We start from the raw sequence: 288,358 nt of genomic DNA, 5'->3' as shown, positions 1-288,358 counted from the left end.
TCAAGACTTGGCATAAAATGTTTATTAATGTGCGTTCAATACCCACAAAAATTTGAATAATGTTCTATCCCAGCCTGACGGCAACTCAGGCTCCGACGCAGACATCATTATCGATGCAGCACAATTACTGACGTAAGCGCCAGCAAGCCAGCCGAAGTGACCGAGCGGTTCTAGGCGCTTCAGTCTGGAACCGCGCGACCGCTACGGTCACTGGTTCGAATCCTGCCTCGGGTATGGATGTGTGTGATGTCCTTAGGTTAGTTAGTTTTAAGTGGTTCTAAGTTCTAGGGGACTAATGACCTCCAATAGTGCTCAGAGCCATTTGAACTATAAGCGCCAGCAGATGATAGCAACCCATCGCGGCCCTAGTTACAAGTATCGGCTGTCGAAAAACACTTCAGACCATAAATCAGCTAGTGACATCGCCTGGGTTGATCGAGGATACCTGAACTTGGATACGTGCCGCATTACTACATTAGATGCCATTGCTATTGCGTACGACGATTTGGCTTTGGATCCTTGGACATTCTGTTGAAACTATCTTGCTTGTTTAGGGCTCTAATGGATGTTAACTAGGTATGGACAGGCTGTGAACTATTTCACGTGTGTTGTGAATGTCTGAATAAATTCGTCTCTTTCTCTAGTTCGTTGTCAAATACTTCACTTAATTCATACTTCTATAGACCACGATAGTCTGTGGAATGTAATATAACACAACGAGAACTATCGTTTTCGCTTAGAGTGCCATGTTGTCGAGGTATTCATTCTGAAGATGGGTTTATTGCAGCTCTTGCACGCTAGCCTGTCCTGTGCCAATTCCTTCATTTCTGTTTAATTTTTGCAACCTGCAAACACTTTAATAGGGCACTCTGTAGTCGAGCTGTCTATCCCTCTACAATTATTACCCATTATCCATCGTCTCCCCCCCCCCCCCCCCCCCCCATGAACCATAGACCTTGCCATTGGTGGGGAGGCGTACGTGCCTCAGCAATACAGATAGCCGTACTTTAGGTGCAACCACAACGAAGGGGTATCTGTTGACAGGCGAGACAAATGCGTGCTTCCTGAAGATGGGCAGCAGCCTTTTCAGAAGTTGCAGGGGCAACTGTCTGGATGACTGACTGATCCGACCTTGTAGCGCCACCAAAATGGACTTGCCGTGCTGGTTCTGTGATCGGCTGAAAGCAAGGGGAAACTACAGCCGTATTGTTCCCGAGGGCATGCAGCTCTACTGTATGGTTAGATGATGATGACATCCTCTTGGATAAAATGCTCCGGACATAAAGTAGTCTCCATTCGGATCTCCGGAAGGGGACTACTGAGGAAAATCGTTATCACGAGAAACAAAACTGGTGTTCTACGGATCGGAGTGTAGAATGTCAGATCCCTTAATCGGCCAGGTAGGTTAGAAAAAAGGGAAATGCATAGGTTAAAGTTAGATACAGTGAAGTTCAGTGGCAGGAGGAACAGGACTTCTGGTCATGTGAATGCAGAGCTATAAACACAAAATCAAATAGGAGTAATGCAGGAGTAAGTTTAATAATGAATTAAAAAATAGGAACGCGGATAAGCTATTACGAATAGCATAGTGAACGCATTATTGTAGCCATTGTAGCCCACATCCACCACAGTAGTACAAGCTTATAAGCCAGCTAGCTCCACAGATGAGGAGGAGATGGGGAAATGTATGACGAGATAAAAGAAATTATTCAGATAGTTAAGGGAGATGGAAATTTAATAGTCATGGGGGACTGGAATTTTATAGTAGGAACAGGAAGAGAAGGAAAAATCGTAGGTAAATATGCACTGGGAGAAGGGAATATTCCATAAAAGTCCATTGCACATCAAAACCTGATGTAGTCAGTATCTTGGTGGGATGGGTGAAGTATTCTCAACACAATGAATTTCTTATAAACAACTGGTCCTGTGACGGTGCACAAGAAGACCAGAAGAAGAAGAATGGGACACTCCTACCTGATAATATAGGGTGATAACTGTGGGTTCATCCAACTGTGGCAAGACATGTTCCTGTGCCACTGCTAACACATTAAGAGAATGTGTGTATATTTTCAAAGACGCTGTTTCAGCCCAAGTACCAGCTGCTGCAAAAGAGACTGCAAAATGTAGATGGCGTAACATACACGACATTGAGTCAAAGCAGTGAAATCTCCTTTTCCAGAAAAAGTAAAGCCAAACACTGAGTTCATATTTGATGATGTCACTGTGAAAAACAAGGATCAAATTCTACGATATCTCTGTTTTGGTCGTCATGTGGGTGTTGACATATTTTATTTGAGTAAAACATATTCCAGAATCCTGAAACAGTTTGTGAGGGATAATGGAAGCCTCATTATGGCCATCAAACAAGACAGTTTGAATTTAAAGCTCATTTACCAAGCTCACGTGGAACTGACATTGTCATTCAATGAATTTGTAAATATATGTGTAGATTGCTGGACTAATACTCTGTACTGGTTTCTTGTTATTGATGAAATAAGAAAACTAAATGATGGTAGGAATAGATGCAACTGCCAAGTGTTTGTATTTATACATCTACAAAAGAGATGAGTACCAATTTGTATGTATCCAAGGCACTCCAACGAAGATAATGGGTATATGTGGACAGACAATTCGTCTATACATAGATGGAAAATTTCAGTTTCTCTAATCTGAAGTTAGGTATCTAGAGATGTGTACTGATCAGGCAGAACATTATGACCACCGACCTACTAACAATATAATCTCGCCCAGGCGATAGCAGCATCAAATGGCGAGGAATGACTGCTATTCAGTCACATGCATACCGCATGTAGTATCAGTGAGCGTGCTGTCGGTGTGTGTGCAGAATGGAGAAGGCACGTGATCTATCTCAGTTTGACCGAGTGCAAATTATGATGGCTCAGAGGCTTAGCATGTGTTCTTCGGAAACTGCACAAGTTTTCGGTCGTTCGAGGAGTGTTGTGGTGAGTCTCTTCAACAAACAGTGAAACCAAGATGAGACCATGTCTAGATGTCATGGGGTTGGGTGGCCACCACCCATTACAGATGTCAGATGACGTAGGGTGGGAAGACTGGTAAAACATGACAGATGACGAAATGTGGCAGAACTAACATTAGACATTAATACTTGGCAGACTACAAGTTGTGCCTGAACATATAGTCCACCGAAGACTCCTAACGATGGGCCACCACAGCTCATGACCCATGAATGTGCCAATGTTAACACTGTGACATCGGTAATTATGACTGAAATTGGTACATGACCATTGGAGTTAGACATTGACAGAGTGGCAGAGCGTTGCGTGGTCTGACGAATCCCATTACAGATGTCAGATGACGTAGGGTGGTGGGATATCGCGAATCCGTCGTCTTCCAAGGAAACAGCTCCTTGGTATCCATTATGTTCTGGGCAACATTCAGGTGGGCATCCATGAGGCCAGTGGAGCTCTTGCAAGGCACCATCCCAACCAAGGTGTATCATATGCTGGTTGCGGACCACGTGCGCCCCTTCATGATGGTCGTGTATCCCGACAACAGTGACATTTTTCAGCATGACAATGCGTCATGTCACAAGACCAGGAGTGTAATTGAATGGTTTGAGGAACACGGTGGAGAGTCCCAATTGGAGTGTTGACACCCCATCTCGCCAGATCTGAACCCAATCAAGCACATATGGTTAAATATGGCGTCAGAGTACATTGCCCCCCCCTCCCCAGAATCTAGGGGAATTAGGTGACTTGTGTGTGCAGATGCGGTGCCGGTTCCCTCCAGCGACTTACCAAGGCCTCATTGCTTCCATGCCATGATGTGTCATTGCTGTTATCTGTGCCAAAGGTGGACATATTGGCAGTTAGTAGGTGGTCATAATGTTCTGGCTGATCAATGTGTTTTGACACCTTTCAGAGACAGATCAACGAATTAGCTGCTAGGGTTAATCCTCTTGAAAAGAATGCAAGAGACTTCACTGTAAAGGTTGACAGGAATGACGGAATGTGTATAAGGTGCATCCCTTGGAGGAGTCCACTCAGTATATAACAAGCTGTCGACTAAGTGTAAGCTCATTGCAGCATGGACGGCTGATGAAGAGAAGTAATGGCTGCTATGGTTAGTACATTTGGACCGAGAGCAGACGCTCAGAGAAACCTTTAAACCAGCTACTGACTGTCTTGATGAGCTCTCAACGAAATTACGAAACCATAACGTCGTTGCTGATTTCATTAACCATCATAGCAATGCTCAGATAGGCAAAACAGTGGTGAAAACCCATACATGTTGTGCTTGCAGCTCATAATTTTAAAAGAAAAAACAGTAAAGATAGGTTACAGGGAATTTCAAAAAACAACTGGTCTAATGAATATGATTTTCCTAAATCCCAGATAAACAATGGATTATTCACCCAAGGATCTGGACTTGTATGTTGAAACACCACATTTGGCTAATTACATAGGAAGGCAGGAAATTGGTGCAGTGCAAAGTACAGAACCATTATAAAACCTGTATTAGATTCTCGATATAGCATTGGTGATGGTATCGACATTCAGCATAAAATAGTCAGCAATCGACCCACGAAATATATATAATACGACGATCTGTGCATAACCCCCTCAAAACAAAAGTGGGGAGAGATACCGCAGATGTGTTTGAGTGTTTGCTGTGGCCAGGGATGAACCTATGGCCAAAAAAACTCAAAACCGATCATAGTGGAGAGTTTTACTTTAGCTATTTCAAGACTGTGATGCAGCGGTATGGAATACGTCAGCATCATCCAACCTTCACCCACCTGAATATGAGTATCATGGAATGTCTGAACAGGACAATAAAAGCTCAAATGTGGATCGATTTTAATCTTCACAGGAATAACTCCACAATATAATCGTATCAATCATAGGACAATAAAAATGAGAGCAATCAATGTTCGTGATAATGGACTCATGGATACGGTATACTGTTGCATTGAAATGTTGGACTCACATAAACAGAAATTTATGTGGGTCATTTGATGCATATCTCAAAACACAAGATAGCATTCGAGAAGCCATACCTCCCAAATAGGTCGAATGAGACATTTGCAGTTTCCAAAATGCAGAGAACAAACCCCCGAACTTATATCTTAAAGGATAGCAGTGGCACTGAAATATCATGATAATTTTCCACAGAGGAATTGTAGAAGAGCTCAGAACGACATGTGTTTCTCATAGAGCGTGTCGGAAGACATCGAGGGAATAGAGCACTAATTAAATGACTTGGTTTTCCTGCAACAGGAAACAGAGGGATTGATGGTGACGATTTGCTATATAATGGGGTGCACAGAGCACAATCAACAGAGTAGCATAACATGCATTGGTTTTACAATCGATTTTTATATCTGGAAATATCGTTACAGGACAATAAAGTTCACTTTAACATATTTATGAATCCAACTACGACTAGTTCTATAATTCATTACTCTTCAGTTCATCCAAAGCAGCAAAAAAATGGCAGCTCTTCGTGCTAAGCTTTACCGCGCGGCCAGAGTCCCACTCTCAAAAGAAAATTACCAGCGCGAGTTGAATACCATAAAATTCGTAGCACATGCTAATGGCTACCAGATAAATGTTGTTGATGTTCTTCATCAGCAAATGCAATCGAAAGCCGCTTCCAACGATCTGTATGGAATTACCCTGTCATCTACTAATAATGATAAATCTAAAAAAATTTTTTAGGATCCCTTATGTAGGTGTTATATCTGACAGGATTAGAAAAGAGGGGGTTATACCCGCCTTCCACACCGCGCATATGGTCGGGCACCTATTGAAACACCATGAAACCAGAGAAGACAATCGCTACGCACAATCGGGCGTCTACCACTTCCAGTGTAGTGAGTGCCCTTCCGCATACACAGCCCAAACTGGCCGCTCCTTTAACATACGGTTCAGTGAAAATCAGGATCTTAGCAATTCCAAATCCGCTCTCACTAACCACCTGAAGAATCATAACCATTCCATTTCAAATATAAACACACACTGCAGCATTGTACATATTCAACGTCTAGGCCCGGTTTTAAACATTTTAGAGGAAACAGAAAACATCCACAGCGTTTGCCGTGATCCTTGTGGCATTTTGAACGGCAAAACTGCGCTTAAGCACGCAGTCCTGTTGAATAACTGTTCTCGTTTGAAGCAGCGTGCAGCCTCACTTCCTTCTCTTTCTGGTGGCTGAGTACTTACGCCATACATGTATATTTCTTAATTATTGCCACTATTTTTGTGGCCTTCAGTAGGCTTAACGGGTGTATGGCATATGGCTGTTTGCTATAGTGAGGTCCGCCCAGTTCATTTTACATAGCTGTAAAATTGTCCTCTCTTAATAAAAGTTCGAATGTTTTACATTTTATCAATGGCGCGTTATTGTGCTGTGTCATTATCTGTGCGCTCACTAATTAAAAATGTACCTGCCTTACATGATGTAAAATGCGTCTCAGGCCTCATCTCCTGTAAGCCTCGATTAGTTGTCGGCTGTTGGTTAGCACGTTTTAAATTGACCCCACTTTTAATGTCTCTTTTTAGGGATGTTGCTGCTAGCCATTAATTGGCATATTCTTTCTGACAGAATAAACTGTATGGTTTCGCTACTTTCCCTGTTGATCGGTAACGGGAACTTGTACATAGGAGTGGCACATGCGGATGTTCTTTTAACTGATGAGTGTGGCACGTTGTTTCACGTTACCACTTACATATACCGACCAAATTAAAAACTTGTTTGCCACTCATATAAAAGGAAAGTTTCATTGCGCTTTATGGTTTACTTAATAAGTTTATGTCGCAGCTTTCACTCAGTTTTACCGCAGTTCTGTACTGTCCTGTTCAATACGCTCCTTTACTACGCATAATGCACTTTTAACTTATTCCGTGCATTTTTTTGGTAATTTTTTGTTTTTTCTTCATATTAAATGTAAACCACTATCTCAAATTGTAAGCGGCTGGGCTAGTGTCCCGGCGTTCTTTTTTCCGTCAACAGATGCCACCACTTTTGCCACTCTGGTTTACCAGATTGCTTCCTCCTTCGCACGCGCTACTCCCTGTTCTGCGTTCATGGTAGCACACCGCGCCTAGTACACGTCCACCGCGGCGCTCGGGGGCGACAGCACCAAGTGTAAGTGTCCTGCTATTATTTGTATACTTCCCTACCCAGGCAGTCGACCGTTCTACTGTCTGGAGTCACTTTCGCTCTGACATGGGTTCACAGCACCTAGCCCGACCGGCAGTTTTGAAACGTTTGTAAAAAGTTTTTTTAAAATCTTTTTATGGACTTATTTGTTTTTTATGTGTGATGCTGCGTGTGAAAATTTTCTCCCGTATCTTACTATTTACAGTACGACACGGAAGATAGGCTTATGAGAACCAGAAACCGGTCGTGTGATAATAAAAGAACTTTACATCTGATGCAGTATCTTCAACCTCTGGCATACGTTTTCTGTAAGTAACAACAACGATGAAGATGTATGGTAACGAATTTTTCGTTTATTCAGTGCTCACAGATGCAATTTAGTTCTTCAGTTATAATTTAGTTTTTCAGATACAATTTGGTTCTAATATTTCAATGCAGAGATGCTAATAACTGAGACTCAGTACAATTTGGTTCTAATATGTTCAGTGCAGATTTACTTTTAACTTACTCATTATTACCATTACTGTTACTAATAACCATGAGTAGAAAAAGCCGTCCACAGTCCACCCAACAGTAGCACTGGTTGAGAATATTTACAATTTTCAGTAGCATTGGTTTAGATAGTTTTTACAATTTTCCAGGGCACAGTAGCACTGGCGGCAGGTGAAACTTAAACACCAGACTTTTTACAGGAACTATTTACATTGACACATACACGCACATACACATATTTGCACTAACAATCTATCTATATCCGGATCCCACTCCACCTACTGCCGGGTCTGGGTGCTGACGAGGCCTCTCCATTTGGCTCGGTCCTCCCACCACTTTTCTTCCTCCACTTGCTGCCAGGTCACACCTCTCCTTTTCACAGATATTCTCACTCGCATTTTCCACTGTGTTCTTGGGCGCCTTCTAGGTCTTTCTCCATCCATCTTTAGTTCTATCATAATTTTGGGGAGTCTCTGCCCATGCATCCTCTTAACGTGCCCATACCATCTTAATCTCTTTTTTTCAATTTCTTCTCTCATACTTTCTTGTTTGACGTCCTTTCTAATCTCTACATTCCTTACTCTATCCATTCTTGTTTTTCCCTTAACTGCTCTAAGAAATTTAATTCCCCTGCCTGCAGTCTGCTCCAGTCCTTTTCTGTCATTGTCCATGTTTCTCCACAATAGGTGACAATAGGGAAGTTCTGGGGAACAACAACAGAAGGATTATCGACCATGGTATGAAGACATGTCCAGTTCTTCAGTGTGGCACCTCATTATTTCAAATGCATTGCAGTTCTTCATCCAACAGATGAACCAGCCTGATCCATACAAATTAACTTAGTATCAACCAAATGAGGTTTCACAAACTCATAATGGTATCGGTCTATGTGGAATTTGGACGGTTTAGTAAGCACATCCCTACATAGACAAGTTTCATGAGCTTTACTGCAGTCTTCGATATGCAAGCTATGGAAGCAGTAACTACAACGCCGGTCGGAGTGGCCGTGCGGTTCTAGGCGCTACAGTCTGGAACCGAGCGACCGCTACGGTCGCAGGTTCGAATCCTGCCTCGGGCATGGGTGTGTGTAATGTCCTTAGGTTGGTTAGGTTTAATTAGTTCTAAGTTCTAGGCGACTGATGACCTCAGAAGTTAAGTCGCATAATGCTCAGAGCCATTTGAACCATCTGTAACTACAACAACAGAGAAATGAATTAATAATTGTTTTTCTAAACAAGAATGTACTACAAAATGCAATTTGATGAACACACATATAATTATATGGCTGTTGCGATAGGTTTATCCGGGATGGCGTAACAAAACCCTTGACCTCCCAAAATCGCGTACAACAGCAGGAACGTTTCTATTTAAAAACGTATACAGCAGGGATGCAAATACACGAAATACAACACTGCGAAAAAAAATCTTTTCAACGAGAATATGTACTTACATGGGACAATTTCCCTGGGATCTGCTCAGACTCTTTGACCTGCTTGCCTACAAGCTTCAGAAACCAATCAATCTCATCGACAGCTTGTACTGAAACAGGAAAAAAAACTGTGACATTCTTCTAATGTTAATATATACTACGAAACTGAACACCAAATTTTGTACTTACATAGCTGATGTGCTGGTGAAACCGCAGCTGGAGCCTGTTCCACTATCTGAAGGGGCTCTACACCCCATCAACCGACTTTCTTTCAGTCTCCAATTTCCGAATTAAATCCACCTGAATTTGATGAATGAATGCTGTAACAACACAAAGAAACATTTTGTTGCGAAAATATATTACGAAATCTGACCATAAAATACGAAAATATACTACAAAATTTTACCAGACACGCACACACACACACACACACATGGTATGAACGGATAGGACGGCAAACAGTAACTGAAGTGTAGGAAGAGTTGCCTCATACCAATCTACGAGAGAAATAGCTGGTGAGGAACTTGTATACACACACACACACACACACACACACACACACACACACACACACCTACTACTGAAGTGTAGAAAGAATAGCCTCCTACCAATCTACAAGTGAAAGAACTGCTGAAGAACCTGCACGCAAATATTTGCTAAGAAGGGATAGGGCAGTGAACTACCACTGAAATGTCAGAAGAGTAGACTCATACCGACCTACAAGTGAAACAGCTGCTGACGAAGTTGCACACACACCCACACACCCACCCACCCACCCACCCACACACACACACACACACACACACACACATACACACACACACCAGTCTTCATCCAGTCACAGACACTTGCTGCCGGCCGGTGTGGCCGTGCGGTTCTAGACACTTCAGTCTGGAACCGCATGACCGCTACGGTCGCAGGCTCGAATCCTGCCTCGGGCATGGATGTGTGTGATGTCCTTAGGTTCGTGAGGTTTAAGTAGTTCTAAGTTCTAGGGGACTGATGACCACAGATGTTAAGTCCCATAGTGCTCAGAGCCATTTGAACCATTTAGACACTTGCTGCTGGCACTGCCACAGATGAGGTAGCTTCATTGTGATCACAGGGAGGAAAACAAGCAGAATAAAGATGACTGTGGAGAGGGTGGTTTTATGTAGCATCAAGCTTCTCCTTCTCTTTTAGTGGTAGCCAAAAGGGTTAGAGGAACTCTGACCAGCAAATTGGAACAAGTCAGCTAATCTACTTGTCTCAACATGTTAGGCCGAGAGCCTTTGTCCCGCAGATGTGCAGCTCTTACCACCTGTCAGCTTATACTGCGTGCTCTCCTTAGAAGGAGCTGGTAGATCGCTAGCGATATAAATTGCCATGTTTCAGACGAAAATGGAAGTTCCCATAGAGGAAGCAACTGCCTACTTCTTCTCCTGTGGTGGTCCATACACCTTTGTGAGAGGAGAAACTTCCCCTTCCTGGAAGGAGTCGGTATCGCCTTTGACAATGAAATATTTTGTTCTGTTTTAGACAAAACTACGGTCCCAGTTTCCCTGGTATACAGAGACCTGCTGACATCTGTGGATCGTGTGGAAATCTTGGTGAGCATACCCCTTCTTAGAACAAGCTGGTACATCACTATCGCCTCTAACAGTGAGATAAATTGCACTGTATCTAGTAATTGGCTGTTCCCTCTCCTGGGATGGCTTAGACTCTTTTGTGATAGGAAACATTCGTTTCGTGGAAGGAGCCGGTGTTGCCTTTGACAGTGAAACAGACAAAGGTACTGGCCCAAATTTTCCTGGTATACTCAAAAACACATCAAGAAAGTTGCCGAGGGAAGGGGGAGGGGGGGGGGGTCATGTATTGTAAGGCATCTACAGTCGTTCTGGGATATACACTTGTTTCCAACTAGGAAAACAGGTAAAGTCCAGGGAGGTCGTTAAGAGATACAATGCATTTTCTGCATAATTTGTAACAGGCAGTTGTCTGCAGCAGTGGAAGCGAGGGATGCAAACACACAAGCACATACACACACACACACACACACACACACACATACACACACACACACACACACACATGCCTGAGCTTGTAAATGCGGGCCTTTCAGGCCACGAGCAGATTAGCGAGACGAAAGGCTCGAGCAGGTACATGTTACGTGCCGACACAACAGCTGATGCGCCAGTTGTCTCCAGCCACATACCAGTCGCAGGAGCCCACCACAGGCTGCGTATCAACTGGCACGGCACCGCCAGTTGAACGACAGATGTCATGACAGCAGGAGACTGGCAGTTGTGGTGTGTGCTTTATTTAGATTCATGGACGCCAGCTGTTCCGTGTATTGCATCAGAAGATCTCACTCAAGCTATTTAACCGCTATTTCTTCACGATACAACAGTTTGTTTTGCGTGTGTAGAGTAGTTTATGGTTTTGGTTCACTATCGTTTTTTTTAGCACCGTGTAATTAGAACAGTTTGCGTTTTCGTGATATCCGTTTTGTGTGTATGAGCTTTTCATTGATGTTTCTCGATGTGTGTGTGTTTTTATACCATCGCAGATGTAGTTCTTATATCAGTAGCAAGCAGTGTTTTATTAGGGCAGGTGTTTTTCGTCAAACTTTCTCAGGTGTGTTTCTTTGTGTATTTCGAAATTTTCCATGACATAAGGTAAATTACAAAGCGTTTTTCGATGGATGGGCAAGATTATGGTTTCGTTTCAGTTATCGGTTTTTGAACGTTTTTCTATTGTACGGACGACCTTTTTCCAGGAGAGCACCTTTCTGTTGTTCCATCATTTTTAAGCAGTTGTGCGTATTTGAATTTCAAGCAACAAGGCTGTAGGATAATTGTCAGTTAAGTTTCCATGACAAATTTAGAAAATTCTTCCAGCAGGATATTAAACATATAAATAATTGAACACAGTTTCCAAGGCTGTACCTTACGTCCTTCGTTTCCAGCAGCTCAACACAGAGTGAGTCCTTTTCCCGCCAGTTCATAGATGGGGAAGGGAGAGGGAAGGTGTGGGCGGGGAGGGGAAGTGGGGGGAGAAGAGTGAGTGAGATGGTGACATCATCACTGCAATATTGCGTTTTCTATGTGATGATCTATCCAATTTAAGATGTTGCTAATTGTAATCTCTAGGTATTTAGTTAAATTGACAGCCTTTAGACTGCATGATTTAATATGTAACCTCTTGTGAACCACGGCCTTAGGTGGTCATGTGGGAGCGTGTCTTGTAGGCCTCAGCAAACTGTACAGTCGTACCTTAGGTATAACCGCAACAGAGAAATATCTGTTGAAAAGCCAGAAAAACATGTGATTACTGAAGGTGGGCAGCAGACTTTTCAGTATTTGCAGACGCGTCAGTCTGCGTGATTGACTGACCTGACCTTGTTACATCCTGAGAGCATGCAGTTGTACTGTGTGATTAAATGATGATGGAATTCTCTTGGGTAAAATACTTTAGAAGTAAAATTACCTCTAATTCAGATCTCCAGGTGGGGGTTTGAAAGGGGATGTCATCAACAGGAGGGACAGAACTGGAAATCCACAGGTCGGAATGGATGGTTCTATCCATTAATCTGGCAGGTAGATTAGTAAAATTTAAAATGGAATTAAATGGATTGAAATTAGATATGGTTCAGGTTAGTTAAGTTTAGTGGCAAGATGAAGAGGACTTATGGTCAGACGAGAACAGGCTTATAAATACAAAATCAATTAGGAGTAATTGTAGATGTACACTAATGAGCCAAAACATTATGACTACCTGCTTAATAGCTTGTTTGTCCGTCCTTGGAACAAAATACATCACTGGTTCTACCTCTCAGGTATCTGACAGTTTGTTGGTAGGTTTGTGGAGGTATGTGGCACAGGTCATGTAGTTATCGTAAATAACGGGCCACTGATTTGCGTACGCGTGATGGCTCCCGGTAGCGATCCAAATGGGTTCCATAGAATTTACATCAGGCGTAGTCCATCTCCGAGATATCAACGTGGATTCACTATAATGCTCCTCAAACGACTGTAGCACAGTTCTGGCTTCGAGACTGGACAATCATACTGCAGAAAGATGACGTCGCCATTGGGGAAGGCATCAATCATCAAGAGATGTAGAGGGTTTGCAGTTGTCAGCGTATCTTCAATTACTACAACAGGTCCCACGCAAGCACAGGAGAAAGTCTCCCATAGCGTAATACTGCTCCCATCAGGCTGCGTCCATGGCGCGCTGGACGTTTCGAGCCGCTGTTCAGTTCGATGATGACGATAGTGGAGACGACCACCGACCTAGTGCTTCAAAAATGTGATTCAACAGAAGAGCAGGCAGGTTTCCATTGTCCACTCCAATCGTAATTGACGATATTGTTGGATCAACATATGAACACTTCAATAAAACTGATTTTGGTGAGATACAGGTACTAAGAATAAGTTACCACATTTAAGTTGTTAGCTCAAAAATTTATGAAAAACTATAAGTACTGAGTTCTTTACATATGGTAGAAAACATTTTGTTTCTACTTTTTTTTTAAATCCTATCTAATTTATTTACATACTTTAAAAACTTGTCCATTTATGTCATCTGACCCATACACTAGGTCATAAAGTACTTCAGCTGGTAACCACCTGTTTAAGGCTTCTATCTGTGTTATGACATCGAAAGCTTGGTCGAAGAGCTAATTTTTTAGGCAGATTTTTGCAAAACTATTTCATACTAACATGCCCTTCCCTGTAATTTGGCAAATTTGAGACATTCACTTTTTATTCTAGCTTGTTCAGTCTCTGACCTAAATCTATTTAAAAATCCTTTCTCAAATTATGCATAGATTGTATTGTCATTAGTATGCTGATTGGGCAAACTTAATGCTTCACCTTCTAGAAACTTTTTAATAGACTTGATTTTCATAATGTCACTCATATTAGACACAAAGTATCTCTGCAATGCTGCAGTAAATCTGCAAGACGTAAACTATGCATCTTGCAAAACATGGTAGCAACCTTATGAACAATATTTCTAGTAACCACATCATTGGACAATTCTTGAACTCTTTTACACAGAACAAAAACACCACTTTCTAGGATTCTCGTTTTGTTCTTGTATAATAATATATTTTCTGTGAATTTACTGTCGACTGTCTTCACCTGTTCGACAAAACTGTTTTTAAAAATTGCCAGTTTGGTGTCAACATTAGCTTCCAAACTCGAAATTCGACTATTTACGTTTTTGTCAACGGTGTGTATTTCCTCATGCACACTTTTGAAAGCAATTTTGTTTTTTTTTCCTATCTTTAGTAGGCTCATCTTTGACATTTTTGACTTCAGTGTTAAATTTAAGTTCAATTGCTTTCATTTAGGACACAACAGACTCTACTCGACTACCTAACCTCTCAATTTTGTGATGGATATCGTTATTAGAGCTGCATTTTTATTGATACACTCAAATAACGCTCATGCTGAACAGTCGAATTCTGTGAACTGATACTTATTTTCTTGTTTATGATTTTCATGTTGCTCTTTAATTTTTTCAGACTGATCCTTATTACCTTCAAGCTATTGATTATGCATTTTTATTAGCAATACTAGCATGGTGCTTATTATCATGATTAAGATCTCATTTTAATAATGCACCTGAATCGTCAGTGGCTTTTTTCTGTCCTGTTGGTTCATCACTACTGCTTTGTTGTTCTTGTTTCACATTACTACTTAAGTCTCCAAAGTCTGTATTGTTGTTGTTGTAGCTGTGGTCTTCACTCCAAAGACTGGTTTGATGCAGCTCTCCATGCTACTCTATCCTGTGTAAGCTTCTTCATCTCCCAGTAGCTACTGCAACCCAAATCCTTCTGAATCTGTTTGGTGTATTCATCTCTTGGTCGCCCTCTACGATTTTTACCCTCCACGCTTCCCTCCAATACTAAACTGGTAATCCCCTGATGCCTCAGAACATGTCTTACCACCCGATCCCTTCTTCTAGTCAAATTGTGCACCAAATTTCACTTCTCCCGAATTCTGTTCAATACCTCCTCATTAGTTATGTGATCTACCCATCGAATCTTCTGCATTCTTCTGTAGCACCACATTTCAAAAGCTTCTATTCCATTCTTGTCTAAACTATTTATCGTCCATGTTTCACTTCCATACATGACTGCACTCCTATAAATACTTTCAGAAAGGACTTCCTTACACTTAAATCTATACCCGATGTTAACAAATTTCTCTCCTTCAGAAACGGTTTCCTTGCCATTGCCAGTCTACCTTTTATATCCTTTCTACTTCGACCATTATTAGTTATTCCGCTCCCCAAATAGCAAAACTCCTTTACTACTTTAAGTGCCTCATTCCTTTATCCTCGTTTGGCTTTTGTTGATGTTCATCTTATATCCTCCTTTCAAGACACTGTCCATTCCGTTCAACTGCTCTTCCAGGTCCTTTGCTGTCTCTGATAGAATTATAATGTCATCGGTTAACCTCAAAGTTTTTATTTCTTCTCCATGGATTTTAATACCTACTCCGAACTTTTCTTTTGTTTCCTTTCCTGCTTGCTCAATATACAGATTGAATAACATCGGGGAGAGGCTACAACCCTCTCTCACTCCCTTCCCAACCACTGCTTCCCTTTCATGGCCCTCGACTCTTATAAACGCCATCTGTTTTCTGTACAAATTGTAAATAGCCTTTCGCTCCCTGTATTTTACCCCTGCCACCTTGAGAATTTGAAAGAGAGTATTCCAGTCAACATTGTCAAAATCTTTCTCTAAGTCTACAAATGCTAGAGACGTAGGTTTGCCTTTCCTTAATATATCTCCTAAGATAAGTCGTAGGGTCAGTATTGCCTCACATATTCCAACATTTCAACGGAATCCAGACTGATCTTCCCTGAGGTCGGCTTCTAATAGTTTTTCCATTCGTCTGTAAAGCTTTAGCGTTACTATTTTGGAGCTGTGACTTTTTAATGAGTTCTGTAATTTTCATGTCTCACAACACCTGCTTTCTTTGGGATTGGAATTACTATATTCTTCTTGAAGTTTGATGGTATTTCGCCTGTTTCATACATCTTGCTCAGGAAATGGTAGAGTTTTGTCAGGACTGGCTCTCCCAAGGCTGTCAGCAGTTCGAATGGAATGACGTCTACTCCTGGGGCCTTGTTTCAACTTATGTCTTTCAGTGCTCTGTCAAACTCTTCACGCAGTATCATATCTCCCATTTCATCTTCATCTACATTCTCTTCCATTTCCATAATATTGTCCTCAAGTACATCGCCCATGTATAGACCCCTTATACACTCCTTCCACTTTTCTGCTTTCCTTTCTTTGCTGAGAACTGGGTTTCCATCTGAGCTCTTGATATTCGTACAAGCGGTTCTATTTTCTCCAAAGATCTCTTTAATTTTCCTGTAGGCAGTATCTATCTTACCACTAGTGAGATATGCCTCTACATCCTTACATTTGTCTTCTAGCCATCTCTGCTTAGCCATTTTGCACTTCCTGTCGATCTCATTTTTGAGGCGCTTATATTCCTTTTTGCCTGCTTAATTTACTGAATTTTTATATTCCCTCCTTCCATCGCTTGTGTTCAGTGTATCTTCTGTTACCCAAGGATTTCTACTAGCCCTCGTATTTTTAGCTATTTGACCCTGCTGCCTTAACTATTTCATCCCTCAAAGATACCCATTCTTCTTCTACTGTATTTCTTTCCCCCATTCTTGTCAATCGTTGCCTAATGCTCTCCCTGAAACTCTTTACAACGTCTGGTTCTGTCAGTTTATCCAGGTTCCATTTCCTTAAATTCCCACCATTTTGCAGTTTCCTCAGTTTTAATCTACAGTTCATAACCAATAGATTGTGGTCAGAGTCCACATCTGCCCCTGGAAATGTCTTACAATTTAAAACCTGGTTCCTGAATCTCTGTCTTACCACTATATACTCTATCTGAAACCTTCCAGTATCTCCAGGCCTCTTCCATGTATACAACCTTCCTTCCTTATTCTTGACCCAAGTGATAGCTTTGATTGTGCAAAATTCTGCCAGGTGACTTCCTCTTTTATTTCTAACCCCCATTCCATATTCACCTACTACTTTTTGGTCTCTTCCTTTACCTACTATCAAATTCCAGTCCCCCATGACTATTAAATTTTCATCTCCTTTCACTATCTCGTCATGCATTTCATCAGTCTCTTCGTCATCTGCTAAGCTAGTTGGCATATAAACTTGCACTATTGTAGTAGGTGTGAGCTTCGTGTCTATCTTGGTCACAATAATGCATTCTCTATGCTGTTTGTAGTAGCTTACCCACACTCCTATTTTTTTGTTTATTATTAAACCTACTTCTGCATTACCTCTATTTGATTTTGTATTTATAACCCTGTATTCACCTGACCAGCAGTCATGTTCCTCCTGCCACCGAACTTCACTAATTCCCACTCTATCTAACTTTAACCTATCCATTGCCCTTTTTATATTTTCTAACCTACCTGCCCTATTAAGGGATCTGACGTTCCACACTCTGATCCGTAGAACGCAAGTTTTCTTTCTCCTGATAACGACATCCTCCTGAGTAGTCCCCGCCCGGAGATCGGAATGGAGGATTATTTTACCTCCGGAATATTTTACCCAAGAAGATGCCATCATCATTTAACCATGCAGTAAATTTGCATGCCCTCGAGAAAAATTATGGCTGTTGCTTTCAGCTGCTTGGAGTACCAGCACAGCAAGGCTGTTCTGATTAGTGTTACAAGGCCAGATTAGTCTGCATTAGCCTCCATTATTTCAGATTCCTGTTCAATGACTGTCATTGTTAATAATTATTCAATGAACCACTTCACTACTAAAAGAAATGAAGATGAGAAATAGAAGAAAATGTTTCTAGTATATAACTTTGTTGTTAGACGTCGCCATTGTTATTTATACACCTCACTCTTCGTTTTGAATCCTTTTCTTCTTGATAATTGCGATCTCCTTTTGCTTTTATTATTATTGTTTTGTAACAGTTGCTCATAACTTATCTGACTGTTCATATAAGATTTTCACACCATACACTTATTTAATATGTAACAAGAAAAATAGCCCAACCTAGTGTTCACAATTCACTTTCAGAAAATACTGGACGATGGTACCATTTTCAGATTCTCAGGCCCTTTTTAGCCCAAAAATGATTTATTAATTTTGAAGCAACTAACTAATTTTGTCAGCTGGTCACATTTTCAAAGCATTTGGCACACTGCAGACAGAGACTGTGACAGCAGAATTTGAATAAACGATTTTCATAATACACATCCTAAAAATTTATAGAATCAAAATATTATCTACCATGTACAAAGAACTATGAAATTACAGTTTTTCATAAATTTTTGAGCCAACAACTCAAATGGGTTAACATATAATTTTTGCTTGTGCTGTGTTTCAGGTTGTAAATAAGCCAAGACTTGTATTTTATTATGTTCTTTCATGAGAAATTAGTTCTTTTACTGTGTTATTTGTTGGTATTTAGAATAATATTTTAACTAACTAATCATTTCAGAAACTGAAGCCTTAAGTACAAATTTCAGTTAGTTTCTGAGCATTTATTCAGTTCTTAATATGACTTTCTTTGTGGTATATAATGAATTAATGCTTGTGACATTTCCATGTTATTTTTAGTCATGATATTTGTGTAAAAAGACTCTGAGATTTGAGAAATGTCGATTTGAGCATTTTTTCCTGGTATAATTATTTGTCATCCAATGAAACTTTGACATTTATTGTGTACTAGTTTCTGGAAGGTGTGTGGAAAGCACCACACTATTTCTCATAACATAATTGCAATTTATTGTGCTATATATAATTTTGTTTACTATGATATATATTTTTCGACGTTTAGTATTATTTTCATATGTGTATTGAACTTTAATATTGCCCCATTGAATCCGTGTACTTTAAGTAGACGTGGAAGAAGAATTTAAATATGACAGTGACAAATAGTTAATGAACAGCTAAGCAAATTTCGGTGTTATTGACGTTTTTGACATAAAATATGGCCAATTTTTTTACATAAGTAACTAAATAATTCAGTTTTCAGGAAAACATGTAAGAATAAGCTAGTTGTCTCATCCTGTAACATAATTTCAAAGATATGAAACCCAATTTTTAGTAATTTATTGTACAATCTATTATGTTGTATGAAAACTAATGAATGCAAAATTATTGTACCAATTAGATGCTACAGAAGAAAATGAGTGGTAAAATTGATGGCCTTGCACGCAGAATTAAGGTAGGGGGTCTACTGACTTTTCTAGGCACACCACTTGGCGAGTGGTGCATTCCCTAGCTGGATTCAATTTCTGCTGCACTCTATTCTATTTCCTAACCAGTTTCTGCTCCCCCTGTGCTCTTCAATTATTTTTTTCAAATCTTTTCTGTCTGGGATCTATTGTATTTTACGTCACCACAATTTCTGTGAATTAGGTGAACTAACAGTTCTATCCTTCCAAATGCACCATATCAAGCATAAAAAAGTTTCCTGCAAAGTAGCTTTTGTAATAAATTTTGTTTAGCATATTTTTATGTGTTGAGAATTCAATGTTCTGCATGAAAGTTAAATTTGGAAGTAAGAAGAATCTTGTATCTATTATGGATAATAAATTAGAGCCGACTGTTGAGTTTGGTAAAATGAATGTGTACTGTGGTGATAGGAGGGAGTATAAGGAAAATGTTTTTGTGTAGTGGTTACTAATAGACATTTGTTGATCATAGTATTTTGGGTTTCTCAAAATGCTTAAAGACTTTTCATGAAACACAGGTTCTACTGTCATGACAATGGGAAAAAAATCAATGAATGTGGCTTTATGTCAAAGAACAAAGGTACAAGTAGACGCTTCTGATAAGTGTACCATCTTTTGCTTATCCCATATATGTTATATGATATTTGGAAATAATTTGAGAGCTACAGAGTAGGTAAAAGGGCAGACTTTGAAATTGTTCAGAAAATTGGCGATAATAGAATTCTGTAAAGTGAAATTATGCTCTTGTCCTCATTTGAATGAAGTAATGAAGTAAAGGTAATCAAAATGTTGTGTATCATGTAATGAATAATCTATGAATATTGCTTTGTTGTACTCCATATCTTGTTGCCATAACCAGTTCTATTATCTAGTATCAAAATATTTCTAGGATTTTACGCTTTCAAAAATTTTGGGGGTACTTGTAATAAAACTAAATATGATGAAATAAATGTACTAACTGATCTTGGATTGTTTGAAATGACCGATTCCAAATTGAAGACTCCAAACTCAGAAATCCACTACCACATAACTATACAAAACGTATAATCGTCAACATGTATAAACACTTAATGTAATTACGATCGTGATTATGGACAGCTTAATAAGATAAATAATTATTTGTATTTTATTTATGAAATGTATGTTCCGAAGATGATTTTACACAAATAGATCCAAATAGGATGCATATTCTCACAGGATGGAAACATAGTGAAAGTACTGGAAGTGAGGTGTAGCAAAGCTAATGCAGTGAGCGCTCAGCTACGATATATTCTCTTCTGCAAGAGGGAAGTCAGTACTAAGACTAAGTCATCTGTGCACCGTTCAATCTTTCGACCAACTTTGTTGTATGGGAGCGAAAGCTGGGTGGATTCTGGTTACCTGGTTACCATGTTACATGCATGGGAGAAGTAAGGTTACCCAAGAGACTAATGGGTTCAGCAGTAGAGGGTAGGAGGAGTCGGGGTAGACCAAGGAGAAGATACCTAGACTCGGTTAAGAATGACTTTGAAGTAATAGGCTTATCATCAGAAGAGGCACCAATGTTAGCACTGAATAGGGGATCATGGAGGAATTTTATAAGGGGGATTATGCTACAGACTGAACGCTGAAAGGCATAATCAGTCTTAAATGATGATGATGAGATCCAAATAGACCGATATACGACAGTGTTGTCTTTGCTACATGTTGTTAGAGGTAAATCTTTGTCTCTGAGTAGTTAGAAGTAATGAGCTGTGTTATGAAGTGAAATGACTGAAAATATAAGTGTTCAACACCAGAAAGTCCACCAGTGTTCATTTTATTCAATAGAATGAACCCGAATATGCTCTAGAGCAGTATAAAAAGTTATACTTTAGAATGGACTATGAACCTTTAACTTACAACAAAGAAGAAAATAAAAGATGAGTATTATGAAAACTGTTCATTCAAATTCTACCGTCGCTACCTCTCTCGGCAGTGTGTCACTATCTCAGTGTGCCAAGTGCTGTGAAAATGTGACCAGTCGCAACTTCATTCAAAATTAATAAATCACTTTGGACTACAAGAGGGCGGTGATGGTCATAACACTTAGGGGTGGTCTGCAGCGGAGCTCCATGTTCAACAATGTACGATGAATGGTATGCTTCGAAACACATATACGGGCACCAGCATTGTGCTTTTTCAGCAGAGGTGCCACAGATCACCATCTATTTTACTTTAAAGAGCAGACAACTACAGAACCCATTTTCTGTGAAAAGCTGTGGAAGTCCAACCATTTAGCGCTAGTGGTAGTTTCACTGTCCTTCTACCTCTTTCCGTAGATGCTCAAGTTAGTATCATGTCAACGTTCTACCAGCTTCACCGTTTTCGAGATTCCTGATCACAGTCTTTGCGTAATAATAATCTGTCCTTCGACGTTTGCAGCCCTTGTTTTCTCTAGGATGATCCCGCATCTGTCTCTGCTGCGCTTACATACTTTTCATACCGGGTCACGTGCCTGAACGTCACCAGGCAACATCCAGCGCCGCTGTGGGCAGTGGTCATAATGTTTCGACATATAATTGTAGTTCTGATAATGAATAAGAAAAATAGGAATGCGGGTAAGCTACTGCGAGTATCACAGTGATTGTACTATCATAGCCAACACAGACATGAAGCCAAAACTCACCACAGAAGTACAGGTTGATATGCTAATAAGTTGCACAGATGATGTGCAGATTCAAGAAATGTGTGACGAGATAAAAGGAATTATTGAGATAGTTAACGGGGACTAAAATTTAATTGTGTTGGCGGACTGGAATTCGATGTTAGGTAAAGGAAGAGAAGGAGAAATAGTTGGTGAATAGGGACTGGGGGAAAGAATGGAAGAGGAAACTGCCTGGTAGAATTTTGCAAAGAGCATAATTTAATCATCGCCAAACTTGGCTTAAGAACCACAAAAAAATGTTGTGTACGTTGAAGAGAGATGGAGACACCAGATCGCGCCAGACTGATTATATAACGGTAAGACAGAGATTTCGGAACGTAATGTATCCCACAAAATAAATAAAATGATAAAGTGAAATTTTGAATGTTGGTTGTCCAGGAGTACAACGTCGCGTTGACGGTAGCAGGATAGGATAAGAATAACACAGAGCTGTATGTTAATGATTAAAATAAACTTCCCGCCTTGTTGAGTACAGATGATTACCTCAATTTTCCTACTCTGATGAAAGTCAGGCATAGAAATCGTCGCTAGACAGCGGAGTAGCTTGGTAATGTACGATCGTAATTATATTAAACTGCAGTGTAATGAATGATTTTCATGGCAAAAGCAAAAGATGCAAGTTCTACTATAAATTCAAAATGATCCGAACGCCCAACTGTGAACACAGCGATTTGTTATAGGACCAGATTTTAAACTGCAACATATTTCCAGAGGCAGATGTGGATACTGACCAGAATTTACAGATTATGAACTGTATATTATAACTGAACGAATTACAAAATGGTAGGAAATTAAGGACATGGGGCCTGAATAGGCTGAAAGAACCAAAGGGTGTTGAGAGTTTCAAAGGCAGCATTAGCAACGATTGACTGAAACAGGGGAAAGGAATACAGTAGAATACTAATGGGTAACTTTGAGAGATGATATAGTAAAGGTCTAGTATAAATCTTTGGATATTAAGGGACATATTGAATTTAACTGAGGAAAGGAGAAAATATAAAAATGTAACAAATGCGGCAGCGAAAGAAAAAAAAAACACAAACTGCTAAAAATGAGGTTTGCAGGGAATGCCAAATGGGTAAGCAGGAATGTGTAGAGGACATACCTAAGGGTATAGAAGCGTATATAATTAGGGGAAAGATAGATACTGCTGCTGGAAAATTAAAGAGATGTTTAGAAAAAAGAAAGCAGCCATGAATACAAGAGCTCAGATATAAATCCATTACTAAGAAAGAACAGAAATCAGATAGGTACAAGGAGCATATAGAAGGACTGTGCAAGGGGAATTCATTTGTAGTCAATGTTATAGAAAGAGGAAAGGACGTAGATGAAAATGAGTCAGGTGATATACTTCGAGAAGAATTTGACTGAAAAACATGAGTAGAAACAAGGCCCCCAGAGTGGACGAGATTCCCTCTGAACTGCTGATATGCTTGCGAGAGCCAGTGATAATGAAACTATTCCATCTGGTATACAAGATGTATGAGAAAGCGAAACCTCGTCAGACTTTAAGATGAATCTAATAATTCCAATTCCAAAGAAAGCAGGTGTTGACAGGGGTGAATATCACCGAACTGACAGTTTGCTAAATATTGATAGGAATTGTTTACGGACCAAAAGCTAGGGGCAACTGTCCTCGAGGAGATCAGCTGGGATTTCGGAGAAATGTTGGAACATGCGAGGCAGTAATGATCCTACGACTTATCTCATAAGGTAGGTTAAGGGAAGGCAAACGTACGTTTATAGCTTTGTAGATTCGGAGAAAGCTTTGCACAACAATTGGTATACTTTCATTGAAATTATGAAGGTACTAGGGGTAAAATACAGGGAGCGAAAGGCTATTTATAACTTGTACAGAAACCAGACGGCAGTTATGAGAGTCGAGGGGCGTGAAAGGGAGGTAGTAGTTGAAAAGGGAGTGAGACAAGGTTTGGGCCGGTGTAATTCAATCTGAAATTGAGCAAACAGTAAAAGAAACCAAAGAAAAATTTGGAGTAGAGATTAGAGTCCAGTGAGAAGAAATAAAAACCTTGAGATTTGCCTGTGACATTCTGTCAGAGACAGCAAAGAGTATGGAAGTGCAGTTGAACTGAACCGACAGTCTCTTTAAAGGAGCATATAAGATGAACATTAACAAAAGCAAAACAAGGATGATGCAATGCAGTCGAAGCAAGTCAGGTGAAGCTGAGGGAATTAGATTAGAAGACGAGACATTAAAAGTGGTAAATGAGTTTTGGTATTTGGGCAACAAAATAACTGATGATGGAAGAAGAAGAGAGGATTACAATGTCGAATGGCAGTAGCAAGAAAAGAGCTTCTGAAGAAGAGAGATTTATTAATATGAATATAGACTGAAATGTTAATAGCTCTGGAATGAAGCCTTGTACGGAAGTGATATGCAGATGATAAACAGTTCGGACAAGAGCACAATAAAATCTTTTGAAATGTGGTGGTGCAGAAGAATGCTGAATATTAGATGGGTAGATACAGTGACCATTGAAGATGCTCTGAATTTAAATGGGGAGAAAAGGGATTTGTGGCAAAACTTGATTAAAAGAAGCAATGAAAGAGATGAATACAGTCAGATGATTCAGAAGGATGAAGGTTGCAGTAGTTTTTTAGGGATTAAGAGGCTTGCAATGGATAGAGTAGCCTGGAGAGCTGCATCAAACCAGTCTCTGGACTGAAGACCACAACATATGACAACAACAACAACAACAACAACAACAACAACAAAAGAAAAATAGTTTTCTAATGCAATTTTCCGTTATTTGCTATATCTTTCGACAACAATAATTTATATAAACTTTTGTTGTTGTATTTCCAAATTTAATCCACTATGGTTCGAAAATAGAATATTTTCGTTCACTGCACAGCTAGAGACAATCTTCAAGTTCAGCTGGGTGAATTGATTCATCACCTGCTATAGAGGGAAATTCCAACTAGAGGTGTAGGAGAATGAATTGGTAAAACTATAGATATGCCACGTGAGCAATTAGAATTTGCAAATGGAAAGTCTAAGAGAAAACAGTTTGTAATATCGACTCACTGCAGTCTCATCAGTTTATATGAAGTAGTTACTAACTTATCAACAAAGGTATTACTTACGGAAGAAGAGGTGATAAAGCGAAATCGTTTAATGTGTCCTGTTGCTGTAAGTGACATTACCGTGAAAATGATTTGGGTTTGATAATGAACTCCTCTTATGACCAGTATGGATTTTACTGCTACTGTTTTTGACGGTTTGTGTTATCAGAACAGAAGGTCCTCAGAGCGAGTTTCTAAAGATCAGATGTCTGAGTAGATCACAAAAATTGTTGACAAAAGTGACAATGAAAATTTATTTTGTAGTCTCATTACATTAGCGATGTATGGTCGGAGGAGATTTTCATAAATGACTGGAGTTTAATGAGCTGCATTGAACTAGCAAGTCCAATCGACAACTTGTCTCCTCGTAGATCGATGTAGCAGTGCGTTTTCTTGGTATTCACAGTCTGTGAAATTCAGAGGCGAGAAAGAGTGACTTATGACAAAATGAAGCGCATAATTTTAGTTTTAGGATACTGATAGCAGTCCTAAGTTCTCTGTGATAGGCAAACCTGAAGTTTCAGAGGGTGGCCATGGAAAGCAGCTTATTATGCGACCTACTACTTGTCTGCAGATATATTTCGTTTCTCCCTGATTCATGGAAGCAGTCGTAAGTAATGAGAGATTCTAGAACATTAATTTAGTACTTACTGAGCGAACTAGAGCGACAATTGAACAGGTTGTGAAAGATTCACTGTAATTTGTAGGTAATCTAGTTTTGATAAAGCAGCGGAAATGTTGAAGGAGAATAGGCTAATAAAGCTTATGTAAACACAGGTTTCTGCCGATTACTTGTTAAACCATATTTTTATTTCGTGTTTACTATCGGTGTACAAGTTGTTCAATATTAGGAGGAAACGGTGAAATGTGCTAGCACATAAGGAAAATAAGTTACATTAGGGATCTGAAAAATTTTTCATCCATCAGTAAGTCGAAAATTTTACAGGAAGAAATCATTTGAGCCTTGTCTCGCTGTGGAGCTCAATTAATCTTCTAATGTAATAGCAATATGGAGCATCGTAGACGTGACTGAAATTCGTAATAGAGGCGTACGAAAATTGTAATCACGAAGGTGAAAATGGCTTTAAAAAAGCTGGGTAGTCGCAAAATAATAGCCAGAGGATGTTCTGGACCCATTTATTATTCATTACGCGTTGCATGCTCTATCTTCAGATGACCATTTAATACAAAATGAATATACAACTTTCCCAAAAATGTCAACTGACGTTGAAAGTAACATAAGGTTTACTACTTCACTCTACAAATAACTTTATGGCCAACATGTGTGCTCCTGTGACATGTTGGTCATAAAGTTGTTTTCTGAGTGAAAAGGAAAAACTTTTGTTTCTTTTAGCGTTAATTTAAATTTTAGGCCAAAATGCCTAATGAATGGGTCTAGAAACATGCTGTGACTATTATTTTACGACAAAGCGGCTATTTTAAGCCGTTTTCATCTTTGTAATGTGGTGTGGTCTTACTTAAGTCCCTGCTAATATACCGTACACCTCTAAGCAGCCTTCATTGCATTGAAACGACTGGATTTCGTAATGATAATAGAATGTGACTTGAAATTGAGGATCGAGATCAGAAATGTTCATCTTCTAAAGGGAAGAGCATAGAACTTCTGGTGAAAGCTGGAGAGAATAGACTCTGCAAAAATTTTAAAAAGTAATTAAAATTCAAAACGAACAGGAGCTCATAAAAGATCACAGTGACATAACCTAGAGGAGCTTATACTGGGTGTTAGGAGGAATTTGCGGTCGCCTTCAACACATCTGCAATGAAATTGTGAATTAGAAGCACGGAGAATGTTCCATTATTATAAAAGACAGAAATAAAAGAAAGATCTAGGAGTGGTATTAAAGTTCTGTAAAAAAGGGTGTCTATGATGAGTTTCCCTTGGGACACTGTTATTCTCAGTGAATGTAGGGAAGAATTAGAGGGCCTGTCGAATAAGCACACACTAGGAATTCAAACAAAACCAAAGAAGTATGAAAGAAATGAGAAGTAGCGGAAATGAGATTAACGATAAACATCACATGTGAACTGGGGACCATGAAGTAGACGAAGTGAAGAAATCCTGCTGCTTTGGAAGCAAAATAATGCCATGCTGCGCAAAGCAATGCGGACACAAAAAGACTAGCACAGGTAAAGACGGCATTTGTGGACAAGAAAAGTCTATTCGAATCAACCTTCGGTTTTAATTTCAGGAAGAAACTGACTAGAATGTACGTCTTGAGCCCAGTTCTGTATGGAAGTGAATCATGGACTGTGGGAAAACCAGAGAAGAAGAGAATGGAAGCGTTTTAGATGTGGTGCTGTAGAAGGATGTTGAAAATTAAAGAAATGAGGAGGTTCTTCGCAGTATCGTTGAAGAGAGGAAGATGTGGAAGCCATTGGCAAGGAGAAGCAACAGGATGATAAGAAGTGTTAAGACATCATGGAATAACATCTATGATACTTTGAGACAGCTGTAGAAGGTGAAAACCGTTTGGGAAAACAAAATTTTGAATACACGAAACATACAATTGTGATCACGGGGTACAGATGCTACTCCCAGATGATGAGGTTGGCACCGAAGTGCAATTGGTGGCGGACTGCATCAACGTAGCCAGAGAACTGATGACTGTCATCGCCAAAAAAGTCCACTATATTACTGTTCTCAAAGCTGTTAAGTCCCCATTAATAACTGCATCTCTATATTAAAAAAGCCTGTAGGCTTCGACAGATCAATAGGTAAAAAGTTACAAGTATCAATGAACGATACAACAAAAGGCGCGTTCCTTTAGGCGATAATATTCCCCAAAAATGTTGCTTTTAGATCTCTAATTGTTTATGAAATACTAGGAGCGACCGCGATCCCAATATAAGTGGATAAAGTCTTTCACAAAGTTCCTGTAAATGGAGAAGGCCCATTGTCCTTTGGAATTTGCCAACTGCCTGGAAGATTACCAAATGCCCAGATGATAAATTCGTTTCCTGTTTGCGGATTCCTCACAACGTAACATTTCCGGAGACCCAAGAGACGCCTCGCTATCAGCCGCAGACTTCCTTGATTTCAAAACTCTGTGTTAGTAGTTTCTGTCGTACTCTGCTTCCCTCAGCTGCTCACCTCCAAGCGCCGCTGGATGTCCTGAAATCTCCTTGTGTATTTGCTAAACATGAGTAACTTGCAACGTTCACGTTCACGTTCACGTTCACGTGTAGTGGCGGATATGTTGCCGTTTGTGCAGGTCTGCTCAATTTATTTCTTGACGTAGACTGCTTTTCTTCCTTTCTCTTAATAGCATGACGCCTCCCAATAAAAGATATCACTAAAATGTAATTACGTACATGTATCCGAGAACTTGAAATTATTACACATAAACTACTATATTTTTATCAACTAAATAACTAATGTTAGTAAAAAATTAAATGGTTGTTACCAGATAATAAAAACGTAGAAATTAGAAGTTATAAAGACAGTTTCTAATACGAGACCAGAATACCTGTTGATTCATCGATTTAGTATCGTTCCCTGAAAGTCTCAAGCAACACTTCACAAAAAGGTGTCTTAAAGAAATATTTCATCTTTTGAAAGTCAGTCATGAAATTACAGCTTGAAGAAATATGCCGAAACAGAATATTTATTGACAATCCGAAAGTCATTACATCTGTCTCTGGGAAAATAGTTCCAGCTTCCAATTTACGAATTGTTAAGCTTTTTCGTCAGGCTCGATACGCTATTATTACCTACAGAGGAGACAGCACAGCATTATTTCTGAAGTGTTCTGTGCTTTTAAATTTGCAGAGAAAGCAAAGAAAAACGCTTATTGTTTACAGCTAATAAACTTTTTAATAAATTTTCCTTTTTCTTTCATCAGAGACAAAGATATAATTAGATGTGTCCCAGGCAAGCGTGATAGGATCTCTCTTGTTCTCTGTACAGGGTGAATCAAAACTCCACCAATAAAATTTCGGATATTGTTTTCTGAGGAGATTCTCAGAAAATATCGCTGAAGAGCGTCCTAAACTTTATCGGTGCATTTGCAGTTCACGCTATACACATAAATAATCTGATAGGTAGGGTGAGAACCATTCTGAGATTGTTTGCTGATAACGCTGTAGTGTACGGGTAGGTGTGGCCGTCGAGTGACTGTAGGACGATACAGGAATTTCCATTTGGAGCAGTGAACCACAGCTTGCTCCAAACTTGGAAAAATGTAAGTTAATGCATATGAGTGAGAGAAACAATACTGTACTGCTCGAATACAATGTCAAGGTATGGTGCTTGAGACAGTCAAGTCGATTAAATATCTAGGTGTAACGTTGCATAGCTACATGAAATGCATCAAGCACATCAGGTCGTTAGTAGAGAAGGGGAGTGGTCGACTTCACCTTATTAGGACAATTCTAGGAAAAGTAACTCATCTGAAAATGAGAGCATCTTTAGGAAACTGGATACTGGTGAACGCATCCCTACGTACTGGTCGATTGTTTGGAATTCCCACCAGGCCGGATTAAAGGAAGGTATCGAAATAATACAGTGGAATGCCGCTAGATTTGGCATCGATAAGTTCGATAAACACGGGAATATCAATAAAAAACGTTACATGAACTCAAATGAGAATCCCTGGAGGGAAAAGACCATCTTTTCGCAAACCTAAATTTTATTAAAAAGCTTTACAGAACCAGAGTTTGTAACAAACTGCCGAACTATCCTACTGCCATCAACACACGAGTTCATCTCACACAAGGACCACGATAACAAGATACGAGAACGAAGTCTTTCGCAACGGCACTGTTGTATAAAACATTCTCGAACTTCTTGCTGCGTCAGTTCAGGCTAAAAACCTCGAACTTTCTACTATTACTTCCATCGTTTTCATTTTGTCGTTATGTTGACGACACGTTTATGGTCTGACCATACGGCATACAAGCTCTTGAGCACTTCCATGAACATCTGAACAGTATGTACCCAAATATCCAGTTCACCGTCGAGACAGAGAAAGAGGGAAGGTTGCCAATTTTACATCTCTTGGTACAATGAAACTCAGATGGATGTCTCAGCCACTCAATTTACGGCAAGCCGACGCACATTGATTTTTATATCAGCGCCCAGAGTTTCCACTATCCAGTCCAGAAGAAAGTAGCCTTGAATGCACTGGTATACAGAGCACAACTTATTTCTGACGAGGACCACTTGGATTCCGAAAATAAGCATTTAAAGTATGTGCTCCGAAAGAACGGCTGTGGATTACGTGATATGAAGTCTGCGTTCTCCAGGGAAAGGAAATGTGAATATGTTGAACATTCTCTTGATGAAACACTGATTGTACTCCTTACTTTCTGCGGCACTACATCCAGCAAAATAGTTAGAGTCCTGGGAAGGCGAGATATACAATCTCTTTCCGACCTCCTAAGAAAATAAAGGCGATACTACGCCCTGTTAAGGACAGACTCGGCCTCAGGATCCTTGGAATTAGCAACATTCCTTATGAGTGCGGAAGCATTTACAACGGTCAGGCCATCTGCTCCGTTTCCGACACCTGTGCAGAACATAAGGACACATTAAAAATTGAGAACTGGGCAAGTCTGCAGTTGCTGCGCACAGACTCACATACGAAGGTAAAATACTGATTGACGAAACAAAACTTTTGTCCCTGTCTCCTACATCTGGGAATCCGCCGTTAAAGAGGCTATAGAAATACGAATATGTGAGACAATCTTCAACCCTAACAGCGGTCATGATCTTAGCGGTGCAAGGAAGCGAGATCTCGATGCAGAGAAGAGAGAGATATTCTTCGCAATTTTTCCACTAAGCGGTGGCGCCACCAAAGCAGACGCTGACATCACTTGCGACAGCTTCATGTAATTACCGACCAATCAGAAGCCGTCATGGGCTATGTAACACCGCCACAACAGCAGCAGTTTTGGCGGTCAGTTGCTCCTGACGAAGGGGGTGGAGATAATCGTCGATAGTTCGAGGTTTTACCCTGAACTGACGCAGTAGTAAGTCCGAGAATTTTCGTACAAGAGAGGAGAAATCAGGACTCATGCGGAAGCATATGGACAGTCGTTTTTCCGTCGCTCCATTTGCAAGTGGAACAGGAAAGGGAAAGACCAGCGTCCTCTCACCAGTGCACCGTATGGTGGCTGGCGGAGTACGTATGTAGAAGCATACCTAGAAGAATATACATCGAAATTGGTGCCTAAAGCATGACTGTGAACTCTCAAATTAAGTTCCCCAATACTATATTCATACCTAAACACACATGACAAAAATAACATGCGAAACAGGCAGGTAAACTTTAGGCCTAACTTGGACAGAGTTACAGCTGAAGAAAATGCGTGTTGGCTAATATACTACGACAACCATGTAAGCAGACATCCAAATAGTCAGTCTGAATTACTGCCAGCTAATGCAGGAGTGTAAGTAATTACATTTTGAGATCTGTACTTGGTGTAAGACAATGGACCTGCAAATTAAATGTTTTCACATCTAATTTGTTCTGTGATGCTTCTCAGGTTTTATAATGGCATCTATATATCTCAAATGCTTAAAAGTTCTGACATTTCAGTCAGAAGAAACGTTGACTGTGGTGCATATGTAGAACTAATAACACATAGCATCATTACGACCACCATTTTCGGCGGGACGAAGATAACGCACTATGTTCAGCGGTTTGAACTAGATATACTGGAGGTTATATACAAAACGAAGTTTCAAGGAAAGCTGTAGTATTTACCAATAGGAACCACGGTGCCAAGGCTGTCTAAAACGTTTACAGACTGTATTTCCTGTTACCGGCTATTAAATAACGCCAAAATACAGGGTGTTACAAAAAGGTACGGCCAAGCTTTCAGGAAACATTCCTCACACACAAAGAAAGAAATATGTTATGTGGACATGTGTCCGGAAACGCTTACTTTCCATGTTAGAGCTCACTTTATTACTTCTCTTCAAATCACATTAATCATGGAATGGAAACGCACAGCAACAGAACGTACCAGCGTGACTTCAAACACTTTGTTACAGGAAATGTTCAAAATGTCCTCCGTTAGCGAGGATATATGCATCCACCCTCCGTCGCATGGAATCCCTGATGCGCTGATGCAGCCCTGGAGAATGGCGTATTGTATCACAGCCGTCCACAATACGAGCACGAAAAGTCTCTACATTTGGTACCGGGGTTGCGTATACTAGAGCTTTCAAATGCCCCCATAAATTAAAGTCAAGAGGGTTGAGGTCAGGAGAGCGTGGAGGTCATGGAATTGGTCCGCCTCTACCAATCCATCGGTCACCGAATCTGTTGTTGAGAAGCGTACGAACACTTCGACTGAAATGTGCAGGAGCTCCATCGTGCATGAACCACATGTTGTGTCGTACTTGTAAAGGGACATGTTCTAGCAGCACAGGTAGAGTATCCCATATGAAATCATGATAACGTGCTCCAGTGAGCGTAGGTGGAAGAACATGGAGCCCAATCAAGACATCACCAACAATGCCTGCCCAAACTTTCACAGAAAATCTGTGTTGATGACGTGATTGCACAAATGCGTGCGGATTCTCGTCAGCCCACACATGTTGATTGTGAAAATTTACAATTTGATCACGTTGGAATGAAGCCTCATCCGTAAAGAGAACATTTGCACTGAAATGAGGATTGACACATTGTTGGATGAACCATTCGCAGAAGTGTACCCGTGGAGGCCAATAAGCTGCTGATAGTGCCAGCACACGCTGTACATGGTACGGAAACAACTGGTTCTCCCGTAGCACTCTCCATACAGTGACGTGGTCAACGTTACCTTGTACAGCAGCAACTTCTCTGACGCTGACATTAGGGTTATCGTCAACTGCACGAACTGCACGTCCTAGGTCTTCCCTAGTCACGAGTCATAGGCTGGAATGTTCCGTGCTCCCTATGACGCCGATCAATTGCTTCGAACGTCTTCCTGTCGGGCACCTTCGTTCTGGAAATCTGTCTCAATACAAACGTACCGCGCCACGGCTATTGCCCCGTGCTAATCCATACATCAAATGGGCATCTGCCAACTCTGCATTTGTAAACATTGCACTGACTGCAAAACCACGTTCGTGATGAACACTAAGCTGTTGGTGTTACGTATTGATGTGCTTGATGCTAGTACTGTAGAGCAATGAGTCGCATGTCAATACAAGCACCGAAGTCAACATTACTGTCCTTCAATAGGGTCAACTGGCGGTGAATCGAGGAAGTACAGTACTACTGACGAAACTAAAATGAGCTCTAATATCGAAATTAAGCGTTTCCGGACACATGTCCACGTAACATCTTTTCTTTATTTGACTGTGAGAAATGTTTCCTGAAAGTTTGGCCGTACCTTTTTGTAACACCCTGTATAATCAAAATAGCCAACATAGAAACACACACACAACATAGACAGAAGACGAATGAACAGACCAAACGTGATTAGGAAAGAAAGACGAAGGTGTTTCGACGAGTATTATATCGGAATGTACCATTTAAACTGCTTGTACTTTTTTTTATTAATGCGCAGAAGAACTTTTACAATGTGTACTTTCATTATAACACGACCAACGACAGTGCTGGAGCAAGACAGAGATGAAAAATAGCCAAATAAGATGGTGTAACAAGACAAAGATGAACAGTCAGTATCCAAAAAATATGAGCTTTGCCATAAAAACAAACTTATTTATCATAATAGGCATCGATTTCGAATATAAAATACATGTAGGTTGTTCATCGTTAAATGCAAGTGTAATTAAATATCTCTGATCACAAACATAAGTCTAAGCATTGAAAAAAAATAAAATTATATAATTTTTCAAAATATACAAGATTTTAAGAAGGAAAGACACATGGTGCTAATGCCATAATTTAATTATTCTATAAAATTTTTGTACCAAAAGTAGACATGGCTTGTATATTAGCACTACTGATAAAACTCACAACTCAAGCAGCACTTTTTGACAACCAAAGTTTGATTGTTCTACCACACTATGGTAGCACAATGGTCCTTAAAATTAAAACTTTTCCCCATCTAAATTATCCACGTTGTTTATTAAAATACACACAATATACTTATTTACAGTACTGAAATAAATTATAGGTTAGTTGATGGTTTTTTATTATACTGAGAAACACACACAGGCGTTATTGATGACTTTGCTTACAGCTTAAAGTGGATTAGTCGACAAGAATTATCAAAGTAAACAACATTATTCATATGGCTTTGGCACTGACATCTTGCGCCCTTAATAAGCAATTTCATCTACACTCATGCTCATAAATTAAGCATAATACTGATACATGGTGAAACAACGCTCTGGTGGGCGGCTTGCGGGTTTAAATCACCTCGGGGAATGACCATGTGGTGCATTTGACCTGCGATCGTCGCACGGTGGCGCTGGCAGCACCCCACATACGCAGAAGTGTATTGGTGCATGTCAGAGTACGGTGCAGTGACTAAGTGTGCAGACGTTTTCAGACGTGCTAATGGTGACTGTATGTTGAAAATGGCTCAAATAACACATATTGATGACGTTATGAGGGGTAGAATACTAGGGCGACTGGAGACTGGTCAAACACAGCAGGTCGTAACACAGGCCCTCCGCGTGCCACAAAGTGTGATCTCAAGATTGTGGCAACGATTCCAGCAGACAGGAAACGTGTCCAGGTGCTACAGTACGGGACGTCCAAAGTGTACAACACCACAAGATGACCGATATCTCATCATCAGTGCCCGCAGACGGCCACGGAGTATTGCAGGTAGCCTTGCTCAGGACCTTACCGCAGCCACTGGAACAGTTGTCTCCAGGCATACAGTATACAGACGACTGAACAGACATGGTTTATTCGCCCGGAGACCTGCTAGCTGCTAGGTGCATTCCACTGACCCCTGGTCACAGGAGAGCCCGTAAAGCCTGGTGTAAAGAACACAGTACATGGTCATTGGAACAGTGGTCCCTGGTTATGTTCGCTGACGAGTCCAGGTATAGTTTGAACATCGATTCTCGACGGGTTTTCATCTGGTTTGAACCAGGAACCAGATACCGACCCCTTGATGTCCTTGAAAGGGACCTGTATGGAGGTCGTGGTTTGATGGTGTGGGGTAGGATTATGATTGGTGCACGTACACCCCTGCATGTCTTTGATAGAGGAACTGTAACAGGTCAGGTGTATCGGGACGTCATTTTGCACCAGTATGTCTACCTTTTCAGGGGTGCAGTGGGTCCCACCTTCCTCCTGATGGATGATAACGCACGGCCCCACCGAGCTGCCATCGTTGAGGATTACCCTGAAACAGAAGATATCAGGCGAATCGAACGCCCTGCCTATTATCCAGACATAAACCCCATCGAGCACGTCTGGGATGCTCTCGGTCGACGTATCGGTGCACGTCTTCAAACCCCTAGGACACTTCAGGATCTCCGACAGGCACTGGTGCAAGAATGGGAGGCTATACCCCAGGAGCTGCTCGACTACCTGATCGAGAGTATTACGACCTGTTCTGCGGCCTGTGTACGTGTGCATGATGATCATATTCCATATTGATGTCGGCCGACATGCGCAGGGAACAGTAACGTTTTGTTGCACATGTGTTTCGGGACGGTTTCCTCAACTTATCACCAATACCGTGGACTTACAGATCTGTGTTGTGTGTGTTCCCTATGTACCTATGCTATTAGCGCCAGTTTTGTGTAGTTCCACGTTGTGTGGCACCACATTCTGCAATTGTCCTTAAATTATGAGCAAGATTGTAGCTAAACATTCATCCATACATCCTCTTATCCTTGGAATGTATTTAGTATATTAATACAATCAGTGTCTAACATCAGCAAATGCTTTTTGTTGATACATTAAATGGCGATTGTTTGTGCCAGTAACAAAAACCTATGGTAATGTGGGGCTGTTGAAACATGTTTCCCCCAGTATTATCGTCTCTGAATAATGGTTCAAATGGCTCTGAACAATATGGGACTTAACATTTGAGGTCATCAGTCCCCTAGAACTTAGAACTACGTAAACCTAACTAACCTAAGGACATCACACACATCCATGCCCGTGGCAGGATTCGAAACTGTGACCTTAGCAGCAGCGCAGTTCTGGACTGAAGCGCCTAGAACCACTCGGCCAATCTCAATAATGATCCGCCACATTTATTTTGTGGAGCTTGATGGAATACTTACATATTTTTGTAGAATCTGTTTGAATCTGTTCGTCTGTGGGAGAGATAGCTTCGTTTTTGAGTACTGGCATCTCTGAGAATTTTGTTTTGTGACTCTTTTTCAACATGGACGCATTTTCCTTGACATCTTCATCATTGTCATCACCTTCTTCTTCTTCTTCTTCTTCTCCGCTTTCTGCTTTGATGAATATTGTTTTCTTTGGTTCTTGAGTTTTTTCGTCATGATATGTCTTCTTTAGGATTTTCACCTCTGTGAGATGTTTTGTATTCAACGTTAGGCACAGCTGGATTAAGGTCTGAAACTGAGACTAATATAGTATCTGCATTAAGTAATAGTAAGAGACTATGTAAGTATTGTGTTTAACGTTTTTTACATATTGATTCATCTAGTTTGTTGTGGATAATAGCAATACATTTGAATCAAATACACACTTACTGACAGTATCCCAGTTTTTATGGCAAAGTGTACTCAGTTTCCCCACTTTACTTCTCTACATAATGTTTAGTTTGTCATCTTTCAGTTGTATGAATCTTCAAAGTCTTATTTAAGAGCAACAATGCTAGAACTATGTGCATTCAGAAACTTAACATTATCCTGGTGCTCGACCTGTCTCACACCAGCATTGACCAAAATGTGAAATATGATCATTTCTTCAATTTAATACTGCTCTGGCGCTGTGTGATGCTCAGTATTTGTTTGCTTAGCCTACGCACATTATTTACAGATTATTCAATAGCTTCAGACACAAAAAACTCATTCACTTAAAACAAATACCTCGTCCTTGTAATATATTCTACAGTTTGTACCATTACCACATACACAAATTTCATTTATCTATAATTATGTATCAGTCATCCTTTTACCCTAGATCAGCCAACATTGCGCGAATATCAACACCATGGGTTGTTACTTCCAATATCCTGGCTAATGTAGACTTGTTACTAATTTCTACATCGTCTTCACTTCGTGCTTTCCCACATATTTCAAACTTTTATTATTTACTTAGCTAACTGGGCTATATTGCTTCTCTCATGCTACCTTCTCATCATTCTATATCAACATTTTGTTTACTTAGTGTATTCTCTTCCTATTTGAATAATCTTCACACAAGTTCTTTCACAGAAATTTCTCTGATACGTCTATTAACACTAGAAAGAAAAAGCAAGTAAATCAAAGAAGAGAGTAAGGTAATAGAACGAGAAAAAGAAGCATTGCTCTAACCAGCTCAGGCGCACACAGTTGCTCAACAATGAAGCTTCCCAAAGTACAGAAAAGAAGTGACGAGCAGTAATTGTTTGACATGACTCCAGCTACACAACGCAAAAACGAAATTGCATATATACCAGAGAAAAAGCGCCTGACGACTCCTAGAAGAGACACCCTGTGTACATACATCCATTTTTATTCCACGTATGTATTTAATTTTGATTTATTGCCGTTTTATTATGACTTCTGTATGAACGATTTTCGGACAACTAAGACATATTGATAAAAATTACATTGTCAACATATTCTCAATCCTTCCGTAAATGATTTCATCAAATGAGTAAAGCTATGGTGGGAATGGGGATGGGGGCTGGAGAGGGAGAGGTCTGGCAAGTCTAGTACGAGGGTTTCATGATGTGGGTGGTGGGAGTTGTTAAAGTTTCACTGGCAAATAATCTGGTAGGTGTTCAGTTATATATGAGCTGTGTAACAACTGAACACCTACCAGATTATTTGCCAGTGAAACTTTATATATATATATATATATATATATATATATATATATATATATATACATACAGGGAGTTTCAAAAATGACCGGTATATTTGAAACGGCAATAAAAATTAAACGAGCAGCGATAGAAATACACCGTTTGTTGCAATATGCTTGGGACAACAGTACATTTTCAGGCGGACAAATTTCCGAAATTACAGTAGTTATAATTTTCAACAACAGATGGCGCTGCAAGTGATGTGAAAGATATAGGAGACAACGCAGTCTGTGGGTGTGCCATTCTGTACGTCGTCTTTCTGCTGTAAGCGTGTGCTGTTCACAACGTGCAAGTGTGCTGTAGACAAGATGGTTTATTCCTTAGAACAGAGGATTTTTCTGGTGTTGGAATTCTACTGCCTAGAACACAGTGTTGTTGCAACAAGACGAAGTTTTCAACGGAGGTTTAATGTAACCAAAGGACCGAAAAGCGATACAATAAAGGATCTGTTTGAAAAATTTCAACGGACTGGGAATGTGATGGATGAACGTGCTGGAAAGGTAGGGCGACCGCGTACGGCAACCACAGAGGGCAACGCGCAGCTAGTGCAGCAGGTGATCCAACAGCGGCCTCGGGTTTCCGTTCGCCATGTTGCAGCTGCGGTCCAAATGACGCCAACGTCCACGTATCGTCTCATGCGCCAGAGTTTACACTTCTATCCATACAAAATTCAAACGCGGCAACCCCTCAGCGCCGCTACCATTGCTGCACGAGAGACATTCGCTAATGATATAGTGCACAGGATTGATGACGGCGATATGCATGTGGGCAGCATTTGGTTTACTGACGAAGCTTATTTTTACCTGGACGGCTTTGGCAATAGACAGAACTGGCGCATATGGGGAACCGAAAAGCCCCATGTTGCAGTCCCATCGTCCCTGCATCCTCAAAAAGTACTGGTCTGGGCCGCCATTTCTTCCAAAGGAATCATTGGCCCATTTTTTAGATCCGAAACGATTACTGCATCACGCTATCTGGACATTCTTCGTGAATGCCTTAGACGACACTGCAAACACCTCGTGGTTTATGCAAGATGGTGCCCGGCCACATCGCACGACCGACGTCTTTAATTTCCTGAATGACTATTTCGATGATCGTGTGATTGCTTTGGGCTATCCGAAACATACAGGAGGCGGCGTGGATTGGCCTCCCTATTCGCCAGACATGAACCCCTGTGACTTCTTTCTGTGGGGACACTTGAAAGACCAGGTGTACCGCCAGAATCCAGAAACAATTGAACAGCTGAAGCAGTACATCTCATCTGCAAGAGAAGCCATTCCGCCAGACACGTTGTCAAAGGTTTCGGGTAATTTCATTCAGAGACTACGCCATATTATTGCTACGCATGGTGGATATGTGGAAAATATCGTACTATAGAGTTTACCCAGACCGCAGCGCCATCTGTTGTTGAAAATTGTAACTACTGTAATTTCGAAAGTTTGTCTGCCTGAAAATGTACTGTTGTCCCAAGCATATTGCAACAAACGATGTATTTCTATCGCTGCTCGTTTAGTTTTTATTGCCGTTTCAGATATACCAATCATTTTTGAAACACCCTGTGTATATATACATGTATATATATGTATATAGCAGTTACCTTGGCCTTTCTTTGTGTTTCTAATAATTTACATGGCACACCTTGCTCTTGACGTTCTGTAAGTAGTTGGGCAAAGTACCTTCTAGGCCTCTTTGTTTGTGCGGTTGCATACATTCAGGGGCAGCTTTGATGGATTTATGACCTTTGGGATAATCTCTCCATCTGAGAATCTCCCTCCCCATCCCTCTCCACCTTCCCCACCTCTTAGAAATTCCCAACTCCACCTCCTCCCTATCACCAACACAAGCTAACTTTTGATATAAAATTAATTGAATAATTAATTAAATAGATCAATTGATTAACTCCTCCCCAACTGGGAAATCCCTCAGCCTTCCCCTTCCCTCCTCCACTCTACATCCCCTCCCCCACTCCCCCTTCCCTCCACCACTCGGAATTTGGGAGGAAAATGACTTAGTCTCCACTGGAGAAGAAGAATCTCACTACACGATATTCAAATCAATGTCAACTGTAGGAAAGGACATATTGTTTATTTATAAAATTCATTTTGCAGGAATTGGATCGCTCTTTTATTTGGTGGGAAAGGTCATCATTAACTGCTGTTTATTTAATTTTGGCAGCTGTAGGTGTGGTGTCACCGCCAGACACCACACTTGCTAGGTGGTAGCCTTTAAATCTGCCGCGGTCCGCTAGTATACGTCGGACCCGCGTGTCGCCACTGTCAGTGATTGCAGACCGAGCGCCGCCACACGGCAGGTCTGGAGCGACGTCCTAGCACTCGCCCCAGTTGTACAGCCGACTTTGCTAGCGATGGTTCACTGACAAATTACGCTCTCATTTGCCGAGACGATAGTTAGCATAGCCTTCAGCTACGTCATTTGCTACGACCTAGCAAGGCACCATTATCATTTGCTATTTATCTTGTGATGCATGTACCGTCAGACCGATGTTCACCAATTATGGATTAAAGTTAAGTATTCCAGAAGCTACGTACTTTTTTTTACTAGACTCAACTCCTTTAACTGTTCCAGACCTCATGCCAGCCTGCGTGAGCTTAAACGCATGCCTTTCGGCTATCTCATAGTGGCTTGGCTGTCTCGCCAAGTCACAACAGTTTGGCGCCGAGGATTGGCGACGAGAATTCTGCGTTCGTACCTATATTGATTTACTTGTGTCATGGCTTCATCACAATCTCCAGATGTACTGTCCGAATTTTATCGCTTGCAGAATCAGCAGACGCAGGCCTTATTGGATGCCCTCAGACAGCTCATCCAGGGTCAACGTGCAATGCAAAACGATGCGGCAGCCGCCGCTCCACCGCTACCGCAGCCACAACACGCAGTTGCGTCACCTTTTCGTCCTTTTGATGCTGCACTGGAAAGCTGGACGGAGTGGTCACGCCAATTTGGATTCCATCTCGCTGCCTACAGAATTCAAGGTAATGAGCGGCAGCCTTTTCTCCTTTCCGCCGTCCAGACGTACCGTGTGATAGTGAAATTATTTCCCCGACGCGACGTAGCAACTCTGTCCTACGCCGAAATTTTGTCTGCATTAGATGCATATTTCAAAGAATCAGTCAATGTAGTTGCAAAAAGGTATACCTTCTTTCGTACAAATCGTACGGCCAGTCAAACTAATAGGGAGTGGGTTGCAACCTTGCAAGGCCTTACTAGGGATTGTGCTTTTGAGTGTGAATATGACCTCCCATATTCAGATAGTATGGTACGTGATGCAATTGCCCAGAACGTTTCTGATGTTCGTATAAGGGAACAGATTTTGAAACTAGTCAATCCCTCCCTTCAACAAGTGATAGACATATTGGATCGACAGGACACACTTGACTTTGCTCAGGAATCATTTGAAACTTCACCACCCGTGTGTCAGGTTAACCGGCCCGCCGGGTGCGCTGCACGGATCAGTAAACAGCCCTTGCGCCCATCCGCGCAGCTGCCGCCAAGCTCTCAGTCGCGTGTGCCGCGCAAGCAAGCAAATGCAGTGCTAAAATCATGCCCACGGTGTGCTACTAGACATTCAGGTGAGAATTGCCCGTCACGCCAGGCTATTTGCTTTTTCTGTAATAAAAAAGGCCATGTTCAAAGTGTTTGCCAGAAAAAGCTCAGAACGGACACTCACAACCATTCCAGGCCCTTTGCTTCACGCCGGAATCGGAATCGAACCCAGAATACTCAGGCTCGTGAACCTTCGCCCATGGACATTCATGTAGTTCATTCCACTTTGCCCAGTGCCACTCTCTCTAACAGTGACTGTGTTCGTCCCACAAATAGTGTGCGTCGACATCGCCGGAAATCCCGTCAAGTCGCGAGTGATTCTGTACCAGTGTCAGTTCACGTTGCACGAGACAGTCGCTCTTGTCGTCAGCAGGACAATAAACTTTTCGTAGACTTGGACATTAATGGCAACGTGATACCATTCCAGCTCGATACCGGAGCTGCAGTTTCCTTGATCAATCATGACACGTACAAACAGCTGGGCCCACCTCCATTGCGTGCAGCAAATGTTAAGCTCAGTAGTTATTCAGGGCAAGCAATCCCTGTGTTAGGACAGTGCAGCCTTCTTGCAACATACAAGGGACAAACAAAACTTGTGTCATTGTACGTCCTTCGTTCTTCTTCTGCAGTGAACTTGTTTGGTTTGGATTTATTTCAGTTGTTTAACTTGTCTATAGTCAATCAGGTCCTATCAGTGAACCAGACTGTGCCTTCAGACAGTGTTTCTCGTCTATGTGAAGAGTTTGCAGACTTTTTTGCACCGGGCCTTGGTTGCGCTAAGAGCTATAAAGCACATTTGGAACTGAAAGTAAATGCGTAACCGAAATTTTTCAGAGCGTGCAATGTTCCCCACGCATTGCGTGATGAGGTCGCAAGAACATTACATGATTTGGAATCGCAAGGTGTGATTGAACGTGTGCAGGCTTCTCTCTGGGCATCACCCTTAGTAATTTTTCCAAAACCTTCCGGAAAATTGAGGCTTTGTGTGGACTTTAAGGCAACAGTGAATCCACAACTAGTGATTGCAACTTTTCCTTTACCCCGCCCGGAAGATCTTTTTGACAAACTGTGCCCGGGTGAATATTTTTCGAAGTTGGACCTAGCAGATGCGTACTTGCAAATACCGGTGGACGAAGAATCCCAGCGCGTTTTGGTGGTTAACACGCATCTTGGTTTGTACCGATTCCAACGATTGCCATTTGGGTGTGCATCCGCCCATGCATTGTTTCAGCACTATCTGCAAACTGTTTGTGCGTCGGTCCCTACTGCAGCAAACTATCTGGACGATATTGTGATCTCCGGAAAGACAGAAGAAGAACATTTAGCCAATCTCAGAACATTATTTCAGGTCTTGCGACAAATTGGTCTTCGCTTGCAGAAGGACAAATGTGTGTTTTTTGCTCGTGACTTACCTTATCTGGGCCATGTACTCAATGCCCAAGGCATACATCCTAGTCCAGAGCACCTCTGTGCTATACAAGACTTGCCTTCGCCGCAGAATTTGAAGCAGCTACAGAGTGTGCTGGGAAAAAACAATTACTACCATAAATATGTGCGCCACGCCTCTTCCATTTCAGCTCCGCTTCATCGCTTACGCCGTAAAGGTGTTCCGTTCGTCTGGACGACGGAATGCGTACGCGCCTTTCGCCAGTTGAAATCGGCGTTGCTTTCCAATACTTGCCTTACGCCATTCGATCCCCGGAAGCCCCTTTTGTTGAAGGTGGATGCATCGGATTTCGGGATCAGTGCTGTGCTTGCGCACAAAGATGGTTCGCACGATCGCCCTATTGCCTTTGCGTCCAAATTGCTCTCGTCTGCGCAAAGACATTATTCGCAGATCGAGAAAGAAGCATTGGCTCTCGTATTTGGTGTTACTAAGTTTCATGATTTCTTGCATGGTCGTCACTTTACCATCATCACAGACCACAAACCTTTGACATCGCTTTTTCATCAGAACAAGCCTGTACCTCCACGTACAGCGCAGAAATTCATTCGCTGGTCAATTTTCCTCTCGCAGTACCGCTACGATATCTTGTATCGGTCCACTGTTAAGCACGGAGACGCCGATGCGTTGTCCCGTTTGCCTGTTGCTGAGGATAGAGCTTAGATTCCTCCGAACTTGCCTGCATGTTCATTGATTCGGAAACTGATGACGTGGTCGAATCGTTTCCGATTGATTTTCGTCGTGTAGCTACAGCCACAGCTGCTGACCTTGTCCTTGCTACCGTTTTGCGTTTTGTTGCTACGCAATGGCCCTTGTCAAAGTCACGGATCGAGGATCCGTTGGTTCGCCGATTTTTTGCTCACAAGGAGAGACTGTTTGTTCGATGTGGTGTTTTGCTGTTGCGTTCTGATAATGATCAGTCCAGGGTCGTGGTCCCACGTTCGTTACAGTCCTCTGTCTTACGGCTTCTCCACCAAGGACATTGGGGTATAGTGAGAACGAAACAACTTCCTCGTCAGCACTGTACTTGGTTCGGAATCGATGCTGCGATTACGAATATGTGCTCTTCTTGCATGGCGTGTGCCGAACAACAGTCCGCACCACCTCGGAAATTCTTTGCATGGCCAAAAGCCACTTCCCCTTGGCAACGCTTACACATCGATTTTGCTGGTCCATTCTGGAATGCTCGATGGTTGGTTGGTTGTTGTCGATTCATTCAGTAATTTCCCTTTTGTTGTCCGGATGTCTTCCACGACGTCTTCTGCCACCATCCAAGCATTGTCCGCCATATTTTGCATTGAAGGTCTTCCACAGACTTGTTTCTGACAATGGCCCACAATTCATGTCCACAGAATTTCAGTCATTCTTCAAGGCAAATGGTATTCAACATCTGACGTCCGCGCCGTTTTCGCCGCAGCCAAACGGTGCCGCTGATTGGTTGGTCAGGACTTTCAAGTCCCAGATGTTGAAGTTGAAAGAGTTGCATTCTCGGGAGGACGCGTTATTGCTCTTTTTGTCCTCGTATCGCTCTCAGCCCCGAGATGGTCGCTCGCCGGCTGAGTTGCTCCACAGTCGTCCTCATCGAACCTTGATGTCTTTGCTACATCCGCCGCATCAGGTTCCTGTGCAGCGGCAGACACCTGCCTTTGCCCCAGGCGACGTTGTATACTATCGCAACTATCGAGGTTCAAGGCGTTGGCTCGCAGGGCGCATTCTTCGCTGCCTCGGCCGCGCTATGTATCTGGTTTTGGGGGCCGCTGGTGAGGTGCGTCGGCATCTCAATCAGCTGCGCCTCTGTCGTCGCACGGGTTCTGCCGCTTCCCGTCTGCTTTCAGCGACGGTGCCGTCCGGTCAGTGCCCTGGGGACCCATCTACTGGCTCGCCTCATCCCCAGGTGTTACCGACGCTGCCTTCCGTTTTGCCCCATGGCGACGCGCCGCCGCCTGTTCTCCTGCTGGCGACGCCCGCAGTGGACGCCTCGCTGCAGCCGCCGGGCGCCTCCCTGGGTCACGCGCCGCTGATCGCTTCCCGTGACCAGCTGTCCTCCGACATGGACTTCTTACCCGCTCCGGACCATAGGACGTCTTCGCCCGTCGGGTGCCCCGACCCGATGGAGGTCGACCCTTCGGCCCCTCCTGTCTCTCTACGGGCGCGTACACCGCATGTTGGTGTGCACCCTGGACTAGGTTTTCAGGCGTTTCCTAGTTCCCCTAGGACCGAATGGCAGGGTGCGGGTGGCACAGCCTCGCCTGTTGTTAGGCTCCCCACCTCGTCGCATACGTCAACATGGGGTCTTCCCCACGGCGGGTGGAAGCCTTATAACACAACCGTACGCCGATTTGCGGGGGAGGAATGTGGTGTCACCGCCAGACACCACACTTGCTAGGTGGTAGCCTTTAAATCTGCCGCGGTCCGTTAGCATACGTCGGACCCGTGTGTCGCTACTGTCAGTGTTTGCAGACCGAGCGCCGCCACACGGCAGGTCTAGAGAGACGTCCTAGCACTCGCCCCAGTTGTACAGCCGACTTTGCTAGCGATGGTTCACTGACAAATTACGCTCTCATTTGCCGAGACGATAGTTAGCATAGCCTTCAGCTACGTCATTTGCTACGACCTAGCAAGGCGCCATTATCATTTGCTATTTATCTTGTGATGCATGTACCGTCAGACCGATGTTCACCAATTATGGATTAAAGTTAAGTATTCCAGAAGCTACGTACCTTTTTTTACTAGACTCAACTCCTTTAACTGTTCCAGACCTCACGCCAGCCTGCGTGAGCATAAACGCGTGCCTTTCGGCTATCTCATAGTGGCTTGGCTGTCTCGCCAAGTCACAACAGTAGGTCTTACAAAATACATCAAAAAGAATAAATTAAATAGATCACCATTTCTGGTCATGCAAAGAATAATGTCACGAAATCAATGTCAACATAATGCACCACACCTATTTACACTGCTATAAATCTTCTGATTGCGTCTTCACACTGATTGCAGGGCAGCTGCATCTGCCACCTCCCGTATTCCCACTTGCACAACCCAGGAGAGAGACCCGTACACATGGCCTTGTCGTGTGGCATGTAGACTGGGATCATGGTCCGCCCCGGTAGCTGAGTGGTCAGCGTGACAGACTGTCAATCCTAAGGGCCTGGGTTCGATTCCCTTCTGGGTCGGAGATTTTCTCCGCTCAGGGACTGGGTGTTGTGTTGTCCTAATCATCATCATTTCATCCCCATCGGCGCGCAGGTCGCCGAAGTGGCGTCAAATCGAAAGACCTGCACCAGGCGAACGGTCTACCCGACGGGAGGCCCTAGCCACACGACATTTCCATTTTTTACTGGAATCATGCAAATCCGTGACCGAAGCGTCGGCTGATGGCAATCTTTTGCGTAGTTGTGCCAACAGGTAAGAGGTGGTAGGAAGCGCTAGCTTCCTTTTACCTCAAACATCAGACGTGATGTCCTGCTTTGATTACAGTGCTACAGATTGGCGTTGTGAATAACATATCACAAAAAAGCATTGCTAATGAAGACATTCCACAAAGATCGCCAAATAACGCTGCCTGTCACATATACTACAAGTAGACTCTATGAAACGTATACCCACTAACAGTTCTGAGAAAATGCATGGAGCTAGAAAAATAACTCCCTTACTGTACTTTGCTGTGATTATTGCGGCAACATTTCTTCCCACAGTGTCCAGAAGCCTTGCTCTGAGGCCTGCAGACAACCAACGGGCGATCCTAGCAGCCTCAAGTGACAGTGGAAACTACTGACTGGTGATCACATCACAAAGAGTGATGTGATCCATCCCCATGTGTATAGACAGACAAAAGCAAATCAAATAATTAAATTTCAAGAACACTCGCCATACATCTGAGGTCATATATGCAGAGACGTTTGAGAGCACAAGCACACTCCTCCACCTGTTTCCCATAACCCATGTGCTCACAAAGGAAGTTGAATGCATATTGAGCGGTAGTTCACTATTAATCCACCCAGGGGGCGAGTTAAGCATCGCCACCTGGACAGTCCAGGGACCCTAAAGCAAAAATCGGCTCCTTTTGGTACCAGGGAAACCACTTCCATCCTCTCTTAAACGGCTACTTCCTGTTTGTGTCCAAATATGCAGACGCAGATTTCATCTGTCCTATTCGCTAATGCTGAATAACAAAATGTGCACACATCAAAAAAAGTTTTGCATCACCCCAGTTCCCAGAACTCCTGAAGATAGACGATGACTGTCGATACTGTATCACAGACACAGTCCCTTTGAATGTTCAGAAATGTCACTAAACCTGCCCAGAGATGTAAATAACTGTGCATGAGCAGCGCCTATCGGATGGAGGTGGTCCGACAGCTGATCAGTTCCAGTCATTCTACCAGGAAGGAGGTACATGGCTCGTGTTGTCTGTAGTTCAACCAAGCCTGGACGGTCAATACCGCGGTTCGATCACTTACGCATTGTTATATTGTGACAGGAAGCGCTCTCAACAAGGAAGTGTCCAGGTGTCTTGGAGTGAACCAAAGCGATGTTGCCTCGCTCTCGCCGGCCAAGGGCTACTACTGGAGTGGATGACCGCTACCATTGGATCATAGCTCGGAGGAACCCTGACAGCAACGCCACCATGTTGAATAATGCTTTTCGTGTAGTCACAGGACGTCGTGTTACGACTCAAACTGTGCGGAATAGGCTTAATGACGTGCAAATTCACTCCTGACGACCATGGCGAGGTCCATCTTTGCTACCACGCCACTACACAGTGCTGTACAGATGGGCCCAACAACATGCCGAATGGACCGCTCAGGACTGGCATCACTTTCTCTTCACCGATGAGTGTCGCGTATGACTTCAACCAGACAATCGTCGGAGACGTGTTTGAAGGCAACCTGGTCAGGCTTAACGCCTTAGACACACTGTCCAGCGATAGCAGCTAGGTGGATGTTCCCTGATGTTTTGGGATGGCATTATGTGGGGCCGACATATGTCGCTGGTGGTCACGGCTGTACGATACGTGGATGTTATTGTCCGACCGATAGTGCAACCATATCGGCAGCATATTGGCGACGCATTCGTCTTCATGGACGACAATTTACGCCCCCATCGTGCACATCATGTGAATGACTTCCTTCAGGATAACAACATCGCTCGACTAGAGTGGCCAGCATGAACCCTGTCGAACAAGCCTGGGATAGATTGAGAAGGGCTATTTATGGACGACGTGACCCACCAACCACTCTGAGGGATCTACACTGAATCGCCGTTGAAGAGAGGGACAATCTGGACCAACAGTGCCTTGAGGAACTTGTGGATAGTATGCCACGATGAATACAGGTATGCGTCAATGCCAGAGGACATGCTGCTTGGTATTAGAGGTACCGGTGTGTACAGCAATCTGGACCACCACCTCTGAAGGTCTCGATGTATGGTGGTACACCATGCAATGTGTGGTTTTCATGAGCAATAAAAAGTGCGGAAATGGTGTTTATATTGATCTCTATTCCAGTTTTCTGTACAGATTCCAGAACTCTCAGAACCGAGGTGATGCAAAACTTTTTTTGATGTGTGTATATAAACCCCACCCCTTTCACCCCCATCCTCATTCTACTATTCTCCACCGTGGAGTCAGCTCGATTGTCTTGTTCCCGCTCATGTGTGCGTTAATCCTTAGGCTGCTTGCAAGCTGCAGCGTTTTTCAATTAGCAGTAGCAGCAGTACCAGTGCTGGCAAGCGCCCAAGACTGACGCAGGAATGGTATTACCGGATAAATATATACTCAATTCCATGGCATGGAATGAGAGCGGATATTTTCGTAAAAATGTTTCGCAGTATCAGATCACTGTGTGTTCAGATTTCGACGTACATTTTCGTAAAAACGTTTTGTAGTATCAAATCATTGTGTGTTGAGATTTCAACTTTAAAAATTGTGCTGTAGCATGTGTGTTCAGAATGAGGCTTTTTTTTCCTTGTTGCTTCAGCATACATCCGCCAAATCGCGAAAGAGTTGGAGGTGGAGAAGTTGCAGCAGCAGCAACAGCATCGTAAGTAGTATGTATATTCTACTTTTTATATATATAATATGCTGCTGTTATTTAGTGGACAATGAGTCTTTGTTGTTGCACATGATTTGTAGGATCAAAATCGATAGCTGTAACTTTTTCACTAAGAATTTCGTAGAACTGAATACATTTCATCTTATTGTTTCAGTATACATCCAGCGGACAACAGGCGACCTGGCTCATTAAAGCCAGCAACAGCAGCATTGTAAGTAGTAAATATTTTCTTCTTCATGATACTGTGTATATTCGTAATATGCTGCTGATAGGCAAATATTTCGTCATACACGTAAAATATACGGCATGTCCCTTGTTGATGTTGTAGATGATTTCGAGCAGAAGGAGCAGGGAAGCATGGAGGGACAGAGGCTGTGCCATCCACGTCGCAGCCTTCGTGTAAGTGTGTATTCGTTTTTTTCCTAGTTCCGAGTGTGTACTTTTTTTATTAAATCGATATGTTGCTGATGTAGGTGGTTTCGGAGACTTCAATCGGCTAGTCCATGGTGGTTCACGTGAGGAGAGCCTGAGTGGGTGGAGGAGATGGAGAGGGATTTGTGCCATTGTGGCAAGATGCCGGATGACTTGAGGGATGTGTTCAAATGGTACAAATGGGTCTAAGCACTATGGGACTTAACATCTGAGGTCATCAGTCCCCTAGACTTAGAACTACTTAAACCTAAGTAACCTAAGGACTTCACACACATCCATGCCCGAGGCAGGGTTCGAACCTGCGACCGTAGCAGCAGCCCGGTTCCGGACTGAAGTGCCTAGAACCGCTCGGCCACAGCAGCCGGCGAGGGTGTGTCATGGAGCCAGAGCAATATTGGTAATATGCGATCATTCTGCTTACAAATAAGCAGTTCTCTTTTTTCTTGCAGCAGCAGACGATGTCTGGTATGATGTACTCATTTCTCGTTATTCCTTTTCTACAGCACCCCATTCATGAGGGTACAGGGGCAGTGAAGAAACCACCAACAAGACGTGGTTCTGTGCAGCACGCTACGCCATGTAAGACGAACTTCGTCACTGCACGAGAAGCTGTCATAGTGCTGCAGCAACTGGAGCAGCAACAGTGGCTGCCCCCACACCAGCTGCGCTCTGGTGTCCATGGGCCACCCTCCCTCTGGCAACTGGCTCAGGGTTGTGGCAACAACCATCTACAAGCCGCAACAGCGGCCACGTTGGTCACACTGGGGAAACGCACAATCTGCTCGTCCCCCACGTTCTTGCCTGAACTGCAAGGTACGTGCCCCTCCCTGCTTCTCCACGCAACAGTCATGCAGCGGCATCAGCATCAACTAGTTGTAGCTACAGTTATAGCAGTAGTAATCCTGTGGCTAGCTGCAGTTGTCTCTTCTGTCCTTTTAGTGAAGGATATTAGATCAGTAACACCACACCACAATCAGAATACTCGGTGATTACAGACACCTTTGAGGAGCGAACGTCGTTCACTAGGATCGAAAATCTAGCATGAGGGTAACGAAATCCTGCAAATTTTCTAAAAGCGTGCCTTCCTGTCAGGAAACGGAGCTCCTCAAGGTTGTTAATGATCTGCAGCATCCCGCCATTAAATTCAGCGCTGTGCTGTGTGTCGAACTGTTGCACTCTCCAAAGAGGCCTCTGGCATTGAAGAGTGAAGTCTTCACAATCTTTCGGCTGAAAATAGCGTGATAAGGCGGAGCACATCGATCGCCGAGTAGTTTCGTGAGTCCAGTTTGAGTGCTATACTGGACAGGTTTTCCGAGATGGAAGTTAGAGGGTCAGTTAAAACACTCTGTTGAGCGAGGTGGCGCAGTGGTTAGCACACTGAACTCGCATTCGGGACGACGACGGTTCAGCTCCACGTCTGGCCATCCTGATTTATGTTTTCCATGATTTCCCTAAATATCTTCAGGCCAGGGCAGGGATGGTTCCTTTGAATTGGCATGGCCGACTTCCTTCCTCATTCTTTCCTAATCCGCTGGGATGGATGACCTCCCTGTTTGGTCCCCTGCCCAGAATCAACCAGCCAACAAAATACTACACCTCGACATCCATATGCAGGCCTATAGTCTGGTAAATGGAGGGTTCAGCTATATCGAGCTTCCTAAAGATATAGCAGATAATAAGGCATGTGATAATGTGAAAAATAAAACCCACCAGGCTGTTTTGCAGAGCCAGTCCCGACTTGTGAAAGAAATTACAATTATTGGGGTCATCTTCAGTACACATCTCGGAATGGTAGACACCTTAATATTCAAAAGTGTTATAACTTTGGTAATATCGAGTCTCCATTGAACTCCAGAACATACCTAAGTTTGAGGCGCGGAATACCGGAATTTCGCTTCATGGCTATGGCCTGGAGTAACTCAAGTCAGATGAACAGAACGAGCATATCATCGGACCCCAACATCTCTTAAAATTTGCTGGTGAGCGTAAGATGCATTTAAATATGCTGCTATTCAATGATTAGAAAAATAAAGAGGAGGACAGTTATGATTATGTTTGGATCAAGGACATTGGGCAGTGGCGCCATTGAATTAGTAGGCTGTTCCGTCTGGCGTTTCTGGCTCAAGTGTAGTATCGATTATCGCTCTTGTGGCCCTATTGCCAATATCTATGAGGAAGAGTTGGTATCTGTGGGCTGGGTCCTTAGAAGGTCTTTGCTTGCCGAGATATGTACGGGGTTCGCTGGCCCAAGAAGGAGGCACGAAGTTTGGGGATTGGCGGTAGCATTGCGACAAGAGGTGGTCACTAGGTCTGAGCAGCTGAAACCACGAGCTACGCTAGGAGAGCCTGCACAGAGCAAAGATACCGGAGTACTTCACCAGGGTCAGCATCGCCTACAAGGAGTAGGCCGACATCCCGTCGGTTGGTTGGCAACATTCGTGTCGGACGACCGCTCGTGCCCTGGCTGCCCTCTTCTACCTGGCTTTCATTGGCACCATTCAGTAACCGCTGCTACACACCGTGGATCCACGGAACTGTTTGCTGATAAAGGGGAATAACATTTTGTAATCCGTGGGGTGATTTATTTCATTGTCTACCTGCCATTCTTATTATTTTCTGGTTTGTACCCGACCCTCAGCATTTTACTCGCTCTTTGGTCGTAGATATGGGCAGCAGTATTGTACTAAGACACTAGTTGTTTGAAATTTTGTCCCGCTGTATTATGGCCTTTCCTTTCTAGTTTGTACCCTATCATCAGTGTTCTAATTAAACAGCTCTTGGTCGTAAATACAGCAAGAACAATTGTACTAAGGCACAGGTGACCGTTAAACAAAAGAGGGACTTTGTGGTTAGATTTAGCTGTTAACCGATTCAGTTCTTTGATTGTAATTGCATTTCTCAGACATTAGTTGTAATCTGAACAACCTGTTGTACTAAGCTCTTCATTTCCGTGTTTGAAAGACCTGGTCATTATTGGCGTATTTTAGCTGGAGCTTGTGGTTCCGTTGAGTGAATACTCTTGTAATAAGTATTCACAAGTGATGTTTTAAGACGTTCCTTCAGAGCGGTCTTAATAACCGACAATCGGTTTAACCTTGCAAATATTAACAGTCAATTGTCACCAGGGATCCAGTCGTACCTTGGTTTCCGATTGAAATTAAGAGGTGGGTTGCTTTGAAGTAAGCCTTATCATTGTCATATTTTTTCCTAATCTGTTTAACCTGTAAGCACAGGTCCGCATCTTAACCTTGAACCTTTCGACATACAGCTTTCAAATTAAAATTTAAGTCATTTGTTTTGAGTAACTGAACCACTCTTGTCATCAATGGTGCTTATGCGGTTTTCATGTGTTGCAGAAGGGCATTTCATATGACACAGTGTGTCCAGCGTGGTAGTAAACACCGCTGTTTCATGTGATATCAGGCGGGCTGCAGGTCCGACCGTCTTGTAATCTTTGTCATATTCTGTGATACAGCATTTCAGATTTCTTTTGCAAAGATTAAAAGCTTATTCAACTTAAGGTTTAAGGTCAAAAGAATTTTGCAGATTTGTTCATTATGTTAAAGAAAATTTTATGGTTAAATGCTTCGATTATCTGTAAAACACAGTTTATATATTGTTAAAGAAACAGGTTGTGTGAAAAGAAAGTTATATTGGTGGGTCCTCCATTCCACGTTTTCCTTAATTCCAGTAAGTACCACGTATCAGACATGTCCCGACTCCTTTACTCCCAATTGTCAATCAATCATTATGTAAAGCATATTTGCTTAAGATATCTGAATTATTTCTTCTTAGTCAAGTTATTAGCAAAGTGTTTAGAAGATTGGGGTTCCAAGGATCCGGTGCGTGTCATTATGCCTACTGAGGAAAACAATAACGTACAGTGTAAAAATGCTAGCAATCAGGAGCGATGCCCATTTGTGGTGTACATCGACTTTGAACGCCTCCTCGCTCCTGTGACGTACTGCGAAATTGACCCTACGGTCTCACATTCTACTTCTACAGAAAGACACATACCATATGAGGCTGTGTTCCATATTGTATCGTCCTATGATTTATGTCTGAACCGTTATTTCAGGAAAAATCTGTGTTCTGGTTTATCAGTCATTTCGAAAAAATTTCATGGGAGATTGATAAGCTTTACAGTGACAACGTCTTCATGGGCAATTAGAAGGAGTATGAAGGTTTGTACAATAACGCGGTTGCCTGATATATTTGTTGGCTGCAGTTAGAAATGCGGAAACTCCTTGTAGGGATCACTGTCATGGGGAACTTCCGTGGTACAACATTCCGGTTTCCTCTCATAATTTAAGTGAGTATGACCCCCACTTTCTTCTTGAGCACTTAGCTGATTTCGGCTGAGAGAAAAATTAGATAAGTGTCCTACCTGAGAGCATTGAGAAATATATTTCAATCCCCAAACGAATGACGCTCTGCTTCCTTGACTCGCTCCGTTTTTCGCAGTCACCACTCCAGAAACTTGTTGAAACTCTACGTAGGGAGGATATGTAAATCACTCGAGCTGCAGTTTCCGACGAGGAAAACTTTCAATTTTTGACTAGGAAGGGGATTTTCCCATATGGGTATCTGGATAGTAGGGCAAAACTCAGTGAAACAGACTATCCGACGTTACTGCAATCTCCAACAACATTACAGGGGATGCCATGATGGATTCAGAGTAAGCACGCTGTGAATGTCTGGCGGGAATTCAGTATCGCCACTGTAGGAGAGTACGAACAGTGTTCCATGGACAGAGTCGTGCACTTACTTGCGGACCTTTTCGAGAAATTCCGGAGTCTATGCATGACCATATATTCTCTGGACCCCATCTTTTATTACACAGCACCTAGGTTGTCCTGGGGCGCTTTGCTAAAAAACGAAGCTCAGCATCGAACTATTGACCGATGCTGACATGCTTCTTTTCTTTGAGCGAGGGATGTATGGATGATAGGTTCAATGCATCCCTTGATTCGAGTTACATCATCTACTTGGATGTCAATAACTTATACAAGCGGGCCATGCAACAATCATTGCCTATTGGGGAGTTTCGATGGGTGCTCGAAGACGAATGCAAGGGATTATCTGGAAAAATAGAGGATATGGCGGCTCATTCTGATGTGGCATACCGTATTAGTTAGCGTTATGCGCACGTCGATTTGCCGCTATATCCAGAGCAACTTTTATCCGTGAGGAGGCTCTAGCCCAAAAATTATGACAAAGCTGGGGAATAAGCGGAGGTACATTATTTGCTATCGCAATCCCCTGGTTGAAGGAGTATATTGATATGAATACGACACTTAGGGCTTCCGCGACGTGTGATTGGAAAAAAAATTAAATTATTGAACAAATCAATTTTCAGTAAAACAATTGAGAATTTGAGGGAATATCGTAAAACTTTGATTAGAACCGAATGAGACAGGCGGTATAGCGTAAGAAAATACATCGTCAGACCAAATTTTAAATGGGTCACAATATTCAATGAGAACTTTGTTGCTGTGGAGATGGCGCAGTTTGCAGTATACTTCATTAAACCTATTTATTTGGAAACGTGCATACCAGACCTGTCCAAATTCCACATGTACCACTTTCATTACGAGTTTGCGAAACCCCATTCCTCTTACCTTAAATTACTTTATATAGATGAAGATAGCTTCATCTATTGGGCCAAGAACTGCAATCCATATGAATTAATGAGTGAATTCCATGGTAGAAACGTGTTAACAACTTTGCACTCATCCAAGTTTTAGTACACCTCACATCCCTGAAAGACCTCATGATGCAATGATTGCTGAGAATGTCTCTATTATACCAGCATCTTGTGTGTGTGCTATGAATGCAATATCTTTAAATATGAACTGTCTAAGCTCATCATCATAGAAAACCTGACTGTGTGCAGTGATATTCCCATCTTGAGATACCATTATGACATGCTCTGGATATGGCGCTGCACTTGTTCATTCATGTAGTTCGTTGCACAACACTAGTGAGCGGGTAGTAGTTAATCACACTGTCATGTAGAACTAGATCATACCCTACTGTGTGCTCTGAGAATTTTGCCAAAGATTCAAATTCAATTCGTACATCTATAGGTCCAGATTTAATTAACTCATTCTGTTTTGAGCAGTCTATTACGATGATTGGCGCCAGCTCTTTGAATTTCCATAGAATGAGTAGACATCCCTTTTCTTAAAAGTATGAAGCACAAAACCTCGCATACATGTCATATGCTAGACTGTATACATTTTCATCTCATTGCAGGTGGAAATTATCATATGGATAGAATTTGGAGTTCGACTCTGGCATTAGTTAACCTGAAATTATCAAATTTGGTGGCATCATTTGCTACATTCCCTCTTCTATTGGTTTGAAACCCAAGTATGATGAACCAGGGCGCCAGTTGAGTGGACGTTTTAATAGAGCACATTTGTCTGCTTGCAGTCGGTAGCACTGGGTACAAGAAAACCTCCGATGAACGGAAAGATAGCGTAGAAATACACCGCCACTCAGAACTTTTAAAAGTTCAAACGCTGCTCATCCAATACAGTGATGTGTGACATTCCCCATATCATTTTATTGATGGTGATCTCGTTCTCCTCTTGAATTCCTTGAATAAACTACTTGTTATCTGTTGCACTCCGTAACAGAATAAGTTCATTGTTAGCATTCAGAACAATTTGCCACATGTCTTCAAAGTATCCCACGAGCAATTTTAAAGGTGTACATGCAGTAAATCTCTTGTAGTTTCCCACTGTTCTATCCACTGGCTCGTTTATTAACTAACCTACATTTTCTAAATCGTTCAGATCGGAGGGAGGAGCAGAGACATAGGTTTTAAGAGTTGATTTTATGCCTACTTTGTGTGTACAGTCAATCTCGACCAAGTTAATTTTATTTTATTTACACGTCTAGTTCCGTAGGACCAAATTTAAGAGCAAATCTTCAAGGTCATGGAACGTGCCATTGCATGAAATTACAATATAAAAGTAATAACAGACAAAATGAAATGTTTATGAACCCAAAAAAGTCAAGCCATAAGTTTAAGTAAACGTAATCAACACTATAACATAGAAATAAGCTTAATTTTCCAAGGAACTGCTCGACAGAATAGGAGTGACCTATGAGGAAACTCTTCAGTTTCGATTGGAAAGCGCGTGCATTACTGCTATGATTTTTTTATTCTTGTGGTAGCTTATGGAAAATGGATGCAGGAGTATACTGCACACCTTTCTGCACAAGAGTTAAGGAAGTGTGATCCAATTGCAGATTGGATTTCTACCGAGTATAAACTGAGTGAAATATGCTAATTCTTGGGAATAAGCTGATAGTTTTAACAAGAAACCACAGTAAAAAATATACACTTTGAGAGGGCAATGCCAAAATACCTAGGCTAGTGAACAGGGGTCGACAAGAGGTTCGCAACTTACTGTCCGAACTGCCCGTTTCTGAACCAAAAATATCCTTTTAGAATGGGAAGAATTACCCCAAAATATAATGCCATACGACATAAGCGAATGAAAACAAGAAAAGTAGACTAATTTTCGTGTCGAACGATCACTTACTTCAGATACCATTCGAATAGTAAAAATTGTAGTAATAAGTCTTTGAATAAGATCCTGAACTTGGATTTTCCATGACAGTTTACTATCTCTCGGAACACCTACAAATTTGAACTGTCCAGTTTCACTAATCACATGCCCATTCTGTGAAATTAAAACATCGGATTTTTAAAGTGTATGTTAGAAACTGCAAGAATTGAGTCTTACTGTGATTTTGCGTTAGTTTATTTCCTACAAGCCATGAACTTATGTCCTGAACTGCACTATTTCAAACAGAGATAATGTTGCACCCAACATCCTTTACTACCAAACATCAGCAAACATCAGCAAACAGAAATATTTTAGAATTACCCATAATACTAGAGGGCATATCATTTATATAAGTAAGGAACAGGAGTGGCCCCAACACTGATCCCTTGGATACTCCCCATTTGGCCGTACCCCATTCAGATCCCACATCAGAGCGTTTCTCAACACTGTGAATAATGACTTTTTGCTATCTGTTGTTAAAGTAAGAGGTGAACTAATTGTGAGCTACACCAAGTATTCCGTAATGGTATGGGGTAATATTTTGTTGTCAATCCAATAAAACGCTTTAGTTAAATCAAAAAATATGCCTAGCGTTCGAAACCTTTTGTTTAATCCATCCAGTACCTCACAGAGAAAACAGAATATAGCATTTTCAGTTGTTAAACGATTCTAAAGCCAGCTTGTACATTTCATAGCAAATTATGTAATATAAAATGATCAATTATCCTTACATACACTGCCTTTTCAATAACTTCAGCAAACACTGATGGCATACAAATAGGTCTAAAATTGTCTACATTATCCCATTCTCTCTTTTTATTGAGTGGCTTTACTATTGAGTACTGTAATCGTTCAGGAAAATTCTTAAAGGAAAAACTACAAATATGGCTAAGTAGAGGGCTAACATGTGCAGCACAGTATTGCAATATTCTGCTAGGCATTCCATCATATCCATGAGAGTCCTTAGTCTTCAGTGATTTAATTATCGACTGAGTTTCCCCCTTGTCAGTATCACAAAGGAATATTTCAGACATCAGTCTCGGAAAGGCATTTTCCAAGAGAGTTATATGATTCCCTGTAGAAACTAAGTTTTTATTTAACTCATCAGCAATGTTCAAAAAATGATCGTTAAATACTGTACATACCTTAGAGTAACAGAAATACTTTTACTACAAACTGACTTTATATTGTTGACCTTGTGCTGCTGACCAGACACTTCTTTCACAACTGTCCATATGGTTATAATTTTATCCTGTGAATTAGTGATTCTATTTGGGTATCACATACTCTTTGCCTTCCTAATAACATTTTTAAGCACCTTACAATATTGTTTGTAATGGGCTACTGTAGCTTGATTGTGACTACTTCTAACATTTTGATACAATTCCCACTTTGTTCTACATGATATCCTTATCCCACTAGTCAGCCACTCAGGCTGCCTTACACTGCTAGTACCCTGTTTAAAACGTTCTAATAGAAAGCAGCTTTCAAAGAGTATGAGAAATGTATTTAGGAAAGTATTATATTTGTCGTCTATGTTACCGACACGATAAAAATCCTGCCACTCTTGTTCATTAACGAGGTTTTATAGACTTTCTGTTGCCAATGGTTTAGCTTTCCTACAAAGTCTGTAATTACATGAGACATTTGAGTACAAAAGCCTGTTAGTGTTAAAATTTGTGCATCATGGTCTCAAAGGCCATTCACCCTTTTACTAACACAATGCCCATCTAGTAATGAAGAACGAATAAAAATGTTGTCTATGTCTGAGCTACTGTTCCCCTGCACCCTAATTGGAAAAAACAGAGTCTGCATCTGATTATATGAATTTAGGAGATCTACTAACATCCTTTTTCTTGCACAATCATATACAAAATTAATATTAAGGTCACCACATATAACTAATTTCTGGTACTTCCTGTAAAGTGAACCAAGAACCATCTCTTGCTTGAGCTGAAATGCTCTGTAGTCATAATTAGGGGACCTATAAACAACAACAATTAGAAGTTCAGTTTCACTAAATTCAACGGCCCCCGCTCAACATTCAAAAAACTATTCAGTGCAGTGCCATGATACATCTATGGCCTCAAACGGAATACTGTTTTTTATGTTCATGGCCGCTCCCCCACTACGCAAGGAACTCCTTGAAAAACAGCCAGCTAATCGGTATCCTGATAAACGAAGCCTCTAAATTGTGAAATTATTTAAGTGGTGTTCTGATATACCAATAATGTCAGTGTCAGTATCTATAAGCAGATCACTGACTTTATCTCTAATACTCTTATATTTTGATGAAATATGCTAATTCCTTCTTTACTCGGATACGTGATTTCCTCTGAAGGTGACTGCTCAGTTAGAGGGACTTCCTTTAAGCAGGTGTACCTATCAGCTAACTTCAATCTAAAAAAGGTGCACCTCTAACACCAACTACGACAGGAATTTTTCCATGAGTGATCCCACCACCACCCACTACACTGTCAGGTATGTGTAAGCCTCCCCTTCCCATGCCCATTGAGGTACAGTCCATGCCTAGTGAAACCCGCATCTCATGAAACAGGAATGCTAAAACATTACCTATAAGGTTTAATGCCCCTGTAACAGTACTATCGTTTTTCATAAATGATTCGTCAAGATGTATAAAACGCTTGGATGGGAGAGTTGAAATGTCTTGGTGTTGGATGACAGTTCTAATTTCATCGTTCTTGTTAAATGTGGATGCTGCATAAGGTTTATGTGAGAAGTAGTCCTGCATATAATACACTCGTCGGATTCCACTAGGGTAGTTATATCGAACGACATCATTGCACGGCTTCAGACCTACCGACTTTCGTATTTTGCATGTTATCACCTTACTGTTCTGTTGTGAAGTGCCGTGCTGTGGCTTGTGCATTTTGGTTTTCTGAGTTACGCCCATCCTCTCTTCATTGAAAATGCGGGGATGCTGTACTCCCCTGACTGACTGAAGCTCACCGCCGACGCGTGTCACCTGGCAAGTTAAATGTCGTAGCTTGTGCCTCCAACAGGTCCCAGCTGGTTGAAGAAGGGTCTCTGTACATTCAAGATTACTGCTGGTTCTGCTTCAGATGTAGCCATATAATACTTCCGCGCCACGAAAGGCGACAAGTTGATTACCCTGGTCCACAACACACAGCTCTAGATAGTACAATGCCAGAACTGTTATTGGGAGGTAAATATAATTGCTAGGGGTCCTAACGAACTTATACCCTGTCCCCACCGATGTAAAGAATCCGTAAATTGTATGAATCAATACGTTGTTGAGATAAGAGTTTATCGCAATTTTAAACTCGACACGGATTGTACTGACATGAGGTATATTAAGTAAGTCAATTATTGCACTCATTTATTTATATTTGCACATGGCGCAATCCTTTTTTCAGGAAATTTTACACCTTCGTTTGAATCGTCAAGGTGTAATTCCACAATTTCCTTTCCGCCATTAATTTCCAGAAGAAGATTGTTAGCCTCTGTGATACTCATAATTCTGTCGTAAGTCTCCAGTCCAGTCAGCACAATACTCCACTTCCCGCTGCTCAAATCAAGCATTGGGAAGTAATTCGCCTGTAATACTGACGATCCATCTTTTAATGTCAGAGCATACGACACTGCATCTGAACCTCAGCGATGGGTGGACTCAGGAATATGATGCCCACATAAGTAGGTATTAAAATCTTGGTAGCCATGAAAATTGTAGAACATACGTGTTCTGTCAGTGAAGAATTGTTGTAACTCTTCTGGCGGCTGCAAGTCTCCAAACGAGTCGAAACAGTAGACGTTATTTGTATTTTTCTTAACATATACCGTCAAGTGGGTTCCTGGACCCCCAACAAAGTCTAAACTCACAGTTCCATATTCTCCAGATTTCCACAGTGTCTTTGGTAATGTATCCCGCATAAACTCACTATGGAATCTTGGATTGCTGAATTTATTTCCTACAGACTTGAGCAGATCTGTATGTGTAAGTGGCCTATCCAGTAGGATAGCTAATGGGCTTTCTTTTTATTTTTGAAGAGACCTAGTCCTTTCTTGTGTGGTTTCAGGTATAGTCGTTTTCCGATGGCTGCTGCTTGCATCAAGCGGTTATGTCTTCTTGCTTCTTCTAGCTGCTCCTGGGAGTTCTGTGCTTCCTTGACTGTCTTGGCAATAGCCGCAGCGTCAGCAACTAGTGAAGCCATCGGTGAGAGACGTGCAACGGCCAGAATGAGGAAGGGGATACGTCCTCCCGGTGTCTTGGGTATCGGCAGAACCCTGGGAGCTTGTTGACTTCTTCTTTTTTAGTGCTTGAAATTCACACCCAAACACGACTTAATTTTGCCACACATAGTTTTATCAACTACAAATGCTGCAATGCGCTGTCCTATGACAATATCGTTTCTTGCACATATTACCTTGGCTTTATCAGCGAAAATTCCATCTGCAGCATGATCTCCTGGGAGATCTTTGTGTTTTGCGTTTCCAATGTCATGTTACATACACACCTTGTGAAGCAGGTTAATCCGCTTATCAACACAAGTCAAACGTTTTGGAAGCTTTGTATCAGGTCCCCAGTAATTATATCCTGGAGTATGCAGCTCGACTAGAAGCTTTTTTGGAGAATAATGTCATCTCCTATAATGCTTCTCCTATCACTCATGTTATGCTACTGTGGTGGTTGTGCTCTGTGCACACCAATATATAGCAAACTGTCAGTGTTAATCCATCTGTTTTGTATTGAGGGAAAACGAAGCCATTTAACTAGTGGTCTATTCCCTCGACGTATTATGACATATCCCATGAGAAACACGTGGGTTTCTGAGCTCTTCTGCATTTCCTACGTGTTGTAGCGGTACCAGTGACGCAGATCGAGAGGAACGGGGGCGCTGTAGTTGGAAACAATAAATCACTTGGAAAGCTCGGACGTCTTAATACGGTGCCTTCTACCCCTTTCCGCTACATTTGGTGTTGCTGTTACATTCGGATGCAGAAATTGCCACTACAGTGTAAAAGCACTCTGAAATTTCAGTTCCAATGCCATCCAAATGTTCAAATGTGTGTGAAATCTTATGGGACTTAACTGCTAAGGTGGTCAGTCCCTAAGCTTACACACTACTTAACCTAAATTACCCTAAGGACAAACACACACACCCATGCCCGAGGGAGGACTCGAACCTTCGCCGGGACCAGCAGCACAGTCCATGGCTGCAGCGCCAATGCCATCCCTTGTGACGTAAGTTCTGGGATTTGTTCTCTATACTTTGTGAACATCTCACTCGGCCAGTTTGCGAGGTATGACTCCTCAAATGCTGTCTTGTGTTGCGAGATATGGATCAAATCACCCACATTAAATTTCTGTTTATGTGGATAGAGCATTTTAGAATGATAGTACATCCTACCCATGAGTCCATTATCACGAACATCGATTGCTCTCACTTTTATCGTGCTATGTTTGGTTCGATTATACTGTGCAATTACTGGGGAGGATGTCTGTCCATTTGTATGAGCCATAAAGATTAAAACGTACGTACGTTTGACCTTGTATTGTTCTGTTCAGACCCCCTTTCAGGTGGGTGAATGTTGATTAGTGATGTATTCCACACCACTGTATCACAGTCTTGAAATATCTATTGTAAAACTCTCCACCGTGATCGTTTTTGGAGGTTGTCAGGACATCGATTCGTCCTTGTTTGTAACACATGCACAGACAACTCTTGTCAGGACATCGATTCGTCCTTGTCTGTAACACATGCACAGACAACTCTTTAAGGGTTTTAGGAAAATGAGGTTCAGTAGAACTGGTGTTCTAAATTAGCTAACCACTATCTCTATTGTTTTTCCATTTAAAGTTATAAGCTGCATGCCCAATATGTATGGGTTTTCACCAGTGACACCGAATGTTTTGTCTATCCTAGTATCTCTGTGACGGTTAATGAAGCCGGCAGTAGCCTCATCGTCGTCGCTGTGTACTTTTGCTGAGAGTTCATCGAGGGATTCATTAACTGGTTTAAACGTTTCTCTCAGTGTGTGCTCTCGATCCAAATGTTCTAACCTTAGCAACCAATAACATTTCTCAAACAGCCTCCCATGCAGTGATGACCTTGTGCTTAGTCGACATCTTGCTATATACTAAGCGAGCTGCTTCACAGGCTGCACCTTACATAATTTCACTCAACCTTTACCATTAAATCATGTACTTTCCTTTTCAGTTGCATTAACGTTTAGAGCTAAGTCATCCGCTTTCTTTTTCAGAATAGTGGTGGTGGACGTCTCTAGTTTCTTAATGCTAATTAATCTCAGAAGGGTTTGGCCTTACGTCCCTAGCGCCTTAACTTTAGGTCTGAGAGACTATGTACAGACGCATTCTCTGTCTACGCACACCTATCCTCTCGGTCTGAGTGCCTGACATATCTATGAACTTGCCGTGTTGTGATGTATATTAACGGACTCATCACATTTTTCATATATAAAGAAGCACCTGGAAGTTGCGTCTGTATCTAACGTCATTCAATTTTGTTATTTTATCAATAAAAAGAAACCAGTATAGTGTATAAGTCCAGCGCTCTCTACATATCTTCACAAAATCATTGAATGACATGTCGGTTCCTACATGCGCCTGGTAAATGTGTTTTGGATTTTAACTGCTTTGTCTGAAAATTATAATGTTGTTTGCGTTATCCCTTACCAACTATTTTGGGATTCTGGAAAATGTCTGACTCAAATAAAATACATCAACGACCATATGACGACCAAGACACAAACATCGTACAATTTTATCCTGGTATTCCACAGCAACATCGTTAATACGAAAACTGTTTTGCTTTACTTTTTCTGGTGGAGGGATTTGACTGCTCTGGCTGAATGTCATACATGTTACACGATCTAAAATGTGCAGTGTATTTTGCAGTGGCTGGTACTTGGGTTGAAACAGCTTGGTTTCCATCTGGGTGTGTTAGTATTGACATGAGAATATTTGTCTTCGGCAGTTGGATGGATCTACACTTACCGCTTGTATGTTATCAGGTAGGAGCAAATCATTCGTCTTCTTCTTCCATACAATCACAGGACTAATCACTTAAAACGAAGTCCTGATGCTTCACTCACCCTGCCATGATACCGACTACATCATGTTTTGTTGTGCGATGGGCTTTTGTAGAAAAAGGAACATTTGTAATAATACTATGTGTAGCCACTATAGCGCAATCATCTTTACCAGATAAGCTATTGTGAATACATTGTAATGAGAGGGTTATGAAGTAAGAAATAACGCACAAGATTTGTTATATATTACAGCAATAATACATACACTGCATTACATCAACAACAAAAACCACTGTTAAATTTTTTTAATTAATTAATTAATTTTTTTTTTTTTACTTTTCTGTCAGACAACTGTATCTTGAATGCACTAAATACTGGGTGTATTTCTCTCAAACTGATAGGTGTTCCTTTAGCTTCTTCTTTTGACACCATATTGATACACTGTTCGAAATCGTCTACGTGCACACTACATGTGCAGATATAGTCTTTAATGTCTTTATAGACAGTCTGAACACACAGCAGCCCACAGTTCTGTCTTTCCAGCCCATCCGTAGGCCAAACAAGTTCGTGACGGTGGACTGTTTCAGGTAAATGGATCGACCTCCAGATCTCACTACGAGTGTCACGCCGTCGTACAGTGATGTTATAGATGGCGTCCGGCCAGTACAGTAAATGTTTGTAGATGGAGAATACTCGGAGGTCATCTGTTGATTGATGTAGGATTCTCCATTACACAGTTCATCCCATTTCAGCTTCATAAACCACACTTTAACACTTCTCGATGGATTTTCGGTCTCTAACACAATATGCCAGTCACTGTCCACTGAAGCTTCTGTACTAATATTTTAGCTCTTTGAACCGCTAGCTGTTAAATTATAATTTGAAGTGAAAAGCAGTAGAGCACTAGTAGGAATCTGTAGCTTCTTAACTACTACTTCAACACTCTGTACTTGCAGTAACACAATATTCAGGGATGGTGCGTATGTCAACGACCAGTACCGACTTGCACCTTGTAGGACCCCCAGCACAGTTCTTCTGAGAGTCGGGAAGTGATTGGATGTCTTCGTTACACAAATCGATGAGTGGGATGAACAATAGCAGCTCGTGGACCTGCCCCAAGATGCCGGTCAGGTGCGGTACTGGATCCCATGGTGCTGCTGCCGCTGCTGGCCCTGACACGTTGCAGGTCACTGCAGGTCCCGATGAGCCGGTGGTGGCTGCTGCTGATCCAGACACGCTGGCTATCACTGCCGGTTCAGATATGCTGGAGGCTGCTGCTGAACAAAGAAGAAGAAACAGTAAGCATCCACAGACAATGGCATAGAGTTGAGCAAAGAAAGGGAACTTGATAAAGAAGATGAAGAATCAGTACATGCCACGTTGTTTTTATGCTTCTTCTGCGATGCAGAGGCAGATGAGGATCTCGGCTGCTGTTGAGGCTGATGGTTTTTGCACTGACTGCTACTGAGAGGAAGTCCGTTTTACATCCCTAGACGTCACGATCACTTGACAAGATTTAGCGTTCCTACATTCCTATAGGCTCCCACGAATTTTCACGTGGCGGGAGGGGGTGAGTTCTGTGTTCCTATTGGTCCCCATGATAAGTATTGGGGGAGAAAAAAGCTATTTTAAGTGCCCTCTGTGGCAGTTTTGTGAGCCAGCTGAGCTGAGGCGCATGTCTCAACGTGAACGCCTCTGGTTCATTCTGTTTGGGGTAGGAGAATAGGACGAAGCTGTCTCCTGCACTGCGGGCTTTTATCCCAATCTTTGCGCACGGGAATACTCGAGGCGGCAGGTGCGGATGTCGTGTGGTCAGTACAAAGAAGCGATCACAAGATTTTTAGGAGCGTAATTATGCGCGTTGTGTAATGATGATGTCGATTTCGTGGCGGTTTTCCTTGCACGATCGTAAAAGAATCAGTCAATTTAATTATTTCTTTTCGATATGTTGTACAAGACCTGCATGTTCCAAAATAAAATAAACAGCAGAGAATGATGAGCTTCCCCCCCCCCCCCCCCCACCCCAAGAATAAAAGAGAGCTCCAACCCTAGTGAATTGAATTTTACAAATAAAAAATACAGGGTGAAAAGTATTTAAACTGACAAACTCTGGGAGGTTGCAGGGGACATCAAAACAAATATTTTTCCCGTATATAATTTTTTCCTATGAGGATTATTTAAACCGGTGGTGGCCGTATTACGCTCTTCAGTTGTTAGAGGCCGTATTACGATCTTCAGTTGTAGGCAGCTGCCGTCCACAGTGTAGTAGTGCATTGTTCTGTTTACTAATGGAGCTATACACCTGGAGTGAATACACTGATATGGTTGGTGCGTACTACGTAGCGCACCGCAACGGACGAGCTGCATAGCGGGTTTATCAACAACAATATCCTAATCGCCGTATCCCGCATCATACGACCTTTGCTGCTGTGTACCAACGTCTTCGCGAGACCGGGTCATTCAGCAGATTACATGGACAGGGACGTCAACGCACGGTAAGAACACTGCAATTTGAGGAAGTTGTCTCGCAGCATGTGGAGCGGGATCCTTCAATCAGCACTTGTGCAATTGCACGTAACATGGGGATGAATCAGACGATTGTAAGAACAGTCTTTCGAGAGCAATTGTTACGTCCATTTCACTTACAGGGTGTCCACAACCTGGAACCAGTTGATTATCCACCCAGAGCACAGTTTTCGCAGTGGTACCTGGAACAGTGCGAAATGCTTCCTACATTTCCATCCCCTGTGTTGTTTACCAATGAAGCAACGTTCGGCCGTGATGGAGTCTTCAACATGTACAATTCGCATGTTTAGAGTGAGGATAACCCACATGCCACAGTTACTAGCGCTCATCAGGTGCGGTTCTTCGTTAATGTGTTGGTCGGTGTTGTTGGGGACTGTTTAATTGGGCCGTATATGCTACCTAGGTCGTTAAATGGCAGGCACTATTACAATTTTCTCGCCAGAGCATTGCCAGAATTGCTGGAAGACGTCCCGCTTCCTACAAGACAGCGCATGTGGTTTCAACATGACCGGGCGCCGGTACATTTCAGTCGTCGGTTGCGTCGATTTCTGGACCGACGGTTCCCAGAAACGTGGATTGGCAGAGGAGCTCCTGCACCATGGCCTGCTCGATCCCCAGATATCTCCTCTCTGGACTTTTTTACTTGGGGAGAGATGCGCAACCTTGCTTATACAACTCATGTTGCATCAGAAGAGAATCTGGTTGCCCAGGTAGTAGTAGCAGCAGGAACAATTCAGGATACTCCTGGGGTTTTTGCCCGTGTCAGACAGAACATGATCCGACGGTGTAACCTATGTTTACGCGTCAATGGAGGCATTTTTGAAAATCTAGTATAACTGAAATTGGGTTGTGTTTAATGTGTTGTCTCTTGGTCACAAAAAATGGAAAAGTGTTTGTTGGTTTAATTAATTTGCTGCTAGAGAAATCTTCCTCTACCATTTTAAATACTCCTCATAGGAAAAAATGACATTAGGGTAAAAAAATTTGTTTTGATCTCCCCTACAACCTCCCAGAGTTTGTCGGTTTAAATACTTTTCACCCTGTATATCCATTTCTATGTAACTGACACTGATTTGAATCTCACATCGTGATATCCTTCCTCTCTAGCACAGACTAAGTCTTTTTCCCATCAATTTCCAGGGTGGAGGGGAGGGGATGTGGGGGAGTAGAGGGGAGGGTTGAGGGGTTTATCAGGGAGGGACGAGTTAATTAATTGATCCATTTAATTAATTAGTCCATTATCTGATTTAAAAGTGTGCTTGTATCGGCGAGGGGCAGGGGCGTAGAGCTGGGGGTTCCACAGAAGGGTGGGGGAGGTGGAGGAAGAGGGTCAAGGGTGTTGGGGTTTCTCAGGAGAACGGATTATTCCCAGGGGGTCATAAATCAACTTCAGGGATCATAAATCGATTAATCCCCAAGGGATCAATCAAGTTCGCCCCTGAATGTATGCAACCCGCACACACAATGTGGCTTAGACTGTTACAGTGGCAGCGTGAGAGTTGGTGTTCTAAAAAATTTCTATATTGTCCGAGCATTCACTGGGTCTAGATCGGTATTTTAATTCTTTGCTAGATATAGTGGTGGAATCCATACATATTATAAGAATGGATATGGTGGGTGGTTAAATCTAAAGTGCAGCTTTTCAGAGGTCTGGTGTGGGCTGCAATTATCTTATTGCAGCGAAAGTTCGTAGATGCACAAATATATTAATGTGAAACCGATTAACAATGGAAAAAATTAGTTCCAACTTAGACAACCAGGTGTAAATCTGGCGCTATATACACTACTGGCCATTAAAATTGCTACACCAAGAAATGCACATGATAAACGGGTATCCATTGGACACATATTCAGGGTATTACAAAAAGGTACGGCCAAACGTTCAGGAAACATTCCTTACACCCAACTAAAGAAAAGATGTTATGTGGACGTGTGTCTGGAAACGCTTACTTTCCATGTTAGAGCTCATTTTGGTTTCGTCAGTATGTACTGTACTTCCTCGATTCACCGCCAGTTGGCCCAATTCAAGGAAGGCAATGTTGATTTCGGTGCTTGTGATGACACGCGACTCATTGCTCTACAGTACTAGCATCAAGCACATCAGTACGTAGCATCAACATCATCACGAACGTGGTTTTGCAGTCAGTGCAATGTTTACAAATGCGGAGTTGGCAGATGCCAGTTTGATGTATGGATTAGCACGGGGCAATAGCCGTGGCGCGGTACGTTTGTATCGAGACAGATTTCCAGAACGAAGGTGCCCGACAGGAAGACGTTCGAAGCAATTGATCGGCGTCATAGGGAGCACGGAACATTCCAGCCTATGATTCGCGACTGGGGAAGACCTAGAACGACGAGGACACCTGCAATGGACGAGGCAATTCCTCGTGCAGTTGACGATAGCCCTAATGTCACGGTCAGAGAAGTTGCTGCTGTACAAGGTAACGTTGACCACGTCACTGTATGGAGAGTGCTACGGGAGAACCAGTTGTTTCCGTACCATGTACAGCGTGTGCAGGCACTATTAACAGCTGACTGGCCTCCACGGGTCCACTTCTGCGAATGGTTCATCCAACAATGTGTCAATCCTCATTTCAGTGCAAATGTTCTCTTTACGGATGAGGCTTCATTCCAACGTGGTAAAATTGTAAATTTTCACAATCAACATGTGTGGGCTGACGAGAATACGCACGCAATTGTGCAATCACGTCATCAACACAGATTTTCTGTGAACGTTTGGGCAGGCATTGTTGGTGATGTCTTGATTGGGCCCCATGTTCTTCCACCTACGCTCAATGGAACACGTTATCATGATTTCATACGGGATAGTCTACCTGTGCTGCTAGAACATGTGCCTTTACAAGTACGACACAACATGTGGTTCATGCAAGATGGAGCTCCTGCACATTTCAGTCGAAGTGTTCGTACGCTTCTCAACAACAGATTCGGTGACCGATGGATTGGTAGAGGCGGACCAATTCCATGACCTCCACGCTCTCCTGACCTCAACCCTCTTGACTTTAATTTATGGGGGCATTTGAAAGCTCTAGTATACGCAACCCCGGTACCAAATGTAGAGACTTTTCGTGCTCGTATTGTGGACGGCTGTGATACAATACGCCATTCTCCAGGGCTGCATCAGCGCATCAGGGATTCCATGCGACGGAGGGTGGATGCACGTATCCTCGCTAACGCAGGACACTTTGAACATTTCCTGTAACAAAGTGTTTGAAGTCACGCTGGTACGTTCTGTTGCTGTGTGTTTCCATTCCATGATTAATGTGACTTGAAGAGGAGTAATAAAATGAGCTCTAACATGGAAAGTAAGCGTTTCCAGACACATGTTCACGTAACATATTTTCTTTCTTTGTGTGTGAGGAATGTTTCCTGAAAGCTTGGCCGTACCTTTTTGTAACACCCTGTATATTACTAGAACTGACATGTGATTACATTTTCACGCAATTTGGGTGCATAGATCCTGAGAAATCAGTACCCAGAACAACCACCTCTGGCCCTAATAACGGCCTTGATACGCCTCGGCATTGAGTCAAACAGAGCTTGGATGGCGTGTCCAGGTACAGCTGCCAGTGCAGTTTCAACACGATACCACAGTTCATCAAAAGTAGTGACTGGCGTATTGCGACGAGCCAGTTGCTCGGCCACCATTGACAAGACGTATTCAATTGGTGAGAGATCTGGAGAATGTGCTGGCCAGGGCAGCAGCCGAACATTTTCTGTATCCAGAAAAGCGTATACAGGACCTGCAACATGCTGTCGTGCATTATCCTGCTGAAATGTAGGGTTTCGCGGGGATCGAATGAAGGGTAGAGCCACGGGTCGTAACACATCTGAAATGTAATGTCCACTGTTCAAAGTGCCGTCAATGAGAACAAGAGGTGACCGAGACATGTAACCAATGGCACCCCATACCATCACACCGGGTGATACGCCAGAATGGCGATGACGAATACACGCTTCCAATGTGCGTTCACCGCGATGTCGCCAAAGACGGATGCGACCATCATGATACTATAAACAGAACCTGGATTTATCCGAAAAAATGATGTTTTGCCATTCGTGCACCCAGGTTCGTTGTTGAGTACACCATCGCAGGCGCTCCTGTCTATGATGCAGCGTCAAGGGTAACCGCAGCCACGGTCTCCGAGCTGATAGTCCATGCTGCTGCAAACGTCATCGAACTGTTCGTGCACATGGTTGTTGTCTTGCAAACGTCCCCATCTGTTGACTCAGGGATCGAGACGTGGCTGCACGATCCGTTACAGCCATGCGGACAAGGTGCCTGTCATCTCGACTGCTAGTGACACGAGGCTGTTGGGATCCAGCACAGCGTTCCGTATTACCCTCCTGAACCCACCGATTCCATATTCTGCTAACATTCATTGGATCTCGACCAACGCGAGCAGCAATTTCGCGATACGATAAACCGCAATCGCGATAGGCTACAATCCGATCTTTATCAAAGTCGGAAACGTGATGGTACGCATTTATCCTCCTTACACGAGGCATCACAACAACGTTTCACCAGGCAATGCCGGTCAACTGGTGTTTGTGTATGAGAAATCGGTTGGATACTTTCCTCTAATCAGCACGTTGTAGGTGTCGCCACCGGTGCCAATCTTGTGTGAATTCTCTGAAAAGCTAGTCATTTGCATATCACAGCATCTTCTTCCTGTCGGTTAAATTTCGCGTCTGTAGCACGTGATTTTCGTGGTGTAGCAATTTTAATGGCCAGTAGTGTAGCATCTGTCGACACCTCCAGAACTCATACTGAAGAAACTATGAGAGGAGCAGTTCATATAAAAAATTATACCATTCTGGCCTTGTCCCGTTCCAAATCCATTCCATATCAAAACATTTCTACACATCTTCCTTGAGTTCACAACGCCAGATTTGCACCTGACCGACAGAATAGGCAATAACTTTTTTTAAACACAAATTGGTTCCGCATTAATGTATTAGAATATCTGCCATGTGTTCCTGCCATACAATAATTACAGCCCACACTGAACCTCTCTGAGCAGCTTCTCTTTAATAATAACCAACCGGTGAGATCACTCAGATGACTAAAGTCATGGGACAGGTATATGCACATATACAGATGGCGGTAGTATCGCGTACACAAGGTATAAAAGGGCAGTGCATTGGTGGAGCTGTCATTTTCACTTTTGATAGTTCATGTGAAACGGTTTACGACGTGATCATGGCCGCAAGACGGAAATTAACAGACTTCCGACGTGGAATGGTAGTTGGAGCTAGACACATGGGACATTCCATTTCCAAAATCGTTAGCGAATTCTATGTTCCGAGAACCACAGTGTTAAGAGTGTTCCGAGAATACCAGTTTTCAAACATTACCTCTTACCACGGACAACGCAATGACAGATACTTTCTCATAACCACCGTGAGAAATGGCGTTTGGGTAGAGTTGTCAGTGATAACAGACAAGCAAATTGCATGAAATGACCGCTGAAGTCAATGTGGGACGTACAACGAACGTATACGTTAGGACAGTGCGACGAAATTTTGCATTAATGGGCTATGGCAGCAGACGACCGATGCAGGTCCCTTTACTAATAGCACGACATCAATCTTCTGCAGCGCCTGTCCTGGGATCGTCACCATATCGGTCGGACCCTAGATGACTGGAAAACCGTGGTCTGGTCAGACGAGTCCCAGTTTCAGTTGATAAGAGTTAATGATAGGGTTCGAGTGTGGCGCCGACCCCACGAAGTCATGCACCCAGATTGTTAACAAATCACTGTGCAGGCTGGTGCTGGCTCCTTAATGGTGTGGACTATACGAAATGGATGGGTCGTCTTGTCCATCTGAACCGATCATTGAGTGGCACTGGTTGTGTTTGGCTACTTATAGACCATTTGCAGCCATTCATGGACTTCAAGTTCCCATTCAACTCTGGAATTTTTATGGGTAACAATGCGTCTTGTCACTGGGGCATAGTTGTTCCCGCTTGGTTTGAAGAACATTCTGGACAATTCGAGCTAGTGATTTGGCCAACCAGGTCACCGGACGTGAATCCCGTCGCACATTTGTGGGACATGACTGAGAGGCCAGTTAGTGCACAAAATCCTGCATCGACAACACTTTAGGAATTATGTACGATTGTAGAGGCATCAGAGCTCAATATTTCTGCAGGGTGCTTGCGATGACCTGTTGAGTCCACGACAAATCGGGTTGCTGCACTGCGCCGACACGATGTTAGGAGGTATCCCATGACTTTTGTCACCTCAGTGCGCGAGCGCGCCGCGCGCGCGCTTGTGTGTGTATGTGTGTGTGTGTGTGTGTGTGTGTGTGTGTGTGTGTGTACTTGTGCATATTCCACATCTCCTCTTAAACCTTTGGACGGATTTCAACCAAACGTGACACACGTATCCCTCACACTCAGGCAACAGTGGCTTTCGAGGTAAGAACCACCTACCTGATATAGTACAGGAGATGTGAAGTCATAAACACCGTGGCTCGTAAAAAAGTGCCTCATCATGCTTGAGGTTTAAATTTATTATTTCTTTACTACTAAGTCTATTGCGAGCATTTCTCGCAGACAGTATCCACATATGGCACTGAATATACCTAAACAAATATATCATTGTATGACACACATTTCAAGAGATATGATGTCATAAACACTGAGATGTGTGACAAAATGTCGCATCGTGCATGCAGTTTTAATACATTTATTCTTTACATCTCAGATACTCCTACAAACCATTCTATTTAAATAAATCTCTGACACGTGGCAGCGGTTTCTACAGATATCAACTGTGGAGCGCAAACGTCTATAGCCGATAACAATAGTCATTTACAGAGCTACGAACAGGCATTGCCATGGAGACGTTTACAGAATCGATTTTGTAGGCGCGCGAAGCAGGTGCCTCCAGCTTACAGAACCTGTGCAGGATCACAGGTGTTTTCACGAACAAAGGAAAATGAAATTTTTTCGGTATCACAGTACAAACACAGTTTATGTTTTGTTTTTAAATCTAATATAAAAGTGGCAAAATGAATACCCGGGCAAGGCCCGGTTTGTCAGTTAGTTATAATATTAAAAAAAATTTCCGCTAGCCCTAAGTTGGTTTGAAAACTCAGTGCTTTACTAGGACCTGTCCTACTGGAGGTCGCATGCCCTTGCCTCTCCTCAACCTCTGAACTGAGTTACCCAGCCAGTTACAGGAGGATCTACAGTTTAACGAGGATTCCGAACCACGATGCAGCTTGGGTTTCTTTACATCGAGAGTAGTGATCTAAATCAACGCCCGTTTTTAGTCACTTTGTAGTAAATTAAACGATGAATGTAACAAGAATTTAATGGCAATTCTAAGAAAAAACTAGAACGCACACCAACATTCTTAAAGAATTACGTATTTGTCTCGTTAGAACGACTTAGCCGAGACCGAAAGGACAACCAAACCTTTGACAACCCTGTCACGAGCAGGCACGGTGCATTCCTCGGCATTTTACACTTCAAAAAAATCATTGCCGGAGATGGAAGAAGCGGTAAGTAATGCAGACGCACTATCCTCTGTGCCCGCGGTGGCTCAGATGGATAGAGCGTCTGCCATGTAAGCAGGAGATCCCGGGTTCGAGTCCCGGTCGAGGCACACATTTTCAACATGTCCCCAATGAAGTACATCAACGCCTGTTTGCAGCTAGGGTGTCCATTTAATTATCATTTCATTTCTAGCAAAGCTGCATGGTCATCCACGGTAACTGTTCTTTCGGGAACAGATACTACCGTCATATATAGTTAAAAAATATGGCTTCCCGGCCATTGACCTTCTTGTGCGAACGCACGCGATATGCCCGAACTCGTACGGGACTTGGTAGATTAATCTGCCACGAGTAATGAGTATGATGGGCAAACATCTATTAGGCGCACTACGAATGTAGTGGTGTGGACATGTTGGGAATGTGAATCTCACGGGGAGCATGCAAGGGATAAGTACCTGCAGACGCACTATCCTCTGTGCCCGCGGTGGCTCAGATGGATAGAGCGTCTGCCATGTAAGCAGGAGATCCCGGGTTCGAGTCCCGGTCGGGGCACACATTTTCAACATGTCCCCAATGAAGTACATCAACACCTGTTTGCAGCTAGGGTGTCCATTTAATTATCATTTCATTTAATACAAAAAAGAGAACCGATTGGGGTTCGATCACCGACCCTATGCATTGGTAGTCTAGCACTTACCCGTATTCAGTACGTCACCAAGGCACATCATAAATTTTAAGACGGATTTAGACATGATACGGGCGGAATTCGTCGTAAGAATACACGATCTAAGACGAAAGCAGAGAGAATTAGTGAGAAGTAGAAAGACAACCAGCTAAACATCAAGGTAAAGAAAAACAGTAATTCCAGCTGAAGAAGTCTGTCATATAAGAAAGGAGTTTACGAATTTGGTGGAAGTAAAGACTACAGAAGTAGCAGACTGGCATAGACGGAGAGGAGATTTCTTAAGAACTCATGCGTATGGGGTCCTTTCTCTTGGTAAGATTTTTGCGTAAAATTTTAGTCATTTGATTTGTCTAGCAACTTTTCGTTTCTTACTTGGCGGAGCCCTTCCTTTTTCAGTAAATTTTTTAGAATCACACCAAACACCTACTATTTCTCCTTTCTGCATCTCTAAAACACGAGCTATTTATGAGCAATATTGTTATTCTCATGAAAGGACAGTTTTAAAAAAAAATTGAACATGTGCTGACCGCTCATAACAGGGCACAGATATAACAATGAGTGTACGTCGGACCTTCTAAGCGAGAGAAAAGATCAGCTGGATTGACATCACATTCAGATTGCCAACATGCATCGCTCGCACGGGCGGTGAGGGATCTTTGCGTTGGACGAAATGGGGCCCTTGATACCCTTCACTTTCGTCTTCCACTTGTGAACTGTTCGGGATCCTATTGTCCGATCGTGTAGATCCCCTTAGTCGCCTATAGCACTGGGCATTTGACCCTCTCCAGCAAGATAAAGCATCGCCCCATCACTCTCGCATTGTGTCGGAATGGTTTCAGGAACAATTCAGGTACCATACAAGCCATACTACCTGTATCGAGCGAGATGTGTCCACCTTGAACATAGCTTCCAGCATTGGGTCTATTGTGGGCGACAGCTGAAGAGTCATGGATCTTGATGGTTCCAGCTATGGCGTAAAGGTGTACTACACGATATAGACTGACGCCCCTGGTTTAGCTGCTAATCGGTGTGATGGGGAAAGCATATCCCAGAGTGACAGCTCCCTACAGTATCGGTAATATCTGCACCGTCTCTAATGAACACGTCATCTATTAGTATTAAGCACTAATCTTCCTTTCTTTTTTCACACGCAAAACACGTATGTGTTTTGTCAAAGACATTCAAAATATCGTAGATCCTTTCACACAAACTTAGCTACAAATCTTGAAAATCCTTTTGCTATTGCTTATGTTTCCTGGTCTGTCTCTGTCACATGTTGGATGCAAGCTCGGAAAGGTGTTGAGTAAAAACCGCTATATACAGGAAAACCAGTTGAAAGACAGAATAACGTGCACGGTCTAGTAATTAGTGTACATAAAGATGTAGTGTAGCAGAAGGCCTAAAACTATAAAAGTCTCAGTAAATTTTGATTTATGTTGAAGTGCGACTGAAAGAAGATAGTCATTTTTATAACTTATATTGCCTTTGATTTCCGACTTACACCGTTGTAGACGTAAGTATTTTGAGTCAAGCATTATTTGTATATTGCGGTACTGGCGATCTTCATTCGTGCGCAATCTCGTTGTAGATTCATTTAGGTGCGCCGTTTCAGCTTGACATAGATCAACAAATTTGTGCGAAATAATAAGCACGCGTGTGCGTGTGCGTGCGTGTGCGAGCGTGTGTGTGTAAAAGAAAGAGAGAGAGTGCGGAAGATTTGTGGAGGCTCCCTTCTCTCACGCTATACTCACTGATGCTCTCATAAAACAGATGCATTTTATTACGATTTGGAACTGAAATTTATGACTCATTGCAAATTATATTTTTAGCTACGTGGATGCAGTCAGCAGCAGGCAGTTGCTCCAAAGGTGATGTCAGTTATGCAGCTCTAAACTTAAGTCCCCAGATGAGGGACATTTGCACCGCATCGGTCTTATACCAAGCCCGCCGTGAAGAGGACACTAATCAGGTCTTCTTTGATTACATCAATCGGCGCGTTAGCACGCAGAGAAGAACCACGACGTGTATATAGCCTGAAACATGTTTTTAGACAACTTTGGATCCGTCTTTCGTAGGTAATCACACTCACTCTTATGTAACAGGCTACAGCTGTTTATGCGATTGAATTTTGTTATTAGGTTTACAACTTTGCTTCAGCTATCTTCTCTCGAAGTTCGAGGCTTCATTGTGAAAAGATTTTAAAAAAATTACTATTCAAAGTATTGGCTCCCTCTGGGCACTAGTTTCTCCCATCTTTCGGACAGCATACCAATCCTGCAGCTTAAGAACTGGGCGTCTTTTGAGGAAATCCATGAATCGATCCAATTTTGCTATTGTTCATATGACCGGAAGTTCTGGTGAGCCAAGCCGTGTGCCGTTGACGGGAAAAGGCGGTAGTTAGAGGGAGCAGTGTCTGGAGAATACGGTGGGTGGGGTAGGACTTCCTATTTCAGCGTTGTCAAGTATGTTTTGACGGGTTTTTCGACATGGAGTCGACGCTGTCATGCTCCAAAATCATCTTTTCATGGTTCAAATGGCTCTGAGCACTATGGGACTTAACATCCGTGGTCATCAGTCCCCTAGAACTTAGAACTACTTAAACCTAACTAACCTAAGGACATCACACACATCCATGCCCAAGGCAGGATTCGAACCTGCGACCGTAGCAGTCGCGCGGTTCCGGACTGAGCGCCTAGAACCGCTAGACCACCGCGGCCAGCATCTTTTCATATCTGTCGCTGTATTGTGGCCCTTTTTCTGTCGCTCGGCTTACGCGCACCTGCTGCTTTCGCTAACGATCTCCTATGATTGGTTCAAATGGCTCTGAGCACTATGCGGCTTAACTTCTAAGGTCATCAGTCGCCTAGAACTTAGAACTAATTAAACCTAACTAATCTAAGGACATCACACACATCCATGCCCGAGGTCCTGTGATTGTTTACGTCGGTTTCAGTACCTATGAAACCCTTTTCTCTTCGACGGTCATACCGGCCTTTGACGTCCAAATCGTCTTCTTAAAGCTTTGAAATAATTCTTTGCACTCACTATTAGGTGTCTTACCATGGGTCTTACTCAGAACTTTATGAACCTGAGACTCAGATTTTTTCATGTTAAAGCAGAAAATTAAATCTTCCCGCAAATGACGACAATTTGCCTAGTAATGTCACATATTGAATGGAGAATAGTAAACTGTCTGCTGCAAATGACTCGTGGGTGATAGCTTCGAGTGCAATTGGACTGTATGAGAAGAGGAGCGGAGCAGTAGTGTTTCTGATTGCGATGGTACTGCAAGGCGCCATTTGTTTTTATCTGCCCTGAAATTCGGCATAGCGCACGGGGTATGCATGTACGAAACAAAACTTCTTAACGAAAACCTTGGCAAATCTTATTGGGAGTAGTCGAGTATTCATGAGCGAATTTGTTGTGGATAGATGCAGTCCATTCAGCCACACATGGAATGGAAGTGATACGTGTTTCTGCCTATGTCTTCTTAACTGTAGACCGCGCTTTTGGCGTGTCTGCTCTTCACAGCTCTCGGACCAAGATCTGCAAGGTTGGTCCAGGGGTATGTTTACAGAATCATAATGTTCAATCGTACTATTCGCCTAGGATAGAGCTCACAGGTGGAGCCAATCCGGATTGGTTGCAATCACTATGAACTTAGCTAGCTGTGCATTAATTTTGGTTGTATAATGGAATTTGTTGTCTCTGTGGTGTCGTATGTGAATAGTATGGTAAACATTTGTGAGGAGTAGTACGCTGGGCAAGAGTGAGCCCTGCTGCTTTCTGTGTTAAATTCACTTAAAATTTTTGACCACAGAGGTGAGCAGGAACCGTATACCTCTTATAAAATTCTTTTAAGCAAGAATTTTGTTGTTGCTAATTACAGTTATTTTACGAAGTATCAGTTTAAGCTTGTTCACTAGCATGGCTGTTTATGTTTTATATCTGAGATGGAAGGATGTTATTAAAATATTATATACCTGGAGTGTGCTGGACAAGGAATTTAATTGCCCTTTGCCCGAGAGTATGGTAGGAATTGGGATTGTGACCTTATATCTTGGCCATGTTCTAATGAACAGAGTGTCAATTGTGTATAGAATTTAGCTGGGTGATCAGCAAGGCCCACATGTTATCGGGTACCTTGAAGCTGCGGGGCAAGGTTACTTTCCGAGAAGCGAAGGCTGCTACTCGTTGTATTTAGAGTAAACTGCCGAGTCAGCCTAGGCATTTGATGCATGAGTGTTTGTGGTGGCGTAAAGTAATGTAATTTTTTCTATTTTGAAACTCATTTGTGATGCCATCGTACTACTATTCTTACAGTAGTTGGAGAAAAATATGGAAACTAGCGCAATAAATGCATGGTTGAACATAAATGCAGATGTTAGCCAAGCCTGCATGTTGCGCTGTTATATTTCACCAAGAATGGCACCTGTGCAGTGATCTCAAAACGTTGCAAGTGTCAGTCACGGTGAGAACAGTTTTTTCTTTAGTTGTGAGAGCATTATGTCGGATAAGTGAGTTCTAACGTGGGGAAATTGTTGGTGTTCGCACAATGGGTGTTTCCGTAACCAAGGTAGTCGATGTGTTTGGTGTTTCAAGAAGCACCACATTGAAGATTTATACCGAATGCAGGGAAAGAGGAAAAACATCATTCACTACGTCACAACACGGAAGGAAGTCTGTATTTACCGACCGTGAAGAGGATTGTGACGAAAAATAAGAAGACAAGAGCTGCAAAAGTTACTGCAGAACTGAATGCCGCAGTCAGCACCAAACACCAAGAAGCAGTGAATTTCAGGGCGAAATGGTTTCTCAAAACCACTCACTTCCTTAACAGGAAAACATGGTGACGAAGTCGTAAGACCTGGACTATGGAGCAAGGGATTCCTGCTACACACTTTCCAACTTCTGGCAGAGTTCACGTTCCAAGAGTGAAACATGGCGGGGTTCGGTGATGATCTGGCCAGCCGCATCCTTATATTCCATGGGCCCCACGAGTACTCTGCACGGTCGCATCACTGCCGGGGAATATGCGGCCATTTTGGCTGATCAGGTCCATTCCACAGAACAAGTTCTGTTCCGCAATAGTGATGTGTTCCAAGGCGACAGGGCTCCTGTCCACACAGCTCGCATCTTCCAGGACGGGGTTTATCAGCACGAGGATGAATTTTCGATCTCCCCTGGTTTCCGGATCTCACTATTACTGAACCTCTGTCGTCTACTTTAGAGAGAAGGGTGCATGATCGCTATGCACCTCCATCACCGTTAGGTGAACTTGGTCACTATTTTGCAGGAAGAATGGCGTCAGATTACATTGAAAACGATACAGATCCTGTATTTACCCATTCCGTGACGGCTAGAAGCCGTGGCAATGTATTGTTTTTCGTTTTTCTATATTTTTGTCCAACCCATACATGTAATTTACATCTGTACTTACGTGATTTTGATGCTCAGAATTTGTAAATCTTAGTTAATAAATGTTAAGCAATCATTCTTCACTTTATTTACCCAGCTACCGATCACATAGCCCACCTGTGTAACATTAACCATCAACATAATATTGCAGTTTTTTTACAGACCTGCTCAGATGGGAAGAGAATCTTCCATAGAGTGCTCAAGCAATACTTATTTTTCATTTAAGAAAACACTGGTTTAAAAATGGAAATGTTGTCTTTACTGCTTGTAATTTAAAGACGTAAGTAACATCAAGATATAAATAAACCATCAGAAAAAACAGAGTGTATACGCCTAACGAAATAAACTACACAAAATGATCCACATTACTTAGATTCTTGAATATTAGCGAAGAATGAACAGCAAATGTAGTAAATCAAAGACAAAAATTAAAACAGATGAAGGTAGCTCTGGAAGTATCTCAGATAACAGAACAGAGTGAGACGTCACAGTGGTGCCGTGCTCAAGAGGATTTGGGTGTTTGTCTAGAAAGACTGACACCTTGAGTTGTGACATAACCTGCAAGATGCTGCATCAGACATATATTTTGCTAGACGAGGGAGAGACAGAAACAGAAAGACAATTTGATGAACCAAAGGAAGGAAATGTTTTCTTTGTAGTCTGCGTCCGAAGTGGCGAATGGCTATGTATTGTTACAGCGCTAAGATTAACAAGTGGTTATAATAACGGTGGTAACAGTTTCCAAAAATTTTAATCGATTAGACACGAAACTGCTTGTTGTGATATGTGTCAGTACCTTCTTTAGTGTTTTCAACCGTTTCATATATTGAAATGACGCCCGTTTGTAATTATAATAACAGAATAATCTAATAATATTACGGCGGAGCACTAGGAATCACTTGTTCACCCGTTATGTTTTCACTGGAACAAATTGCCTAGAGGTTTTATAAAGATCAGATCATTTCTTTAGGTATTACCACCTCATAAGGTCAAGCACACCGAGTCACTTTCGGTGCTACTGACAATCTTGCTGTGGAATAATTAGTGTCATTTTTCTTATTTTATTGTAATTATGTACGTCATTGCTCCTCTTGAACTATAGTGTGTTATCTACAACAAATTTCATGAATGAATAATATACTCTGATGCAGTAGTCAAAATGATTCACTCCTCAGGCACATGTCTAAGTGATCATCGTGGGTGAGCACCACCTATTGATCTTACAAAGAACAATGAGAACTTTCTTTCTCAAAGATGAGTTGCCACAGAGCATTATTCTGTACAGCTTCAAATGAAAATATGCGAAATATGATAACTTATTGATCTTTCGCTCCCCAAAATTTACAGTAATTCGATGTACAAATCTGCCTGAATTGAGTTGTTTTATTGGTACAATTTTTTCCAAGTTTAATTCTAATCAGTACAGACACCTAATTTTTTTCAAGTTTCCACTCTAGTTATTTCTCCTCAACATGTGTTATATTGATTAGTGGTGTAGCCACTCTATGTGTGCAAAACTGAATAAGTTGGGTCTATTTGAAATAGAGTGAGAGAATTTGCAGAAAACCTCTCAACAATACTTTTAAGAACATTGTTTGCCATTTCTTCTGTTGCTGTATGCATGTTTTGACTCATTAATGCTAGCGTTACCTATAAAAAGAAGTAATTCTGCTTGTTATATATTGTACGGAAGGTTGTTCGCGTATGTGAAACAGTAGTTGGTCTAAAACTGAGTCTGGGGACCTCAAAAAGTGATTTCTCCACAGTCAAGGAGACATTTTTCTGGTTACACTTTTTGTTAGATATGACGTTGTCCGTTGGTGGGCTGTACCATCAATTCCGTAACGCGTCAGTTTATCTAGGAACATATTTAGTATGTAGGTTTCTTAGTCGCTCTGAGAACATATTCTCATTCTGGAAACATCCCCCAGGCTGTGGCTAAACCATGTCTCCGCAATATCCTTTCTTTCAGGAGTGCTAGTTCTGCAAGGTTCGCAGGAGAGCTTCTGTAAAGTTTGGAAGGTAGGAGACGAGGTACTGGCAGAAGTAAAGCTGTGGGTACCGGGCGTGAGTCGTGCTTCGGTAGCTCAGTTGGTAGAGCACTTGCCCGCGAAAGGCAAAGGTCCCGAGTTCGAGTCTCGGTCGGGCACACAGTTTTAATCTGCCAGGAAGTTTCAACATATAGGAAAGTAGTGGAATGGTGGTAATTATTTAGTATTTATTTCAGTGAAATAGAAGACCACATCTCCTCAAACTAACGGTGTTCGATGCGAATCGTTAGAGTCGCACATGTGAGACACGAATGTTGCGGCATTCTGTTGGGAAAGAAGGCCGCCAAACAGGTTCCCAGAGGTGAGGGGTCACGGCTCGTCGTGCGTCACTGAAGTGCTCGCTGCCATGAACAGCGCCTCTCTCAGCAGCAGCAGCAGCGGTCGCGGGGAGAGGTTTCGCAGAAGCTCCTCCTCTCTGACGACCTAGCCTTCTAAAGACGTTAACAGTTTGGTATTCCCTCATGCAACAGCTTCTCAATTGTGTTGTGTCCATAAGAGTGATGCAAGTCTGCAGACTTAACTTTCTTGTTGGTAGTGGCTGTTCATAATCCAAGTTGTGGACTCACACATTAATTAGTGAAAGACTAAAATTCAATAACAAAGAAAAAATCGACGGCAACGTAGACGAAAGCGAAGGATCTAACTTCCCGTCGACAAGTAAATCGGGTGTGTCCTTTTCAAAGGAAGAACCCGGACATTTCTTTTGAGTGGTTCAGAGGAACCACGGTGAAGTATGTCAGGATGAGCGGACGAGAGCTCGAATTCCGCTCTTAATCACGGCGCCATCACGTTCGTTGTGCAGCTTAATACATAAATATCCAGCTGAGTCTACGAAGTTAATGTTTTGGCGCTGGATGCCAGAATATGTTTCTCTGACTCTTTCCTACTCTCGTGATTAGACTAACTGTATCACTGTTTTTCCTTACATGATGTTATTTATGATCTAGTAAGCTTTGAGTATGTTATAAATGTTTGTTAAATATAAGGGCAGTGGTTATGTGTAGATAGAACCTTCTATAGCAGCTTTTTATGGACGTGTAGCTCCTAGAGCTTCTGGGCAATTTTTATTGGACTTGTAGCCCCTGTACTTTTCATGGCCAGGAGCTCAGTCTATACGATTTTTATCAACTCATATGCCCACATCTATATGTGTCATATATACGGACACTGTTATTCCCTTGTCTGTGACTACAGCCTTGTTTCTTTACGGTGTGCCTTGTGGTCGGAATCCAATGTTATTGGTAAGCTCGTTGGACAGTGCTTGCTTTGGAGCTCTATGGACGATGTAGAACATACCAAGAGGTAATGTGGACCTTCGCCGTTGACGTAAGCCTCGGCAGTAAAACAGAAGAGACGGGAAGAGCACCTGCGGTTTACTTGAAACTGGAACAGGTAAGGATGCCTAAACTAGAACTGGATATGATGACGGTAATCGGTGTACCGAAACGGTGCAGTAACATGGGTCCACAGTTGACACAATGCTAGAAAAGAACTATCGTATTTTGACATGTCGATGATCACGCCGGGAATGAATTTACTCTATTTGTTGCTGCATCAGCGCTAAATGCCCAGCTTGTCTACGAAGTCCGGTATGCCACTCGCAGCCAGAAAGCAGTATGTGGAGAATGTAGTTCAGACCGCAGGTTGCTTTGTGATATTTGTAAAACCCTCGCGGTGTGTTGATATGAAATCGTACCCGAATGACAGAATTGCCCAGACTCGCGTCACACACTCCTTAGGACCCGATGATAAATTTTAATTGGCCAACAAAATCGTTATCTCAAAACTGACTCTAAAATGGAATCCTAAGGTGGAAAATTCCTTCAAAATCGTACTGAATGACTATTTTTACTCAAACGACAAATAATAATAATAATTATTATAATAAATTCAATGAAACTTCAAGTTACTTCAATTGAAATACAAATAATACTAAACTGCTACTTTCTTTTATTAAAAATAATTAATAGCGTAAGACTACATGACATGGTTATTTGAAAAAGTGATTGCAAGAAGAATATGAAGTGATGGGTGGCAGGGGGAGGGGGGGAGGGCGAGCATTACTGTATCCTAACATTGCATTCAACGAATGCAACCCATCAAACGTTGTAGTTACTCCCATAGTTGAGTGAATAATAAACGAAAACGGTACTATCAATGGAACTGAGATTAGCAGTACTGTGGCAACGGGACGCCCTTTTGCCATCAACGCCCAGCTATCGCCGGTGCTGATGCATCTTGTCATCAGTCTGCTGTGGCGGTTAGTCGGCTGTGCGTGGTCGCGTGTGAAGAACCAGAATCTCGCTCGTCAGGACTCGGATACAGTGAAGCCCCATCCACTGTCTGAACTCAGAGTCATCGGCGTAAAAACCACCGACCTTTAACCTTCCACATCCATACCGAGAGTGACCATAAGCCCCATCCACTGTCTGAACTCAGAGTCATCGGCGTAAAAACAACCGACCTTTAACCTTCCACATCCATACCGAGAGTGACCATCTTCACGTGTCCTTTCTCTCGATTCCGCTATTTTCGCCGTTCCAGCCACAACAGCTGATCAGGAAAAATATTACTGTTTTCCGCCAATAGAGTTGGAACTGCCACGTTTAGTAAATTCCCACCACAGAATGTCTCCAGACGTGGAGCACATCTTCCTCGCCAGTTTTCTCTAGAATTTCCCGTCTGACGTCTGTAGGCGAAGGGCGAATCAGAGCGTTGTTTATATACTTCTGACTTTCCAGAAAACTGACCAACACGACGGGAACTTCGCGGGCTTATCCTCTCACCGCGTAGGCCCAGACATTCCAAGACTTCTGATTTCTCACCATAAATTATTAGGTGACAGCCAGCACTTGAGAATATCACCCTCAGGCATCTACAGAGCCGAACCGTGTCGAATACCGCGAACTTTGTCTCATTGGCAGCCCTCTCAGGTGGCTGCTTGACTCGCGTAAGCCGAAACAAAGCCACTGGATGCCGTGTGGTCTCCCCAGCTACTTTCAGAGTTCTGTGCGAACTGAGAGGTTCTCAAGCATTCTAAGAATAGAACTACAAGCTTCGACCGACAACCACTGCAGTTTTATAAAATACGTTCCCCAGCATTTTAGCATGATGAAACTAAGGTGTCCTGCCTATCGCCGGTTGTGACAAGCGGCAGATAAATTTAGCATACGAAAGGAGGGAGGCAACCGGACGGTTTGTAACCTTCATATTTTGTTTTCTTTTTCCATATCATGATGTGGGACCACTCACTCAGGTTATCGTGAACATGAACCTGTAAGGGGTCCGTAGGCCCTTACTATAAGTTTGCACTCGGCACAGGTCGGTAGGGCAAACAATCGATAGTGTCGTGTTGCGAGAGCAAGTGTAGAGTTGAAGTAGTTCCCTGGTTGCTGGCCGAGCGGGTGGAGGCCTGTTGATATAACGCAAGGCTGACCGACAAAGGGAGTGGCCATCGCCGCGGTTTAACCCCTTTGTGTTAGAATAATACGGGAAAGTGAAGAAGTACAATTACGAAAGTGATCAGTGATATTTCTGTGCCGATATTTTTTGGTTTCGCGTCTACCGCGCCGGCATCATTTGGATGCAGTGTTGGATTGCAGTGTTGGATTGCAGTGATTGTATTTAGCGTGTGACGATTATGAATAACGAAGAAGCCTGTGCTGAGATTAGCCGTCATTAAATATGTATGACGAAGGCAGTGGCTGTCTCCTTTTTCTTGTGTTTTAGAGACGAATATAGGTTCTTGATTAATGAAGCTGTGTTGGCGTTCTTCTTGTCACCAGACATTTCATTATTACAGCATTTGAGAAGGACAAAATGGAATGTAACAACTCCGCAGCAGTCCATTCCGATTGCCAGCCCCATTAGGTACACGGTCACATTAATTAATATTTATTTGGGCTGCTCCCGATCGAGCGGGAAACAAAAATCGGACTTGTTACACCCTTGGCTTACCGTGAAAGGACAAGTGCAATTTTCGGACGAATCGTAAAGAACAGTAGGTAATTTTATCTTGCTTAACGCGAGAAAATATTTTTCAATGTTGGATCGGGACAGAGCATAAACTTTAAAATCGCGACAAGAATCAGTGCATTTTTGAACAACACGAAGTAATAATATCTTACGATTGTGACTAAACTGTTTCTTCTTGCCATATTAGATAAGAATAATAGTGTCAATAAACTGTGTTATAATGTGCAAATGCGTAAATCCGCGCGAAAAACTGTGAAAAGTGAACGCCAAAGAAAGACACGTGTGAACATTACAACAGCAAAACGAACTAAGAATTCGTCACGAAAGCTTTACAGAAGTGTTTAATAGTAATATTGTGACTGGAATTGCTTTTTACATAGTGAAAATCGGACAGCTTCATGTGGACCCATAAACTGTTATGTGGACGACAATTCGTGTGGCGACGCAATTGTTGAGTGACGTCACGCAGACCCCTGTATCAGTTGCGCCAAAGAGCTTCGATCTGCGAGGTGATTTCACACGTCATCCCAACTACCTGTGCAAGGAGTAGTTCAAGCACAGACGCACTACATCGACGGTCTTCAGCGCGACTTCGAGACACCGAGCGCCGACCCGGCATCTAGCGGCCGAACTACAAACTACGACCGCCTGCAGCGCCACAGAGCGGCCGACGGAGAACTACGACGACTCGCCACACCCACTTCAAACGTCAAAACATCGCGACTCGTGGTAACGTCAGTTGGTGAGGGAAGACGACTGGTTGGCCTAACATTAAATTGTAGTGTGCAGTCTTCGCGGTAAATAAACAACTGTAAACGGAAGTTCACATTAGGAAAAGTGCCCAATTACAGTAATTTCCGAAAAGTTTGCGAAACATACTCTGAAATATAGCATACTTATTTATGCATACTGCATTGTCTAAATGATAATTATACAGATATGCTTATTGTTTTTGGGGATTTTACATTTATAGATTTTATGAGGGGTGTGATTTGTCTTATTTAAAATACTTTACATAAACTCTGTATGTGAGAATTGATATTTGAAGTTATTAGGTTTTGAGAGTTGTTATGTTCGGTATTCATACATATTGTATCAATTTTGGGATTAACTGAAGATACTGCAGTTACTGTTTGATTAGTTTCATGATAATTAGGAGTGTTTTGGGTTGCTAGAGGTTATTTTATATTGTTTTCCTGTGCATTAAAAATAAACCAAACATGTCTACTGAAGATAAGCAGGTTTGTGAGAAAGTAGTTGAAAGGAAAGGGATAGGACAGGAAGACAGAGATGATTCAGGAATCAGTGGTTATGGATTGTCATTAGATAGCCCATTAGCACATTCAACTAGTTATCCCGAGACACAGGGACAAACGACAAGAGATAAGCCAGTTTCAAAGGATCACCGAGGTGATGCAGATATACAGTCGATGTTAGCAGAGTTGCTAAAGGAAGTTAAAGAAACTAGGGAAAGGAGAGAAATATTCCACAAATCAATACAGGAAGGTTTACAAGAATTTAGAGAATCACTAAAGGAAAATTTACGAAAATCATTAAAGGAAGGTTTACAAGAAACTAGAGAATCATTAGAGAAAGGTTTACGAGAATTCAGAGAATCATTAAAGGAAGATTTCCAAAAAACTAGAGAATCGTTGGGGAAAGGTTTACAAGAAATTAACGCATCATTAGCGAAAGGTGTACAAGAGATCAAAACATCGTACATGAAGATGGAATGTAATCTGAAGAAGGAAATGCAGGAGTTACCAGAACGACTGAAGATGAACGTCGACGAGATAGACAGTAAGCTACAGAAGAATATAGACCAAGTCCAGGGAGACGTGGAGAAGATGGAAGGAAAGTTAACAAAAAAGATAGAAGATGATGTTGAAGAAACTAAAGCCGAATTGGGAGAAAGGATCGACGAAGTGGAAAGAAATTGCAATCATCGAATTGCCGAGATGATGCAGATGCAGAAACAATGCAACGATGCGGTTAAGGGGATAGGAGATAGGCAAAACCAATTGCCTGTCAATCTGAGAAATGCTATAGCAGTGCAACGAGAAGAGGATAACCAGAGGATGGCAATGGAAGGTGAGGCCTTCACTTGGGGAGTCAAGAAGAAGGAAGGGACCACTAGTTATGACCAGTTTGAAGGAGAATTCTTGAAGAAATACTGGTCCAAAAGTCATCAGTGTGCAGCACTTGAGGACCTACTACACCGCAAGTCACTTAATACATGGAGAGGAACGCTGGGAGAGTTTGCCGAACATTTGTGGGAATTGAACGAGACCTTGGAACAACCCCTGAGTGATGACGTAATCATATCTGCGATAAAAAGAAGATTGAATCAGAGAATGCAAGAAACTGTATCTGGGAGCCTAATTAAAGATAGGGAGGCCTTGATGGAGATACTGGAACAGTTGGAATCTGTTCGATCACAAGAACACAATCAAGCTAATTATCAAAACTGAGAGGGAAATAATGACCCAAGGATTCATTTTAATCATTCGTCTGATTATAGAGGAAGAGGTGGAGGGACCAGAAAACTGAATGACACTCCAGGTGAGGTCCGGTCAGGAGTGAGAGCGACAAGGACCAGAATAAACCTGCTAAGATGTATTTAGGACATTTAGTTGTCAAACGGACATTTGAAAAAGGGAAATGTTTATTTGCATTGTGTTTTCTGATGTATTATAACTAGAACTTCATATTTCATATCGACGATTACCTGAGAATGGGTGTAAAAACCTGTAACAAATAATTTGTAGTATAATAGTTCATATGTCATGTGTTCAAGTAATAATTTTTGATTGTATGTTGTGTGTTTCATTCAATATTGGACTATAGACGACTATTGCTGTTTGATATAAAAATTGTAATTTGGACAATGCCATGTTTATGAGATGTAATAACCTTTTGTAGAAATTATTGTGGAAGCAGCCCACTACCGGAGTCGAGGGATTATTTGGTGAATTGTAATTTCATTAATTATTTGCACTATGTGTTTTGTTCAGATGTAGAAATGTCTAATTCCCTTGCCGATTCTTTTACGCCAGTGGCTCCAAAGAAGTTTTCGAGGGCAGGGATGTAAGGGGTCCGTAGGCCCTTACTATAAGTTTGCACTCGGCACAGGTCGGTAGGGCAAACAATCGATAGTGTCGTGTTGCGAGTGCGAGTGTAGGGTTGAAGTAGTTCCCTGGTTGCGGGCCGAGCGGGTGGAGGCCTGTTGATATAACGCAAGGCTGACCGACAAAGGGAGTGGCCATCGCCGCGGTTTAACCCCTTTGTGTTAGAATAATACGGGAAAGTGAAGAAGTACAATTACGAGAGTGATCAGTGATATTTCTGTGCCGATATTTTTTGGTTTCGCGTCTACCACGCTGGCATCATTTGGATTGCAGTGTTGGATTGCAGTGATTGTATTTAGCGTGTGACGATTATGAATAACGAAGAAGCCTGTGCTGAGATTAGCCGTCATTAAATATGTATGACGAAGGCAGTGGCTGTCTCCTTTTTCTTGTGTTTTAGAGACGAATATAGGTTCTTGATTAATGAAGCTGTGTTGGCGTTCTTCTTGTCACCAGACATTTCATTATAACAGCATTTGAGAAGGACAAAATGGAATGTAACAACTCCGCAGCAGTCCATTCCGATTGCCAGCCCCATTAGGTACACGGTCACATTAATTAATATTTATTTGGGCTGCTATTCAGATCCCAATCGAGCAGGAAACAAAAATCGGACTTGTTAATGTCTATTTCAGTTTTCTCAGTAACCACGTGCTGCCCTTCCTGCTATATCTTCATGATGAGTATGTTATAGACACTGCCATCTCCCAAGATGCCGCTGTGCTGTCAGGGATAGAAGTCCAAGTTCCCGATGTGACGAACAATCAGGCATGCTATCACACTTCTACCGGCCTGTTAAACCACCTGGTCTTAATCCTGCAGGAAAGTGTTTGGGACTGTTTGGAACAGCAGGTCAGATGTAGCAATCAACATTCCCAATTTCGTAGCTCTATGGGATCCAGGCGTCAATGAGAAATTTGTGGACTCTGTTCCTTTCCGAATTGAGGTTATTATGAAGACTAGAAATGGTGTTACGTAATATTTGCGGTGATGCATTCTAGTGGGTGACTAATCGTTTCTGCACTGTAATTATCTTTACTATTGACACTGAAAGTTTAATATACAGCTATCAACTCGTGCACTGACTGATTTCTGCCACAGCCACTCTGATGTTCCTACTGTGCTTCATTTATCCGTTATTTTTGTAAAGAACGCTTTTGGTCCTTTATTTGTAGAAACAGCAACGCTTGCATTAAAGTGGATAATGACTTTCATTATAGCATAGAAACATACGGCGTGTTTGTTGGGTATTTAAAACGCAGATGAAGTAAGATTATTCAGACTCTCTCGGCCGTAGTTTGTAGAATTTCTTGGCATACTGGTTGTCTTCGGCCAATGGTTCATCTTCCTTCCGTTTCGCAAGTGATTGGCTATCATTTTCAACGGTTTCGAATCAATACTGGGAAACCCATCGGCGGAGACTAAATGCTGGGAAGAAGATACGTTGTTGAACATTGAACAATATTCCCTAAAATCTATGACCAAGTGAATTCTACACACGAAGAATTTCCCTAAAAAGGTAACCTCAAGAGCAATATCGCTGTCTTCACAGTCAAACTGAAAGAGTTATTTCAGTGCTTATATCAACGCATTTATCCGAACTTTCTTTCTATTGCGAAATTTAGACAGTCTCGCCCCCAATCTTACCAGGTAGAATACATGAATAGATAAAAAATTTTAGCCTGCATCACACCGTGCACTTGGCGGTATCACGAATCTTTGTTGTCTCACGTATAATACAACCAAAATGTATATAAACTTAGTGTATCAGTCTTAAACACAGTATGTAATATGTTTTACCTATTAAGTAATACCACCATAGTCACGACAGTTACTGAAGTTAATAAATCCATCAAGAAGGCTAGGAGTGTTTTTGTGCTGGAAAGATCACTTAAGCAGTCGTTAGCACCCTTTCTAGACAATGAGAGGACGTCATTTAGTTCCAGTATGATGAACACACAAGGATTATGGGAAAAGGTTAAGCTGAATGTACATCGCGCTTTGTAGAAATATGTGACGAGTAAATGTATTGCGACGCACAGTGGTTTAATAACAACATGCAAGTACACCCATTGTTATGTGACCTGTGGTAATGGGGGAGTGTAGTTCAGACCGGAGGTTGTACTGTGATGTTTTGGTTATTTTATCCCATACCATGACTCTGGACCACACATTCGTATTACTGTGAACACGAACTGGGACGTCTGTTTCAATGCTGGAAAAGCGATGAAAATTCTAGTCAGGGCTGAGAGGTTCTAATTTGAAGTAAACAACGACTACACCCCTTCTGACACTGTTTCCTGAAACACTTTTGAAGGCATAACAATATTTCCTCGATTTCCAGAATTGCCGGGAGCCCCGATGCTGATCTATGAGATGTCTTCTGTCCTGCTCCACTTTGATTACTACTTTAGGCCTATCGGGGCTACTCTATCCAGCAACAGTAGTGTTTTGTTACCTGCTTCATTTCTTGCTAGATGCACACAGTATGTCGCAACTATTAGTCACACACTGCCTGGCAAAGAAACTCTAGCACCGAGAAGGGGATGCGGGAACGAAACTTCGCGGTTTGAGAGGCTACGTGATGTTATTTCAGCTATTACAAAATCGAGTCCTGTTTACCAATAACTAGGCAATATGAGCCCATTGAGACCGGGAGACACTGGAAAGTTTCAGGTTGATTATGTAATGGTAAGACAGAGATTTCGGAGTCAGATTTGAACTGTAAGAAATTTCCAGGTGCAAATGTGGTCTCTGAATACAATTTACGTTAATGAACTGTAGATTAAAACAGAAGAAATTACAAAAAGATAGGAAAGTAAGGAGATGTGACCTGGATAAATTCAAAGAGGCAATGACTGTTGAGGGTTTCAGAGGGAGCTTTAGGCAACAATTGACCCAAACGGGGGAGAGGAATAGAGTGGAAGACGCATGAATTGCTCTGAGAGCTGAAATAGTGAAGGAAGCAGAGGATCATACAGGTAGAAACACAAGAACTAGTGGAAATCCATGGATGTCACATGAAATGTTGAATTTAACTGATGAAAGAAGAAAATATAAAATGCAGTAAATGAAGCAGACAAAAGGGAATACAGATGTCTAAAAAATGATACTGATAGCAAGTGTAAATTGGCTAAACGTGAATGGCTACATACCAAATGTGAGAATATAGAAACTTATGTAAGTAGGGGCAAGATAGATACCGCCCATAGGAAAATTAAAGAGATCATTGAAAAAAGAGAAGCATCTGTAAGAAAAATAAGAGCTCAGAAGGGAAACCAGTATTATGTGAAGAAGGGAAAGGTGAAAGGAATATATAGGGGATCTATACAAGGGAAACTAACTCTAAGGAAGGGGGAAGGGGGGTAGATGAAGATGAGATGACCCACGACAAAACTATTTCCCTAGAGTGGGAGATGTATGAGACAGTCGAATTACCCTTAGACTACGAGCAGAATATAATAATTCCAGTTTCAAAGAAAGAGGGTGCAGACAGTTGCGAATATTATCGAGTTATCACTTTAGTAAATCGTTAGTACAAAATACTGAAGTGAATTATTTACAGAAAAGTGGAGAAACTGCTAGAAGCAGTCCTCGGGGAAGATCAGTTTTATTTCCGGAGAAATGCTGGAATGCGTGAGACAATATGACACTACGATGTATCTTAGAAGATACGTTTATAACATTTGTAGATTTAGAGAAAACGTTTGACAATGTTGACTGGAATACACTCTTTGAAATTCTGAAGGTTGCAGGGGTAAAATATAGGTAGCGAAAGGTTATTTACAACTTTTATAGAAACCAACGGCAGCTCTAAGAGTCGAGTGGCAGCAAAGGAAACCAGTGGTTATGTTATTCAGACTACATGGAGCAAGCAGTAAAGAACATCAAAGAAAAATTTGTTGAAGGACATACAGTTCAGGGTGAAGAAATAAAAACTCTGATATTTGCCGAGGACATTGGATAGAATCTAGAGAAGAGGATATAGGATGAAAACATAAAAACAGAACGAGGGTAACTGAATATAGTCGAATTAAATCAGGTGATAGTGAATTAGATTAGGAAACGATATACAATAAATGTATCGTTTGGTCAGTAAAATAACTGATGGTGCCCGAAATACAGAGAATGTAGAATGCTGGCTAATAGTGGCAGGAAAAGTGTTTCTATAGAAGAGAAATTTATTAGCATCGAATATAAATTCCAGTGTTTTTCCTGAAAGTGGAGTTTAGCCTTGAATATAAGTGAAACGTGGACGATAAACAATTCATACAAGAAGAGAACAGAAAAATTTGAAGTGTAGCGCTACAGAAGAACGCTGGACATTAGATGCAAGTGACCAAGTTTCAGCCGTCTTTAGTTTGTTTGGAAGGGGAGGCCACCCTTGATTACCAACTTCTGCCGGTCGACGATGACAGAAACAAGGCGCATGTCCTGCAATTTCTCAAACAATTTTAGAGAAACTATTAGGTAAAAAAAATTACATTTTTGTGTTACTTGTAGCTTTATATGTCAAGTTCTTGATGATGTGCCCTTCGTTTCTTTAATGATCATAGTTCTTGTGATATGTACATGGAAGTAATACACTATCCGAAATACGAAACAGTTTGCAATGAAAAATGGGGAGTCGCTATGATTTTGCGTCTGGTGCATATTGCATAATATGTTACCACGTACGAAATATAGCTAAAATATCGAATTTTTCCTTAAACTTGGTTGGAGGTCTCTATCTGTCACTAAGCTTGAGAAAACTGACCTGATGTAGGACATACATTTGCCATCACTCCGCGCTAGTGATGAACTCAGAGTGTAATATCCACAGCATTCCTCATATTTCATCAACGGTTTGAGATATCCAAATGAGATTTTGGCGAATGATAGCACACAAAGACGAGAGTATTTTTCCATATGGTTAATAGGCAAAAAGTCATTACCTACAATGTTATTCCACCAGCTACAAACTTTTTAGATGAAAGAATGTAATTTTTAGGGGTCATCGATAGTTGATGAATTGAGAAATGCTGTGTGTTTCGGAACAATATAAGTGAAGACATTACACATTTATTTTGTACTGAGGCTATGTTTTTCAAAAGCTACTGACTTTACTTTTCCTCAGTTGCTCTCTTAATAAACTTAAAAATAAAGCACTGCTTCAGAATTCTCTCCCAGCTGCATCAGCACAACATGATAGTGAGGTGGCACTGTGTGAACTCCGCTCTGTTTTGGCAAAAGAGTCAAATTTTAATATGGCAACACGAGAAATATGTAGGTTTCACTCAAAATTCGACACTCATGACGCTTCTCTGCATGTTACAAAGGGTTAACATGTCAAGCGAAAATAAATCGTTGCACTTTCAGCAGAATTCTATTTAGATACTAACGAAAGCAGAGGTGACAGATCTTTTTGAATGGTTACAATGGAAGAGTGGACTTGGAGTAGCTCCACTTAATGTTGTCAGTAGGCTGTTTAGGTTTTTATGTTGGTAACGCCACGTAGCGCTCTGTACGAAAATCACTGGCTGTGCTGTGCGAAGTCTGTGGCTGGTTTTCATTGTTGTTTGCTATTGTAGTGTTGGGCAGTTGGCTGTTAACAGCGCGTAGCGTTGCGCAGTTTGAGGTAAGCCGCCAGCAGTGGTGGATGTGGGGAGAGAAATGGCGGAATTTTGAGAGCGGATGATCTGGACGTGTGTCCATCAGAGACAGTAAATTTGTAAGACTGGGTGTCATGAAATGATATATATATATATATATATATATATATATATATATATATATATATATATATACACTCCTGGAAATGGAAAAAAGAACACATTGACACCGGTGTGTCAGACCCACCATACTTGCTCCGGACACTGCGAGAGGGCTGTACAAGCAATGATCAAACGCACGGCACAGCAGACACACCAGGAACCGCGGTGTTGGCCGTCGAATGGCGCTAGCTGCGCAGCATTTGTGCACCGCCGCCGTCAGTGTCAACCGGTTTGCCGTGGCATACGGAGCTCCATCGCAGTCTTTAACACTGGTAGCATGCCGCGACAGCGTGGACGTGAACCGTATGTGCAGTTGACGGACTTTGAGCGAGGGCGTATAGTGGGCATGCGGGAGGCCGGGTGGACGTACCGCCGAATTGCTCAACACGTGGGGCGTGAGGTCTCCACAGGACATCGATGTTGTCGCCAGTGGTCGGCGGAAGGTGCACGTGCCCGTCGACCTGGGACCGGACCGCAGCGACGCACGGATGCACGCCAAGACCGTAGGATCCTACGCAGTGCCGTAGGGGACCGCACCGCCACTTCCCAGCAAATTAGGGACACTGTTGCTCCTGGGGTATCGGCGAGGACCATTCACAACCGTCTCCATGAAGCTGGGCTACGGTCCCGCACACCGTTAGGCCGTCTTCCGCTCACGCCCCAACATCGTGCAGCCCGCCTCCAGTGGAGTCGCGACAGGCGTGAATGGAGGGACGAATGGAGACGTGTCGTCTTCAGCGATGAGAGTCGCTTCTGCCTTGGTGCCAATGATAGTCGTATGCGTGTTTGGCGCCGTGCAGGTGAGCGCCACAATCAGGACTGCATACGACCGAGGCACACAGGGCCAACACCCGGCATCATGGTGTGGGGAGCGATCTCCTACACTGGCCGTACACCACTGGTGATCGTCGAGGGGACACTGAAGAGTGCACGGTACATCCAAACCGTCATCGAACCCATCGTTCTACCATTCCTAGACCGGCAAGGGAACTTGCTGTTCCAACAGGACAATGCACGTCCGCATGTATCCCGTGCCACCCAACGTGGTCTAGAAGGTGTAAGTCAACTACCCTGGCCAGCAAGATCTCCGGATCTGTCCCCCATTGAGCATGTTTGGGACTGGATGAAGCGTCGTCTCACGCGGTCTGCACGTCCAGCACGAACGCTGGTCCAACTGAGGCGCCAGGTGGAAATGGCATGGCAAGCCGTTCCACAGGACTACATCCAGCATCTCTACGGTCGTCTCCATGGGAGAATAGCAGCCTGCATTGCTGCGAAAGGTGGATATACACTGTACTAGTGCCGACATTGTGCATGCTCTGTTGCCTGTGTCTATGTGCCTGTGGTTCTGTCAGTGTGATCATGTGATGTATCTGACCCCAGGAATGTGTCAGTAAAGTTTCCCCTTCCTGGGACAATGAATTCACGGTGTTCTTATTTCAATTTCCAGGAGTGTATATATATATATATATATATATATATATATATATATATATATATATATATGACTTTCGAACACTATTATGGTAAATACATTGTTTGTTATCTATCAAAATCTTTCATAGCATTCATTTCACTGCACACATTTCTGTCGATCATAGTATATGCACAATATGTGAAAAAAAAGAGGACTGTCAGTGCTCGCACATGTGTTGATAATTCAGCAAAGGACTGATTAACAGGAATGCTGGTTCTAAAGACAATTCCAAAAACTTTGTGAATGCACAATGGTGGTTTATGGACTTGCGATATTATCTGCAAGACTCTTCGATGGTGACTGTGCACCTGCACAGTCGCAACAGATCGCTGCTGGCCATCTCTATAAGGACTGCAGGGGGCCTGCACCTTTGATGGCTCACCATTACCATCATTGCTACAAGGACTGCAGTGGGTCTGCACCTCTGGTGGCCCACCAATACCATAATCTCTACAAGAACTACAGTGGGTCTACTCTGTGTTGACCTACCTACCAATATTCTTCCAAACTTCGACTGACTCTGCTGTGGGTTTGCTCTGTTGTGGCCCATTACCTGTCTGCATGTAAAGAGTCAGCATTGTTTTTCCATTGGCAGGACTACTTCTTCAAGACTGCATGGAAATCCACTAATTCCGTGTGCATTTTCTTTTACTAATCAGACTTTGAGAAAAACACTGCAATTTTACTGTGATGAATGATCAAGACTGTCTTTATGGACTGTGAGAAAATCTTTGCTTTTGACCAACATTGTATCAATATGTGTGTGCATTTGATATCTTTGTTATTGTAATTAAGAAAAATTTTAACAAAGAGGTATTGGTCAGTGCCCAAATCAATTTGTCAAATTTTTTGTGGGGAGCATGGGGGCTATGTAAGTAGGCTGTTTAGGTTTTTATGTTGGTAACGCCACGTAGCGCTCTGTACGAAAATCACTGGCTGTGCTGTGTGCAGTCTGTGGCTGGTTTTCATTGTTGTTTGCTATTGTAGTTTTGGGCAGTTGGCTGTTAACAGCGCGTAGCGTCGCGCAGTTGGAGGTGAGCCGCCAGCAGTGGTGGATGTGGGGAGAGAAATGGCGGAGTTTTGAGAGCGGATGATCTGGACGTGTGTCCATCAGAGACAGTAAATTTGTAAGACTGGATGTCATGAACTGATATATTACGACTTTTGAACACTATTAGGGTAAATACACTGCTTGTTCTCTATCAAAATCTTTCATTTGCTAACTATGCCTATCAGTAGTTAGTGGCTTCAGTAGTGAGAACCTTTTATTTAGCTGGAAGTATTGGTGCTCGCTGTATTGCAGTAGTTCGAGTAACGAAGATTTTTGTGAGGTAAGAATTCATGAAAGGTATAGGTTATTGTTAGTCAGGGCCATTCTTTTGTAGGGATCACTGAAAGTCAGATTGTATTGCGCGAAAAATATTGTGTGTCAGTTCAGTGAATGTCTGAGTACGTTCAGTTTTGCTCAGCTGTTTGAAAATCAAATAACGTAAGATGTTTATCAGCACAATCATTCATTAATTTTTCTAAGGGGACGTTTCAATGTTTATAAGAATTGCAGCGTAGGCTTCAGTTTAGAGCGGCTCATCCCGTCTAGCGCTTGGCATTCCCCCTACACTCTACAGCACCTGCTCATAATCCCCACCATTGCCTCCCTCCCCAAGCGTTTGCCCGCCGACTGGGCCTCTACCGGCCACGGTATTCTGCGCCGACTCTTAATGGGGGTCAGGACATGCTGCTACCTGGCATGGTATCAATTAGCTACCACAGAACGAGAATTGACTGAAGCACAACAGGGCCAGATGTGAGGTGTAGTGCAGTGTCTGAGGCCGTTTTAGAACCCAGGTAGTGTGCTTAAATGGCTAAAATCATAATCCATGTTGCCAACTCTGCAAGGAGGTTGTACTTGCCTACCACTGTTACGTTTTTATAGCGTGCGCGAGGACTTTTTGAAATTAAGAGTTTCCCTATTTCAACGTGAGCACATGTAAATTGAGTCCCCCTTTGTGCCTATGTGAGCCATCGACAAAATTTGTCCAGGTACAGGTTTTTCCAGTGTCGAACGGCATATTGAGATTTTTTAATATATATGATTTATGGTAATAACATAATTATTATGGTAATACTGTTAGCCATTTCTTCACAAAACGATGGTAGCGTCAGAATGTCGCGCTTAATTAATTTAATGGGATAGATCAGCATATAAGATTTTTGTAGTTGCTTAACATACATGCAATCTTCCCACGATTCCAATAATTCGATTCGTAATTTCATCAGCTGTTAACATCTGTGATCGCTGTTTAGATGAATTGATTTATAACAAGCTATTCATTTACATAGACTGGATGTAATGGTTCACTTGGCCTTGCCAACGTGAGCATGAATCGCTCTGGAAAGACTATAATCTACACCCTTAGATGTGAAGTATATCAGAAGTAAAGTTTAATTTTAAAGTCTAAACGCAGCGATTTTGACATAGATAACACTGCCCGATTCTGTGGTCTAGTGCCAGCCGGTGTGGCTGAGCGGTTCTAGGCGCTTTAGTCTGGAACCGCGCGACCGCTACGGTCGCAGGTTCGAATACTGTCTCGTGCATGGATGTGTGTGATGTCCTTAGGTTAGTTAGGTTTAATTAGTTCTAAATTCTAGGGGACTGATGACCACAGATGTTAAGTCCCATAGTGCTCAGAGCCATTTGAACCATTTTTTTGTGGTCTAGTAGTTGTTGGTGTTGCCCTCTACCAATGCAGGGATCTCAGGTTTGATACATTGTCTGACAATTCTTGATACAAGTAATGTAGCACAAGTTTTTGAATGCCATAGGATTCAAAAGTTATTGTAATCAAATGACTTAACTGCACTCATTGAGCCCATTACACTCATGTAACTACACTCCTGGAAATGGAAAAAAGAACACATTGACACCGGTGTGTCAGCCCACCACACTTGCTCCGGACACTGCGAGAGGGCTGTACAAGCAATGATCACACGCACGGCACAGCGGACACACCAGGAACCGCGGTGTCGGCCGTCGAATGGCGCTAGCTGCGCAGCATTTGTGCACCGCCGCCGTCAGTGTCAGCCAGTTTGCCGTGGCATACGGAGCTCCATCGCAGTCTTTAACACTGGTAGCATGCCGCGACAGCGTGGACGTGAACCGTATGTGCGGTTGATGGACTTTGAGCGAGGGCATATAGTGGGCATGCGGGAGGCCGGGTGGACGTACCGCCGAATTGCTCAACACGTGGGGCGTGAGGTCTCCACAGTACATCGATGTTGTCGCCAGTGGTCGGCGGAAGGTGCACGTGCCCGTCGACCTGGGACCGGACCGCAGCAACGCACGGATGCACGCCAAGACCGTAGGATCCTACGCAGTGCCGTAGGGGACCGCACCGCCACTTCCCAGCAAGTTAGGGACACTGTTGCTCCTGGGGTATCGGCGAGGACCATTCACAACCGTCTCCATGAAGCTGGGCTACGGTCCCGCACACCGTTAGGCCGTCTTCTGCTCACGCCCCAACATCGTGCAGCCCGCCTCCAGTGGTGTCGCGACAGGCGTGAATGGAGGGATGAATGGAGACGTGTCGTCTTCAGCGATGAGAGTCGCTTCTGCCTTGGTGCCAATGATGGTCGTATGCGTGTTTGGCGCCGTGCAGGTGAGCGCCACAATCAGGACTGCATACGACCGAGGCACACAGGGCCAACACCCAGCATCATGGTGTGGGGAGCGATCTCCTACACTGGCCGTACACCACTAGTGATCGTCGAGGGGACACTGAATAGTGCACGGTACATCCAAACCGTCATCGAACCCATCGTTCTACCATTCCTAGACCAGCAAGGGAACTTGCTGTTCCAACAGGACAATGCACGTCCGCATGTATCCCGTGCCAGCCAAAGTGCTCTAGAAGGTGTAAGTCAACTACCCTAGCCAGCAAGATCTCCGGATCTGTCCCCCTTTGAGCATGTTTGGGACTGGATGAAGCGTCGTCTCACGCGGTCTGCACGTCCAGCACGAACGCTGGTCCAACTGAGGCGCCAGGTGGAAATGGCATGGCAAGCCGTTCCACAGGACTACATCCAGCATCTCTACGATCGTCTCCAGGGGAGAATAGCAGCCTGCATTGCTGCGAAAGGTGGATATACACTGTACTAGTGCCGACATTGTGCATGCTCTGTTGCCTGTGTCTATGTGCCTGTGGTTCTGTCAGTGTGATCATGTGATGTATCTGACCCCAGGAATGTGTCAATAAAGTTTCCCCTTCCTGGGACAATGAATTCACGGTGTTCTTATTTCTATTTCCAGGAGTGTATATTTAATTACAAACAATCTCATTTATCATTGGCGGAGCAAAAAAGGTTACGAGAAGCTCAAACAATATTGTCAACACAAACCAAATATTGATTTTGCAAAGATAAATCACCCACAACCAAGATGAATACATGTTCTCCTCGCTTTATCAGTGATTATACTTCTAAAGGACTCTTCAATGTAGACAGACGTGTATGTAGACGTGTCACTCGATGAATTTCTTGTTGTTGTTCACCGCAATGTCTTTCAGTAGCTCCCGACTCCACGGGAAGACACTGCTAAGTAACTGAGTAACTCCTGATACCTAGCTGGTGATCTTTTTTAAACTTAACGAAATCAGTCAATAATTTCAATAAGTACTTGTTTACATTCTCCTCTGAACTACTGTAAAAATATTTTCATTCCAAAAATAGCTTTTGACATTGTTAGCTTCATCTTTTTTTCTTACTGAATGATAGAACTAGTATTCCAGACATCTGTACCACTAAGTAAGTAGCTCTGTTGTAAGCTTATTTTGACTAGTATTCCTACTGAAGGCAGAGAACTTGTAGAGGTATATGCTGAAGTTAGATACAGGTTGTAAGAAGCTTACAGTATCTCGAAATTAACAGAATTCTTAAAAATGAATTTGTCAGTGGCAGAGGCATATGAATCATTCTCTCAAGCTTCGATTAAATTAATAATTATTTGATCTAAAACTCATTGATGCGAGAATGCAAACAATCGTCCATGCATGAAACACGTGGCATATTGGACCACCACAAAAGAAGGAAATTAACAACAAAATTTCTGTACGGACTGGAAACATTTCACCAAATGAGAGAGTGATGAGTTCAATAAGCCTACTGTCGAAAGGAATAAGGAAAATCCAATAACGTGCCATGTGCCCCGGAAACTAACCACATCACTCAACAACGAGTGTTAAGTCTGAACACAATTAAATGCGCATTAAATATCTGAAAATGCTGCAAACAATACTACGCCAAGCTGCGCGATGCGAGCCATAATCTCAACGTACATGTATAAACCTCGGTCTGAGAATGATTAACGGAAAACAACTTCGAAGCAAGGTTATACATTACTGGTCCATAGCAGATACGTAGCACTTGGAACCGCCAACAGGAAAAACCAGACCGAAGAAGGCTGTTTTATGTGGTTTAAAAGGCCTGCACTCCGTGATACACGTGGCTGTTTTCGCTTGCCATTGGTCAGCGCTACCACTCGCCGATGTGTCTCACTTCAAATATCCCTCCCTCGCTTGTAAAAGATTGTGGACACCTTCAATAATCGACTACTTGTTACAGAAACATAGATAGAGGATGATTGCAATGCAGAATACATTGAAAGAAAATTGTTCTGAAAGCTGTCATACAGAGAAGCAGCTTTCAATTGTCTACAAAAATTATTTCCAGTCTGACATGGGTTTAAAATATGTTGATATATTTGCAGAGTACTTACCTTCGGCGTATGAGCCTCAGCAATGTTTAATAATTTCTAGATGTGTGTGATAAAGCAAATGAGAGTGAACAGTATAAAACAGCTTTCTATCAGTAAATAACAATGAACCTTACGATAGCTTCAAAACTAAATTATGAAGAATACTGGAGCGTGTTTATTTAATTGTGCTGGAAAATATATTTGTGTTTATGAATGGCGAACGTAATTCACGAAGGTCGATAATTTCTATGTAATTTGTCCATGCTTAAAAGGGCTGCCATGACATTTTTGTTGACAAACAGAACTCACAACATGAGAATCAGAGAACTTGTAGTAAATAAACGACATTATTAAGAACTGATGCGAAGGTGAACTATTGTTGGCACTAAGGACATGCTAAATCGCTTGAATGAACACGGCGGACTTCGTTCCCCATCCTTCCCTAATCTGATGGGACCGATGACCTCGCTGTTTGGCAACCAACCAACCAACCTAAGGACATGATAAAGAAATGTGACAAACATCCTAGGCATCGTCTCTGGCCACGAATATGTTTCGTTCACATTATTTTAGCATGGCGGTAATTCAGTTTCAAAATGTTTTTGAAAAATCATGATTTGTGTACTAACTGTATGCCACTTTATTAAACACACGAAGATTACACAGACCATACCCGCGCATAAAAAATACACAAATCACAGGACATCTGTCAAACAGTATGTGTGAGCTAAATGCTTTCCTGCATTCTGTTGTATTGATGCAGCTAGTCTTTAGCGTTGATGTACATACAAATTGTCATGATGCGAGACACGTCTTGGAATTAAAATCTTTTTTTTATACCTGAGAATTTCACCGAAACCGTTTTTAATAAAGTGACAAGCAGCTATTACGCAAATTACAATTGTTCCAAAACGCGTTTAGTCGTTACGAGAGTCTCACAGATTAATATCGTAGCTGTAGAACGTAGGAGTATTAGTTACATAAATATTGAAATCACTTTTTATTGCTAATAATCAGTCAAAATTAATAACACTGAAGTAAGATGGATTGCCATTAAAGAATGAGGGAGTTGTAACACTGAATGACTTTATTTCTCCATTTTATCAACATAAACAAAAGCCCCTGAGATCATTCTTAACGACATATTTTGTCAGTACAGAAATAGAGTTTTCTACTAGAATTACTTCGAAAAGTAGTAAATGTGGAGACATGCATTTCACATTTCTCCTAGAATTTACTTTACCTACGTTACTGGTAACGTAACGAATTTCATTCCGCAAGTACAACGTAGTGAACACACTGTAAGCAATGCTATTCCGCAACGGACAATTAATGTAATAGGAAAATTTCTAGTGAAAGTAGCTTCTCGAGGTGACACTTTCATCTGCAGAAAGTGCCACGGGTATATATGGAGTGCGCGTAGTGTACTGCAAATATAATCAACATCAAACAGAAATCGTCACGTGATGTAAGTATAACGCCGTTTGCTTACACGTAGACTGAAACTTTAATGTTGCATCGGTTTCCCTGTTTTAAACATTTGTTTATTATTAACAACAATTGTGAGTAATTGTTGTTGCTATAGACGCAAACGGAGAAAAAGTTACTTGCCAAAGGTAATTACTGCAAGGGCCTAATCCGAGTTATCATACCAGAAAGAGGTGGTTTATATGCTGATTAATATCGAGACAAAGTCTAATAAAGAGTTAATGTCGTAGGGATATTTCACGTGACTGCGTTTTTACAAGACAAGTACCAGGTAAATTTCGGTAGTGTGTTGTCAGTCAGTTCATTACATACATATTTCGTTACATGCATATTTCGACCAGTTTTCACCTACAAGCAAGATTTATGAGAAACAGTATGTCATTACCTCCGGCTTATACAGATCTCCAAAGCATGTCGCATATTTTAAAGTAGACACAATAGTCATGGACAATGAGTATGTACGATTAATAGATTAGTTCTTAAAAACCGTTTCGTCCGTAAAAATATTTCATTGTGTGGTAAATTGGTAATTGGGAGCACATGAATTTTTTTTTTCTGCACTGTTTCGCTTTGGTGTACTATGAGGCCATGTTAAAACACAAACTCGGATATATGATCTGGTGCAGTATTAAACGTAAAAATAGCTGTGATCTGGTGCAGTATTAAACCTAAAAATAGCTGTGCCTTCTTTCCCTATAGCGGAAGAATTAGTGGAGTCTTATCGCAAAAAAGTCAAACGCTCTCGCCTTTATCTCTTATAAGGCAAGATCATTTCAGATATAAATTGGAAATTATTAAGATGCTTACGGAGTGCGTTTACAAAATGCACGGTGCTTCTGGACGGGATCTGTCTGTACGAGCGATGTCACGACATCCAAAATCCTCGAGTGCTTACGGATCAACCTTACGCCGCACCGCAGTCATGTGACTTTCGGGATCGGTTTATGTAAGTAACAAAAATTACTTTTTGCCCAACTGAATTTTCACTCGCTGGATATTCCTTCCTTGCATGTCTAAAGTTGAATATGAAATTTACAAGAAATTACCGAATTCTCAGCATCAGCTGTAGTTTTGCAACTGACTAATAAAATTTTAAATTGTACGGTGGTTTTTTTCGTTTTCATTCAGAGGAGTCCTGTGTCTCAGGACGCTGCCTGAGCGACCGACAGATCCTCTTAGTAGTAGGACAAGTGTTTCGTCACGACTTGTTAATAGCAAATAGACACGTAGCGCCGTAACCAGTCCAGTAACAGGAACAAAGAAACACATTTTTATTTTTAGGCAAATTAATATTGCAACCAGGACGTAGGAAATGTAAAGTGTCCGTGAAGACAACCCCGGTTCATTTAAAAGGAAGCGTCTGTCCCAGGAGACGGCAGAATGTGAAACTGAGGACGGGCGCTGGCACCGCCCCGGCTAGGGCTGCAGGGAGTCGAGTATCCAGGGCACGTAGGCGGCCACGCGCGTGTAGACGCCGGGCCAGCCGGCCTGGCCGCACTGGCGCGGCCCGTACGACACGACGCCGGCCACGTGGTGCCGGTTGACGCCGTCGACCGCGCCCACCGCCATCAGCGGGCCGCCGCTGTCGCCCGTGCACGAGTCCTTGCCCTCCTGGCCGCCGGCGCACAGCTGCGTCGCGTAGCTCACCTGCAACACGGGGAGCAAACATCGTGCTCGGTCACCACATCTACATCTGTGTGATTACTCTGCTACTCACAATAAAGTGCCTGGCAGAGTGTTCGATGAACCACCTTTTTTTTTTTTGTTTGTTTGGCCTTTGAGTGTGTACTCAATTTAGCCATCGGCAACACATAGTGACAATGTACACATAATTGAATAAACAAATACAGAGATGCATATTTACGAGAATAAAAAGCTTAACTGTTACAGTTTTGTACATACTGTTTTAAAAATTGAATTGAATTGAATTGGAAAATAATTAAAAGTGTCTTGGCTTACAATTCACACCAATTCTGAAATATCTTCATCAGCAAGACATATTTATAATTGACATACACCATTAAAACCTACAGATTGTGACCAGTACTCTTGATGAAGTTAACGATTACTTTATATAGACGAACGTCTTTAGTGCACAAAAGAGAAGAAGCTGATTGAGGAAGATGGTAGCCCATACTCAGCAATATCTTCAAAAAGACCAACCGTTCACGGTGAAATTTGCGGAACATAAATGAGATGTGGTTGACATCAGCTTCCTACTCAGGATCACACTCACATGCTGGTGAACTGTAAACGTTGATCCGATGTAGATGTTGTGGGAAAGAGGAATGATTGAAGCGGAGTCTTATGATGGTAGAACTCGTGGATCGGTCCAGATGTGTCCTCATGAACCACGGCTGTGAAGGAATCCGAGGTTGTACCACTGCGTAATAACCGCCTTTTGTCTGTTGAGAAACGTTCCACATTTCCTGCCATTGTTGTCTTGCGTGATCCTTGACTGCACGTAAGTAGTCTGTATAAGGAAGCTGCAGATCCAGGACGGTGCCTAACGTTGCCACTTGTTTGGCTAATGCATCAACTTCATCATTATAGAGGATACCAGAGTGGGAAGGTACCCACAACAAATGGATCGTCCGGCCCGTGCGTGTGCTGCAAATTTATTCAGATATCACATCCAAGATATAACTGTTGGTCGTTTTGTTCCATCGACTGTACTGAACGTTTTTAAGAACGCTTTGCGAGTCAGATACTATCAATATCTTGGGGAAGGAAGTGCTAGAGACAAACTTAAGTGCTTCCAAAACTGCCACTGTCTCCGCCGTAAAACTAGAAGTGCTAGTAGGCAGTTTGAAGGTTTTGCGGATCTGGATCTGAGGGCAGAAAAAGCGCATCCTGTACACTCTTCTTGCGGAATTTTGGAGCCATCGGTATACACACAGAGAAAACCCGGCCATTGTGCTTGAACGAGACGATTGAAGCCAACGTTGACATTAGTACTGTCCAGCCAGGTCGTACTTAAATAATGGACTGGGATCTGAGAGCAGAGCGTTTGAAGATTATATTCAAAAACAGGTAGATGCGCTGAACGCCGTATAGAATGTATGACAGGTGGCCAAGTGTCAAAGCTGGCACAAACGGCTGGCACTTTATTCCTTCTGTGGGATGCAATCCACAGTCGATAAATGCAGTCTCTACTTTGATAGACGGGACTGTCCATAATGGCCATGCCTTGAATCTAGAATTTGTCCGATAACATTTGGCGCCTAATGCTCAAGGGCATCTCCCCTGCTTCTATTAAAAGGGCGTAGGTGGGCGTCGATCGCATGGCTCCAAGACAGGTACGAGTGGCTCTATATTGAAGAGTATCTAATTTGGAGAGATGAATCTTTGACGCAGTGTGGTAGAATTGACAGCCATTCGAGCTGTCTCTCTACCGTTCCACTCTCGAACGGCACGCGGGAAAAACGAGCACTTAAATTTTTCTGTGCGAGCCCCGATTTCTCTTATTTTATCGTGATGGTCATTTCTCACTCTGTAGGTGGGTGCCAACAGAATGTTTGGAGTAGAAAACTTGTAATTTCCCCACAGCAAATACCCTCTACCACGCTCTAATTAATCATTTTCAATCAAACCATCCACATTCATTCACTTTGGAAAAGTTACCTCATCGGATTTTCTCGTAATATATGCGGCGACAGCTCGTTGACGCCAAAGTATTTTCTAGTGCGTTTATTCTTTGAAATAACAGAGGTGCATATATACATTCTCCATGGTTGTTAGAGTGGTAACTAGGACAGCTTCTGGAGTATCTGTTAAGGGGTCGACGTGTTTCTGAGAGATACATATTCTGCTTTTCTTCTCGCAAAAGCGAGCCAACTAACATTTGAGCCGTTAGCGGTTTGTTTTGAAGAGAAAGAGACTGTAAAAGGAAAATAATTAAGGCGTGGAATCACCGTAGATCTGGACATGTAATGGAGATGGATTTAATACACGATTTCCTCCATAAATAAGGTTTGTGACTTTTTTGTTCTGGAGTGAATGAACGAATGAGTTTTTTCTGAATCATTTGTTGATCACGTTGGCCCTGTAATAAGTGGGGAAGTTTCAGCTGTGTCGAAGAGAGCCTGCAATCACTGAATCTGTGTTAAATCGTCCAAAAAGGCTTCGTACACATCTGGAATTCGCAATCTTTCGTAAAAGGAACAAATTGTCCAAACGATTGATTCTCCCGACTGACTGCAGTGTTTAACAATAATAATAAATGTAAAGATCTCTTACAGCAAGCCAGCCGCTGATTACCAGGACGAAGGACTCCACCAAAGATTCTATTTGGCTGATTATCTTATATTAAAAACTATACATAGATAAAGGAGAGAAAGAGCGAATGAAAATAGAGATAATACTAATAATCCTCCATTAGTCTAATTTTTCGCCTGTCTTATCACGGATCAGCCAAGAACTGGGAGGGCCTTACTTTACTGTATAGACTTATGTGTGAAGGTGAAGGGATCTTAAAGACAACAGATACACGTCTATACAGACAAGACATTACACAGAGATAGCGGCTAGCTGCATTCATCATCTATTCTTAGATAAAGTGACGGCAACATATTATCCGAACATTTAAAATGTTAAAAACTGGTGAATGAAATTTCATGAGAAGATCCCGTCGCAACGAAAAACGCCTTTGTTTTAATGATTGTGTGGCGAAATAAATAAAAAAATTAAATTTATTGATTTCTTGAAAAGAGAAAAAAAATATGGATATGGAACTGTAACTTTAGAATTTTTGGAAGGGTTTTTTACCGACTGTATTGACCGGCTTGAATGCGGACAATTTCAGTGCTGCGTGAAATTTGCCTGTAATATAATTTACAATTCCGATTAATTACATTTTTAAATTCTACCTCATCGTTGATTTAGTCAGAGTACTCACCTTAGACGTAGAAGTAGTCCTCCTGCCACAATATTAATTCATTATGTTCTTCTCTTTGTTGAACCGGCATCGGTTCACTTCACGAAGACGATGGAAACCAAGGAATACCATGCTACGTCGCTTTAAATAATTCTCGTAAAACTTAGATACTTCTCACTATTTTTTATTCACAAGACAATAAGACTTGCTCTGCTCGTCGCACAAACCATAAATACTAACAAGATGGCTGCCTTTCCGCACACACCAAAAATTACGTCTATCCCCTACAAGGTAACAATCGAAAGTGTATCTTAACTCCTCCTTGCAGTATGAAACAAAAGAGAATCCAATATGAAAATTACAGAGATTATATTCTACATCCCTCTCAATTTAATCTTTGGCGCAGCCTTTAAGGTACTGCATGTCTCTGCGTCGGAATGTGTCATTACAATTGCCACTCCAATTCACGTATCATGTCTGTGACACTATCTCTCCTATTTCGCGATAATACAAAATGAGCTTCCCTTCTTTGTACTTTTTCGATGTCATCCGTCAGTCCCACCTGATGCGAATCCCACAACGCACAGCAATACTCCGGAATAGGGCGGCAAGCGTGGTGTAAGAAGTCTCTTTAGTAGACCTGTTGCACCCTCTAAGTGTTCTGCCAATGAATCGCAGTCTTTGGTTTGCTCTACCCACAATATTATCTATGTGATCGTTCCAATTTAGGTTATTTGTAATTGTAATCCCTTAGTTGAATGTATAAGATTTGCTGATGACATGGTATCAGTGCCAGAAAGTGAGTGGACAGTGAATAACATGTTCAAAGATCTGAATGAAGCTTGTGTGGAATATGGGATGCAAATAAACACAGCAAAAACAAAGAGTATAGTCATCAGTACAATATTAAAATAGGACAATCTACCATTAGCCAAGTATGTGAATTTAAATATCTCGGAAGCACAATAACTGAAGACTTGGGATGTCACCAGGAGGTGGAAACTCGAATTGCCATAGCGAAGGAGGCATTCAACAGGAAGAGGAGACTCTTATGTGGCAAATTAGATAAAGGACTAAGGAGAAGGCTTGGCAAATCTTTTGTCTGGAGTGTGGCACTATGTGGGGCCGAAACATGGACACTGAGACGAGGGGATGAAAAAAGGTTAGAACATTTGAGATGTGGATGTGGAGGAGAATGGAGAGAATAAGCTGGATGGAAACAGTGAGTAATGAAAGAGTACTGGAAAGGTTTGGTGAGAGAAGATGTCTGCTGAAGGTTGTAAGAGAAAGGAAAAAGAACTGGTTGGGACATTCATTGAGAAGGGAGTGCTTGCTAGTAGATGCGTTGGAAGGATTGGTTTGTGGGAGAAGACTGATTGGAAGAAGGAGATACAAGATGATAGACGACATAAAGGGAAGAGGAAATTATGCAGACCTGAAGAGGATGGCAGAAGATCGGACAGCCTGGAAAATTACCATGTGAAAACCTGCCTTTAGGCAGAACACTGATGATAGTGGTGATGTTGATGAGTTGAATTTACAGCCTTCAGATTTGTGTGACTTATGTGAATAACTTCACACTTTATTTAGGGTCAATTGCCACTTTTCGCACCATACAGATATCTTATCTAAATCATTTTACAAGTCGTTTTGATCATCTGATGACTTTACAAGACGGTAAGTGACAGCGAAAATCTGCAAACAATCTAAGACGGCTACTCAGATTGTCTCCTGTGTCGTTAATATTGATCAGAAACAATACAGAGCCTATAACACTTTCTTGGGGAACGTCGGATATTACTTTTGTTTTACTCGATGACTTTCCGTCTATTACTACGAACTGTGACCTTCATGACAGGAAATCACGAATCCCAGTCGCACAACTGAGGCGATACTCCGTAGGCTCGCAGTTTGGTTAGAAGACGCTTGTGAGGAACGGTGTCGAAAACCTTCTGGAAATCTAAAAATATGGAATGAATTTGACATCCCGTGTCGATATCACCTATTACTTCATGAGTATAAAGAACTAGTTGTGTTTCACAAGAAAGATATTTTCTTAAGCCGTGCTGACTATATGAGGTACTTCATAATGTTCGAATACAGTATATGTTCCAAAACCCTACTGCAAACCGACGTTAGTGATATAGGCCTGTAATTCAGCAGATGACTCCTACTTCCCTTTTTGGGTACTGGTGTGCAAGACTTCTCGGGCGCACAGCTTGCTGCTCGCGTGCGGACCGAGGCTCGGCCTGTCTCGCCACTACTCGGTACATCTCGGCCTTAATCGGTCCTTCTCGGTACAGCGTGACACTTCATTTAGCAGTGCGATGCGACACTTCCTTCTAGCATTTGGTACGCCTTACTTTGGTCGTTAAGACTATTTTCAGTTCGCAGAATAGGTGGTGTAACAGCGTTTATCCTTCCCTATTTGTTCGTGGTATAAAGGGAGGTCACAGGTCCAGTAGCTGTTCGTCCAAAAGTGTCCTGTCTAGCGATCTATCTCGCAGTCCCTTAAAAATGAATAGGAATAACTGAGGAGAAAGACAAGAATTCTCAGTATCTGTTATGTAGTCGCATAATTTACGGGTACCACAAATTTGCTGTGGAACGACATTGCAACACCGTACACTAAGGATTTAAAGGTTTAGTTGATGATGAAAGAGCTAAAAATTATAAAGATCGATAGACGGGAGACGGGAGTCGTTGTTCTGTACGTCAAGAAGCATTTTGTGTTAATTATTCAGGCGTGGAACATGTGATGGAATTGGTAGCGCGAGTAGTGAATTTTGTGATACTGCGCGCATTATTACATCGTCGTAGTTGCTGATGAGTCTTCTGGGCTGTATGGAAGTGGCTGGAGAAACTTTTCGGTTCCTGACGTTGCGTCCAGAGCTGCACTGTACACCTTCGGAGGTCGGAGGTGCTCCCGTCAACGCTGATTCTTGCCGTCTGACGAGTCGCAGACCGACTTCAATACCGCATAAAATGAGCGTGGTCAGGTTTACACTGTACAGCAGAGATAATCCTTGTTAGGGATAAAACATAACTATCGATTCTCGTCTCTCAAGGGTAGAAACTTACGTATCGATTCTGCACAGCCATTATCTATACTCGTATATCATTGAGTTCCATGGCTACCACTTTTTTATTCAAATTATCACTATCTATTATACGTTACGATGGCTTCACTATATAATCGTGGATGTTATTTTGTCACAGTAGATAAAATTTGGTTTCGGAAAGCTTCATGCTCTGCAGTAGCTGATTTTTCGTTTTTCCCTGTTCGGTAAAGACTCATTTGCTTTCTCTTTCTTGTATTCACGCTTCTCTTGATAGTTCCAATGTAGACTTTTCCGCAAGTGGCAAGTACACAGTACCTTATATACTCCATTTTCTGACGGAGGAGGGCGACTGTGCTTTACTGATCGCAGTGCTTGACATATTTTCTTAGATAGTCTGCAAACAAGTCTGATGTCATGTTTCTATCAAATCTTGCCGATCTCATTAATTACTTTTCTGACAGCCCGTGTTCAACGGATTTATTCTATACAAAAGCAGCATTACATCGCCAGTTGCAACAGTTTTTGATGGATATGAACGAACAGTACAGGGACGTTACATGTTATTGCAAAGTACAGTGTTTAATCCAAAGGATATGCCTCGAATTGGGTTTAGATTTAGGGCCTTTATTGTTGAGATTATGAAAGAAAAGGAAAGCAAGAACGGATATTAGAACATCCGGAATGGATTAGAGACCCCTCGTTCTGCATAGAATTTGCTGCAGAATGCCCGCAATAATACATTCCCTAGTGAGAAGCAACTTATTTATGATTTGAAGGGGTTGAATTTAGAAAGAAAATGCGCTGTGGAAGGGACGAATTCTTACAAAAACATCGATTTCCCTACGTTCACTGGCCTTAAAAAAAACGCGAATTCAGAACAGTCCATTGTGGCGTTGAAATAATTACAGGAATAGCTGTCTTAACGTTTGGGAATACCGACAGGCTTACATCTATTTTTGAGCTGATTTCGAGACAGTTTGCCATTTCATCTTGTGCACCTTCAGATGGAAACAGTCAATATGCAACGTAATTCCGGTTTAAAAGACAAATATATTTATGTTAGAAATTTCCAGGAGTTTTCAAGAGAAAACTTTCCATGTGAGGTTACAAACGTGATATTAATCTTGCAACCAGCATGTAAGGCTTTCACTATTGTGAATCTGTATAAGTCACGATTAGGTAGGAACCAGAGTGACGAAAATCTGCGAAACTGTCTGCATCTGTCCGTATGCCAACAGTTTCTGACGGCAGTAATTGTATTATGTCTTCAGAGTACCAAAACCAATTAGATAATAGTAAAAGTTTCTTTTGTTTGTCATCTATGTTGTGAGAAATATGAAATATGAAACAAAGCCGCATGCGGCACTTTCACAGTATCCGTTCCTTCCCCTTCTTCCCGCTCAGACAGCGTGGCATGCTAGAAGGGGAAGTGTGAACTCGCGTGAGAGACATTGACACGTGTGCAAAAGCAGCCACGTAAGCCGTGTTCTTGGTCGTCACTGAGGTAAATATTCGCTGCCACACGCACCGCTGCGCTTGAGCATCATTCGAACGGCTCGTACAGTTTACGTCATAACTCTAGAAAACTGGGGTTTCTGCAATCTAGCTACTTCCGTTGATACTGTGACTAACGTAAATCTAAAACCCTTTGTTAAAGATGAAACACATCTGTCAAATTTGCTGCTTGCTATCCGGGAGTGCTTATCTACGAACCAAGTTTGAAAATCATAACCTTACTTTTGGAACTGCTCTCACGTTGTGTGCCATCGATTCGTGAGATATTTTGATACAGAATGGGAACCAGCATAGACACAGCAATTCTTACAGTGACATTAGCACTGTTTATAATGGAAATCTGGTGAAGAAAATGTTGCACACAGGACTGTCTGCGAATGGGCAGTCAAACTTTTAATGTAATAATTACTTCGCCCTGGAACTGAAAAAGAACGCACAGTTGCTCACTCAACAGTCATCTGCTACGTTGAGATATCTGGCAAGTGGAGCAGATTTCGATTGTTTAAAATTTCTATTCCGCACTGCATGCACACAGTGAGTGGCGCTATTATGCGAAGCAATAAATGCGTTAAAAGATAATATTCGAAAACTTTTTTAAAATATCGCTACGTCAGAACATAAAAAAATTCTGTGGGAGAGCTGGAAAGCTTTTACGTCCTTATTTTCTTGCAGTCCATTTTAAATGTCGTGAGTAGAATCTAATTTTTTTCTTCTATTTTCTTGTATTATACTGTGATGGGAAAGTTGTAAAACCTCTACCAATTTCGTAACCACCTATGATCTTTTCTTCTTGAAGGTATATTCGTTTGTTCTTTGTGTCCAAACTGTGGGAATTTAATATAACGAGATGAGCTGCAGCAGTTTTCTTTCTGCTCATAATAAGCGTGAAGACATCAACATGCGTATGGTCCACCGTCTTAGAAGTTTGGCAAGCAACTGGCTTTTCTTTGACAAATGCAAGTACAAACTATCAAACTCGTTTGTCATATCGGCACTTAATCTAAATTACACTCTGGCATCTCAGACACAATCTTTTTTTGACAAACACGTCAAACAGCGCAGCACATTGCCAAATAGTTTGCCAAACATATGAAATTTGGTAAATGTTTTGATCGTATATATGAGGGTCTTCAGTAAAAATAATCGTCAAACGAGGATTCAATACCTTCTAGGGTGCAAGTCATATATAAAAACACCAACTAATAAATAAATATAATACTGCAATAAATATTCAGTCTAAATCTAGAATTTTTACTCGTTCCGACATCCAGTGATGTTTGTGTGTACTATTGTACCCCCACAACAAATCTTGACGCTGTAATTTATTCTCGCAGTTACAGTTAATTTAATAGGATTTATTTTGTGTATGAGCTATTTAATTCTTAGTTAGTTTTTTTCCTTGTTTTATCTTAATGTCAGTGTTGGGTACATACTTCCACATAGTCAGCGCGTACACAACTTTCCCACTAGATCGCGCCCCGCTAAGCACAACAGCGCAGGCGCAGCGCTCGTCCGTCTCCGCACTACGAGATGGCACTGCCATAGAGACGGACTAAATTCTGCTTCCGCCGATCCGCGTATTAATATGTAACGCAGCCAATGAGATTGCTGCTAACGTAGAACCTTTTCTCCTTGCGGATCACACTCGCGCAGTGATACATGAACGTGCGAGGTATTATAACGAGTGTATAGACCTCCGATTAGTCAGTCTGCATTTGTCTGCACCAGTCGGTACCAGTCTGCATTAGTCTACCAGTCTGTACGAGTTCTACAGTTGTCTGTACCAGTCTATAGTCAATTTTCAGTCTGCACCTAATAAGATTACCATATTCCTGTACATAGCCATGAAGATAAATGTATAGACACTTTTGTCTAGTATCAGAGGTATATGTGAGAATAAGATTAACGTACCAGTACCAAAGGAACTACAGATTGTCAATTGTAAATAGCATCCAGAACCAAGTTAACTAATTTTTATGCCTGTTATTATTTTAATAAATGTGTGTGAAAATTAATCAAGTTCTGTTTAAAGTTGGTCACCATCAATTTGCTACTCTAAGCGTGCAAGTGGCATTTCTATCGTCTGACCTAACGGCTGAAGATAAACACGCCACGATAAGACTACGAGACGTATTGCTGACACTCGCTTACTTCGTTAGAGCGACAGGTCAAATAATCTGATGTTGTGTGTACTGAAGGTCTTACAGTATGCACACCACAGTTAGCATTTTTCAAACTAACGAAAAGCTTGTAACTATTTTAGTCGTTATTCTACTATGAGAAGGGGGACTGAAATTGTTATCTGTAACCCGCATGATAAATATATTCTATAATATTACTGGTACAGTAAGTAATGTTTTTGAATGAAATTTTCCCCTTTGAGTGTTATCTTCACTGATATACCGATCAGCCAAAACTTTATGACCACTGCCAACCGTGACGTTGGACGTCGCCTGGTGTTGCTGCGGGCACATGATGCGGTAACAAAAGTTTGTACCCTAAGGGGAATCCTTTGAAATAAGCGACTTTGACAAAGCACAGATTATTATTATGCAGAGACCGTGAATGATTATCTCGAAAACGGTGAATTTGGTCGAATGTTTACGTGCTACTGTCGTAAGCACCTACAGAAAAATTTAGGACAGTGAAACTACCACTAGGCACTAAATGGTTGGACGTCCACGACTCTTCACAGAACTTGGGATTCGGAGGCTTGTCTTCCCTGTAAATTGGGATAGATGGTGATTTGTGGCCTATCTACCGAACGAGCACAATGCTTTGGCACGCACAAGTGTTTTGGAGCACACCGTTCACCGTACATTGTTGAACATGGAGCTCCGCAGCAGCCCACCCCTACGTGTTCACATGTTGACCCAATTTCATCGTCAACTACGATTACAGTGACCACGGGACCATCGGGATTCAACCATAGACCGATGGAAACATGTCGGCTCTTCGAATGAATGACATTTTTGTTACGCTAGGTTGATGGAGGTCTCCACAAACGCTGTCATCGAGATGAATCTTCTTCTCCTTCTTCCATTGGCACTACATTCCGGGATGGGACTTGGCCTCCTCAATAATTTTCTGCCATTCCTCTCTGGACTTTGCTGGGACCTCCAGTTACGCCAACCGACTCTGGCAGCGTCCTCTCCAACCTCGTCACTCCATTTCAATCTAGGTCGTGTTCTTGCTCTTCTTCTTCCAGGTTCACTGCAGCAGGCTTTCCTTGCGAGATCTGTCTCATCGAGTCGCATTACATGTCCAGCTCATGTCAGTCTGCACAGCTTTATGAACTTTACCACATCATCCTCCTTATAGCATTCATAAAGTTCGTCATTTCTTCGCCTTCTCCAGTTCTCATATTCATATACAGGTCCAAAAATCCTCCTCAAAATACTTATCTCATGTGCTCTCAGTTTGTTTTCACCCTACTTCGTAATTGTCTATGTTTCTGAGCCATAAGTAAGTACTGGGTGTATCAGCGTTTCGTAAAGTCTGCACTTAGTCCCTCGTGCTATAAGCTTGGATTTAAAATGTCGCAACATTCCAAAGTAACATCGGTTAGAAGCACTTATGCGAGCCATAATTTCAGTAAAGGTGGTGCCATTTGCTTCTATCGTTGAGCCCAGACAGGCGAAACATTCTACTCGCTCAAATGTCATTCCATCAAGGGTTATTGTGGTCTGTAAGGGTTGGTTAGTGCCATTATATATATACTTCGTCTTTCCTTCATTAATTCTCAGGCCGAAAATGCACTTTGTACATCACCAAATGTTCTGCTCATTAAATCCAAGTCATCTACATATCCCAGAAATTGTACAGACTTATAATAGATAGTTCCTCTTGTCTGGATACCCGATTCACGTACCACTTTTTCAAGCAGCAGGTTGAAAAGTAGGCAGGAAATCTCATCTTCTTGCCTTAGCCCAATTCGAGTGTGAAACTGAGGTGATAGCCTTGACTATACTCGCACGGTACACTGGGGATACTTTAGGGTGACCTCTATTAAACGCACCAATTTTCGAGGCACTCGAAATTTCCGCATTGCCTCATAAAGTTTGGCCCGGTTTATTGTGTCCTATGCAGATTTAAAGTCAATGAAAGGATGGTGCACACCAACACTTAATTCATTGGTCTTTTCTACTATTTGTGGGAGAGTAAATACCTGGTTTACAGTGGACTTTCCTGGTCTGAACCCACATTGAGAGCTTCCAATAATATCTTCTGCTATAGGTGAAAGTCTACTAAACAGGATATTTGATAGTATTTTATATATAATATTTAAAAGTGTTACGCCTCTGTAGTTGCTGCATTGAAATAGATCTCCTTTCTTATGCACCAGACACACTATCCCTGCATCCCATTCTTCTGGTAACTCTTACTTTTTCCAGATGAGGCACACAGTCTTGTAGATCTTACGATTTAGCTCTAACTCCTCCAGCTTTCAATACTTCAGATGTTGTATTGTTAGTTCCCGGTGCTTTATTGTTCTGCAATCGGGCAATTGCTTTGTTCACTTCTCCTTGGGAACGGGGAGGTACTATTGCAACATGTTCTGGAGCGACTGGGATATCTTCTACAGGGGCTCTGAGGCATCCAGCAGTTCACTGGACTACTCTACCCAACCCTCCAGTACCTCTTGGTCATCGATTAGTAGTGTACCATCTTTACTTTTATATAGGTTGATGCGCGGCTTAAATGCTCTTCTTCCACTATTAATTTTCTGATAAAATTTTCTGACATCATTTGTTACTCCAACTGTTTCCAGTTCTTCAATCTGCTTTCTTTCCCATTCCTTTTTCTTTCTCCGATGCAGTTTCTTATGTTCTTTCCTTCTATCTTGATAATTTCTTACCGCTAAACGAGTATTGAACTTCTCAAGCATTTTCCTGTATGCCAGATTTTTCTCCTAACTTATTCTCTTACATTCGTCATTAAACCAGGTTTTCCTCGGTTGTTTTCCTTCTTTCCCTAGCACTTCTTCTGCTGCTTTAATGACTGCATCCCTGCAAGCGTTCCATTCCTGATACAAGTTATCACTTACACTAGGGGCGTATAATGCAAGATTCTCAGCAACCTTCTCAGAGTACGTTTCAGAGTTGTCTTCATTTTTTAACTTCGATACCATATGCTTACTCTGAGGGGTTCGTTTGACTTTTCTTGCATTGGATATTCGAGCTCTTAGTTTCGCAATTACAAGGTAGTGGTCTGAATCGAATTTTACTCCTCTGTAAGTTCGTAAATCTAATAAGTATGAGGAATGCCTGCCATCGATAATTACATGATCAATTTGGTTGAAGGTACGCTGATCAGGCCTACACCATGTTGCTTTATGAACCCTTTTGTGTGGAAACATAGTGCTAGCCATGTTATGTGACAATGCAAACTGAATGATGGTTCAAATGGCTCCGAGCACTATGGGACTTAACATATGAAGTCATCAGTCCACTAGAACTTAGAACTACTTAAACCTAACTAACCTAAGGACATCACACACATCCATGCACGAGGCAGGATTCGAACCTGCGACCGTAGCAGTCGTCAGGTTCCGAACTGAAGCGACTAGAACCGCTCGGCCACCGCGGCCGGCAAACTGAATGACTGTGGCCATAGTCATTTGTGTATTCATGGAGGCTGTGCTTTCCTATTGCTGGGAGGTAATGTTCTTCTTTCCCCATCAGTGCATTGAGGCCTCGATTAATTATTTTAGTGTCATACACAGGGAATCTGTCGTAAATTCTCTCGAGGCTTTCAAAGAAGGTGTCTTTATCTTGGTCATCTGATACTTCTGTGGGTGCATGTACGTTGATTAATGAGTAGTTTGAGAATCGTGTCTTCAATCTCATATGTGAGATCCTTGATGTTATTCCAGTGAATCCACTCGCTATGTGTTTAAACTTTTGTCTTACTGCGAACTCTATACCAAATTCATGGTGGCTATCTGAACCATGGTAGAAAATTATCCAGCTTCCCACATCAAGCACTCCATGTCCAGTCCATCGTATTTCCTTTAGCGCAATTATGCCTTCATTGGTTTTAACGAGTTGATCTAGCAGTGACCTCGGGGCCCCCGCCCTGTACAGCGATTGTACGTTCCAGGTTCCAATAAACACACCATTTTTTCGTTTTCGTTTGTCTTTAACAGTGCCCTGTCGTCGTCCAAAAATCCGTCGGGCTTCTTTACCCTGAGGTTTCTCAACAACAATTTTTTTTACAGGAAGGGATTGTTAGCCGCTTGCCCAATCCCCAACTTGGAGGATTAGGATTTGTATGAGGTTTACTCCTTTAGGGAAGCTAGCTTCCCTACCCAATGTTGTGGGACACACTTTGTCTGGCTCCGGCTTGAGTGACCCTGCCAGTAGCTACGCTACCGCCGACACAGCTCTTGAGTTCATCGGAGCACGCAAACCCTCCCACCCGGCACTGAAGGTACCTTCGATAAGGCGGTGTCCCCTGGGAAGGCATCGAGATGAATGGAGGCTCGAAACGTGCAGTCGCCACGGACGCAGGCTGATGGGAGCAGATTTATGCTATGGGGGACGTTCTCCTGTACTTGCAGTGGATCTGTGGTAGTAATCGAAGACACCCTGACAACTGTGACCCACCTGCATCCCTTCATGCTTGATTTCCTACTCGATGGCATCTTTCAGCGGTATGATTGTATGTGTTTCGGAGCTAGAACCGCGGTATAGTGGGTTGACGAGAATTTTAGTGAACTTACGTTTATGTTGCGGCGACCAAATTCGCGTGACGTAAACCCTATGGAACCCATTTGGATCGTTGTTGGGCGCCTTCACCACATACGCAGGTCAGCGGCCCGTTATTTAATCGAATTACATGACCTGTGCGTGGACATCTAATGCCACGTACCTCCACAAACCTACCAACAAACTGTCAGATTCCTGATACCCAGAATTAGTTATGCATTTCGTTCCAAAGACGGACAAACAAGCTACTAAGGAGGTGGTGATAATGTTTTGGCTCATCAGTGTACGTTATTTATGAATATACAAACATTTATGGTGATTTATGAGTAGTATTATTGTAAATTTGTTCAAATGCAACAGAGGTTGGATTTAAAGCTATTTCCTCCTCTGTTTCACGAAACCGTTAGTTTGAAGCGGTGCTGTAGCTTCTTGCTGTAGTTAGTTCTCATGGTTTCTCACCTATCAGTTGTCCTCGCGGTGCGTGAAAGCCCGCAGCTCGTGGTCTAGTGGCCAGCGTTGCTGCTTGTGGATCACGGGGTCCCGGGTTCGATTCCCGGCTGGGTTGGGGATTTTCTCTGACCAGGGATTGGGTGCTTGTATTGTCCTCATCATTTCATCATCATTCGTGACAGTGGCTAGATTGGATTGTGAAAAAACTGGACTGTGTAAGAATCGGAAATTTGTACGGGCGCTGTGACCGTGCAGTTGAGCCCCCACAAACCAAACATCTTCATCGTCGTTGCGCGTAAGTCAAACGTCACATGATTTTTCGAACAGCACTCGATACCACAGCTAGCTCTGTGCATGTCGAGAATTCTCAAGCCCTTTTGAACGTGAGTATCGTTTACTCACTCATCATAATTTCGCTCTAAGCACAACCTTATTTTTAGATATCGCTACTGTAACCCAAGTCTCATGACGTAACATTGAAATTAGAAACCTTGTATGAAAGAATGAACAAACATAATGACGTTGATACACTCCACCCACAGCGGTATTCAGGGTACTTTATTACGCCACAACCAGTTTCTTTTCAAGTTATGTAAAAACTGTTCGAACTCTTGAGTCATGATATCGAATTAATTCTGTAAGAATTGGTTACGAAGACTACGTGCGAATTTTAAGTGTCACCCTTTAACGTGCATTGCAACGAAACCGGTTGTGGCATAATAAAGGCACTATTAAAGTAGCTGTGGTAGTTTTTATTAAGGTTAACACGGATCACCTGTGGAGCACAGAATAATCATGATTTAACAAACATGTAACTCTCCTTGTTGACGCAATGTTTTGCTAATGTAAGAATTAAACACATCGACTATTAACTACTCGTATAATTATAATATTAAATGTTGGATAAGTAGAGCAAAATACATTGTATGTTAAACCTGTAGGGAGTCGTGCTGCCTCGAAACTTAACCGAGTCACGCACTAACCCGGGGGACTAATCATACTACAGAATAAAAGTAGCAGGAAATCACAGGCGGCTGTGAGCCTAGGTTGTTTTCTCACTCGGTGAAGGGAAAGACATACCGTGGTAGCCGCAAACCGAAAAGGAACAAGAAAAATCGACATTAGATGCAAATTCATATATTCTTTTTTGTTTCTTACTCCAGCGTCCAACGCTGCCAGTCGCATTGCAAACAGTGACATGGAGGCGTCAAATGGAGAGCAAAGAGGTGTTGTTGGTTTTCCGACAGCGGAAGGAGTAGGAGGAACGGACATTCATCAACGAAAGTCACAAGTGTACGGAGAAACACTGCATGTCCGTTGCAAGGGTCAAGGCATGGCACAAGCGCTTCCGGGAAGGACGGGTGTCGTTAGCTGATGATGCACAGTCTGGAGTGCCACACTGCATTACCGATGACATTGTCCAGCTGGTGGATGCATTCATTACACAGGACCGCCGGGTGACAGTTGTCAGATTTAGTGTCGGAAGTGTTCACACACCATCATGAAGGAACGACTGCACAGGTGCAAAGTGTGTGCTCACAGTCTCCAACCATACCAGGAAGCATGTTGAGTGCTTGCTCATTTGCAGCGCTATGCTCGGGAAGGGAGTGCGTTCCTGGCACGAGTGGTGGCTGGAGATGAGTCATGGTGTCACTTCGAACCAGAATCAAAACGACAGAGTCTCCAGTGGAAGCATCCAGGGTCATCACCACAAAAAAAAGCCAAGGCTATCCACACGAGTGCACGAAATGTTGTGCTGAAGTTCTTCTTTGATCAAGAAGGCCCTCTTCTGATTCACTTCCTGCAGCACGGGACAACAGTGAATGCCCAGCGTTACTCGCATACCTTGACCACCCTTCGCCAAGCGGTTAACTCAAAACGACCAGGCAGTCTCAGCCATGCGGTCATTCTGCTCCACGACAATGCCAAGCCTCATATGGCCAACAGTCGCGGCACTCCTGCAGAAATACAAATGGGAGGTTCTCGGCCACCTTCCATACAGTCTGGACCTCTCTCCATTTTTCGCCCCCTTAAAAAGGTTCTGAGGGTCAAACCATTCACCTCGGAAGACGACGTACAGCTGTATGTGCGGAACTGGTTAACATCACAGCCCCGGGAATTTTATGAGACAGCCATTCACCCCCTTGTGTCACAGTGGGACGAGTGTCTCAACAGCCAGTGTCAGTACTTCTAACATACAGGTACTGGTTTCTGTAATTATGCCTCTGGCTCGTTTCTTTTTGAACGCCCATTATAGTTCATTTGAGGTTCCGTTGTGCGTGGTACCATCTATGACAAAGACACTGAACTTTGCGCCTGCACAACTGTTTCACATAATTTTTTGAATAAATATCTCTGAACGTGGCGAAAAAATAATCAGTGGCTTCAGATACTTTTGAGCACCCTGTAAATTACTATGAAATTTTGCAAGTTACATTGATGACGAAAGTTTTTTGATTAACAGTTTTGAACGTAGCGCAAAACAAACAGCGTTTCGATACTTTTGGGCACTCTATAATGTATTTTGAAATATTGCGCGTTAGACCCTTTACCTAAGTTTCTCGCCGAAAATGATGCTAAAAAAATGTAATATTTTTGTAATGAAATTTACATAGACTAGATTTTGTTTGATTTTTCCCCAGTTCCACTTCTGTACTATATATTACAAAGACAGAGATATAAAATATTTACTAATGAGGTAAAATTTTAAATGTGCCCACTTTTTATGCCGGAAATGTTGTAAGAAAGGATACTTTCAAAAACGGCTTAGAATTTCGAATATGTGTGTGTGTGCGTGTGTGTGTGTGTGTGTGTGTGTGTGTGTGTGTGTGTGCAAGCGCTTACGAAATGTGTGTGTGTGTGTGTGTGTTTGTGGCTTACGAGAAGTTTTTGACAAATAACGCTGTGAGTAATTGCTGTGAATAATTGATAACATGGAGAGGTATGGGAAAAAATGTATTCTGCACTGTTATTGATAGCGAAGGTTTTACACTGTGATTGACTGAAAAACACTTCCCATCGTCCGGCATCTCGCAAATTTGCCACCACCCGCTACCATGAATTGTTTTAAATATTCCGCCCATCCATATTTTTCACATTTTCAAATGTTCCTCCATCTCTCTCCTTCAATTTTTTAAAAGTACCTGACATCCATCATCTCGATGACGTTAGTGAAAAAGGGGGTGTGGCTTATGACGTCACTATGATCAAATCATAGGCTAGGGGCTTGCCTTGAACCGTAACAAATACAAACAAATTGGATCTTTTTGAGTAGGTGTGCCAAAATTGCAGTAGCATTCCTACTGAAGGGATTACGAATCAAATTCAAAACAAATGGAACTTCATCCTCTGGAATAGAAGACACGGCTGTTGTTGTTGTTGTGGTCTTCAGTCCAAAGACTGGTTTGATGCAGCTCTCCATGCAACTCCATCCTGTTCAAGCCTCTTCATCTAAGAGTAACAACTCCAACCTACATTATGCTGAATCTGCTTAGTGTATTCCTCTCTTGGTCTCTCTCTACGATTTTTACCCTGCATGCTTCCCTCCAATATTAAATTGGTGATCCCATGATGCTACAGAATGTGTCCTACCAACCAATCCCTTCTCCTAGTCAAGTTGTGGCACAAATTCCTCTTCTCCCCAATTCTATTCATTACCTCCTCATTAGTTATGTGATCTACCTATCTAATCTTCAGCATTCTTCTGTAGCACCACATTTCAAAAGCTTCCATTCTCTTCTTGTGTCAACTGTTTATCCTCCATGTTTCACAACCATACATGGCTACACTCCACACAAATACTTTCGAAAAAGACTTCCTGGGACTTAAAACTGTTCTCGATGTTAACAAACTTCTCTTCTTCCGACTCGCATTCGGGAGGACGACGGTTCAATCCCGTGTCCGGCCATCCTGATTTAGATTTTCTGTGATTTCCCTAAATCGCTCCAGGCAAATGCCGGGATGGTTCCTTCGAAAGGGCACGGCCGACCTCCTTTCCTAATCCGATGAGACCGATGACCTCGCTGTCTGGTCTCCTCCCCCAAAACAACCGAACCATCTTCTTCCGAAACGTTTTTCTTGCCGTTGCCAGTCCACGTTTTATATCTTCTCTACTTCGACAATTATCAGCTATTTTGCTCCCCAAATAGCGAAACTCATTGCTACTTTAAGTGTCTCATTTCCTAATCTAATTCTCTCAGCATCAACTGATTTAATTCAACTACATTCCACAATTTTCGTTTTGCTTTTGTTGGTGTTCATCATATCCTCCTTTCAAGACACTGTCCATTCCGTTCAACTGCTCCTCCAAGTCCTTCTGTGCCTCTGATAGAATTAAAATGTCATCGGCAAACGTCAAGGTTTTCATTTCTTCTCCGTAGATTTTAATTCCTACTCCAAATTTTTATTTTGCTTCCTTTAGTTCTTGCTTAATATACAGATTGAATAACGTCGGGGATAAGCTATAACCTTGTCTGAGTCCCATCTCAAGCACTGCTTTCCTTTCGTGCCCCTCAACTCTTACAAAGACCATCTGGTTTTTGTACAAAATGTAAATAGCCTTTCAGTCCCTGTATTTTATCCCTGCCACCTTCAGAATTTGAAAGAGAGGATTCCAGTCAACATTGCCAAACCTTTCTCTAAGCCTACAAATGCTAGAAACATAGTTTTGTCTTTCCCTATCCTATCTTCTGAGATGAGTCGTAAGGTCAGTATTGGTTGGTGTGTTCCAACATTTCAACAGAATGCAAACTGATCTTCTCCGATGTCAGCTTCTACCAGTTTTTCCATTCGTCTGTAAAGAATTTGTGTTAGTATTTTGCAAATGTGATGTATTAAGCTGATAGGTAATTTTCACACCTGTCAACACCTGCTTTCTTTGGGACTGGAATTATTATACTCTTCTTGAAGTCTGAGGGTATTTCGCTGTCTCATACATCTTGCTCACCAGATGGAAGTGTTTTGTCATGGCTGGCTCTCACAAGGCTATCAATAGTTCTAACGGAATGTTGTCTACTCCCGGGGCCTTGTTTCGAGTTAGGTCTTGCATTGCTCTATCAAATTCTTCACGCAGTATCATACCTCTAATTTCATCTTCATCTACGTCCTCTTCCACTTCCATAATTTTGCCCTCAAGTACATCGCCCTTGTATAGACTCTCTATATACTCCTTCCATCTTTCTGCTTTCCCTTCTTTGCTTAGGATTGGTTTTCCATATGAGCTCTTGATATTCATACAGTTGGTTCTCTTGTCTCGAAAGGTCTCTTCAGTTTTCCTGTAGGCAGCATCTACCTTACCCCTAGCGATATATGCTTCTACATCCTTGCATTTGTCCTTTAGCCATTCCTGCTTAACCATTTGCACTTCCTGTCGATCTCATTTTTAAGACGTTTGTATTCCCTTTCTCCCGGTTCTTCACTGGATTTTTATATTTTCTCCTTTGATTAGTTAAATTCAATGTCTCTTGTGTTATTTAAGGATTTATACTAGCCCTCTGCTGCCTTCACCATTTCATCTCCCATAGCTACCCATTCTTTTTCTACTGTACTCCTTTCCCCTGTTCTTGCCAATAATTCCCTACTGCTTCCCTTCTGAAATTCTTTACAACCTCTTGTTCTTTCAGTTTATCCAGGCCCCATCTCCCTAAACTCCTACCTTTCTGTAGTTACTTCAGTTTTAATCTACAGTTTGTAACCAATAAATTGTGGTCAGAGTCTACATCTGCATCTGGTTCTTAAATTTCTGTCTTACCATTATATAATGTATCTGAAACCTTTCGGTGTCTTCAGGCCTCTTTCATGATTCTTAAATCAAGTGTTAGCTACGATTAAATTATGTTCTGTCAAAATTCTAGCAGGCGGCTAACTCTTTAATTTCTTTCCCCCACTACAGTTTCACCTACTACAGTTCCTTCTCTTCCTTTTCCTACTGTCGAATCCCAGCCCCCTGCCCAACCCCCCCCCTCCATTACTATTAAATTTTCGTTTTTCTTAACTATCTGAATAATTTCTTTTATCACGTAATACATTTCTTCAATCTCTTCATCACCTGCGGTGCCAACCGGCATATTAATTTGTACTTCTGTGTTGGGCGTGGGCTTCGTGTCTGTCTTGGCTACAATAATGCGTTCACTATGCTGTTCGTAGTAGCTTATCCGCGTTCCTTTTTTTTATTATTACTCATATTTGATTTTGTATTGATGACCCTGCATTCACCTGATCAGAAGTCGTGTTCCTCCTGCCATTGAATTTTATTAATTCCTACTATATCTAACTTTAACATATCCATTTCCCTTTTTTAAATTTTCTAACCTACATGCCCGATCAAGGGATCTAACATTCCACGCTCCGATCCGTAGAACGCCAGTTTTGTTTCTCCTGATAAAGATGTCCTTCCCGTCCGGAGATCCGAACGGGGGACTATTTTACCTCCAGAATATTTTACCCAAGAGGAAGCCACCATCATTTAACCATACAGTAGAGCTGCATGCCCTCGGGAAAAATTACTGCTGTAGTTCAGCCGTTCGCAGTACCAGCACAGCAAGGCCGTTTTGGTTGATGTTATGAGGCCAGATCAGTCAATCATCCGGACAGTTTTCCTGCAACTTGTGAAAGGGCTGCTGCCCCTCTTCAGGAACTATATATTTTTCTGGCCTGTCAAGAGATATCCCTCCGCTGTCGTTGCACCTACGGTACCGCTATCTGTATCGCTAAAGCGCGGAAGCCTGCCCACCAACGACATGGTCCACGTGGAGGGGGAAACAGTATATTAGAAATAATTTTTCCATCATGGAAAACTATCTGAAGCTTCCCATACATTAAGATTTCCTTGGAACTACAATATTCTTACACAAAAAAATTGATGTTGAGCCCGAAAATTTTCTAATAACGGAAAACTGTCCTCCACTTAGCGTTCGAGCCAGTCTATTTTCCTCTCTCATTATAATCCAGGACCGCGACTACAGTGCAGACTCTTTCGATATCTACATCTACAGTATTGTCTCGGAGTCTAACACAATTCCCTTGTGGTCTTTTTGGCAGGAGGAAAGGATAAAATGGACTGCTACGACGGTCTTTATCGCTCTTGTTTCCTACTATTCTCTTATTTACAGTATGGTCCGATGTTTATCTATTTTCTGACCAGATTTGTAATTCTGTTTATTACTTATACGAAGAGTTTATGAACTAGAGATTGTCACTACTAATGGCTTACATAGTTTCACTCCCAGAAACATCAATGAAAGTTTACTCCTGCGTAGGAAAGTAAGAATATTGAGTTAACAGGTAGCAAGATTCCAATTTTGACTAGAAACTGAGGCGACGTGTCGAATAGAGACAAATATGTTACGAAATTTTTGAGTAAAGAGCAACGGATGTAACCAAAACAGCATCAGAACTGGTCTCGCGACGATCAGATGAGTTTTCTTCTGAGATGACGGTAGTTTCGGTATTCGAAATTCTACCGCGTTCACTTTAAGATAAAGAAAGGAATTAACCGAATGGGACGGAAATGGGTAGATGTGATACACATATACAGACAAACGATTACAATTTCAGAACAATTGGACGACTGATTCAAAAGAAGAGCTTTGCAATCTGAGCAAATCAATAACGCGTTGGTCCACCTCTGACCCATTGCAAGCAGTTGTTCGGCTTAGCATTGGTTCACAGAGTTGTTAGATGTCCTCATGGGGATATCGCGGCAAATCGTATCCAGCTGGCGCCTTAGATCGTCAAAATCTCCAACTGGTTGGATCTCAGTTGGGGAGAGATTCGGTAACTTTGCTGACCAAAGCAGTGGACAAGCAGTAGAAACTCTCGCCGTGTGCTGGCGGACACTATCCTGCTGAAACGTAACCCCAGTACAGCTCGACATGAAGAGCACATCGCTGGCACCCTCACAGCACAGCGGCACGCCGGCGATATTCTGTGCCCCCTTTCGTTGTCCTCTATGGCAAGCCATCCTGGGCTTACATTTCAGCGAGAAATGTTTACCCCACAGGGTGACACTTCCTACTGCTTGTCTTCGTGTTTGCCAAACCATGCCTTGGCCAGCAAGGCCGCCGGATCTCTCCCCAACTGAGAACGTTTGGAGCATTATGGGCAGGCCCTCCAACCAGCTCGGATTTTTGACGATCTAAAGCGCCGATTGGATAGAATTTGCCACGATATCCCCATGAAAACATCTAACAATTCTGTGAACCACTGCTAAGCCGAATAACTGCTTGCATAATGGTCAGAGGTGTACCAATGTATTGCAAAGCTCTTTCTTTTGAATGAACCGCGCAATTTTTCTGAAATTGTAATCATTTGTTTTTCTCTACGTGTACATCATACCTACCGATTTCTGTCCCATGGAATAATTTAATCGTGGTGAATCCCTTTTCTGTCTTAGAATGTATTTTAATATGTCTCCAGGCAGACAAATTGGTTATTTCATCTGGAATTTTGCCACACATTTGAACTTTTCAGTTTGCCATAGTTTCTTTAGAAAAATGTTTAATTAATAGGTGTGTAATGAATATACAGGGAACTAATTTCACGGACTTTAATTTTCGTTAACAAATGGTGAATTTAACTCCTCCGGATCGCCGTGCGTGTTAAAATGCCACTTCTGGGACAAGATGTGCACCGGTCACGTATCTAGTTCACTTGGCGGTTTAACGACGAGGTTCCACATCTACATCTACATATATACTCCGCTAGCTACGAAGCGGTGTGTGGCGGAGGGCATAATTCCCGCCAAAGTCGTATTTCCTCCCCTCTGTTCCACTCGCGGATCGCACGAAGTAAAAACGACTGTCTGTACGCCTTAGTACGAGCTTTAATTTCCCTTATCTTTGAATGGTGATCATTGCGCGATTTGAAAGTTGGTGGTAATGATATATATGCTCTACATCCTCGGTGAAGTTCGGATTTCGGAATTTAGTGAGCAGCCCCTTCCGTTTAGCCCACCGTCTATCTGCAAGTGTGACCCACTTTAAACTTTCTATGAGATCTGTAACACTCTCACGATGGCTGAATGTACCAGTCATGAATCTTGCCGCTCTTTTTTGGGCCTTCTCAATCTCTTGAATCAAACCCAACTGATAAGGGTCCCATACAGACGAACAATACTCTAAGATTGGAGACTGGACGAGCTAACGTATTGTAAGCTATTCCCTTTGTGGAAATTCAACCAATAAACCGCAATCTAGAGTTTGTCTTATACGTTACTTATGTAATCTGATCATTCCATTTGAGATCATTTCGAATAGTCACACAAAGGCACTTGACGGATGTTACCGCTTCCAAAGACTGGGCATTTATTTTTTATTCGTACATTAATGGGGATTTTCGCCTTGTTATGCGCAGTAGGTTACTCTTACTACACTACTGGCCATTAAAATTGCTACACCAAGAAGAAATGCAGATGATAAAAGGGTACTCATTGGACAAATATATTTTACTAGAACTGACATGTGATTACATTTTCACGGAATTTGCGTAGATCCTGAGAAATCAGTACCCAGAACAACCACCTCTGGCCGTGATAACGGCCATGATACGCCTGGGCAATGAGCCAAACAGAGCTTGGATGGCGTGTACAGGTACAGCTGCCCATGCAGCTGCAACACGATACCACAGTTCATCAAGAGTAGTGACTGGCGTATTGTGACGAGCCAGTTGCTTGGCCACCATTGACCAGAGGTTTTCGATTGATGATAGATCTGGAAGATGTTCTGGTCAGGGCAGCAGTCGAACATTTTCTGTATCCAGAAAGGCCCGTACAGGACCTGCAACATGCGGTCGTGCATTATCCTGCTGAAATGTAGGGTTTTGCGGGGATCGAGTGAAGGGTACAGCCACGGGTCGTAACACATCTGAAATGAAAAGTCCACTGCTCAAAGTGCCGTCAAGGCGAACAAGAGTTGACTGAGACGTGTAACCAATGGCACCCCATGCCATCACGCCGGATGATACGCTAGTAATATCGGCCGGCCTGGATGTAGTTTTTAGGCGGTTTGCCTCACCTTACTCGGTGAATAACAAGCTGCTACCCAAGTTCACACTCAGCTAAGTGATTTGCAAACATTCATAAAACATCGCCCATTTTCACATGACCGAGCAAGATGGCGTAGTTGTTAGCACACTGGACTCCCATACGAGAGGACGACGGTTCAAAGCCGCGGCCGGACATCCTGACATAGTTTTTCCGTGATTTCCCTAAATCACTTCAGACAAATGCCGCGACTGTTCCTTTGACAGGGCACGGCCCACTTCCTTCCCCATCATTCCGTAATCCGATGGTACCGATGACCTCGCTGTTTGGTCCTCTCCCCCGAATCAACCAACCAACTTTCATACGAAAATCACTAAACGCAGACATTTGGCTTACACATATTTCGTCACAGAGGGTAACGGGGTGGTGCAGGGAGGTCAACCGGCCATCTATTAAAAACTGGCCATGCCAAATCTATTCACACCCATACCGCCACTTTGTGAACAAACGCACGAGAAAAAGAAGCAGAAAACAAATTTTTAGAAGCCACACTCAAGAAAACACCACGTCTTGGTTACGTAAGAAGTCTTCCTGTTCGGCTATGCTACAGTTGCAGCAATTATTCCAGTGAAGCAAAATGCGCCGTCTCCTCGCACAAAGACAAGACCTTTCGTTTCATATTATTTTGCCTGTTTGCGTCGCGGACCAGTGACGCAAAACTAGATTATAGAAGAATCTACGAGCTCTCCCTTCTCTATGATTACAAATTATTAACTTGTAGATCTGGCACTAATTTTTCTAGGCGTACAAGAAAACTCACTGTGCCCTGTTTACACTCTCCCAGAACGGTTCGTATCATTACTTGCTGCATCTTTTTCGCAATTCAGTAGCATCAAACGATTCCGATTTTTTATGTGGTGTTCCACGGCTGCACCCTTCATATATAAGAAATTTTCGGCAAATAAAGAGCTGCAAAGTAAATCCACCGTCTTTTGGATATCATTTGCAAGTACTATTTTAGTGTGTGGATTTCGATCATTTCAGTGTCATAAGAGAAACATGAATTTTTGAAGTTCGTATTTCAGATGACTATTGATTTATTGAGACACCTGACTCTTCTGTCTCCATCAGATAGTTCGCCTCATTACTGAGATACTACATCCATTCTGAGAAGCATAAGAGGGATTTAGTTGACAGTGTAATTGGATGGCAATGGCTAAACGTCTCGTTAGCTACTTTTGCAAATAAAGTCAGGAGGATTCCTGTATTTTCTTCAGTGATCACTGAGTACTTGGTCTCCCCCCCCCCCCCCCCGTATCAATCTCAATGTTATCTACTTTTATACTTTTAGACTGCACTTTGGCCTTTGTTTCTGCTCACAGTCGAGATACTGGATTGGTCTTGTGCTCTTGCAGTTGGACAGTATGATCCAGTAAGGGTGACCGCGTTTGCAGTCTTATATTTTGTTCACATTCAGTTTGTAAAGTGCTAATACAGCGAATATAACCAAGTTACTCTTGAAAAAATCAGTTACTGAATAATGGCATGAAAATATAAACATCTAGGTGTAGAAAAACGGTAGGAAAATCGTTGTACCTCTTTTAGTCACGAATTCACACTATATGATCTTCTGTAACAATTTTATAATGATAATAGTACAGAGAAATGTATGCTACATATCTCTAGGTACAGAGAATTTTATTCCAGTGCATGCATCCACAAAAATACTAGGCTCGGCACTTTTACTGCCCATTCCAAAATAATCGATGTACACGCAAGTTTAATCCTGGAAAACCCTTTATGCTACTTGGCTACACACGAGAACCCTTCATATCTAAGCAGAGGCTTGTACAAAGCCTAATCACAATGTCCTCACCGTGCGCCGTCCGTTGTACACTCCTTTGCACTCTTCCTCCGTGACTGCGGGCACTGCGACCTTCAGCTTCACTGGGCTGAAAGCACCTGCAACATATTAATGCTAGATATTACCCAATATTACAAAATAAGTACCACAATGTCCCGAGAAAAATATTCCCTAATTTTACGAAACTGCTGAAGGTGTAATTTATGAACAAAGATAATGATTTTTCGTTACGTCATATAAAAGTGAAGTTAACTTGGATCACAATTTTGACAGAGAGAAACAACAAAAATTAAAAACATATTAGTGAAACAGCGTAATTTACAGCATCTTTTTGCGGGCATCAGCGCTATTTACCATTCTATAGCTATTAATACTATGACCATACTTTTACCGTTCTGCCTTTCTATGAATGTCCTGTTAACCACCTGTAGAATTACTAACTACTGTTAACTACTTTTAAAATTATTTTTATGCGTCACTCTTATTTCTCCCTCGACATTGCCCTGTTTTAGTGAAATATGTCAAGGTTTTTTACTACTAGCGTAATTTCTATGATGCAAATAGTGAAAATGCCAGATTCATTAGTAATGCATAGCTACCAGTTTTTCACTGCTTTTCTTCTAAATGAATTCCAGATTTACATTTTTGCGATTTCGTCCACTCTAGAGAAATATTATTTGAAAGAAACTGGGACGTTTTCCATTGGTCACCGAGCGTATCGTTACAAATACAAAGAAAATGCTCCACGTAAAAACAAATTAAATTGAAGTATTAGAATTATAAAACGAAAATTGGATGCAGTAAGTAGTATTACAAAAGCGACAACACTGTGTACAAAAACAAAGGTAATAAAGAAAGTGAATAGTGGAACTGTGGGAGTAACATGCAATTCATATTTTAGGGACAATGTAATTCTTGAAACACTGAATGGAATCCCTTGAATTCATGATACTCCTGAGCAGAACTTTGTTTTCATCATTAAAACATTAGAACCTTACTGTCCACTGATGAAAGCCATCTCATAAAATGAAAAATTAGTCTTAAATTCTCTTAAAGTGCCTGTAAAATACAGAACTACATCACAAATTTTAACCTTAGAAAGCGCTGTGGAAAATGAAATAACTATTTATTCTGTCATTTATCAGATTTGGTTTATACCTAATCTCAATGCCTGCGTTCATTCAGTGCTGCCAAAATTCATGCTGCTGATTTAAATCAGTGGCTCAAGATCTTGCAAAAAATTCCTGTACGACTTGTTCAATGTTTTTTAAATGCAAATTTAGTAATTATCAGAAACCTAAAGGTAATATGAGGTTATTTGCTCGTTTATTGACAGAAGTATAATAAGACTGAATCACAGTTCAGACACAAGAATGGCGGATACTCACGTGACTCAGTCTTGCCCCAGCCAGCGACGACGAGGTCACGACCGGCGTAAGAGAGCTTTCCAGTGCTGCCCGTCGGCAGGCAGATAGGTCGGATGTAGTCTGCAAAGCCACCAAAGTTAATAAACTGCTCAAGGAACCACTACACTACACTACACTACACTACAAGAGATGTGACACTTATTTCATAAAATATGTACCAGCTCAGACATTTCAACGCGTCTGTGACGATCTCCCACTATACAAACAAACCTTTGGTCATTCGCATGTCGACATTCCACTCTCTATACCCATTACTTGTTACATCTCGGTGTTTATCTTCGACGATTGAATCCAGTTATGATTGATGAACTATGTACCGAGCAAAGCGCTTAGGGTACTGATTTAGCATCCAGAAGCAGCAGCGGCCATCAAGAGTTACGAGGTGTGTGAGAAAAGTAGTGCGACTGACACCACTGCGAGCGATCAGCGTAGGTTGCTGATCGGTTCCTCGCAAAGTAACACGGCTGATTATCTCCCACGTCCCTACACCTGTGTGGCCCGAGCTTTAGTTCCATCACTAAGGCAGGTGACACAAGTTTTATGATTCCACCACTTTCTACACTGAAAGACGGATAAGAACCATATGATTTATAACTGACCAATTTCTTCAAACCACAAGCTCTTGGTTGTCCAACCTAACAACAAAAATAATAAAAGAAAGGTTTTGAGAAACAGGTGCTTGTCACTTTATGTTTCTTTTAATGCTAAACACATTGCGTACTATAGTGTGTTGAGTCGGACCTGAAAAACTGGATGGAAGCCGTCCCATCAGACAATGAAAGTCCAGGCGAATCTGCTACAGCGCCATTGTATGCAGGATGGATTTCCACTTACTGTTTAGCTTGTAGGTGAACAGCAGAGCACGATGGAGGAGCCAGTCCAGAGACCAGATGAATTCACAGAGGAACAGAACATAGAGTTGGCAGATTCAGAAGTCGGTACTGTGGAATGCTTTCAGGTAGAACATTTTTGAGAAGTGTGTGTATTATTAGTGTGGAAAATCAGCGTTTTACTTAAGAGCAACACAGATGCTAGCCGATAATAAGATTGCAGAGACACAAAATCGAAAGCTGGCCCTAAAACTGTAAAGGTACATCCAATGCGAATTTTAGAGAATACCAGGGGAGGGAGGACACTTTGACATATCCCTACTACGGGATACTTTGCTGCAATGCCTGATGTGACACAACAGCATGTGTTGGAGGGCGACTCGAGACACTGATCATTCAGACTCGTTGCTGGAAGATGGCAGGTCTGCTCCAGGAAAGAATACAGCCGTCCGTATAACAGCCACTGTTTATTATTTCATGTGCACAGTGTGGAAATTACAGCTTCTTGAAACACCTGACAATGAACCACATCAACATAGCCAAGTAAACGCCTGACTGCCAACATTCTGTTTGTATCAAAGTTATGACTGACATCAAGCAAGGTGACTGAGATTACTGTTTACACAATGGGAGTATTATGATTTTCTTTTTAATCTTAGTTTGTAATGAAAATATAGTAATTGGTTCCGTTAAGACACTCCAGAGTAAGTAGTTCTGTAAAGAGCAGCTAGTATTAATTTAGTCATAATGCAAAATAAGTACATTTCATAGAAAAAGAAACAGTTACGATCAACTTTAGTCACATTCCTGCAGCTGCTTCCTATTACTTTTTACCGACTGAAAATGCCACAATTAAGTGTTTTACAACGCCAGAAAAAATTAGTACGCCATTTTAGAGCTTTCCACTTCACTCAAAATTTATTGTTGGAACTTTACATATGGGGTATACGAAATTATTACATTCAGAGATCAGTAGCACAAGCGATTCGGCGGGACCAGATATAGACCCATGTGGAAACATCCATATTATTACGTGGTGTAGGCTTCACGGACGGCAATGCAGGCGCCGATTCTGGCATCCAGTCAATCTTATAGGTGGCACAATTGTCCGTGGATACGTTGTGCCAAGCCTACTCGACCTGTTCACGTAGTTCTGTAATGTTTGTTGGTCGACGAGTCGCAAGAGTCACTTCTCGTCCCATCAATTCCCATCCGTGCTCGACTGGAAACAAATCCGGAGATCGTGCTGGTCAGAGAAGTTGCTACACGTTGAGTTCCACGGGAAGTGTGCAGCGGAGCATTGTCGTATTGTTATATATATATATATATATATGGGGACTGATGACCTAAGATGTTAAGTCCCATAGTGCTCAGAGCCAGCCATATATATATATTCGGTGCCTATAGTGTCACGTCTTTCAGTGTCACACAAATTTTTATTTTTAAAGGGGATCACTTAAGACTATTTCCATGGGTTCGCCCCTCAAATTTGTCCCTCATATCACAAGATTGTCGTCTGATTTAGTACAAACTGAAAAAATAAGTTCCTTTTAAAGCACAGTTTCGCATATAATTTATATTCAAAACCTGACACCTGTGTCACATAACAAATCCTACATCGAGAATACTTTACACAAGTTTAAGGGAAGAAATGCTTCCGATAATTATTACAGCATTTAAAGAACATCAAAAGATGAACAGGTTGAAACGAACAAACAGTACACGAGACTGTGTTAATCAATTCAACTGTAAAAAGCTATGGAGCATATTATTAGCAAAATGAGAAATATGCAAAAGTGAAATGCCAAAATGAGCACTTCTCTATTGGGAGTAAATCAAAAAAAATCAGAATGGCTGAAAGAGAGCACAATAACATGAGCCATAAACGAATAAGGGCTAAGCAAATAAGAGAATAGGCAAAAATGAGATGCCAGCAAAATGAGAGCTGGCCGAACTCCGTCGGCTCGTGGCGGCGGCACCTTGCGGCCCGTACGCAACACGCGCGCCTGTGATCGCAATGCACTCTTAGCGCTCGCGGCGGCGTCTAGCGGCCAGTACGCAAGCTATGCGATTGCTGTCGCAGGTCGACCCTTAATCTATGATGTTACACCTCCACAAACATCAAAGGTGAACGAGAGTAGCAACGTATCGCAACCCAGATCATAACGCCTGGGATGGGGGCAGTGTCTCTTGGACGAAGGCACTCTACGAGACAGCGCTCACCAGGTCTACATCGTACGCGCAGAGGACCATTACTTGCGAACAGGCATAATCTGCTTTCATCTCTGAAGTTCATGGCGGGCCATTGCAACCACCAAGTGATCCTCTGACGGCACCACCCGAGCCGTGCACATTTATGCCACCGCGTGAGTGGGAGGCGGGAGAGAGATGTGTGTGACAGGAGTCCCAGTGCTAATAAACAGTTCGCAACAGCTCGTGTTGACATGTCTGGTCTCACAAACTCTCTTACCTGTGCAGTGGTAGCTGTGAGATCTGCACTGCTGTTCTTACAAAATGACTATCCTGACGAGCGTCGGTGATGCGTGACGTCCAGAACGTCTTCTACGGGAGTCAGATACCACCAGCGTTGTACAACTGACTCAGCACGTCCAACTTTTGTGGCAATTCTCCGAAAGGACCATCGCGCCACTCGAAAGGCCACAATTCGACCCTTTTCAAACTCGTTCAGTTGGCTACACGAAGCACAAGTGCGTCTCCGTGGTATTGTTGCCTGCTTGCTTCCATATAGTTGCCTGCTTGCTTCCACCACAGGGGGTCTTCTGGCTGTGAGCATTCCCTATTACAGGGTACACACACACAGATGGCGCTCTGGTAGCTATGCCACTACGCAGTCTGTTTGCGGACGACGTGAAACCATTACCAGTACATCTACTAACCCCAGGTGGCATACGCCATCATCAGATCGAAAACGATGTTATCTTTCCAGGTGAATAATTTTTTTCCGCCAGTGTACTTACTGTTACTAACTGTAAATTAGATTGTAAATATGGATAATGTAGTACAGCCATCGCTATACAAATAGATTCAGTGTAGTACATAGACTCGAACATATGTCAGTACATGAATCCCGTTTCCACTATCGTTTCCTTTTTGGAGATCATTCGCAAAATTGCTACCTCATATTGACAGTCAGAAGCATGTTTCACTCACATTGTGATAGAAATTTTGTGACCGTGCCTTCCAGGTACTAATATCACCAGAACTGTAATGCGAAAGGCCTATACAACTTGTTTTCCGTTAGTTTTAATAGACAGCTCTTTGGAATAACTGAGCTATGTCTGTCATTGTGGGAGATCAAAACTCTTCAGTTCAAACATCAACATCTCTGAGAAGATGATATCTTACGCAGTATTTTAATTAATTAAAAGCATCTACATGAAAACATTTACGTTTCATACATGTTGCCACCACAAAATGGATTTCAGCTTCAGTCCTCACACAGAAAGCTATCGTTCGATATCGATAACGACGATATGACACGTAATTTTTTATTTTGATAATATTACGCTAGGTAGTGTTCCAGTCTACGAACCATGAGAACTTTGCTTCGTAGAATGTAACAGATTTGTATCGTTTCCAGAACCTAACACCAGAAATAGATTGCTTCTACAAAATTTCTCATCTCTTTGATTTCTCCCCCGCACTGGGTGGAGATATTCAATGTGTCTCAATTGTAAAGGATGGTGTTACCGATTTATTCAGAGTACTCAGATCACACAGTTTTATTTGCACTCGTTCAGTGCAACGGTACTGGTGCCAATCTGAACAGAAATGAACGGTCAGGGATAGGACAAAAATATGCAGATGCCACGAGATATGCGTGCTTGAACATAACTGCAGATGCTAGAAAAACCTGGGTGCCGCTGTTGTATCTGACCGCGGACGGCACGTGTGCAATGTTCTCAATACGTTGTATGCGTCAGCCGTGGTCAGAACCGTGTTCTGTGTAGATGTGAGTGCATTATGTCGGAGATAACTGAATTCGAACGTGGGAAAATTGTTGTTGCTCGTATGGTGGACGCTTCCGTAACCAAGGGAGCCGAAGCATTTGGTGTTCCAAAAGGCACCACAGACAGGGTCAGTATACATCACCCGCTGAATCACGACACGGACATGTTGAGTGATCGTGACAAATGGTCATCCAGGAGGTTTGTGACGAAAAGCAAGAGGTCGACAGCTGCAGAAGTTACTGCAAAACTGAATATCGCACTTGCGAACGATGTCAGCGCCAAAACACCGCGAAGTGGGCTCCAGAAGCAGGGAACTGTAGGGCGAGATGGGATTTCAAAGCCACTTATCAGTGATGCAAACGTCCATAACAGGAAAAAGCGGTGCCGAAACCATAAAACCTGGACTGTAGAGCAAGTGATTTCGTCTGATAAGTCTTGTTACATACTGTTTCCAGCATACGACCCAAGAGTGAAACATGGCAGGGGTTCAATGATGATTTGGGGAGCCACATCACGGGATTCCACGGGCGCCATGATTACTCTGCAAGGTTGGATTACTGCCAAGAACTGTGTGACCATTCTGGCTGAACAGTTGCGTCCCATAAGAATATTTGTTCCTGAATGGTCATTCTGTGTTACACGGTGACTGGGCCTCTGCACACACAGCTCGCGTCCTCCAGGATTGGTTTTGTGAGCACGAGGCTGAATTTTCACTATCTCTCCTGTCCATCACAGTCACCAGATCTCACTAATATTGAGTCCTTGTGGTCTACTTTGAAGATGAGTCTTCCTCCGTTAGCGTTATCTGAACTTGCCACTATTCTGTTGAAAGAATGATTCAAGATTCGCGTGAAAACCATGCAGGATCTGTATTTACCCATTCCAAGACGAGCGGAAACTATTTTGAATGCTAATTGGTTTCTTAAACTGTATTAGACATAGTAGAGTGTCGTGTTTATTTTTGCCCAACCCCTGTATCATTTATTGATTGCTTGGTGTTGAGTATTCTGAATCTATGACACCCATGAACAATTTTAGTCGCTGCAACACCACGTGTAACAACGCCGCATCGCGGTGCTATTGAGTACATTCCCGGGTCATCAGGTTTCGGCGACACCACAGCCATTACGACAGCGGGTTAGGCTGTTTCCCGCCGACGGAAACCTTTATCGCTGCGCGTGGACCACACATCCCGGTGCATTACGAAAGCTCTGTTCACGCGTGACGCCTGACATGGAAAAGCTGTTCGTGTAGCCTTAACCGTCATGATAGCTAAACTTCCTTGATTGATATCAACTATTGCCTAATGATGGAGTTTGGGAGAAAATAACATCAATCATGAATTTAAATACCTTTGCAGGAAGGCATTGTAGCTAAGGAAGATTCTATATTTTTCTATTAAGCTGTATGTTTATCCTTGTTCTTCTCTTAACACTTCCACTCACGTTTATTTTTCGAATCCACTTTTAAATAGCTCTGTTGCAGAATTCTCTAAGAATGTGTCTTTGAGAAACTATTTTTTTCTCCATTCGTGCTTGTTTTCCACGTATGCTGAGATCTAGAAATCTCGGGATAACACATACAGGTGAAAGCAAATGAAGCTCCAGTTTTGATGGCTTTGCTCATTTTTCGAGGCTTCGCGAAACGCTACATATGGCAAATATACACTAATCCTGCTAGTACTTTCATACTGGTAACATAGGAATGTCTAAAATTTTATGCCTGCTTTCTTAGTATTGATCTATTTTATTGTTTTATGTTTCCATAAAAAGCTTTTTTGCATTGTCATACATCTATCCTCTTTTTGGTCCCAGTGAAGGCAGATTTACTACGTTTTTCAGTATTACACTACTGGCCATTAAAATTGCTACACCACGAAGATGACGTGCTACAGACTCGAAATTTAACCGACAGGAAGAAGATGCTGTGATATGCAAATGATTAGCTTTTCAGAGCATTCGCACAAGGTTGGCGCCGGTGGCGAACCCTACAACGTGCTAACATGAGGAAAGTTTCCAACAGATTTCTCATACACAAACACCAGTTGACCGGCGTTGCCTGGTGAAACGTTGTTGTGACGCCTCGTGTAAGGAGGAGAAATGCGTACCATCACGTTTCCGACTTTGATAAAGGTCGGATTGTAGCGTATCGCGATTGCGGTTTATCGTATCGCGACATTGGTGCTCGCGTTGGTCGATATACAATGACTGTTAGCAGAATATGGAATCGGTGGGTTCAGGAGGGTAATACGGAACGTCGTGCTGGATCCCAACGGCCTCGTATCAGTAGCTGTCGAGATGACAGGGATCTTATCCGCATGGCTGAAACGGATCGAGCAGTCACGTCTCGATCCCTGAGTCAACAGATGGGGACGTTTGCAAGGCAACAACCATCTGCACGAACTGTTGGACGACGTTTGCAGCAGCATGGACTATCAGCTCGGAGACCATGGTTGCGGTTACCCTTGTCGCTCCATCACAGACAGGAGCTCCAGATGGTGTACTCAACGACGAACATGGGTGCACGAATGGCAAAACGTCATTTTTCTCGGATGAATCCACGCTCTGTTTACAGCATCATATGGTCGCATCCGTGTTTGGCGACATCGCGGTGAACGCAAATTGGAAGCGTGTATTCGTCATCGCCATACTGGCGTATCACCGGGCGTGGGTGCCATTCGTGACACGTCTCGGTCACCTCTTGTTCGCCTTGACGGCACTTTGAACAGTGGACGTTACATTTCAGCTGTGTTACGACCCGTGGCTCTACCCTTCATTCGATCCCTGCGAAACCCTACATTTCAGCAGGATAATGCACGACCGCATGTTGCAGGTCCTGTATGGGCCTTTCTGGATACAGAAAATGTTCGACTGCTGCCCTGGCCATCACATTCTCCAGATCTCTCACCAATTGACAACGTCTGGTCAATGGTGGCCGAGCAACTGGCTCGTCACAATACGCCAGTCACTACTCTTGATGAACTGTGGTATCGTGTTGAAGCTGCATGGGCAGCTGTACCTGTACACGCCATCCAAGCTCTGTTTGACTGAATGCCGAGGCGTATCAAGGCCGTTATCACGGCCAGAGGTGGTTGTTCTGGGTACTGATTTCTCAGGATCTATGCACCCAAATTGCGTGAAAATGTAATCACATGACAGTTGTAGTATAATATATTTGTCCCATGAGTACTCGTTTATCATCTGCATTTCTTCTTGGTGTAGCAATTTTAATGGCCAGTAGTGTACGTCTAATTCCTTAATTTGTGGCTATTTCAGTTGATCGGCACGATCTTAGATTTATGATATGAAGATTGAGGTCATTAGTCATATGTAACGTAAGTAGAGGAGGGGGTAATCCTTTCTGTACATGGCACCTGGGTTAATGCTCAGTGTGGTGGAGATGAGTGTGCACGTCCGTAGGTGGTTTTCCCGATCGATGTGGCACAGAGTGAGAATCTATACATTATGTATTATATTTCAACGTGTTTGTAAACAAGGGGAACTTCATGAAGTAGCAAAGTAAAAAATATGCTCTAGAAAACCGTCTGCCTAGGGTAGTCGAAGAGCAACTCACATTAAGAGAACGTACTTTCACACAGAGGAGATGGAAAAATCACAGAGAAAACGGAAAGCAATGTTCGATAGTTACCTGCGACACGTTTGATCATAGAACATAGTGCAGCAGGCTATCACTCCAAGAGGTTAAAAGCTAATAAACACAAATTACGGAACAATCTCAGTCATATTTACGTGCGTCAGGAACTTCCCGAAGATGATAAGCGATAAGGAGAACAGGTCAGAAGAAGGAATGGAAGCAGCTGGTTTAATAATCATACACATGAATAAAAATAATTCCTGTACTGCGATTTATACCCGTCCGGCACGTTTTCTCTAGTATTGTAGCAGATAATTGCAAATCAGTTTTTCATCGTGCAGATCGAGACAACACAAACGAATACTGCTCGTAGTGTTTCTTGTATGGTCCAGAATACGCAGAAGAATCCGGTTTGTATCTTGCGACAAAATAAGTTTTCTAATGAAATTTTTAGATGTGTCTTCCATACAGCTGTTCCGCATTGGCTTAGCGCAACGTTCAGTTTAACGACATTTCCTGTGGTGCACGGCATAATGTTGAACATTTGTTCTCCACGTCCTCATCCGATTTGTTACGCCTGGCGTGTTGTGGTGGACCGCGCCACGCTTTCTGTCCGTCCGCTACCGCTGCTCGGCGCGCTGCCCAGTTGTTGCTTAAGTGCTGCCTTTTCTAGGTATATTGCTGCACATTTTAGCGTAAATCGTTAAACAGTCGCCCTAGACTGATTTGGACCGCTCTATAATACGGAAACAAAAAATTTTATTTAATAATTTATCAGTAGTTTGAACCGGTTAGGAATGGTTGTGTCTTACAATTAGTGTGTAAAAATGATTACTATATTAAATTCTGTCACGGCTGTAATAAGTTAAGTCTTTGCAGTTACGTGCTTATTCGAGCAGTATATTAGTGTTGGCAGTATGAAAGATTGCTAATGGATTGCAATCAACCTGTAGGCCCTAACTATAATAATTTTGTTATTGCGTCATCAGTTTTCTGACTGGTTTGATGCGGCCAGCCATCGGTTCCTCTTCGGTGCCAGCCTCTTAGTCTCAGAGTAGCACTTGCACCTTACGTCTTCAATTATTTGTTCGATCTATTCATACATCCGTCTACACCAAAGGTTTTCACTCTTAGCATCTCCCTCTAACATCATGGCAGTGATTTCGTGCTGTCGTAATAAATGCCCAGTCATATTGTCCCTTCTTCTTCGCCGTTTTTGCCGAAACTTCTTCATCCCTTATTTTATCGGTACACTTAAATTTCCATAGCACCACACGTCAAACGCTACAAATGTCTTCTTTACCGGCTGTTCCGCTGTCCATAATAAACTAACGTACAATTCAGTGCTCCTGATACACACTTTCAAAAATTTCTTCCTCTTATTAAAGCCTATATTTGATACTAGTAGACTTATAGTGGCCCCATTTTCCTCCGATAGTATGCCTTCAATGTCTTCCTTGCTTCGTTCATCACGGGTTATTTTGCCTCCAAAGTAGCAGAACTTCGTGGTAGCCAGTTTTGATTGAGTTTATACAGTCACATTTCTGCTACTCCACATTACCATCGTCTTTTTTTCGTTTTACTATCAATCCATATTCTGTGCTCGTTAGACTGTTAATCCTGTTCAACAGGTCCTATAATTCTTCTTCAGTTTCACTGAGGATAGTAATGTCATCGGTGAACCTTGTCCTTGATATACTTTCATCCTGAATTTTAATCCCACTCTTGAACCTTCGTTTTATATCCGTCATTACTTCTTCTGTGTATGAATTGAACAAGAAAGACGAATGACTGCATCCTTATCTTTAATCCCAGCACTTCGTCCTTGGTCTTGCACTCTTATTATTCCCTCTTGGTTCTTATATATATTGTAATACTCTGTAGTTTACTGATACTTTTCTGAGAATTTCGAATATTTTTCACCATTTTACACTGGCAATCGCTTTTTATAGATCGACAAAAATGATGAAGGAAGTCTTCCTTCAGAGCTACCTCTCTTGTGTCTTTAGTTTTCGTAAAGCGAAACTGATCGTCACCTCAATTTTCTATTCCATTCTTCAGTATATTCTTGTTAGCAACGTGGATGCATCAGCTGTTAAACCGATCATGCGATAGTTCGTCGTACAATGATTTACTAATGACACACATGTATGAATATCAGCTTTTGAGACTACTTTAATTCCAAGCTTTTCCCTGTACTTTTATGGTTTTTGTTCAGTAATTGAATCTGCTGTTCAATACTCCTTTCGTATTCATATTCAGAAACCTGAAGATGTCCCTTGGGCATGTGTGTGTGTGTGTGTGTGTGTGTGTGTGTGTGTTGCCCTTAGCGTTAGTTTAAGTTATATTAAATAGTGTGTAAGCTTAGGGACCGATGACCTTAGCAGTTTGGTCCCATAAGACTTTACCACAAATTTCCAATTTCCAAAACCTGAAGATGTCCTGCAGACCGAAACACGTAATAAATAAATTCGTTTAATTCAGTTGCCGAAGATGTTTCATTTACATATCTGCAAGAAAAAAATGTCTGTCGCTATGAATTGCGTACGTTTTCCGTCGGCACTGGGCGCCGAATGAAACACATTGTGAGCATATTGTTCGGGCGATATGCATCTACACATTTCAAAAACGAAGCTGCAGATATCAGCCGGAGCACAAGAGAAACTCTTATGAGAGACATTCGGGGTATTTTTTTAATGAAGTAATGGAGATTCATTGTATTCGTCGACCAGTTCGGTTATTACAAACACTGAGAGCCTGTGTAATAATGCCCACAGAAGCGGAATGTGCCAACAAGAGAAGATATGTAGGAAGGTCACTCAGAAAGTGATGCCCTCTTCCTTTTGTGTGTTGACTTTTGGCGTGCGAGCCATATAATGTTGATGTAGTACTAATTTATGTATTTTCAAGCTAATGTCCTGTTGATTTCATTGTTGTGTAGCTCGCTTAATATATGTCTATTTACAATCACTTGAAAAAAGTCATTGAATAGTGATATGCACATATACATTATCGCTTACACGAAGTACGAAAAGGCATTGCATTGTCGGAGCTGTTATTTGTTCTCATGTGATTCATGTGAGAAGAACTAACAGTTTCAGAGACTTTACTGGTATTATAGAAATATGATTTTATGTGTATAGACCTGCCAGTTAGTAGGAGATCCAGGTTAGATTCCCGGCCTCAGTACAAATTTTCACTCACCGCTTCAGTCTGTACACATAAAATCATATCTGTATGAGATCATTAAAGTATCTGAAACTGTGACATTTCATTTATATAAGTACCTGCTCCTGGGTTTCTGGCTGGATCCCCCATTTAAGTTCGATGCTACTCCAGAATATGAAGAACCTCGGCAATTCTGTTCATATGTAAAGGGGGAATTTAAAGTAGAATGGTGTGGGAATGCGATTTTTTATCGAGGAGGGAGATGTGCTAGGAAATCAGTGTAGTTGTGTGAACCGCTGTGCCAAAGTGGCTTAGTGGCTAACGCACCTGCATAGGAAGCAGGAGACCCGGATTCGATTCCCAGCCTTGGTACAAATTTTCGCTCGCCACTTCAGTCTATACACATAAAATCTTGCCGACCTGATTATCACCATACTACCGGAATTAACTAGCGAAATGGTTGTTGGAGCTAGACACATGGGACATTCCATTTCGGAAATCGTTGGGAAATCAACAATATGAGATCCACAGTGTCATGAGTGTGCCGGGACTACCAAATTTACATTACTTCTCACTATGGGCAATGCAGTCGCCGGTGGCCTTCACTTAACGACCGAGAGCAGCGGCGTTTTAGTAGAGTTGTCAGTGCTAACATACAAGCGACACTGTGTGAAATAACCCCAGACATCAAAGTGGGATGTATAACGAACGAGTCCTAAGAACAGTGCACCGAAATACGGCGTTAGTGGGCTATGGCAGCAGGACGACATTGGCTGCAACGGCTGTCCTGGGTTCGTGACCATATCGGTTGGACAGACGACTGGAAAACTGTGGCCTGTTCAGATGGTTCCAGATTTTAATTAGTAATATTTGATGATAAGTTTCGAATGTGACTCAGACCCCACGAATCCATGGAGTCAAGTTGTCAACAAGGCACTGCAACCTGGTGGTGGCTCCATAATGCGTGGGCTGTGTTTACATGGAATTAACTGGGTCCCCTGGCCCAAATGGATCTTTGACTGAAAATGGTTATGTTCAGCTACTTGCAGCATGTTCCCAAACAATGATGGAATTTTTATGGACGACAATGTACCACATGTGCCATGTCACCAGACCACAGTTGACTGCGATTGACTCGGGTATAGGACTACAGGGCCAACATTTATGCAGACTAAATACTGTCGAAAAATCTGTAAGACCGTGGCTAGCCTCCAGATGATTCAGGTTTCTACGAGAGTGGCTTTCAGGCTATTGTTGATCGATGGCAAAAGTGACTAACGAATGGAGGCAGTTGTGTGGAAGATTATACTATTTGCTGAAATCTTGTTCTACTTAACTGTACGACATTGTAGCGTCTGTTCAGAAGTACGATGTAATGTTCCTTTATATATGCTAGCATGTCCGAAGAAACAGGCACTGTGGCGACTACAACCGTTATGAAATACATGAAATGTACTGGCAGTTGCGATTATGGACAATTATCAACTGTATATGGAATGATGACAATGAAAGTTTGTGCCTGACAGGGACTTGAGCCCGAATTTCTCGTTTAGCGCGAGCGGATGCCTAATCAACAGGCTATCCGAGCACTCATCACGACCAGACCGAAACTTCCATATGTCGTCCACCATGTACCCATAACTTGCACTCGTACATCCATTATGTATATTCCCATACAGGGGAGACATTTTACTCGAAAGTCGCTTGCCTGGTGTCGAAAGATAGTACGATATTGCAGTGCCTGTGTTGTTCAGAAGTTTTGGGTTGTGAAGCGTGCTCGAATAGCCTAATGAAAGACAATCGCTGGTGATAAGTGGCAGTTCTGGGTTCGAGTCCCGGTCTGGCACAAGTTTTCATTGCTGTCATTCAATCATGCAGTTGATGGTTTCCGGTTGTCCATACGCGCAAGTGGGAATATATGTCATGTATTATTTAACTGTATTTGTTTCCACGAAAATAAAAGAGGCATAGGTTTGGGAATGATCTCCATAGATGACTCAATTGGCCGATTATGATTACTCGTAGGATCACATTTAAGGAAGCGCAGAAAATAGTCAATAGAGTGCAGTGCAATAAAGCGGCTGGGGTGGATGAAATTAAGTTGGAACTCATCAAATACAGAGGAATGTCAGGTCTTAAATGGCTACACAGGATAATTGAAATGGCGTGGGCGTCGGGACAGATTCCATCAGACTGGACGAAAGCAGTAATCACACCAATCTTTAAACATGGAAACAGTAAAGACTGTAACAACTACAGAGGTATCTCTTTAATCAGGGTTGAGGGTAAAATCTTCTCAGGTATTGTTGAAAGGAAAGTGCGAGTATTAGTTGCGGACAATTTGGATGAAAATCAGTGTGGGTTTAGGCCTCTTAGAGGTTGTCAGGACAAGATCTTTAACTTACGGCAAATAATGGAGAAGTGTTACGAGTCCAACAGGGAATTGATCAACATATAGATCTACTTTACAACATATAGATCTAGAAAAGGCATATGACCGGGTTCCTAGGAGGAAGTTATTGTCTGATCTACGAGATAATGGAATAGGAGGCAAACTTTTGCAAGCAATTAAAAGTCTTCACATAGATAGTTAGACAGCAGTTAGAGTTGACGGTAAATTGAGTATATGGTTCAGAGTAGTTTCAGGGGTAAGACAAGGCTGCAACCTGTCTCCACCATTGTTCATATTATTTATGGATCATATGTTGAAAACAATAGACTGGCTGGGTGAGATTAAGGTATGTGAACACAAAATAAGCAGTCTCGCATATGCGGACGACTTAGTTGTGATGGCAGATTCGATTGAAAGTTTGCAAAGTAATATTTGAGAGCTAGATCAGAAATGTAAGGACTATGCTATGAAGATTAGCATCTCCAAAACGAAAGTAATGTCAGTGTGAAAGAGATATAAACGATTTGAGCGCCAAATAGGAGGAACAAAGAACAGGTGGACGGTTTCAAGTACTTAGGATGCATATTCTCACAGGATGGCAACATAGTGAAAGAACTGGAAGCGAGGTGTAGCAAAGCTAATGCAGTGAGCGCTCAGCTACGATCTACTCTCTTCTGCAAGAAGGAAGTCAGTACCAAGACTAAGTTATCTGTGCACCGTTCAATCTTTCGACCAACTTTGTTGTATGGGAGCGAAAGCTGGGTAGATTCAGGTTACCTTATCAATAAGGTTGAGGTTACGAATATGAACGTAGCTAGGATGATTGCAGCTACTAGTAGATGGGAACAATGGCAGGAGGGTGTCCACAATGAGGAAATCAAAGAAAAACTGGGAATGAATTCTATAGATGTAGCAGTCAGGGCGAACAGTCTTAGATGGTGGGGTCATGTTACACGCATGGGAGAAGCAAGGTTATCCAAGAGACTCATGGGTTCAGCAGTAGAGGGTAGGAGGAGTCGGGGTAGATCAAGGAGAAGGTACCTGGATTCGGTTAAGAATGATTTTGGAGTAATAGACTTAACATCAGAGGAGGCACCAATGTTAACACTGAATAGGGGGTCATGGCTATGCTCCAGACTGAACGCTGAAAGGCATAAACAGTCTTCAATGATGATGATGATGATGATGATGATGATGATGTAGAGGAACTGTGTTTATTACGTGTGGTAGGCGCGTCGCGGTCGAGGCGCAATAGCGCGATGTCGTTGAACTGGTTGGCGCTGAAGGGCTCGTAGTCGGGGTGTGGCAGCGACTGCTCGACGCCGAAGTCCTGCGGCGGGTCTGCGCACGTCTCGCCGCCCGTGTACTCCTCCACGCAGTCGCGATCCAGGTCCGTGTTGTACTCGCCCAGCCGCACGCTCACCCTGCGCACACCAAGCGAACTGCACTGCTGCCTCCTGCCCCCTGACGTCAAGCACTGCCAATGTGCGTCCAGTGCAGAAACAAAGAATCTTTAATAAAACTAAACACGAGGAAGGTGAGACTTCCCACATGACACTTGCTGATGTCAATTCTCACAGAAAAACAATATATTTGGAAACAATACAAACTACAACAGTAAAATAAACTGCTGACGATTAAAACTTGTAACAGGACATCCGCCTCTAGCATTACTTTTCCGCAGCGTAATAGTCGATACCACTATTATTTTCCGAGTTTTGGTCAGGTTAATATTATCTCAGTTACTTTTCTGAAAACTTTCATATAATTTTATACACAGTATGTTATATTTCAAGCTAGTCGTGACAGTGCATTTAAAATTACTTTTTTTAGAAACATCCGAAATTACGAATTACTTGCACACTTAAAATTGCTATTATTAATTACGCAATCCTGTACTGTTTACTGTGTTTATTTCTGGATCCATTTATGAAATAATGATCGAAATTAATTATGTAACGAAAACTGGTATGAATTCATTTGTTAAGAAAAATTGTAAACCCTTTGGAATATTGTTATTTCCGCAGAGTGATATGATTGGACGTATTTTTATATAATCCGCGCGAACAATGTAATTTGGGCTTTATTAATGTGAAAAACCAAAATACTGTATGATATACTAAAATGTGAGAAAACCGGTGGAAAATATATTTACGTAAAAAAAAAATTCTGTAACAATGAGCTTCCAGTTTATTTAGTTCAAACCAATCGTGAGGAACCGATGACACATTTTCAGCTTCAAGAGCCGGCCGCGGTGGTTTTGCGGTTCTAGACGCTGCAGTCCGGAACCGTGGGACTGCTACGGTCGCAGGTTCGAATCCTGCCTCGGGCATGGATGTGTGTGATGTCCTTAGGTTAGTTAGGTTTAAGTAGTTCTAAGTTCTTGGGGACTGAAGACCTAAGATGTTAAGTCCCATAGTGCTCAGAGCCATTTGAACCATTTGAACCAGCTTCAAGAATCAGACCCTTAGACAAGAAGGGCTGGAACCATCTCAACATGACAAGCTAAGTAAACTTGAAAGTTTATTGCAATTTTCGCTCCTCACAAATCTTCATAAAAGACTTTGCTTATTAATTACTTGGACTGGGCATTGTTTAATGTGGACAGTAGGTGGAAGAAGGAAGGAGGGGGAGATTACAAGGTGCAACAGCAGAAAGAGTAGCAAACGACAAAGTTCTACTTATTGTGTGTACAGTGATAAGATTTGTAGGTGTTTTAGGGGTATTAAGGGTGCCACATCTATGAACAACAATGGTTCTAAGCCTGGTGGTCATCGATCCAAACTGAGTTTGGCTGAAGGATACAGGTACGTCATTCCATGATGCTTCAACGCCATGACAGAGCTCATAAATAGCAGTGTCTGGAGAGTGAGGGAGTGCCAGTCTCTCTGAAAACTGTGACCACATGTTTTCAGTTGATGACATCTAGAAAACGCGTTGGCCAGGGCAACAGTCGGAAACCATCTATATCAATCAGGATCGGATGAGCAGCAGACAGTCTTGCGTTATTTTGCTGGAAGATAGCGTAAAGAAGACCTCGAAGATAGGGCTCTGTCACCGGCCTTAAGACACCATAAATTTAACGGTTGCTGTCCGAATTATCAAAGGTGATCGTTTTGAGTACCCGTTGGCACCCTATACCATCATGCCAAGTGCTAGGCCTGTATGACGGTGACAAATGCAATCTGCCAATATTCGTTCTCCTCAGAGCCTCCACACATGGATATATCAAACGTGATTCTGTACACAGAACTGGAAATTTCCTGAAAATCTGATATGGTCACACTCCTGTGTCCAGTGATGACGTTGTACACATCATTGTCGGCGCACATGTGTCTGCTGCTGCGTCAAGGGATGCCGCCATGATGGCCGCTGTGCTGATATACTGTGGTACTCCAGACGTCAGGCGTCATAGTACTGACCGTCTGGACACTTGTGCTGTCCCAAACAAGCACATTCCCTGTCTCAACTTACGTGGCGTGGTTGTACGGTCTGTAACTGACAAAGAGACGACGTGTTGTTCTCTCGGTCCCTAGTCGTGTAGGGCCTTCGAGATTTTGTGTGTCGTTTAGCCACACTGAACGTGTAGAGTCCATATTCGCATGATGCTTAACAATGCGAGCAACAGTAGCATAGAACCGCTGTCTCAGTAATCCATGGTACTACCGCTACCGAATTCCTGCACGTGCTGCTAAACGTTTCTTCTTCGTACCCGAAGCATGACACGATCTTCTCACAAACAAACAACTTTCAAATGCGACTTCCGTGTCAGAAGCTCACTGCTTTACCTCCCCTTATATAGGATTTTCGGAAATTCGCGTTAAAAACTTTTGAGACGTGTGGAGGGGAATGAGTACACAATATTTTGAACAGGAACTGGCTTGCTAGGTTTGCAACAAGGTAGTCATGGTGGGGATGCTTACATCGGATTGACTGATGTCATTTGAAGTCTGTCCTATCTCACTGACCTGGTTCGAGCCTCATTCACGCATCTGTGTTAGAGGTGGTCTGGAGTGTTGGAGGGGATATGGATGTAGTTGTTGTTCATCCTAAACATACCGGACTGTGCTGGGAGCAACATCCATTGCACGCGCAATTGCTCGTGTACTCGTTGACGCTTTCTCTTCAATATGATGCAAGGCGGTCTCTTCCAGTTCGGGTGTGCTGCGTCTCCACGGAACACCACGGTCACGCCTGATGACGGCGAAGGTAATCCCTTCTCGAAGCCGTTCGGTAATTGTGACGAAAAGGGTACGCGATGGAGTCGGACGTTGTGCATAACGATCTTCATAAAGGCTACTAGCAGTTTCTCGATTACTATCAACTTCGCCATACAGAAGGATCATGTCGGGGTATCCTGCAAACGAGTACTCAAACATGTCGCTCTGTAACTCACAGACACCTGACTGAAGCTCAAGCCAGGTGAGAGAGGTAGGTTAAACGGATGTAGCACGGAAACTGTGAGTTTCCGGACGTGGGTTCTCTTATGTACTCACTCTCCTTTACAAGTCCTAGAAATCTGTATCGGTAATTTCCGAACACCCTGTATACAGACTGTAGATGACGTCGCTGCTTCTTACTTTGCGTGGCTGCACTGGAATGCTAATTACGTGCATGTCCTGGCATAAAGTACACTTCATGGCAATCTGATGTTTCTTGCGTGTCGCTTCCTGGTGTCATAATTTTAATGGCCAGCAGCGCAAATGGAAATCTGTGCAAGTGTAGGAAAATTAGTAGTCTCTTTGACAATGGTCTAGTCGTTCGTAGCACTATATGCCTCTGATGCTGTTATTTACACGGCAACCCTCTTGAAAGTTGTTCTAGGAAATACAATATTAGTTTTTTGAAACTACTTGGTAGATTAAAACCTTTTGCCTTATTGGGACTAGAAATTACGGGTGGAACCTTAATGCTAGTGAGCAAAGCCCTTGCTCACTGAGCTAGCCAGGTGCGGCTTACAACCCACGCTCACATCACTTCTGCGAAGACCTCTCCTCCTATTTCCAAACTTCACTGAAACTCTCCTGTGTACCTTCTACAGCAAAGCTCTGGGTTCGAATGCCGATCCGGCATACGGCTGTAAGGTGCCAGGAACTTTCAGAACAGCACATATTGTCTGCAGAGCAACAGGATCATTCTGGAAATAAGCCATTTCTCATCAGTTTCCAGGAGTGTTAGTCCCGCGAGGTGAAGGAGGGTTTGTGTCAAGTTTGGAAAGTGGGAAAGAAGTACTGAGAAACTGAGGAAAGGAAGTGTTGAGGGTGTGGGAGGGAGCTATGGAGGAAGAGCAGATGAGATTCGAGACTTCGTAATTTTTTTAAGATAAAGATCTGGTCTTCATGGACAAGTGCTGTATGTATCGCTACGACTACGAGGAAAATCAAACAGTAGAAACATACTGCTCCACCGCCGTCGTGAGAGCTGAAGATCCAATCATTATTGGGTAAGTTGATGCTGTTTTTTGGGCCTGCCATGGTGTGGTGCCGACTGATTATGTTCGTTTGGGACAAACCATTAAAGAATGACACCTCCCAGATCTCCAGACAGTCTTACGGGAGACTACTACAGTGGGAGTTTTTAACCATTGCGCGACGGGAGTTTCCATCATGACGGCGAGCTGGTTTTCGAGGTGGAACACTTATTGAACAGCCAAAATGCAGGCTCGTACAACAAAGGTCCGTGCTAACTCATCCCTCGTGGGGAAAAATTGAAGGGTGGTGACTATATAGAGGAAAACTCACCAGGTTTCATAGTCGCAGCTTCACATTTTGGAGGCGATGATTAAAATTGCAGAACTTGCCCTCGCACTGTTACACATTTGGCTGTCGTGTTTAATGGAATACATTTTGATATTGGACATAAAATCGTTTTGTTACTATCGGAGAAGCAGGCGTTGCAATGACTGTACGGGACTGCTTGGCGGATACTCACAGGCGATAATCACGGATGTCCCTCCCGTTGACGCAGTGGGACGCTGTGAGTACATATCTGCTGTTGATGAGAACTCCACCGCAAAGGAACAGCAGCTGCCCATCCCCTGAAAATGCAGAAAAATCGTCACGAGGTACCACCCTGCAATTAATGAAACACGTATGAGGAAAAGGATAATATCTTGTGACATCTCTGTTAATAATTTCTGGGACTAAAAACAACATTTCAAAGGCTGGAAAATAAATGAGATTCCGACTTTCTATAAAAGCCAAATGTTTACGAGAAAACAAAAACGCTGTACTGCATTTCAAAGCAAGGATAATTATGGTGACTGCCTCTTCAAAGATAAAGATGTCTTGTGGAACATGGTATAGATCACAGCAACAGCTGTTCATAAATTACGCCTCACTGAGAACGTGTCAAGCACGCATGACGACCCTTATAGACTTTCACAGTAAGTGCTTCGCAGAATATGAAGTAATATCAAGACTGTGAGTAATCATTTATCAACTGATACGTCCAAGCACACACAAACACACCGCCGCAAAAAAATTGCAACAAGAAAAAGGAGTTGTGCGACGTAAACAAAAGTTGGTAGAGACTTTCTAATCTGAAAGAGGATGTCTACTCAAATTTCACGCCAGTCGCATAAGAGTGGCGGTAGTAGCACTACTATGACTATTCAAATCAGATTTGCTTTCAATATACGCTGTAACAATACCTTTGGGATTGGACGTAGTGAGTTGATGTTAGCCTAGAGTGCCATTAATGCGACAAAGACGCCATTATAAATACCACATTGAAGTTGAACGAGGTCGTGTAATAGGGCTACGAGGAGCTGGATGTTCGTTCTGCGATAATGCAGAAAGACTTGGCAGGAATGTAGCCACCGTTCATGGTAGCTGGCAGCAGTTGTCGAGGGAATGTACGTGCTCCAGATGGCCACTTGGTAGTACCGACAAGGACGACCATCGTGTTCGGCGCACCAGCTGGCAACACAATGACAATGGGGAACTATTTCAGATCGGTTACTTCAAGGTCAGCTCCGAGCCAGAAGCCCTTTAGCGCGCATTCCAGCGATCCAACCAGCCGCCGTTTTGCGTGTCTAGTGGTGACAAGCGAGAGCTCATTGGAGGAGGGACTCGAAGTATGTGTGTTTTCTGATGAAAGCCGATTCTGCCTCGGTGTTATTGATGGCTGTGTGTTGGTTAGCAGGAGGTGAGGTGAGCGTCTGCAACGATCGTCACGGCGGCGTAGACACACTGAATCTACTCCTTGGGTTGTGCTCTGGGATGCGGTTTCGTGTGACATTAACAGCACTCTCGTCCTTATCCCGCGCACACTCACTGCAGTACGTCACTCTGGTGATTCGACCTGTTGTGCTGCCATTCATGCACAGCAATCCTGAAGGTGTTTTCCAGCATGGAATGGCCTACCCGCATCAGTTACTCAAACTCAGTTTGGCTCGATGACCACCCGGCTCAGAATCATTGTTTCTGGTAGAGATGGCACACTGAATAACCCTAAAATCAAACAAATTTATCACGAAATCTTGCTACTGTAAACGAACATGCTCTACAGACTGTCGACATACTGTGCTTGATCACCAGATCTGTCTCCAGTCGAGAACATATGGCACTTTATCGGACGAAAACTCCAGCGTTATCCACAACTAACGTTAACCGTTCCTGTATTGATCGACCAAGTACGACAAGCATGGAACTCCATCCCACGAACTGAGTTGGGGTTGGGTTGTTTGGGGGAGGAGACCAGACAGCGAGGTCATCAGTCTCATCTGATTAGGGAAGGACGGGGAGGGAAGTCGGCCGTGCCCTTTCAAAGGAACCATCACGGCATTTTCCTGGAGCGACTTAGGGAAAACACAGAAAACCTATATCAGGATGACCGGACGCGGGATTGAACTGTCGTCCGCCCCAATGCGAGTCCAGTGTGCTAGCCACTGTGCCACCTCGCTCGGTCCACGAACTGATATCCGGCGCCAGTATAACAGAATGCATGCATGTTTGCATACTGCATTCAGCATTCTGGAGGTTACACCGGTTATTAATGCAAATTTCAGAGTTATCTCGCGCTTACATTAACCTGTGATCTTGCAGTTTTAGTTGCTTAAATACAGTAGTAATTTCATTACTCTATATTAATAACTTTTTGGTTTTTAATTTCTTCCATGATTGTAGTTCGTGAAGAGTTACTTTGGACCGTCTGAGTTACAAGCTACAAATCTGTCTCGAAACTTCTGAAGAAATAAAAAAAAAGGTCGTCTAGTTACTCGCCACAGACCATCCATTCCCTGCTCCTCCTGCACTGCTCAAAAAGAGGACGACACTGATGGATGCTCTGAAATAAGGGATTGAGACTGGCCTCTAGGCGTATGGATAAAGCCAAGAAGTCGAGTTTCGGTACTCCAGAAGTTACCACAGCAACTTTTTCGTATTTAACATACGCAAAACTCTATCGGGATAGTGCAATCTCCTTTCTTCCGTGGTATGGCGTTTTTCGAATCTGAAGTACGATTCAGCGATGTTGTGTTGGTGACCAGTGTGTACCCCATTTTACATCTGTTTTCTGATAACCATAGTGCAGTTAAGCAGACATAAAACTCGCACTGCACTAAACGTCTGTCGAAATAATCGCCTAGGCCACAGAGATAATGGAATAAGAATTCAGGCTGTGTACTTCTACAAATAACAAGAATAACTCTCAACTGAAATCTCGACTGTACTAGAAAGTGAAGGATGTGATGCTGTTTGACCAGCAACATTATTAATAAGTTACGTGTAGTAGGGTAGATGTCACTAAGCCCGAGGGGTGCTAGACTGTGACGGAGTACCAGCGATGTGAGTAGTGGAAGAAACCATGCTACCACTTTTCAGATGTACTCGATTAACGGTACATTAAATATTTCAATAAAACATAGTAAATAAAATAAGCAACAGTGGAACGTAATAAGCTGGACATAATAGATGAGAGAAATATAGTCCAAACTATGATATAATGTCGTTTATAAAAAGTGTTCCCGAGATAGCACTTCCCTAATACGTTGCACAAAAGAAATGCTGAATTATTACTATATTTCAGATTAATAGGAAACGGACATTTTCCGCATTTTAACATTGTATACACTGTGTTGAAGGTTTATTACACGTGAAAACCGCGCGTGAAGCCGGACTCAGCTTGTCAATCGTCTCCTTCTACAATCAGCGGTTCAATCTTAAGTTAGCCCATGAGACGAGCAGCACTAGCGCAACTGGTAATGTAATGTCCTGCGAGAGATACTGATCCAAGTCCGGCAAATAATTTCAGTTTATTCTATCTGCGTAAATTTTAGAAAGATAACTAAGACAGTGCGACAATTTACATTCATTTCTTGCAGTACTACCTGTAAACTTTATCTGATAGTCAGGGACGCAGGATACGGAGAGTGATCATCCAGTTATCATAGACTCTACTGTTTGGAGATACAGAGGGAACAAATTTCACCTACCACAGGAGGTCCACCTTCTATCAAAGCAGAAGAAAGAAATGGAGGCAACTAACTCTAAACTATTCGTGTAATCTAATTTTCAAGAGTTTTGTTAAGACGTTCACTAATCTACATGCACACGTTGCAAATCACATTTGAGTGCCTGGCAGAGGTTTTATCGAACCACCTTCACAATAATTCTCTATTATTCCAATACAGTAGAGCGCAAGGAAAAAACGAACACCTATATCTTTCCGTGTGAGCTCTGAGTTCCCTCATTTTATTGTGATGATCGTTTCTTCTTACGTAGGTCTGCGTCAACAAAATATTTTCCAATTCCGAGGAGAAAATTGGCGACTGAAACTTTGTGAGAAAATTCCACCGCAGCGAAAAACGCCTTTGTTTTAATGATATCCAAAACAAATCCTGTATCATTTCAGTGACACTCTCTCCCCTAATTCACGATAACACAAAACGTGTGCTCTTCTTTGAACTTTCTCAAAGTACTCCGTCAATCCTATCTGGTAATAACCCACACGACGCAGCAGTATTCTGAAAGAGAACGGACATGCATAGTTTAGGCAGAGTCTTTAGTAGATATGTTACATTTTCTAAGTGTCCTCCAAATAAAACGCAATCTTTGGTTAGTCTTCCCCACAACATTTTCTATGTGTTCCTTCCAATTTAAGTGGTTCTTAATTGTAATTCCTAGGTATTTAGTTGAGTTTACGGCCTTTAGATTAGACAGATTTACTGTGTAACCTAAACTTAACGGCTTCCTTTTGGCATTCATGTGGATGACGTCACAATTTGCATTATTTAGGGTCAATTGCCAATTTTCACACCATACAGATATCTTCTCTAAACCTTTTTTCATTTTGTTTCGGTCTTCTGATGACATTACTAGTCGATAAGCGACAGTATCATTTGCAAACAACCTATGACGGATGCTCAGATTGTGTGCTAAATCGTTTATATAGACTAGGAACAGCAAAGCACCTACAACACGACGCCAGAAATCACTTCTGTTTCACTCGATGACTTTCCAACAATTACTACGAACTGTGACCTCTCTGACAGGAAATAACGAATCCTTGCACATAACTGAGACGATATGCCATAAGCACGTAACTTCACTACAAGCCGCCTATGTGTACAGTGTCAAAAGGCTTCTGGAAATCTGGAAATACAGAATCAATTTAAAATCTCTTATCAATAGCACTCAGGACTTCGTGTGAGTTAAGTCTCACAAGAATGACGTTTCCTAAATCCGTGTTGACTGCGTGTCAATAGACCATTCTCTTCGGGGTTATTCATAATGTTCGTCACTAGCGTACTTCACATACGACCAGAGTCTCTTTGGATTTTCTGACAGGTTTCGAGACAAAGTTTCGTTGTAGAAACTGTTATAATTATCTCGCATTGAAGTCCGTGCTAATTTCCAAGCTTCTGAAAAAATTGCAAATCTTGGAGATTTTACTTCAGTTTATATTGAGCATGTTCGTTTCGTTGTTTTTGCAACAGTGTTCTGACTCGTTTTTTGTACCAAGGAGCATCAGTTCCGTCGTTTGCTAGTTTATTTGGTATAAATATTTCAACTGCTGCCGATACTACGGATATCAAAAAAAGTTTGGCATCACCTCGATTCTGCGAGTTCCGGAACCTATACAGAAAACTGGAATAGAGATCAACATAAACATCATTTCCGCCCTTTTTATTGGTCATGAAAACCACACATTGCATGTTCTGCCATAATACAGCGTGACCTTCAGAAGTGATGGCCCAGATTGCTGTACACACCGGTACCTCTAATACCCAGTAGCACGTCCTCTTGCATTGATGCATATCTGAATTCGTCGAGGCATACTATCCACTAGTTCATCAAGGCACTGTTGGTCCAGATTGTCGCACTCCTCAACGGCGATTCGGCGTACATCCCTCAGAGTGGTTGGTGCGTCATGTCGTCCATAAACAGCCCTTTTCAATCTATCGCAGACACATTCGATAGGATACATGCCTGGAGAACATGCTGGCCACTCTAGTCGAGCGATGTCGTTATCCTGAAGGAAGTCATTCACATGATGTACACGATGGGGGCGCGAATTGTCGTCCATGAAGACGAATGCGTCGCCAATATGCTGCCGATATGGTTGCACTATCGGTGGGAGGATGGGATTCACGTATCGCATAGCCGTTGCGGCGCCTTCCGTGACCACCACCGGCATATGTCCGCCCCACATAGCGCCGTCCCAAAACAGCAGGGAACCTCCGCCTAGCTGCACTCGCTGGACAGTGTGTCTAAGGCGTTCAGCCTTACCGGGTTGCCTCCAAACACGTCTCCGACGATTGTCTGGTTGAAGGCATATGCGACACTCATCGGTGAAGAGAACTTGATGTCAATCCTGAGCGGTCCATTCGGCACGTTGTTGGGTCCATCTGTAACGCGCTGCATGGTGTCGTGGTTGCAATGATGGACTTCGACATGGACGCCGGGAGTGAAGTCGCGCATCATGCAGCCTATTGTGCACAGTTTGAATCGTAACACGACGTCCTGTGGCTGCACAAAAAACATTATTCAATATGGTGGCGTTACTGTCAGGGTTCCTCCGAGCCATAATCCGTAGGTAGCGCTCATTCACTGCAGTAGTAGTCCTTGGGCGGCCTGAGCGAGGCTCGTCATCGACAGTCCCTGTCTCTCTGTATCTCCTCCATGTCCGAACAACATCGCTTTGGTTCACTCCGAGACGCCTGGACACTTCCCTTATTGAGAGCCCTTCCTGGCACAAAGTAACAATGCGGATGCGATCAAACCGTGGTATTGACCGTCTAGGCATGGTTGAACTACAGACAACACGAGCCGTGTACCTTCCTCCTCCTGGAATGACTGGAACTGATCGGCTGTCGGACTCACTCCGTCTAATATGTGCTGCTCGTGCATGGTTGTTTACATCTTTGGGCGGGTTTAGTGACATCTCTGAACAGTCAAAGGGACTGGGAATCGGGGTGATGCAAAACTTTATTTGATGTTTGTATTTCTTTGAATTCAAGCCACATCTAGTCTACACGCACATTCTTAATTTGGAAGGAGTGGAGATTGTCTCTCAGGAAGGCGCCAAGTGAATTTTTATCTGCTTATTTGAATGGGCATATTTTTCGTTTAATTTTGGAGGGTTTGGGGCTTATAATACTCAGTCTCGCTAGGACAATCCTGCGTTCACTAATCCCAATATTTGTTATGATGCTCGTTATTAGCTCAGGATTATTTGTTGTTACGAGGTCAAGTATGTTTTCACAATCGTTCACTGTTCGCGTGGGCTCATGAACTAACTGCTCGGAATAATTTTCAGAGAATGCATTTAGCACAATTTCGGATGATGTTTTATGCGTACCTCCTGATTTAAACACGCATTTTCGACAACTTATCGAGGGAAAATTAAAGTCACCATTAACTATAATTGTACGAGTAGGATACGTGTTTTTCCCGGCGGGGTCAGGGATTTTCTCTGCCTCGTGATGACTGGGTGTCGTGTGCTGTCCTTAGGTTAGTTAGGTTTAAGTAGTTCTAAGTTCTAGGGGACTGATGACCATAGCTGTTAAGTCCCACAGTGCTCAGAGCCATTTGTACCTTTTTTTTTTTTGGGGGGGGGGGGGGGGTACGTGTTTGAAGTTAAACTCAAGTTTTCTTTGAACCACACATAAATTGTATCATCTGAATTTGGAGGTTGGTAAAAGGATCCAATTATTATTTTATACTGGTTGCCAAGAATGACCTCTGCCCATACTAACTCACTGGAACTATCCTCGTCAATTTCGCGACAAGACAAACTACTTCCAACAGCAACAAACACGCCACCGCGAACTGTGTTTAGCCTATCCTTTCGGAACACCGTTAGGTTCTCCGCAAACATTTTGGCTGAACTTACCTCCGGCTTTAGCCAGTTTTAAATCCTGTAACGATTTGAGCATCAGTGTTTTGTATTAGCGCTTGAAGCTCCTGTACTTTCCCAACAAGGTTAAGACAAATTACAACTGTTATACTGATGGTTCCTGTATCTTCCTGTGTTCGGCCTGCACCCTTTGAGACTGAAGCCCTTTTTGTGTTTTCCCGAGGCCCTGTAACCTAAAAACCCGCCCAGTCCACGCCACACGACCCCGCTACCCGTATAGCCGCCTCCTGATCTTTTCAGCGGAGCCCGAAACCCAATCACCCTTTGGCGTAAGTTGAGGAATCTGTAGCCTACACGGTCGCAGAACCGTCTGCGCCTCTCATTGAGACCTTCCACTCGGCTCTGTACCATACGTCCGCAATCGGTCCTGTCAACTACGCAGGAAATGGTCAGCTCTGCTTTCATCTCGCAAGCAAGACTGGCAGCCTTTACCACTTCTGTCAGCCGCTCGAAACCAGAGAGAATGTCTTCATGTCCAAAATGACACTCATGACTGGTATCGCCGTGAGCCACCGACTGCAGTTGGCTGCACCGTGTGCTCTTCATGGCATCCGGAAGGACCCGGTTCAGGTATGGAATGAGTCCACCCGGTATACACACGGAGTGCACATTGGCTTTCTTCCCCCTCTTGTCAGCCATGTCCCTAAGGGGTCCCACAACGCCCCTAACATTGGAGCTAACGGTATTTATTACTCCAAATTATGCACCAAAATGTAGAAACAAAGCATTCACTAGTGGTAAGTATAGTGCTACTGCTCCTAAAATTACTAAGGCTCGCTGTGATCACAGAAAAAGCGCTAAAGGCCTGAAATCAACCGCCTTACTTTGAATTCAGAACAAGGGTGCCTGAAATCCTAGAGAAAATATACAAATACTACGTATTCGGAAAGGAATGCGAATGGATAGCTGATGGGCCGAGAATGTTCTCTATTAAACTGCAAGAGATAATAAAAAAGCTCTACGACAACGTAATGGAACATAGTTACATTACGTCGGAAAACACGCAGAAGCGACATGTATGTGTATACTTAACTGAAGATCGCAATACTTGATAAAATCTAGAGGAGGCTTTGATACGGTTGTAGATGTCAAATGGCTGCTGCAGTTCGTGCTACTGATTATGACGATATGATGTGATGGCAATTAATGGAAAACCCGCAACACGCGAAAAGAAGCCATGTTGCATAATGCTGCTGACTGTATTCAATCACATCAGTAAATTGACAGGCATTTCAAACGTTCTAACAAAAATGGTTCAAATGGCTCTGAGCACTATGGAACTTAACATCTGAGGTCATCAGTCCCCTAGAACTTAGAACTACTTAAACCCAACTAACCTAAGGACATCACACAAGTCCATGCCCAAGGCAGGATTCGAACCTGCGACCATGACGGTAGCGCGGTTCCAGACTGAAGCGCCTAGAACCGCTCGGCCACACTGGCTGGCAAACGTTCTAACATTCACAAAGATTGCTAACAATCGAGGAGAAAAATATTATTCAAGTAGGTCATAAATGTGTCATAATATATGTTTTAGGTACGAAAGTATTTAGTACAATGTACTAGAGCTAGAAACTATTTCGTGAATCTGAAATGTTTTATTAGTGTAGTGGAAACATTTTGAATCTGTTGATACTACCATGTGTGTATCTTGCAGCCGAGTATCGATAGGATTTCCATTGCTATTAGCAGCTACATTTAGATGACTTGATAGTATATGACTAGTTTAAAATCTTGATACTGGGAAGCGTCATTTGGAGTGAATAAAGATCAACTGACTCTCCCGTAGAAACACTTTATTTCGAAGTGTTGTGTTACACTGGTGCTATGATGGGATACTGTGATATGTCTTCATAATTCTTCCGCGTATAAACCGTGTCGTGCTCTAAAATGATCTACCTACGTATCGGTCACCGTTGAAAAGGCTTTCATCAGAGTACGCAATACTAGTGGGGCAGCATATGTTCATTTGTAGTATGCACTATTTAATCAAAAGTATACAGATGCCTGTCAGTGGACATTAATATGGGCTATTTCCATCCTTCGAGTTTGTGAGGACATTAACTACACTGGGTACATTTTCATTGAGACATCTGAATATCTGTGGATGAGTGTCAATCTTCTGTATATCCAATATCAATGAGAAACGGAACGACGGGTGATCAGTATGTGAGGACTGATGGAACCGTCTTCAACCTCGTTTTTAAAGTTTGTTCAATTAGTGCACTGCGTAAAGGAACTTTAAAAACACATGGCTAAAGGTGGATCCATCAGGCCTCACAGAATGTCAGTCTATTCTTCGTCAAGAGCGTTAACCAGGAAAGGTGGTGATAGTCGAACGCTGGGGTCTTGAGAGAAGTCGATGTTCTAACCCATACCCAAGGGTTTCCTTTGGGTTCAGTTCGGGACTCTGGGCGCGCCACTCCATTTCAGGAATGTTATTGTCCACAGATCAAATGGCTCAAATGGCCCTGAGCGCTATGGGACTCAAGTGCTGTGGTCATAAGTCCCCTAGAACTTAGAACTAATTAAACCTAACTAACCTAAGGACATCACACACATCCATGCCCGAGGCAGGATTCGAACCTGCGACCGTAGCGGTCGTGCGGTTCCAGACTGTAGCGCCTTTAACCGCTCGGCCACTCCGGCCGGCTGTCCACAGATCACTGCCTTGCAGAAGCTGCTATATCACAGAATTAATTGCCATTTTGATACAAGCAATCATCGTTTGTGAACTGTACCTCTCCTGTACGCAGCACACAATGATGTAAAATGTGTTTATATGCTGCCGCATTTAGATCAGAGATTATGTTAGAGTTTAACGTCCTGTAGTTACCGCATTTACATTTTATTAAGCTCAGTAAGGAGGCCACACCTGAACCACTAAAAACATTCTCATACCGTAAAACCACCTCCATTGTACTCGTATTTCACTGTTGGCATTAGACATGGTGTCAGGTAACGCTTCCGGACAGTCGCCAAATCCAAACCCTTCCACCGAACTGCCACAGAACATAGGCAGCTTCATGACTGCAAATCATCCGCTTCTACTCATCCACCGTCCAGTGGGTTGCTCTTTACTCTACCTAGAGCATCGCTTAGTTCTGACGACAGTAATGCGTGCTTTATGAGGCGCTATTCGACCATTGCACCCCCTCTTATTAACTCCCTGCGCACAGTCATTGTGCAAGATGGACTGCTGATACTACTTTGAAATTCGCTGGTTTCATGTAATTTTTTACAACCATCCTCAGCAATGGTCGATTATGACTGTCCGTCCACACTGGATTCGCATTCGGGAGGACGACTGCTCAATCTCGCGTCCGGCCATCCTGATATAGGTTTTCCGTGATTTCCCTAAATCGCTCCAGGCAAATGCCGTGATGGTTCCTTTGAAAGGGCACGGCCGACTTCCTTCCCCGTCCTTCCCTAATCCGATGGTCTCCTCCCCTTCGTGGGATGGAGTTCCATGCTTGTTCTACTTGGTCGATCAATTCAGGGACGGTTAACGTTAGTTGTGGATGACGCTGGAGTTTTCGTCCGATAAAGTGCCATATGTTCTCGACTGGAGACAGATCTGATGATCAAGCACTCCAAAACAATATGTCGACACTCTGTATAGCATGTTAGTTACAGTAGCAAAAATTTCGTGATAAATTTGTTTGTGTTTTAAGGTTATTCAGTGCGCCATCTCTACCAGCAACAATGAATCTGAGCCGGGTGGTCATCGGGCCAATCTGAGTTTGGGTAACTGATGCGGGTATGCCATTCCATGCTGGAAAACACCTTCAGGATTGCTGTGCATGAATGGCAGCACAACAGGTCGAACCACCAGAGTGACGTACTACAGTCAGTGTGCGTGGGATAAGCACGAGAGACCGAAGACCTCGCTGTTTGGTCTCTTTCCCCAAACAACCCAACCCAAACCCTATTTTTATGACTGTCCGGCAGTACGATGCGTTTCTGATCTTTGTTTATCTATGGTTGCCCTCTTCACAATCACGCCACCAACAGTCGACTTGGGCAAATTTAGAATGGTTGAAATGTCGCTTTTGGATTTTCGTTTGTGTGACATCCAGTGACCAGTACACATTCGAAATCACCGAGCCCTTCTAAGCGGCGCATTCTACTGTTACAGCTTCTCTACTCACTATACAATACTTTCTGCTTCCTTTTATACTAGCAGGCCCGCCTTTCGTGACATGTAGCGCTCACTTCCACGTTTCGTGGGGGTGTCAGTATATTTTTGATCAGATAGCGTATAGTTATCACTGCCGCCTCCACAAGGAACCTAAATAAAATTCATCATAGGATTGGCTTTTGGTTGTGGAGGGTAAGTGAGCTGTTGTTGATTGTAATTTAAGGTGGAATTATGTTGGTGAATCAGTGGGAGCTGCTACTCCCACGGTGTCAGTTTGTAGTTAGTACGGATCAGCACATTTTGCACTGGCGTACGTAACGGGACAGCCTCGCAGTGTGTCTATATGCCGGCTACCTCTCGTAATCATGATAATGGAGGCCTTGACAATTATCGTGTCTCACGTTGGTGGGCCGCTTGATTATCTCGATCGCTCCCGTATTCCCCTTTTGAACTTAAGTGGCAGCCTAGATAGCACGCTAGCCTTCTAGAACTGTATATATTTCCCAGATTGATATTACTGTTTTGTCGCTGCAGTTTTATGTTGTTATCCAAGTTGTATGTGTTACTTGTAGTCCTTTTCGATGAGTTACTACAAGTTGCTCCGTTTCTCTGCGTAAACTGCTCCACAATTCCAGCTGGCGTCATACACTCCCGGCGTGCGCTGCGTTTCGATTGTCTCTTTGGTGGACCACAGCAGGTCGCTAATTCTATTGCTGCTCCGATAGACCGATTTACTACTCCAGTGGCGTAACTCGAAACGTTACATCATTTGACAATACTATCTCCTCGAGAATCTACGAACCTCTTGTACTTTTTTCCCTTTTTCCTGTTGTATTGTTGGGTAGGTGGAATGCGGGTACTCACTTGCGCGGTACCTGAGCAACGCGAGCCAGGGGTACTCGTCTATCTCGGTTGTCTTGCCACCGAAGATGCGCTCCGAGAAGTCGACGCCGCATTCGGTGGGCAGCAGGCGTGCGTTGGGGTGGTCAGACGCCTGCTGTTGGCGCTGGTTGGTCTGCTCGGGGCGCCGCGTCGTCGTCTGCTCCTCCACCTCGGGCGGCTCGTACTGGAAGCCCTGTAGGGGAGACGTGCAGTGAGCAAAAGCTCGCGGTTCGGGGACGCCACTTGATGCAACCGAGGGGACGTCATCGAGTGTGGTGCAGGCCGCTCCTCCAGCTGTACTTCTCGTTCTTTTTTATAATAATAATAATGATACAAGAAATTTGACGACATAATAATTACTGGTTTCTGCAATTCCTTTCTAATAAACAAATTTTACATAGGAAATGTTTGATTTACTGAAAAGTAATCTTACGCAAGCACAAAATATAGTCCTCAGTTTCACAACATATATTTAATTTATTTAGTTTTTTATTGGGGCGAGCTTATGATAATCACGCCCTCTCTTACATCTGACAAGGCGTTCTGCATATTACACATTTTTTTTTACACTTGGGAGTAGTGAAAATATTAACAGCGGAGAGTAGTAGTAGCTGTAGTAGATAAGAGCAGAGTTTATGTCAGTTCATGAAAGGCAGTAAGTGAAGGCAGGTAACATATTTCAACTGACGATACTGTTAGGAATGGATGTGAAAAAGGGGGGGTGAGAAAGGAAGAGACAGATGAATGTGATAGAAACACAAGTAATCAAGAAGGAAGAGAAGGATGACAACGTGGTCGTTAGAAACGGACAAGTAACGAAGAGAGGGGAAGTAAAATGGCGTGGTTGAAATCAATGAGATACACTTATAGTTCTGTCCATCAGGACTGCGACTCTTAATCTACATTGGAATGACGTGCTTCTCTTTCCAGTTGCGTGGCACTTTTGTTTCTTCTAATGAGCGACGATAAACTGTAGTTAGAAGGAGGGACAAATCTCCCCACATTCGACACAAACTATGACAGAAACCTTATCAGGCCCACAGCCATTTCCTCTGTTGAGTGATTCGAGTGTGATTTTCAATTCGATGCTCAGTAACTTCTTATACCATTTTCACAATAAGCATAGTGGATGGCAACATTACAGACTGAGGGAAATTTCATGTAGTGTCTATGTAGAAGAAGGGAAAAAATACGATGAAAAGGAACAGCTCAAATGAAATACTTGAAGAGAAACTGTGTGCTCCATTGTTAACATACGTGAAACCTTTTTTTCACATATAATTTATTTTGTGCATTCATAATCAGTACTACGTCGAGGTACCACATTTACAAACAAAGTCTTCCAAGCTTCGCGAGAAATTGTTGCAGAAGTATCTAAAGGTTTCTAGCGTTACTGTATGCTGCTCAGCTTGAAGCCAGGAAGAAGACATGAACATTAGGGTTTGACATCCCCTCGACGAAATGGTCGTTAATGAGATTGTAGTAGCTCGCATAGGAGAAAGGTGGGGACGAAAATAGGTCATGTACCTCTCAAAGGAGCCCTACCCGAAATTTGTCGCAAGAAGTTTAGTGGAAACACGGAGAACCTAAATCTAGATGATCCGTCAGAGCTCTGAAAACTTATCTTTCGTGGAGAATTCCTGTACACGTAATGAGATGCATGGACCACTAATGGAACGCCCATGTTGCCGAGAGAAACTAAAGTTCTCCAGACAAAATACACTCTAATGCGAAAAGAAAATCGACGCACCACGAAGAATTAATCCGAATGGGACGGAAATCGGTACATGTGATGCACATGTACAGACAGACAGATCATGATACGTAATTCCAGAAAAAAGGAAGATTTGTTCAAAAAAAGAGCTTCAAAAATTGATCAAGACAATAACATGTTGGTCCACCTCTGTCCTTTATGCAAGCAGTTATTCGACTTGATATTCATTGGTAGAGTTTTTGGATGTCCTCCTGAGAGATTTAGTGCCGAATTCCGTCTAACTGGCGCATTAAGCAGTCAAAATGCCGAGATGACTGGAAGGCTCTGCCTATAATGCTCCAAATGTTTTCAATTCTAGGGAGATCTGACGACGTTGCTGGCCATGGTAGGTTTTGGCAAGCACGAATACGAGAAGTAGGAGCTCACGCCGTCTGTAGGTGGGCATTATCTAGCTGAAATATAACTCCAGGATAGCTTGCCATGAGGGCAAAGAAAAACCAGGCATAAAATATCATCTACATACCGTTGTGGTGTAAGGGTGCTGCGGATGGCAATCAAAGGGTTTCTGTTATGAAAAGGAGTGTCATCCCAGACCATCAATCATGGTTGTCGGATCATATGGCGGGCGATAGTCAGGTTGGTAAGTCACCACTGTATGGAGCATCTCCAGACACGTCTTCGCCGATCATAGGGTCTCAATTCGGAGCGGGACTCATCAAAAAATGGTTCAAATGGCTCTGAGCAATATGGGACTTAACATCTGAGGTCATCAGTCCACTAGAACTCAGAACTACTTAAACCTAACTAACCTAAGGACATCAACACATCCATGCCCGAGGCAGGATTCGAACCTGCGAATGTAGCGGTCGCGCGGTTCCAGACTGAAGCGTCTAGAACCGCTCGGCCGCACTGGCCGGCGCGGGACTCATCACTGAAGATAATTCTGCTCCAGTCAATAAGATTCCAGGCCGAAGATGTATCTGGAGACGCTCCTGACAGCGATGGAATACAAACCTGACTGTCGCTCGCCAGAGCTGGTGGCCTGGGATCTCATTTATTTTCATAGCAGTATACCTTTGGGTGTCATCTGTGGCAGCCTCACAGCTCAGTGGTACATCGACGATATTTTACGCCCCATTTGGTTGCCCTTCATGGGAAGCCACCTTGAGCTTCCATTTCAGCAGTTCAGCATGCCCGCCCTCACGCATCAAGAATTTCTACTGCTTGCCAAACCCTAACTTGATCAGCAAGGTTCCTGGATCCCTCACCAGTTGAGAACGTTTGGAGATTTATGGGCAGGCCCCTCCAAGGGTCTAAAGCATCAATTGGACAGAGTTTGGCACAATATCCTTCAACTCTGCCACTCAATTCCAAGCCCAATAACTGCTCGCATGAGGGCCAGAAGTGGACCAAAGCGTTATTGACTTCTTCAGTTGAAACTTACGGGCTGAGAGGCAGTGGTCGATGTATAAAATTTCCACCTGACATTTCGTCTCCATCCGCGGGAGACATCTTCTGAAGTCGTCCGGCTACTGGCATTGAGGCTGCAGGTACTCTTGCACTTATAGAGCTCATAGAGGGCACCACCATTCGTCACGTGATGCCGATGGTATGCCTATCTTTGAAAGGCGTCATCATTCTCGATAAAGAGTAATCGATTGTCAATCTGCTGGCGCAACGTCGACATCCATATTTTGTCTAACTTTAAAACTTCCTCTTTTCTTTTAAAATTGTTATGGTGTTTGTGAATCTCTATTGCTTCTCTATACATGCGCGCATGATAATGGGATGTTCGTGCTAGAACGCTTGTCTTATTAAATTTAATTTCGTCATTCCCATCTCGAAAAACATGCTCAGCTGCGGCCGATTTTTCGATGTGTCCTAAGCGACAGTTTCTCTTATGTTCGGCCAAGCGGATGTTTACACTTGTTTTCGTTGTTCCAGTATATACTTGTCCACAACTACATGGAATTTTGTATACCCCAGGTGTTGCTATGGGGTGTGGGGCGTCTTTTGCAGTTCTTAAATATTCCTTAATCTTCTTGGTGGGCCTGAAGATTGTTTCGATCCCATTCTTGGCCAGAACTTTCCCGATACGGTCCGTGACTTTATTAATGAACAGTAGGAAAACTTTTCCAGTAGGTGACCGTTGTTGCTCTGGACTTCTGGCTTCTTTTCTTCTTGGTGGAGGGCTCGATCAATTTCCTTGCTGGTAAATCCGTTTTTCATGAAGGCTGACCGTATGTGATTTAGCCGGCTGGCAGATTTTGTTGGCTCTGTCCACCAAGGTTTTCATGACACCTCTTTTTTGCCTAGGATGATGGTTAGATTCCTTGTGGAGGTATCGATCCGTGTGAGTGTTCTTTCTATATACCTTGTGGCCCAGCCCGGAAGTTTCAACCGAAGACAACACCGGCCGTGAAAGCCTACATTGTGCGTTATTGACTTGTTCAATTTGTGAAGCTCTTTCTCTCGAAGAAATCGTCCAATATTTGTGAAACTGTAGTCATCAGTTTGTCTGTACCTGTAGATCACATCTACTGATTTCCGTCCCATTCGAATAATTCCTTCGTGTTATGTCGTTTCTTTATCTAAATGTGTCTAAGGAGCGATCAAGCTGCCCACCGTAATCGACTTTGGATAGACGAAAGCGTTACGTTCACAGGGAGTCAGTGGTGGGAGGCGGCAGGTACGTACCTGTACGCAGCAGACGCGCGGGTAGCGGTTCTCGAAGCCGCACAGAGAGCTGCGCAGGAACTCGACGGCGCCGGGCGGGCGCGGCGTGGCGCGCAGCAGCGCCAGCAGCGGCGGGCAGCGCGTCACCTGCACGCACTCCCCCTCGGCACCCATGGGCGAGCGGCACTGCTCCCTCTGCGGCTGGTAGCCGCCCCACCAGCCCTCTGCAGTGCAAAATGAAAAAAAAAAAGCTACAGTAGTGGCCCAGCGTGAATCGAGGAGCGTACAGGCATTATACTGACACATTGGTTTCATCTCGTCCTCGAAATTTACGTGTAGTCGCGCAAAATTGTAGCGAAATGCAGGAAGATCTGCAGCGGATAGGCACTTGGTGCAGGGAGTGGCAACTGACCCTTAACATAGACAAATGTAACGTATTGCGAATACATAGAAAGAAGGATCCTTTATTGTATGATTGTATGATATCGGAACAAACACTGGTAGCAGTTACTTCTGTAAAATATCTGGGAGTATGCGTGCGGAACGATTTGAAGTGGAATGATCATATAAAATTAATTGTTGGTAAGGCGGGTACCAGGTTGAGATTCATTGGGAGAGTCCTTAGAAAATGTAGTCCATCAACAAAGGAGGTGGCTTACAAAACACTCGTTCGACCTATACTTGAGTATTGCTCATCAGTGTGGGATCCGTACCAGATCGGGTTGACGGAGGAGATAGAGAAGATCCAAAGAAGAGCGACGCGTTTCGTCACAGGGTTATTTGGTAACCGTGATAGCGTTACGGAGATGTTTAACAAACTCAAGTGGCAGACTCTGCAAGAGAGGCGCTCTGCATCGCGGTGTAGCTTGCTCGCCAGGTTTCGAGAGGGTGCGTTTCTGGATGAGGTATCGAATATATTGCTTCCCCCTACTTATACCTCCCGAAGAGATCACGAATGTAAAATTAGAGAGATTAGAGCGCGCACGGAGGCTTTCAGACAGTCGTTCTTCCCGCGAACCATACGCGACTGGAACAGGAAAGGGAGGTAATGACAGTGGCACGTAAAGTGCCCTCCGCCACACACCGTTGGGTGACTTGCGGAGTATAAATGTAGATGTAGATGTAGAAAATCACTTTCGCGACCGTGATCAGAATCCGTGACCTGTTTGCGACTACGGCGCGAGACAAACAATGTGTCGCCCCTCAGACTTACGCGGAAACATTTCTTGGCGGGATGGTGGACCCGGATCAGAATTCTGTACTGTCTCTCGTTTTCTTTTCAGTTAATGTTGTGACTCGTTCTATGCGACCTTTCTTGTACGAGGGTAATCCCAAAAGTAAGGTCTCCTATTTTTTTGTAAGTGCAGAACTCTGTTTGAGTGGCAGTTGGTCACACTGTTATGAAGAGTGCTTCATGTATTGTGTGTAAACTTGCGCACGCCGCGCTGAAGCGGTATCTTGGCTTGGCAGCCATTGAGAATGGAGCTCCCGTTGGATGTTACCGCCAAGTTCGAATTGCGCGCAATTATTCGGTTTTTGAACGTAAAGGGCACTGCGCCGATTGCAATCCATCCCAAGTGCATGATGACTCGTGCAGGATGTCAAAAATGTTCGTAAGTGGTGTAGAGAGTTTGCAGTTGGTCGGACCGAAATTCACGACGAACAAAGGAACGGGAGACCATCAGTTTCTGAGGAGACAGTGTTGAAGGTTGAGCAAAGCATGCGTGAAGATCGGCGTATCACCCTGGATGATCTCTGACTTTGGTTCCTGAGGTTTCGCAAAGCACCTCTCACAGAATTTTAACGGAAACATTGAATTACCGGAAGGTGTGCGCAAGATGGGTGCCACGCATGCGGACTGAGGACCACATTTGGCAACGAGTTGATGCTTCCCGCACATTTCTTCACCACCTTGCAGCCGAACAGGACAACTTTCTGGACTCAACTGTCACTGTTAACGAAACCTGGGCATACCACTTTAGACCTGAGACAAGCAACAATCACGCCAGTGGCGGCTTCCTTCTTCGCCAAAGCCGCGGAGCTGGTGGCGAGCTGGTATGATTTGGGCATACAAAACCTGCCACAGCGTCTACAAAAATGAATCGACAGAAATGGTGATTATGTCGAAAAATAGCTAAATGTTCAAGATGTAAACTGATGTAAACCAGTGTAGAAATAAACAGGTCTATGTACATATAAAAAAATAGGAGACCTTATTTTTGATATTACCCCGGTACCATTATCATCACACAGTACATACACCCTAGATCCCCAGTTTTTTTTTATCTATGCAGAACCCCACCGACAAACTTTCAGAGATTGTAAGCATAGGCCAAAACAATATATCTAGCAAATGTGGACTCTCAAATACAGACCTTAAAATCTATGAGCACTTTTTTTAGTAGAAGCTAAGTGTTTCACAGAGGCGAAGATGAACAAGTGCTTATAATTCTAAAGGTATGCGCATTAGAGCCCATGTTTCCTGGACAATATTTCTTCTTTTGGTCCATACTACCAACTTTCGAAATTGGCGAGCAAAGGGCTTTCCGCAAAAAATGTAGACTGATGGGCCAAACCATTATGACCACTGCCACCGCGTCGTTGGATGCAACCTTGTTGCGTTGTGGGCACGTGATGCGGTAACAGAAGTATGTAAGCAGAGCAGAAACGGACGGGGATCACACTACCGAAGACATATTCTGCAAATGGAGACTCTGACAAAGAGCAGGTTATTATTACGCGTAGTCTGGGAACGACTATTTCTAAAATGGCGAAGCTGGTCCATCGTTTACGTGATACTCTCGTGAGCACCTACGGAAAGAGGCATAGGACAGTGAAACTACCACTAGGCGCTAAATGGTTGGTGCTCCACGATTCTTCACGGAACTTGGGGTTCGGAGGCTTGTCTGCTCTATAAAGTAGGTTAGATGGTGATCTGTGACATTTCTGCCGAAAGAGCACAATGTTGGTGCACGCAGAAGTGTTTTGGAGCATACTGTTCATCATAAGTTGTTCAACTTGGAGCTCCGCAAGAGACCACCCCAGGTGTTCGCATGTTGATCCAACGACATAGTCAGTTACGATTACAGTGGGTGCTGGACCATTGGGATACGCTCGTCGATCAATGGAAACGTGTCGGCTTTTCGGAAGAATCACATTTTTGCTACACCAGACCGATGGTCGTCTCCACAAACACCCTCATCGAGGTGAACGGCGGCTCGAAACGTGCAGCGCGCCATGGACGCAGGGTGGTGGGTATGGTGGTTGCAGTATGATGCTATGGGAGACACTCTCCTGCACCTACATGGGACCTGTGGCAGCTGCGAACTACTTGCACCACTTCATGCATAATGTTTTCCCCGACGGTGATGTCATATTTCGGTTGTATAACTGTCCGTGTCTCGGAGCCAGAACTGTGCTACAGTGCTTTGAGGAGCACTATAGTGAACTCACGTTGATATCTTGGCGACCAAATTCGTCTGATGTAAATTCTACGGAACCCATCTGGCTCGCTATCTAGCGCCATCACTGCATACGTAAATCAGCGGCCGTTACTTACGGGGATTACATGACCTGTTCTAAGACATCTAACGCTACACACCTCCACAAACCCACCAACACACTGTCGGATCCCTGATACACAGAATCAGCAATGTATTTCGTTCCAAAGATGGGCAAACAAGCTATTAAGCAGGTAGTGATAATGTTTTGGCTCATAAGTGTATATCTCGCAGGAGAGAAGATGAAAATGCGCTCATAGGTCTTAACGCGTGCGTTTTAGAGACCATGTTCATTAGAGAATTTTTTCTTGTTTTGTTCCATACTGTCACCTCTGAAAGTTTGTCGGTGGATGTGTGCTTCACCCTATGCATAGTCTTCCCCGCAGTTTTTATCCTCTGTAGCTGAAGCATTATGAATGTTATTCACCGATGCTGTGACATTGCCGTCACATTTCGCTGTGAGACCTTAATTCATTTTTCGGTCACTATTTTTCGGTTACATCTGCGAAAACTCGAAACATAGCTTTGTGCTCTTCTAGCAGATCAGGTTGGTCCCAGTATGGTTTTTGGTCTCCTTTGTCAGCAGAATATCTTTAGAAACAAAATACAAATGCAAATTAAATCAGCAAGATACACCTCCCTGGTGTATTGAGCAACCTCCACAGAAGCCAGGCTGTTTCCCAGCTCGCTGCTTTTGTTTGAATACAACCAACGCTTGTTCTCATGCTGCACAGTGAACGCCACACCCAACTTACCATCCCCTTGGGATAGTTGAGCATGACATTTTTGCCTCGCTTCGCGAACGTCAAAATCCCAGACGCACGGTAGCCCTTAGTTCCATTTTACTCCAAAAATTTGTACTGTCCAATGAGATCGCATAGTGTCACTTAGTGCATATTGCGCACAGGCCGACCAATCGAGGTAACACTAGTTCAGCCCAGTGCCGAGTTTTTCATGTTAAAATGTGGGTCTTTTACGCAAAAAAATGGGATATTTGCTATCCCTTCCCAGATATATTCGTAAATTTTGTTACATTTATCCTCTGGCACATAAAGGATGAAAGTATGGGCAGAAGGAAGCAATTTTTTCGACATTCAGGAACGGAATGTCAGAGGACTTGACAGATGACCGCCACCTGGGACTGTTTGGCACAATTCGCTGATCTTGAGGAGATGTTAGTTTTCACAATCCGTGTTGATACAATACATAATCTGAGTTGCTCCACTTCTCATATGTTTCGGGTACGCGCTTATCTTGCTGATTTAATTTGCATTTGTATTTTGTTTCTTTAATTTTGTGCCCGTGAGCTGCACAGATAAGGATATGTTGGTGCTTAATTCTCCAGGCAGTCTTCCTTTTAAGTTTGATAATAATTGGGTCGATAGCCTTCGTGAAATTTTTAAATGAAATAATTCCGATTTTGGCTGTTAACACATTGTTTACTACGATTTCAATTTCGAAGTAACTTCAAATTTCATACTGCAGCACTGCAACATTAAATTTAAATTTAAGTGTTTATATCACTGTTTCGCCCGATTTCTATCATGTATGGTGTATGGAACAGATAAATTTACAACACCATATGCAACTGCTCTTGCACACCATGTCACAGCTTTATATTCTTGAGTGGGCCAGAACATCCCACAATGTTGAAACTGTAGTCGCAATAACTGATTCTCAACAGCCAAACGCGGAATGATTTCATTTAAAAAGTCTTCCTTTTGATTCGTACCTCCCACAGTACTAGCGTCATTTTTATTAAAATAATTTGTACTCAATTATTCTTGTTCTTAGATAACTTTTGTTTAATCTTTGTAAAATTTAAGAGTAAATAAAATTCTGTTGAAGGTTGACCTGACCTCTATTTCAAGATCCTTAACTTACTTGGTTAAACGACCCATAAAAAATGAATGTAACCCAGTATACTAGCAAATTATACTTTTTGTGTCCACATTGACCTTTGCATACAGTGAGCAGATTAGACGACAAATTACTGATTACTTCATTTCGGAACAGCAAAGTGCATCAGACTCCACTCAACAGCACCAGGACCCTTACTTATCAGTGTTGTAACACATGTCCTACAATCCTCTCCCTTATTCTTGACAATTTTTGCGACATACAGTAGTGGAAATCAGTCAAAAGGCAATGTCTGAAGCATACATGTATCGAATTTATTATGAAAGTAGTAGATACTTATAAGACACAAACAATAACGACAGTTTCTTTTATAATACAAGTAACAAAATAAGGCGTTTGCATTTCCTGGATGGAAATCGGTATAAATGCGTTCACTATCCTGTATGGTTATTGCAGTTTTAGTACTTCGTCCAACCAGCTTTCTTCCTAACTACCTCAGATATTCTCTCCCGCCATAATTTTGTGAGGGTTTCTAATTCTTGCAGCGAAATTGTCGCCACTCTTCTCGTATCGCTTTTCCAACTAACATGCGACCTCTAAATGCTTTCCATTGCGATAAACACACCTTGCAAGTATTCCCAAAAAGTTTTCTCAGGTCTCAGATTCAGCGTAAGATGCATGCATTATCTTGTTGAAAATTGGACTTCGTCTCCTACATTAGTAGGGTAAAGGCAGTATCAGCATTCTACATCAGGATAATCATACATTCAGGGGCTAACCTATTGTTCTCTTTTGATTGACAGGTCGTTAACCCATTGTTCTGCTAAGTGGATATGGACCCTTGAGGGTAAGATGTCCTTCTGAGAAACCTCCCCCAACCATTCCCCTCCCCCTCCTCCTCCCCTCCTCCCCTCCCCCTTCTCCTCGCCACCCCTCTGGGAACTCCTCTCACTGATACAAGCAGGCTTTTTATATCAAATTAATTTACTACTTAACTAAATTTATCAATTAATTAACCCCTCCTTCTCTGAGAAACCACAATTCCTCCTCTTGCCCTCTCCCACCTGTAAATTCGCAGGAAAACTACTTAATTGATTGCCTGTTTGGCAGGGATTTGATTGCAGTGTATGCAGTATTACTTACACAATTTCTCCTAGACAAGGCAATGTGTGAATATTGTTTATTAAAACAATTTATGGGATATGCAGTGGTGTATAGAATATAGTTTATTATTTATTTAAGGAAATTGGTGGGAAAACAATTGCAGTATATGGAATACTGTTTTAACAATTTCTGGTGGACAAGGCAGTATGTGGAATATTGTTTATTTAAAAAATTTCATGTCTTCAGTTTCATGTCTGGAATATAGTTCATTTACTTATTCAATGAATTTGCCAGGAAATTGACTGCAGTGTATGGAGCACTGTTTCTTTAAACATTTTGAGCGTGAGAAGGTAGTATGAAATATTTAGACAATTTCAGCACATTGTTTATCCCAATTATGCAAGGATTACTGTCAACATAACTCACCACATGTAATAACACTTTTAAAAACTCCCACACTGACCACAGGGCATTACCCAACCACACCCCCGACTGCTTCGTCTGACTGGTTGTCATGGCAAGATGTTGGAGATCACTATCAATCGGGAGTTTGATGTCACAATTGGGTTTTTAAGTCACTATAGCATTACTAAATTCGCTCTCTCTGCTACATTTGGAAGGAGGGAGACAAGGAAGGATCTACTGTGTCATAGGATAGAGACAACATCAAATACCACTGCAAGGCAGAGTCCACTGTGATGTACTGAGGAGTGCTAAACATGGCACACATAAACCACAATCCAGTCTGTAACAGTAGTTGTCATGGCTACATGTCAGAGATCACTTCCAACATTCATATATACAGACCGCTTCCTCCCCTACCCCCGTGATGCCCACATGCAGCATGCCCATCCCCTCATACACCACCAGCACCAATGCTCAGAGGCTGCAGAAAACTGCTACAGTTGTGGACTTGAGTATATGCCAGAATGCACCACCGTGACCATGGATAGCATCTGGGAATGACTGGAGTGTTAGGAATTAGCATGTTTAATATGTTCAGCGCCAAAACTTGGCAGTGATCAATACTGAATTGCTCAATTTTCCACGGAGAATACATGCAACACACACAACTGCAAAGTCAACCCAATCCATACTGAATATTAGTTCACTATTTAGCTATCCAGAAGGCGCCACAACTGGGACTTGCCCCTGCAGCTGTGGGCAAGAACTGACTAGCTGGCTGGCTGGAACTTTTCTTTGTACCCACTGCTCCTGAGAGCTTTAATACAGAAATGTTCATTTCTTCCAGCTACAGGCTACCTCCACCACAATACCTGCTCATCAAATGGTGTCGTCCTAGAAAACCAGCCACTTATTTCTCACTGTAATTATAATCAGATATTATGATTGTAGCCCCAATCTGATAACATTCAACAATGAGTGAAGTTTCAGAAAGACCTCCTCCTGACGACTGTGGCTCTGGAAATATCAATATCTATATCTCTTTTATGACTGGATATAATTTTCCACGAAAAATTCTTTATTCCCCTTACAGTTATCAGTGCACTGAAATCGAAATCTTCCATGTCAAATCTATACCTCTCTTATGACCAGACACAGCCGTTTTCTTTACATGTCGGAACACTGATCGCAGTAACTGGTCGTCTACAAATGATCTGCCTGTGGAGATGCACTCTGTAGTTGGAGAAGGGAAACTATTTATGTCCCAAGATGTTACCTACAGTCGACACACTGTCCACTAACAAATAACTTATTACAGGAGTAATGAAAATAAATACCCGGAAGCTATAGTTTGTAGATGGCCTGGTAGGGTTGTGGGTACATACCAGAGTTGCAAGGTATAAACAGAGATAAAGAAGCACATCTGGAAAGCAATAAGAGCATATATATCAGAAAAAATGTGACCAGCAACAGAAATCAAGTCTGTACACATGTCAAATCCCTGTTGCATACCCTTACAAGAAGAAGTGGATGTCAAATGAACATGTAGAACTGTATCCAGAATTTAAGTTTCGGTCAAGTGCAGCTCTACATGAGTCTGAAGACAGGCTCTGTGATGGATTGGAGCAGTACATAGAATTGCTTCCAGGCTTTGAGTTTCCACTACAGCCATCATCTGCACCACTCGCTGAGACTCATATAGGGACAAAGCGACTGTTGCTATACTTCTCATAATCGTCCTATCCAAATGCATGCATGTGAATCATCGGAGAGAGGGCAAGTTTTAGGGCTTTTTGGTAGGTTGGTGTATAGGACGCAAAAATATTCTCGTAGAGACGACCATATACACATGGAAAACTGTAGAAAAATATGAAAGATGTCATAAAATCGGTAAAATTCGAGGAATAAAAATTGAGGGAAATACGATGAAATGTGTAAAATCGCGAAAGTCTAGTAAAATTACAGAAATTGACTGAGAATACATAAACTTAGAGAAAAATAAGAAGAAACGAGTACTGAGCCAAATCAATAAAATTGCATGTTATGGAGGAGGAGAGTAGACTGATACTAGATATAAACACCCTAATAGTGGAAAAAGGAGGCGTCCTGCAGACGTGGCGTCAAGGCGAAATGGGAGTATTATGCCATACACGAGCATTAAAAACCAACATTGGACCATGGCTTCTGTGTGCTACCAGGGTTAGTGGTAAACTGTGATAAGACTGTTACATCCCTGTGGCTACTGATCATGGTGTTTGTTTCCTTGTAAGATGCTGTTTCTTCATGTTCATTTTCGGCTGCCGACGATCATTTTATAGGACTGTTATGAACTTATCATAATTTCCGAACCATAATCGGGCTTGGAGTTTGTAAAAATCAGCCATCATACACCTCCAGATACCTATGGAGGGCTTGTGTTACAAAGAATCGATGATTTCTTTGGCGTGCAAGGTAGCTGTTTTATCACCTTACAGTTTGTCACCATAGTTTATCATAGAGAAACTTACAGGGAGAATGTTTGTCATGCAGAGGAAATATATTTCTTACATTGGAATATCAACAGCGTTGCATTCCACGTGACTAATATGTCGAGAACTGCACAACTCTGGCATTATAGCTTGTTTAAGTGTAGAACCGTGTAGCTCTTGGAATGTGTTTACGTTCAATGATCATTTCTCTCTTTCCGATATCTTCTTGGTATTCACACCAAACACCAGAAAAATACTTCAGGACTGATAGCACAATTGATTTACATAAAATGTTTCAAACCCCATCCGTCTGGAGCTCTATCATGCACAAATCACATTTTTCTTCTAAACCACATGCTTCTTCTTACCATCACAACACCCTTATATCTCCGCCAGCCGATGTGGCCGAGCGGTTCTAGGCACTTCAGTCTGGAACCGCGCTACCGCTACGGTCGCAGGTTCGAATCCTGCCTCGGGCATGGATGTGTGTGATGTCCTTAGGTCAGTTAGGTTTAAGTAGTTCTAAGTTCTAGGGGACTGATGACCTCAGAAGTTAAGTCTCATAGTGCTCAGAGCCATTTTGAGCCTTATATCTCCTACACACCGATAATGGGTGCTAACCTCCTCGACAAGTGTGCATCTGGAGAGACCTTGTGCACTTGGATAGGTGCCGTGAGTAAGACTGGCGCTGAACAGTCTTCGCTGAAGAGCTGTTACGGACTCAGCTCGCTAAATCCCTTCACCAGACTTGGAATATAGTGGGTATAGTACCCTCCTACTTTTGGTCAGCTGCAGATTAACTTGGGGACAGTGTTATAGGGATGGTTGGTCAAAGATAGGGCATGGAGATCTTCCAGTCTCTAACTTTATCCTAAGAATGCGAGAATACGACTCCCATCCACATAGGTAAAGGTAGGCAGTTGTAATCATAAATTAAGCACTATGATCGAAGTGCTAGAAAATTGTAGGTAAGCTAACTACATAGGTATAGGATGCTATCTGGTATTCTTTGGTGTATATGTTCGAGAATTAACCATGAATGGGACATATTGCATAGTCATCTATCTACATTCATAATCTAGTATATGATACACGCTTCCGGTGCAACGCTGACATTCAAATTTTATACAGTTTAACACCTTCCTCTTTTCTGTTAAAATTACTACGGTGTTTATCAATTTCGGTAGCCTGTCTATACATTCACGCATAATAATGCGAGGTTTTATATATGACGCTCGTCCCGCTGATTTTATTTCATGATTACCTTCCTGCTAAACAAGTTCTGCTAAGGCCGATTTATTCGTGTGACCCGGGCGGCAATTCCTCTTGTGTTCAAAACGGGTGTTAACACTTCTGTTTGTGATACCGATATAAATCTGTCCACAACTGCAAGGAATTTTATATACCCCCGGGGTAGCCAAGGGATGTCATGCATCTTATGCCGATCTTAAATATTATTTTATTTTCCTGGTGGGTATGAAAGTAGTTTCCATCCCATACTTGCTTTCCCAATGCGATCTGTGACCTTACTAATGAACGGAAAGAAAACCTTGCCGTTCGGCGGCTGTTGTTCGTCGTCTCGATCTATCTCCTTGCTAGAATAGCCATTATCCACGAAAGTCGACCGTAGATGTTCAATCTCATCTTTTAAATAAACAGGTTCATAAATTTTGTGCGCCCTGTCTTTTTTGTCTAGGTTGGTGGTTTGAATCTTTATGCAAATAACGATAAGTATGTGTGGTTTTTCTATACACCTTGTTGCCCAACGCTGCGTCCTGTCGTTTAAACACAGACACATCGAGAAAATTCAGTTGTTCATTATTCTCCGTCTCCATAGTAACCTGGATTTTCGGATTAATGCTGTTTAGATGTGTCAGAAAGGAATCCATCTCCTCTGCTTCGTGTGCCCATACTGCGAAAGCGTCATCGGCATAGCGATACCATCTGGCTGATGTCTTACTGGCAGACTGCAACGCCCGTTGTTCAAAAGTCTCGATAAACAAGTTAGCGACAGCAGGACTAAGAGGACTGCTCATAGCCACCCCGCCAATCTCTTCCTAAAAGTCGCTATTGTATTGAAAGTAGGTTGTGGAGAGGCAGTGTCAGAATAATGCCACAATATCGGTAGGAAAAATATCCGCTATGCATGAGACAGCTTCGTTTACCGGAATCATAGCAAATAATGACACAATATCAAAACTGACGAGGATATCATCCGTGCCCATGCTCATTTCCTTTAACTTGTCAATGAAATGAGATGAATTTTTAATATAACTGTCAGTCCTACGAACATAGCGTTTCAGCAATGAAGCAAGGTGTCTAGCTAACTCGTGGGTGAGACCGCCTAAGGCGCTGACAATTGGCCTCAAAGGCATCTCAGGTTTATGCACTTTGGGTAATACATTCAATCTAGTTGGGTACGCTTCTGTTTTACAAAGCAACTAATTATCGTCGGAGGAGAATGAAGATGCGTCCACCAGTCGATTGCTCAATTTTAAAATCTTCATAGTCGGATCCTTCTGACGTTTTTTGTAATTGAGGGAACCAAAATATCATTGATCTTTCCATGATAATCCCCACTCTTGAATATGACGGTGGCATTACCCTTATCTGCAGTAATAACAATAATGTTTTTATCTGCGTTGATACCCCTCAGTGCCTTCCTTTGTACCTGCGACATGCACATAAAACCCTAGCTTTTTCCATTCTAATTAAATCAGCGGAGTGCTGTGGAAGCTGACGGATACCGGCCTCAATATTTCCTACAAGATCCTCCGTGGGTACGTTTTGGGACGTCACAGCAAAATTACCTCCTTTGGCTAATACAGAAATTTCAACTTTTGATAAACCTTTATCAGACAGGTTAATAACAGTTCGAGAATTGTCCTCAACTGAACCTCCCGAAATGTTCTTTTGTAAGTTAGCGACCTTCTTCTTCTGTCTATTTGCTGATATTTCTGCACTAACTTCCATAGTTTTGAATGTTAGACCGTCAGTCTTATTCCAATCACCACACTGCATAGCATCACTAATAACCAAGTGGAGGTGAAAAAGCTTACTCCTGGTTTCCGCCAGTTCTCGCGGCGTCTGATGAATCCTCTCCCGTAACATTGCAGATTCAACATGGTTGTAAATACGATGAGACTGAGCCGAGCGAAATATCCTCTTCACCTTCAGAATTTTCGCAACCGTCGAAGTGTCCCTATAGCGCAACAGGAAGGTGAGGGTACACAGTTGTTGTCCTTTCTTCTTGCGAATTCCTTCGAATCATCGAATCGTGCTGACACATCCTTCCCGTAGGGGCGTTTGATCATACAGTGAAGGCTTTCACGGCCCGTATTGTCTTCACTTAAAAATTCCGGGCTAATAGACCGTGGTCGATGTATAAAACTCTCCCCTGACGTTTCGTCTCCGACTACCGGAGGCATCCTCCGAGGTAAAGCGGCGAACTGCAAACAGGGCTCGAGGAAGCGCTGATTATATATACTATGTATGGCGCCCTCTGGCCTCGGAGGATGTCTCCCGCAGTCGGAAACGAAACGTCAGGGGAGAGTTTTATTCATCGACCACGGCCTATCAGCCCGTAAGTTTTAAGTGAAGACAATACCGGCAGTGAATGCCTACATTGTATGAACAGTACTCTGTTGTCAAATTTGCTATGGATCGCCGTCTGTTCTGCTTAGAGAGCGCTGAGGACTTTTATACACGCAAAAGTAAATGATAAATTGAGAAATTCAGCTCCGCAAGCCAGTCTTAAGCGATACCTTACTCGCTTTAAAGAATGAGTAACGCACACTCGCATTTTATCTAATTAAACCTCGAATTTTACTTAACCTGAGGATTTTGAACATCACAGTGCTTGCTCGTACTGGAGGTGGTAGTTGTCGCTTTCTTTCCGACCTTAAACCTGATCTATCTACCCAGTTACAGGATGATCTACCTATTAACGTGGACTCCAATGCAGGGTGCAACTTGGCATTTTCCGGATCGCTGCCAGAAGTGAAAGAAACAATAAGAGCCAGAAAAACAACAGTCCGAGTGAGAATTATGTCCTGCAGCTATGGCTCTACGGCTTTCCTGTTCTAACCACGTAGCAACACAGTAGGAAGTGAGGTGTCTACGTTGTAGATAATAATGATAGAACCCTTCCTTTCTTTTTAGAGCTGTCGAGGATATGAAAGAGGAATATGAGTTCACAACACATTTATCACCTCTTGAATATTAATTATTTTTCTTTTTACAGATGTAATTATGAATTATGACTGATTATATTATATTTGCGAAACAGTTACGCACCATGTATTTCTCGTAACTCAAGTATTTTATGAAAATGAAAATGATACAGTTTTATAAAACGGTATTGCAAAGAAACTGGCATCGTTATTAAATAAAATCTTTGTACAGGACGAGTGCTACGCCGTAGACAGAACGGTAGTGCCGCGCGGGGTAGCCGTGCGATCAGGGCGTCTTGTCCCGGTTCGCGCGGCTGCCCCCGTCAGAGGGTCGAGTCCTCCCTCGGGCATGAGTGTGTGTGTTATCCTTAGCGTAATTTAGATTAAGTAGTACGTAAGCCTAGGGACCGATGACTGCTGAGTCTGGTCCCATAGTCCTTACCACAAATTTGCAAATTACAGAACGGTAGCGGTGGAACTGCGAGACAGCAAGATGCAGGTGTCTGGCGCAGCGAACACGAAAGCTGCAAATTCTTGTGATTCCAAATTGCGCAACAGGTTACAGGCTACTAATTATGAGCCTCCGAGATGTCTGGGAGGAAAAATACTTAGAGTAACAATAACCAATTGGCATTGCTAGTTCCACAACTATTAGCATCGGGAAGTGAACAGTTATATCGTGGAAGCAAGGAACATTATTGCCTGCAAGCTACTACTTTGCATTTGTAACAGTAAAAACTGTAAAATCAAAACGCTGCAGACTTTTCGTAGTGTAGAAGGCCTGCCACTGTTTTGCGTAACATGAACAGTATATTTTTTATATGCACTGTCAATGTAGAAAGAAAACATTTCTCCATGTCATTATTATCTCGAACAGTATAAAGTCCTATTGTCCTGTATTATTTGTGTGATCCCATAAATGATGATCTCCATAATTAATTAAATATATTAATTGATCTGCTGAAAATAGCATAATCTGGCAAAATTCAGTAATTTCTTTTTAGTTTGTTTATTGTGTTCTGTTTTACAACGTATTTAGGTTTGCCGGTAATCAAAGATTAGACATCAAATTTAGTTTTCATTCTCAATTCGTTCCTATCTGTCCACTCATTTTCTTCAATATTTCTTCTTCTAATTAATGTCTGAAGCCCTTGTACCTATGTGGCCGGCGGTTTCTCTCTTTTATTCCTTCCTTATTTTTATTTAACGATCGTTATTAAATATGTGTGCTTTCTGCATACCAATGTCTTGACCGGCTTACTTCAGCGCTGCAGTAGTCTATTAGCGCTTTTTTCAGTGCATTAACATTTATGTTAAAGAATATTATTAGTGATATTTGGATATTTAAAAACAGTTCTCTGTTGAAATTCGTTGTAGTAAGAGTTACACTGACGTCAAATAGCTTCATTATTTTCGTGTTGCGTACAGCAGCTGTTAACTCGTTTACTATCCTATTAATAATCATATTAAGTAGGTCTAAATTTTATGAATCTGAATTGCGACTGAACTTAATTCTACTACCTCCTAAATGCAAAATTTGGTTCCCCACAAGTAGTGAAAGACGTCACCCGAACGAGTGTTACTATTTTTGTTTGTTGTGGTCATATGTCCGAAAGCAGGCTTGATGCAGCTCTCCATGGTAGTCTTCCCCGGGCAACCCTCTTCATCTCCGAATAAGTAGTGCACTCTACATCCATTTGAACCTGTTTTTTTCAGTCACTGGACTCCCTTTACAATTTTTGTCGTCCACCATTCCATCGATTACCACACTGACCATTCCTTGATGTGTTGTGTTTTATCAACCGTTTCCTTCTTTTAGTCAAGTTGTCTCATAAATTTCTTTTTTCTCAGTTCCATTCAGTTATACTTCATTAGTCACTCGATCTACCCATCTAATCCCCAGTATTTATCTGTAGCACCACATTTCAAAAGTTTCTATTCTCTTCTTGGCTGGACTGCTTATCGGAATTGTTACTTGAACATAATTTTATTCAAAAATATTTGGTTCAAAAAGAATTTCTCCCGTGTAGGGCTTTCGACCATATCCCTGTAATATCTTTTCAATATTTCACTGAAATACGTATTATATTCAACGATAATCGCATCTAAGTAATCAGAATTCAATTTTATAATTGTAGCTCCTTTAATTAAGATTTCACTAAGACAATGCAATAATCCCTCATTCTAGTGAATAGTTGTATACTCTCCCATAACATTTTGGTTAAAATGCTTTGGAGTTGATACCTTAACAGAAATTTTGGGTACACGTGATCACGGTCAAATTTGTTAAGTGGAACAAAGTAGAAGGGCTACAGGAGTATTGCCCTTTCTTTTCCTATTTTTAGCTGTAGCCATTTTCGCACTTCATATTTTTTTGTTTTTTAGTTTCCCTATCAACTTACTGACGAAGATATACTTCGCCTGCCACATATGACGTCATTCCTTTCGGACGCTTAACTGCAGCAAAAACAAAACAAAACAATAATAGTAATAATAATAATAATAGACTTGATACAAGCGTTAGCTTCAGATGAGCAAGTTCTTAAGGTGTCTGAGATGAGCATCCAACGGACAGTTCGCTAGAAGCGGAGAAATTCAGACAGGGAACCGTCAAAACAACAAACAACGTCGTTAAAAATCCATCTTGGCACATGCCTTAGATGTGAGATGGAGGAAAATGGAAGCGATGATCGTCGACGTTCGTCCAAGCTCCCTTATACACTCGTAAAGTCTCAGTCTGATTCTCTTCAGTCTCAAGTAAAAGAAACCGTTACCTTAGAAGACCTCGAGCAAATCCAGCCACTCTCATACATTCACTGACACATTACAAATTCAATAATAGTAGCGCGACAACACTATTCAACCTAACTCGATCAGGGCTGTCTCAGACGAGATACAGTTATTCCAGTGGGAAATGAGCAGCGAGCTGCACCACTGTGTATTGAAACGACGCTAACGTATGCTCTGAACCCATCAGAGGCATACTTATAGCTACGCTCATGCTGATCGACACAGATTAGCGTCGCGCTAGAGATGTCTGCGATTTTAATTAGACGGCATCATTGGACAAGGCAGCTCAGATGCCTGTCCATTATAAAATGGCCACCAAAGTTCATGTGGAAGGCGAACGTAATCATCATGAGAAAGAATGCACTCCGTGGTTAGCCGTTCTTCGCTATCTTAAAGTTCGAATTATCTTAGAAGTTATACTCAGAATGCATACGTTCTACCAAAAGCGTATATATCAACTTAGTAATCAGTTTTTCGCACCTTCGGTAACTAATCCAAGTAGATACAATTTGTAGTGCACAGATAAATTTAGTTATATTTCAGTGTTAGCAAAGAGATGTGGACGTGGCATAACAATGAAAAGTATCAAACCATTTTCGTAGCAGAATATGGCCCAATGACGCCGGATATTAATGCGAAGAGAACTGTTAAAATGGAAAATTTCTACCAACGTTGCCTAAAAGCAAACACTGTCACTAGTCTCGGTTTCAATGACCCTTATCCTTACACGACGTCAACGATTTCTATCTTCTACGAGAAGCAATGCTCTTACTGCCTGTATATCTACTACGAGAAACCGCATTCTACATGCTTGTGTGTGTGAGAGAGAGAGCACTCCAAACTATATTTTCACAATAATATTAAACAACAACTTATGTGAACATCGAAATAGTACGTCTAACTGATGGGCGTAAACACGGGAACTGCCATAATTATACTCTTCTGGGTAAAAGAACATGACAAAATTCAGGGCAATGAAACTGCAGATCTAGCAGCCAATGTTCGGGCTTTAATTACTGTTCTCTACACGCATTAGCTTTGCTATTTAGGAACAAGAACATGTGTCAGCGGATGGAATGTGATGGATTTCATAACAGGGGAATGTGATGGCTTTCATAATCTGACTGTTTTATAAAATTTTGTCTACGTTTCCTTATGCTGTAATAGCCAGTAAATGTTAAACTGAATGTAAGTTTTGTTTAAAGACGGCAGCAAGATTGTATATGTATTTTTTTGCCTTCCGCCTGCTGCGCAGTACAGCCAAATATAGTATTTTTATAACAGCCATGCGCAGAATTCTCTGTCAGTTACTTAAGAACGGCTTCCGTTAAACAAGTGAAAGTTTTTCATGTCTGGCTTCCGTGTTCCAAGACGAAATTGCATTGAAATAATTTACAGCAGGAAAATGGTATATTTATTACGGAGGTGAGTGAAAGTCATTATCGTGCAGGAGTCTACACTGAAAACTACACACCAGGCCGTTTGAAACATGCATATTGTACGAAAGTTATGTGATATAAAAGATGGTTATTCATTGGAAGGGCAGGTGATTATAATCAGAGAGCGAATGTTCTAGAAGTTCTTCGTTATGAACTGAGTCAGATAATTATACAATCCATCTTTTATTATACTTTATATCTTTCTCAAGCTTTAAATATTGCAGGTGATTTCTTATGTGAATCGCAAGCCGTTTAACCTCATGAATAATTTTTCTAAGTAATTTCAATAAATCGAAGAGATCGATCTACGACATCTTTTGTTCCGAACTGCCGATGCCGCAGAGGATCTTCAAAACATCGACAGCACATCAGTCAATGCATGGCAGGATCAAAAAATATCTGATTCTTCCACACTTTTGCTGGTTAATGTTAATCACAGTAAAGTGCATTAAGTAAAACCGATAATCCATGTCCCACGAAACGAGAGGAACTATTCTCAGTACAACATTTAAGTGAAATACAACGCCAGTCTTAAACAGTTGACTACTCACACAGCATACTGAACAAATTAGAAGTAGTCATAAGGGGGGCATATAACTAAAATCATAATAAAGGAAGTAGCTATTTTGACTATACGATGTAGTAGTCTGTTACTTATATCAAGTGATGTATAGATACGCGCACAAGAATAGCAATATAACAACTACTGTTTAACACGTGGCATACACAGCTTATTGTTTAATTGACGCATAAGTAGAAACAATTAGTATTTGTATATGTATCGTGTTTGTTATAAGTGAATGTACATTTCATTGACCTACATTTTGCCTTGTTCTGAAATACATTTCGGCCACGCTTTCAGTACTGCAGCATCTGACATTCCATGGCAGTACATTCCTTAATCGTTAGTAGTGTTACTGACTACACACTAAATATCCGGCAGCGTGCTAGTAGCTTTCACTATCGAAGATATGCAAATATTTTAATATGTTATTCTACAAGTAAAACTAAAGAAAAAAGTTTATATAAACATAAGTCCGCAATGTTTAGTTACGGAGTTTCGGCTAATAAAAGATTTTGCCTGGAATTTCGTTGTACGCCATACCGTAGATTGTGAGATGCTTAATCGTTGAGACATACGTCGTGTATTGGTATCCGGACTACGTTGAACACCATCCATAATATCCTCATCATCGCCTTCACGTATCTAGCGCACGTACTGATTATGAACGCTAGGTAGAGAACCTGTCTCCCGTGACATTCGAAATACTCCACTAATGGTTCGTGCATTCGGAATCCTCCAAGTTGGATAACGTACGCGATATTCACTAACTGCAGCCGTAGAATTACCATCACGTTTGCCATAGATAAACACCATATCGGCGTATTCCTCTGTCGTAAATTTGAAAGGCATCCCTATTTTACAAAAAAACAAAAAAAAATCAAATGTGTGTGAAATTTTATGGGACTTAACTGCTAAGGTCATCAGTCCCTAAGCTTACACACTACTTAACCTAAATTATCCTAAGGACAAACACACACACCTATGCCCGAGGGAGGACTCGAACCTCCGCCGGGACCAGCCGCACAGTCCATGACTGCAGCGCCTGAGACCGCTCGGCTAATCCCTCGCGGCCCTATTTTACAAATAATCTACAAACTAGAACAGTTACTATGTAGTTTCACTTAAATACACTGTTGTTATTATGTTCTTTCACTGAACAATACAGAAAACTAATTCGTTTCAAGTTTAAGAAACAACTGAAACAATTCACTAACGGTTGCAAACAATGACATAAACGTTTCTACATTCTTAACGGAAAGGCAACAAATTTACTTGTATAATAATTTTTGCTTCTCTGATGTTCTGGAAAACTACTGCATATACACGTCTGGAACATATTTTATTAGAGTCACTAGAACAGTAACAACAAAATAAATGGAAATCGTGCTTTATTCTAACCTCGTACAGTTTTGTGATGGCTTCATATTAGCGAATTTGCTAAATTTCAGGCAAAATCTTTTATTAGCCGTAACTAAATGTTTGCGGACCTATAGGTATATGAACTTCTTTTCTTTAGTTTTTCTTGTAGAATAACATATTAAAATATTTGCATATCTTCGTGAATCACCCTGTATAGTCGAAAGTGTAGGAAGTTAAAGCACATTATAGGCCAGCAGATTCCGTTACTAAGGCAGTGAACCTGCGCATTTGACAAATCGAGTAAACCCGTGTTTCAACAAGATTATGAAACTGTTGACTTAGTTTATTCACAACGTCTTGACCGAGTGCTCCTTAATTCCGAAGCCGAAAGTCAGTTTGCTTCAGACGACGAATATTTTGTGTCCAGCTGCTATGAAGTACCTCCATGTCTCGTAGGCGTTACAAGTGAATATACGTTTAAAACTACATTTCGGCCTTCCTTTCAGTACTGTACTAATTGACATTCCATGGCAGTACGTTCTTTATTTGTTAGTTATGTCACTGACTACACATTAAATGTCCGGTAGCGTATCAACATATGTGCTAGTAACTTACACTATATAGTCAAAACACTGGGGGTTAAAGCACATTATAAGCGAGCAGATTCCGTTAGTAAGGCAGTGAACTTGCGCATTTGACAAATCGAGTAAACCCGTGTTTCAACAAGATTATTAAACTATTGAAACAGTTTGTTCACAACGTCCCTAATTTCTTATCTGCTGAAGCAGATAGAAGTCGGTTTACTTCAGGTCACGAATATTTTGTGTCCGGCTGCTATGAAGTACTACCATGTTCCGTAGCCGTTACAAAGTGATCGGTCTGCCGTGAAGTGCTAAGCCAGTAAGGATACAGCGACAGCACTACGATAGAAAAGCGCAGCTTGTTTCCCCCTCAACACCATTCTCCCGGAGGCTGTCTACTAATTGGGTTTGGGCAGATAGGGCTTACATCGTCTGCTCCACCTAGGCCCTTGAAAATTCGTTCAGGATGTCGTAAATGAAGTATAATATTATGATTAAAACTGAGAAGCTGGAAGCATAGGCAAGTATTAAATATCGTAGCACAATCGGACGGTGCAACACCAACAAAATACGACATATATAATGGATGACTGATTATCTCTTACATTATTGTCAGTTACATCATATTCACTTAATTTGTCTTTCACCTTGCAACAAAATACTTGTCAAGGTTAGTGTGGACCACTAGCTGTTGTTAGCCGCCATTTTTTCGCAAAGTTTGCGCCATAAACAGCTGCTGGTGCAACTACTTTGTATGAGGTTGATCACATTTGAAATGAAGAATAATAGTCTCACAAAGCCGGTAGGGTCAGAATTACAGTGTGAATTTCAACGAAATAAATGTGTCATTATTTTGAGGTTGTAATATATCACATATAATTCACCTACGGCATAACTCCTCACAAGCACAAGGGCAAAGTCCCCTACCCTTGCTTCGGACTGAATACAGTGCTCTGACTCATGGATTTTCATTGTGATGTGAGCCCCAGCTAGTATGTGGAACTTAACAGCGTATAATTGTATGCCACATTTTGGAATACCAAGCGAGACGGCGCAGTGATTAGCACGCTGGATTCGCATTCGGGAGGACGACGGTTCAAATCTGCGTCCGGCCATCCTGACGTGAGTTTTTCGTGATTTCCCTAAATCGCTTCAGACAAATGACGGTATGGTTGCTTTGAAAGGGCACGGCCGATTTCCTTCCCCATCCTTCCCTCATCCGATGGAAACGACGACCTCGCTGTTTGGTACCCTCCCCCAAATCAACCACCCATTTTAGAACAGTGACCCGCCTCCCCCCAGTCTACGAAATAAAGTTGTCTAGAATTTATTTACGAGCTTTCCGTCTGTCTCATGTGACGATGAACAGAGTTTAATATTCTCCTTAAAATTTTGTACAGACAACGCTATTTCCACTAGTATCACTTATTTTCATATAACAGAGCTTACATCAACCACTACCGACGAATTGCAGCTAGTAGTCATTTTTATATGAACGTAAAAAAGACACATAGAATATACATTCGATATTTGCAAAGTTTGTTGTGTTTATTCTCAAAAAGTTAAAAAACTGTATTTTCCTGACTTAATTTTTTTCTTTTTAAATTCTTAACGGTTATATTGTATAAGTTTGTACAAACCGTATGTGTGTTCGATGTGATTTATTTAGTCGCAGTTTCTACAGAGATCATGTTGGTTTCAGAAAATATGAAACAACCGTAGAACCTAACATGAGAAAATTAATTCTAAGTAAATATTTGTATATCTATTGAACTTTACACAAATGCTTGGAGGAAAAACGTTTGATTGGTCATAAAGCTAGATTTATCTGCCAACCTTTCCTATTTCATAGCTCTTCATAAATTACTGCAATATATGGTCAAAAGATACGTAAAGTTATCCGCAAGTGAACGGTTCATTTGAAACGCGCAGTGCTTTAATAGGCTTTGTTCTATTGAAGGTAGTATGTTTTTGTCGTCCTTGAACTTTTGAACTTACTTTTCCAGCCAGTTATGTAGGGACCTGTATTTTAGCGAGGACTCCGAACTAACTAGTTACTTTTCACGTTAAGAAATTATTGTCAGAGGTGAAAGAAGCTGCAGGAGAAGAAAAACTCCTAAGAGCTTTTGGGTCAGAAACACAGATCCATAGTATGTTTTCTTTCTGTGTTCGAAGAAAGGCCTTCCAGATGGCTAGAATGACCCAAAAGATTAGCTGCAGTGCCGACGGAAGTACGTGAGTATTGACCCCAGCACATCGAAAATCCATTGTGAAAGGACAAACGAAGCAAGACACTATAATTGTCATGCTGACGAGAGTGTTCGACATTTACTGCAACGTGCCGATGAGTATAGTTCTGCTCGATTATTGTCTGGTAATGCTTAGAACATAGGCCACGAGTTTCGAGGTCTAGAGTTTCTATGACGCACCGGCCGCTGTTGAAGAAACCCTCAATTCAGAGAACGCAGAATCGTCTATGTTTGCGAATGCCTCATTTTCCTAATACGGCGGACGGAATGACATTGTCGAAGAAAAACGTCATCTCTACAGCAGTCATTCTGTTCTCAGCTTTCACTGTAGTTCCCGCTGAAGCCAGACAGGCTTGGGAAAAGAGTGTTTATTGTAACTTGGAATAATATTATGATGTCAACCTTACTGTGGTAAGTCGTGGTAAGCGGAGGTCTTTGATCTGGTGCCAAGGGTGCCTTGTGGAAACACATTTCTCTGCAGTCTACAGTACATAGAGGTGAAGCTCCGTTGTTTCTCACTGCCACACAAACACTTCTTTACACACCGGTTTCTCAAGATAACATCATCTGAGAGTGCGTGAAGTTTCTCTTGGGGTTGTTAGCTCCATTATTGTGGTACAGCCAGTTGTCGCGACCCAGTGAAAATGCACGTGCTGTCTGACTATTTTCTATAATAACTTTTTTTATTCTCCTTGCGTTCTTAATTTAAACGCTCAACAGCTCTGCTTCTTTCCAGTCGTCAAGCTGTTTCTGAAAGTCACAAATCTTAAGAATTCCAAATGTAATTTTGTTTAACTATCGATGATTCTTAAAACTGTGAAGGAGAGATAAATATACGTTTGTGACGACCATGCTGCCATGGCCAAACTTCCAATATCTTCAAGAAAAGGACGTTGCAACCATAACGATAAATGTATTTCTTGGTCTTCCACTCTTACCCATAATTTTGAATTAGTGTAGGCAAATGACTACAATAGACATTACATTTTCGAAATGTGATGTTTGTTGCGAAATGCTACGTCTGACGCGAGCCAGAAGATTAACTAATGAGTTTATCATCCTAGAATCGAAAAATATTAAAATTCTTTATTTCATCTAACCGTTAAAAATAATGTCACACAAAAATAGATCGGTCATGCATTTAGAAAAGTCCGTTGTGTAAGGCAAATTTTGGTGTCAAAAGCTATCTGGAAAAATAGCATGTAGTCTACACATTCAACTGAAAATAAAACCTTCCTGAGTCTACAGCTTATTCTAACAAGAGCTGAAGACCGCTTTACGCTATGAAACACCTACAAGACATCAGAGAGGCCTTCATCGCTTTCATTGGTGGGTATGAGGAGCGGTAAGGGCAGTCCTGAATACATTTGGCGAACTATTTGTTCGATAGCACATACGATATGCACCGTTCTTATCAAAGGATTATGAGAATAAACGAATCAAAACTAAGTGATTATGGAACGGTAAATATACAGAGTTGAGAGGACGAAAGCAGCATCGTACATCGTACCTAGCCGGCGTTATAAAGGTTTGCCTCTTGACGATAATTAAAACTGAGTCACTCGTCGCATTGATAGGCGGCTGGCTTTTGTAATACACCGCTGTAAAAGGGTTATCTTAAACAAATGATTAATTGAATTCTTAGGAATTACAATCCACGTTGACATATAAGTGAAGTGACCGTCTTCTATGAAGTTCGAATACTACTAGAATGCTGCTTGTTAAGTCAGTAATGTAAACTGAAGGCGGTAACCTTTAATTATTACTATTATTGTATTGTATTATAACTAGAAATTAAGCCGGTTGGGTATTATACGATGAAAACATTTATACTACGAAATACAAATTTAATTAGAGGTTTCGCTTAAGATAACCTTTTGACACAAACACATACGTTACCAGTGAGCCGACACAGCTGCCGCTAAGAGTGCCTCATCACTCCTAGCTAAAACGTTCAATAAATGGACAATACTTATAACAACTTGGCGAAGTTCTTTGTGATTTAATTGGCAACAGCCAGCGAGAGGTTCCCTCTTCAGAAATCATGTTGGATATAGTGTAACTTATGTTGAATTTGAATTTCCAGACTTCAAGAAATGAAGGGGCAACGAAGTAGTCAGAAGTCATAAGACCAGACCGCTAGACATTAGTTCGTGTTCTGTTTGACCTGTGCCACCTGTGCTTGGAATTATATTATGTCTTTATGTCTTGCGTATCGAAATCGTTAAATCGGATAAGTATATAGTGAAACACATCAGGACTTCGACTGATAATCATCAGTACCGAAAGTGGCAGCCGCAAGGGCAGGACTTTACACAAACACCAGGTAAAAATATGCATGGATTCAGTATGACGAAAAAGATGACAGAGTTTATTTGTTTCTGCGTATAGGTCTAAGTGTGAAAGCAAGAAATTGACTCCAAAAGCTTTACTGCAAACAAGGATTCCTATAAAGCATTCGTTAAGGACGGCTTTAAGAATTGGTTCGTAGTTCTAAACAGATTCAAATCTCACTAAAAAAGTAGTTTGCATATTTGTTCGCTTAGTAAAAACAATTCTATGCAAAAAGAGATAAATATTCTGTCATCAATCAGTCATTCTAAAGCAAAAAAAAAAAAAAAGCCGGCCGCTACTGTTTATTTAAGGAAAATTTTTACTTCAACATTGTTCTTGGCTGGCTAAGGATTTGCCTTACGTGGTCATGTTGATGAGTCTTACAATTTTGTCAATCTTCTGAAATTACGTTCGGAGGATGTACCCGAACTGAAACTATGGCTTAATCAGACTAGTTATTGGTGGATGTCGCATGACATAATTAATGAAATTATGACACTGATAAGCACGCCTCTTCAGAGAATTTTGATATATGATATATATGTGATTGATATGCAAACGTTGGACGAGACATCTGATGCATCGATTAGAGAGCAAGTGTATGTCTGTGTACGTACTATTGACCAACATTTTGCTGTTCATGATTTTTTTTGTGGTTTCTATGAGTCCCCATTAACTGACTCAGATACTCGGTTTAAATCTGTGAAGGATATATTGTTAAAATATTCAATTTCTGTGAAAAATTGTTATGGGCAATGCTATGACAGCTTAACAAACTTTAACGGTTGTCTGCAAGGACTACAGTCACGGATAAAGGAAATTGAACCCAGGCTATTTACATTCACTGCTTGGCTCATTCCCTAAATTTAGTTGTTCATGACTCATTTAACAACATCCCTGCAGTAAGAGATAGTGTGTCATTTCTCAAAGATTTTATCTCATATCGTGATTCACCCAAGAGGTTAGAAAAATTCGAAAATCTGAAAGAATTACGCTCAGATCCTCATGATATGCTGTCCAATGAGATGGTTCATGAGTGTTGTGTTCCTGTTGTGCATCGATAATAATTATGAACCTCTATTGGAATTTCTTAACGAAACGAAAGCTGAAAGAAACGATGCTGGTGCAGTCTGAAAAAATATGGATGACTGGGTGTTGTGTGATGTCCTTAGGTTAGTTAGGTTTAAGTAGTTCTAAGTTCTAGGGGACTGATGACCATAGATGTTAAGTCCCATAGTGCTCAGAGCCATTTTTTTTTAATATGAAACTCTGTTTCATATCAAAATGCTAATTTTTGTATTCCAAAGAATAGAAAAACTTAATTTAGTACAGCAAAAAGTTTCATTGAATTTCCGCGTTGCTCATAATTCTGTAGATGCTGTTTTGTCTTCAATACAAGGAACCAGAAATGCAGATACATTTTTATCAGTTTTGGAAGTCGCTAAAGAAAAGTGTGATGCATTGCAATTAATTTTCCCCACTGTTTCACGCCTTAGACAATTGCCATTAAAGTTTGAAGGTAGCACAATTCATCACATACCCCGGAAATGTTGCGAATTTCATTTTTTGAGATAGTGGACACTTGTCAAAATAGAACAGTTTTATTAGGCAAAGAATATAGCTACGTTACTTCTTTTTACGATTTCGGCTGTGTAGGACTGACTCTTCATAGAGGTATTTAGATGGACATGGTGTAAAAGCATAATGTCACATTACATAGCTTTGAAAGTGTAGCAAGACAGAGGATGGCAAGTGTGTAGTTCTGAAGAACGTGATACCAGAATATGTAAAATTGTTGCGAATTCTTTCAAAGATACCTGCATCCACATGTACTGCAGAACGTACGCTTTGTGCACTTCGTAGACTGAAAACTTATACCAGTGCCACCATGAACCAAGTCCGGTTAAATCACGTAGCATTATTGAACATCCGTTTCGATCTCTCTGGAATGTCTAATCAACGAAATCATCATCAAAACAACTATCAGGAGGAGCCCGTTCCAGTCTCTTCCTATGCAGGTGAGTGATCATGTATTTCAAGTTACTTTTGTAGCATTTACCTTTATTATAATTATATAGGGGGTAATTATGAATTTTAAAGTGTCACATGATGAGCACACCATAATATTTTAAAATGTTGGCGCATATGTTCGGCTACAGCATCAAAAATCTGTGTAATATATGAGGTATTAGAGATTTGTGAGGCGAAATCGTAGTTGATACTAGTATACAGGAAGTCATATTCTGGCTCAATACGAGAAAAGCAAAAGAACTAGTCACTTCATTACAGCGGAAATCTCTCAACTATGATGATGAATTCCTGTAGAAAATGAAAGGAGTATTCACAAGGAAACTTTTCAACCTGTATCTAAAAATCAACATTGATCACTTAAATATTTTAAAATACTATTGCAAGAGTATTTTGGAAAAGAAAGCTGCAGGAAAGTATACATTTCTCTGTGCTGTTGAACTGCAGATCTTTCTTCCATTGCGCTCTGTGACTGAACTATGCCATCTCATTAACCACAAGTTTCGTGAGTGAGAATTTGTAGCGGTATAGCGTTTAAGAATTCTGAGACCTTTGAAGAAGAAAAATTCACACTAAGTTCGGGAACCGGCTCCTTAAATCGTACTACCATTTCGTAGACTGGAAGCCTCTCGTATATATATGGACACAACTACTTCACATCATTTTAGCACAGAATTTATAGAATGAATTTCAGCTGTGTAAACAAACTTTCGTGTTTCAAGTCAGTAACAATGCAGAGTATTCTGCTGGTGACTGTTAACTACACTCAGATCCAGATAAAACCTTTATGTGAGGATTACAAAATAGCTTTCCAAGTTTCTTTGGGTCTGCGTTATGGTCATTTAGGAGTAGCAAAACAGCTTGTTGTTTTACAAGAGGCCTGTCTCAGAATCTGTGTGCAGTGAGTTTATTGCAATGAGGCAACGACGATATGTTTATTGTAATCAAATATACCCCTCCCCCTCCCCCCACAATGGCAGTCTATTTGTTATTAGTAAAAAGAATAAAAATAAATTTCCTCTTATGTATTTCCATAATACCTGCTTAATTAATTATATGTAATATACATAATAAAAAACAAATTTATTATGGTTTTTTAAAACGTTATAGCCATGGAATCTTCAATAAAATTGTGTTGACATAAGCTTCAAACATTACTGAGCTCTTACAGATAAGGTTGACTGTTCTTGGAGAAAAAGGTTCTTTTCACTGCCTGCTGCCTTCTTGATCGTAATTTTGTTCTTTGGGACGTAGTGGCAAAATTCTACACAGTCGTTTTTGTAGTTGCACAGAATCTGTAGGATTGCTTCAAGGGAGTCTACCTCCATTCTGTACCTTTCGTCAGTCCACTGAATATTAATGAACGAATTATTCTTATACAGTACATTGGTATTATGGGCTGGCATTTCATTATCATCTAACCCTTTTTGTCATAACACTGTAATGGCGCTTCCACCTATGAAGATTTTCATCAACGAAATTTTGCCACTATTTTCAATACCATACAAACACCGACAATAATGGTGAATTTGAGATGCTTCATTTGTTCACAAGTTCTATACAAATATCATAAAATTTGTCAGCTACTTCCTTAAAGTAACTTTCTGCTGACTGTGTTACTTCTGGTCTTTTAATAACTGATTCAAGATTGAAATAAATGAACTGCTACTATTTTTCTCTTAGTAACAGTTTCAAAGCACGTTTCAGAATCCCTTACCTCTGTTACATTCTTCTTGCTCCTCTCCTTTACTCCATACTGCAAAGTGCTAGTAGGATTTACTTAAAGGACTGCTGAAAAACTGACTAGTATTTTGGGGGCTTTTTAGGTCCAAGCAGCCTGATTACTCCCTCATCTGCTGGCTGACTGTGTACATCTTCACAGTGGTAGTTTCAACATCAAAGCTCAAACTATTAGCAGACGTTTGCACTCAGTTGTGTAAACCATGTGCAGGGCTGCCTATCCCATCAGTGTTTTCATGCAATGTCTTCAGTTTGCTAAATACGTTACATTTGTCTTGTCTTTCTAAACTGCGATAGGTGATGTTAGTACTGTCTCCACAAAATGCCACATATATATTTTTTTCTTTACATTTTAGAAGCATTCACACAAAATGTTGAAATTTAGTCAAACGCTTCCAATGGTAGGGAGCTCACCTTCGAAAGTCTGGACAGAATTCCTTCATTAACATCCAAAACTGAACAACAAACGGAAATATTTTATCAGCTTTACGATCGGTGGCATTAGTGGATGTCCTGTTTAAAGAAGACTTTTTGATGTTCTCAAGGCTTTACATTAAACTTTGGAGAGCAATAACGCCTTTTAGTTTAGTTCTTATCGAAATAAACCTTTTGCAATCATCAGATATAACGCTGCTAAGCTTATTAGTGCAATCACTAGACCTAAGGCTTTTTGATGTTTTACCGCGTGGTAGGCTAGTGTAAGCTCGCTTCTTCGAATTTTTGTGTCTTCAATCGACTGAAAAATAGCTAAAAAAAAAAGAACAGTACTCCTGTAAGCCTTTTGCTTCGTTCCGCTCAACTATTGTGACCGTTATTTTACTACAGCTCAGTTGTTCCTTTGACTTGGGGTGCTTAACTATGTCAGAACGCCCACGATGATTGATGCTAAGAAAACGGTTACATACCGAACACTCTGTTTTGTAATCAAGTCGGCCTTTCTTGATGAAATTCTAGTCCTTACAATAGCTTTCACTGAATTTGCAGGCATTTGTCGGCATTGTGTTTTGCAACTAAAGTTGAATCCCAGCGTCCCGAACAAACTTTTCGGGACACAGTATGTTTTGATGAAAAACCTGGACAATCTCGGTTTTTCGGATGTTTGTTGTTCTATGTACACCATGCGCCGATGTTACCTACGCTCTTATTTACTTACATGATGTTATAATAATACTTGTGTTATCCAGAACTGAACCCGTGAAACGAGAATTCAATAAGATTCAAGTTTATTTCTTGTTTCTTGAAGGAAAGGTCAGCGTTGAACAACACGAAACAAGCTCCTTACAGACGGAGAACAAGCTCGGATTGCAAAAGAATAGGAAAGGAAATCGACCTCACTCTTTTCAAGGGAAATCCGGGCATTTGCCTTAAGAGAGTTATGCGAACCAAGGAAATCCTGAATCTGGATTGCTGGAAGCGGATCTGAACGGTTGCTCTTGGAATCCGGATCCACTACTTTAACCACTAGGCCACCTCGATCGACACTGCTATATCTGGCCGGAGGCACACAGACTACAAACAGTAATACATATCGTTCTCGTATTTATTCGTTTTAAGTAACTGTTCTTCAATCAGATATATCGTGGATTTTTCCCATGTAGTCTCAGAGCTCACTCAATGGAGTGTTGCGAATGCGACGCTAATGAGAAAAAACCACAGCTGCGACAACCGGATGGATCTGCCGCAAGAACACTAACGAGAACGTGACGCGTGTGCTACGGCAAAGCACATACATTGCAGTTCGTTGATCTACAGGTCAGGGCACCGCAAGGACGGGGAAAAAAATGCTAAAATATAACTTACATGGTGTAGGGTCACATGTCAGTTTACGAGACCGGAGCCGCTACTTATCAGTGAAGTAGCTCCTCAGTTTGCCTCACAAGGGCTGAGTGAGTGCATCCCGCTTGCCAACAGCGCTCGGCAGGCCTGATGGTCACCCATCCAAGTATTAGCCCAGCCCAACAGGGCTTAACTTCGGTAATCTGAGGTGAATCGGTGTTACCACTGCGGCAAGGCCGTTGGTCACTTATATTTTGATACATTTATCAATTTTGTTACATTTTTCATAGGATGGCTATTTATTTTACACTTGTACGGTAAGTCAGTATCCAAATACAGTTCTTAGCATATTTCTTTGTGTGTAAAACGTGATTTGTTTTATTGTTCTAAATTTTAGATAAGCTTTTTGAAAATAATTTTTATACTTTAAAATTTTTTATTCTGCTGTCGTACGTGGCAGAACAGAAAAAAGGTATTCTGCTTTGCTGGTGATCACATATGCTATCCTCTCTGTACTGTAACAATGATTACTTTTTAGAACTGTATTTATCAGTGTACTTAACAAAAAATATTTTTTAGACCATCTTGTCTAGAGGACCCTCAAAAGACAGAGACAAAATGAGGAAATGGGAATCTGGTGCATCAAAAAGAAGAAAGACTGAGACGGTCACATCCAACCAACCTATGAGTTCGAGTATGATGAAATTTCTTAAGAAATCTTCTTCAGATGTAATTGCTCCAGACACCTCTGATGAATCTCTTCTCCAAGGTTCTTTAGTTTATGAAACAGACCCAGCTTCAGGGTCGAATAAATCTGTTAACCTTTCCCATAGAGCATCAGAGTTGGGGAAACTGCTGTGATCCCAGATTCTTTTTGTGAAAAGATTTTTTACTCAGAAACTCAAGAGCAAACTGCTCATATAAGAGAATCATTTATAGAAGTAGATCTGGGGAAGAGAGTATTTCCAGTAACAGATTCACGGCGTTATGACGTAATTTAAAATAGTCCCCAACAAAACCTAGAGAAATCTATTGAAAGTTATGCCAAAGACGCAAATAAAAGACATTTAACTAAATTTCATTTTACTGCAAAACGGCGAAAAGCAATATCGCAGATGGTTAGCCCACTCCACATCTCAAGACCAATTTTATTGTTTTCCATTAGATTTTTTTCACATTTGCATACATATTTGGTAATGTTGTGACTGGAAAGATCTCAGAAGGATATTGCAAAGTTATGAACAAAATCAAGGACATATGGAGTGCATGATTAAATGGATGGAATTTTGTAAAGGAATGAAATATGGAAAAACAATAGATAAAGAAAACGAGAGACTGATTAGTTAATCACAGAAGTACTGGTATAACTTGTTTGAAAGATTGATCGGTATTATCAGCTGCTTAGTCTTACACAATCAGGCATGTAGAGCTCATTGAGAAATCCTTACCGCGAACGACAGCAAAACAGTGGAAATTTGATAGATCTATTTAAATTGTCATACAGTAATGATTTAACACTAAAAGGGCACTTGCTACGTATTACTGAAGAGCAACTGTGTCGACGTTATCTGAGCCACGAAGTCCAAACTGAATTAATTATTTATTAATATCCAGATCTGCTATTAATGAAATTATAAACAAAGTCAAATAAGCAAAATATTATGCCTTCATGCTCGATTGTACTAGGGATGTGAACCATGCGGAACAAATTTCAATAATATTAAGATTTTACAACCCCTCGACATGAGAGATAGAGGAACGTCTCGCTCAGTTTACTGCCGTCGTATAAACAACGGGAAATTATTTAACAAATGCAATTTTAAAGAAACTAGAAAGTAATGAACTAGATGTCCAAAACTGTCGAGGACAGGGATACGATAACGGCGCCAACATGGTTTGCATTAATGAACGTGTCACAACAAAAGTACTCCATATTAATCCACGAGCATTCTTCACATCGTGCGGATGTCATTGTTGGAATTTGGTTTAGATAGCTGCAGCTAACAGTTCTATAAGAGCTAATACATTTTTCGGCTTCAACAATAAAGTTTATGTACTCATTACAAATTCAAGCAAGCGTTGTGATCACATAAAAATTAAATTAAAATTGACATTAAAACGTCTGTCTGAAACACGGTGGGAAAGTAGAATTGAAGTAGTAAAACCGATATCTTTGTAAGTTGATGATGTCATCGAAAGCGTGAATGACCTAAAAAATAAAACTGATGATACCGAAACTCTTGACTACTGTGAAGCAGTCTTGAACGAAATGTTAACTTTTCAGTTTATAGTTGCAATGCACGTATGGTAAGAGATTTCACTAGTTGTGAACAATATAGCTAAAATATGGCAATCGGTTAAAGTGAACTTTTTTTTCGTTCCTATGGGACCAAACTGCTGAGGTCATCGGTTCCTAGGCTTACACACTACTTAATCTAACGTAAAACGTAAACTAACTTACGCTAAGAACAACACACACACCCATGCCCGAGGGAGGGCTCGAACCTCCGACGGGGGGAGCCGCGCTCACCGTGGCAAGACGCCCAGACCTCACGGCTAAGTGAACTTGAAAGTCGGTATTGACGCTTTACGTTAATTTCGTGACGGTGCAAGAATTCCGTAATACAGGATTTGAAACAAGCGTTGCAGAAGCTCGATTGTTTGTAGAAAAAAAAAGTTACGAAATTGAGTCTCAGAATTAAAGAAGAAACGAATGTTCGGATATGCACATACTGATGAACCTATACAATCTGTTGTAATGCAGTATAGGGTTAAACTTTTTAACGCAATGATACATGCTATATAGTCGACACTGAATGTCGTTTCAAAGCGCTCAATGAATATTTTGAACGGCTTGGTTTTATTTACAATATCAATTATTTGAAATCTTTATCCAAGGTGGACCTTCTCAAGCACTGTAATGATCTAGGTACACTACCTCTAGAAGGAGAAAATAGTGACATACAGCCTTATAACTTAATGAGGAACTCCAGCTTTTAAAATCCAATCCAGTGGACTCAGTCAAAGACGCGAAACAATTTATTCAGTACATTTTAGAGAATAATTTGGAATAAGTAGATCCAAATGTTTACAAAACAATCAGAATCCTGCTCACAGATCTGGACAGAGCAGCTTTGGCCGAGAGAAACTTCATAAAGTTAAAATCGATTAAGACCTACTTGCGAAATGACGATCCAAGAAAAACTATCCTCGTTTTCAGTACTATCAACTGAAGCAGAAATAGCCGCTCGTGTTAACTATGACATAATCTTAAAAAAACATTTAGTACTTCTACAGTACATCAACAAAATTTGTTTTTAATTATTATTAGTGTATAATTCAGCTCATTTAACATTTTCTCTCTGCCTGGAAAATGAAAGAGGGTTTGCAAAGCTAATTTGTCGCCGACATCCAGTTTTCGTCTAGCGCCGCCACTGGTGATAATAGTTACACGAATGGACTGCGATTGTCGTGGTTAGAATCGGCCTGTTTTGCACGTAACTGAGTTGCACGAACTCTGAATTTTGTTATATCACGTGCACCTTAATGAACTGCCGAGTTCGTTAAAATTGTCGCCGGGAGCCTTAACAATTGCTCTGACGTGTGGTAATGTTTTCGCCAGAACTGTGGATTCGTGATTGTGATTGTTAAAAGCAACGGACTGTAACTTCGCGATCGGCGAGTAAAAGTGCATTGTATATTATTTTAAAACTGTACATGGGATGTCAGAAACAGAAACGTGTGTATATGTAACGTTGTAACCGCGCACATACGAAACTGGATCTAAACAACAACCAACAGCACCCATACGATAGTTTGTAGGGGGGGGGAGGGGATGTTAGACCTAGGGGTATGATGTATCTTCAATATTTTAGAAAATGAATGGTACGAGTAATTAGCCATAAATGCGACCATGTTAAAAACTTATGTAATACTGACTTTTTTGAAAGAAAAGCACCTGATTACACTTTTGTCTTTCCCGTAGCCCCCCTCCTCCCCCCCACCAATGCTTATAGATATTGGAGACCTTGACAACAACGATTATGTATGAGGTCAGAAAGCACAGACCACGCAATGATAGGCTGGAATACCAAACACTCTCCGTGTAAAGCACGAATTTCGTGTACTTTTAATTGTTATTTCTTGTGGCAAGCTTGTCTCAGTGTAAGCGTTCTTAAAAATATTAATTCAGTTTCTGTAAAGAACGTTCTTCAATCATTGTTGAGCCCACCCCTGAATTGTAGCTATTACTACTTACTTTCTCTGTCTTATTTGTTTTATTGTAGTTGTTACTACGTGTGTTTTATGTATTATTCTGGAAGGGTATTCTTTGAGGAATCTGAACAGTGGTTTTAGCAGTCGCATTTACGCATTTTGTTGTGGTCTGTACAAGCCCGTGTAAGCCGTTGTAAATTCTGAGCGCCGACCAATCACAGTTAAACGGCTCTTCCACTATTGGTGCAAGGCACTCTACAGTTCTCCTCTCCTTTGAATGTGACAACTGACAGGTACGTAAACTATGTTTACATTCCATAAAACGTCACATAATGGGATACTCATGACCAGGTGCGTGTTTATTTGACTCTTGCAGTTACGCCTGAATAAAATTATAACCATCTAATTAATTATTTACGAGTTTGCTTACGAGAATTTTCGTATTTTATGTTCTTTTGGCGTTTTTTGCTAAACTATGACGTGGTTACTTTTGTCAAATTTGGTAGTAAAACCAGTTCTATGGAGTTTGAATAATCGAAATTCACGGTCAAAATTACGCAAAGTAGGTCTCTGAGAACCGCTTTATTCGCAACTCCTAAAAAGATATTCATCTTACCTTGTGTGATCTCTTTGTATGTCTACGGACGCCCTCAAAGGAATGAAAACGTCCATGTTCCGGAACTTAGCAAGTTGATCATTTTTACAAAACCACTAAGTTAGTGATAACTGAAATCGCTGACGCTCTACAGTTATGTGGCTAATGTAAACATTTTGCTCAGTTGGTGGGGTAGTCACGAATAGAAAAACGTGGAATTGTCTTTGAGGTTATACGAGAACAATATCAGCAGCAGTAAGTCGAAGTTGTACTGAGTAGGAAGGTGAGCAGCAAATTTTGTTGTTGCAAATAGTGTACAGTGATCGATTTGTTCTCCTGAGGATTGTTACGTAGGCAACTCCAACCACCATTCTACAGGTTGACATGCCCACTGCTGGCGAAATGGGAAAAGTACGTGAAGAAACTGAAAACATGCTTAAGGAAGACGGGATTGCTGAAAAATATGATACAAGGCGAAGAAACGAAACAGAAAAAAGATTGTAAAGTTCTAAGGTTTCAATTGGGTGCAGAGAACATTCTCTTCTAAAACATTGTAGAAGAAGATACTGATCAACACGGGACAGTATCAACTGAACTTCATCGTGATAAAAACAAAGACTTCGGAACGAAATACAGGGCTGCAAAATTGTTCCCATGGAGAATAAGAATCCAGATAATAATCTAGCAGGTTAACTGACAAAGGGATAAAGAGTAAGACAAACAAATATGTTGAATATCGGGCATTTAGTATGAAGTGGAAGAAGCGGATATTATCCGTTATAGGCTGTTCAGTAGAGGAGAACTGAAATATAACTCAGAAAGACGTAAAGAAAGTTACGGAGGCAGCGATAGGGACAGAAAATGTATAATTTAAGAAATACCAAAGTTCATCGTTGAAAGACATGGAAACATAAGAATGAAAAGCATGACGTGACACACCAGCAGTCAGCTTAGAAATACAATAAAGCAGGAAACAAAAAGAAGCAAAGCAGAACCGGTGAAAGAGTAATTTATGGAGAAAGGTATGGTCGTTGGAAATGTTTACGCCACGTGCAAGAATATTTTACGTAATTTCTGGGAAGTGACAAGTAAACAAGTTATTCAACGACGTGCTGAATGGAAATCTCTGTTGAGTGCAAAAGGCAAGCAGAGAGATAGCAAGAGTGCATGGTAGATTTCTTCGATTAAAGAAGCTGTCCTGCAACGCAATATAAAATGAAAGTGTATATACTAAACAAATAAATGATCCGTTAATGTGCTCAGAGTTTGACAGAGCACTGAATAATATGAGGTAAAACAGTTCAGCACGGGTAGATGAGATATCTTCGGAGTAATCAATAGGCTGTGTAAGAACCAGGTGGCTCATCTGATGTCAAACATGTGTGACACAGGAAACTTGCCTCAGTTTTCCAGAAAAGCATTACTGCGCTGCATAATAATGCACAGGACGATATATGTGAGTGGTCTCAGACGATGTCTAACATCTCACACTTGTTAATGACTGAGTGGAGTAGTACTTAGATGAATAGAAAGATTGTTATATGAGATGCTGGACACAGATCTGGTTGGGTGCATTGAGAGTAAATGTCTTAGAGAAGCAGTACTTACAAGGGAACCTCCCCATCGCACCCCCTTCAGATTTAGTTATAAGTTGGCACATGGATAGGCCTTGAAAAACTGAACACAGATCAATCGAGAAAACAGGATGAAGTTGTGTGGAACTATGAAAAAAATAAGCAAAATATACAAATTGAGTAGTCCATGCGCAAGATATGCAACATTAAGTGCATTGTGGGTTCAGTTGAGCCGTGGTCTCGTGGTTAGCGTGAGCAGCTGCGGAACGAAAGGTCCTCGGTTCAAGTCTTCCCATAAGTGAAAATTTTATTTTCGCAAAGGTATGATCTGTCCGTTCGTTCATTGACGTCTCTGTTCACTGTACTGAGTTTAGTGTCCGTATTTTGCGACCGCACCGCAAAACCGTGCGATTAGTAGACGAAAGGACGAGCGTCTCCAATGGGAACTGAAAACATTTGATCGCAAGGTCATAGGTCAACCAGTTCCTCCACAGGAAAACACCTCTGGTATATTTTATACGACACTGGTGACGGCATGTGCGTCACATGATAGGAATATGTTGTCGACCCACCTAACTTGTACACTTGGCGAATGGGTGAAAAGATTCTTCTACCTTGCCCGATTTAGGTTTTCTTGTGGATGTCATAATCACTCCCAAAAAAGTGATGAAAGTATAAGAGTTTGTCACACAAACTGCAACAAATAAATGCAACAGTTTCACAGTCGCACAGTTTTCCCTGTGCTCTGTCAAAACATATGTTTTTAACGTTTTCAAATTCTTCCGCGTGTAGACCGTCAAATCCTGCATATGTCCAAGCAAATCTGAACATGAACTGGAATTTTGGAGAGCGAAGTTAATTATGTGTGAGTACCTGAACTTTGATAATTGTCTCAAAATAAAAAATTAAACTTCTCACTCGGGCGAAGATTTGAACCAAGGACCTTTCATTCAGTAGCTGCTCACGCTAACCACGGGACCACGGCGCTACCAACCCAAGAATATACTTGATATTGCTTATCTTGCGCATGGACTACTCAGTTTGTATATTTTGCTTATTTTTTTCATAGTTCCACACAACTTCTTCCTGTTTTCTCGATTGATCTGTGTTCAGTTTCTCAAGGCCTATCCAATGTGCCAGCTTATAACTAAATCTGAGGGGGGTGCGATGGGGAGGTTCCCTTGTTAGTAAAGAAATGGAGTATGAGGAAAATAAATGATTATTTTCTTAGCATTTGTGAATCTAAAGAAATCTTTCATTGATGATAAGTGGAATAAAATGTTTAAAGCCCTGAGAAGAAATGGAATGAATTAGAAAGTCAAACGAATAATCTACAAAAACACAATTAGAGTACTGTAAAAAGGAACTTAAGAAAATAGACTAGTGGTAAGCAGGGTGTTGGGCAGCAATGCAGCTCATAACAGTTTGTGCATTTTGTCTATTGTGGAAGTAAAGCAAGAAGAGAATGCAATTTCCTGATGGATAAAAAAAAAAAAACCTCAGGAGGAATATATATACCCTTGATAAGGGACATGCAATGCTTATGCCAGAAATCAAAGAAGAAAAAATTGAACAGAATGGACGGCCTCCTTACCACAGAGTTCGGGATAAGGATAAATGGTCCAAAAATGAGGATGAAGGCGAATTGCAAAACAGAAATGGGGTTCTGCTAAAGACTAGTATAAGGAAGACAAAGTAAAATAAATACAATAATTGTGGGGTGAACAATTGGCTGGCTTTGCTAGGAACAATAGCAACGGACTTTTGATTAGCGAATTTACACGTAGCAGATAAATCAGTATTTACGAAACTGATTGCAGGCTGCAGAGTGAGACCAGTGTTGCCAACAGGGAGCTCCCCACCAGTTTCAAGTGCAAAAACCACCAGAAAACCACTAAAAAATGCCCCTATTCTCATAATCGCTAAAATTGCCACTATTTTTTAAATTATTATGAAAGAAAACAATGAGTACATTAGTAATTAGTTTCCTTTATTATTAAGTAACAAAATGAACGTCCAAGGAATCAACAAGTCAAGTTCTATAACAACAGCTAATTATTTAAATGAATTCGTCTTCTTCAGATGAATAATTTTTGTCTGCAAATCATCATCATCGTCGGTTTCAGACTGATACGATTCTCTGGCACCGATTTGTTTTACAACGTTTATTAGAGTTTCATATTCGTTGCAGCATTTTCCTTCCAACCTCAAACCACAGCGTATTCTTAATATAGCAATGAAAAGATTTAACTTCATTTTATTCCTCTGCTTGTTTTTTATTACATTCATACTGCTAAACAGTCTCTCAACATCGGCATTGGAATGAGGTAGTACTAGAAGAGTAATCGCAAAAGTCGCTACTTTCCCAAATCTGGATTCTTCTTGAGCGTCTGTGAAATTCAATACTTCATTCCAAAATTCTTTTCTATCTTTGGTCTCGTTCCAGTTCAACAAATGAATTTGTCACCACTGATCATCCACTTTTTACTATAAATTCTACACTTTTACTGAACTGAGCCATTGTATCAATTAAATCTTCTTTGTTGTGATTAAGTGCTTGTTCAACACTTATTTTGGAAATTTTTTTCATCAACTTCAAAATTTCTGGTAACTTGTTTTTTATTTCTTCAATCAGACTTACTATAAATGTTATGCGCCGATTACACAACATTTCTTCATCTTTCCTTGGTAATACTCTTTCTCTCATTTCAAGCAAGTTTCAAAGCGGAATCCCAGATAACATCTTCGATTGAATAAATCACTAATATTTTGAGTAAAAATATTTACTTTATTTGCAGGAAACTTAACTTTGCTGACAATCATATCTATCAGGTTGGTCAACTCATCAAAGAGTTCGGTGTGATGTGTATCTTTCGACTCGAACATTTTATTCACCCTGTCTATTTCAATTAATATTGGATATAAAAATGAAATATATGTGTAATTAATCTCGTTTGCGCACATAGCGTGCAAGAACTCTGCCATGTGACGCCTTTCGCGCACTTTAGCTACGAAAAATGTGTTTTTAGCTCTGACCATTGCTTGTATATTCTTGATACAGCGCATTCTATTGATAACCACCTTTTCTGGCGCGCTTGAACTATTTTTAACGGTTCCTGTCCATCGTTGATGGTTTTGTATAGCTCCTTATGAAGAGATTGTCTGGAAGAGGAGCGACTAAACCAATCATACGTCTCTTTAATTAAAAACCCCAACCGTGACAGAGGCATTATCTGTTCCAACGCCCATTAAAATTTCAAGTCGCAAATCGAGTCACTGAACTGTCTTCTGTATCGCAGAAACAATGGCTTCAGCATTAAACTAGCGCTATTCAGCAAGGTCAAAATATGTAGATACTACTTTTTGGTGTAATTTGCTGTAATAAACTATAATCAATCTCAAATATTTATGCACAGCAATATCAGTAGATTCATCAGTTAATGAGCTAAATGGTTGATCTTTGCAATGTTATTTTAGAAGGTCACGTTTTTTATAACTGAGGGACACTTAGTGCGGTGCAGCTGAACTTTTTCGATATCTTTTTCATGAGTGTGATTAATTGCCTCTTCCAAATGGTTGACTACACGTACCGTATACTAGTATGCATGACTGTGAATAATGGAAGTCTTGCTTCTACCTTTTTTTTATTTCCAATGGGCTCTGACTTAAAGAGCAATTTTAGGTTGTGTAGTTACAACATGCAACAATTTACTTAGTCAAAGAGTGGTCAAAGACGTAAAACCGATCAATGAATCACTAATCAATTGAAAAAAAGGTTGCTTACCGTTTTATTTTGTAGATGCTTCTTTGACATCTCATGAAACTTCAAATCTCCATAGTGACTCCTTAAAATTGTACCACAAAATTTGCACTTCGCTGACTTTACCCGTAGTACTTTCAATAACTTGAAGCCAGTCTTATAAATGTGGGTCTTGAAGCCAAGAATACCGAACCTTTTGCGTATATTGTGGTTTCGGCGTAGTTACGCACGTATGAAGTCGAGAAATAATACGTACACTGAGAATCACAATTGTGAAGTGCACACCACGAACGATGACTTTTTCTGCGCATCTGACGTGAGGCACCCTGCGTGAGCCAGCAAGCGCTCAGTGGTTATTGGAACCGACAATGAAACAAGTGAGCACCCATTGTTTGAAACCGGTTGCTGCACTCCCTGCACCTGTGCACGCCGCCTTCGTTCGTGAAATGAACTATAACTAGGTGCTACTAAATACTGTTCATTCTACAGGGAATCCCCGCATGTTGCCTGTCGAGTGTGACGATTCGTTTGATGTCACATTGTAATGCATCAGTGTTGTCTTCGCAGTAAAAGTAAATACTCCTGAAATCAAATAAAGTAGAAATATATAAATAGCTTAGTGGTTGAGAGATCGCACTTTCAGTGACTGAAACTGAATTCTACTAAACCATTATAAAATCCACCAGTCACTAGAAGCAATATTTCGCCACTAAATGGAGGGTAGAAACCACCAGTTTCAGTGGAAAATACACTAAGTTGGCAACATTAAGTGACGTGCACGGCGTTGGCCGAGTCTCCTTACTGTGGAACAAACCTTAATCATTAAGTTTCAAGGGAACCTTTTCGCCGTAAGCACAAATTTGCGTAGGGCTGCTTTGGGTCATCTGTGTAGCTGTATATTACACCACGAACATAATAGCTACCACGTGCATTATTCTGCCATTACCTTTCGTTTCTGTCGTATGCCTTCCTTATTCTTGCAGACCATTGCCTCTTCTTATCTACCAACATTCATTCAGCGAACGTTTTTTTGTTGAGACATTGCTCTCATTTATATTGTGTTTTGTTCAGGAGCGATAAATGTCCAACCTGTTTATCATGTGGAATCCATTGGTCACTTAGCGAGCGACGGTGCGCAGTGGTTAGCACAATCAACTCATATTTGGGAAGATGACGGTTCAGATCCTCGTCCATGAAACGGCTGTCTTGGTGTTGACTCTGATGATGTGTGCTCTAAATACGAACAATTTATCGCTGCAAATAAACCATTTTTGCATATATTTTCCCTGTAGTCCAAAGAAAAATGCATTAGTAATTTGAGGTTGGGTGTTGTGGTAACAGCATACATAATTTTTTTTCAGAACATCGAGCATAGTCAACAAATTGTGTCGTTCGCCAAAGACCATACTCAAGAAGTCTAAACAGTACGTATAACAAAACTTCACATACTGTACCGAAATCATGTGCGCAGAAGAGACTAACAGACGGCATCACGAAAACCCTACCATCTCTTCTTAGATTGTAAGCAGTCTAATATCCAAAATTTTACGAGCCATGGGCTAACCTCGGATTAAAAAATCTCCTTTGGAGAACGCATTTGGCGGGACTGTAAACAGAGAAAATGGAGGATATGCAAAGAAGAGCTGCGCGTTCCTTTACAGGCCCATTTCATAAGCGTGAAAGCGTCACGGAGATTCTCAACCAACTCCAGTGACACAGCGCTCTGCACCAAGGTGTGGTTTACTGTTAAGATTTCCAAAGCGTACTTTCCTATCAGAATCAACCAACATACTTCTTTAAAAATTTATTTAATTTTTTGGTAAGCTCCGTAACATTGTAGTATTACATGTCCACTAATGAATTGCTTTACCTTATGTATATCTCGAGAAAAGACCATGAACACAAAATTACAGTGATTCGAGCTTACATAGAGGCTTGCCAACAATCGTTTCTCCGGCGAACCATTCACGACTGAGACAGGAAAGGTAGTAAGTGTCAGTGGTATACTCAGTACCCTCCAACACACACCGTAACGAGACTTGCTGAGAATGAGGTGGATGTAGATGTAGATGTAGGTGTGCATGTGTGCCATCTATCGGCACAAAAAGAGAAATAGTGCCGGTTTCGTTCTGACGAAAACACGATGCGCAAGGCTCTGAATTTAATGTGTGAGATGAGAACGCCAGAATTACGGGAAGCACTGTGCAGCGCACTCCGAAGCCAGCGGGTTATGTCGTCAGTGCTTTCAGCGAGGTGCATCCCCGAAAGGCAACGGCACATGTCCAGAGATCTGCGCAAATCGCTCGCACAAACGAGAGGCAGATAACGTCATTCGTCCTTGTCCAGCTCGCCTTGTGAGTCAGGTAAATTACCCCAACAGAGGCGGAGTGGAATGAATAGCGCCTCACGCAGGCTTGCCTTGATGAAATTCGTGACGTCAGTTTATGCAGAAGATCCCGGCGTAAAACCTTTATCACCAGCAATCCGGAGAGCAATTTATGTGAAGTTTTATGCCGCCCGCGCATACGACATGAGAAACTGCCGTTCCACGTAGCGAGTGGTGCAGTTGTCATGGCAGTTAACTTGTATTCCCTGAGACAGAACTTAAATCCACTTGAACTACAATGTTTTAAGTTTTACGTCGTTTCTGTAGTTGAACAAGACGAATGTAGGGACAGTATCATCAAAAAGGCCACGGCCGGTTTTCTGCCCCATTCATGTCCAATCCGAGCCTGAGTTCCGCCTTTGAAAACATCGTCGACGATCGGATGCAAGTCCGCCAGCTTGTTTTTTCTTTTGTTCCGACAGTGATCTAACTCTGCTTCGTCACAATACTGTTCCTTCTTTATGCTTTCGAATTTAATAGTTTAATATAGGGGCTAGTGTCGAGTATTCTTAATATACGTTACCTGATGGAAAACTACAACCCAGAAGACATGGTCGGATGTCAGTGAAACTCAGTACACGTATGCGCCAGCGGCAAGTATGTAAATAATTAGAATTGCATTCTCTGTAACAGGTTCAACGGTCACCAAAGTAAATTAGCGTTTTTTGTGATAAATGCCTTTAGCAGTCTTGGTAGGGTGTACAGGGTGTTTCAAAATGAATATACGGGTTTTAAGGCTTTGAAGCATGTATTAAATTCAACTTAACAATTCTAAATAATGCATCAAATGAAAGAGCAACTCAAAAGTTTTTCTTACAAGTATTCAGTGTGAGTACCATTCATCGCACATCGAGTCGATAGGCGAGTTCCTCCAAAGCCTTGATCAGTGTGTCAATTGTTGCAACACGCTGTTTCTAAGGTCAGGTATCAGTTGGTATCGGAGGCACATACGCATGATGCTCTATGAACGCCCAAACGTAAAAATCGCTTGGCGTCAGATTGTATGTGAGTGTGGAGGTCAAGTAAAACAAGCTTGCCATCCGACCACTTGCGGCCAACGCAGAGTTCGGGTAAACCGTCGTTTAACCAATCGCATACTGAGTTGCGTCTGCGAGATGGCGCACCGTCTTGCTGCCAAATGAAGTCCTGTGGGTCAGATTGTTTCAAATGGCTCTGAGCACTATGGGACTTAACTTCTGAGGTCATCAGTCCCCTAGAACTTAGAACTACTTAAACCAAACTAACCTAAGGACATCACATACTTCCATCCCCGAGGCAGGTTTCGAACCTGCGACCGTAGCGGTCACGCGGTTCCAGACTGTAGAGCCTAAAACCGCTCGGCCACTTCGGCCGGCCAGCTTGTTTCAATTGAGAAAAGATCCATAGCCCTAGCGAATAAAGATAAGAAACACAAGCTACAGTTGCTTCTCCAAAAAAAGAAAACTCTTGATTCCCCCCCCCCTCCCCACCCCCGGGGAAACGGCAATAAACATTTAATTTGGGGGAGTGTCGTTGCAACTGTACCATCTCGTCGGGTTTTACTGACCCCCAGATGTGCACATTATGTATCCGCCAGGATAGCCGAGAGGGCTAACTCGCTGCTTCCTGGACCCGGTTAGGCGCGCCGGCCCAGGATCGAATCCGCCCGGCGGATTAACGACGGCGGCCGGTGTGCCGGCGAGCCTGGATGTGGTTTTTAGGCGGTTTCCCACATACTACTAGGTGAATACCGGGCTGGTCCCCACGTCCCGCCTTAGTTGCACGACTCGCAGACATCTGAAACATTCACACTATTTCACGATTTACACTAGACGCAGACAGATGGGGTACACGAATTCCGTCCTAGGGGGGTATGGGGTGGCGGCAGGAAGGGTATCTGGTCACCCCTTAACTTAACCATGCCAAATCCGTACTTACCCTGCCGACCCTGCGCACAATGCGGGATAAAGGCAGTAGCGAAAGAAAGATGTGCACATTATGTGTGTTCACATTACCACTTAGGAAAAATGTTCAATCATCACTGACAAGGGCCCAATTCAGAAAATCATCTCCATCATGCAGTAACATTTCGTTTGCATAGTTAGCACGTAAACCATAGTCTGTAGACTTTACAGCTTGTAACAATTGCAAACGATAGGGACGTAGTTGTAAACGTCTCCTGAAACAGACGTCATTGGAATTGCTAATTCACGACTATCCTGCCGAACTGATTTCTAAGCCTTAAAGACTCTCACTCGTTCAGCATTTTCTTCAGTTACTCTTAGTCTGTCCAAACTCTTCCCTTTGTGCACAGGTGCACAAACAAAACTGTTTGAGTTGCTCTTTCATTACATGTGTTATTTACAATTGTAAGTTAAATCTAATAAATGCTACAAAGCCTTAAAACCCGCATATTCATTTTGAAATACCCTGTACAACGGACGTTAACTGGCACAGATTTTGAGTGATCGCTATGGAGGATGCGGAGACGCTGTGTACTCATTTGAGACTGCTTTATCAGGGGCCCTCACTGCGGCTCTCAGTTTGGCTAGTCGATTGAACGTCGCAGTATCCAGATGTGTGGGGCATTCAGGAGCGATAGTGGCCCGATTTTGCACCGGATGGGAACTTAGGGGCAGGCATATTCGTAGTCAGAGTTTCGGTCGACCACATCTGACCACCACATGCACCAAGCACATCGTAACGTCTTTACCTCTGCGCCTGTCATGCATGAAGACGTGATGGGCCCCCTGCAATATTCTGTGCAATCGGCACCATACGTAGGAGACTAGAAGCAGCCAGACCAGGGAATTATCGTCCCATACACAGGCTGCCTTAACACCACAACATAAAACGGCTGCGTTTGGAGTGGTGCCGCGAACAGGAAGCGTGGACTTCTGATGAGTGGCTACGCACAGTGTTCAGGTTTGAATCGCTATTCTGCACTACCCGGATGATAACTGTCGGCGAGTTTTACGGCGACGTGGGGAGAGATTCCATACTTCCAATGTTTTGGAGCCGCACAGTGGTGTTACTCCTGGCGTCACGGTATGGGAAGCCATCGGTTACGGCTTCCTATGACGGTGGTAGTCTTTGAGGGAACAGCGCTACGTCACGGACATTCTGCGCCGTCATCAAGCGATTGTAGCGTTGTGCCATTATTCAACAGGACAAATGCCGGTCAATACGGAGGCATGTCTCTATGAACAGTCTGCTGAGGTACTGTCATGGCCAGCAATATTTTCGGATCCATCCCTTTTACAACATGTGTGGGACCAACTGGGACATCAACTCCAGGTAAGTGCCAATATCCAGGGGCCGTCTTGCCTCAGGAGAGAATACGACAGCTTTATGAAATTACTCCAACTGAACCAGCGCATGCTTCCAGCCCAGAGAGGATGCAGAGCCATATGGAAAAGTGGGATCATCCTGCTAAGTTCTTCGTAAATTTGACTCGATGTTGAACTCACTGAAATGACAGCACATGCCCCGTCAGTCCGTGAAGTTGCATTTCGTTTCCTCCTAACCTTCGGGGGGCTTCACTTTTCATGTTAGGCAGTGTAAATTATCTGCTTTAGTACGCTTCTGGAGCTTACTTGAAAGATACCTTACAATGAGTTGAAATCATACAACATGAATACACGCAATTCTGATAAAAGCACAGATTCTAGAAAACTTTCATGCTAGCTTGCACCGCTGCAAGTGTCTTCTTCTGCCTCTGTTGCCCTTCGGCGCAGGGTTGGCATGCTTGTTAAAGAATTTGGCATGGTTAGTTTAAGGAGCAGCCGGATGGCCTCCCTGTCGCCCTCCCATCACCTCCTGGGACGGAATTTGTGAACCCCAAATGTCTGCTTGTAGTGTTATTCATGTAAAAAAGAGCGAAACTTTTCTAAATATTTGCGAATCGTGTAACTGATGCGGGACGTGAGTACCAGCCCGGTATTCACCTAGTGGGATGTGAGAAAACGCCTAAATTCCACATCTGAGTCGGCTGACAAACCGACTCTCGTCGTTAATCCGCCTGACGGATTCGATCCGCGGCCGAAGCCCTTCACCCTCCTGGAAGCAGTGCTTTAACACACACGGCTGTTGGGAAGGACTTGCATACTACAGGTGTCGATACATACTTAGGTAATCTGATAAATGAAATGAAATGAAATGTCGTGTGGCTAGGGCCTCCCGTCGGGTAGACCGTTCAAGCTTGGAAAACTTTCTGGTAAGAGTTATTGTTGTTTATTTGTTTGCCGCATGGCAAAACTACAGAGAAATGAGACACACATAAAAACGAAAAACAAAACATGAAACAATATCAACAAACTAGTAGAAATTTTTAAATGACCTGGTCGTATAAATTAACACGCAGCACACTAGGTTGCGATAATTTGAGTGAGAATAGAATCTACGCAGTGGATTTATGATCGTTGGTCTGGTAATGATTGAGCATGTTTTTTTGCGAGTCTTCCACACTTATTTAGGCAAATGCTGAGCTTATCCCCATCCTCCACCTCAGAAAATACTATACACAAACAGTTAAAATTCGACGACAAACAGCAGTTTTTACGATTCGCGGAGAGGGCGCGTACGACTTCTCTCTCTACTGTGGGCAAGGCTGGTCGTACGATCACAAAATTAAAATAAAATATAATTTGCCAAATTATGAAAGCAGCTGGCCATAAAAGGTGGGATACACGCTAGGACATCGATAAAATTACGTCAAGTAATATTTAGAGCAGTTCTTACTATCACAGTTTCTTTTGAGCTCTATGACCAGGGAACTTAACCATGCTGTTACCTTCGGAGAGACCTTTGTGAAGATGTTCCAATACCCAATATTCTTACTGGGCATGCACTAAACACATTCTACTGTTTGCTCCATTGCACTAAAAAATCATTATCGGCTACGTACGATAACTCATAAAGGGCGCTTTGCGTGTTGCATGCACGGTTCTGATGCCACTGAGACAGCTCCATATTATTCTTGCAGCTGAACGCCTATGGACGGTATAGTTGAGTCAATCTGTTTATTTCTGTCTTGTCCGGCAAACAGTGGGCAGTAAGCGCTTCAGCTTTCTTTTGAATTGGTGGAGTCTTTTCAGGTGCCGTATAGGTTGTCTAGATTTAAACCTGGTATGTAAGAGGTGAGACAGAATTTCAGAAGTGCAGTATTCGCCAACAGAAAACACAATCGATTGTGCTACTGTACAGAAGGTAGTTACTTGTGCTGTCCAGTTAGTTGCAGACAGTTTTCTTATAATGATGTACCTGATTTTAAAATTTTGTCCGTTTATTTGAAGATATTTGGTGAATGCTGAGGATCAATCGACAGTCACGTCAGAACATTTAGGACTAGGTTTGTCATTTAACTGTGTCCCTCAGGCGCTAATATTAAGTTTTATGTCGGCGAGCTTGTTATTTTGATGAAATACGAACACACATGTTTCACTGTTTTTAAAGTTTTTTTAGTATCTGAAGCAACTCAGAGAGTCTATTCTTCTATTTTGAAAAAAATTACATTGCGTCGTTACGGCAATATTATGTGCATAGCAAACTTTTAACTACTGTTGCCAGCTTGGACCTTGTGTTCACGTTAAACAAAAGAGGTGCCAATACTGATCCATGTGTCAGTTCATTTTCTTATCCCGGCATGATTTACCCGAAAATTTTCCCTCAGTGACTGAAAAATCGATTTTTAAGCTTTGTCTACAGTAGTGAAACGAGCTTCACATTGTAGTGAGGTTCGAGTTAGCTTAATCACTGGTCAATCTAGCCAAACAGTATGTGAGATATGGTCAAGAAGATTAAAGGAAAAGCTTGCTCACACGTTCGGTTTGATCTGAATCATCCTGAACCGGATTTAGTTTGCTGTCGATTATTGTATATCTTCTGTTATAAATTAACCCTTTCTAACAGTTTATAGCATAAACTGAGCAATACGATGGGACGATAACTTACTGGGCAGTGCCAGATCTCTGTAGCTTTAGAATTTTTAAAGTGTAGTTATTTTGAATTGTTGTGGGTCTTTCAGCATTGACACTACTCTGTGAGCCACACAGATTTTTAATAAACTATGAACCAGTTTCATGATTTTGGCATCCTTCGCCGGTTTGAACTTTATATTTCAGTGTTAATTACGTCTTTTGTAAAGGGATGTCTAAGCACGAGTTTTGTCTTCCTTCTGTGCTTTGTCTTCCATTTATCATTTAACGATCGTTTTAAAATGTGGATCAACATCGAATTTTTCTTCGTGGTTTTTCATGTGGTGGGCTACCTAGACCTGCTTGACTTCGTATTGGCATTGCTGCACCCAGTCCTCGTAAGAGAGACCAAACTCCCCAGGTATTCTGGGTGAAAATCAGATATTGTTACTTCTCCCTATCTAGTTTTTCGAGACCCATTGTCCTATCATAATCCGTTTTCCTATGTGTGTGTGTTACCTGTTTTTTGGTACTCTTTTTCAGAATTTTTTGTAGCTTAATTCCAGCTATGTCTCTCTACATCCTGGAGCAGTATTCCTCTTTGCCACATCAATTACGACTCTAGGAAGCAATTATGAGTTTCTGCTGTTTGTGCAACAATTCCAGTTTGCCATTCTAACATTCCATCACCAGTATTGAGTTGTGCTAATCAAGGACAGTTGAATTCCAGTGTTAAGTAGACCTGACAGTTGCCGAGTGCGCAGGCAACCACAACAAATGTTTCTCGTGTGTCGAAATGCTAAACTGGAATTTTCAGTTGGAACAATTGATTGATCCGATTTCTGTCAATTTATGCTATGCTGACCGGAGTGTCTGTCTGTCTTTTGTATCAAAAGCTAAACAGAGTCCTTCTTCTATACAGTCCATAAAATTTTCGGTTCATTAAATTTCTTTCATTTAAGTACGTGAACACCACGTAAGCATGGAGATGGAGAAGTTAAATATCAAAGAATTGTAGACTAGCATCATTTTCGTGTAGAGTGTACATGGAAAAAGGAGGAGTTGCAACTGATGTTAGAGTAGGACATAAGGTCAAAAATATTGAAAAAAATAGTTTTTGTGCAGATCAGTACCTAAAAGTGATTGTAACGGTATACAGATTCCCTCTAGAAAAATTTCTGCTATTTGAGCCACCTGTCAGACAAGGAGAAATAGTAGCTTGTCAAGATTTCAATGCACACTTCGCAAAAAAATGTGGACAGGAAAAATGAACTGAATTATTATTAGGATGTATCATTCACATTTCAGTAGTCAATTTTCGAACTCATGTGCAACAAAATAGTGAGACACTTTCGGTAACATTTTTATAGACAGGGTTAAGGCTGAAATCATTAATGTGTCCCCAGTTATTAACAGACTATCTGATCTTGATGCATAAAAACAGGAAGTACACAATATAAGACCTTACCACCCCGAGGCAGCTTTATACAGAGCATAAGGCTTATTAATGAGAGCAGGATACTTTACGAGTAAGTTAAAACAAATACTATGGGATGAGGTATATACAGAAAAAGATGCTAATGTAAGATTAAATTTATTCTATAGTAAATCTGAATATAGAAAATTTGAATATTTGAAAGTTGCTTTCCTAAAACATTATCCAGAAAATCTCTTTAAAAGACAAGTTAGCCATGGATAACTAAGGGAATTAAAAACTCATGTAAGAGGAAGAGAGAAATATATAAAGGCCAGAATAAGTGAAGGCTCGACATAAATTGCATATTACAAAAAATACGGTAATATTTCAGAGAAAGTCATTAAAATAACAAGAAGTGTGCACCTCCTGATGGAAATTGACGATGCAGATAATAAAGATAAAACCGAATGAGATACTGAAACTTCCTGGCAGCTTAAAACTGTGTTATCTCTATGAAATATTATATAATGCAACAGTCACTTATTACTAAAATTTTACTAGTAGGATGCGTTTCGCAACATGCTGCCTTCATTAGCTGCACTTACAGTTACTTTTACATTGTAATTATTATGAAGTGAGGCCAGTTTCCTTTGCTGTGTGTACCAGTGAGATTATGTGTTATTCTGGAAGATAATATATTATAGTGTGTACATTATGTGATAAGCATGGTTAGTCATTTCCGGGAGAGCGGTGTGCTGACCACACGCCTCTCCTATCCGCATCCTCAGCTGAGGATGACACGGCGGTCGGATGGTCCCGATGGGCCACTTGTGGCCTGAAGACGGAGTGCTTAGTGCTTATGGTTAGTCATTTTGTTAGTGCATTTATTTACGTTTTTGTAGGTAATTTCGCTGTCTAGAGCACAGTAACATCAGAGCTGAAAAATTTCACACTCTTGTAAACTATAGATTTCAGCGATCAGTCGTCCTTTTTAAAGTTTATTGGCAGATCTAGATTTCAGCTAGAAGCTAGCCATTCTTAGTGCACTATTATACAATGAACTGCCATTGATCTGCCAGTAAAATTTAAAAAGGACGACTGATTGCTGAAATCTATAATTTACAAGTCAACATAACAGTCGCTGAGTGCAACAGCTTTCCCAATGGGAGATAACCTGACTTTCACAATCATTTGTTTACATCAATTCAAAGAGTCTTGAAAGTTAAGAGAAACTAGTTTCTATTGCTGAAACAGTACAGTGCAATAAGGATGTAACAATTGTACCTAGATGTTTTTATGTCATAGCAAACGTTAGGTGAGTTGTTGGGAAAGATAATTTTTCTTTAAACACTATAAGATAATTATCAACCTTTACAGGCATCTTTTCGACACATAACCTAACTGGCACAAACAGCAAAGTAAACTAACCTCACTTCATATTAATTAAAATGTAAAATAATTATAAATGCACCCTGATGATGGCAGCAAACTGTCGAAACGCGCTGTGCTAATAAAATTTTGTAAGAAGTGACTGTTGCAGTGTATAATATTTCATAAAAATCTTACAACACAGTTGCTGCCCTCAAATAATATCTGTATAACACGGATAAATTTAAGTTAAAACTGTGTGCCAAAGTTAGACTTGTTCTCAGTATTTTTGTCTTTCGCAGCTCAAGTGCTCCTCTGGAAACATCCCCCAGGCAGTGACTAACCCATGTCTCCGCAATATCCTGTGTTCCAGGAATGCTAGTACCACAAATTTCACAGGATAACTTCTGGGGAGTTAAGGAGGTAGGAGACGAGATACTGGCGCAGGTTAAGCTATAAGGATGAGTCATCAGTCATGCTTGTGTAGCTCAATTGGTAGAGCACGTATCTGTGAAAGGAAAAGGTCCATATTTTGAGTCTCGGTCCAGCACACTGTTGTAACCTGCCAGGAAGTTTTATATCCTTACATACTTCACTGCAGAGTGATAGTCCCTAACTACATGAGATATTGTCAAATAGACAGGACACCCAGTCAGTGTACAAGATACCATACAGTTAAATTAATTTTTGACCGATATTTCAAGTTTTGAGTATTTTTAACAATCACTCTCTAAGTGTAGCAGCGAAAATAGTATTAAATAGGTCAGATGAAGAAGCAAGGGAATATGTTAAAAATGTCATTACACAAAACTTCGAACAACTAGAAATAGCGCCAACAATCTTCATTGAAATTAATACAGTTACAAAAATTCTAAAAAACAAAAGCTCATATGGTGTTGATAGAATTTTAAACAGAATTCACGAAAGTTTTTGTAACTTAATGAGTAGTGTCATTTGTGATATATGTAGTGCACCACTGACACAGGGAATTTTTACACACAGATAAAAATATACTATTGTTAAACCTCTTGATAAGAAATATAACAAAAAAGACTTTAATCATTATTGTCCATCTTGCTTAGTGACATATTTTTCCAAAATATTGGAAAAAGTAATGTACTCAAGAGTAGTCTCACATTTAAGTGGAAAAAATTTGCTTAGCATACCACAGTTTGGATTCCAGAAAGGTTGCTCTACTGAGAATGTTATTTGTACATTGACACATAAATATTACAAGCCTTAAATAATAAAATATTGCCAGTTGCTATTTTTTGTGATTTCTCCAAAACGTTTGACTGCATAGACCACGCTACACTCTTAGAAAAACTGAAGTTTTATGGGATCAGTGAATTACATGTAACTGGTTACAGTCATACTTAACAAAGACAATGCAAAACGTTGTGCTGAGTAGTTCAGATAACTTTGGAAGGTAGAAAATTCTAATGACTGGGGAGTAATCACAAAGAGAGTTCCACAGGGTTTACTTCTGGGCCCCCTCCTATTCCTTATGTATGTGAATGATCTTCCAATTAACATTCAGCAAGCAGAATTGGTACTTTTTGCAGAGTAGTGTTAAAATAAATTGATAAGGCTCTATTCAAAGAATTATTAAGAGATCCTCTGAAAATAGACTCATCCTAAATTTTTAGAAACCACACTATATTCAGCTGTGTATAACAAATAGCTTTGCACCAACAAATGATATAGCACACAAACAGAAGTCGGTAAATAGGGCAGAATGCACCAAATTTTTAGGTTTGCATATGGATGAAGACTTGTACTGGAGAATCATATCACCAAGCTTCTCAAATAATTAAGTTCAGCCACTTTAGATCTTTGTATAATTGCTGGTCTTGGAAACAAACGAATTACCTTCCTGACGTATTTTGCATATTTTTACTCATTGATGTATTACGGAAAATTTTCTGCAGTAATTCACCACTTGGAAGAAACGTATTCCTTGCATAGAAGCGAACAGTAAGAACAATATGCGGCCGTCATGAAGACACCTTCTCAAGGTATATAACATATATATTTTGTATAGAAATTCGTTATAAATAATTCAGAACAATTTGAGAAGAACAGTGGTGTCCGTAACTACAACACTAGAGGAAAAAGTGACATTTATTACGAGTTTATTAAAGCTATCAGTGGCTCAGAAAGGAGTTCAGTATGCAGCATTTCCGCAATAATGTCTGACAGGTAGCAAACTAGTTTTAAATGTAACCTAAAATCGCTTGTCCTGGGCATGTCCTTCTATTCCGCCGACGAATTTCTATTTAAAAACTTGTAGTCAGGAAGAAAAGAAAGTTTTCAGCGTAGTTGCGTGAGAGGGACTAAAAAATTATTTTTAATTAATTTTAACATTAAACACGTATGCACGTGCTGTAAACTGAGTCTTTTCTCGTAATTTAGATAAAAAGTCGGTCAAAAGATCTATGGAATTCCAGCTAACTAAATATCTAATTAGACAATAATCGTGGCAATGCATCTCAGAACGTTTGAAAAAGAGAGCGAAGCAAACAAAGAAAAAGAGATACGAGAGCGACAAAGAAAAAGATAGGCCTGTGGAGATCACCGGTAGGGGTACCAAGTTCGTGGTGAGGTTGATGACAATCGGGCATGATAGTAATTAGTTACACTTCAAGCAACAGAGAGCAATGTTTTGTTGTCTCCTAGTCCTTTCCTTTTCATCATAATATTAATTACCATCGGTAACTAACAAGATCCTGAGAAATATCATTTCCGAACGACAGAGTCCTTTAAAGAGCGCTGTGGAACAGAATGAATTCTGGTTAACACATAAAAAACTCTCATTTTAATGGAAGTTGTCAATAAATGCCATATTCTGAGAACCGTTTGTGTGACATTAATTATTACTGGCGAAGAGACTGCCTGCCGTGATCTGTAGCGTGTTACGTAGAGGACGTGTCTGTTCCAGTAATATTTAACTTTGGACGTAGAGCTATGCTTTAGCAATGTTTCTGCTATGTAACAGATTTAAAAAGATTAAAAGCCAACACTATGCAGACTTTTTGTTGTTTTTATAGAAAAATTTACCCTTATCTAACTGTACTTGTACATAATATTAACGATTAGTAGAACTATTTTTTTCGAATGAAGGGAATGTAAATATCGAAAGCTTTTCATATTTTACATTGGAAGAAGTACCTACCACTGATTGTCCGTCCATTTCACATGTATTATATGTAGCCGATCGTAAACATCCGTGAAGCTATTAGGGTCCACAAAGCATGAACGCTGTTAGTTTGAAGTAGAGTGCAGGTTTCCAGGAACACTAACGCGAATGCGCTAAACATAAGCGGTCGACGTTAACACACACAAACTTTCCCCACAATCTAGAAGGACAAACATTTAGTTCTTGCTGTGTAGATGTGCCTTTGCTTCCAGTTTTCCAATTTCCGCTCAGCCTAAAGTGACTTTCTTGACATTTTGTTGATTTCCAGTCGTCAGTATCTACTGAGCACACTAACTTAGCTGGTCACTATCTGTGGATGAGAGACTGTGCCTGGAGCACACTGCCACAGCAAAAATATTTTTTAATTCATTGTTTTATATTAAGATCGACAATGTTTTTTGAACTCTGTAGTTTTCGCTTTCGTCCTTAAAACAGTATATGCGACATCATAAGAATTTTCCTTTGTCACGCATTCCCGTTACTCTGCAGAACGTTTATAGTTGCAGCTCAGTGTGTACGATCAGAACCACAGTGTTTATGCGAGTTACGTAAAGAGCGAACCGGGAAGTATTTACAACTGTAAAAACTGATAAGGCAGATGCCAGAGAAAGAAAGAAAGAAAGGCTTAAAGCAAACAGCAAAATAGGCATTAAGATAGTATACTAGCTGTGTGTGTGTTTCAAGGGTAAAGTCCAGGTGGGACATACATGCGTAAACCACTAGGCTGTGTGCTGCCTTTTGGAGAAGTGATTCGTGTTGAGTACGGAGCCTGGTCTTTCTGTCGTGTGACTCATTCTGACGCAATCCTGAAGGGCGACAGCTGAAACACGGCAGCTGCCGACTTCTGATACCAACGGCACTGAAAGCAGAAGTTGCTTTATTTTCCAAGAAAAGAGTTGTAACGACCGTAGGAAATGTAGCCGTTAGAGTATGAAGCAAGTTGTTCTTTTAAGAAATTGCAAATTCTTATCACTGCACTGTTTATATATCCTCGAAGTTACATGTTTAATTAAGAAGATAATGGACACTGAAACCCTACTAGTGTATACAAATAGAACAATTCATAAATACAATATTCGACAGAAAATGGAACTGTGTAGTGAATACGCAAAAACAAAATTGAGGCACGAGAAAACTTTACGAGTAGGAGAAACTCTACAAGAAGTTACCACATTAGATCAAAACACAAAAAATGGAAGGTATTTTAAACTGGCTCAAAAAATATATATTTTAAATAAATTGTTCCACAGTGTTGATGAACATATACAATCCTACACTACATATAAGCTAGTGAAGCTAGCTTGTTCTATAGTCTGGATGAGTTCGTCCAGAACCTTTCAGTCAGTAACGGTCAGTAAAAGCGTATGTTCTAAATATTGTAGAGACCTTTTAATTTTCGAATTTGAGTCTGTTGTATAAAAGCTTTGTAAACTACTTCAATTAAGATGATTCTAAACCTGTAGTCATTCTTTTGATATTTTAAATAGGTTAATTGTTGTAAAATCATAAGAAGAATATCATGTAATGTAAATTGGTTTCTTTCGCCAAAAAAGATGATCGCTAACAATGCTGTAAGAGTGGTAACATCCTTTTCCTTTTTTAAGCAGAATTACTATTGTAAGTACTTAAGAAGGATATAAGTATAGTTAGCCATGCGTATATACCATGTACATTTTTGTGAGATTTAATGACAGTCTGAACGGAAAAAAATACTAAGCATCATAATAGATTTACAATTTACAAATATCACAGCAATTCATGCCTTCTCAATTCATCATCTCATAACAACTGACCTATCCGATATTAGTTTGTATCTAAGTACAAAAATGTTGAAGCGGATCAATAAAATAATGTAGTAGACTGCAATACACTTGCACAATGAGCGCTGTTAGTAGCTAAAATATGACATTTTCGGAATCAGTGCTGAATATACGAATGTTAATTTATAGTGAAATACATAAGGCGCAGGCAAGATGGCAAAATCACAAAAGGAACTTTAATCATATCCAATAAGACACCATTATTACGAATGTCATCAACCATTTTTCGCCAATTAATAAGTAAAGTCCTCTTCCAAGCTTCTCGTCACATTACTATTGTAGCTTTAAGCATACAAAATTACTCTGCGTTTTTCCTGACAACATTTGAACATCTTCTGATAGATCGCGCTTACATCACTTTTTACCAATTCAATTCAAGAACAGAATTTCTTTACTCAGTAATACAACATTTTGTCTGACAGTATGCTAGCGCCATCGCAGTTTGATGACAGCCTGTATGACATCCTAGACTCCTTTCTTTCAAGCATTTAATTAAATGTCTGCCCCTTTCTGGTATTTACAGTACAGTTATTTTCATTGCCCGCTTTCTCGGTTTTTAGATGACTTGTGCAAGTAACGCTCATGCTTCACTAGGTAGGACTGGCAATACAGTCTGGTTTCATCTTTCAGTTCCAGTGCCCTTAGAACTTTACTTCCAAATAAAGCATTCAGGCTCTTCGATGGATCCCAATCCATTGAAGACACGGGAAGTCATCAAGTGCTTCAATAACGTTATGGCTAAACTCCAATGTATTACTTTTAGGGTACTGATTCTACGTCTTTTAGGTTTCGCCATAAAAATTTTTCTTAAGATCTTCTGAGTACAGCTATTCTGCGTTTTCAGATTGACATCTGAAAACGGGGGGGGTAATTTCGTGAAAATCCATAGGCAGGTAGCCTCACTCAATTTAATTTCAATTACTATCTCCTCCTCTGGGGCTGCATGAAATATTTTTTATGATGAGATTATGCTTACTTAACTCCTAACTTATTTCTGAATATTCGACTCTCGTAATGCAAACGGATCTCCTTTTTAAATATTACTTAATAAATCTCTTGATGATGATTTCATTGCTTGTTTCTCCAACATTATCAGGATAGAGTCAAGTAACAGTTCATCTCACTCTCACAGTGATTCACTATTATTTTTTCGAAATTATTCACATTGATCGTCGTAGTACGTCTCAAGAACATAATATTCTATACTTGACCATTTCGGATGGTGGAATTACTATGAGTTAGACAGTTCTACATGACTATGTTCCTATTAATAAGAAAATCAGTTTTTTCTGGTACGGGAATTTAAACAAACATCTCATGTGCAACTGAGATAAGAAAAATGGGAGTGTGGCTTTTTAGATAATTACTGTTCTCTTTCATGCGAAGTAAAATTATTACAGCGCTGTTTCAAAGAGCAGGTGTGCCAATTTTAAGTAGACATTCTATGAATAATTCTGCAAGTTTCACTTACACAGTTTCCTCCAGCGTTGTCAGCTCAATCCTTATCACGTTACGCTCTGCTATTGTCGAATTGTATCTGTTTGGTCTGACAGTATTTAACAAACGAGTTCTCACGTATTCTGTAAAGTATACCTTCACACATTTGTGAGTGAAGGGAGGAAACAGGTAGTGCCACGAATGAGCTTCTTTGTCCACCCACAGTATGCAAGATGAGTCTAAACTCTACCATCACCCTTTCAGGCTGAACAGGGTGTCTGCTACGTGTTTTAAGTGACTCTTTACCTTCCTGAGTGTGCTTCTCTGAGAATATCTGAAGGTCAGAGAACAAGTGCATAATGTGAAATGTATGTCGTGCCTGTAGAGAAAACCATATATTTACTCAGGATGCTTCGGAAGACAGCAAAGTTAGATGAGCCCTTGCGTAATCGAACCCAAGTTTTAGCGGCTGCCACTTTAGAATCTGTCATGTGAACATGAGAAGATACAACCAAACTCAGAACAAGGACTAAAGCCAACAACCTTCTTACTGTGTGGTGTATCACCACCTCCATCAGCAGTAACAGCAGTTCTGATATCCTCTGCTGGGTAATTGCCTCCCATTACCATGTACTATGCTCCTCAGCGATAACTGCCACTGTGCTCCTGTAGGTTTTAAACTTCATCTCTCCGTCTACCGTCAGATCGTAGCTTCGGCCTGTAATTATCTCTTGTAACACAGCGAAGAAATTCCTTGGTTTTCCTACTTCCGTTTCATGTACACTGCAGTCACAATTACGCCTTCTACTGTAATCTGCTAGCTGACCCATTTGTCTGTCCTAGTGATTCCAAATGTGAATCTCTCTATTGTTCGCCAAACAAGGACAGTATGTGAACAGTTTTTTCGTTCAATGACGTTCCATTAAATGTTTTAGCGATACACACTGTCTGATCAGTAGAACCCGGACAGATATTAGTGGATATTGATGTGGGGTGTGTCAACCCGCCTCCTATATGACGGCTTGAACAGTGTTGGAGATACTTTCAATGAGGTGGTTGGATGTTTGGAGGAATGCCAGTTCATTCTTCCTCAAAAGCCGAAAATAGAGAAAGTTTTATGTTGCGCTCACGGTCTCGAGCGAAGTCAACGTTCTAACTCACCCCAGAGGTGTCCTATTGAACTCATATCGGGGTAATTTATTTCAGGAATGTTATTGTCCACAAACCATTGCCTAACAGACGCAGCTTTATGACATGGTGCAGTGTAGCCCTGATACAGCCATCGTCTCCAAAATGTTCCTCTAGTGTACTAAGTACACAATGCTCTGAAACGTGTTCATATCCTTCCTCATTTATCCTTTTCTTAAGCCCAATACGGTGACCACACTCCGACACTAAAACAATCCCTTACTGTAACATGACGAGTACCGCACTTCACTATTGGCACTATGGGACGTAACATTCTCCAGGCATTCACCTAATCCAAACATCGAGCTGCCACAAGGTACAGCTTGATTCATCACTGCAGATCATTCATTTCCAGTCATCTACTATCTAGTGGTGTCGTTCTGCACAGCATCTCAAGCATCGCTTAGCATTGACTTGAGAAATTTGCGGCTTCTGAGGAGGTTTCATGCGACTTTTTATAATCACGTTTCACAATGTTCGACGCTTGCTATCCGGACTGCGTGAGATCTGCATGGTCTTCGTTTACGAGTAGTTGTAGTTGTAGTTGTTCCTTCGCGTTTCAGCTTCAGCACGTCACCAACAGTCATACTGGCGGTTTAAGAACTGAAATGTCCCTGATAGATTTATAACTCAGATGACGCATAATGAACACTCCACGTCCGAAGTCACTGATCTCTCGTGGCCGACCCATTCTCTCGTTGCTGCTACTCTACAGACAAAACAATACCGCTCGCCTCCTTGTATGTTAGCGAGTCCACATACAGTGACATTTGTTGGTCTATTCTGCATCACGTAGGGGTGTCCGGTTACTTTTGATGAGATAGTGTGGAACCTCCTCGTCTGACTTCTCTTCCAATTCTGGATCACCCACTATACCGGAAGCTGCAAAATCGGTCCATCTAATCTTCAGCATAGCCCTACTAACATAAGTTGAATCAGTGATACATTTCTTTGATGGAGATAATGTTGAAAGTCAGTGAGAACTGTTTTTAAACTTTATCAATCCCAGACAAAGTCGAGAATCCTTTCTCCGTTGTATAAAGCTATTGATGACTTGGGGGTTGACAATCTTGGAATATCTACTTCTAAAGTGAGTTTTTTTCTTGCTTCAAATCCAATATTCTATTTTTATGCACTTGTCGACATTTAAATACGGTACGGTAATGAGGTAGGTTGGACCATAATTTCTAATGTTTTGGCTGTTTTCTTTCTTGTGAATTTCAGCAATTACAACTTGCTTTCAGTTTATGAACTTTCGTTCATGCGCAGGAATCCTATAAATAATTTTGAAAGTTTCTTTTGTCCTAATTTTCTTGCAGCGTTAACCATTTCTATTGAAGCACCATTACCCGGCGCCTTTCCTTTCTGTGTAGCTTGGATGACTTTATATGCTTCATCTCGGATTAATTCCTTACTATCATTATTTACATTATTGGCTGTCTGTGTTTCTGATTCTTCTCTTGAACTGTACATAGTTCTCTAGAAATTTTTGAATGCTTGTATGATTTTCTCTATGTAACTGTGCCCTTCATCGTCGTATCTGACGAAACGTTTTTGTTTTCTTCATATTCTTATTGCTTCCAACAATTTCTCTTACTACATCTTGTCAAACACTGACAAAAAGTTATGTTTCATTAAACAGGTTTATTGATTTTCCTACTGACGTTTGCTTGAAACACTAAATTTCTTTATAACAACTGCATTGTTCTGTTTAAGATTTCCTATCGTTTGCTTTTTTCGCATGTAGAACATGTTTTGCTGTTTGCATAAATACATTTCTTAAATAAATGTCCCTTTCGTCTGTGTGTGTATAACGCTCGATTTCCATGATGCTGAACTTTTTGCGTAATTAAATTGGTATGCCTCTCTATTGATAAATAAATTGTGATGATCTGCATTGCTCCCATACTGCCCGATGAGTTCGTTTCTTTCAAGATTTCGTACCTATTTTCAACCAGTACGTCAAGCGTTTACGATCATTATTATTTTTATAAAAAGGGTAAATATTATAATTCGCTCTTATTAAGTATTTATTATGTTGGCTGGGCAATTATGTACAAATGTATGACTTCAAACATTTCTGGGATCATACCCAAAGGTTTCCACTTTAATTCTTGCTCGACTTTCGCTCTAAAATGCACCATTACCAGGAATTATCCAAAATATCAGTCGCCACGATTACGACAAATTATTCAGTGGCACACCGTGGACTGAAGCCCAGATATTTAATGTAGGTAACCTCGTCTTATTGTGTTACTGCTTGTGAACAGTTTCCACTGCTGGAAACCAAATGTGAGACGGGAATGAAGAGCACACAGTTGAGGCCTGAACACGAAGAAGTAGGAGGTCATTTAACCCTGTTGTCAACAGCGAGTCACTGGAAACGTCCTCACACGACGCACACTCCTCGTTAAGGCCTATTCACTCTGTATCTGAACGGAACGCAAGGCTTCGTCAACGCCTAATAGTGGTAGACAGAAAGTCAGACAGAAAGTCAGCACATAAATTTGCTTAACCCAATGCCGATTACTGAATGAAATCAGGGTTCTGAGATACCGTCAATATAGCATCAGAATTAAGGTACTAACTGTGAGGGAGTATACTAATGGACAAAGCAATAAAGGATAATCTTGATAAAGATAAAGTGGAGGAGCAGGAAATATGACATCCAAGCATTTCAAAAATTGACATTCAGCTGCTAGTGTAAATATATATACATAAACGCAAAAAATAATATTTAGAAGGCAATATACAGAATATTTTAACTATATTTTTTGTGTTTCTTATTCTGGCTGAAAATCAAATTACATCAAAAACAACTACACACTGCTGAAAAAAAGATAGTACACCCTTTAGGAGGTTTCCATTTCACGCAGGATTTATTGTCACAACAGTGCGTATGAAGTACATGAAATTATTGCATTTACGGATCAATATCACAATCGGTTCTGAGGTACTCATGCTGTAACGTCCATATTAGTATGACGTGAGGCCTCCACAGGCAGCAATGCAGGCGCTGTCTCTGAGATCCAGCAGAACGTACAAATGGCGAATACTTTCCTGGGATACGTTATGCTACGCGTGCTCGACCTGCGCACATAGTCCTGTAAGAGTTGTTGGCTGAGAACTCTCACGAGCCACTTCTCATCCCATCATATCCCACATATGCTCAATTGGAGACAAGTCCGGAGATCATGCTGGCCAGGGAAGTTGCTGCACGTCTTGCAGAGCACGTTCAATTTTGTGGGCAATATATGGCAAGCATTATCCTTCGTGGGTGATGTAGCCGTTCTGGACGCAACACTGGATCAACACAAATATGCAACTATCCTTGAGGACCACGTCCACCTCTACATGCAATTCGTTTTTCCTCGGCAAGAAGCCGGCCGAAGTGGCCGAGCGGTTCTAGGCGCTTCAGTCTGGAACCGCGCGACCGCTACGGTCGCAGGTTCGAATCCTGCCTCGGGCATGGATGTGTGTGATGTCCTTAGGTTAGTTAGGTTTAAGCAGTTCTAAGTTCTAGGGGACTGATGACCTCAGAAGTCAAGTCCCATAGTGCTCAGAGCCATTTGAACATCGGCAAGATGGCATCTTCCAGCAGAACAATTCAACGTGCCACACAACTCGCAGTATACGTGCTTAGTTCTAAGAGCAACAGAATGATATTTCTGTACTGTCCTGCCCACCAAACTTTCAGAATTAAAACTCAATCGAGAATCTGTGGGGCTACCTCGATTAAACTGTTCGCGCCACGGATCCTCAACCGAGAGACGTAGCGCAGCTGACTACGGCGCTGGAGTCGACATGGCTCCACATCCCTGTCTGTACGTTCTACAAATTCACTGACTCTCTGCCTGTACGTATCGCAGCGGTCTGCGTTGCAAAAGGTCGTTAATTAGGCTTTTGACCGGTGGGCAAATTAATGTGACTGGAAGCGTATAATTTACGAAATTTATATGCAAATTGTGCCATTACTACGAATTCTCCGCACATACACTTAACTTAAGAACAGCATGATTGTACCAGAATTCCCAGTCTATCAAGAATCGTAATTATGTTATTAAAAAAGTATTTGTAATAATAAACTGAGCTTAAACACGTCGCGTGGCCGGATGTAAGCCGGCATTCGTGTAATTTGTTCATAACTTTGGTAATAATGTGTACATATTTATGATATAGTGAGAGGTCGCAAAGTGACCACAGGATTTTTCTCTATGTACTAGTGTATTTCGAGTATATGTAACTCTCTTTACAACTGAATGGTAGCCATTTCTTAAATGCCTAAATTGGTCATCACATCACTAGGTGCTTAAAAATGCCCTGTGTCTTTTGTTGTTGATCCCTTCCCATGGTATGTTGGTGAGGAATCGTGTGATCGTAATGCCGCATGTCTTGGGTTACGTTTCCTAAAGGCTGAAGTTGAACGAAATTTAACGGGACTTTCATAAGCATGGGTTTCAGACTAAATTCTGACGGGACTTAGAATTAATTGTGTGGTTTTCGGTTATAGTCCTTGCGAATACGTAAACTTTGACATTGTTTAAGCAATTCAAGGCAGCTGTGAACTGTGACATTTTTCTCCATTTATTAGTTACAATAGTGTGACGAACTCGTTAAATATTTTATCTCAATAGTGACTGAGACTTACGAACATCAGTTTTCGTATCGACTATATCTGAAATTCTCGAGCGGTCAAAGATTAAGTACTTGCTGCTGATTTTCGAATCTTAACGGGCTGTTCATGAAATTTATTTACGCATGCTACTGTGTTTAAAAGCCCTGCTTACACTGCGTGACGTCGTTTTCAGTCCCTAGTTAAATATTGTTCAACTTATATCATTTTTTTATCTTCAAATTTATGTGAGACCGTCATTCGCTTAAGTGTGCATATTCATTTAATAAATATTCTTTGGCATCGAACATTGAACTATATCGTTTAGCCTTTACAATTATTCCATAGGGTTTTATGCATTCGTTCCACAGTTTTAATAAATTTTCTTCTTTATGATTTGATTTCGCTAACGTGTTCTGCCTACTATTTAAAGCTTTGATAAGTATCTGTATGTTAAAGAGTTGGGATTAAAAGCTATGATGCACTACCGACCTGATAATAGCGAGCCGCGAGAGTCTTAGGATATTCATTTGGCCACACCAACGGGGTTAACTGTCATCTGCGTACATTCGTAAAGGGACTTCCTTTGAGCATGAACTATTTATCGATTAAATGGCGATCGCGTAGTCAAATAATACTGGACCTTTCCGCCTGTTTACATGCTATACCTTATATTTCTTTTGTTTAGAGTTAGCTGCAAATGTTTACAAATAGTTAAAAACAAGTCTTCAGTCCAGGCATATATCTGCTCGGGTATTCCGCATATATGTTTACTAGGCTACCAATCTGAACTCTGGTATTTGCTGTATTCTGAATCTCATGAACGCGCAAAGAAAGTTGTCTTACACCTGATCGCTGCTTGTGGAAACAATGTTGATTCGTATGCAGATGTTCACCCTGCACAAAAGTCATCATATGTCGAGACAACAACTGTTGTTCCATAATTGTGTGAGGAAGCTGACGTCAAGTGAGACTTACCTATAATGTTGCGTGCCAATTTTATGATTCTTGTTATAGACTGGAACGACTTGTGACCTGCGACGCTGTGTTGATCCAGTGACCTATGTTAAACTAATGTTCTGCCAAGGAGCCAATTTTCCTGTATATTCGATATATAATTTAACACTCATTATCTCAGGTCGTGCGGCCTTTCCTCTGCCAAGTGATTTGAGCTGCTTTTCACTTCCTGCTCACTGACTTCTGTATCTGTCATCTTCGCATCCCTGACACGGTCGAACATCATATGTGCGATACGGAAATCTTCCGTGAAACAGTTTCTGAAGACAGAATTTAGTATTTCGGTATCCTTTTTATTATCTTTCGTTTCGGTTCTACCATGCTCTGATGCACTGCCTGATTTTATGTAGTTTCAGAACTTTTTTGCGGTTTTCAACAATCCTGCTTCCAGTTTGATGCGGTGCTTCTCGAATTTGTGCGACTGTTTTTACTTTGTTCAGTATTTGTTCGTCAGCAGTGCTTCGTGTTAATTTTAATCTGCTATGCAGCTCTCTTTAGTTTTGTAGAAGCTTTATAATATTAGTACTGAATCACGGTGATTCCTTCCTGTCCATCACTAGCTTCTCCATAAAGTCAACCAATAGTAACAAACATGAAGACGACGGATTGGAGTATATTCATGGTTCTCGACGGCAACTGGCCACAGGTACCACAAGCTCACAACATCTACGTCATGTTAATTTGTTCCTGGTGTAAATACTGGATTTGATCATGGCCAGTCAGGTGCTGTTTAGACAGTTGGTTCATTTTCAGTCGCATTGCGCTTGCAGTAACTGCTTGTTTTATAACCAGATCAAGTTTTCACTACCGTTGGGTCACATAACTCTTCGGTTCTTTACTGGTGATACTGGTAGCAGTAACTGGTTCCTGACCGCTCAAATTTTTTTCCCATGACACCACAGACACCTGCTTCCGCTATCTTCACTGAACAAATACAGTTGTGTCACGGTGCGTGTTTTAAATTTGCTCCACGAGTACGGCGGCACGTATCTCTACAGCGAACTAGACAGCGTCCAACAATCAAGGGCAATGCTTCCTTTTCACAAATATTGTGTGGTACAAGAAACAGATGTTTCCGTTATCTTTAGTCATCAAGAAGACTTTTAGTGTATGCTTTTAAAAACTTGTATTCACGTTTGTGATGCCTTATGATGTCTAAACATTGACAGCTCTGCCACATTCTGCATGCATCAGTCGATCTCGGTCTTTGCACTTCAAGGTCAGTTTCCAGTTGCTACAATCAGTGCATGAGGCCCAAGGCCGCAATTGGAGTTTCTGGCATGGTACTTTAGCACGTATTAGTTATTAAATTCATTATCATCATTTTGATTTGCAGCTCCTTGTGTTGGCCGTGTTTGCAGTTAGAATTGCTGGCTGTGAGGTCCGCCAGTTATGCAAAACACCATTTTTTCTCAGTACCCAAACATGTTTCGGTTGGAGAATCATGGGAAAAGAAAGGAGCCATGGCCTGGTTTGTGAAACACGAAGGCATTCGCTTGCAGTTAACTGGATGACCAGACAGGAATTTGATCAGACTCTCCCAATCCCCCAATAAGAATCTAATTGCTTAATCATCGCAGTACCTAATTAAGTCTTCTTCCACACTCTGCAACAACACCGTCTACCCTGCACATGTGAGTAATATATTCCTATGTACAAGGCCAATTCAAGGATATGTTAGCAACGACAGCAATGAAATGAATGACACTCGCCTAAAACATAAAGCGTTTCAAATGAAGATGCCAGCGGAATGACATATATTTCTGCTTGAGTGACTGAAGTGATTGATCAACTATCAAACAGGATCCAGCCCGAGTGGCTTAGCAAGAGAGCTTTCGTGGAAGGAGAGGACGTGGACTAAGATCCTGGCTCCTGATTATAAACTGGAAACTTCGTCGGCTGTTTCCGGTCACCTTGGGACACTTGGGCTTACCGATGGACTTCCCGTAAGCTGACATTGAGCAAATTTCCAACTGGTATCATGCGTCCCGCGACGTTTATCTTTTTTCTGCCTATTTCTGTGCTCAGTAGTTTACATTGTTTAATACTTTCATGGCATACTATTAAAATGCTTTGCTTTGTTTACTTCCTATTTAGATGTTTCCGAATTAGCATACCCGCAAAGTTTCAGTCCGGCTTACATCTAGTACGTCTCAGACATAAAGGATATCACGGTATATTAGACTGTCTCGAAATTGTCGCTGGATAGGCGAGTGACACCCAGCTTCTTCGTGAAGCACACACGACATGAAAATAAAATGCTTACATCATCATCATTACTAATACTATTTGGGCTAATAAATCATATTTAGAAGACAAAAACGAAGTATATCACAAGAAGATTTACACAACTTATTTAGTTTAAAAGCAATTCACATCACACAAATTAATTTTCCACGGCCTTTAACATATAGTCCTCGTTTTCTACCATATATACGACTACCGTCGTAAATCGATGTGTTATTATTTTTGTGAGTTACGTTGATTAGCGAACTGGCTATCGACCTTCCAGTTCTGGTTTTAGAATGAAGACAGTGCCATAACCAAGAACAAATATGAACAGCCAATGTATGATTTTTTTTAAATTTCACTGTGTGCACGTCCATTTGGATCGCCTGTACTTGCACTGCCATACAATAAAAGTGAAGGACCCAGAAGGGGACCAGGAAACGAAACGAAACATCACGGTTTGAGAGGGTATGTGGTGTTATTTCAGTGATAACAAAATAAGGTCAAGCTTCGTAATATGAACCTGCTTAGTACGACGTTGCAACCATATGGCCTTGATGCATGCACAGATTCTGTTGGGAACGGTGTCATAAAGTCGCTGTATCCTCTCCAGAGGCCAACTGACCGACAATTATTTACTCGTAAGTGTACCTTGATATCCTGGATACAGGCATTGGGACAGAGTTTCTGTAAGAGCCAATTCACACAAGCTCTGTCGAGGCCATTCGGGGTTCCTGCTGGCACGGGTGTACCTCAGCATCATGCAGATCGTCCATAGAGACACGCACCATGTGTGCACGAGCATTGCCCTGTTGAAAATGGTACCATTATACTATTGCATGAGAGATGACATGTGAGGGCACAGGATGTCTGTGACGCGTCGTTGTTCCATGAGTTCCGTCAAAGAAAATGGTACCATTATACTATTGCATGAGAGATGACATGTGAGGGCACAGGATGTCTGTGACGCGTCGTTGTTCCATGAGTTCCGTCAGTCAGCACCAGCCGTGATCTGAAGTCATATCCAATGGCTCCCCACACATGACACCTGGAGTAACACTGCTGTGCTGGAAGGATGCGGCTCTCCCCAGATGACCGTCACATTCACTGACGATGGTCATCCACCACGTGCAGGACCACGACTCATCGCTGGCTACAATGCGAAGCCATTCGTCAACAGTCCCTGCTTTTCAGTCGTGGCGCCACTCCATGTGCAGTCCCTTGTGTTGTGGTGCTAACAGCAGCCTACACACGGGACAGTAATTCCTAGTCCAGCTGCTGCTTGTCTCTCGCCGATGGTGTGGCATGACACAGAATGGTATAGGGAGAACATTATTTTACTCTCAGGTGAAATGTGCAGTTACGATGGGTCTACGATGTGCTTGGCGCACAATATGGCAAACCTCCCTTGTGCTTATCAGATGTGGTCGACCGGAACCGTAATGCCGAGCATGTCGATCCTCACATTCCCATGCAGTGCGACATCGGCCCATTGTCCCACCAAAATGCTTCACAAGTCTGGATCTTGTGCAATTAGACCAGCTGGCCAAACGTACAGTTACAATGAGGTTACTTTCAGATTATGTCAGCTGCTGATAATCCTGTCTCACAAAAGAACGTAGTATCTTCATGTCCTCCAGAGTGATCACTCAACATTCAATGGAGATGAAAACCATTGACATACTGTACACCCCTGGTAACAGCTTCACACATGAACAACATTAATGCACTCCGGTGACCACCCTACCTGTTAGAGGGGTTTGGAACTTTAATCATTTACTTGCCTACCGATGATGTGTATCTGTAAAAAGTTGCATTGATATCTGACCATGTTTTTTGCGTGCTCCGCTGTTTTGTCAAGCTGTGTTTTCATAGAAAGAATGTGTTTCAGTAGATGTGAGAGAATACAAATATATTATTAAAAGATGCTGTTTTTTTTCTTTCTGTAAAATTTCAAGTCCATCTAATTAAGTAAACGAAAGAAGTAATTTGCCCAAAAATGAAATTTAGTGTGAAGCAGCTATGACAACCCACCAAAAAAGATTAATACATTCTTGCAGTTGCTTACGAATATTTGTTCATTTTGCTTGCCCCAGCTTAATAAAATATACAATGTGGAAAGAGAAGATAGAAGACATTACATCTTGAGAACTGATGATACAGTACCAAACTGAAAAACTAAGCCTAAATAATGTTTAAATGAAACTCGAATTCACGAACTGAAATAGACCATATAATTTCTTCAGTTTGTTGTGCATGTCCTTGGCTGTTTTCTCCTCTGTGGTTACCTTGTTACCAAGAATCGTAATCGACAATCACCACAATATAATCACAGACGATAAAACAGCTAGTGTCAAGCATAATAAACAGAAGACTCACAATATAATGATTACAAGGGCAGGCAACGGGAGATCTTGATGTGCATTTTCATATTTTCGCGGCACAATGACTGATCCATTAGATTTCTGTCTGCAACCGCATGAATTCTTGTAGGAGAAGAAGCTGAATTTATATGGCTGAACACCCGAAATTTAACGGAGCAAGAGGAGATCTTGATCCTGTGCAAAAATTCCAAACAAACACACAAACTCTAGTGAAATCATTGTATCCAACCTTTCACAAAGCTAAATAAATAGAACAAAACAGAAAAACCGCAGTGCGGCCACACTCATCAATTTACCAAAAATTCATCAATCCAAAATGCCAGTCAGACCACTCATAAATTTCAGAACTGTATCAGCATAACGTTTAGCCAGACACATGCATACTTTTTTTAATAAAAATATTGCCCATATCCAGGTAACAGAAGCTTAGAAAGCACCAATCCAGAGAATCAAAGATTTGAATATAAATGCCATAGTTACGCTTCTCTCAGTTGATGTTACTATCAATGCACTCCCGCTACCAACTTAAGAAACAATCACAGTAATTGATAGATGATTAAAATGGGAAAATATTATACCTGGAACATAGATACAAAAAGTCGTAAACGGTTTAAAAGTAGTCACAGGGCAAAATTACTTCAAGTTTAAGGGCAAATTCCTTGTCCAACGTGAATGACTCCCCATGGGATCACCAGTACATAGTTTGCTGGCCACTATCCTTCTTAACAATCCAGAAAACTACATCTTTTGGAAATAATAAAAGCAAATCAAGGTAACGTATAAGTACCACTATATCAATGACTTAATTTGATTGGTAGATGACTGGATACTACAGTTACACAGGGATATCAATAGTGCCCATCCAAACATTCATTTCATTATTGAAGCTAAAAAGAGAAAATATACCTCCTAGACAACACAACGTGAAATAAAAACCCCCACCGTCAGTTCTCAGTATGATGAAAACCACAACAACCAGTACAACAATACACAATATACCTAACCATTCCACACACAAAGAACCAATCTCAAATATCTACTACACAGACCGAACAGAATTTCAATAAATAAATAGTGCTACACGCAAGAACTAAGCAGACAGCTGGGTGTAGAAAATCTTTACAAATATGACTTAGTGGACAAATTAATGATGGCACAGCGTAAAGCAACACACAAAGTACACAAAATGAGTAAACTGCGAACAACAGGAACACATGGCACATGCTGATGTTCGACAACGAAATAACCCAGAGAATAGCAAACATAGTGAGAAAATAAAGAATACCTGTGACATGCAGAACAAACCATACACTATGAAAATATTACAAATACTTAACATCAGATAAATTCAGCAAAGCAGGTATTCATCAGTCAACCTGCAAAGACTGTTGGGGGTTGTTTGGGGGAAGAGACCAAACTGCGAGGTCATCGGTCTCATCGGATTAGGGAAGGACGGGGAAGAAAGTCGGCTGTGCCCTTTCAAATGAACCATTCCGGCATTTGTCCGGAGCGATTTAGGGAAATCACGGAAAACTTAACTCAGGATGGCCGGACGCGGGATTGAACTGTCGCCTTCCCGATTGCAAAGACTGTAAATCTATATATGTGTAGCAGAATGCAAAAATTACAGAACAAGATATTCTGAACATTTAAGAGCATTGGAAGTGAGTGTATAGACTCCATAATTGCAGATGATCTCACTGAATATAATCACCACCCTTGTGGCATAAAAAGTGACTTCCAGATCCTTAGACAGGTACACAAACGGGGAAGAGAACTGAATAAATTCAAACTATTCACCCGAAAACCAAAAACTAAACAGCAGAACAGAAGGCTCCCAAAAAAGTACTTATAACGTAAATGTGCAAGTGATAAGTGAGTTTGCGAGTATCAAAATATCTGACATAAATGGTCGTCTATTTTGATTGCAATGACTTAGCTTACACTTCACACACTGCCAAATGACCGTAGAGCTCGGTATGTGACATAAATTTTAGCTTGATATGTCTTTCCGCTTCTGAGGAAAAGGAGCCTTAACAGTCTGACACCGAGACAGTTGGACAGATAGAAAAGTGATCCTATAAGAGCTCTGCTTTTATCGATTGAGGTACGGAACCCTAAAAAAAGAACGATACTGACCTTGTGAAGTTTATCAACTTTTCCATGAAACGCTTGAATACACTGTTCGAAAGAAGTAGGGGAACACGTAAATCAACAACGACCGTCATGTTAAATCTATTTTGATAGGGGCGGTACCTGTGGTCTTACTGCATGGCTTGAGATCTTCGCTTTCACTGTACACAACAGTTAAAATGCTTCGCCATCTGTTGGCTGTGCCATGTGGATACAGAGTGAGGTGACCCCTCAGAAGGAAGAGAGTACCTGTACCTCGGTGTCTTCTAGTGAGGTACACAGACGGCAGTTGTCATTGGCGGACGATACATTCAAGCAAGCAAATAATATGCGACATCTTAATACAATGTAAGTTGCAAGGGTGGACTGGTTGATCCAGAAAGGATGGACTTCCCGTCATACTGCTGCAGATTTCAATGTCTCTCCACCTGTCATACGCAGAGTGTCCAGGAATACGGATGAGTACACAAGTCGAATTGGACGAGGCCGCAGACGCATTACAACCACATATAAAGACCGATCTCCGGCGATCTCTTCGTTGTGGCTTTGCACGGATACCGCCAGATTACTGCCAGACGATCTCAGAAATGTCACTGGAGCTGCTGTGTCCGATCACACGGTAACGAACACGTTAAGAGAAAGGGACGTAAGATCCAGACGTCCTGTTCGAGTACCCTGCTTGACACGACATTTTGCAGTTTGCCTTCGGTTGTGGCATCCCCACGTCAACTGGTAACTTCATCACTGGCGAAAAGTGTTATTCACAGACGAGTGCAGGTGTCCTCTGATTTAAGTGATAGCGGTGTTCGTGTGTAGAGATCCTTGGTGGGGGTACCACCATGTTGTAAAGGAAATCGACAGATGGACAAGGTTATGTGATACTGTGGGAAGGCATCAGTGTTGACAGCCATACAGATCTTGCCACTGTCATGGTAGCGTTACCGCCGGGCAGTACGTCGACCGGACCCTGCTGGACCATGTGGAGGGTGCTGCGTACAGTGGTGGCCCTGAATTCCTTCTAATGCCAAGGCCCATGTCGCGGGCGCCAATAGGGATGTCCTGCGAAGCCTGCAGATTCAAGCAGTTGCATCGTATGTGGAACGCGCTTGTTAGACGTGTTCGTAGTCGCCCTGTTCCACACAGACTCTTCACTCTCATTGAAATATGGGGAAGAGTACAATAGGATGACCTCCGTAGACTTACACGGAGTCTGCCATGTAGGTGATAGGCAATGATAAAGGCTCACGGACGGCGCACACTTTACTGAAGCTCCTGAAGTCCAATGAAAAGCGTCCTGGATGACGGGATGAATGATTGTTTACACTTTGTTTTTGACATTTGTGGCACATTTCAGTGCATTTTGTTCAAACGATCGAGATCGTAATGACGTTTTGTTGTGTACTTAATTTGTGAAAGGTAAAGTTATGCATTGGTGACTTAGGCAGTCCTCAGTTATTGCTCAGTGGAGTATGGCAGACGCCCGAAGTCATGTTCCCCTAATTCCTTTCAGCAGTGTAGCCTCTTCATATTAGCAACCGCAGTGCACAGTACCGAATCACGTAGAAATGTGCAAATGAAAGGCAGTGGGGAATCTGCTTACTGTGCCCTCGGATGCAGATTGCCGTCTGGAGCATGGCCGTAAGGGGAGTTAGAACGGAATTTTTTTTCACATTTTCGGATGTTTATCTCATTATAAAATTTGCAGTGATATATATAATTTTATAATATATATATATATATATATATATATATATATATCACTGCAAATTTTATTATATATATATATATATATATATATATCACTTATAAGCTCAAATGGGGAGTATATCTACATCGGTTGAAAGTGTTAAAATTTTTACGTGCGTTACTTCAATAAAAGAAATTATTCAGATTGTGAAGGGAGACGAAAATTTAATAGTCATGGGTGACTGGAATTCGAGTGTAGGAAAAGGGAGAGAAGGAAACATAGTAGGTGAATATGGATTGGGGGGAAGAAATGAAAGAGGAAGCCGCCTGGTAGAATTTTGCACAGAGCACAACATAATCATAACTAACACTTGGTTTAAGAATCATGAAAGAAGGTTGTATACATGGAAGAACCCTGGAGATACTAAAAGGTATCAGATAGATTATATAATGGTAAGACAGAGATTTAGGAACCAGGTTTTAAATTGTAAGACACTTCCAGGGGCAGATGTGGACTCTGACCACAATCTATTGGTTATGACCTGCAGATTAAAACTGAAGAAACTGCAAAAAGGTGGGAATTTAAGGAGATGGGACATGGAAAAACTAAAAGAACCAGAGGTTGTACAGAGATTCAGGGAGAGCATAGGGGAGTAATTGACAGGAATGGGGGAAATAAATACAGTAGAAGAAGAATGGGTAGCTTTGAGGGATGAAGTAGTGAAGGCAGCAGAGGATCAAGTAGGTAAAAAGACGAGGGCTAGTAGAAATCCTTGGGTAACAGAAGAAATATTGAATTTAATTGATGAAAGGAGAAAATATAAAAATGCAGTAAGTGAAACAGGCAAAAAGGAATACAAACGTCTCAAAAATGAGATCGACAGGAAGTGCAAAATGGCTAAGCAGGGATGGCTAGAGGACAAATGTAAGGATGTAGAGGCCTATCTCATTAGGGGTAAGATAGATACCGCCTACAGAAAAATTAAAGAGACCTTTGGAGAGAAGAGAACCACTTGTGTGAATATCAAGAGCTCAGATGGAAACCCAGTTCTAAGCAAAGAAGGGAAAGCAGAAAGGTGGAAGGAGTATATAGAGGGTCTATACAAGGGCAATGTACTTGAGGACAATATTATGGAAATGGAAGAGGATGTAGATGAAGATGAAATGGGAGATATGATACTGCGTGAAGAGTTTGACAGAGCACTGAAAGACCTGAGTCGAAACAAGGCCCCCGGAGTAGACAATATTCCATTGGAACTACTGACGGCCGTGGGAGAGCCAGTCCTGACAAAACTCTACCATCTGGTAAGCAAGATGTATGAAACAGGCGAAATACCCTCAGACTTCAAGAAGAATATAATAATTCCAATCCCAAAGAAAGCAGGTGTTGACAGATGTGAAAATTACCGAACTATCAGCTTAATAAGTCACAGCTGCAAAATACTAACACGAATTCTTTACAGACGAATGGAAAAACTAGTAGAAGCCAACCTCGGGGAAGATCAGTTCGGATTCCGTAGAAACACTGGAACACGTGAGGCAATACTGACCTTACGACTTATCTTAGAAGAAAGATTAAGGAAAGGCAAACCTACGTTTATAGCATTTGTAGACTTAGAGAAAGCTTTTGACAATGTTGACTGGAATACTCTCTTTCACATTCTAAAGGTGGCAGGGGTAAAATACAGGGCGCGAAAGGCTATTTACAATTTGTACAGAAACCAGATGGCAGTTATAAGAGTCGAGGGACATGAAAGGGAAGCAGTGGTTGGGAAGGGAGTAAGACAGGGTTGTAGCCTCTCCCCGATGTTGTTCAATCTGTATATTGAGCAAGCAGTAAAGGAAACAAAAGAAAAATTCTAGGTATTAAAATCCATGGAGAAGAAATAAAAACTTTGAGGTTCGCCGATGACATTGTAATTCTGTCAGAGACAGCAAAGGACATGGAAGAGCAGTTGAATGGAATGGACAGTGTCTTGAAAGGAGGATATAAGATGAACATCAACAAAAGCAAAACAAGGATAATGGAATGTAGTCTAATTAAGTCGGGTGATGCTGAGGGAATTAGATTAGGAAATGAGGCACTTAAAGTAGTAAAGGAGTTTTGCTATTTGGGGAGCAAAATAACTGATGATGGTCGAAGTAGAGAGGATATAAAATGTAGGCTGGCAATGGCAAGGAAAGCGTTTCTGAAGAAGAGAAATTTGTTAACATCCAGTATTGATTTAAGTGTCAGGAAGTCATTTCTGAAAGTATTCGTATGGAGTGTAGCCATGTATGGAAGTGAAACATGGACGATAAATAGTTTGGACAAGAGGAGAATAGAAGCTTTCGAAATGTGGTGCTACAGAAGAATGCTGAAGATTAGATGGGTAGATCACATAACTAATGAGGAAGTATTGAATAGGATTGGGGAGAAGAGAAGTTTGTGGCACAAGTTGACCAGAAGAAGGGATCGGTTGGTAGGACATGTTCTGAGGCATCAAGTGATCACCAATTTAGAATTGGAGGGCAGCGTGGAGGGTAAAAATCGTAGAGGGAGACCAGGAGATGAATACACTAAGCAGATTCAGAAGGATGTAGGTTGCAGTAGGTACTGGGAGATGAAAAAGCTTGCACAGGATAGAGTAGCATGGAGAGCTGCATCAAACCAGTCTCTGGACTGAAGACCACAACAACAACAACTTCAAGATCTACTAAAATCGGTAACTTTTTATATAGAAGGCTGTGGATTGCTGTTTTATAAAGGTTAACAGTGTTAGTCATGTTCAGAAGAGGATGGGCACTAGGTTGAGGAAACTGAAACAAAGTTTGACAGACAAGAAACTTTCTGATGGTAATACCATAAGAAGCAGGATGACAGAAAAAAATATTGATGAACTACAGCAGTATTATGGGATGGCTATTAGAAATAATACTGAGGAATTGTTGAAAATGAAGTAGGCAGTATGGGCTACCTTCTTCCACAGACTGTCAACTGATGAAAAACCAGTACACCACCTTTGCCCTCATGGACCTGATTCATGGTGCAACTATCGCAATGCTCAGTACTCAAACAGTTCATACAGCCATAAACATTCCATCCCAGCGGCAGTCATCGATATCAGAAAACCTATTTACAGAGACCTGGCAAATCCTGAATTGCTGAAGAAGTGTCTGCATGGTCAGACTCAAAATCTCAATTAATCGTTCGATAATGTTATGCTGTTATTGCTTTTAATGATGACAACATTGATAGGGTGAAAGTGCTACAGCATATGAGGAGTAATTCTGGAGCAAACTGCATCAGAGAACTTTAACGGATGGACAAGGTTTGCATTGATAAAGCAGAGAACGCAGCACAGTTGGCCACTAAGGAGTCCAGGAAGAAGAAAAGAAGATAAAACTTAGAAAAAGAGCAAGAGGATGATATACAGTATGATGCAGGGTGCTTCAGTGACTAAAAATTAAAAAAAAAATTAAGCATATATTACCTTTAGAAGCCGTTCCAGAAAATTTACATTTTCTGTTGCATTTTCCCCTAAATCTCAGAAACCACTTCGAGTAAAGTATTCATATTTTCAGGGAGTAATAACATACCTATCCTGAGTCTACTGAACTAAAAAAAGAACAGTGCTATGTGTAATTAAAATTATTTACGATAACGTACAAAAAAGTGCACAAGATTTTAACCGTGTAATGAAAAAATTCCGTTTCCGAAAGCAGTGACTGAAATGCAATTATTGTACTTCAGTAGACTCAGAACATACAGTTTAATGTCCTGTAAAAGTTTAGTGTCAATGGTTACAGTGTTTCCTGAAATACAGGGAAGCCAAGTCGCTAAATTCAACATTATCGGTATAGGGCGTTCCAATTCCCCTTAAAGACAAAAAGCATTGCGGTTGAGCTGAGGACTGACAGAAGCACGTACCGTAATTTCTGGGACCTAGAACTGTTCATTTGAAGTCCCAACTCTTGCTTTTAGACTAATTCACATACATGACAACACTATCCATAATTTAGTGGTTGCGAGTGAATTTCATTGGATTAAATCAACGACAAATTAATTTCTGGGGAAGGCTGAAGGGCGACCTGTGTAAAAGAATAGGGCGGCAGATACGGCCGGGGGCTTCCCAGAACCGCACGGCTGCAGCTTCGGACCGCGGCCACAGGCCGGCGTTACGCAAGCGGCGTGCTGCCCATTAGCTGTATGTGGCTCCTCTCCGTAGCGGCCAAACCGGCCCTCTTCAAGTCGTTACGCTACTGTTTATGTGTTTCGAGGAAAAACGGTCTCCTTGAAACTCATCTGCCTCTTCCCAGATATTCCCAAGAAAAGTCGTCAAGCTCTTATCGCGCCGGACAAGGAAATTACAGAATGACTTTGAGCTTCTTGTCACGGAACCAAATACTTTTGAAGGTGTGTCAGTTTCGTGTTTCAGAGGATTCACAAAGGCTAAACAGTATAGAAATGTAGCTCTAATGACACATACATCATGGCTACGACATAAATCTACTTCGTTTTCGCGAAAGGCTGGTGGACATTACCCACGTTAGAGGATTGAACAAATAAAACTACTTTGTCTGAAGGACTTTACAATGCAAAAGGACACCTGCTTCATTGATGGAAAGAGAGAGCTGCCGGATACCTTTTCTGCTGAAAGGGATAATTCTGTCCTTTGATTTATCGCACATTGTCCTCCGTATCTTAGTTTCACTTCTTCTTTTGAGGTGTTTCAGGTGTGTCACCGTTGTCAGCTTCTTCTCCGATAGTCCAACTAAAAACAATAAGCCATAATTTACATGGCTGGCTACAGGCTTTATCGAAGTACTATGGCTTTAAGGAGTCTCGAAATCAGACAGTGCCCTCTGTATATATAGCACGAAACTTTACAACAACGAGTCCTTGTTATCTGAGAGCAGACTATACACATCCATGCAGATCCCACTCACCGTACGAATCGTCTGCGATATTCTGAATATTTCCTATATGCAACATAAAAAGTGCCATTTTTAGCCTGAAAGTTGTGTGTACACTTACATGGTATCTAATTCGGAGGCTTCTGAAAGCTGTGACATATTAATCAGCGACACATGTTAAATAATGAACGAAAGTCATGAAAGAAACTATATCGAAATTGTAAAATTGATTAGGTGCATTTTACTGGGTATTAATGTTATCAGTTGGATACAGGTGGCTACTCGCTGGATGGCCACCTCCAGTGAACGCTTATGTCGTTGCACTTAATAAGGAAAGGAAACTGAATTTACCATCCATTCAAAACTGTCCTCTATGCACAAATGAATTATTTACAGCTACAGTGTGTGGAGAGGATAACTAAAACGCGATATAGCCGGAATGATGTATCCATCAACGAAAATTGATTGCTGCAATCTTTTCCTATGGCAATATTTTCGTTTACTTTGTACTTTCTGTGTGATGTATTTGAAAATCTTTCTTTCAATAGCTCTTACGTAGGTCTAATAAAGCTGAGATTCTATGGAACTTCAGATATAGAAAACTACGGTATGCTTTTAAGTAGAGGATCTATTACAATGCCCGCCATATTATTTCGTGCCTAATGGGACACATTGTCGAACCTAGCGACGACTTACAGACGTCAGGGCAAGACAGCATCAGCTTCGACAAATTGTTGTCGAGAATCGCTCCTGAGAAAAAGATACCACTCAATAGAGAAGGTAACTGTTGAAGGTTTTCATCAAATAGTGAGAGCCCAAATGGTTGACATATTTCACCATCATTTTCAAGATACTGGTTCCGAAGAAACACTCCAACATTAGCTTCATTAGGCGGGTTTTTGCAATGTATAAATTGTTGATTTAACTTAGAGAAACAAAAATAGTTCGTACAGGGACAAAGAATACACCGCAGATAATGTATACCACAGAACATGGTCTATCAGGTCTTTAAAACTAAAAGATGGCCGCTGAAGCTTATGCCCTGCCCCAGCTGATGCGATACCTGTTATGGTCTGGGAAGTAGTGCCATGGGATCCTATCAGTGTTATTGCATTTCGTAGAGTGTGACGGCCACTAAATATGTATGATATCCTACGTGTCTTCTGTTAAACGTATTGTTGCTTAATACGGTAGGTGAACAAAGTTGACGGAATACGAGTATTAAGACACTGGATCGGCTTCGGCTGAATCGGTACCTAAACTCCCGCCCCGGCACAAAGACACACATTTCCTACAGTACTTCTAAATCACGTAAGACGGGATGATTCCTTAAACAGGGCCAAGTCTAGCCGCATCTCTCACCCTTGCCCGTCTGAGCTTTGTCTACAGTAACCTCAACGAGACACGAAGCTTTTGAGTTTCCCTCTGTAACACGCTGTGATGTTTGTACTCGAAGTTGTGCAAGTAAATAGAATAGATCTTGTGAGGTAACGCAGTGATGAAGACGTGGGGCTCCCCAACCGACCATATTCACCGCTAAATCACATGCAGCTAACGCTGGGTAGGTTCCTTTGGCAAGCTCGTGGCTGATTCCATTTCTATTCAGTTCTTGGTGAGTTAGTGCTCAGTCTCTAGCGATGTCGATACCGACAAGATGTTACGTTCTAATTTCTCTTTTAGAACTACACTGCTGTAAGGTTTTAAAAACAACGCAAGGTACACATGCTGTGCTGGAGGGGGGAAAAGGGGAGGGGACGGTCGGTATGGTTGGAAATGAAGAAGAGGCTTCGTACGTCACGATCGCAGTGTACTCACTTTTGCTGCTCTAAGATGATCGATCTCTACAGTGTCACGCAATCATCATGTGATCATAAGGGACTTGTTAAAATCGTCATGTTGCGTTACAGGAAGTCAAAGTATATAAGACAGTCCACACGTATACATATATTCATAAGATGCACACAGTTGATAAAATGCACACAGATACGTAAGAATATACGTATAGAGTGCCTTTTACGCTTTGAGTTCATGTAATGCAACATGGCAGTTTTATAACAAGTTTCATATGATCAGATGGTGGCAACATAAAATCGTTGAAACCGGTCATCTTGGAACAATAAAAGGTCTACACTGCGATCGCGGCTTAGGAAGTGCGTTCTTCATTTCCAGCCATGAGCAGTGGTAGTCTTTTGGCAACATATATCATCAAGTGGCAATATTAATGTCACAGTGGTCTGTTCTGGAGACGAAGGTACACGGCAGATAGTCCTGTTTGGCACGATAGTGACATTCGCCTCATGTCCACGTATTGACACTTCGTGATCGATGTTTGTCTACATACTTTCTATATACTGTTCGTGACATACGTAGATGTCTAGCTAGAAATGGTTTGTAGTTCTGTGGGGCTATTCGCAAACCACGCAACTGTGCAAAGTGTGTGACTGTTAGAAAAGTATTCCGGAGTACGTGAAGGCTTGCAGCGCTCGGTAAAAATGCTGGCTGCTCAATGTAACGTGATGCGCATAAATAGACGAAAGGACTCGATATCGCTTGAGCAAACAATCGACGATCAGTGACTGGTGTCAACCATAAACGTCAAGTATGTGGGAGTTTCTGCCCGGTACGATTTTGAAGCCAGTTGCTAGACCGAGAGAGATCGTCAGGATTCGATGGAAGTGCTGTACACTCTCGAAGCAAGTCCCTCGTAAAACTGTCGTTCGACCCACAACGTTCGTCGGCCCAGAAACCACATCAGTTTTTATTAAGTAGTGAAAACAGACAAAGTTGAAAGAAGAAACGCACCACGCGTCAGTGGTTTGTTTAGTCAGCGGAAGATAGTGACAGAAATTTCCGACAAACTCTGAAGATGTTACGTGAATCGCCGATTTCCGAGTGCTTACTTGTCAGTATGAGTCAAGAAACATGTTACTACATCCAGCACATACGTCGGGTTGTGACGGTGACGTAGGGTGGCAGGAGGTGGGAGGGGGAATTCCGGTGCTGTGTGCGCTGCACCAGAGACGGTACCGAGGCTCGAGAAACAGAAATACGCACGCAGATGCAGCAGAATGGCGGCCTCGTTGGCGCAGGGGCAGCGGGCGTGCGGCTGTGTACTCACGCGCGGAGCAGGCGGCGGCGAGCAGCGCCAGCAGCAGCAGTAGCAGCGGCGGCGCGCTCGCGGTCATGGCTGCGGCCGGACTGTGCGCGGAGGCCAGCCGGCAGCGCGGCCCCGCCACAGCCGCCGCGTCACGCGCGCCGCGCTCTGCCTCTTCTCTTCCGCGCGCAGCCGCTGCAGACACCGCGCCGCGGCGGTTCAAGGGCGTGCGCACGCTCCGCTATCGGCGCGCAGCGCGATTCGCAACTACTGCCTGTCTACAGGTGGAGAAGACTCGGAAAGGCTCAAGAGTTCCGAGAATTTTACTCGTGACTTTCGAGTTGGCACTCTCGCATAGCGTAAAGCCGTCGGCACACGGACCGTGCATCCGAACGTCGAGGGTGGAGCGTGCCGAGTTTCTGACGTCATAGCGTGGAATAGCACGCTCGGCAGTCTTTCCGAACGTGCAGAGCAATATCTGGCATGTCAGATATTCTGAGCGTGCGTCTGAGCGTTGACCAATGAGATGGCACATCGCCACCTACGTCACACGCACGCCGTCTCCCTTCAGTACAGAGTTGTGAGGGGCCGTATTGGCATTCATTTGAAGCCTATATGTATATATGCCGTTTCTGAGCACCAGCAAATTGAAAATCACTGGAAAACCCGTTGTTAGTTGTGTGATTCGTTCCAATAAAATAATAAAAAACATCATATTCTTGGCAAAAGAATTATTGTAACGAGCGTATTATGAGAGAAGGCTATTTGAAGGCAGCGACACACCGAATATCCACCCAAAACGCATTGTTCTTCGTACAGTTTGTTATAATTAAATTTCAATTAATTACATAAGCTTTACTGTATGGTTAAATGATGATGGTGTCCTCTTGGGTAAAATATTCCGGAGGTAAAATAGTCCCCCATTCGGATTCTCCGGGCGGGGACTACCCAAGAGGATGTCGTTATCAGGAGATAGAAAACTGGCATTCTACGGATCGGACCGTGGAATGTCAGATCCTTTAATCGGGCAGGTAGGTTAGAAAATTTAAAAAGGGAAATGGATAGGTTAAAGTTAGATAGAGTGGGAATTAGTGAAGTTCAGTGGCAGGAGGAACAAGACTTCTGGTCAGGTGACTACAAGGTTATAAACACAAAATCAAATAGGGGTAATGCAGGAGTAGCTTTAATAATGAATAGGAAAATAGGAATGCGGGTAAGCTACTACAAACAGCATAGTGAACGCATTATTGTGGCCAAGATAGATACGAAGCCCACGCCTACCACAGTAGTACAAGTTTATATGCCAACTAGCTCTGCAGATGATGAGGAAATTGAACAAATATATGATGAAATAAAAGAAATTATTCAGATAGTGAAGGGAGACGAAAATTTAATAGTCATGGGTCACTGGAATTCGCCAGTAGGAAAAGCGTGAGAAGGAAACGTAGTAGGTGAATATGAATTGGGGGTAAGAAATGAAAGAGGACGCCGCCTGGTAGAATTTTGCGCAGAGCACAACTTAATCATAGCTAACACTTGGTTCAAGAATCGTAAAAGAAAACTGTATACATGGAAGAAGCCTGGAGATACTGACAGGTTTCAGATAGATTATATAATGGTAAGACAGAGATTTAGGAACCAGGTTTTAAATTGTGAGACATTTCCAGGGGCAGATGTGGACTCTGACCACAATCTATTGGTTATGAACTGTGGATTACAACTGAAGAAACTGCGAAAAGGTGGGAATTTAAGGAGATGGAACCTGGATAAACTGAAAGAATCAGAGGTTGTAGAGAGTTTCAGAGAGAGCATAGGGGAACAATTGACAAGAATGGGGGAAAGACATACAGTAGAAGAAGAATGGGTAGCTCCGAGGGATGAAGTAGTGAAGGCAGCAGAGGATCAAGTGGGAAAAAAGACGAGGGCTAGTACAAATCCTTAGGTCACAGAAGAAATATTGAATTTAATTGATGAAAGGAGAAAATATGAAAATGCAGTAAATGAAGCAGACAAAAAGGAATACAAACGTCTCAAAAATGAGATCGACAGGAAGTGAAAAATGGCTAAGCAGGGACGGCTAGAGGACACATGTAAGGATGTAGAGGCTTATCTCACTAGGGGTAAGATAGATACCGCCTACAGGAAAATTAAAGAGGCCTTTGGAGAAAAGATAACCACTTGTATGAATATCAAGAGCTCAGATGGAAACCCAGTTCTAAGCAAAGATGGGAAAGCAGAAAGGTGGAAGGAGTATATAGAGGGTCTATACACGGGCGATGTACTTGAGGACAATATTTTGGAAATGGAAGAGGATGTAGATGAAGATGAAATGGGAGATAAGATACTGCGTGAAGAGTTCAACAGAGCACTAAAAGACCTGAGTCGAAACAAAGCCCCGGGAGTAGACAACATTCCATTAGAACTACTGGCAGCCTTGGGAGAGCCAGTCCTGACAAAACTCTACCATCTGGTGAGCAAGGTGTATGAGACAAGTCAAATACCCTCAGACTTCAAGAAGAATATAATAATTCCAATCCCAAAGAAAGCAGGTGTTGACAGATGTGAAAATTACCGAGCTATCAGTTTAACAAGTCACGGCTGCAAAATACTAATGCGAATTCTTTACAGACGAATGGAAAAACTAGTAGAAGCCGACCTCGGGGAAGATCAGACCCTACTACTTATCTTAGAAGCTAGATTAAGGAAAGGCAAACCTACGTTTCTGGCATTTGTAGACTTAGAGAGAGCTTTTGACAATGTTGACTGGAATACTCTCTTTCAAATTCTGAAGGTGGAAGGGGTAAAATACAGGGAGCGAAAAGCTATTTACAATTTGTACAGAAACCAGATGGCAGTTATATGAGTCGATGGACATCAAAGGGAAGCAGTGGTTGGGAAGGGAAATTGGCAGGGTTGTAGCCTTTCCACGATGTTATTCAATCTGTATATTGAGCAAGCAGTAAAGGAAACAAAAGAAAAATTCTAGGTATTAAAATCCATGGAGAAGAAATAAAAACTTTGAGGTTCGCCCATGACATTGTAATTCTGTCAGAGACAGCAAAGAACTTGGAAGAGCAGTTGAACAGAATGGATAGTGTCTTGAAAGGAGGATATAAGATGAACATCAACAAAAGCAAAACGAGGATAATGGAATGTAGTCTAATTAAGTCGGGTGATGCTGAGGGAATTAGGTTAGGAAATGAGACACATAAAGTAGTAAAGGAGTTTTGCTATTTGGGGAGCAAAATAACTGATGATGGTCGAAGTAGAGAGGATATAAAATGCAGACTGGCAATAGCAAGGAAAGCATTTCTGAAGAAGAGAAATCTCTTAACATCGAGTATAGATTTAAATGTCAAGAAGTCGTTTCTGAAATTATTTGTATGGAGAGTAGCCATGTATGGAAGTGAAACATGGACGATAAATAGTTTGGACAAGAAGAGAATAGAATCTTTCGAAATGTGGTGCTACAGAAGAATTTTGAAGATTGGATGGGTAGATCAGATAACTAATGAGGAAGTGTGGAATAGGATTGGGGAGAAGAGAAGGTTGTGGCACAGCTTGACTAGAAGAAGGAATCGGTTGGTAGGACATGTTCTGAGGCATCAAGGGATCACTAGTTTAGTACTGGAGGGCAGGGTGGAGGGTAAAAATCTTAGGGGGAGACCAAGAGATGAATACACTAAGCATATTCAGAAGGATGTAGGTTGCAGTAGATACTGGGAGATGAAGAGGCTTGTACAGGATAGAGTAGCATGGAGAGCTGCATCAAACCAGTCTCAGGACTGAAGATCACAACAACAACAACATAATTATCTACGATTAACGTTTGTTAGCAAGTGGTAACACAATACTTTTAAAAAAGAGGAGCCTGTTGTTGGTTTAGCGTAATGAGTAGCCGGCACTGTTGCTCAGCGTGTTCGGTCAGAGGGTTATCAGCCCTCTGTAATAAAAAAAAAACCGAGCTAATCGATCAACAACGAACTTAAACGGATGTCTTACGACGTCCGCCCCGAGCAGATGCAACGAACAAAAGCGAACAAAATGAGATTAAAAAAAAAGAGGGTTAGCAGCCCACTGTAATAAAAAAAAACTGAGTTAATCGATAAACAACGAACTGAAATGGGTGTCTTACGACGTCCGCCCCGAGCAGATGCAACGAACTAAAACGAACAAAATGAGATTATTAAAAAAAAAGTAGCATCTCTGTCCAGTAATGAACTTTTGTTGGGGCGGTGGTTCGCGTCTTAATGCACCCAAGTTTTTTTACCTACCATTCGAGTTTTTATTTAGTTCTGATACTTTATTATTTAATGCAAGTATATGCTATAATATTTGATGTTATGTAAATATAAGTTCACCTTTTTTGAGGGGTGATTTTGTTCGATTGGCTTAATTACAGGACAGCTTGCGCTACTTGTATGAAGATATTTTGCTCGTTTTTCTTTTACGCTTCGTAATTCACATGTTGCAAAGATTCTGCTAGTGTGCAGGAACAGTGATCAAGTAAGACTGGCCTTGGGGTTTTACTAAAATGTGGGAATGATGAAATAATGTTTATCTTATGTGGAGGAGTATTCCATATTTGTACCGCACTGTTTGTAATGGAACTTTTGTAAGCCTGAGTCCTTCTTGATTGAACATGGGACTTCCCTTTTCGTGGACGATTGAGGAACTGTGCGTTTTAATAGACCTAACGTGGGAATTTTACGCGCGCACGTTCAGCAAACAGTGTGATTTACGAACTAGAAACATCCCTCAAACTGCCGCTGGAGTGCGTTGCGATCGCGTATACCACGTTGAGGCCCAAGTACCGTACGCACAAGTCGCATCGTTCCTGAGCGTTCAGCAGCACGTTGAACTTGGCACGCTCAACGTTAACGTTCGACAGCACGGTCCATGTGCCGACCGCTTAAGGCCGTCGACACAGGGACCGTGCATTCGAACGCTGAACGTTGAGCGTGCTAAATTTCTGACGTCGTAGCGTGGGAAAAGCACATTGGGGAGTCTCTCCAAAAGTACACAGCAATATCCAACATAACAGACATTCTGAACGTGCATTTAACCGTTGACCAGTCGGATGGAAGAACGCCACCTACGTCATATGTACGCCATCTCTCTCTCGTACAGACCTGTGAGACGCCAGATTGGCCATCAGCTGAAGCCCGTATTTACGAGTGAATATGCCGTTGTCCACCCCCGGTAGCTGAGTGGACCCTGCTTTGGGCATAACTTTTTACAGTTGCCCATTAAGAACAACGGCTGCTAATTGGAAACAGGTGTTAGGAAAAATCAGAGGCAGCCTAATACTGCATGAAACGAGAGACTTAAATATCAAGCAAAGAATTAAACTAATAAGCTGTGCCGTTCTTTCGAGAGCTGCGTGTGTCGCTCTGATTTTACCAACACCTCCAGACATATCAAAATCTATAATGAGCACAATCTGTCGATACGTATGGAGAGGCCATAATTTTAGAGTAGCAGCAGGAACGACTACATCGAGACCCGAAAACGGAGGCCTAGGGCTGACAGACCTTCGGAGGAAAAACACTGCCCTCTTCATTAAAAGAACGCTAAAACTTATAGAGACGCAGCCGAACAGCGTAACTGCCGCTCTATTTGACCTTCTTAAACCCGGAAGCATGCAGTCGCCAGTAGATGTTCACAACATAAATTACAACCTAAAGCATATTAAGGACTTTTGTGTAGAATTAAGCTACTTGACATGCATTGTAACAGACAAAAATAAGAGGACAAGTAAATATATAGTAGGGAAGTTACAATCACGCGAAAACCAAAATAAAATGGAGCTGAAGCATCCCAACAAAAACTGGGAAAAAATATGGACGAATATAAATAACAAAACACTGACTACGGAAGCGCAAGCGTCATGGTACAGAGTTGTCAACAACATTATTAGTACCAATGAAAAACTGTATTCAGTAGGACTACATCAACCAATGTGTGCCAAAAATGTCGCAATTTGGACTCCTTAAAGCATCGCTTCACCTGTAATGGATACAAGAATATTTGGAATGACATTGTATTGCAAGTCGCTTTTCTCAAACGGACCAATGGAAGAGAAGTCACACTACACGATATCCTCTTCCCAGAAGAAATTTCCTTTTCACCACAAAAAAACAATGTCATCTTGTGGCTATTCGGAAATTTTGTCAATTATGTTGTCAACAACAAAGGCAATGACAATCTACAAGAATATTGAGAATATATGAAAGACGAATACTTCAAAATATACCGGAACAAAGACCATAAAAAGAAGTTCGGGAATATGATGCAAATTTTGTTTCAGAAACAAGGCATCGGTTCATACCTGTATAATATGAAATCGACCGAACAAGATAGACTGCCAAATTAGGGGATTGCTGTTGAGGGTGAAGTACGGTGGGGACTTCGTGTGCCCCGGGACAGATACGGTAGCCGTGAAGGCCTCAACAGAACCCCGAAAAATCATGTTTTCCCAAAAAGTAACAGGAGTCATGCCACAGCACAAGAATAGTAGGAAAAAACTATTCTCATGCATAAGACGTGCGTCACTGAAGAAGTTTAATTTCCTCTCTTAATTTTTACTTTTGCTTCTCTCTCTTTTCTTTTTTTTTAAACTAAGGGAAGAATATTTTGCGTCCCGTTAATGCAGTCAATAGTATTATAGAAAGAGTTATTTTCACGGTAATCTATTCGGATTACAATTTTCTAACATTGTCTTCCAGATGCAATTCAGTTTCACAACCCACTAAAAAAAAAGTAGGGCACTGGAGCTCGCCAAAGAAGGTTCATGAAGGAGAGCGAATGGAAGGACTAGAAGGGGAGATGGCAAAAAAAAAAAAAAAAAAAAAAAAAAAAAAAAAAAAAAAAAAAAAAAAAAAAAAAACTGTGGCTAGGATAAAAAAGAAAAAGAAAAAAAAAGCGGTCAGCGCGACAGACTGTCAATCCTAAGAGCCCGGGTCCGATTCCCGTCTGGGTCGGAGAGATTTTCTACGCTCAGGGACTGTGTGTTGTGTTGTCCTAATCATCATCATTTCATCCCCATCGACGTGCAAGTCGCCGAAGTGGCATCAAATCGAAAGACTTGCACCAGGCGAGCGGTCTACCTGACGGGAGGCCCTTGTCACAGGCCATTATTATAATATGCCGTTTCCAAGCATAAGAAAATTCGAGATCTCTCGAAAACCTGTCGTTAATTGTATGATTTGTTGTTATAAAATGACGGGAAACTTGTGTATTACGAAAGTACGCTATTTCAAGACAACGGCACACTGAGGATCCACAAGAAATTTAATGTTCTTTATACAGTTTGTTATAATTAAATGTCAATTAATAGCATATCTACGAGGAAAGCTTTCTGTAGACGGTGAGAAGCAAAGTATCGCAACCAAATGGCTGTGCTCAGTATAGCGCAGTGAGTAGCGTCGCAGACTGCTATAGTAAGGGGTCCAGTGTCGAAAGTTGGCGCCATGCTAAATCCAGACATTTTCATTACTAGCCTTCGCGTTTTCTAATAGGTTCCGATACTTTCTTATTGGTTTAATGAAAATCTATTCTATAATATTCGATGTCATGTAAATATAAGTGCTGTCTTTCTGAGCAGTAAGTTTCTTCGATTGGCTATATCTACAAAACAGCGTGCACTACTTGCAGTAAGATATTTTCAACTTCAATGTTTTAAGTTTTTTTGTTTCACATGTTTAAAAATTTTGCTGCTGAATAGGAACAGCAATCAAATAAGAATTTGTATCGCACTATTTGTAATGGAGCTTTTTTAAAACGATGTCCTTTGTGACTGGACATGGTACTTTTCTTTCTGACTCATAACACGCCCATGGATACTGAAATTTTTATTTATGTATACTACGAACAGAACAAAATAACTAGTATATGGACAAGGGAGCAAATCTACGTTTTAGTAGAGCTAACGTAGACACTTTACGCGCCTCCATTACGTAAACAGTGTGATCTGCGAGCCAGGTACAGCCGACAACTGCCGCTGGAGAGCACTGCGATCGTGTATACCAGTTGAGAACGCGTACCGTGTGGACAAGTCGCATCGTTTCCGAGCATTCAGCCGCACGTCGGTCTTGGCACGCTCAACGTTGACGTTCGGAGGCACGGTCCGTGTGCCGACGGCTTAAAGCTGTTGGCACAGGGACTGTGCGTTCCAACTTCGAGCGCTGAACGTGCGAAATGCCTGACGTCATAGTGTGGAAAAAGCAAGTTGGAGAGTGTTTCCGAACGGAGACAGCAATATCTAGAACGTCAGATACGTGTGAGTTTGATCGTAGACCAATGAGATGGAAGAACGCCACCTACTCAAAATGACGCCGTCTCTTTTCGGTAGAGCCGCGAGACATCATATTGGCTTTCAGTTGAAGCCCACATGTAAGAGTATAGATGCCGTCTCCAAGCACCAGAAACTGACGATCTCTTGAAAAGCCGTCGTTAATGGTACGATTGGTTGTACCGTAATAAAATGACGGGAAACGTCATGTTGGTGCTTTCAAAAATTGTTGTAACTTGGTATTATCAAAGGTTGCCGTTTCAAGGCAACTGTACATTGAGGATTCGTCAAAAACCCATTGTTCTTGTACTTTTTATAATTTAATGTCACTTAATGAAGCATTCAGACAGTGGTAAGTTGCAAAGTAAGGACATAAATTATCTGTAGTCGGAATAGCGTAATGCTTAGAGATGTAGAATTGTAAGACAACAGGTGATGCGTTGTTGGTTCGAATTTCACTAATCAAAATATCCTTGGTCCAGGTTCGAACCCCATCACCACTGGCACAGTAGCTCAGCGTGTTCGGTCAGAGGGTTGGCTGCCCTCTGTAATAAAAAAATAAATAAATAAATATATATATATATATATATATATATATATATATATATATATATAATTGAGTGAAAAAGCTCACCGCTGAACTTGAACGGTTTTGCAGTGACATCCACCCCGACCAAATGTCTGTCACTTTCATGTTACTTTAATAGAAGTATTTACTATAGTACTGGATGTGATGTAAATGAAGTGCGCTATTTCTGGGGAGTGAGGTTGTTTGATTGGCTTTATCTACAAGACAGCTTGTACTAAGATATTTTTAATTATCGTATATCAAGTTTTGTATTTCACATGATGTAAAGATTCTGTTATTGAATAGGCATAGCAGTCAAGCATGAGTGACCTTACGGTTTCACTAAAAGGTGAGGATAATGAAATAATTTTATCTCATGTGAAGTACCTTAGAATTTTCTAATATATGTGATACTTTCATGTTACTTTAATAGAAGTATTTTCCATAATATTTGATTTGATGTAAATAAAAGCGCGCTATTTCTGAGAAGTGAGGTTGTTCGTTTGGCTTCGTCTACAAGACAGCTTGAACTAAGATATCTTTCACTATCTTATATCAAGTTTTGTATTTCACACTATGTAAAGATTCTGTTACTGAATAGGCACAGTAGTCAAGCATGAATTACCTTAGGATATGACTAAAAAGTGAGGATAATGAAATAATTTTATCTCGTGTGAAGAACCATCGTAAATTTATATCGCACTGCTTGTAATGGAACTTTCATAAACCGATGTCCTTATTGACTGGTCAGGAACTTTCCTTTTTGCCTTATAACATGTGCATGAATGAATTTTTGCTTTATTTAAACTACAAACAGAATAACGTGACTAGAATATGGAAAATGGAGAGATTGTGCGTTTTAATACAGTTAATGTACGAATTTTGCGCTCGTCCATTTCTTTAACACTGTGATATGCGAACCAGTTACAGCGGACAACTACTGCTGGAGCGTGCTGCTATAGCGTACAAGCCCAGATAGAAGCATATATACCGTACACACAAGTCGCATCGTTTCTGATCGTTCAGGGCATGTTGAATTAGGCACGCTCATTCGAAAGCGTGGTCCGTGCCGACTGGTTAACACGTGAATCGCTAACTTGCGAGAGACAATGGTTATTGTTTTTTGCACTGAAACTCATTAATTATTATTGGTTATAGAATACATGAACATACAATGAGACATTTTGAAAATGTAATGCGGCATTTTGTAATATTTACTAGTGCATTTCAATATGAGATTCTGAAAATATAAGCAAGAATCTCATCGTTCCTGTGTACACCGAAACAAGCTTGCTAACATACAGGGGTTGGACAGAGATATGGAAACACTGAAAACACAACACATTACCAGCCTCATACGGTGTAGGAAACCCGTTGGTATTCAAAGCAGCTTCCAGTCATCTCGCAGTGGATTAATACAGGTCCTGAATGGTTTTTAAGGAAATCTTATGCCATTCTTCCTGCAAAATACTGGCAAGTTGATGGAGATGGATAGCGGTCACGCACCCTTCTCTCCAAAGTAAACCACAAAGGATCAGCAATACTGAAATCTGATGACTCGAGGCCAGGGGAGATGCGACAATGCATCCTCATTCTCACAAAAATAATCCTGCACAATGCGAGGGGCCACGACGTCTTGGAACATAGGTTCATCATTAGGTGACAAACATTGCACCATGGGATTGACCTGACCACACAAAATGGTTACATAATCTTTGGCAGTAATGCGACCTTGCAGAGGAACCGTGGGGCCCATGGAATACCACAATATGGCTGCCCAAATCATCATCGAGCCGACGCTGCATTTCACCCTGGGGACATAAACTTGGCCAGAAGTTGGAAACAGTGTGCAGAAAGACTCATACGACCAAATGACTTTCCTCCATTGCTCCATAGTCCAGGTTTTTTGGTTCTGTGCATTTTCATTTGTTACGGACATTTGCATCACTGATGTGCGACTTTGAATTCCAGGTCGCCCTGCAATTCCCTGTTTGTGGAGCTCCCTTCGTGTTGTTTTGATGCTGACAGGGTTCGCGAATGCGACATTCAGTTCCATAATGACTTTTACACCTGTTGTCCTCTTATTTTTCATCACAATCCTGTTCAATGACAGCGCGTCAGGATCACTCAAAACACAGTTTCATCCATGTTATGACTTAGTGAATGATGTTTTCTGGGTTTCCCTGAATGCAATGTAGATCTTCAATACGGTTGTAAGGTGGCGTGGTCTCCTGACCTTCATTTCTTACATTATTCCGACCTCACCATCGTATTCTGCGTATCAAGACGTTTCATTCGAGCCCAAACTCGATAGGGTAGAGTCAGTTTTACATATTTCCATTTAATCGATATGCAAATCTAATAAATAAATAGCAAGTGCACACCGAGATTAAAAAGTCTAGGCTGGCATACGCAACCATTCAAGACACAATGGCCACAGGAGTTTTTGTTCGGTGGAGGCAACCAGCCCGCTGGAAAGTCTGTAGGAGGGTGAGTTAGCATGCAGCTGCACTGGCTGGCCGACCGCCCACGGACCAAAACAGTTTTTGCCAGAGAAAAGGGATAATGGCCTGCGTGTTCACCTTAAAAGCAAAACCCATTGTATTGTTTGGGAGAGCCCCAGCATACGCGTTTTTTTAACGGACCTAGTGCGCAGTTTCAGAGTTCTCACAAGTGGACAGGAAACGCCTAACGCAGGTGCTATATATTTCCGAATTGGTCGGCTCAGCCATTTTCCCATTTGTAAGAGTAACGCTGATTGGTGAACTGTTTCTGACGCAATGAGTCGGAGGAGTGAGGGGAAGACAGTGGATGATATGCCCTTTCTCTTTTTGCATGGAGGGAAGTCATTACGGTGATGCTGTTGTAGCGGGAAAACGTAGGGGGAGCGAGTGTGCTGTACTGCTCTGAGACAGCACCTCTGTCGCTAGTGAATTGGAGTGATACTCTATACTGAGTCGCTCGCGATTAAGCATTTGTTCACTGTGTTGGCCGCGACACTTAATGTGTGGTGTGAACACAACAGAGTATTAGTTAGCGCATGTGAGCGAACATTGAGTGTCATCACGGTGGACTGGTTGTCTGACCGGTGAACCACGCCAATAGTTAGACTAGGGGCAGATAGGAGTCCTTGACTTCATCAAGGTGTAATGAGAGTTCGATTGGCGAAGGTCAATCCAGATAGAAAGAGATAGTTTTGTTATTTTTCAGCTGCAAACGATGCAGGTAGCAGTCGTCAAAGCTCATGGTATTGTGCACTACAGCGTAGGCGAGCCCCATCTTTCCTCCATTAGAAATAACATACATCAATCACGTCACTCCATTACATTTCTTGCGCGACAGCCTCGACCGTATTTAGAAAAATTCAATCGGATAATTATTCAAGTTGGGTAGGCGCGGCTCTCAGCCATTCCGGCGAGTAAATAACATTCTTAAAGAAAAGGGATAAAAGAGCTTTCCCACACTTTGTATATAAATGTCATTAACATGATTCCTATCCATAGGAGGTAACCTTCTATACCGAAAAGAACCCGCAAATTTGTGTATCAGTTTATAAATAAATGTTTCATTTGAGTTTTCTTAATTATTGCAATACATAATATTTTCCGTTCGTTTAATATTTTTCTTACACTAACTAGCAATACTCCAGTACCGAAATATCCCACTAGTTACGTAAGAAAACAGAATATTTTTGTGTCTTTTTCTTACAGTGGACGACTCCAGAAGATACACTCCTGGAAATTGAAATAAGAACACTGTGAATTCATTGTCCCAGGAAGGGGAAACTTTATTGACACATTCCTGGGGTCAGATATATCACATGATCACACTGACAGAACCACAGGCACATAGACACAGGCAACAGAGCATGCACAATGTCGGCACTAGTACAGTGTATATCCACCTTTCGCAGCAATGCAGGCTGCTATTCTCCCATGGAGACGATCGTAGAGATGCTGGATGTAGTCCTGTGGAATGGCTTTCCATGCCATTTCCACCTGGCGCCTCAGTTGGACCAGCGTTCGTGCTGGACGTGCAGACCGCGTGAGACGACGCTTCATCCAGTCCCAAACATGCTCAATGGGGGACAGATCCGGAGATCTTGCTGGCCAGGGTAGTTGACTTACACCTTCTAGAGCACGTTGGGTGGCACGGGATACATGCGGATGTGCATTGTCCTGTTGGAACAGCAAGTTCCCTTGCCGGTCTAGGAATGGTAGAACGATGGGTTCGATGACGGTTTGGATGTACCGTGCACTATTCAGTGTCCCCTCGACGATCACCAGTGGTGTACGGCCAGTGTAGGAGATCGCTCCCCACACCATGATGCCGGGTGTTGGCCCTGTGTGCCTCAGTCGTATGCAGTCCTGATTGTGGCGCTCACCTGCACGGCGCCAAACACGCATACGACCATCATTGGCACCAAGGTAGAAGCGAATCTCATTGCTGAAGACGACACGTCTCCATTCGTCCCTCCATTCACGCCTGTCGCGACACCATTGGAGGCGGGCTGCACGATGTTGGGGCGTGAGCGGAAGACGGCCTAACGGTGTGCGGGACCATAGCCCAGCTTCATGGAGACGGTTGCGAATGGTCCTCGCCGATATCCCAGGAGCAACAGTGTCCCTAATTTGCTGGGAAGTGGCGGTGCGGTCCCCTACGGCACTGCGTAGGATCCTACGGTCTTGGCGTGGATCCGTGCGTCGCTGCGGTCCGGTCCCAGGTCGATGGGCACGTGCACCTTCCGCCGACCACTGGCGACAACATCGATGTACTGTGGAGACCTCACGCCCCACGTGTTGAGCAATTCGGCGGTACGTCCACCCGGCCTCCCGCATGCCCACTATACACCCTCGCTCAAAGTCTGTCAACTGCACATACGGTTCACGTCCACGCTGTCGCGGCATGCTACCAGTGTTAAAGACTGCGATGGAGCTCCGTATGCCACGGCAAACTGGCTGACACTGACGGCGGCGGTGCACAAATGCTGCGCAGCTAGCGCCATTCAACGGCCAACACCGCAGTTCCTGGTGTGTCCGCTGTGCCGTGCGTGTGATCATTGCTTGTACAGCCCTCTCGCAGTGTCCGGAGCAAGTATGGTGGGTCTGACACACCGGTGTCAATGTGTTCTTTTTTCCATTTCCAGGAGTGTATTTCCGTACAAAGTCCAGCTGCTCCCCAATGTCAATTGTAACGGCTGCCCCATCATTGGAGAAGCTGCTCAGCCACCTCAGCCAATGTACCTTCAGGGAATTCCGTCAAAGGGCCATCTCATAGTGCAGTCCACCTTTAAGCAGCCAACAGGCATCGAGGATATTCCGAACAGCCATAGCTGTACCACAAGTGAAGGACTGCTGGCACAAGGTACTACTATGCCATTCTTCAGGATCGTCATAACAGAAGCTCTCTTCCGCAATTCCTACCTGGCTTCCAGCTGCGATATTTTCTGGACGTACCGAGTAAGCGTAGTTTACTGCTTTAGTCAAACGATATTGTAGTGGTAGCTTCTGCTACTGAATGTATCAGGATGACCAAATGTAGCGGGAAGAGGTAGAAGGTACCGTATTAAGACTCGTCTGGGCTTTCTAAGTGATTTATTGTTTCCAACTACAGTGCCCCCGTACACCTCGTCTGTGTCACAGGGCCCCACAGTGCTGAGGAAGCACTCCAGTGGCCTGTGCAATGCAATGCTGTGTCGAGTCGGCCTTGGCCAGTCTCGGAGTTCCGACGGCGTCAGGACGCGCTGGCTGCCACCTTAGCTGTCCCCGTCCTCATTGTCTCAGCGCCATTCTGAGAAGCTGCCGAGTGGCCCACTGACAACTGCAGGATGGTCCATGCCGTGTTCCCTCGCCAGCGTGGATGAGATCGTGGCGACAACAAGCGCCCGCGATCCGGCGTCCGAATCTGCAGCCCTCGCCTCAGGATGCTTCCGGCGTGTGTTGGAGGCCAGGACGACTGCCTGCGGTAGCAAGCTGTGGAGTGGCTCGCCGCTGGCTGGCTCCGGACCCCATGTCGGCCTCAGAGGGTCGAACCAGAAATCCGCCGTGGACTGGAACGCTGGCACCCCATCTGCTGCTGCGTGTAGCTGGTGGTGTGACACGCCCCGCCATCCAGGAGAGCTGCCACACTTGAATGAAAATCGTTAGAAACCTGCACCTATTTATACGTGGCTGTGCACCTCTGATTTGCCGTATGCACCACTTCATGTCACGTACTCATAACACGCTAGGTTGGCCAGTGGGCCCCTTCTGCCTGTGATTTGCGACATGCAAAACCACTACGTATACTCCGTCAGCAATTTTATGGCCCTGTGGCCCCTATTCTACTTCGCAATTGTTGGTATGCATAACTCACTGCAATCCAGCCTGCATCCGGCTGTAACTTGCGCTCAGAATATTGCACAAAACTAACTTTCCCTATCCTAAACGGTGGTGCCGCTACAATATGTACATGACAGGCAGCCAAATTCCCTTATCGTTTGTAGTGAGTTGTTTAGACGCCAAATGACGTATACACTGAGCAAGGTCCGATCGGTTAGCTAACATGGTGAAGGTTAATCGAATGTTTCGTGTAATTGTGGAACTCTGACAGGAAATATGACCTAATGAAGAAAAACTTGAACAAAAACAACTTATACTGTTCATCTGAACAAGATGAAAGGATGAATGAATGAGTGAATGAATGAATGAAGGTTCCTCTGGAGGGAAGGATGTGGTTAAGTCAGAGTAAACTTGTAAGTTCCTACCCTTCTTTGGATACTGACTATTTCAACTGAGTTCCCTTAACTCTTAATTCTCAAAGTTTAGGCCCTATGCCTGTCCTACACTGCATCTCACTTGGAATAACTGAACTCTAAAATTAAGTACGGTAACTTGTTAACTGATTCAAGGGCGGCAGGCGATGTGCTGCAGTACATACGACATGAGTGGCCACAGCCTTTCTCCCACGTTCGCACTTGTGGATGACGCCCAGCGAGGCCTCATACAGTCATATATGATCAGATTCTACGAAAGTCAGCGCTCTCCGCTCCTAGCGGCCTCTTCACGTGACCCCACATGAGTTCTGTTTTAACATCCAGCTAACGCATAATACAATTAGATTAGATTAGATTAGATTTACTTTCATTCCAATTGATCCGTAGTGAGGAGGTCCTCCAGGATGTAGAACATGTCAGAAAAACAACAATACATGACAAATATTTACAACTAAAACAAATAAGCTAATGTACCATACCACAGGTCCCAATTGGAATGATCGTCATTTTTTAATGAACACTATATGAAAGAGTCATTTTACAAATACTAATGCACTGAATTTAAAATAAAAAAGTTATTATAAGGTAATAAACGTGTAATACAACTACTATAATACTTATTTACAATGAATACATTACTGCACTGAAATAGTGCAGAAGTTAGATTGTACTTACAGACACACACACACACACACACACACACACACACATATTTACAATGAACTCATTACTGCACTGAAATTGTTCAGAAGTTATATTGTACTTTACATATACACAAATCAATTGGTTTTACTGAGAAATTCATCAATGGAGTAGAAGGAGTTAGCCGCCAATAAATCCTTTGGGCTTCTCTTAAACTGAATTTCATTGGTTGTTAAGCTTTTTTATGACTGCTGGCAAGTTATTGAAAATGTGTGTTCCTGAATAATGCACACCTTTTTGTACAAGACTAAGTGACTTTAAATCCTAGTGGAGATTATTCTTATTTCTAGTATTGATTCCATGAATTGAGCTGTTGGTTTGAGAAAGTGATATATTTTTAATGACAAATTTCATTAAGGAATAAATATATTGTGAAGCAGTAGTTAGTGTCCCCAGTTCCATAAACAGGCTTCTGCAGGATGTTCTTGTGTTCACACCACACATAACTCTTACTGCACGTTTTTGTGCCTGGAAAACTTTAGCTTGGCTTGAGGAATTACTCTAGAAAATAATCCCATGTGATATTATGGAATGAAAGTACTCATAGTATACCAGCTTTTTCATTTTTATATCCCCTATGTCTGACACAATTCGCATTGCAAATAGAGATTTGTTAAGACGCTTCAGCAGTTCTGTGGTGTGCTCCTCCTAGTTGAATGTATTGTCAAGCAGTAATCCCAAGAACTTAACACTGTCCACTTCTTCTATCTGCTTGTCATCATATGTTAGGCATATACTCGTGGGACACCCCTTACAAGTTCTGAACTGCATGTAGTGTGTTTTTTCAAATATTAGTGACAAAGAATTGGCTAGGAACCAGTGATTAATGCCCACAAATATTTTATTAGCTGATCTTTCTAAGACTATGCTTGATTTGCTATTTATTGCAATGTTTGTATCATCAGCAAACAAAACAAACTTGGCATCTGGTAATGTTACTGATGAAAGGTCATTGATACACAGAAGACAAAGTAAGGGCCCCAAAATGAAACCATGTGGGACCCCACATGTAATTAGTTCCCAGTTGGATGATGCCTGATAGCTTGATACATGTCTCTTTCCTACTAACACCCTTTGTTTTCTGCCAGAGATATAAGATTTGAACCATTTTGCAGCATTTCCTGTTACACTATAATACTCTAATTTACTTAAAAGGATATTGTGATTTACACACTCAAATGCTTTTGACAGATCACAAAATATACCAGTTGCCTGCAATTTTTTGTCTAATGAATTAAGCACATTTTCACTGTAAATGTAGATAGCCTTCCCAATATCAGAACCTTATAGAAATCCAGTCTATGACTTTGACAGTATGTTATTTGAGATAAGATGGTTATAAATCCGACTGTACATTACTTTTTCGAAAATTTTTGAGAATGCTGGCAACAGTGAAATTGGACAGAAATTAGATGCTATTTCTTTATCTCCCTTCTTAAACAGTGGCTTAACTTCAGCATATTTCAACCATTCAGGAAATATTCCACTGATAAATGACTGGTTACACAATAGCTTAATATGTTACTTAGCTCAGAATCACATTCTTTAATTAACTTTGTTGATATTTCATCATACCCACTAGATGTTTTTGATTTTAAAGATTTTATGATGGACATTATTTCTGTTGGGGTAGTGAGGGTCAAATTCATATTATGGAAGTTGCTTGAAATGTCTGGTCTGAGGTATTCCATAGAAGCATCTACCGAACCTGACAACCCCATCTCTTCTGTAACAGTTATAAAATGTTTATTAAAAAGTTCTACTACACTATACACATCTGTCACCAATGTATCATTTACTCTTAATGCTATTTGTTCCTCTTCATGTCTGGTTCTACCGGTCTCCTTCACTATATCCCCTATTGTCTTTATTTTGTTATCTGATATGACTATCATTTCCTTGTAATGTATTTGCTTTGACATCCGTATTACAGTCTTTAATATTTTGCAGTATTTCTTGTAATGTGCTGTAGCATCAACATCGGTATTGTTTCGGATTGACAGATACAGTTTTCTTTTTGTTTTACAAGATACCCCTATTCCTCGAGTAATCCATGGCTTTTTTGTAGACTTTGCTCTAACCTTGGTAAGTTTTTGGGGAAATAGTGTTCGAATAAGGCAAGCACTTTATTAGCAAAAGTGTTATATTTTTCATTCATGCCATGAGCACTGTAAACATCAGTCCAATGAATGTCTCTGTGGAGTGTCCTAAAATAATCATTTTTTGGCTTATTGATTACCCTCTTGAGCTCAGATTTAACAGATTTTATATCCTGTTCAGTATTAACATTTAACAGAAGGAACTGCATGTCATGGTCTGAGAGGCCATTGACTATTGGTTTTGTAATATAATTTTGTTCATTGGACTTTTCTATAAAGATATTATCAATGGCTGTTTGTGAGCAAGTGGCTACCCTAGTGGGGAACTTTACAGTGGGAATTAAGTTGAATGATAGTGTTACTAACTCAAATAAGTTCGTATTGGGAGAGTCTTTAAGGAAATCTACATTGAAATCACCAGCAACCACTATTTCTTTTTTTTTTTGGTTGTTAAATGGGCCAGTACAGCTTGAAGGTGGTTTACAAACAGATTAAAGTTACCTGCAGGTGCTCGATATACACTTAATATTATGAAGGATTTTTTGTGAAATTCTAATTCTGTTGCACATGCTTCCATATGCTATTCTAGGCAAAATTTATGAATGTCTATGTTCTTAAATTTATGACAGTTCCTAATGAATGTGGCAACTCCTCCTTTCTACATTTCCGATCACAGAATTGAGATGCTAACCTGAACCCTGTAACACTTAAAAGTTCTATACCAGTGGTCACATGATGTTCAGAGAGGCAGATTATGTCAGCTGGGTTTGAAGACTCTAATTCATCTATGCAGATAGTTGATTCATTAATTTTATTTCTCAGTCCTCGAATATTTTGATACAATAAAGATAGCTGACATTTCACATTGACTAAGTTAAAATTTGGTAGAGTTATAATATCTGCTGACTATTGAAAATTCTTAGCCAGTAGCTGTTTATGCTGATGTAATAAGCTGGAATTATGTTTTTTGATTTCTTTCTCAAACTTAAGGTTTGTCTCAGTTCTAACCTCTCTTAAGATTTGGTTTCTTTCTGTCCTCCCTACCCTAAAAAAGGGTCTTTTCTGAACCCTATAACCACTGGTATTTTACCACTCATGACAGTGCCTCCCCCCTTTAACTTTCCTGCTATTTCCCCAGCCAATTTACCCTTCCCCTTCCTGTTGAGGCGAAGGCCATGCCTAGAATTATCCCACCTACTGAGAGAATCAACAGGAACCACACCAATGTGTGACCCTGCACCCGACATAAGGAGCCGTTCTAGCTCCAAATTAACTCTCTTGACACAAGAGTTCAAATGAGATCGGTCATGGTGCCCAAGAACAGATACAAACTCAACACTAGTATGGCTCGATGCTGATGCAATCTTCGCCAGGTCACACTCTATACTGAACCCAGGATCTCTTTCAATACTGTTACCTGCCCCACCCACTTTAACCACGGTGTCTTCCTTAGCGAAATCTTTGCAAAGTGATCCTAAATCCTGTGTCACCTGCTCCAGACCAGCACTAGGTTTAAAAAAAGTGGTGACCTTGTATTCTGATCCTAGTTCATCCTGCAAAAGTTGGCCAACACCTCTTCCATGGGAACTACCTAACAACAACACTTTCTTTCTCTTTACTGATTTCCTTACATTCTTACTTTTCAATTTGCTGCTGAAAGTTTGTTGTGCCTTGTCTACACCATCAATTGTTTGAGGCTCACCAGCTTCTAACTGAAGCAACAGGTCATATCTATTTTCCACATTCACCATGAAGCTGTCAGACAAAGTTCTAGGCCTGTTCCTCCTGTTGCCTGTTGCCACTTCCCATCTCTCTTTACCCTTCTCCCTCCTTAACCTGTCAAGATCTCCCCTGGCATTGTCTAACTCAGCCTGAAGGGCGGCAATTTTCCCCTCCTGTTCTAGTATCTTCCTATCTCTACTACAAATCCTACAAAACCACTGATTAGTCTCATTTACTTCCCCTATTCCCACGCCACTACAGTCACCCACATGGAAAAAACTACAGCACCCATCACACCAAAGCCCCGACCTAACAATTCTACGGTAAGTCAAGCACTTTTCAGTCATGATAAACGTAATGGTTTATTAAGAATAAGTCAGTTAAATTACAGATAAACACGAAAATTCGGTTACAAAAATTTGACCTATACGCAACTGTGTGTAAACAAAAACAAAAGTGCAAAGTTTCTGAAACAACAACTTAATCTTTACGCTACTTTCCGGAAATGCTAGTTAAATAATGAAGCGGTAAGCTAATTTAAATTGTTGGAGAGAGCAAGGAACAATTAAACGAAAGTCTATAGATTTGCTGCAGCAGAACTTAAACAGAAAATACGACTGTACGGTCTTTTCGCGTTTTCTGCTTTATTACGTAAAGAAAAATGAAACTTTTAATGGTACACTTAAAAGGCACACTGATACACCTATTTACCACGTAATCAGTACTAATCTATATGTTTTATAATCTAAAATGACTTATCTTTACGAGAACAAAACTCGCGCTAGTCGCCTGGCTGCAGGGCTGCCAACAGCGACTCCGGTTGTATTCTCAAGCAAAATCATTTGTTCTGGCTTCTGTTCTTTGCTTTTTAGACGTTGTTAGACGTTGTATTGTTCACATCTGCTACCGCTCCCCCGCTTCCCTCCACCTCACACCCTGTCTTCCAAGGTGAAAATTTCTAGGTACTGTCCTTAGCTGCTAGAAATTCTTATAGAAGTTTTACAGAAGTTTTGTTCGGTTAAAAGAAATGCATATTTGATTTATAATGATCAAGGAAAGAAATTCATAGTTGCTTTACAATGGTCAACAAATATTGTTCCCGGAAGAGATACATGTTCACATTACAATAAATCGACATTTTGTACCACAATTATATTTCTGTTTCCTGGAAAAGATGGTTATACACTTTCTTTACAACTGACTTTACAATGATTTTACACTTCCTATCATGTTAACAATTCTAATACCTGAAAGAGAGACTTACATACTCCACAGTATTTCATACTTATCATTTCTACTATTCTGATAACTGTAAGGGAGACAAATTTATCTTAAAATTTTGCACACTTCCTCCCATAGTTACAATTCTGCCTTTAGCGTTTATCTGTTTTAACTACAGTCCTTAGAGGCTGTGCTTCGTCCTCATCTCTCGAATATCTAATGTCACTTTGCGTATGACTGGTGGGCACACTGGGACTATCAAAAATTATTTCTTCACTGTCTCTCAATTTCCTTGGAGTAAGTACATCGCTAAGTGGGCACTGATTTACGGTAATTTTCTGAAGACATATTTTCCCCACGGTAGTCATCACTCATTGTCTTGAACACAAATTGAAAAAAGTCTCTGTAACATTTAGACCGTACTCTCATAGAACGAGTTACCTAACGTCGACGTGGAGCTGCACGAGTTTTGTGATGTCACTTCCTGTTATTTTTTACTGAGGAGCCATTGCCCCACGTGAAAAAACAAAATACGTTCTGCGATATTTCGGTAACGCCCTACGGATCGCTAAGAAACAAGAATGCTCTCCCTATCACTAGCGGAAATTGCGCGATTGTAATTATCGTTTTCAGTTCAAGGCTATATTTGGCGGGTTTTACATTATAACTTACACCCTATAAATATGTGCTGTTTCTAAACACCAGCACATTGAGTATCTTTCGAAAACGCGTCGTTTTTGTAATAAAATGACAGGACATGTCGTAGTGGTGGTTAAAGAATTTTCGAATTTAGTTATTTTCAAGTTATAATTCGCGTACAATATGCTGCTTTATGACAGTGGTACATTAAAGATTCATCATAAACGTGTCGTTATTGGTAGGATTTGTTATAATTAAATGCCATTTAATAAGATGTCGGCAACTGATCAAATCTTTCAGAAGATCGTAACATAAAAATACAAGATCGTTTCTTGTAGAAGTTCAGATTAGTGTAGTTGGCAAACGTACTCGATTGTGTAATACATGTAACATGACTCCACTTGCTGAACCTAATTCTTTTTTCACGTCTACGTTTTCTAAAAGGTTGTGAGACTCTCTTTTTAAATTAATAGAAATATTTTCTGTAATATTGATTTTATGTAAATTTGACTTCATTGAGTTTTGTGAAATTTGATAAGGTGGTGTTCTTATTGACTGGACATGGCACATTCCTTTTTGTCTTGAGTTAATGAATATCGAAGTTTTTGCTTATGTATGCTACGGACAGGACAACATGACTAGCATATGGACAAGGGAGGAAATGTGCACTGCAATAGAGCTAACGTAGGAATTTTACGACCACCCATTTTAATAAACAAACTGTAATTCACAAGCCAGATACAGCTGACAGCTGCTGCTAGAGAGCGCCGCAGTCGCATATCGCACTAACTAGCACTTCCGCTGTGATGTGGGCTCGGTCTCTCGTAACGATGGATTTCCCATCTGTGTCTATGTCAATGCCTCGTCCAGTGTGACGACGGCTTTACAGTATCTACAGAGACAACATATGTCCATTACTATACAGTTATCCCGCAACTTGTTAGCTATTGCAAGCTATCTAATGGCTTCCAGAGAAACCAAAAATTTGATTTCCAAAATTTCGCGTAATTATTGGACGAACTTAAAAAATAAAAATTCTGTTTAATCTGCTCATTTTTATGTTAAAAACTTTAATATAAGGGGAATATTACAGTTAGTAACAGAGTGTTTGTCTTGAAGCAACTCAACAAATGGGATGCAAATATCCAAATATTATTAACCTAGTATCTGAGAATAAGTGCACTTAGCGACTTCCAATAAATGTTACACATATTTTCAAACCTTTGCACAACTATGTATCGTTAACACCCTCACAAAATGATGAAAAAAGTTTATCGCCCACTACCTTTTCGCTGTTCATGTAGTCCAACTTCGGGCATCAGGCATGACGTTTTAATTTATTACACCTTTATATCCAACTCTATTCGCAACACAGTTTGTAGACAGGAACCAAATATACGACTAAATGTACCTGCAAAATTATATCATTTTGCAAGCAACAGTTCAGGAGGTAAGACGTCATAAATATTAAGATGCGTGAAAAAATAAGCTTTACCCAGAGTGCATGCATCCTGTGTTTCATAATGGCAGCCTTTAGTCACTTCCAACAGATTATAAGCGTAATTTCACACTTTTCGTGAACTTTTTCTCGCTGACAAACTTAAAGTCAAATGTTTAACAGATTATCTTATTTGTAAAGTATCAAACATATGAAGCTGCTTTATACATAGAAGTTTGATTCTTGCAATACTCGGGTATTTACTGATAATTACTATATACTTTATGCCAGAATTTATGTAGCTCCAGAAAGAGAAATTATTTATCGAGAAATTACTTAAGGCAGTTATCTCCCGAAATTCGATTTCGCTCTGAAGCTTGTGAAGCTAGTGTTCGACAGCTCTCTAGTCACCGAACTGCCTAGCTACATAATGTACTGGCACATACAACTTAATTTCAGTGATATTCTTTCGTTGTTTACTATCCAGCAATATATCTCCATCACCCTTTGAGCAGCATATCCATGACGTTTATCTAGAAATTTTAACTTTCCTGAGCCTTGGAAGATGACATCAGAGTGGTTAACTTCGTGAAAAATGACAGTTATGGCTTCTCCCACGTACCACAAACAGCCATTCATTACTACTATTAAAATTCAGGAAAGCAGTGTCAATTGCAACAGCTGTTTATTTTGGTCAGCAACCGGTTTCAGTCTATAATTTAGACCATCTTCAGTCCGTAAGAACTGCAATACAATAGTAAAAGATATGCAAACGGATTTCTATACTAGGAGATAGTAACGTGACTATGAACTATCTAAAAAATTTTATTCTCTTATTAAATAGAATAAAATTACTCCAGTATGCTGGAAGTTCGTATACTGTAAGCCCCTCCCACCACATACTGCGTTATATCACTAACAACCAATCATGTACTCATTACGTGTGGTATATTACATAATTGCTGTAATTGAAATTTACAAGAAGAATGGATACAAAAATTCCATACATAATGTTTCATAACAGTTTTTATTATAACATATTTAAAATAAAGAAACGCAATTAGCAGACATGATTTGATCGGTTTCGTGTGTAGACTGCCATCTATGGACATTTGTATGAACTTGTTGAAAGTAGTTGTAGCAGAGATGGGCATATTGGTTAGCATAGCAATGGCCTGTCGGTATCGATAGTTGCGCTCCAGCGAGGACCACTACAGACACCGTAGCAGAGGACGTAACACTGAGCTATCTGATGGCTTGGTAGCCGACTGTCTTCTCCACCTCTGGCAGACGGTAATAGTGAGGAAACTGACTGCCACCGTCTGGCCTCCATTGATCAGAAGAATCAATTGAAGCGATCACTGGCAAGGACTGTATACTCTTACCCGGTTATAAAACTTGGACACGCGCTGGCTTCAGAATCTCTGCAAACTATTTAGCACTACACAAAATGTTTCCTATAATATAATAACCCAATGGGCACATAAATATATTCTATGTAAGAGAACATAAAAGTAAAGTCTACCAGACACTTAACAAAATAAATAAATAGTCGCCATGTTCACTGACCACAGAAAATCGTGTAATGAAGGAAGCACGTTTAGTATACTTAAAATACTCGTTATTTTCGTCGGTGAAAGAATGAATGACTGTTATAGAGAACAGTTTGTCAAACCATATAGTATTTATATTAAAATTATTAAAATCCTAAAACATTTGATTAAAAGAGAGAATTTAAACGGGAATACTTGGGTATAGCTGTGGTACGATTGTACGTACAGCAATAGTATTCTGATTAGTATTGTTGGGCCAGTGGTAAGTGATAATGAATTGAGCTCTTGATCTCTTTATTATAAAAGCATAAAGAGAAGACTGCAGAAGTTTTACAGTAAATCGTCAAAAGATCAGAGCAATATTTTTCCCTATAGTCAACCAGTTCAGTCAACAACAACAATGGTTTATTTTTTCCATTGATAGAACGCTTTCTATAATTTACATTAATTATTACACATTGGCGTCCACAGACTTTCATTTAATACTATTAGCTTCTGCACGCAGTCTTTCGGAGCTTCTCGGACAAGCTGCAGCACCTTAACCTCACATATCTTGTCTGTACGTGAATAAAAATATTAATACTTACATATTCCGAGGTTTTGACTGTTATGCACCGTAGCTGGCCGCTAGTCAACTTCGCATATTGAAGTTTCGCTTCGTGGCTTACCAGTAGCTCCTTTTAGGGTGCAAAGTAAATAAACAAATGGCTCGCTCCGTCCCCTTCCAGCGATAATTGTAGCATTATGTACAGGTTATACTCACCCTCCACTAACGGAATACTTAACACTTAACAATGAAAGCATCCAGATCAGTAATTCCGTTCGTTTGGTAACCACTGTCTGCCCTAAGAGTGAAGACTAAAAGGCTCCGTGTCACTCTTACGGCAGACAGTGGTTACCAAACGAACGGATTCTCGGCAAGATCTTTCGTTAATGTATGACGATTGGAGTTACTGAATGATGCACGCATCGATCTTCTTACAGGCGTATGAATTTCTACTAACTTTTCCGCATACTTTTTTGAACCGAGATTGCAACAATCTCTGCTTCTTCCGCATTTTCCAAACTGTATTACTAAGCCACCATGGGTCTTATCGGTCCTTAATCCATTTAATACTGATACATTTCTTTATAGGGCGATTAATAATCCGTTTAAACTTTGCCCATAATTAATCAGGACTAAATGCTGTTCATTCATTATCTATGTGGGATGTTAATAACTGATTATCTACACTTCCTAGGACAAATACTCATGTAGCCCTTTTGATGGATTTATTAAGTAACCAACGTCGCTGTGATAACATCATCATCATTAATCCCTGTTTCTGTGCTAAAAAATGTCGTGTGACTAGGGCCTCCCGTCGGGTAGACCGCTCGCCGGGTGCGAATATTTCGATTTGACGCCACTTCGGCGACTTGCGCGTCGATGGCGATGAAATGATGATGATTAGGACAACACAACACCCAGTCCCTGAACGGAGAAAATCTCCGACCCAGCCGGAAATCGAAGCCGTCCCCTTAGGACTGACATTCTGTCGCGCTGACCACTCAGCTACCGAGCCAGAGCAGCGCAAGGCAGGTGTTTACGGGGTCCCGTGTGAATGCGGCAAATCTTGTACAGGGTGTTAAATTTGTAAGGAACAGAACTGTATTTTTGTGCCTCACTACAGTCGCAGTATCTAATTAGAGAAACCTGTCATACGGAACCTATATTTCAATGGTCTTTCAATATATAAAAAATTCTTGTTTTCTATTATCTAAAATCAATGACTGATCGACCTTCTCACTTCATTGTTATAATATGCATATATAATGCGTAAAAGTCTCCTCAATGAATTTTCACTCTGCTGCGACGGGTGCGCTGATATGAAACATCCTTGCAGATTAAAACTGTATGTAGCATTGGGACTCCAGACTGAGAGCTTTGCCTTTAGCGGGCATATGCTTTACCAACTGAGCTACCCAAACACGACTCACAGCTTTGCTTCCGTCAGTATCTCGTATCCTACCTACCAGTCTTGAGTCCCAGTCCAGCACACAGCTTTACTGCGGGAAGTTTCATATCAGCTCACAGTCTGCTGTGGAACCTCAGGTGTTTCTGCGCAAGAGGTAAAGTTATTTGTAATTCAAAATGTTATTTGAGTTCTGCTCACCGCAATAAACATACCATAAAAGAAATAAAACTTCGAAATGTATAAAAATTAAAAGTTTCGATTCAGTTATATTCTATATTTGTAATAGCTCTCAGAAAATTGTTTTTACAGTTGTTAGTAACGTGTAAAAGAACTATTGAAAAGCATGTACTACAGGACAAGCCAACTTCTAGATTTCACAACTGTGATGATTTTCATGTTCTACTTTAATTTTCATTACATATATAAATTTTTAATTTGAACACGTTATTGTGAAATTTCATTCTGGAAACAATTTCCCAGACTGTTAGTAAGGCATGTCTGCGTAGAATTCTTTCTTCCGTGAGTGATAGTTCCGAAAATTATGCAAGAGAACTTCTCAGAAGTTTGGAAAATAGGAGATGAGATGCTGGTGTAAGTTTAGACTATGAGGACGGCTCCTGGGTCGTGCGCGGCTGGCTCAGTTGCTGGAGCACATTCCCGCGAAAAACAATGGTCTAAACTGCCGGCCGGAGTGGCCGAGCGGTTCTAGGCGCTACGGTCACAGGATCGAATCCTGCCTCGAGCATGGATGTGTGTGATGTCCTTAGGTTGGTTAGTAGTTTTAAGTTCTAGGGAACTGATGACCTCAGAAGTTAAGGCCCATAGTGCTCAGATCCCATTAGAGACCTGATCTGTTTCTAATTGGTTCAAATGGCTCTGAGCACTATGCGACTTAACTTCTGAGATCATCAGTTGCCTATAACTTAGAACTAATTAAACCTAACTAACCTAAGGACCTCACACACATCCATGCCCGAGGCAGGATTCGAACCTGCGACAGTAGTGGTCGCCCGGCTCCAGACTGTAGCGCGTAGAACCGCACGGCCACTCCGGCCGGCCTCCTGATCTGGCACACTGTTTTAATCTGTCAGGAAGTTTCAGGTAAAAACCTTTTCGCAACGACTGTAGATTTCATAATGTCATTATGGTTTGAAATACTGTAATTTCTGTTGTTGTTAATCAATAACTGTTTGATACAGGATACAAATCTTAGAAACACTTCCCATGAAGCGTTCGTAAAACTTCGCTAATTCTTCTAGAGAGCACATATTTCGTATCAACATATGCTCTCAGATTTTCGTAAATCGACGGTTCCCAGGCCGATAAAGGGATTTTCCTTGTCAAGGACTCAGCAAAATGAGACCAATAATTTAATATCAGAAAAATAGTGCTTCAACTATGACAATTTTGCCTTAAGTTTATTCTCATAAGAATTAATTTTGTTTAACTAAGGATACCAAGCAGTTACCTCGACCTCTTTGGTTCTATGAAGTGACATGGAGGGCTCAGTATCTTCTGCATGCCAAAGGTTAAAGCTGCTTTGGGAAATGTAGCTGCAATTAGGAAGCGTAAAGCAAAGAACAGATGGAGAATGATATACGAGAGGTTCTGAAGAGAAGCAGTAGAAAAGTGAAATTCGACAGCAAGGCCAGCCGTCGCCGCGGGCGGCGTGTGAAATGAAGAAGAAGCCATGCGCTTGCCGCTCCGTAACGGTATCCCATCGCCTCTGTCCTGCCCCAGCTATTTCTAGATGGAGAAAGTGTCGCCCTGCGTATCGCATGTCCGTAACCAACACTGAATTCCAATCCGGAAACTTTCTCGTCGCATGTTTGTTAACCCCCTCATTGCTTGGTTAACTGAAATCGCAGATGTTCAACTTCGCAGGAAACACCATGTTGGAAAATTGTGTTTTTAGTTTCGATCATCTCACCAGTGTCCACTTCATCCTCATGCGATGCCGCAACTTGCAGCATCTGTGATTTGAACGCCGCGCCTTTATGTCGATTTTTTTTTTTTTTTTTTGAATTTCAGCTTATATATTGCAGTTGCAGCAATGCTTGAAATCGTAGATCACTGCAGGCTGTTCTGAATAAGCACAAATCAACTAGCAAATGTAACCATGGCAAATGTGCCATTTTACATGAGAGAACAGTATTGTTATACCCTCATGCTAATATCCATCAGCAGCTAATAACATGAGTGCACCCCAGGATTATTTATCTGTTCTAGTTTACAAGGAGAGGATTACAACAAACATTCGACATCATTTACTTACGTAATAAAAAGGAATTTTTATTGGGCGTTGCTGACGTACTAGAAATAACGTTGTCTATGATATCAATGGGTGCTACAGAATCTTACCGCATATTCAATTATCCTAACTCAAAATCTTGGACGTAAAGTTTTAATCTTCCATAGTGTGGTTCGTTGGTTCATTGTGTGAATGTCAGACTATACATCAAAACCTTCGGGATTAGAGGCCCAGGGGATCCACGTATTTTCTCTGTTACCACTTCTCTAACCTGTGGCAATGATTTGTTGATGCGAAAAATGCCAAAACGCCAGTGATTCTGGTTCAACGTCAAAATGTATGTAACTGTCTGGGTAATGCAGTTCAGGGTTGGAGTAAAGCAAGGGTAATAGGACCACGTCTAGTAAAGCACAGAGGTGTTCAGACGAACCTTCGAGTCAAAGACAGTTTTACCTTTTTACAACTCACCTCCGCCCCCCATTCCCCAGCTCCTTCATATCCTTTTTCATATAACGGTAGTTCAGAAAGATATTTACGGAGCTTGGTACGCAGGAATGCGGTCGACCTATAGGAGAGAGAAACGGGTGGGTTGCTGAAAGCTTCATTCGTTAATGGCGAACGCCCGTCTTCAGGTTATAGTAACGCGTAAAGATTGCATGTGTCAGAATGTTTCAGTGCGAGAGTTTACGGGCAGCACTAAAACAAATGAGGTGGAGCAGCTGTTAGCGCACTGGACCCGCACTGGTGTGAAGCAGGGTTTTAATTCGCGTCCTGCCATCCATATTTAGGTTTTCCATGTTTCTGCTAGGTCGCTTTGGGCAAATTCTGGTTAATTTCTTTGAAAAGGACACTATCGATTTCCTCTTCCACTCCAAGCTCGAGCTCCGTTTCTAATGACCTCGTCGTCTACGGCACATTAAAATTTAACATTTTTATATTTCTGGAACCGATCTATTTCATATTTTTGCGTATACGTGGCTTGTAAACGATAGTAAGCAATCTGACGTCTTGTGCTGTATAAAATATGCGCTTCCTAGCGCACTAACGCATCATTTTTCGCTGACGACATCTCAGAAAGGCCTGCTAGAATCCCGATGGCAAGAGAAATACATGCAAACCACTCTTCAGCGTTTTATAGAATGAGCGAATGACACTCTTGCCAATGAATTTTGTGAAATCGATTCGTGGATTTCGTAACGGTGCCTCTGATCATATGACGTTATGATCATTTACAGCAGAAGACAATGAAACCTCAAGGTCACGAAAGCAATAAAATATTATTATTCTAAAACTGACCAAAGTAACAAATAGTTCTTGCAAATCGTAGTTACGTGAAGAATTTACAGGATTGGGTGTCTAATGTATTCACCTCAAACAATTTAATATAATCCATTATGGAGTCGAGGTAGCAGTTGTCGTTATACTGGTTATCACTGTTAGCATTCAACCGCGATTGTTATACATATATTTTAACAACGCGTTTCAAGAGACAACCTGATGATGAGAGCAGTGTCTCTTGAAACGAGTTGTTAAAATACATGTATAAGAATCGTGGTTGAATGCTAACAGTGATAACCACATCAAACAACTTTGACACCTTATGTGAAGGGCTTATTTCAGTAGTGGTATAAGTCCACTTTTGTTCATCCTGAATCTCAGAATGAACAAAAATGAACTTGTTCCACTGTTGAAATAAGCCCTTCATGTATACTCACCTAATCTAAGGATTTTGCGAATTTGTCAGCGGCGTTTGGAAAGTCTTTGGTCTGACGACTCAAAAATTTACTCGGTGCATAAGTGTACATATGTTAGGCTCAAGTTTCCCGGTTCTATGGAACAGTCGTGAGTACTGTCCACAGCTCAAGCCAAAATAAGTTTTTAATTGGCTTGCAACCTCTTCTTTAGCCCTTTCCATGCACACTCTTGTTTGTTTACTTGGAAAGAAACCAAAATTTAACCTAAAAACAAACTTAACGTGACACGAAATAATAGTTAGGAAAATGAAATGAGAGTGGACCTACCTGCTTCTATCAAATAGCCAAAGTTTTTGATCCTTCATTTGTACTTTCTTTTGATTTTCTTCCTCTTTATTATAATTGTAGTTTATTGTTGATTTATCTCACAGTCTGTCAAGAATTGACGTATTTAAACTCTCTTTAGTTTTACTACATAAAGCTGTTAACTCGCAGTTACTATAAGCTGATTTGATTATTCCTCGTTTATTTACTTTATTTATTCGTATGGCTCACATGCAGTTCAATAATAAAGGTGGATAACATTAGTATATGTGGATAACACTACATATAAAACTAACTAAATGTCAAAATCTAAGTTCCTACTCCATATAAAAGCTGTATCATCAGCTTTCATGAGGTCGCTCCAATTCCCGTGATAGCAACGCAAGGGGCATTCGTCTCTAATGTGCTTGATTGTCTGGTCCAGAGTCCCACAGTCACAAACCGGAGACTCTGTAGCACCCCATTTGTAAAGAGAGTCTGCGAATCGTCCATGCTCAGTGCGAGCTGTATTCTATTTGACCCATAGTTTCCTGTCGAGTTCTGTGTCTGCAGTACCGCATTTATACTTTCGAAACCATTCACGCCCTTCGGCATTTTCAACAAATTGACAGTTCTGATCCCACAGCTCTCTCACCCCGGTATTACTGGCATCTAGCTATTCTGTTTGCCGTAATGGTGGGTTTCTTGAAGAGAGTTTATTTCGTCGTAGACTTGGTATGTCTTCCTGTATGGGTGATTCTTGTAGCTTTCGGTATTCCCTAAGCAAGGCGTCGCTTCCACGATCTGCGGTTGGATAGATTTTGCTCAGCAGAGAAAGCCAAAAACTCGGTGTTGGTCGGATTGTGCCAGTTATTAACCGCATCGTGTGATTCAAAAGGGCGTCAATCAAGTTGATGTGGCAGCTGTTTAGCCACACCGGGGCACAATATTCGGCTGCTGAGAAGACCAGCGCAATGGATGATGTGCGCAAGATATCTGCTGTAGCTCTACACGTCATTCCACACAATTTTTAAATAATATTCTTCGAGGTTTTATCTTGGCAGCAGTATTTTCAAGATGTTTTCTATATGAAAGGGTGCGGTCAAGGGTGACACCAAAATACTTAGGGTACTTGTTATGGAAAGGAGTGTTTCCGGTAGGTTTCACTCTGAGTTCTACGTTAGCTTGTTTGTCGTTTTACTTGTACTGGGTTTTAGTTGCCACTTTCTGAAATATGAGTACATTACAGGTAGATCTTCTGTGAGAATTGTCTCCACTTGTGCGAGATCCTTGGTTATACAAGCGAGGACAATATCGTCCACGCAGAACAGTTTTTTTGACTTGGTATTGGAGAGATCGGGATATATAGGTTGAACAATAGGGAGGCTAAGACAGAGCCCTGTGCTAGACCATTACTTAATTTCCTCTCCTTTCTCCGAAGTGAACACGGAAATATCTATTGTTTATCATGGCGTTGATGAGAGCTACAGTGTTTCGGCGTCTGATTGTCTTTAGTAATTTGTATATCATCCTTCTCTCCAAATAGTGTCATATGCCGCGGTTAGGTCTACGAACGCGCAAATGTCTTCACGTTTTCTTGGAAAGCAGCCTCTAGGGCCAGTACCTGGTCGCAGCAGCTTCTCTCCGGCCTGAAACCGCCTTGCATAGCTGGGATATGTTCCAGAACGAAGTCACTAATTCCATTATAATTGAGCCTTTCCAAGAGTTTATAAGTACAGCTCAAAAGGGAACCTGATCTGAAACTTTGAGGGTGGTCATCTGGTTTAACTGCTTTCAAAATTGCCACTATTTCTGTTCTCTTTTTAGTTCGTTGGGCAGTGATCCACTATCTAGGAGTTGGAGAAGAAGCGGACCAGCCATTTTCTTCCACCATCACCCATGTCTATCAGAAATTCCAGGTGTATATTATCCAGACCAGGTGCTTTACCATGTTAGGTTTTTTTCAAGGCCTCATCCAATCCATTCAGTGTAAATGGTGAAAAATTGGATTCATTTGGGCACTGAGCTTCTGGAGAGGTGAGCTCTCGTTTTATTTCGGGAGTATGTTGTTTGTCACGGGATGATCTAAATGTTTCAACTATATGGTTAGCGATTTGGGTACCTGAAGTACTAGGCTTCTGCCTGGGTTTACTGGAGGCTCCGCCAAGCTTACGCAGAAGACTCCATTCCTTTCTGTTTGAGTGTCTGAAGTTCACATTTTCAACCATCTCGCACCATTGCACCCTTCTAGCAGCGTCAAGTCTTTGAAGGAGGTCGTCTGCAATATCACTGTCACCAGCTTCGCTATACCGTTCATAAAGTTGTTCACAATGTTCGTTCCACCCTAGTATATACCCCTTTCTGTACCCACGAGGGATAAACTTCTTAGCAGCACTAAGAACAGCCCCGAAAAATCGAGGGTAGTTTTTAGGTTCTGGTGGAATAAAACAGGTATATTTATCTAGGTGGTCAGCAAAACTCCGCCAATAAGCTCTACGGAAATTCCATCTGGGTCGCGTTACATATCTCGCTATTGGGACAGACAGTTCCATATCGAAGAGTACTGGCTGTGAGGGAAAATGGGTATGACTTCTCTGGATATAGCCACTGGGTGCCCTCTGCAGTCCAGGGACACAAAGCAGACATCCGGGTTGTAATCTCTTCGCCAAGCGGCCGATCTGAAACTTTCCAAATTCTTGGCATCGTAAACTGGGCATAGATTTTAATTTTCAGCCCAGTCGTTGAGCGCAATAGCACACTCATTGTCACGTTTATAGTTCCAATGACCGTGATGAATATTAAAATTTCCATCATAAATCGATGGGTGGACAGTAATTGGCAGAACATCCAGTAGCCACGGCACATTTAGTGGCTTATAAATGTTATTTATAAAGGTCTCCTCGACTTGTATCGAGACGTAATGGATATTTTCAGTAATTGTCGACATGAGGCGAGAGTTCTCGACATTGCTCCTTACATAAGTGGCAACATCGTTCACCCTATGATATGTAGCATCCATGAGATCGTAGCCATGGATCCTACCTCTTTTATGCTGGACCGTGTGTTTCCTGGATTAAAACTACGTCAATATCATTATCTACAAGGAGTTTACACAGGTAGTCCCTTTTAGCTCGGCTAATGCCTTCTGTGTTTAAATGGCATACTTGAAGGGCCAAGTCTTTCAATCAGTTGGCCCTTAAAAGGTCCATTTTGTAAGGCTTTTTGATTTTGATTTGTCTGTATGTTTGTGACCAGGAAATCCAACATTTGGTCTGGCTCCCGATTCGTTCTAACTCATTTAGCGTTACCCAGGATGCATGTGTAGTACTCCACTATGGAAGCGAGCTAGTTTACACCTCTCCTCATTTATAAAATATCTAAAGAGCTTGCTTTTTTTTTAAATGAAAGGCTAAACACACATTTTTTACAATCTGAACTGAGTGTTCTTTCTTAATTTGATTGTGAGGGTTCCTTTTACGTTTTTATTATTTTTAACTTTTTGATGTTCTTGTTCTTAAATTTTTTCATTAAATAAGGAAAATGAAGATCTCGTCTGTTTTCTTAAGGTCACGTAGTTATTACCTCTGTAATTTTTGAAATGCTGTCTGTATCGGGATACTGAAGCAGTTGGCAAAAGTACTTTTCTATAAAGAAGCTGGAAACTGCATCCGATCTGTATGACGTAACACTAAAATGGCGTAGGTAGTGTGAGCAGAAGCCGAGGCAGTTGCTGCTCTATTTGTGTTCGGAAACGGTTTAAAGTCAAGTATTAAAATTGTATGTATGTCCGATTGAATGGTATAGTACACGTTTACACAGGAGCACTTGTTGGTCTGATACTTTCAGAAAAATTTACTATTGATTTCCGGTATCCTCAGGTACTCGCGAAACAGGCACACGTTTTTTGCCCAAACGGCAGTGATGTCTTGCTAAACGGTAAAATTCCGTTGACAATGTACTCTCAGTGCTGTAATGATATGGAAATGCTGCTTGAGTTTTCATTTTTGGTGGTTTTCAAGCTCTCGGTTTCAATTCTGCTGGACGTTTCTGAAACAGACATGATCACTCGACATCGGCATGTAGACACTGCACGTCGTCTTCTTGACCGTATATAACATTCACGCCAATATCTCATTTTGACACTTATGAGTTGAAAGTACGACTTACTTACACGGTGCTACACGATAATCGTAATTTTATAAAATACAAGAGTTAGTAAATTGCTGCCTTTAAAAAATAAAGTTAAATAACTACTTTCTTATTGGTTTGCAGGTACATGTATGGTACACACTCAAACCCCCATTACACAGTACGATAGAATGCCGCTAGAGAAGCCAAACAGAATTGCGCTGCTCGTTGCTAAAGTGTAGTTTCTCGAGGTAATTTGTTTTTTTGGTAGGAACGGAGATGTTGCATCTGTATTATGACAATGGACATTGCTCGAGGGGTCATTTAAATTGGCCTGGCTCAGATGCAACATTTCCACTGCTTCCGAAAACGAGTTACCGTATGATACTCCACTTTAGCAATGAGACTTTCTCGTAAAGCGTGACGCGGAGCCCGCTAAGCATACGAGACGGGGAGGTGAACGAGATCCGAATGGAATCTGTGCGCAACTACACCGGGCAACCTGAGTGTGGTTTTCAGGATTTCCCAATCTCGTTTAGGCAAATGCAGGGCTGGTCCCCAACTTCCACCCCAGCGAATGCGACACACAAACAAGTAAAATACGTCATCACACAGAACAAAATTTACACGATGGACAAACAGATGAGGAACACTACTTCCTTCCTTTATAGGCTGCGAAACGGTCGCGGACTAAAGCAACGATCCAGGAAGTGTCAAATAAATTTGTTTTATTTCCGCCAACGACCTCAAAACTTTTGATCCTTAGACTACCGGTTTCGGTCAGCAACGATCATCTTCAGATCTGCAGAAAAACATGGGAAATGAAATACGACTAGTGGACAGATTATGTCTTAAAATAACAAAATATGCCACGAAAATTATGTCTTGGATGTGGAAACATGCACTTAAAATGTGACAAGAACTACCTGTTTTATAACATGTCCTAATATCCAGAATGAAATTTTCACTCTGCAGCGGGTGTGCGCTGATATGAAACTTCTTGACAGATTACAACTGTGTGTCGGACCGAGACTCGGACTCGGGACCTTCGCACTTGCCCGCAGAAGGCAAAGGTCCCGAGTTCGAGTCTCGGTCCGGCACACAGTTTTAATCTGACAGGAAGTTTCATGTTCTAATATAATAAAGCCATAGTGGCATCGTCACGAAGTATGCACAAAATCACCTTAGCATCGTCGCGCATATTTAAAATACTTTTTTGCTATGACATATTTAATTTAATCTTTTAAGACGTGATCT

At 41.7% G+C, this 288,358-nt stretch overlaps 1 protein-coding gene and 2 non-coding genes across 3 annotated transcripts; 2 read left to right on the top strand and 1 right to left on the bottom strand.

Annotated features, from left to right (window-relative positions):
- The first annotated feature begins 74,205 nt into the window (after positions 1-74,205).
- On the top strand, positions 74,206-74,280 carry Trnat-ugu. Its single transcript has one exon. It is a non-coding gene; the product is annotated as a tRNA-Thr (tRNA).
- A 367-nt stretch (positions 74,281-74,647) lies between these two features.
- Trnat-ugu lies at positions 74,648-74,722 on the top strand. Its single transcript has one exon. It is a non-coding gene; the product is annotated as a tRNA-Thr (tRNA).
- Positions 74,723-103,478: 28,756 nt separating this feature from the next.
- LOC124794525 (serine protease easter-like) lies at positions 103,479-251,887 on the bottom strand. Its single transcript, XM_047258101.1, has 8 exons — positions 251,806-251,887; positions 170,529-170,731; positions 166,100-166,310; positions 153,664-153,769; positions 148,954-149,156; positions 133,739-133,837; positions 132,363-132,448; positions 103,479-105,541 (listed from the first exon to the last, which is right to left on the bottom strand). The coding sequence occupies exons 1-8, from the start codon at positions 251,870-251,872 to the stop codon at positions 105,311-105,313; spliced, it is 1,206 nt and encodes a 401-aa protein (XP_047114057.1). The 5' UTR covers positions 251,873-251,887; the 3' UTR covers positions 103,479-105,310.
- Between the last annotated feature and the right edge of the window lie 36,471 nt (positions 251,888-288,358).

The sequence above is a fragment of the Schistocerca piceifrons genome, chromosome 1 (genome assembly GCF_021461385.2).
Source record: "Schistocerca piceifrons isolate TAMUIC-IGC-003096 chromosome 1, iqSchPice1.1, whole genome shotgun sequence".
NCBI classification, from domain to species: Eukaryota; Metazoa; Arthropoda; class Insecta; order Orthoptera; family Acrididae; genus Schistocerca; species Schistocerca piceifrons.
Note: the sequence above shows the minus strand (reverse complement) of the source record. Positions and strands in the feature narration are given on the sequence as shown.

Bases quoted from the DNA above. Each gene is read 5' to 3' on its own strand.
- LOC124794525 (XM_047258101.1), bottom strand. From the start codon at position 251,872: ATGACCGCGAGCGCGCCGCCGCTGCTACTGCTGCTGCTGGCGCTGCTC. The intron at 149,157-153,663 runs GTGAGTATCCGC...TGGTGTGCGCAG, and splicing joins GACATCCGTGATTATCGCCT to GGTGAGCGTGCGGCTGGGCG. The intron at 105,542-132,362 runs GTGAGGACATTG...CCCGTGTTGCAG, and splicing joins TGTACAACGGACGGCGCACG to GTGAGCTACGCGACGCAGCT.